This window comes from Pelodiscus sinensis, chromosome 5, assembly GCF_049634645.1.
Source record: "Pelodiscus sinensis isolate JC-2024 chromosome 5, ASM4963464v1, whole genome shotgun sequence".
NCBI lineage: Eukaryota > Metazoa > Chordata > Testudines > Trionychidae > Pelodiscus > Pelodiscus sinensis.
In genome coordinates, this window is record NC_134715.1 from 6,358,619 (window position 1) to 6,646,976 (window position 288,358).

The 288,358-nt window shown below is 41.3% G+C and overlaps 2 protein-coding genes and 1 long non-coding RNA gene across 13 annotated transcripts; 2 read left to right on the forward strand and 1 right to left on the reverse strand.

The window, feature by feature from the left end:
- Positions 1 to 2,638: 2,638 nt before the first annotated feature.
- Positions 2,639 to 138,241, forward strand: ANKRD17 (ankyrin repeat domain 17). Of its 9 annotated transcripts, none has more exons than XM_075929381.1 (35): positions 2,639 to 2,930; positions 68,794 to 68,947; positions 70,682 to 70,838; positions 73,408 to 73,555; positions 73,878 to 74,025; positions 77,599 to 77,832; positions 79,248 to 79,342; positions 82,968 to 83,205; positions 88,417 to 88,608; positions 90,195 to 90,304; positions 91,156 to 91,243; positions 93,106 to 93,233; positions 94,116 to 94,259; positions 95,080 to 95,182; positions 96,659 to 97,414; positions 105,305 to 105,453; positions 108,336 to 108,447; positions 108,676 to 108,821; positions 109,909 to 110,051; positions 111,828 to 112,041; positions 113,335 to 113,510; positions 114,178 to 114,340; positions 114,584 to 114,625; positions 116,847 to 116,942; positions 118,773 to 118,889; positions 119,892 to 120,063; positions 120,885 to 121,332; positions 122,585 to 122,740; positions 122,985 to 123,134; positions 123,646 to 125,306; positions 131,698 to 131,895; positions 133,195 to 133,443; positions 135,041 to 135,216; positions 135,577 to 135,741; positions 137,656 to 138,241. In XM_075929381.1, the coding sequence occupies exons 1-35, from the start codon at positions 2,676 to 2,678 to the stop codon at positions 137,713 to 137,715; spliced, it is 7,743 nt and encodes a 2,580-aa protein (XP_075785496.1). In that variant the 5' UTR covers positions 2,639 to 2,675; the 3' UTR covers positions 137,716 to 138,241. The 9 variants fall into 9 exon arrangements, with proteins under 9 accessions (XP_075785496.1, XP_075785497.1, XP_075785499.1 ...); XM_075929382.1 differs by having other exon boundaries at positions 105,308 to 105,453; XM_075929384.1 differs by having other exon boundaries at positions 70,724 to 70,838.
- Positions 15,885 to 18,850, reverse strand: LOC112546179 (uncharacterized). The gene is made up of 3 exons (XR_003089823.2): positions 18,750 to 18,850; positions 16,847 to 16,938; positions 15,885 to 16,123 (listed from the first exon to the last, which is right to left on the reverse strand). It is a non-coding gene; the product is annotated as an uncharacterized LOC112546179 (long non-coding RNA).
- A 6,081-nt stretch (positions 138,242 to 144,322) lies between the features above and the next one.
- Positions 144,323 to 222,773, forward strand: COX18 (cytochrome c oxidase assembly factor COX18). Of its 3 annotated transcripts, XM_075929399.1 has the most exons (7): positions 144,323 to 144,720; positions 147,533 to 147,633; positions 148,328 to 148,491; positions 151,994 to 152,115; positions 154,727 to 154,834; positions 212,723 to 212,788; positions 216,624 to 222,773. In XM_075929399.1, the coding sequence occupies exons 1-7, from the start codon at positions 144,403 to 144,405 to the stop codon at positions 216,651 to 216,653; spliced, it is 909 nt and encodes a 302-aa protein (XP_075785514.1). In that variant the 5' UTR covers positions 144,323 to 144,402; the 3' UTR covers positions 216,654 to 222,773. The 3 variants fall into 3 exon arrangements, with proteins under 3 accessions (XP_075785514.1, XP_075785513.1, XP_075785510.1); XM_075929398.1 differs by lacking the exons at positions 212,723 to 212,788; positions 216,624 to 222,773 and adding an exon at positions 157,154 to 158,716; XM_075929395.1 differs by lacking the exons at positions 212,723 to 212,788; positions 216,624 to 222,773 and adding an exon at positions 155,802 to 157,110.
- The last annotated feature ends 65,585 nt before the right edge of the window (positions 222,774 to 288,358 follow it).

A 288,358-nucleotide genomic window follows, 5' to 3' on the forward strand; every position in this document is an offset into this window, starting at 1 on the left:
TAATGGGTTTTTTCCAGGTTTGATCTCAGCACAAAGGTTAATTTTTTTGAGGGGAGGGGCAAATAACACATATGTAATTTAAGAATGTATCAGAAAACATACACATGAAGGTGCACATACACATTTTAGGATTATGGAGTGTAGCCAAATTAGGATTCCAACAATGTTAAATTCTGACAGAGGTTTTGACTACTGCACATTGAACCAGGCAGAGCACTTTCATTTGCATACCTAGGTTGGCAGAGTGTCCACTCTGTCCAGATAAAAAAACACTTATGTAGGATCAAACCCTACACTGTTCCTGGGTTTTTAGCTTAATTAGTGACTCAAGATAACATGACATAAATTCCAGCCTAAGATGTCTTCTCAAGCTTGGTTTATCCTAAGAAAGGTCTCTGCTAGACCTTCTCTGTCTGCCACTTTATATACACTTTTTCTAACACCTGCTAACTGGTTTGTAGTATCATCAGAATCTTGCCAGCTTGTTACAGGACTGGAAAACACAAAACATTCCTCTGTTCCCATTACTGAGCATATCCCATCATTCCTACAGTGGTGATTGAATCAGTTCCTATCCAGGGACAGCTCAGTTTATGTTGTAGTAGCATCTAGGGGCCTCTATTAAACCAAAGCTTTATTATATTGTATTAACTATATATTCAATCATACAGTTTCTGTTTAACAGTGTGTGTGTGTGTGTGTGTGTGTGTGTGTGTGTGTGTGTGTGTGTGTGTAAATTTATAGCTGCAAAGTATGAAAACATGAAGCTAGAGGCCCAGAATACGGATGTAAAATCCTGATTAATCAGTTAACCGGTTAAATGTTAACTAGTTAATTGACTCAGTGGGATCCAGGGCAGGGACTGAGTCTCCCACTCCCAACTCTGTGCAGGCAGGGGAGATCCTTCCAGGTTACTCGTTCACATTCCTTGCACAGAAACTATAAAACAATTTAAACCCCTTACATTTAATAACATTTCATTTTTAGTTCAATCATGAGTTTTGGAGTCCAATTTGTGATTTTTTTGAAAGCTATCCTTCCTGTCCTTTACCAGAACAACCAAATGAAATTAGGGATGACTGTAAAAGCGACGAGGAGTCCTGTGGCACCTTATAGACTAACTGAAGTGTAGGAGCATAAGCTTTCGTGGGCAAAGACCCACTTTGTCAGATGCATGTACTAACTGCAGATTCAGACTAACACGGCTACCCCTCTGATACTAGGGATGACTGTGTGACTGAATATATAGTTAATACAATATAATAAAGCCTTGGTTTAATAGAGGCCCCTAGATGCTATAGCAACATAAACTGAGCTGTCCCAGGATAGAAACTGAACATAAGAACATAAGAATGGCTGTACTGGGTCAAACCAAAGGTCCATCTAACCCAGTAGCCTGTCTGCCGACAGTGACCAGCACCAGGTGCCCCAGAGGGGGTGGACCGAAGACAATGATCAAACGATTTGTCTCCTGCCATCTCTCTCCAGCCTCTGACAAACAGAGACCAGGGACACCATTTCTATCCCCTGGCTAATAGCCTTTTATGGTCCTAACCTCCATGAAATTATCTAGTTTCTCTGATTTCATTAGGTATGGGGGGAGGGGGGATCACCATACAAAATTAATAGGCATCAGTTTTAAAGCAAACAAAAGGAGGTTTTTCTTCACTTAACGCACAGTCTACCCATGAAACTCCTTGCCAGAGGATGTAGTGAAGACTAGGACTTTAACAGGGTTCAAAAAAAGAGCGAGATAGATTCATGGAAGTTAGGTCCATCAATGGCTATTAGCCAGGATGGTAGGAATGGTGTCCCTAGCCTCTGTTTGTCTGTAAATGGGTGACAGGGGAGGAATCGTGTGAAGATAACCTGTTATGTTTCCTCCTTCTTGGGCATCTAGTATTGGCCACTGTCGGCAGACAGGACACTGGGCTAGATGGACCCTTGGTCTGACCCAGCATGGCCGTTCTTATGTTCTTAACCAATCACCAGTCTGGGGCCGAGGGCATTAGGAAGCCCAGGGAGACTGCAAATGGGCAGTGAGACATGGTGCGGGTCACTTTCCAGATGAGCATTTGGGTCACTACACAGCATTGCAGGTGATTAACATGAAAACGAAATGACTGGGGGGAACTGCGCTTGCGGGCCCCATGCCCTGGCTGCACTGAACTCAAGGGGGCGAGTGCAAGATGCAGGGGGCTGCAGCAGGCTTGTGCAGTTCACCAGGCGCTGCACGAGACTCAGCTGACCCGGGTTCTATGCCCAGCGCAGCCGTCGGTTGGGCTGCTGGGTGACCCCTGGGCACGTCACTGCACCTCGCGCCGCCTGGGAAAAGGCGGGAGTCGAGGACAGAACAAGCGCTCGCGCCAGACGACTGGGCGCGAGGGCGGGCCCAAGCACCAGCGCGAGACAACCGCGCCGCAGATAGGGCGAGCGGCCGGCGGGAGCGTAATGACGTCAAGCGCTTCCGAATCCGGCGCCGCGCCAAGCGTGCGCAGAAGGGGAAAGGGCCGGCAGGGCTCGAGGACACTGGGAAGCCGGAGAAGAGGGAGGGGACGCGACACCCGGCGCCAGTGACGGCGGCGCCAAATATCGCGAGAGGTGGCGCGGCGCCGGCGCTAGAGGTGACCGAGCGGCGACAGCAGCGCCGGGGGGGACCGAGCGCGGCCCCAGCCATGGACCAGGCGGCCGGGGCGGAGGGGGGGGACGGCGGCGGCGATGCTGCGAGCCCCGCGGGCCTGAGCGGCGGCCAGTCCCCGTTGGCGCCGCGGGGGCTGGTGCGGGTCTGCGACCTGCTGCTGCACAAGAAGCCGCAGAAGCCCAAGCGCAGCCGGACCTGCCGCCCGGCCAGCAGCAGCGAGAGCGGCGGCGGCGAGAGCAGCGACAACGGCAGCGAGGAGGAGGACGAGGAGGAGGAGGAGGTGTCCGAGGTGCGGGGGGGGGGGGGGGGCTGCAGGTCTCAGCTGGCAGGTACCTGAGTGCGGGGGGGGGGGGGGTTAGCTCTTATCGGCTTGTGTGCTGTGTGTGTGTGGGGGGGTCTCAGCTATTTCTTACCTGTGTGTGTGTGTGTGTGTGTGGCTGCTGGACCGCGATCTGGGGGTCTCGGGGTTGGAGTAGCTGGTCGGTACCCGTGTGGGGGAGGGGTCTTAGCTGGCAGATGTCGGGGTGTGTGTGGGGGGGGTGTCTCAGCTGGCAGGTGCCGGGGTGTGTGTGTGTGTGTGGGGGGGGGGTGTCTCAGCTGGCAGGTGCCGGGGTGTGTGTGTGTGTGTGGGGGGGGGGTCTCAGCTGGCAGGTGCCGGGGTGTGTGTGTGTGGGGGGGGGGGTCTCAGCTGGCAGGTGCCGGGGTGTGTGTGTGTGGGGGGGGGGGGTGTCTCAACTGGCAGGTGCCGGGGTGTGTGTGTATGTGGGGGGGTGTCTCAGCTGGCAGGTGCCGGGGTGTGTGTGTGTGTGTGGGGGGGGTGTCTCAGCTGGCAGGTGCCGGGGTGTGTGTGTGTGTGGGGGGGGGGTGTCTCAGCTGGCAGGTGCCGGGGTGTGTGTGTGTGTGGGGGGGTGTCTCAGCTGGCAGGTGCCGGGGTGTGTGTGTGGGGGGGGGGGTGTCTCAGCTGGCAGGTGCCGGGGTGTGTGTGTGTGTGTGGGGGGGGTGTCTCAGCTGGCAGGTGCCGGGGTGTGTGTGTGTGGGGGGGGGGGTGTCTCAGCTGGCAGGTGCCGGGGTGTGTGTGTGTGTGGGGGGGGGGGTGTCTCAGCTGGCAGGTGCCGGGGTGTGTGTGTGTGTGGGGGGGGTGTCTCAGCTGGCAGGTGCCGGGGTGTGTGTGTGTGTGGGGGGGGTGTCTCAACTGGCAGGTGCCGGGGTGTGTGTGTGTATGTGGGGGGGGTGTCTCAGCTGGCAGGTGCCGGGGTGTGTGTGTGTATGTGGGGGGGGTGTCTCAGCTGGCAGGTGCCGGGGTGTGTGTGTGTGGGGGGGGGGTGTCTCAGCTGGCAGGTGCCGGGGTGTGTGTGTGGGGGGGGGGTGTCTCAGCTGGCAGGTGCCGGGGTGTGTGTGTGTGGGGGGGGGTGTCTCAGCTGGCAGGTGCCGGGGTGTGTGTGTGTGTGGGGGGGGGTGTCTCAGCTGGCAGGTGCCGGGGTGTGTGTGTGTGGGGGGGGGGGGTCTCAGCTGGCAGGTGCCGGGGTGTGTGTGTGTGGGGGGGGGTGTCTCAGCTGGCAGGTGCCGGGGGGTGTGTGTGTGTGGGGGGGGTGTCTCAGCTGGCAGGTGCCGGGGTGTGTGTGTGTGGGGGGGTGTCTCAGCTGGCAGGTGCCGGGGGGTGTGTGTGTGTGTGTGTGTGGGGTGTCTCAGCTGGCAGGTGCCGGGGTGTGTGTGTGTGTGGGGGGGTGGCTGCGGGACCGTGATCTGGGGGCCTCGGGGGTGGGGGGAGCTGGCAGGTACCTGTGTGTGTGGGAGAGAAGGGGGAGCACGGCTGTCACTTGCCCAGCGGGTGGAGCGGGCTCTACTGGCAGGTGCGGGGAGAGGGGTAGCTGCGAGCCCCCCCGAGTCTGAGGGGTCTCGGCTGGCAGGGGCCCAGGAGGGGATCACTGCGGAGCCGCGGGGCTCAGCCAACACGTGCTGGAGGTGTGGCTGCGGGCCGGTGTGTGTTCTCGGTCTCCCGGTGGCGGGCTGCCTTTCCCTGTCTCCTGTTGTGCGGCCGGCGGGACCTCGCCACAGCGGGTCGGCGGGAGGGACCGGGATCCCCACTGCCGGTCAGGCGGGACTTGGAGGCCTTTGGGGTGGCCCAACTGATCTGGTTGCATAAGCTGTCCACTGGCGGGGCTCCGCACAGCCGGGAGGAGGCAGCACCGCACCGCGCTGTGCACGGAGAAAGGGCCCCGGGGCGCAGAGAAAGAAGAGAAAGCTCGGGGGTCGGGTTGTGGCGGCTGGACGGCGCCACTATGGGGACCGGTCCCCCGCAAGAGAGGCCAAGGGGGTAATTGTAGCCTTCGGAGTTGAGGGGCTCTCCTTTCACTGGGGAGTATCTGTTAATTTGCCCTTTGAAAACGGCAGGGGGCGAAATGGCTCTTGCTGGCTTAAACCATATCCAGGTTCTTAAGCCTGCTTTGCCTTGTAACCTACATGCACACATTTGCAAGTATTACAGCTAACTGAGTGTTGCTGGGGGTGAGCCCAGTTGTGGGCAGTGAGACAAAATCTCTCTTTCTGAAATGTGTGTGGGGAGGGCCTTTCGAAAGGAAAGAACTTTAGGAACTTTGTATAAAGTGTGTAATATTAAGAGTCCATTTAAAATAGCTGTATAGATCATATCTGTATTTAAGGAGCCTTTTAGACTACTATCAGTTTTGCTTGAGACGCTGGTATTGTTTTGAATGAGATCCCAGACACAGGATCAAGTTAGTTAATTCAAATACTGTCCGTCTAAAATATAGATCTGATAACAAAATGGATAACATACATTCTGTGTGATTCATAATTTCTCACTGAGATTGTGATCAATAAGGCTGCCTTACTAGCCATGTGAAAAGTTAACTGGTAATGCCTGGGGGCTGGAGCATTTCCCCACCTGCCACGGGCAGGAGGCTACCGCAGAGAGGAGCTGCTCTGATGTCCAGAGCGGCTCCTGTCTGCAGGGAACCCTAGGTGCCCTGCAGGCAGGAACTCTTCTAACAGGATAGGAGCTGGCAGAGCCAGTGGCAGCCCTGTGTGAACCCTGCGGGCTGAGAGCTGGAGCATTCCTCAGCATGGACCCCACTTTAGTTGGTTACCCAGTTAAACTTTAGGTCACCTGAATGTTTAACTGGTTAACTGATTAACCAGGATTTTACGTCCCTAGTCTATACTTGAACATTTTACAGTCTCATAAGACATATTTGCACTGCAATTAAGCACCTGCCCAACTGAGTCACTTTGGGGACTCGGACTGCTGGGCTATTAAATGGCATGTAAACATCTGAACTTGGGGTGAAGTCCGGGCTTTAGGACTCTCCTCCCTTCCCCCATGGAGGTCTCAGCCTGTGTGCAGACATGTTTGCTACTATTCGCTGACATGGACCAGCCTTGGATGTTTAGTTGCTGTGTAGACATAACCAAAGACTTTGGGCTTGTCTGCACTGCATGGTCTATCAATGTGGAAAGTACGTCGATTTCAGCTGTGCTATTTGATTACATCGACGGGTGATTGTAGTGCAGAGACTAGGCCTTTATGTCCAGAAAGGACCATCCACAAACTCCTGTAATAGGCCATAACCACTTACTCAGTTACTGAAGTTCTTTAAGCTTGAATTTAAAGATTTCGTGCTACAAAGACTTCACCATTTATTCTAGTTGAAACCAGCAAGTAACCCAGAGTGGTCAACTCCTTCTCTCCCCTCCCCCTCCCCAGTCTCTGCCAGTCTGACCTGGGAGGAAAATTCCTTCCCCATCTAATCCAGTATTGTACCTCACCAAAAATACTAGAGTAGTTCAAGGAAAAGCTTTATCTGCACTATTTTTGATATTGTTCCGTGAGATGTTTCTGACCTCAGTTTGATCAATTTGTTTAGTCTGGTGAAAATTTTGCAACTTTTAAATGTTTCCTTTGTATAAATGCAGATGTGTTTGCTTTCTGGAATTTTGAAGTCTTTTGTGTCCTTTTATTATTTTTCTCCAGAATAGTCTGCAGAAGTAGAATTCATAAATGAATCACTGAGACACTTTTCAGGTTACACAGTCTGTCCAGGAAGAATCAGTACTAGCTGTTTACAAGTACTGCTTACTGTGCTGGGAGCTATCTGTGCATACCAGGATCAACTTTTTGTTCCTAGATACTTACTGCTGACAGCATAGGTGCTGTACTCTGAGCTTCACAAGCCTCACTCTTTCCAGTTATAGGCTAGCCATTTACATGAACCACTTTGTTACATTTGAGTGCCCAGTCGCTTATATTCTGTGCACCTGTGTTGTACACTGATCCAGGCAAATGGTGCGCTCTGGTTTACTGGTTTCACCTCATCTTAGTTCAGTGCTCTTTTTAGACATATCTCAATCGCTTGTGCTATAGTAAAACCAAATTAAGGTTTATTTAGTAGAGTTTGAGAGCATGATTCAAATAAAAGCAAGTATAAGGGAAGGGTAAGTTATTTTTCCGACTCAAAGTATTTCACGCAGTGGTGAAGTTTTTTGCATTCCTTGTCCAATTCAGAAAGCAGGGATTCACCTTTCATAAGATACCCCTGATGCAGATTCTTCTCTGCAATGGATAACCTCTTGGGCCATTTCTTTGTCTCTTGTACAGTTACAGGTTACTGTCTTTTAGCTCAGAGGGGCCCCTCTTCAGAGAGCTCTCCAGGGGTTGGTTTGTCTTTGTTCACTGTCTGGACCAGGTGGAAACTTACAAAGTGCTGTCTCTACAAATGTCCTTTGTTCTCAGCGTCAGTTGAATTTTCCCTGATACCCTGCCTCACCTTTTGACAAGTCTCAGTTTAATAGTTTTGCAATCTAATCATCATATTTACATATTTCTTAACATATTTCTTGCACAATCATATTTCTTTCAATAACCATGGCAATCAGTTTGCGTTTGGCAGAAGCCATCGTGACCCCTTTTGATGAAATATTGAGGACATGGTTGGACATGAATAATGTACCTGATTGTATAATTGTAACAGACATACCCATAGTATTAAACTCTTATCCTTGTTTGTAACCTGATTTACATGAGTGTTAGGCATGTTATTGGAAAGGACGCATAAGAGCTAGAGTGCTCAATTCTTACTTTTATATTCACAGGTATTGGTTTTCAGTTTTGTAACCTGTTAACTTTAGTATTTGCTTCTTTACTTTTAAAATAATTCACTTAAAATCTCAGCTTCTCTCTGTCATTTTTGGAAAAAAATCATTTCAAGTCATTTAAAAATGTAACTGTGTAACCGCTAAAAATCCTAGCGATTACACACTGTGGGCTCTTCAGTGTAAACTCTAAAGAAGCCTCACTGGGAGCTGGGCCAGCAAGAGATCTCCCCGGGAGCCAGCTTATAACCTGTGGCCAGGGAACGGGGCAGGTGGGCCTGCCATGACAGAGGTTGTTCTGGCCGGCTGGCCGAAGGAGCCCCTGCCTATGGTGGGCTCTGCAGAACTGGAGCATCCCCCAGCTGGGAGCCAATGGGGAGCTGCTCAAGCTCCTACTGATTAACTGGAAACAGTGCTTACTGGTTAACTATTTACAGTCCCTACTGTTGAAGGGTTCTGCTTGATAATGATCCAGAGCAGAGTGGATCGGACATCTGAATAAAATGCCACCAGCAGAAAGTTGAAGGCTTGGGTTCTGTAGTTTCAAAGTTTGTCTCTTTTAAGATTTTAAGATTATGGAAGGGACTTCAGATTCTTAACCCTTGGGTCGAGTGCTGTAGCTATTTTTAGAAATCTCACATGGGTATCTTCTTAGTGTTTTGTCAACATTTTCATCGCAGATTTCTTAACCAAGACTGCCAGAACCTCGAGTGTATGGCAAAATGTGTGTAAGATAGAACAGGAGACATAATTCTCCAAGGAATTCAGTTACAAATTTAATTAATGTATTTTATTAACGAGCATCATCACTATAGCCCTGAAAAGTCGCAGATATCTTCTTTATATCCTCAGGAATCCACGTCTCACTTTTATGGATGTGGATACAAATTTTGCATTTGCGCAGGTCTCTAATCTTCATCATATAACCATGTCTTTTGGGATGGTAGCTGAAGCATGAAGTGTCATATGAATGTTTAGCATTTCTGGCAAGTGAATATCTTTCAATGCTGTCTACAGAAGTGTCAGGCAAATGCCTGTTCTGGCTTTCAGGTAAATAAGTAGTAGGCAGTATTATCTCCTGTAAATGTAAATTAACTTGTTTGTCGCGATTTGCTGAACAAGAAGTAGGACTGAGGGGATTTATAGGCTCCAAAATTTACATGCTTTTTTTTTTTTGAGTGCAGTTCTGTAACAAAAAATACCCCCTACATTGTAAGTTACGCTTTCATGATAAAGCGATTGCACTACAGTATTTGCATGATGTGAATTAAAAAATACTATTGTTTTTCATTTTTACAGTGCAAATATTTGTAATAAAAATCATAAAAGTGAGCATTGTACACTTTATTCTGTACTGTAATGAAAAGGTAGAAAAACATCTAAAATGTAATGAATTTCAATTGGTATTGTTTTACACTGCAACCAGTTACAATTAATTTTTTTGAGTTAATCGTATGAGTTTTAACTGCCATTAATCAACAGCCTTAGTTTTTAAATTTAGAATTTTTCTGTTTTATTGAGTATAACCAGATTTAAAGACGAATATACTTTAGTGTTAAAAAAACATTGAGTCTATTTCCACAGTAACTGACAGACACTTATGCAGAGTCTTTCATCCAAACCTTCTGTATATATTATTTATGATAAAAATAATATATGGGGGGTTTGAGATATTACTGGTTCAGTTGGTATTTCCTAATTTATGTATAGGGAGCATTGTCTCTAACTGGTAGAATCTTTCAGAAATGAGGCATCTTTTAACGTTGAACTACTGTATTGATGTATCTCAGTAGGTGCTCTACTTTTTTTTTTAAATAAGCCTGAGTACTAAGAAGTGTAGTTGAACATAACCAACATCATGAGCAACCTATGGATCCACAGTGCTGTAACGAGAGAGTGTGAAGCAGTCCTGTGGAGACCTAAGTACCAGACTATACAGAAAGTAAAGTTGAGTGCCTTGTATACCTGTAGAAACTTTGAAAATATCTGGTGCTGCATTTATAGGTGCCGTACTTTCTTGTTCCTCATCCCATAGAAACACACAATTGGGCAATTGCATTTTGCATAGATGAAGTCTTGTATGTTCTTAAAGAGTAGCCCCAAGTACAACGAAATGCAGTACAGGTTGAACCTTCAAGATCTGGGACTCTCTGGTCTGGCAAAATTTGTGGTCCGGCAGGAGCGGGAGCTAGCTGGGAGAACACAGAGCTAGGGAGCCCTGACTGGGTCAGCAGTGGCTGGGCCAGATGGTGGCTGGGAAGCCCTGGCTGGGGAACCCCAGTGTCAGTGGGGCCAGGTGGGGAAAGGAGAACCCCCGCCCTGGCCAGAGAAACCCTGGCCAGGTGAGAACCAGGCAGCCCTGGGCCAGGGAACCCCCAGTGGTAGCAAGACTGGCACTGGCAGTGGGGCTGGTGGTGTACAGGTAGCCCGGGCTGGGGTAACCCGGGAAACCCCCAGCACCCTGGCCAGGGATCACCCCCCTTTCCCCGCCCTCCCCCCGTCCCTTGTCCGTGGGGCTGGGGAATTCAACAAGGACAAGTGCAGAGTCCTGCCCTTGGGACGGAAGAATCCCAAGCATAGTTACAAGCTGGGGACCAACCAGTTAAGTAGCACTTGTGCAGAAAAGAACCTAGGGGTTACAGTGGATGAGAAGCTGGATATGAGTCAACAGTGTGCTCTTATAGCCAAGAAGGCTAATGGCATATTAGGTTGCATTAAGAGAAGCATTGCCAGCAGATTCAGAGATGTCATTATTCCCCTTTATTCGGCTCTGGTGAGGCCACATCTGGAATATTGTGTCCCGTTCTGGGCCACCCACTACAAAAAGGATGTGGACACATTAGAGAGGGTCCAGCGGAGGGCAACCAAAATGAATAGGGGGCTGGAGCATATGACCTATGAGGAGCAGCTGAGGGAGTTGGGTCTGTTTAGTCTGCTGAAGCGAAGAGTGAGGGGGATTTGATAGCAGCCTTCAACTTCCTGAAGGGAGCTTCCAAATAGGATGGAGAGAGGCTGTTCTCAGTGGTGACAGATGGCAGAACAAGGAACAATGGTCTCAAGTTGCAGTGGGAGAGGTCCAGGTTGGATATTAGGAAAAACTATTTCATTAGGAGGGTGGTGAAGCACTGGAATGGGTTCCCTAGGGAAGTAGTGGAGTCTCCATCCCTAGAGGTGTTTGTCTCGGCTTGACAAAGCCCTGGCTGGATTGATTTAGTTGGGATTAGTCCTGCCTAGAGCAGGGGGCTGGACTTGATGACCTTCTGAGGTCTTTTCCAGTTCTATGATTCTATGAATTCCCAGTGGCAGTGGGGCCAGGTGGGGCTGGGCTGGGCAGCCATCTTCACAGCAGGAGGTGGACAGGAGCAAACATGCTTGTCAGCTTCCCTTATTCCTTGCAACTGCCCGGAGTACCAGCACAGAATGGGAGTGCCCTCAGGGTTCGATTTAGCGGGTATTTACTAGACTTGCTTAATTGAATGCCAGATTGTTCTCCGGCTTTTAAGTATAGATGAGGCCTAAGATAAAGACACCCTGAAATAGTGTCTGGAAGGAGGGTGGAGCAAGCAAAGAGAGACTGTCGAGAGATTGTCTCCCCATCCCCAAAAGTGGCAGTGAATAGAGAAATATAAGAAAAAAGCAGGAGATATAGTAAGTTACATCTGTGGAATCCCCGGTACTGAATATTTTTCAGAGACAGTTAGACATCATCTTGTCAGGGATAGTCCAGGTGTCAAGGGGGTGGGTGGGATGACCTTTTATAATCCTTTCCAACCCTATATTTCTGTGATTATTTCCCTTTCCTCAACTTTGTTCCTGTATTGTCTGGTTAGTGATTTGATCACAGTCTGTTAATATGTAAATCAAGAACAAATATTAGATATTAGGCCAGGGGTATGGAACCTTTGGTATATGACACATCAGGGTAAGCTGCTGATAGGCCATGAGACATTTTGTTTACATTAACCGTTGACAGGTATGACTCTTAGGGGTTGTGGTTCACTGCTCCTGGCCAATGCAAGCTGTGGGAAGCAGTGCCCAGTCCATCCCTACAACCCATGCCAATTTTTGCAGCTCCTATTGGCCAGGAATGGTGAACTGCAACTGCTGGGAGCTACAGGGAGGTTGTGCCTGTGGCCGATCAATATAAACAAAATGTTTTGCAGCCTGCCAGTGAATTACCCTGGTGGATCATGTATCAGAAGTGTATAACCCCTGTAATAGGCTCTTTAGTCTACCAGGAAGTTGAGGCTTGTTAAATTCATACTGGAAATTAAATGTATATTGTTCTAATTGTTGATTACCCTAATTGTTAACAAGTTATTAAAAGTTATTGTGTGTTCTTCATCACTGTGGTATTTTTTAATTTTTTTCCTAAAAGTCTCTTTAAAAACAGGAATTGTTTTGGGGAAGTTTTGTGGCCTGTGTTATGTAGAAGATCTAGGCTGGATGATCAGTGCTCCCTTAGAATCTATGAATTATAAACTCTCAGGACCGTCATTGTTCCTTCCTACGTATTTGTACTGTGAATGCCACTTGAGGGGTTTGAGTGTAGTTAGGCCCTTCAGATCTTCTCATAATACATCTTCAATATAAAGAAGCAAAACACCAAACCAATTTTTTCCCCCTATTGTCAATCGCCTTCACAAAAATGCAATTTTTGAACAAGTGGTTGCCATTGTCTTTCGGGTGGTAAATTAGTGAGAAATACTGTTACAATGAGACAAAACCATTTGGATTACTGTAAATACTGTTAAGATCTCAGTGTAGAATAGGTACTGTAGATGAATTTTGGAATGAGTTAAATTGATTTTTTTCCTTAATTTCTCCATCTCAAATGCTCTTAATTTGATGGGTGCAAAATGTAGGGAAGAGGGTACTGGGTGATATCTTTGAAGCATTCAGTAATCGCCAAAAAGCGTGTTGCTGGGGCTGCAGGGATATGGCAAATACTGTGTCTTCTCCATCCACCAGTTGAGAAGTAAATATCTGAACTTTTTTCAGCACACATAATGAAAACTCTAAACACACTAAACTTAGAATCATAGAATCACAGAATCATAGGACTGGAAGGGACCTCGAGAGGTCATCGAGTCCAGCCCCCCGCCCTCAAGGCAGGACCAAGCTCCACCTACACCATCCCTGACAGATGTCTATCTAACCTGTTCTTAAATATCTCCAGAGAGGGAGATTCCACCACCTCCCTTGGCAATTTATTCCAATATTTGACCACCCTGACAGTTAGGAATTTTTTCCTAATATCCAATCTAAACCTCCCCTGCTGCACTTTAAGCCCATTACTCCTTGTCCTGTCCTCAGAAACCAAGAGGAACAAATTTTCTCCTTCCTCCTTGTGACACCCTTTTAGATATTTGAAAACCGCTATCATGTCCCCCCTTAATCTTCTTTTTTAATCTTCTACACAAATTGCGTATTTTATCTCAAATCTATTTTGTAATAGCTTATTTTGAACTTTGGTGCCAAATTTCGAAATAATGTGCTATTTCGAGCCTTCCCTTGTTCCTCATGCAATGAGGTTTACCAAGATGATGAAATAGCACACCCGTTATTTCAAAAAATATTTCGAAATAACGGGCGGCTTTTTGTTAGACCTCCAGTATCCCGTAATAGCCGTGCAGTGTAGACTTATCCTGAGAGAGATGTTCTCTTGTATTATGGCCAGATTCTGTCTTTGGGTGTGCCTATGTAATTCCCATTTACTTAGTGGGATATCAGTGCATGTGTCTGATGACAAAATTTTATACCTTCCTTTTTTTGGTATTGTCATGAGCAGTAGCAGTACATTTTCTGACTAGAATAACTTAGCAGTTTTTCCTGTAACAGCTTTGTTTAATATAGGTCTGCTCTGTTTTCTCTAGTCTCACAATCTGTGTAAAGGGGTAGTATATACTGATTTTGTTAAAGGAATATCTTTTACTAAATATGTAGCTAGTAAATTGGAATTGCATTGCAGTTGCTCTTCAATCAGCAGATACTTTTTAAAAAAAAATCTTGAGTATCCAGGTAGCAATGCTGCAGATACTGAGAATTGTCTTTATACCTGAAAAAAATACATTGTAAATAGAAATATACTTTATTTGGTAGGGGATGACACTAAATTTTAAGAAAAAAATAGATGTTTTCAAATTAAGTATGTACATATTTGTATATAATGTCTGTTTAACTTTATTCAAACTACCAAAAAGCAAATTAAGCAATCAAAGCTTTAGTTGCCTAACAGAAAGATTTCAGTATTTATTTCTGGCATTCAGTTCAGGGAGTATTTCAGTGTTCTGAATCAGATTGTGAACTTAGTTACAAACATTTGGTAACTATTACATGGGTTTTTTCTCCTCCCATCTTAAAAATATTGCCCACACATTCTTAAAATTGGTATCTGGTGGATGGAGTTTGACAGTCAGTGCTTTTTCTGTGTCACATGCCATATGGCTGTTTAAAAATCTATCTTTCAAACTTCATAGAAGCATGTCTGTCAGCAAAAACATAGATATAGATATTTGTGCGTGATGAGCAAGTAGTAGAATAGATTATTTTAAAAGATGAAATTCAGAGTTCTACATTTGCAGTTGTACTCTTCTGTTGAATTAAGAATGTCCTTATTCATTCCCAGTTTATTCATTAAATGAATTCACAATCCAGGAGTGTTTTGAGTAGTGAATCTATAAAATATCAGTGTTTCGGTTTTATAAAAAAGTGCATGTATGTTTCTGATGTCTTAGACATTTCACCTTGGATAAACCATGTAATAAAACTAAATCCAAGAAACAGCAAACCTGTAATTATCTGTTCTGTACATGACTTAGTGCATAAAGAGCAAAAGGACTTTAATGCTTTTGATATTATTACATGTACTACAATGAAATAAACTTGAATGGAGTAGAGATATTTAAATAATTTTACATTTAATATTAGAGGTTGTCTTTTTTTTTCAAATTCCTAAAACACATTTGAACCTTTACTTTGGATTAAATAAGACTTCTGTTGAAGCACTTCTCTGAATATCTAGTCATACTTCATGAAAGTTTAACTTGTTAGGCCAAGTTTTCCCTCCCCAAGGAATCTCATTATACTAAAATGTGGACTTTCCGTGTTTTAACTAAGTCAGTTTGTGTCTGAATTCTAAGATGGATCCAGAGATGATCAAGGATTATATTTGGGAATGCTAATGATACAGAGTGCTTTAGTGCATGCCTACAAAAATGGTATTTAAATAGCCTTGTGAATGTTCCTTGTGTGTGTTGACTTGGCCTTGGTGAAAACTTAAGATTGCAACACTGTACAAATTAGTCTCTCTTAGGTGTAACGATAAAGAATATGCCAATAAATTACCATATGGAGAGCTCAGTGTTTTCATCCACTAGTTGAGGTAAACCCTGATTCTACATATGTAGAATGCTGGGTCTTGGCTGCTGACCCACAGAAAAATCAGTTGGGGGCTGTACACAACTGAGAAGCAAAAAACCCGCAAACAGACCACCACTGATGTGGCCCCTGACTGAGAAGAAGAAAGATACTCTCCACATTCCCCTCACGCACTGGATCTGGGTGCAGTGGGAGCAAGTTAGTAGATTGTGTGCTTCAGCTGCATGGGGGGCAGCGGAGGGGCTGGAGTGCTAGCACGGGTTCCTCAGTATTGGGGGAGAAGGGAGCCTCAGGGGCCAGATCCAGGCAAACCAGGTGCCTCATCCAGCCCCAAGGCCTTAGGTTCCCAGCCCCGATCTAGGTGAAACCAGAGTTAAGGTTTTTGTTTTTTAGTTTGACTATATAAGGAATCTGCGTGAACTGAAGTGTTCTCCTATACAAAACTCATTGGGAATTGGTGCCTGGAGTTCTGATCCTGCATATACTTAGGCACTGCAATCCATTGACCTCAATGGGACGATTCATATTCTTAAAGCTAGACATGTATGTAAGTGTATTCAGTATTGGAAGATGATGTTTAGTGGAGTTAAAATTAGGAGGGACATAAAAGCACCAGTTCTTGGTCTGAGTGTCTTCACTTCCGGGTTTTAGTCTTCATGTATGGATAAAATAAGTACCTAAAACAGAGAGAGAGAGAAATGAAAGAAGAACCTGACGAGTATTAATAAATTTTGAGCAAAAAGCAAGAACAACCCACAGTAACAGTAGTTTACTCCTAATATTTATAACTTGTTAGTGGTGTCCTTGTGGGTGCTCCACTCAGGTCTTGGTGCATCCTCGCACCAGGGATCGGAGAGTTTTGCAGAGCAGTATCCCTTGCACTGCACCAAGCATTTCGTGCCTTGCCGTTTGTGGAGTGCACGTGGAGTGCGAGTTCAGTCAGTTCCTTTTAAACCGTCTTCAGCTGAAGACGGAGTTCAAAGCAGCACTCTTCTTCCTCACAGGGAAACGAGACATTTATAATTAGTTTAGGCTTTACCTCAAATTCGTTAATTATAGCTAGTTTCAACGTTGATTGTTTAAAAAAAAAAAAAAAAAAAAGCAGCCACCACGGCGACTTCCCTTTAGCATGCGGGGTTCCCCTGGCTTTAAAAGATGCAACTTATGCAGAGACTCAATGCCTACCTCTGACAGCCATGCCTTCTGTGTCAAATGCCTGAGGGAGTCCCATGCAGCACATAAGTGCCCTGGCTGTCGGAATGTGATGCTAGGGCCAGAAAAGACTGTGAAATGCGGCTTAAAGCCATGCTCTGGGAAAAGTCTCTTCAACTTTCAAGGGACAAATCAGAGGAATTGAGGGGACAACAAAAGCCCTCTGGCAGGACAGCTTCATCACCCCGCAAAGGCTCTCAAGCAACAAGGACTTCCCCGGCATGCTTGTTATCAGTGCTGCCTAGAGCCTCTCTTTCCTCGGTGCTGCCAATCTTTGGCACCGCGGAGAAACCCCCCACATCAGTTCCAGCTTCATTAGGTTCCTTGGGACACATGGCAGGGGTACCAACTACGTTCTTCCCACGCTTACCACTCAAGACACACAGCCTCTACATCTCAACAGCACACTTTCAAGCGCTCACCCACAATCTCTGCATGCTCCTCGCTTGCTCACCTACCCTCAGTAATCTCTCAAGCGGGGTTCTAATGAGCATGACAACTCACCTCACTCAGATTCGGAGAGCTCCTCACACGAACCTAGATCCAGACAGGACAAAGCAGTATTTCAGATCTCGCCTTCTCCACCAGCAGATGATCTGAAACAATTTCAGAAATTGTTTAAATGGGTAGCCCAATCCCAAAACATCACATTACAAGAGGTTCAAGATAAACAATACAAATTACTCATCATATTACAACCAACAGCATCCTTGAAGATAGCTTTACCTGTCAATGAAGCTATCCTTGAACTTTTAGATACCCTGTGGAAAAATCCAGCCTCTGTTCCGCCCACAAACCGTAGAGCAGACAGAAAATATTTTTTCCCTGCAAAAGACACACACTTTCTCTTTGCACAACCCAACTGAACTCACTGGTAGTGAACTCGGTTAATCGCAAGGCTAAGAACCCACAATTTAAGTCTATGCTCCGTGACAAAGAACACAAATGGCTAGACACCTTTGGCCGCAAAGTGTACACTTCTGCCACACTCCAGTTCAGTATATCAAATTATACAGCCCTTCTGGCCAATTATGATCATGCCAACGATGCCAAATTATAATACCTGCTTTAGGATCTCCTTGACAATAAATGACCTCCCCATCAATCCATTATTAAGGAGGTTTGTCAATAGCGAAAACTGCTCTCCAGGTCACTATGGATGTCGCAAACTCTGCTGCTAGAGCCACAGCCATTGTAATGTGTACAGCCTTGTGGCTACAGTCATCAGGGGTCCCAAGAGAATTGTAGTCAAATGTGGAGAATCTCCCCTTTGATAGAAAACAGCTATTCGCTAACAACACAGATGAGATCCTACACTCAATAAAGGACTCTCGAATGACACGCTGCACTCTGGGAATGTACACCTCACCTGATAAATGCAAATATACCCCCTACCAAAGGCCTAGGGACTATAATTACAATTACTATAGACAACAGCAGAGGCCATATGACAACAGGCCCACACAATGTCCTAACAGGAGGAGGATGCAGCAAAACCACTCCTCCACAGCTTAATCCACTTCTCACCAAACGGCAAACTTGAAGTGTTAGTCGAGGGTCTGAGCGACCACCCTGCAATTCTAGTGCATTCCAAGGTCACCTTCCATCACTGCCTGAGACCTTTCTACCAACAACGGACCTAAATTACCACAGACAAATGGGTCCTGGGAATTATCAAATCGGGTTATGCAATTCCCTACTCCAATTATTTCCTCATAGCCAAAAAAAATACAGGGGGATGGAGACTGATCCTCAATCTCAGGAAACTCAACGAGTTCATTCGCAGCACAAGATTCAGGATGGTGACCCTGGCAGCCATCATACCTGCACTGGATGAAGGGGACTGGTTCTTAGCCCTCGACCTCCAAGATGCATATTTTCATGTAACTATCCACTGATCCCACAGAAGATTTCTCAGATTTTTCATGGTCCAAGCCCAGTATCAGTAGAGAGTCCTCCCCTTTAGCCTCTCTACGGCCCCTTGAGTATTTTCAAAGACGCTAGCCGTCGTCATGGCTTTCCTCAGAAGGCAAAATATCATTATCTTCTCTTACTTCGACGATTGTCTAATCAGGGCCCTACCTATCAACTAACTACTATCATGACAGCTGTTACCAGGGAATGTTATTCCCGACTTGGCCTGCTTATCAATATACAAAAATCCACCAGATATCTTTTGCATAGGCTATAATTTATTGGGGGCATTTCTAGACTTGGTCACAGCAAGAGCCTACCTCCTGCCACAAAGATTCGAGGCAATCTGTGGCTTCGTTCAACAGGTCAGGCAGACTCCCTTCTCCACAGTCCAGTTATTGGGACATATGACTGCCAAAACTTTTGTAGTTCTATTTGCAAAGCTACACACAAGGTGCCTTCAACATTGGCCCACAATCAACTATATACTAACCCAACACAGCCTCATGAAGCATCTCACACTTCCTCTATCGGTACTACAGTCTCTCGAATGGTGGACATCTCCAGCCAACCTGCTCACAGGCATACCCTTTCACCGGCCAGACCCCTTAGTTACCATAATGACAGATGCATCACTTATGGGCTGGGGGGCCCATTGTGGCACAACATCAATACTGGGTACATGGGCCCAGCACGAGAGACACTTCCACATCAACATCCTGGAGCTCAGGGCCATTCACAGGGCTTGTGCTCATTTCCTTCCTCGATAAAGGGCAGAAATATCCGTGTCCTCGCAGACAACACACCTTCTATGTTCTATGTCGATCAGCAGGGGGGTGACTGATCAAGCTGTCTGAGTGCCAAAGCAGTCATATTTTGGAACTGGTGAATCAGGAACCAGATAACCCCAACAGCCATGTATATACTGGAACAACAGAACGTGAGAGCTAACAAACTAAGCAGACATTTCTCAGATCAGCACAAGTGAGAGATCAATGCCAATATCCTCTTCTCAGTCTTCCACAAATGGGGCTTTCCAACTATTGACCTCTTTGCAACACCTTATAACTGCAAATGCTGCAGATTCTGCTCCTGGGCAGGAGCGGGCAAGAGGTCACAAGCGGACACCTTCACCATTCTTTGGACAACTCCCCTACTCTATGCCTTTCTACCAATTCTGCTTATTGCCAGGGTGATCAACAAGATTCGGTTTGATTGGGACACAGTAATCTTAATAGCCCCACCTTGGCCGAGACAACCCTGGTTCCCTTATCTCCACTACCTATCGAGAGATCAACCCATTCCTCTCCTGGTAGTGCCGAAACTCCTGGCGCAGCACCCTGGCAGCACGGGTCACCTCAACATCAAAACTCTGAAACTCACAGCATGCCTTCTTCATGGTTCCAGAATTAAGAACTCACCTGTTTGGATAGAGTCAAACACATTCTACTGAACAATTGGTGTTCCTCCACGAGAAGCACCTATCAAAACAAATGGGGACACTTTCAATAATGGTGCATGATGCACAATTTGCATCCCACTACAGTCCCTATACCTACCTTACTTGACTACCTCATGGACCTCAGCAACACAGGCCTCTCCATCAGCTCCGTCCTGAGTCCACCTAGCGGGGATCATGGCCTTCCATGATCCAGTAGATGGCTTCTCCCTCTTCGCACATCCCCAGTGAAGCATTTTCTCACAGGATTACAGAAAATGTGTCCCAACCTGCTCCCCCTGGTACCACCGTGGGACCTGAATTTGATCTTTGACATGCTCACCAGGCCACTCTTTGAGCTATTAGTCACTATGCCTTTACAATACTTATCTATGAAGGTGGCATTCATAGTGGCAATAACATCAGCAAGAAGGGTAGGAGAAATCGCAGCCCTCATGGTTGACCCACCTTTCCGCTACCTTTACCAGGGATAAAGTCATACTCAGACCCCACCCCAAGTTCCTCCCTAAGGTTATATCTGACTTCCACATAAATGAACCCATTTACTTACCTGCTTATTTCCCTAAACCTCACGCCTCCCCCAAGGAGGCTATATTACATACTCAAGATGCAGGATGGGCAATTACATTCTACCTTGATAGAACTAGAGCAACCAGAAAATTGGACAGACTCTTTGTGGCGTGGTCAGGACTACATGTAACAGCTGTTTTAGCGCAGCGCCTATCCAAATGAATTGCAGGCTGCGTACATACCGCTTGTGAATTCTGGGACAAAGAGCCACCATAGTCCCAGGACTCACTCCACAAGTGCGATAGCCTCGTCCCTTGGTGGACATTTGTAGGGCAGCCACATGGTCATCACACCGTACTTTCACACAGCACTATGCCCTACAAAAAGTACCCTCCACATCTCTAGCAGATGTGGTCCTTCCTTCTTCAACTTAAGACTCCAATGCCCACCTCCATCTGGCGAGTCACCTGAGTGGAGCAACCACAGGACACCACTCACTGAAGGAGAAGTTTCTCAACAGGTGCAGTGTCAATGGTTCTTTGAGATGTGTGTCCTTGTGGGTGCTCTACTACCCTACCGTCCTCCCCTCTGCTTGGAGTCTCCATGGACTTACAGGTAGAAAAGGAACAGACGGGACTCGCACTGCACATGCATTCCAGAGACACGAGACGCTTGGTGCGCAGACTCAGTGCGAGGGGCAGTGCTCTGCAAAATTCTCCAATCCCCAGCGTGAGGCTGCACTGAGACCTGAGTGGAGCACTCAGAAGGACACACATCTTGAAGAACCATTGTTACTGCACCTGGTGAGTAACTTCTTATAATGCTAAATATTTTTCATATAACTGCTACAGGAACCAGGGTTGATGATTTCAAAGCTATTGGAGTATTTAGCCATACAGTTCCCAATAAAATTAATGCAAGTTTTGTGGCTAAACCTGTTAGTCAGCTTTTACAGTTCAATCTAAATCTATGAAGAAAGACATAATTAAGCTAAGTAGGTAAAAGATTTTTTCACTTAGTGTGTAAAGTTAACCTACAGCCTATAGGCACTTAAGGCTGAGTTTCAGAGAACACGCAGTATCACCTATTGATTTTTGCCTGACACATCTTTCCATACTTACGATGATCTGTCTCCTTGTCTCATCAGGTGTAGCAATCAAAGTATTAAGCAGAGAATAGTAGTAGGGGAATTTTAAGTTTGAGTTTCTAATAAGTGTTTCAGGAGAGAGTCTGAAAAGGGGAAAAGTGTGGTGCATAGGAGCAGCTCTAGATAATTTTCTGTGCTGTCTTTGAGTGAAACTCCTCTCTGGCTCTCCTGTCTTCCTTCACATCTTCCCCTTAACCCCTCAGATTCATTAAGACATTTCTGTTCCTGTACCATCATCCTATGGTACTGCCGTATCTGCAACTCTGCATTACTGTGCTGCTTTTGTTCTCCGCTGCCTCCTGGTGCTCTGCTACCGTGCTCACTTCCACTATGTTTGTATTGATATTCCTCCTTGCCCACGTCTGATACACCTCTTGCCAACACAATTTCACCCCTTCCCCTTAAAAAGAGTGGTAGAAAGCCAACCCTAGGAAACTTCCCTCTCTCCCCTTGCAGACAGTTGAGTAAGAGTTAAGGTTGCTCATTTTATTATTTATTTATATCACCGTAGTGCATAAGCAGTTACCAGAACTCCATTGTGCCAGGTGCTGTACAAATGGAACAAAAAGATGGTCCCAGCCCCAGAGCATTTATGATCTAAATATGAGACAAGAGACAATGGGGAGGTATAGACATATGGAGGAGTGTAAGGAAACAGAGAGATGATACTGCTCACCATGATAGGCTGTGGTTTCTTCACACAGTACCTTAACCATTGTCAAGTTTTTTTAAAGGCATAGTGGAAAAGGAGCGTTGTGATGGATCTGAAGGTACATAAGGAGGCAGTTTTGCAGATGTTTGAGATGTGCCTCCCTTTTGTGAGGAGCTGTATGGGAGGCTGGCGTTATGGGTCGACAGAAGGTGAAGCATTAATAGCTTGATAGCATGTGATAGATAAATAAGGTGGTGGTAGACTCCAAAAAATCTCAAACGTGAACTCAGGTAGCTTATGTTTTCATGTGTTAGGGAAAAGGCAACCAGTGGAAGTTTGGGTGATGTGGTCAAAACAGTGGCCTAGGAAAATAATCTTTACAAAAGCATTCTAAATGGGTATGAGTTGGGCAAGATTGCATGTGTCAAGGCTGGAGAAATGGATGTTGCCGGAATGCACACATGAGATGATTAACTGCTGTGTGGCTAGGTAAGAAAGCTCAAGTGCTCTTACAATACATTTAATACAAACAAGGGAAATTACCTGGAAAGGCAGTATTAGCATCTACAGAGTCAACATATCTGACAGAATACCCAAACATATGTTTGCAGCTCCATGAGAAAAGGTCAATTTCAGTCTTTATAAATAAGCGAGCACAGTGTATATATTCAAGAAACCTTAACTCTTATCTTGGTCTTCCTCTTCTGCAAATAAAATTTTCACTACATAGCACATTTAATATATGTAATACGGTCATCTAGGTGAAGTCAGAGTTAAGGATTTTATGTTTAGTTTGACTATAAGAAATGCAATACAGGCAGTCCCCGGGTTACATGGATCTGACTTACATCGGATCCCTACTTACAAACGGGGTGAGGCAACCCCGCACTAGCTGCTTCCCCCCAGCAGACCAGGGAGACGCGAAGCTAGCGCCCCTCCCAGCAGACCAGAGAGACGCAGAGCGGCTTTTCTCAGCAGACACCTCAGCTTGAGAATAAAGGACTGAGGGAAGTGAGGTGTGGGAGAATAAAGCTGAGCTCTGGATAAATGTTTGGCTAGAGTTTCCCCTACAATATGTACAGTTCCGACTTACATACAAATTCAACTTAAGAACAAACCTACAGTCCCTATCTTGTACGTAACCCGGGGACTGCCTGTACAGAGAATCTGACAAGAATTGTGTGATCCTCTGAGGGTTTTTTTTCCTTGCTGATCTTCAGTAGCAGTGAGAGATGTGTTCTGGAAATACACATGAGAATTTTCCACAGAGAATAAAGAAATCTAGAGAGAGGAATCTCAAAAAAGCATAGGATTCCTTTAATCTAACAGGAAACGTTTTTAATACTGCTTTTTTTCCCCTAACAGCAGCCATCCCTAAAAGGTTGAACAGTCACATGCAGCTATATCAATAGTATAATACTTGCTTACTAGAGGTGGTCATTGGAACAGATTTAATTAAAATTGTTTTGGGAAGTCAGAGTGGAGCTTTGGCTGCCTTTCTGTGGCAGACTCCTTGTTTTAAAAGCTTTTAAATCACCATTATTGGCAGATGCATTGCCTTCACAGTAGATCATATGTCTCAGGTATTCATTTAACTGCACAGAACAGATGGCTGGAGTTCATTGCTACTTGCAAAAGAGAATGAGTATACTCTTACTATTCCAGTGAGATGCATGTTATTTAAATTTGTTTCCATGCAAGCAAAAGAGTTTTTTTGGTACATTCTGAGCAAATTGATAGTACCTGATTTGATCTAGATTGCATTAAATCATTTCTGTCTCTCAATAGTCCTTTGTCCTTTATCTACTTCACTGATTTTTTTGGAGGCTTCTTTGGGTAAATATCCTGAATTTGATTTAGCATGTCTAGTAAGGAACCACTAAATGGACCACTGATGACATTCCCGTCGGCCCCTGAATTCAACCCGGTTGCAAAGAGTAAGGGAAGTAGACTGGAGAGTTTCTGACATCAGCCTCCCACAGTGGGGACGTCACAGAAAATCAGCCTAAAGAATGTCAACTCCAACTATGCTATTCTCATAGCTGTAGTTGTGTATCTTAGGTTGATTGGTGGTTTTTTTTTTTTTTTTTTTTTTTTGGTACTGTAGACCCTAAATGTAGCTTATGGGAAGCAAATGTAGCAATGAGTGTAGATTGTCCCTCAGTAATTGAGAATTTAGGAGAGGTTGTCCCTCAGTAAATACAATCCATCAGAGAAGAATTTCAGTTACTTTTGTGACTTGGCTTCTCAATGGCACTCCAGCTCATCTCTCCTATATTGCTGACATCTGATGATGTGTTTTAAACAGATGTCCCTTGACCACCTCATAGCATTCAACTCCAGGAGTTTCTGTGTCAGCCGAGCATAGCTCTGTTCAATTTCTGCTTTCCCACATTTGCTCATTTTTGGGATCCTGTGTGCACAGGGCTCCAGTGATCAGCACTCAAGAAAATTGTAATGGAAAAGCAGCCAAATGGATCATTTTGGCAATGCAATTCCATCACGCTGCACACCTGGGCAGAGTAGGTGTGTCTCTGCAAATTTGGTCTGCTCCTGAAGTATCACTAGATGTCAGAGGAGAGTTCATTCAGACTCTTCTTACATTCAGATGCTTAAGTCAATAGAAGCAAACTAATTATAATATAGATCAGTGACTTTTTATTTTCACTAAAATAAAAATGCCTTGGCCGTAATCATATGGTGTGCATGTTAGCTTTGGCTTTCTTCGTGGTCATGCACTGTTGACAAAAATTGTATTTTGCAAACATCTGATTAGACACGCACAATACTGAAGCAAATCCTTTCCCTTTCTTGGTTAAACACTCAATTTTGTGCATTGCTCAGCACTTCATGGGAATTGACCAGATGATTACAGATGTGATGTATATAGCTAGGAGGTTTATATATGAAGATGCACTTTGTCCAGATAATGAAATTATGGATGTTAAATTTAATCAGCTAATCAAGTAGTTGTTGGAATTAATCCGGAGTAGGGTTAGCTCCCAGCCTCTGGAGCTAACCCCACTGTGGCTCTGCCTTTGCCTGGTGGCTCTTACTACATTTAAAAAGCAAAGGTGCAGCAGGAGACCAAGCATGAGCTGGGAGTCTGCTTTCCCGGCTTGTGCCCGAGCCCCCGCTGCACTTCTGCTTTCCCTGCCCCCTCCGTGGAGATGGTGCTGGGGGGAACTCCTCCACTCCCCCTCCCACACGGCCTAGAGGCAACAAGGTGGGGGGAAGCAACTAGTCGAGTAGTCACTTGACTACCTGATAAGCATATGCTTATCGGTTAGTCGACTAGTTGCTTACATCACTAAATGCAATTTTGTGAAAAGTAAGTTTAATGTGAAGCAGTGTTATGCTTAGTATCTGAAAATTTGAGAGTATGAAACCAATTCTAAATTTTTTGTGTACTGCATTCTGTCCATTAAAGAGGAGAACGGGAGGGAGGGAAATGACCCTTCCCCCGCCCCCCCCCCCCACACCTTGCGGGAGATGAGTTAATATTGATTAAGTATCATAAATGTGAATTTTCTTTTTTCCGGGTGTTTGAGGTTTTTTTTAAAAATGTTAACATTAACTTGCTTTTTCCTACATTTGTAATCTGTATTTTTAAAAATAACTCCAATTTATGTGCTCTTTTAATCTGAACCCCAGTTTAACTCTTCTTTTTGTCTGGCATTAACTTCTGTGTGAATAATTAGAAGTGTAATTTGCACTTTATGAAGAGGTTAGAAAGACTATGACATGTTTGCTTAGAAAAAAGATGAGGATTTTAGATATACTTTTACCATCCATTTTATCGTGTATATACAATGCTCCTATTTATCTTTTCTCATAATATAAACAAGATAAATTTGAAAGGCAAGAAACTGGAAACATTTTATGATGCATAAGTAAATGATGAAAATTCTGTCGCTAGACATTGTAGTAGGTTTAAGAAAATTTAGACGTATATGGATATTGAGACTGTCTAGTTACATTGACTACATTAAAAAGGAGGAAGAGGTGGGCATGATCACACATGACCAAAAGCATAAATCTACCACTAGCTAACAATAGGGATGTGATCGTTTAAACGGTTAACCGATGAGCCTGGTCTCATTGGTTAATCTTCACAGTTACATGCAAGGCTCTCCCCTCACTGCTCTCCCATGCTGCTGCCTCTGTATTGGGTAAGGTATGGGGGGGTGTTAGGCGCCGTCTCCCTGCTTTGTCTGCTCCTCTCCCCCCGCGCTGCTTTAAAAGTTGGCTCTCCGCTCACACCGGCTCCTGCAGAGCCACCTCCCCTCGTACCCACCACATGTAAATGATGTAAGCATGTAAGTAATTACATGTTTACAACTCCCCCCCCCCCTCCTCCCACACACACTTTTTTCACATCCCTACTTGACAAAGATTAGCCAAGCACTTCCCTTATGACTAGGTTGTTCAATAGTTGCCCTCTTTTCATGCACCTTTATCTGAAGTATCATGTGATAGCCATATACTTGGTAAGTTAGACTTGTGGTTTAGCTATTCCTTTCTTTTTAACATTAGAGAAAAAATGTGAACAGTAAGCTTGAAGAAAACTATCAAAACATTAATTATCCACATGTTATGCAACGTTCAAGACTGAGTCAGCTTTCCCTACATTAAAAATAGATTAATCCTGTGGTCTTTTCACTTTAAATATAACCTAACGTGATCAGTATGCTACATATATATTTCCTTGATAGTTGATGTTTCTGTATTGAGGAGAGATGTTGTCTGCATTGAAATCTGAAGTTCATTCTTTACATAAAAATAAACTGCTTTCTCTGGGGTTTTTCCTTTACAAATTAAACATTGTTTGACTGCATTATCCCCCCCTCCCCCTTCGCTTCTCTAAAAATGAGATACCGTCTGCAGAACACTTGCCAAAGTTTCTCTTAATTGATTCAGAGGAAAGATTTGAGACAAGATATTTGTGCAGAATTTCAACGGGAACAGAAGTTTTATCTAGTCATCTTGTCATATGTATGCTTTTACTATAGATAGGAACTGCCTAGTAAATGTCTATAACAGGGCTGTTCATCTTTGAAAGCCGTGGGGGCCACAATGATACCTACAGCACATGCCGAGGGAAGCAACTTAAGTGTGGTTGCATATTTATGCAAATATATGCAAATAGCTTCTTTCACACTGATAGGCATGAGTACAAAGATTAAGGCAAGAATACACAACACACAGGCCCCATTTAAGTCAGTTCTGCTGATATTAATAACATGCAATATTTACCTGATTGCCATCCATATGACAGCACTTTTAATGAGCAGTGACAGTCCAGGAACTTAACTACTAAAACACATATCAACAGAAGACCATTATATTGACGACTTTTTTGTTTTGACTTCATAATTTTAACAAATTGAACGAACTGCCAGTGCAATATTTATTGAAATATAAGTACAATCAACGTGAAGTTAAAGGCACCAAGTGGAGAAGTGGCATGGCTAGAAAAGGAACCCAGGAATCCTGCCTCCTAGGATCCCTTCCTTTTCCTTGCCCACCCCATCAAGTACCAACTCCTGCAGTCCTCACAGAGCTGAGACTGGAACCCCCAAATCTAACCAACAGACCCACTGCCCATGTACAGGAAAAGAAGTCAGAAGTTCTAACACCCAGTTCTTTGCTCTAACCCAGTGCCCTTGCCCTCCCCCAGAACCAGGCACCCCCAGCCTCCCTGCTCTAACTCAATGCCCATTTCCCTCCCACAGAGCTGGGGACATAAATCTAGCGGGGCAGAGAGTAATGCCATGGGTCTTACCAGAGCTACGCGCTTTTTCCCTTCAGGTTCTGGGGCGCGAGCGTAGAGCAGCTGTGAATGGTCCAAGCGCGCAGCTCTGAACATTCCATTGAAAGCACATGCCGCTGCCCCCTCCCTGAGCTCCTTTGCAGGGCAAAAAGTCCTGGACATCTTTTGCCTCTTAAAAAAACCCTATCCGGATGACGATTTAACATGTGAAAACAAGGACATGTCTGGGAAAACCGGATGTATGGTAACCCTATCCAAGCCCCAGCGCAGACCTTTCTCACCCCAGCCTCGCTGCCTGGCTCTGCCACTGCCTCGCCATGTGTCTCGCTACCCAGATATCCCACTGCCTTGCTGCCCAAATCCCTCACTGCCTCTTGCCACCCCCAGCAGCTCCTGCGCAAACACGGTCTGGCTCAGTGCAGTGCTGCATGGCTCCGCTTGCGGGGAGGCACTGCCGCAGTGACAGTGGCCAACGTGTCAGGTGTGCTCTGGCATCACCTCTTGCCTCCCGTTCCCGCTCTTCACCCCCCGACGGCGGGCAGCTCCCACACACGCAGCTTGTTTCAATGTGGCGCCATGTGGCTCGGCTCACGGGGAGGCACTGTCACTGTGATGAAGCAGTCAGGTGGCCCGGGATGCAGCTCAAGGTGCTGCAGACCGCATGCAAACGGGCCACCGACCGCCTGTTGAGTAGACCTGGTCTATAATACTATAATATATAATACTTCAGATGTGTTCAGGGGAAAAAATTGACAGATTTTCTCGATTGACATTTAAAGTATGAAAATGCCATATCTCCAAATTTTCAGATATTTTCAAATTGTTATATTCTTTAATTTAATGGTGTCCTTACGTATTTATTCCTTTATAATCTGATTGGCAGTCCTGTTTTTTGCTCTCCTGCCAAAAATATTTATTGAATACCAAAAGTTCTAACTTCTTAAAGGAGATTTAAATATCCTGGTCAGGATTGCTAGATGCGCATGTCATAGCCAGCTCCTCTTCTTCAGCAGTTAAGATTTGACCTTGGTACCAAGTATTGAGAATATTTGCAAGAAAATGAGATGGAGATAGTGCTTGTCCTATCCATTATTTTTAATGCTTGTAATTTAACTCTGTCATTGCATATTTCTCTTTTTAAGATCTTACTCAGTTCCTTCCAAATTTCAACAACATCAGCAATAAAACAGCTATTTCCCTGCATTTTGTTTAGGTCTTCAGAAATAGGCTTCAGGGTACTCAGCATGTATTCAACGTTTCTCTTAAGCCCAGTGTTCAGAATTTTGGCTGTGACAGTGCCCATATATTGTTTCCCATTTTTTTTAAACTATCTATCATCAGATTAGGCCAATTCTTATATAGTGCTCAAAACAGTCCACTACTTCAGTGGTTTTTAAACTACAGGTCAAAACCCAGTACTGGGTCATGGAATGTCAGGCACTGAGTCTCATTGCTGCAGAGTGATCCAGTGTGCTGAGACAGTCTTACCTGCCTGTCCTGGCACTGCAGACTGCTCTGAGCCCCAAAAGTGACTGGCAACAGGCCCGGCTCCTAGGTGTGTAGGGGCGAGCACACAGGGCTCTGCACGTTGTCTGTGCCCTGTTCACTAGCTCAGCACTCCCATTGTCTGGGAGCTGGCTGCTATTGGGTGCAGCATGGTCTGCAGTGCCAGGAGAGGCAGGAAAATTGCCTTAGTACTCGGCTGTCATGCTGAACGGGAGCTCCTCAAAGTAAACTCATCCAGCTTCAAGCGTGACACCCTCTCCCTAAAAGCCAGAGCCCCCTCTTACAACCCAAGCTCTCATCCCCAGCCCCAGTCCTGAGCCCGCACTCTTATCAAATTATGTTGGGTTGCAGGCATCAAAATTTTTCAACTGTGTCATGAGAAGAAAAGTTTGAAAACCACTGCACTACTGAGTTCCATCACGCATCTTGTGGGAGAGTTAGCTTGGTTCCTTCCAATTTTTTCAGAGCAGCTGCTGCAAAGTGGTTGTTATGGAATTATTTTACAATTTCAACTTTAGGCTTTATTTCTGGAACATGGAAATCTTTAATTAGGAGGTCCATCGAATGAGCACTGCAACTGTATTTTATTAGCTTGGGGTCCTCTTCACTCTTTTCTAAAGTTCTTCTTATCTTGGATACATTTTCAGTATTGTCTGTGACCAAGCTGCATACTAGACATTTGAGAGGGTTTTTTTCATAGTTTTTTTTATAGCTTTTACTACTACTTGTAAAGTATTCTGCTGTGTGTGCATTTCCTGATGTATCATTTGTTTCTGTAAGGAGGATATTCCCTCCTCCTGTGGTCACACAAGCACTTACAAGAGGATCATTGTGGACATTGTTCCACCCATCAAGACTCAGGCTAGCAATTCTATCTTTTAGACTTTTTGTACACTGCTCAATTTCTTTTTCGTACACTTTCTCCAGCAATTTGCCTGCATCATCTGCTCTGTTGGATGGACTGTATTCTAGTCTGAATGGCTGAGCCATGTTAATGAAGTGTGAGTTCTCAAACATACAGAAAAGAGAGTTTGTTGCATAAACAAACCTGGCAGTTTTTTTAATCAATTACTTTTTTTGTAATCCGCTGGTTCTTATAACAAATTTATCTATGGTGGTTTCTGGATGATAGATTCTTTTTTTGATATTGGTGATATATTGTGGTTATGAGACCTACATGATGTGACTGAATCCTGTCTTTTACAGATAACTCTGAAACTATAGAAAATGATAGTGATTTAAAAGGTGGGTAATCTTCAAAATCCTGCATTCACTGACACTCGGTACTACTTTAAAGGTGAAACTGTAAAAGGAAGATCTGCTTATTTTAGCTATTTATTTTTATCACAACTGCATCTAAAATGATAGTACCACAGAGTAACAACTGTATTTTTTGTTCAAACATGAGAATTCAACAATAGTCCAGGAGGAGGATAGGCAGTTCTTGGGAAGTATGAAATAAAAAACTTTACCAATATGAATATTCTGCATGTTTGGACATATTCCTTTCATCATCTTCAATGCAGCTTCCTCCTGACGAGGAATACTTCTAATGATGTTTCATTCAGGTACCGGGACTTCATTAAAATATTTCCAAACTGTGTGTCCCCTATGACCTGCTGCCAATATCGGTTTTCTATTCTAGTGAGAGAACGGTATGGTAGATCGCAAATCAATGAAGGCTACACTCAGAAATATGTCAAGACTTCTGGAATATGCTGCTCAAAGTGTTTCAGTTTTGTTTCTACTGCCTGTCCCTTCTGTCTCACATTTATCTCAAGACTTCTACTCCTTGTTCAGCTCTATTCCGCCCCCAACAATCTATTCATTGAACTTTTTAGGGTAGGGATTGCATGTATACATGAATTTGCAGAGGGACAGTAGGGTTGAGATTGTTGTTTCTTACCTCTTTATTATTTATTTAAAACATTTTTGCTCTTAGCAAGCAAGTTATCTCTGGAGACACACGACCACAGTTTGAGAACTGCAAAACTAAGCATCCCTAATGGTATCTTCTAGACAAGTGTTTCCCAATTGGCGTGCCCAAGTAAGGGTTCTGTGAGAACCTGGCACTCCTGTGCCTCCTGTTAGAGACAGACAAATTGCAGCGGTTGTTTGTTTGTTTGTTTGTTTGTTTGTTTGTTTGGCTCGGAACCTAGGGGTTCCTTGAAATTCTTTCAAGCTAAAAAGGGGTTCCGTGGCCAAATAAAATTGGGAAACGCTGTTCTAGACTGAGCACTGAGTCCCATTGAGTAGATAGAAAGATTAACCTAAATAGTCTATACAGAAGCCTCTAGAACCGCATAAGATTGGATCCATGAACTATTGGAACTCATTTTACGAAAATTTTCTTAAACATTATTTGAATGTTTTCTCATACTATAGAATTAGAATTTATAATCCCTATTGCATGATGAGATATATTTGAGCTATAATGTATCTTAATTAAAATGATCTTTAGAGGGTTTTTTCCTCAAAAAGCATTTTATCTAAAAATCAGATTTAAATGATTTTTTTTTTTTTATTAAATGAAAATAATTTTTACCCACGCTGGGACTAGCATAATTATGACTTACAAGTCTTGAAGGGGTAGGCTGTGTTAGTCTGTAATTTTAAAAACAACTAGTAGTCCTGTGGCACTTCAGAAAATAACAAATACATATATAATATCATGAGCTTTTGTGGGCAAAGCTCATCTGAAGAAGTGGGTTTTGTCCACAAAAGCTCATGATACTATATATATTTTTGTTAGTCTCTAAGGTTTCATGGCACTACTAGTTGTGTTTTTGACTTTTCATCTGCTTCTAATTTAATACGTATAATTTTTGTCTCAACTTTTTAAATTGGCTTTTGTTTTCAGCAGTTTGCACTTCTTCATTTTTATTTCTATAGTCCAATTTCTCTGTAGTGATATAGAGCTGTGCTCTGGCTCCTGTCTACACTGGATTTTACAATTCCTTATTTGTTTGTGTGGTTTTGTCAGAATGTTGTACACTTGTTTTAAGTGTGTAAGAAACTGCTGTTTAGCAGAATAAAACTATAGAAATTCAGGATGCAAGGCTGTTTTGAAGTGGGATAGATGGTTTAGACTAAACTCAGTATTTGGCTTTGGCTATAATTCTCATTACAAATCCTATTATCTTTTGTTGCCAACCCACTATTTGCGTATTTACTGCAAAGCTATTTTTTCCACCGCCAAAGCATTCCCATGAAAAATATCAACTAGCAAGAAGACTACAACTTAAAGATTAACAAGTTAGAACATTCGTAGTTTCGATTGAGTTCAATAGATTTATATGACTTCAAAAGAAATAGACTTTACCTATCACTTACTATAGAAATTATGCAGGGTTAATAAAGGATATTTTGCTAACAGTAACTGATCTTTGAAGGTGTGGTTAATACTACAGGGAAAAATCATGGTACTTTTTTGCCTCTTTTTCTTCCCTGTCTAGTTTTGCAGTAGAATTGGATTATCAGGAAACATATTTAAAAAGTTGAATCCAGTGCTTTGCTTGGCTAGTGTAGATGTAGATTAGCTGTTGTAAATGGTCAGGAAAAGCATATTGGTAATCTATCAGCCTGCTTTCAAAAGCCATTTTTGGACATGATTCCCTTTACCACAGTACCAAATTCCTCTTAAGACAAGACAGTTTTTTATGGACAAGAGCAGACTTTTATAGGTGTATTCATGTATCGTCAAAAAAGGGGCACACAACTGGACAAGAAAATGTATTTTGAGGAATACTCTTAGAGTGAATACTGAATAAGAGATGAATGAATCTTGGCATAAGTGTTATGTAACGTAACTATTTAATGTGCATAAACAGCTTGGAATGAAATAGGTACATGTAGGTAAGTAATAAAATGTAAAAATTAAAATGTGCATGCTTGGGTTAGCCCATATGAGTAGGCAGTTTAGAAGGTAATTTTAGTACTTTTTATAGCATTTTCCAAAATATAAGCTAAGCACCTAGAAGTTTGTTTCCATATAAAAGAGAAGTGGGGTGAAATAATGGAGGGACAGAGATTTTTGTGAGTACCTACTCTGTTATTAGTAGGGTCTAGCTAATAGGGATGTTAACTGTTGTGTGTTTATGCACATTTGTAAGCACTTGAAATTTTAATGGTTACATGTTTACACATGGGGGATAGGAGGGAGCATATCGTCTCCTGCCTGCCCCACCTCCTTTGACTTGCTGCCTCTGATGTGGAAGCAGCAGGGCAAGGTGGGGTGGGGTGGAGAGCAAATGGCTCCGCAGGAGCTCATAAGCGCAGGGAGCCCATTTGAAAGCCAGTATGTACTAGCTCCCGTCTGCCCCCCTTCCCTTCCAACCTTCCAGGCCGCTACCTCTTTATCAGAGGAAGAAGCATGGGCAGGAGGGGGAGCAGGCGGCAGGTGCTCATAGGGAGCTGGCTTTTAACCAAATCCTTACCTTGCTTTAAGTTATGATCAGATTAAGCTGTATACCAAATTTGGCTGGTCATACAGAGTTGTGGGCATTTAAACCAGTAATGTGAAATAAACATATTTAGGGAACCCAAGGTTGGGGGAATTGTTTTTGCTAGTTGGGGTAGTCCCATGTTTTTTGATGTACAAGCCCTTTCTGTGCTTTTTTCTTTTTTTCTTTTTTTTTCTTTTTTCTTTGTATTTTTTATATAAATACAGGTTGGCCCTCACTCATCTGGCACCCTCAGGACCTGTCTGATCCTGAACAAGGGGATTTGCTGAATGAGGGGAGGTCCGTCTCAACATGGACCATGATGTCCCCGGCTAGGACTCTAGCTGAGCCCCACTGCTACCTACCCTGTCATGGCTCCCCAGGCTGGAGCTCCATGGTTACCAGGACCAAGACTCCACAGCTGCTGGGGCTAGGGCTCCACAGCTGCTGGGGCTAGGGCTCCGCAGCTGTTGGGGCGGCTGGGGCTCTATAGCTGCTGGGCCTCTGAAGCTACCCAGGGCTCTGCGACTGCTGCTGGCCCCCGCTACCGCCTGGCAGCAGGGGCCAGAACTCCCTACTGTGCTGCCTGCCCTTCCCTCAACATGGGGCTCCTGCCCTCCACAGTTTCTGCCCTGTGGCCAGATCTCCTTATACCTCGACTTTGTGGTCCAGGAACATCCGTGGTCCTGCCGGACTAGAAAGTCCCAGTTAAAGGAGGTGCAACCTGTAGTTTGCATTCTGTGTTGCCTACTAAGATGGTAGCACACAAGTTCCATGGTATTGCAGCTATAAAGCTTCTGTCAGGCACCTGAGTGGGCCGCCCTCATAGTTTTCCTTCTCTACCAATTGTAAGGCATGCTGAACTCAACTGTCATTTCCGTTACTTAGTCAAAATCAGGTATGCAATTGTTTAAGAAACAAAACTATAGTATTAATTTAGAGGATGGCTTGCGTTTCTGACTTCGCACTTTATTGAAAATAACATACATTTTCTTTCCTTTTCTCCGTATAATAATCATAACATGAAGTATGATTTTAAAATTCTGGAAATCTATATATAGATAGCCCCACAAAATGGAGTAAAATAAACTGTTGGCATCTAGAAGGAAATTGCCTCTTTAAAAAAAAAAGTCATAAATCATCACACACTACAACTTCTTCAGTATGTGAAATGTGTTTATCTTGTTACTGTTGGTGACCAGTACTGTCTGATCAGCTGTGAATAGATGACATAATTTGCTGTCTAATGTGCTTTTGTGACGAGTAGGAATTGTCTGATCAATTGTTACTAAAATTCTTACTTTTCAGAGTCTCAGTATTGTTCTGCTGCTGATAAAAACCTAGAAGCATAACACTTTTGATAATGGAAACTAAACCTTTATTGAACCAGTTGACCAGATCTCTCTAATGCTCAGACCTCAGTATATTTAATGCTCAGACCTCAGCATACAATCTTAACAGATAAAAGAGCAAACTACAGGCAGTCCCCAGGGTACATACAAGATAAGGACTGTAGGTTTGATCTTAAGTTGAATTTGTATGTAAGTCAGAACTGGTACATATTGTAGGGGAAACTCTAGCCAAACATTTCTCCAGAGCTCAGTTTTATTTTCCCACACCTCACTTCCCTCAGTCCTTTATTCTCAAGCTGAGGTGTCTGCTCAGAAAAGCCGCTCCATGTCTCCCTGGTCTGCTGGGGGGGAGGGAGGGCGCTAGCTTCACGTCTCCCTGGTCTGCTGGGGGGAAGCAGCTAGTGCAGGGTTGCCTCACCCCGTTTGTAAGTAGGGATCCGATGTAAGTCGGATCCATGTAACCCGGGGACTGCCTGTATTGTTTCTTCCTTCCACCTATTCAGCTGCCTTATGCCCAGTAATTTTCCTTTCAGCTAGCTACTAATTTGTTTTTCAGTTTTTGCTCAGAGATTCTACTATATTTGTTTCTTGACCCACCTTCTCCTAAAGTTCTGCCTTTCATCTGTCTCACTGGAAAATCTCAGGAATGAAGATTTTTTTTTTTCTATCTCAAGGTTACAAAGCTAATGTGGCAATCTGAGAATAGGATAACTATGGTTCAGATGTGTGAGTGTGTGTGTGTGTGTTTGCAGTTTCCTTATTTTATGGAGTTTATGGTGTGACATGCTTAGTGTCAAGAGACTTATTTTTCTTAAAGAATGGATAACAGATGAGAAAACTGAATAAATACACCATAGAGCTTATCCTTTATAGGTAAAGGGAAATACAGTAATTCTACCAAGAGTGATCATGATGTTTTGAAGAAGAAAATCTTTTTGAACAGTTCTTTACATTGTACATATATTAGAACTGACTAGTTACAAAAATAACCCTTACATTTGGGCTTGGAAATTAAGACTACAAGTTCTCAAGTTTTTCTTTATGGAATTTAAGTTCCTTTATTTCCTTCCCTATGCTTAATTCAAAGCAAATGGCAAAGACTGTGTAATAGGGATGTAAAATCCTGTTTAGTTAGTTAACTGGTTAAACATTATGATTAACTGGTTAGCTCATTAGTAGAGGCGGGGGAGGGCCACTCAACCCTGACTGGGCTAGAGCAGCCCTCTTGCCTGACATGACCAGACTAGAGTGGACCCCTGCTGGTGGGGAGGAGTGGGGGGGGGGGAAGACTGTTCTGGCTGGGCTGGAATACCCCTCCGCCAATCTGTGAGGGGCCCTGTGTGGCTGGAGAGCCTCCTGCCTGTGGCGGGTGGGGGGCTGCTCCAGCCTCCTGCCGGTTCACCATAACTGGTAAATCATTCACATCTCTCCTATATAAGTTTTTAAAAAAGAGTATAAATTGGAAACAAGTTTTTACCTAATCACTCATTTCTTGTGGTTCTTATACTTTTTAGTTTTTGTCTGGGGAACAGAAGTATGGAACAAAACTAGTGTTTTGCCCAGAGACCCCATAAAATATGTGGATAACCGGTTCTGCCACATAAGATGTACAAAAATTAAAGATGATGTCTCTTTGGATCTGTGCGAGTTTCCTTGTGCAGTTGGTAGATCTATTAGTCTCAGTTAGCACAGACACACTAATTGACAAGATTTTTTTTCCTTTGCTTTCCCTTCCCATCTCCCTTCTTTTTCTGCTATTTATTTGTATCTCTGGACCTTTAGCTTCATTCATCTGAAGAAGTGGGTTGTGCCCACGAAAACTAATGATACTATCTACGTTTTTGTTAGACTCTAAGGGTATGTCTACACTACCACCCTAGTTCGAACTAGGGGAAACTCTAGCCAAACATTTCTCCAGAGCTAGTTCGGACTCCGTGCCCCACAACTACACACGGCACGAACTAGGTAGTTCCGGACTAGGCTTCCTATTCCGAACTACCTGTACTACCTAGTTCGTGCCACGTGTAGTCGCGGGGCATGGAGTCCGAACTAGCGGACATTTAAAAATGGCGGCGCCCGGCAACATGCAAATGAAGCCCGGGAAATTCAGGACCATTCATTTTTTTTTAATTAAAGAATTAGTAATTTATTTTCTACATTAACATAGGTTACTAGTTGATAGTTTATCCCTATTGTGGGATAATAAACTCATTTTTTCCCTAAAGCTTTGGATTTGGGACCTCCTGTGCACAAGGACTGTAGCTGCAAAGCAACCCCCTGCCCACCAGAGAGAGGGGCAGCAGTCTCTGTGCGCAGGGGGTCCCAACTTCCTGCTGGGACCTCTCCCCTTCCCCAGGGACTGCTGCAAAGCAACCCCTGTATGTGGGAGGTCCTAACTTCCTTCTGGGACCACTCGTGCACAGGGATTACTGCCGCAAAACAGCCCCTTGCCCCCCCCTCCCCCCCGCTTCTGATAGAGGCAGCGGTGGAAGGGTGGGCGGCACTGTGGAGACAGTACTGAGGGAAACCGGATCCTGCTCTCACCTTGCTGCCACTGATACAGAGGCAGCAAAGGGGTGGGGAAATGTGAATAGTCGACTCGACTACCCGATAAGCATTGACTTATTGGGAGTTGACTACTCCTTTACATCTCTAGTTTAAATAAAACTAAACATCCTGTGAATTGTTGTAGTACTCTGGAATATAATTTTAAGAGGCATTTGTGCACTATGAGTGTATTGAATTGAACCTGTACATTTTTAGTAATTGTCATTTAATGTGTTCATGCCATTGTACTGAAAATAGGTGGTAAAAATGAGAAACTTTCTAAGAAAAGTGTAGATAAATATATATATGTGGATTTAAATCAATAAAGTGTAATTAAGTTCTAATCCCTACCAGTGAACTTGGAGTCATTAGGATTTTGCTTGGTTCCAGAAATTTCTGTGTAGATCAGTTTGCAAGATTGGCACTTTAGATATTTACATTTTTGTAAATCATTGCAGTTTACTTAAAGATAGAAAATAATGAATCTTGCTTTTTCCCAAGCATAAGGACTAGCATACAAATCAAGGGGAGGGGGAGGAATCAAGACTTTCTTTAGTGAGCAAAGAAATAGAATGCTAATCATTGTCTGCTTTTAATGAGCAGTTGGCTACTGAGAAACTATAAGGCTTTATCTAATTCCAGTTTGTCTTTTTGTGTCTTTTTATAAATACTTTAAAATTATTTTGGCTAACTGTAAATCAGCATGTTTTGTTTACCATGCAATTCTAATATAGCTAAAATTAAAAATTTCCTTTAATCGAAGTAATATTGCATGTTTGAGATTACAGCGTACTTTTATATACAGATATCTTAAATAACTGAAACGTATTATTCTTCCTTGAAACACTCTGTAACAATAAATAGAGATTGGAACCAGTCTTCCCTGTAAGCTGAGTGCTTGTGCAGTTATCCAGGAGAGATTCAGGTGTTGCCTAGCTGATTGGCAGAGTGCCCACAGCCTCCCAAGGCTGGCACGTGTTTCTACTGGTGGTGCACTTCTGCATATGTCTCAGCGCACATAGCAAAATGTATTTCACACATGGATGGAAGAAAATTAGCGGGAACACTGCCTGGAACCTGTTGAGTCCAGATGCATTCTTTATATACAGGCAGTTCCCGGGTTACATGGATCCGACTTACATCGGATCCCTACTTACAAACGGGGTGAGGCAACCCTGCACTAGCTGCTTCCCCCCAGCAGACCAGGGAGACGCGAAGCTAGCCCCCCCCCCCCCCCCAAGCAGACCAGGGAGACACGGAGCGGCTTTTCTCAGCAGACACCTCAACTTGAGAATAAAGGACTGAGGGAAGTGAGGTGTGGGAGAATAAAACTGAGCTCTGGAGAAATGTTTGGCTAGAGTTTCCCCTACAATATATACCAGTTCCGACTTACATACAAATTCAACTTAAAAACAAACCTACAGTCCCTATCTTGTAAGTAACTCGGGGACTGCCTGTAGAATGCTTCTGAAGCAGAGGTGAACTTGAAGGTAGTTTAGAAACAAGGGAACTGAATGCACTGTTTGATTAAATTTAAAATGTTATGGTAATAACTAAACCAACTAGTAAATATATGGAAAATTAGTGATTGTATATCTGGTATATGTTAAATACAGTAAGGCAACATTAGGGTTGAGAATTTGTTCCACATTTTGCAATTTAGAGGGTAAAGGATTTTTGTTTTAAACATGATCAACACCCTATTGATAGCGGATTTGTGTTTACATTGGCTACTTTTTGAAAAAGCTAGTGAATAATTTTACTAATTTGAGTGTTTGTTCACGTGTATTCCATTTACGAGTGTGTGTGCACATGTGCATGGTATCCTGAAGATTTTCCCATAGCGGCGCCTGTAGGATTGGTCTGGGCACCCTCTAGAGTCCCACCTTCATGAAGCCCAATATAGAGCCGTGCCAACCCACCCCCTCTTCAGTTCATTCTTTGCCCCCCAGTGATGGTGGCCTGGAATGTCTTGCTCATGCAAGCTCCACTTCATGGTATCTCTGCATATAGTTTTCATCTTAGTAGTTCAAGTAAGTGTGTCTGTAAATAGTTATAGTTGTAGTTTTATAGTTAGTGCCCCGCTTGTTCCTTAGAATCCCTGGAGTCATGACATGCTCTGTTTTCCAGGGTTTAAAAACTGTGAGGTTTGCACTAAGCGCATGCCAAAAAGTGACCCTCCTGCTGCCTAAGGTGCTTGAGTGAGGGCCATCAAAGAGACCATGGCCTCATCAGCTGCAAGTCCCATCCCTGATCAATAAAGAACAGAGAATAGTGGCTCAAAGTGCTATTAGTGGAGGTGACTCTGCACCTGCAGTTGAATCCGGGATTGGGAGACCTAGCACCAGGCACCTCCTCATTGGCATGGAGCATCTCGACGACATCTACCAGCCAGGCAGTACGCAACTACGCAGTAGAGAGGAAAGGGGCGGGGCCAGGGTGGGATGGAATCCCTGAGGCCGGACTTGCCCATGCGCCCCGCTGGGACTGTGCGTGGGATGGGCAGCACCCCGGGATCTGCGTGTGCCCGGGTCAGCCCCGCTTCCAGCTGGCTACCCCCCTGCCAGCCCTGCTTTCCCAAACCCCTCCTGGACAGCAGGTTCTTCCTCCCTCCCCATCTCCTCCCGCCAGCCCCACTCCCCTCCCGGCCAGCCCTACTTCCCGCTGGCCGGTTCCTCTTCCCCCCATCTCCTTCTGCAAGCACAGCTCCCCCCGATCCCCTCCTGGCCAGCCCTGCTCCCCTCCTGGCTGGTCCTCCCCTTCTCCCCCCAAACCTGAGATCAAGTGTGTCTGGTATTTTTTTAAACCATATGGTAACCCTATGGTCCACCATTCCAAGAAAAACACTAAAGCACAGATTTTGTTCTGGAGATTCAATTTATATCAAGTACCCCAAAACAGTACACACAATAGAGATGTATCCGAGCAGCAAGCAGGGTGAGGGGGGACAGGCAGGAGCGGGCTCCTGTGGGGAGCTGGTTTTTAAGCTAACTGCATATGCTGACTCCTGTGGAGCTGCCTGCCCTTCTCTCCCTTCTCCCACTGCTGCCTTCCTCAGAAGCGGCTGTGTGGTGCGAGGGGGGGGGACGACCTCTTTGAGTACTGGCTCCTGCAGAGCCACCCCCCCCCTTGCGCTGCTACCTGTGATAGAGAGGCAGTGGGGTGAGGGGGCCAGGCAGGAGCCGGTATGCATGGGAAGCCAGCATTGAAGCCAGCTCCACCAACCTGCCGCCCCTTCCCCCCTGCTCCTGCTGCTGCTTCCCACAGAGACAGCAGCATGAGGGGGGCAGGCAGGAGCCAGTACATGCAGGAAGCCAGCTTTAAAGCCAGCCCCTTGGATGTACCAGCTGCTGAGGAACTGACTCTCTCCCCACCTTCCCCCATGCTGCTGCCTCTGTGGTGTGCAGAGAACCAGCTTTTAAGCTGGCTCTCTGAGCATGCTGGCTCCCACGGAGCCACCTGCCCCCACTGTCCTGTGCTGCTGCCTCGAGCATCAGCTCCTGCCTCCCCACCCCAGCGTGAAAACACGTATCTGCTGAAAATGTCAGTGGAGACACTTTTACACGCATGTCAACATCTCGAGTATGCAAATCACCAAAACAACCCTAGCATTGCTTCTACTTTTGCTGCAACATGGAGAATAACCAGAATCTGAGATCACCTCCTCTAACCATTACACAAAATCATTCATTCTTTCAAGATGAATCGGATGCATGTAACCATGTTTCTTAAAACTAGCTAAACGTTTGTTGGCCCAAGGATTATTTCAATTCTGTAATGGGACCTGAGTGAATGAGAAGCTTAGTGGCAGTAGTTTAGTCTGATCTGTGGGAAACAACATGCACTTATTAGTCTTTCCTTCACAAGAAAAGCCAGAATGGCAGGCTTCATTTGTCTCCAAGCAGTATTTTTGTTAGCAATGCCAAAAAAATTCAGTGCTATCCACACCTTTGTGCTCTATTGCTTGCTTGTTTTTTGTCCAAATCCAAGCTTTCCTATTCTTAATTTTCTACAGTTTTGTTTTTTCTTTTTTCTCATGTAGACATCAGCAGGGCCTTAGCTGTGTACACCTGCTCTCTCTCTTCAGTCTCTTTAGTCCCACCAACCACATTGGTTCTTGCAATGTAGATGCTGTAGGTGTGGGGAGAGGAATTAGATTCCAGTAAGTGCCACTTCAGTGGCTAGGCTTGGTATGGAAGTAGCGACTAATTTCTCCAGGTGGGCCTGGTACAGTGGCTGAAATACTGGTGTGAAAGCCCCATCAGGGAGTAAACAAGGTGTCTTGGAAAGGGGGCATGTCCCATGAGAATCCATCCGAAGGAGGCTGTGCTGTCTCTAGTTAAGAAACAGCAGGAATTCCTAAAGTATCCAAAAGCACACTGCTATGCAGTAGCCCAGCCCAACACAGCAACACCCTGAGGTAGGTAGAGCTGGGCAACCAGGCCGCTGATGTGGAGGATGCAGTGTGCTCATTTCAACCTGTCATTAGAGAGGGGCAGTTTTTGCGGGGTCAGTGTCTAGTGTTGAGACCACAGAAAACTTCATTCAGTTTTTAGAAGAAAGTTGTTTATAGGTTTAGATTAGAAAAAGTTGCAAGCAGCCCAATTCTTGGAAATTTATAAGGGGGAGAAGAAGCTGATCTACAGGAAATACTAATTTCTGAGCCCTGCTTAGGAAGTAAATTAAATTCTGTTAGGACAAAAAAATAACAAAACTTAGCTATTGAATTTTAGGTAAGAAGTGTTCCTACAAAGGTCAGAAGGTAGGAAGACTAAACTCCTAATATGTTAAATATGAATCAGGTACTTTCCTGAAAAATCATTCTAATTTTATTATATTGAATTGCCTGTGTCTGGCATTGATATCTCAGTAAGTGTAGCGCTGATCCAGCATTTACTCTATAAACTTGTGCACAAAACTTCAACCCCCTTAGGTTTAGTTAATTCAGGCAAGCTGACAGGTTGGATTTCCTGTATAAAAACATGTAATTCTTCTGAAATGTAAGTGCTTTCAAGATAGCCTTGTAAAATAAGGCGGCTTGTTTACTTTTTTTTGATTAGGTTACTTATTAGAAAAGGGCTGTTGTGACTTTAAATAGCTTATTCAACGAGTCACCCCTGCTATGTTGGTAGGTTCCTGGTTTGCGAGCAGCAAAGCCTCTTTCAAGCATGTAATAGAACATTCCATTTCCTGTTCCCTTGCTGACACAGAGGAGTGTTCCTGCTGGCAGTGATCTAATCATAGTGCAGTAAGAAACATGGCAGTTTGATAAAACATGGTGGAGACAGAGGCTGAGATGGAAGCATATGTTCTAGAAGACATCCTGGAGGTAGGAGTTGACATACAAATTGCAGTGAAAATTGAAAGCCCGAAGAAAGCAATCTATCTACTGGAATATGCTTACAAATTACTCAGTTAAGGGAGGAGGGGTAGCGAAGTTATGCATTTAAGCAAGGCACATAGTCCTTGTTTTGTGAGATGTGCTGCTCACATGGCTACTGAATTACCTAAGAATTAGTATGTCAGTTGTTTAGTTATAAATTCTGTGTGGGGGTTGTGTGGTAGAGAGAAATAAAAGAAAGGACCTCAGACTTCATAAAATGCCTGCATGCTTGTGACCTTTAGATTAACTCATTAGAAGGTGAGGTCTGCAAAGCTGCTTGCAAAGGCTTTAGTATCCTATGTCTTACACAGCTTACATGAAGACCTGAAAGTGCTTATATTTTCTGGTTAAAGAAGCTGCTTTTTCGGTAGGCATTGATTATAAATTATTAAATCTATTAAATGATAATTGCTATATATACTTTGTTCCAGATTGCAAATTATCTGGCTACATACAGTACTCCTTATTTTTAAAGGGGATCAGGATATTTATAAGTCCTTATGTTACATTTTTGTGACTTCCTTGTTAGAGCATGGAATTATATAATTTGATATTTTACTGTTTTAATAGAGCAGATGATTAATCTGATTAGTTTCTCTTTAGAGATATACAAAGAATTATTTACATTTGTCTGTTATGGAGTAAATGTTTGTCAATTGAATTTTCTGCAATCTAAAGATGAAGGGAAGAAATAACTGATTTAATTTGTTTAGGAGTAGGTTAGAATGTGATATTGAGTTACTGCAGATTTTTAAATACTAGTTAGATTTGCAGGTATTTTTGTAGTCCGATAACTCAAGAAGGCCAAGGATGTGATTGATTATTTTCTTTTTAACATGTGCAGTACTGATGTTGAGAATTCTCAATTACTATAATGCTGCTGTGGGAGGGGTTGGGAGAAAGAGAGGAAGGAGGCCTCCTGCGCATTATAAAGTGCTGCATGATCAATGAGTATTTTCTGGAGCCCTTGTGTGTGCTTGGAGCTGACATTGCAGTAAGATTCTTACAGCTTCTAGCTGTTCTGCAGCATGAAAACTGATTGTGCTGTGATTCTTTTTCTTCATCATTATTTCAGTCCCATCTTGTACTAAATATGCAATAGGGATACTTAATTTTTTTTTACTACTGCTTTCCATCTCTCCACTGTTGAGAAAGTATTTGTGGTCTTGTTCTATTTGACTTTTTAAAAAAAATAGATTATATTTCATTAAGTAAACGATAGCTTCCTTTTCTAGCAGTATCTGCAAAATACTATTAAATCTACTAGGCAATACCCATGTGCTATCTTAAAGAACACTGCTCCTGCATTTTTATTTTTATTATTATTATTTTTTTTTTAAAGATTCAGCCTGTTGTTTTAAGAAGTATATTCCATGGCAATGCATAGAATATGAAAGTGAGTAGGAATAATAATTTAGATTTATCTTTTTGTTTCAGTAATTCCAGTTTTGCAAGCAATTCCAGTTTTATAAGCGAAAATACATTCAAATGGCCTTTTATCCTTATTCTGGATATTTTCAGAAGTTCGATATAGTCAAGTTCTGGCAATAATGTAAATTTTCTAAATAGTTGAACCTTTGGTGGATGATCATTTTGGCGTAAAATATTTTCAATTTATATTTGTGAAAACATTTGGTATAGGTGTTTAAACTCGTTCTGGAGATTTTAATGAGATTTAACTCCATTTTTGCCAGACTATACTCGCATCTGCATAATAATTTGAACAGAGCATAAATTCAACTTAAAAGATATCTGGAATTGTGTATTTTCCAGACATATGGACAACGGATTGAAAGGGATTATTTTTTCCTATTATGTATAAAATATTCTTTCTTAAAATGTCACTTCTTTCTTTTTGTTACAGGTTGGGAGGGTGAACACACAAACTGTATAACGTGTCTGTTAAAACACGTCCTGTATGTCTTCATAATTAAGCTAAATATTTAAGTTCATGTGCTTCAAGTGAAACAGAGGAATATATATCAGTATGTATTAAAGATAAAAGTGAATTACAGAAAGGTATTTAAGTAAAAATCAAAACTGTAATATCGCCACAGAGGGAAATGCTGTAATTGTATGCATATATTAAGAGTGTATTGAGTTATTGACCTTGTATACATTCATTGTTCCCCTCTTTTTGGTAGTGAAAAAAATCCTGTTGATATGCCTTGACCCAGTTTCTCACTGACTTTCTTTTTATCAACTATGGTAGAGTTAAGTAATAACGCTCCAAAGTTACTGTGTTGTCCAGAATGGCTTGTGCATAGAAATTTTTAAACTTTGATACGTTTTTATAATTGTTAATTTGGAAATGCTATTTCAATATGAAATGCATTTACAATAAATGTTTTTATAAATGTTAAATATTTTCTGATACTCGTTCTCTACTCAAATCATTTAGTCATTAATGAACCTCATTGTAATATTTCAGGAATTAGATATTTTTGTATTTTATTTGAATTTATTTAACATTTTAAAAGACTTTTTAGTTCTAGGAGAAATTGGAAAGGTTTATATTTTTAACAGTCATTTTCTTATGTAAGCAAGTATGTGGGTCAACATCTTTGAAGGTACAGAATATCATTTCTGGGAGAGAACTTATTTCTACCTCTGTACGCTTAAAATGTGTTTTACACAAGAATTTGATATTAAAGCTTTCCTATTTTTAAAGCATGTCCAGGGAAAAAAAAAAAGAAATGTTACTTGTTTCATATTTACTCTCATGTGGTACAGAGTAGGGAAAAAAAATAAAGATTCTACTAGGTTTGGGTGACTAGCAGTTCTTGGGCGAAAGTTTGCTAACATAAACTTAGTGCTATTTCATTGTTGTCCTTGGGGTTAAATGGGGATACATCAGGACAGAATTTGCACATTGGACTTCCCTACACCTAAAGTACCTAAGAATTATACTATGTGAAAATTTAGTCCCCTGGTATGTATGCTGTTTTCTCAATCTTTTGATATTAGCTATTAAAGATTATGGGAATTTTCAGTTTGGCATACAGGCAGTCCCCGGGTTACATGGATCCGACTTACATCAGATCCCTACTTACAAACGGGGCGAGGTAACCCCGCACTAGCTGCTTCCCCCCAGCAGACCAGGGAGACACGAAGCTAGCACCCACCCCCCCACCCCCCAGCAGACCAGAGAGATGCAGAGTGGCTTTTCTCAGCAGACACCTCAGCTTGAGAATAAAGAACTGAGGGAAGTGAGGTGTGGGAGAATAAAACTGAGCTCTGGAGAAATGTTTGGCTAGAGTTTCCCCTACAATATGTACCAGTTCCGACTTACATACAAATTCAACTTAAGAACAAACCTACAGTCCTTATCTTGTACGTAACCCGGGGACTGCCTGTATTTTAAAACATGAATCTAGTTTTGTTTTAACATCATGCTTGTTTTTCATAACTTATTACTAATTGGCACTTGAAAGTTTGTGTTTAGAGGGGTTCAGTCAGATATTGCAGTGAAAAAGTGATGTGTGAAACTTATGTCAGTGGCAATAAACTGCTGTCAGAATGAGGGTAAGGGCCTCATAGCAACATTGAGTGGATTGTTTGGGAGTATGAAGAGAGCAGTACTTTCTATCCTAAAGCACATAGGTAATGACAATAAATGAAATACTGACCAACTAAAACTTTACATGTATTTTAAGATTTGTTCCATTGTGAAAGGTTCCTTGAATAAACAGGTTGAACCTCTCTAGTCTGGAACCTTTGGGACCTGATTGGTGCTGAACCAGAGAATTTGCTGAACTATGGGAGGTCAATATTATCTGGAGGCCCTGGAGCTGGGAAACTGCAACAGCCTTGGTATAAAGGAGCCCATCAGCCTTGGGGAGCAGAGCTATGGCAGTCCCAGAGCTGCAGCAGCCCCAGCACCCGGAGCTGTGGCAGTTTCAGTGCTCTAGAGCTGCGGCAGCTCCACTGGCTCTGGGGCTGCAGAGCCGTGGTGGCCCTGGGGCAGCGAAGTCCCGGCAATCCCTGGGCATAGGAATCACGGTATCCCTGAGGTGCGCGGAGCCTGATGCCCCAGAGCAGCAGAGCTGTGGTGGCAGGGACTGGCCAGTGGAGCTGGGAGCCAACCTGGTGGCAAGGGAGCTCCATTATGTCTACTGACGGACCCTGGGAGAGCCTGGAGTACCATCAGCAGAGGGATAGAATTGACCTCCCCTGGTCCAGCAAACTCCCTCATTTGGGACCAGTCAGGTCCCAAGGGTGCTGGACAAGGGAGGTGCAACATGTACTGGAAAAACCTTTTTAATGTAGACTAGCCTCAAGCTGCAGCAAACTCAATATCCTTTCTGGTAGCAAGGAAGAGATCACTTTGAAATCCATTATAGGAAGAATTATCTTGTAGTCAATACTGGTCTGGGACTTTGGAAACCCAAGTTCTCTTTCTGACTAGGATTCAGTCTTCCTGAATCACTTTAGCCGAAGCAACTTGCTCATTTTCAAAAAGAGGTGCCTGAAGCTTGGCTCCTAAATCTCTCTGTAGGTATCTACCAAAAGTATTGTTTTTCAAAAGCCCTAAGTTTGAAGCCATGACTGTGGAAGTTGTGCTAAATTCTAGGTGCCTTTGAAAATCAGGTCACTGACTTAAGTCTTCTCCAAACACAGATATCCAGTAGTTCAACTGAATTAAATTGATCTAGGTGAAGTGTAAGTTTTTATGCATAGACACTTATTTTGATTTAAGTGCCTTGGATCTTGTCTACACATGGTTTGCATAGATTTGATTAAATTGCTTTAGCCCGTGAAAGTTCCTTTGTGGATTATTTTGGTGGCTTATTTCAGTTTTGCTTAAATGTTGGCTTGAGCTGAACCATAATGAACCATTTCTTCAATTGTTGGTCCCTGTGTGTGTTTCACTGTGCAGGCCACCCCACTCTTTGTTCCTGAAACCAGAGAATTCTAGTTTGTGCCTGTGCTCTTTCACTTGCTAGCCTTTGAACCAAGGCTATAAGGGGCAGTTTAACATCTCTAGTTTTGACCAGTTATCTTTGCAATTCTTTATTACCTCCATGTAGTCAGAGATGAAATGCGCCAGTGTCTTCAGCGCTTTTCTTAGATTTCATCTGTACATAGTTAAAAATAGTTTATTAGATAGTTTTGTATATTTTAAGTTAGAAAGTAAACAAGTAAGGTGTACTTTACTACTTCACTCACCCACTTTTTTTCCTGGCACGGGCATCAAACCATGCCCAGAATACTGAGATAAAAAGCTGTGTCTTTTGGTCCATTGTGTCCACCAGAGGTTCCTGTACTGCTTGGATGAAGTGTGCAATTCTAACTAGTGTAGTATCTGTCACTTCTTTCTCAGCAAGACCTGCCAGGCATGAGAGTTAAGGCTTTGGAAACCTCTAATGGAGTAGGAGACGAAACCTCAGTTTGACTGCACTGAGATAGTTGTCTTAAAGTAAAATCCTAGTGGAGACAAGTCTTTAGTTTTAATCTTGATGTAGCTGTGGAGGTAAACCTTGTATGTTGAGATTAAAACTTCGATGTGTTGCCTTCACTAGGATATTATATTGAAGAAGCTAACTTATGGTAGCAATCTTGGTGTAAAAACAGCTATTTGCACTGCCCAAAAAGTTCAGGGACAGGAAGTTTCTGGAGACAGTGTGAGTGGTCTCTCCTAACTATAATAATCAGGCACGTCTCTTAGCTGTAGCAAAGCAAGGAAAGAGGAGTAAACAGCAATATTCTATAAGAAAAGTATTTATGCGTGAAGTGCTCAGGAAAAGTTCGACAGCCTCTGATTGTTCTAAACAATCCCATATTCCATTTATGCATGTTAAGTGTCTTAAAACCGTTACAGGAAACGTCTGCTTGAAGAACTGCGAAGATTGCATGATAATTCCTCTTAAGGGAGGGCAGTAGCAGGAAGTTAATTTATAAAACAGGTTAATCAAAATAAGGGATATTAAGTTTCAGACTGAGGCTTGATTTACACTTAAAATTTAGGGAAACATGGCTACACAATCCCCTGTTCCAGCCTTGAGTTGCACTTCTGAACTCCAAACCTTTTGGTCCTAGTCGGGAGCCCTCCTGCACCCCAAACACCTCAGCCCCAGCCCAGAGCCCATACTCCAGCCAGAACTCTCACTCCTGCCAACCCTTAGCCCCCTCCCATACTCCAAATCCCTCAGTCCTACCCCTGCCACAAATGGTTGGTATTCAGAATAGATTTTATGTGCAGCAATAGGGAGGCAATGCATCTCACATCTTCATATTGGTACACGTAAAAAAATGCATTCTATCCATGGACATAAAAAAATTAGATGGATCACTGATTAATGTTTAGATTTTTGGAAAGCTTTATTGTTGTTAGGGAAGAATCTAAAAGGCCATATATGTCTGTTTGGGAGGGGGCTTTTCCCCACAATACTGTGGTATATCTGAATAAAGTTTCTAGTTAGGCAGATGAGTTTCAGGTTGATGTTCCCTCAGGGAATAATCCCTATATAATAGCTGTAGAGAGCTGGTCACAGACTACTATGACCATGCAAACTGTTATTAAACAACATAAATTGCAAGGTGGATGAGTGCTGCTCGATTGGACAGTCTGGGGATTTAAGGTTACTGGAGTCAGTGTTGCTCAATTTGCGTGACCAGTGCAGAGGATGAGGGCAGCAAGTTCACAGGTGCTAGGTACTAGATCCCTTTCAGCTAGTCTGGTCACATGTCTTATATGCCCCATATTTGTCCATGTTTATGCTAGACTTTACTCTCTGTAGAAAGCAGACTGATCACTTCAGGGAATGAAGACTTCATGAGGAGATTAACATCCCTCCCTGGTCAGCAAAGTACTCAGATTGGGCATTCTTCTGGTGTTTTCAGGTAGATTGATAGTTAATCCTGTGAACCAGAGTCCAGGTAAGGATTGCTGGTAGGGCATGGAGGAAAGGGAGCAGGATAGTAGAAAAGAGAAGACAGCCAGCAAAAATTAAGGCCTCTCAGCCTGACTTCTCCAGCTCAGAGCAGAACTTCTGTAAAGAATTCTTCTTTTGTGGTACACAGTAAGGATGTTAAGGACTAGTTGACTATCGAATAAGCAAATGCTTATCAGATAAAGGCAGCAAATGGAGGGGGGGAGAGAAGGTATTTCAAAGTGGCAGTGCTGCATGGAGCTCATACCTGGGCTCATGCGGCGGTGTCGTAGTGTTTGCGTGGAGCCCGGGCTCTGCACGGCATTTCGAAGTGGCAGCGCAGCATGGAGCCTGGGGTCAGTGGGGGACTTGGAGTCCCCCACTGACCCCAGGCTGCATGAGGGTGCTTCCAATTTGAAATGTACAAGAGCCCCCGCTGGGGACTCTTGTACATTTCAAAGCAGGCAAGCCACATGCAGCCGGGAGTCAGCTGGCCCCGAGTTCTGCATTCCTCCTCTGAAATGTGCAAGAGCCACAGTAGGGGCTCTTGTACATTTCAAAGGAGGAATGAGGAAGTGCCTGTTGACTAGTCGATGGAAATTCCATCGACTACTTGACTAGTAAATTACTCGATATTTAACATCCTTAGTACACAAGTGACAGATTTGCTTTGATTTTTTCTAGGTCTCATTTAGGCCATATCTTCACTATGTGGAAGATCGATGCTGCTGTGATCGATCTTCTGGAGTTTAATTTAGTGTGTTTAGTAAAGACCCACTAAAGGGAACTCAGAGGGGCGCCCTGTCAGCATTCCTGCTCCTCACAAGGAGTAAAGGAAGTCGACAGGAGCAAATGAAGTGTGGATGGTGTGGAAACCCAATTTCAGATGCGTCGATTCCAGCTACGTATCTTAATTTGGCCTTCTGCTGTAGTGTAGACCAGGTCTTAGGGAGAGCAGTTTGAATACCAGAGCTAAGAATTTTAGCAGCAAAAAGGGCCTAGATGGGTGTAGTTAATCCATCAGTCAAGACCCAGACTAGCAGATTCTTTTGTTACTGGAAGAAGACTGTCTTTTATTCATATTAGTTATCTCAAGCTTAAATTCTATAGAACAGTCTTTCTCAACCAGTGGTGTAAATACCCTTGGGGGGGGGTACTCAAGAGAAGTCTAGGGTGGGGGTACATCAACACAACTGAAATTTTGTTTTAAGTTTTACAGTGTTTTATTATTTTTGTACTTTTTACACCCAAAAATTTCATCGCCTGCCTGGCTACAATTTAAGTTGTTTAAACAAATGTGGTGCAATGTTGTGTGTCTGAAAACTGTAGTACTGTGGTACTTCTATTTTTTGAAAAAGGGCTACTTTATAATAGAGGTTGAGAAACACTGCTATAGAACTTGTTATTTTGGCGTGCCCAAACACAGTTTGCTAGGATCTTTCCTAATAACCGTATAGTCCTGTTTCAAGCCAAATCATAACAATACAATCTTCCTCTCAGATTTGATGTTTTCTGATTTACCTATAAGCTATAACATTGGTTTGAATTGTATACATCAGGTTTGTAAATCTGTAGTAATGATTGGAGTGTAAGCATGTTAAATATAACTTCTAAAATCTGAATATAAGCCAAATTTTCATTGAGGGATTATGGGATGCAGTTTGAGAGAGAAAAATTATCCTGCAAGGGTTCAGGAGATTGAGTAAAGTCATTCTGTTGGGCACATACAATCCTTCATTATATTCTTTGTCCTCATAAATATGAAGGTGGGGCTGGCGAACTTTCTTCCTGCTTTGAGGAATGTCTTACTAATTATCTGTGTAGATGGACAAATATTTCTTAATTGCAAAAGCAACTTCAGAAAGAAAGCTTCAAAGTGTCATGTATGGGCAAGTTCATAATTAACAGCAAACTATACTAAGTGTTTAACATTTTTGGATCATCTTGATAAATTGATGCCAAAAGCTTGTCTTCATTTCGTTGGTGCTGTTTTCTCCCTCATGGAATAAGAGCTGCAGCATATTGGACTACATGTGTGGTGTATTTGAAGTACAAGAACAGTTGTTAGAATATAGCTATTTTTCTTTGCAGTTTCACCACCTGTGTAGCTGTTAGAATATAGCTGTTTTTCTTTGCAGTTTCACCACCTGTGTAGCTGTATGTATCGTTTCCCTTGTACTCAACTGAGAAGAGAGATTCATGTGCAAACACACCAACACGTTCTCTTTATAGTCAATAGAAACGGCGACACTGCAGTAATAATGCAGGTGTCCTTGCAGCAGGAGGACTGTCTCTGCCAGTGGTTGATGGAGTGTTAGATCACTTCGGCATCGTAGTCTGACCCTTCTGCTTTCCCATTCGCTGTTAGCAGTGAGAACAAATATGCGTTTTTGGAGTACATCAGCGAAATAGATTAGTAATATACAGCCTCCCGCCCCCCCCCCCCCAAAAAAAAAACCCCACTGTTAAGAATTTTATACCAAGACAGTTGCTACTTGTCTGATCTTAGAAATGTGTGAATAAGAAAATTTAGCCTGTCGTGTTTTAACAGGACTGGTGTGAATTACGATCATATTTATTTTTCATTAACATGAAAATAAAATACCACTTTACAGTGCATGCAAAGTAGTCAGCATTCCAGGATTTTTGTGGATGGTTCTGCAGTGTTTTTGCTGTTTTAGTACCGGGTCCTGTGCTAAGAAAAATGGATTGGGCTAGGATAAAGAAGAATCCTGTACTGCTGTTTCCTTTAAAGAACTGACCAAAATAGGCCAGATTTTCTGCTGATATAAATGCATGCTGCACCCGTTTCACCAGCCAAGAATTTGGCCCTATTACTTGATAGACTTTTAAAATTATCAAGCTTACATAAGAATTAATCGTCCTGTAGCTTTACAATCAACTTCATGAAAGAAGTAGTAATAGTGTTTTGGCTTTGCCTTACCATATTATATCAGTGGTTCCTAACCTTTTTAATACCGTGGACTGGCAAACTCATTCAAAAACAGTTGGCGGACTGGCAGTGAAATATTTGCATATTCCTTATGGTAATTTTAGCCCATAGTAATGTCAGGCAAATCAAAGGGAGGTGGGGTGGGAGCATGATGGTTAACAAGAATTTGAAAAACTGCTGCACACACACTTTAAAAAAACAATGAAATAATTGCTAATACTTGTTAAAAAGTATTGCCTCAATTGCACCAGAATTAGAGGCAGTAATTAACAGATCTGACAGGGCTGACACCTTCTGCACATTCATATTTTCCTATGCATTTAATAATGCATCATCATCATCATCATCATCATAATGTGTGTACCCGCTGGCTGGGAGCAGCTGGAAGCCAAGGGGAGGCTCCTGCCGAAGGGGAGGTTGGAAAAAGGGGTCACAGGGGCAGCTGCCCATCATGGGGCACTTGGCCTCAGTGGCTATGCGGCGTTTTCTCCACCGGCCGTGACAGTTGCTCTCCACCTGACCCCGCTGGTCGGGGCAGTAGCCGCCAGAGCTGGCCCCAGTAGAGACAGCCTCACTGTGGTCCCAGCTCCAGCTGCAGCACACCCAGCTCCCAGCCATCCCACTCAGTCTGTGCTGCATGGGCAAGTGGGTGGGAAGGGAATTCCCTGGGAACCTCAGCGGGCGGGACTAAATAAATATTGAGGCGTGGCCTGGCAATGCGTCGTGGGCTGGCAGACAGGTTCGTGGCCTGCCATCGGTCTGCAGACCAGCGATTGGAAACAGCTATATTATGTAACTGAAAAGATCACAAAGGTTTAAATTATTTTTATGACCATTTTAATATTTGCATCACATTTTATTTAAATGAAACATTACTTTGGTGTTATGAAAATGCATTTGAAAATTTAGATAATTGTATATAAAAAGTTACAACCATCTATTGCAGATTTCTAAAATATATAATGTAAGCTAAAACAAAGTAGAGAGGTCACATACAAAGCTAGGTGTTTTGACTTCATTACAGGGAAAATTCAACTTTGTGGCATTGGGTGCATGCATGATTTATTTCAGAAGGCCATTAAACAGAATACTCAAATCTTGGTATTCAACAGTTTGAATAATTTTGTTCCTTAGCTCTTTGCCTATGTGACTAGTAGGGATGTAAGCAAGTAGTTGAGTAGTCAGCTACCCGATAAGGCTAAGCTTATTGGCCACTCAATTCAACTACTCCCCGCACCTTTGTATCAGAGGCAGCAAGGATGAGGAACAGAAGCTAGTGCTGGAGGGAGCCGGTTCCCCCAGCACAGTCTCCCTGGTACTGCCTCCCCCCTCCTGCGCTGCTCCCTCTACCAGAGGCAACAGCAGTGGGGGAGTAAAGTAAAGCAAAGCAGCCTCTGACTGCAGCAGGCTAGAAAGCAGCACTGCTGCAGTCTTGGATCCGGCATCGGGACTCCTGAGTCCTGGCTCGCACCAGGTCCATTAGCTATCCCCACTGAGACTTTGCATTTTAATTGTAGTTAGAGCTGCCCACTCTTACTACATTTAAAATGCAGAGCTGCAGTGGTCCTGGCTCAAACCGGTCTGCGATCTACCCCTAGTGGAGCCTTGCAGTTTAAATGTAGTAAGAGCTACCCATTTCCTACTACATTTAAACTGCAGAGCTACAGTGGGGATAGCTCTTGGACTGGCGTGAGTCATGATAAAGCACCTTTCCTTATCGATCACTCCTGTAGTCGATACAGATTGTATTGACTACACCAGGGCTACTCAACTTTGGAAGAAGGCCCGGGGGCCCCAATGATACCTCACAGCATATGCTGAGGGCTGCAACTTAAGTATGGTTGCATGTGCATGCAAATATATATACTGTATGCAAATATCTTTTCACACTGACAGGCAAGAATACAAAGATTAAGGCAAGACTATACAACACACAGGCCTCATTTAAATCAGTTCTGCTGATGATGATAATGTGCAATATTTACCCGATTTCCACCCATATGACAGCACTTTTAATGAGCAATGACAGTCCAGGAATTTAACTACTAAAATGCATATCAACAGAAGACCATTATATTGATTACTTTTTTGTTTTGGTCCCCTGTGAGCCATGTTTTGATCCCCTCGTAAACCCAAACCACACCACGGGCTGCAAACAAATGGGCCACGGGGTCGCGTGTTGAGTAGCCTTGGACTACACAATTAGCTGGGTACCTCTTAACATCCTTAGTGACTAGGTTGGTAATAAAATGGAAGGAAGTCTGGGTCCAGTAAATTTAAAGAGTTAACATTCTGTATTAAGGTAGTATAACTATGGAATTCTTCTTTTGCATGTTAAAAATAAGGGACTCAGTGGAGAAATTCTTCTTTTTCCTTTGTCAGCCTTAGGGGTATCTGAAATGTGAAAAAAGGTAATTGAAGTATAGTCCAGTGAATAAACTCTACAGGTATAGGGGGATAGCTCAGCAGTTTGAGTATTGGCCTGCTAAACCCAGGGTTGTGAGTTCAATTCCTGAGGGGGCCATTTAGGCCTCTGGGGCAAATCTGTCAGGGATGGTGCTTGATTCTGCTGGGAGGGCAGCAGTTTGGACTCAATGACCTTTCAAGGTCCCTTCCAGTTCTAGGAGATGGTATATCTTCATATATATATATATATGTATAGCATATAAAACACTACTTAGTCGCATGATTATAATTTTTGTCTTTGCAATTGAGAGTGGATATAGAAGGTGAATGTTTTATTTAAATTGTAGTCCATTAAATTAATATATGCTATTATGGGATTGTGCACCATAATGGGGACTAATAAGGTTTTAGTTGGGATAAAAAATGGGCTTTTTTTGTGCTAAAATATATTAAAACAAATAGGACAGCGATACTTAATCTGTGGAGCACAGGGAAATGTTGGGAGGCACATCAGGATCCACGCCACCTCGCTCAGAGATCAGGGAGGGAGTGCTACCTAGCCACACGTGGTCCACCCTAGCGCCACTTTCATTCCTTTCCCAACTGTATTGTAACTGCAACTCGGGCCCTCGACTGCAGCTCTGATGGGAATTTGGGGACCACTGAAATAAGGCTACACAATGTGCATATTATAGCAGGAGTTCATCAAATAGGGTTTCAAACCATGCCTAATAATATCCTAGAATTGCTCTATTTTTATGCACATTGTGAAGAATTTGAATTTAGTTCACTTGAGATTATGCAGGCATGTAGAACTAACTTGTACTGCTGAAATATATAATTGAACCATCCCGTATTTCTGTTAAATTTAGTCATAAGGTATTGAGTACTGAAATGTGTGCCTTTGGATGGTTATTTAATGAGTTTTTTCCCTGAGATTGTTTGTCGGAATTGTCAGCTCTCACATTACATTGTTGTATTTAGATCCACTTTCTTCCCTGAATCCCATGATATACACCTTTAAGTGTTTAATAAATCTGTAAATAGTTGAAAATGAACTTTTGTAAATTAAAGATTTCATTAGGCAGTCCTTCTGAATTTAGTACATTTAATCTGTATGAAATAGGGATGTGAACGTGTATCATGTACATGGTTATATGAAACCTCTTCTCCCTGTGCTGCTGCCTCTGTATCAGTGGGGGGTGGGGATGGGAGATGGTATGCACGAGGAGCACTGGCTCCCCCCACCTCGCCCACCTGGCATGTAAGCATGTGACCACTGATAATTCCAGTGGTTCTATACGTTTACAAAAATAAATGATTTTTAACATTCTTAGTATGAAAGATGTACTACTACTAGTGAACTGCAAAATTAGGCTTTTAAAATAAATTGGAATCCTTGTCTAGGTACTATAATATAAAATAACTTACTGTGTTTGTAAAATTAGATTTGTGCAACCTCTTGTAAGATGGTCCATGTTCTTTACAGTGACTTACAGAGAAAATACGTTCAGTGTTGTTTAGGGATGTGAGTGTATAACTGTGTAAACGGTTAACCAATAAGCCAGTGTCAGAGGCAGCAACGTGGGATGGGCGCCCAGTGTGCACTGGCTGCCTTTGCAGGTTTGTGTAACTGTGTAACAGCTGAGGTTTTTTTTCAGTTTGGGTATCCCCTCTCCTGCCCACGCATACAAACAGTTGCCATTTATCTTCTATTCCATGTCCTCCTTCCCCCTTGAAGACTTGGTAGGTGGGGGTGGGGAAGAGAGGATTTCTTTTATAGCTTGGTTTATGATTTTAAAATAAGAGGAATTTTAAAAGTATGATTGACTGTTTAATTTATTAATGTGATGATAGCCTTCTGTTACCTACTTTTTTTTTTCATTGTTGTAAACACTCTGAAGCACAGCTGGAAATTTGCACAGTATTAGTTTGCGTTGCACACATCAACATATAAAATAAGCCACAGTAGAGCAAGTACACAAGTGGTGTGCAGGTGACCAATTTATTTGGTTTTCTGAATTATAACATGTTGCTGATGTACTGTAAGAATGAGCACTCCTTTTCATTCCCTTCCCCCAGCTTTCAGATTGTGTAACAAAATTTTGCAATAAAAGGCAGGAATCTTGCTACTTCCAGTGAAAAGGAGTCAGTATAGTAACCTGCTGCTGATCATCTGCTTGAAATTGCAGTAACGAACTGGTCTAGAAAGAATTAGATATAAAGGGTTGTGTTGGCAAAAACAGTCACTGAGACTTAAAGATCTATGCAAATGACTGAGACTCTGGTTTAAGAAAATTTGTGGTGCTTTGCTTTATATAAGAATGACTTTTTTTTTTTTAATTTCTCTTCATTACCATTATAATTGTACATCAGTGACTGAAAAATTGTAAGACAGATGCATAAACTGGTGCCATGGCTGCTCTGTGGATTGACTGAACAGAGCTATTTATAGAAACACTGTTCTGATTATATAGATGTTATAGAAGTTATAACAGGCTTCTGTGGCTTTGGAAGATAGGTTTATAATTATATAAATATCTATTGGAAAGCCTAGTAGAGGTATTAATCTCATTGTTTGCTAACTTTAGAAATTATTCGCCCATAAAGGTATGATAAATTAACTTAGCCATACTTATATCTTGTGGAACTGTCACTGTAAATTTTTTCTCCACGCTGGGTCATGTAAAGTATAATGAACATACCTGAAAAGAGCAAAATTAAAATGTGACCATATATTAATTTACAGCTCTCAAAATTACTCTGGGTGCTGAGTAAAAATTTGGCCCCATCCTTAAAAACACTGTCTAATGTCAGATGTGATGTAATAAGAGTGGGAAAGGAGACAGGGGAGGAGGATGATGGGAGATGCTGCATGATTGTTTACTCATTGGAAGCAAATAGGCACTGTAGTTACACTTCTTAAAATTTTGACAAAGGTATAGTATGACCAAGTATAAAGGCTGACCTAGGAGCAGATTTAGGAGCTTTTTTTTCTTGTTTAATAGTCCATAGGTTTGAACAGCAGGTTCTAACTTCAAGGTTCAAATTGGGTACTTAAAATTTCAGACTTAGTGGAGTAGTACTATCTAATGGAGTTTCTAGATGCAAGTTTAACTGGTTTTGCAACCATTTGGGTTGCTGTACCTTCACTGCTGCATTACCCAAGTTAGCAAACCTGGGTTAAGAAAAAAATCTTTTTTGCAGGCTTGACAAATGTGTAATATTAATGTGTAATAGTAAGTTTTTTCAATTACACTTTCCTCTGGATATGTCGTCAATGGATGATTAACTTGGGCTAGAGCTGAGACTCCACTAGGAAATACAAGTAAAGGAAGGAATTTGCCTCCTTGTCCTTGGTCCCCCCCCCCCCCCCCCCATGGAACCATCTGTACTACCAGTATATTCAGAATTGGTGTTTTCTTTCTTGGGAGACTGTGAAGTACTTGATGAACAAATGTCTCCTGTGAGCCATGCCCTCCCACACAGGGGACCCAGTGTGGAATGGACCTCCATCACTGTTGGTATCCTATGTTGTGGAGACCTCTGCAGCCACCTTTGATCCATCTTCTTGGCCATATTGGGGACTTTGTGACCTGTGCCAACCTGAAGGGGTGACAGTATCTGCTAGGGGGGTCAGTTCACCCTTCCTTTCCAAGAGGACAGCCAGAGCTTCCTCCTGACCCTATTGAAGAAGGTGGAGCGTAAGCAGGATCCAGTGAGTTTGTCCTCATTGTCTCCAGATGAGACAGTCACCCCTGCATCCCCAGCTGCCCCTATTATCCATAAGCTATTTCAGGAACGATTACACAGGGTTCCAGGGGACATTCAGAGCTCTCTTAATGAAGTTCAGGATGCCCAGAACAAACTCCTGGATACCCATCTGTCCTCTGCATCCAGCAAATAGCATTTCCTCTTGATGATGTCAATCTGGAACTAGCTAGAACAGCCTAGTGTGCCCCTTCCCAATTTTGTCTGACTTTGGGGAGGGGTATTTTCCTCCCCTCATATTGCTTCCAATTCAGTGGTTATCCAGGCTTCCACAGAGCTATCTATACAGGAACTCCCTAAATCTGTTCCAGTCAATAAAGAGGTTAAAGAACTCTCTTGGAAGGGACACACTTCTGTTTTCTAGAGTTGTCCGTTCAGAGTAGCCTAGTTTTTCTTGAGTGATTGCTTATGTCCATTCACATTAGATGTGGAAACAAGCAAGGAGGAAGAATATTCTTTCTTCACAGAAGCAGTTCTCTTTTAGACACAAGTGCTGAAGGATCCGACCAGGGACCGTGCTCAGCTTGACCTTTTGCTCACAAACAAAGATGAACCAATAGGGAAAGTAGAGGTGGGTGACAACCTGGGAAGCAGTGATCATGAGATGGTAGATTTCAGGATCCTGACCAAAGGAAGAAAAGAGAGTAGTAAAATACACACCTTGGACTTCAAAAAAGCAGATTTCGACTCCCTCAGAGACCTGATGGGCAGAATCCCCTGGGATGCTAACATGAAGGGGAAAGGAGTTCAGGACAGCTGGCAGTATTTTAAAGAAGCCTTATTGAAGGCACAGAAAGTAACCATCCCGATGCGTAGCAAGAGAGGCAAACATGGTAGGAGACTGGATTGGCTTACAGGGGAAATCCTTGATGAACTTAAGCACAAAAAGTGGAAACTTGGACAAATGACCAGGGAGGGGTTTAAATGTATAGCTCAAGAATGCCGGGGGGTTAACAGGAAGGCGAAAGTGCAAATGGAATGGCGACTGGCTAAGGATGTGAAGGATAACAAGAAAGGTTTCTACAGGCATGTTAACAAGAAGAAGGTGATCAGAGAGGGTGTGCGGCCCCTACTGGATGAAGGAGGTAACCTAGTGACAGACGATGTGGGGAAAGCTGAAGTACTCAATGCTTTCTTTGCCTCTGTATTCACGGACAAAGTGGGCTCCCGGACTAATGTGCTAAGTGACGCAAGATGGGATGAAGACGGACAGCCCTTGGTGGGTAAATAACAGGTTAGGAACTATTTAGAAAAGCTAAATGTACACAAATCCATGGGTCCGGACTTAATGCATCTGAGGGTACTGAAGAAGTTGGCAAATGTCATTGAGGAACCTTTGGCCGTTATCTTTGAAAAGTCATGGAGATCGGGAGAAATCCCGGATGATTGGAAAAAGGCAAATATAGTGCCCATCTTCAAAAAAGGGAAGAAGGACGATTCAGGGAACTATAGGCCAGTCAGTCTTACCTCGGTTCCTGGAAAAATCATGGAAGGGATTCTTAAGGAATCCATTCTGAGGCACTTGGAAGAGAGGAAAGTGATTAGGATTAGTCAGCATGGATTCACAAAGGACAAGTCGTGCCTGACCAATCTGATTAGCTTCTATGATGAGGTAACTGGCTCTGTGGATGTGGGAAAGTCAGTGGCTGTGACATACCTTGACTTTAGCAAGGCTTTTGATACGGTCTCCCATAATATTCTTGCCAGCAAGTTAAGGGAATGTGGATTGGATAAATGGATGGTAAGATGAATAGAAAGATGGCTAGAAGGCCGGACCCAGTGGGTAGTGATCAACGGCTCGATGTCAGGATGGCGGTCGGTTTCTAGCAGAGTGCCCCAAGGTTCGGTTCTAGGACCGGTTTTGTTCAATATCTTTATTAATGACCTGGATGAGGGGATGGATTGCACCCTCAGCAAGTTTGCGGCTGATACTAAGCTAGGGGGAGAGGAAGATACGCTTGAGGGAAGAGATAGGGTCCAGAGTGACTTAGACAAACTGGAGGATTGGGCCACAAGTAATCTGATGAGGTTCAACAAGGACAAGTGCAGAGTCCTGCCCTTGGGACTGAAGAATCCTAAGCATAGTTACAAGCTGGGGACTAACCAGTTAAGTAGTAGTTCTGCAGAAAAGGACCTGGGGGTTACAGTGGATGAGAAGCTGGACATGAGTCAACAGTGTGTCCTTGTAGCCAAGAAGGCTAATGGCATATTAGTTTGCATTAAGAGGAGTATTGGCAGCAGATCCAAAGACGTCATTATTCCCCTTTATTCGGCTCTGGTGAGGCCACATCTGGAGTATTGTGTCCAGTTCTGGGCCCCCCATTATAGAAAGGATGTGGACGCTTTTGGAGAGGGTCCAGCGGAGGGCAACCAAAATGAATAGGGGGCTGGAGCATATGACTTATGAGGAGAGGCTGAGGGAGTTGGGTCTGTTTAGTCTGCAGAAGCGAAGAGTGAGGGGGATTTGACAGCAGCCTTCAACTTCCTGAAGGGAGGTTCCAGAGAGGATGGAGAGAGGCTGTTCTCAGTAGTGACAGATGGCAGAACAAGGAGCAATGGTCTCAAGCTGTGGTGGGAGAGGTCCAGGTTGGATATTAAGAGAAACTATTTCCCTAGGAGGGCAGTGAAGCACTGGAATGGGTTCCCTAGGGAAGTAGTGGAGTCTCCATCCCAAGAGGTGTTTAAGTCTCGGTTTGACAAAGCCCTGGCCGGGTTGATTTAGTTGGGATTGGTCCTGCCTAGAGCAGGGGGCTGGACTTGATGACCTTCTGAGGTCTCTTCCAGCTCTATGGTTCTAGAGAAGTAATGCACCAGCAATCAAATTATGCAGTTAGCAGTTTACCTTCCTTGGGATCAGAATACCTAATGGACTACCTTAGCAAAAAAAAGGTACATACTTCAGAGTCATGTCACTCCCAGTTATGGTTAATAAAGGGTCTGCTAAGTGTGTAAACCTCAAAAGGGGCTGCTTGCCTTCCATAGTATGTACAGAAAATGCAACATACACTGCTCCAGCAGGGGGCCCTAGATCTATGCGCTCAGATACCTTGGTTACTATTTGGAGGGTGACCATGGCACACTTTCAGTACTGAATTTTCCCAAAACCAAGTGTTCTGAAATGTTCACCCCTTCCTGGACTACTCAGAGAAATATGATTCATTGTATCCTTTAAAGAAGACAGATACACACAGTTTGCCACATTAAGTGGAACTAAAATTCGTATTAGCATGAACACAGCACTGCTGGTTTACATTACATGTTTATTCACAAAAAATAGGATTTTAATTGAGTTACCATTTCTAATGTTCTCTCTTATATGTGAACAAGCAAATAAAAGTGAAAAACACACCACAAAGTTTAAGTCTTAATCCAGCAAGTTTTGGCTCAAGGCTTCCAGCAAAGAGGGTGACTAACCTTCTCTTCTGTCTTAATCTCTTTCAGAGGCCCACTTATTTTGGTACCTTTATCTTCTTACATGAAAGAAAACTTGCCTCTCTGCAAGGTTCTGTGCCTCTTTCTTTTATAATCCATTGAATCTTTGATGTGGTAAGGAACCTGTCAGAGTAAAGTTTATGCAAGCAGTGAGGAAGTGAAGACATGGAATTTGGTGAAGGAGGTTCCATTCCCTCCCTCTGCCCCTTGTTTGCTGAAATGCAAATTGTTCTTTTCCTTGCCATTTTATCCCTTTCTGTCATGATGGTCCTGCTTACTACTTACATGTAAATTGAAATAAGCATACATTGGTTTGTTTGGCACAGATCTGTTCTACAGCTTGTGCCTGGGTAGAGCTGTCTGTTTTGAATACGTGCTAACAACATCATACAGGAAGAATTTATAACTTTGCATATAGTGTTGCTACATTCATGTCATCATACTATTTGCCAGCAAGTTACTAATTTTCACGTGATTCCTCACAAAGCACATGTTATGCAAAGATTGCTACAGTAATGTTTAGGGAGTGAACATAAGAGTGCTTTGGGTCACAGTGACGCTCTCTTCCTTCCATGGTCATGTCATTTGAACTATGCCTTCCCACTCCTACCTCTGGTCTTACAGAAGGTGCATCGAGACACAAGACATCCTTATCACTCGCAACAGGCCCAGACAGTTTTGGTTCCCGAGATTTCTGCCTATATCGTCTTGGTTGCTAATCAGTCCTTTTCTAGTCTCCTGATCCAGTGGAACATGGAATGAAGCATCTCAACCCTCAAACCCTGCATCTAAGGGCTTGGTTTTTAGACGGGCATCAAATCTACAACACCTCTGTTGTGAAGCTGTCTAAAGTCGTCCCAGCATTCTTACTAATAGCGGAAAGATTCCACTTGAAAATTCTAGACCGCCAAGTGGAAATGTTTATGTCTCTGGACACAACAGAAACTTACATCCCTACTGGCTATGGACATTCCTCTTATTCTGGATTTACTGTCTTTCCATTGTAGCAACAGTGAGTCTTCCCATCAAGTCTTTATGGATCCACCTGGCACCAAACTGCATATCATCCACCTGCAAATGATAATTTAGTTCTCACTCACTCACTGATTACCAGATTCTGAGCCTAATCATAACCTTTCCAGTACTAAGGAGAACTGCTCCTCAGTAGGATTTAAACTTTGTTCTTCTGGTGCTTGTTATGCATCTCATCTAACCACTAACTAAGGATGTTAAATTCCAGCTTTCCCATGCAGACTTCCCCATCAAGTCTTCATGGATCTAAGTGTAGCACCCAACATCTATGTGTGTTGAATTTCATGTTGTTGTTTTACAGCCAAGTTTTTCCAGATTATCAAGATCCCTCTGAATTTTAGCTGTATCCTCCAAAGTGTTTTCAACCCCTGTCCCACCCAAGCTTTGCACACTTGATTACCATGTTCTCTTTTTCTATCTCCAAATCATTATTAAAGATGTTAAATAACACAGATCCACGCCAGTTCTGTTTTTACACTAAAAAGAGTTAAAATAGCTCATGTGACACATAGCATTGGGTAAAGAGTTTCCATTCTTACGGGTAGCTTTAAAGTAGGAAGTAGGGATGAAAAATCCCATTTAATTGGCTAACTGGTTAAACGTTATATTTAACTGATTAAACAGGGTAAGTATGGAGGGCTGGAGCGGCCCCTGCCTGCTGTAGACCAGGACTTCTCTGGTCAGGCTGGAGCACCCCCAGGAAGCTGCTCCAGCCTCACCAGGCTAACCAGTTAAACATTGGCATCCCTAGTAGAAAGTACAGCTATGAAGGCATTCCAAAGGAGTAGATATGAGGACCAGGATAGGGGGAATCTCCCTGCAAACATGTTGGAAGACAACAGAAATATGAGTGTGTATAAAAATAAATGTCTTATAAGTGATTTATAACTGACCAGTTAACCAATGTGAAATTATTTGTGCAAGATATTGTCACCTTTCTTGGAGTATTTGCCTCCATTGGAGGGTACAACACAAGTTATTCATAAATCCGAGTTTAATTGAGTTTGACTTAACTACTTGTAACTTTTCTGTTAGTTGACGTCTTTAGTTTGTATAAAGAATCTGTGTAGCTGGTCTTAAAAAAAATGCCAATATTGGACTGTTTCCATTCTATTTGAGGGCAGCAGCCAGAGGTTTTTTTTTAGAGCTTCAGGCTATCATCTGTATTTAGTGCTTGGCATAAAAATAGCTTTCATGAAATGATGATATTTTAGTTTTCATCAGATGGGGGAAGGGCAAAGAGGCACCTATTGTCAAATTTCAGAACATTTAAAACTTCAACATTTTTCTACTCAGCTCTTTTCTCTGCAAATGGTAACTGGGACTTGTATCCTGTTACAGGCAGCATGGAATTTTTCACTTTTGTGTCAACAAATCAAAGTATAGTCTGATATTCCAGTGTAGTGGATACTTTTGGCTTTTATTACCATGTTTTATTTGACTTTTGTAGTCAAAAAATCCTTAACACTAAAGGCTAAAAACATAATGTGTATGACCTGGACAGAGACTACAATGATATTTATACCCCATTTGTCTTTGTGGCTGAGGAAGAAACTAAGTAATCTCCCCACTTCCATTCTCAAATACAGTGGTACCTCAGAGTTATGAATGCTTCAGGAATGGATGTTCATAACGCTGAATAAAACGTTACGTTTATTCTTTCAAAAGTTTACAACTGAACATTGACTTAATACCACTTTGATACTCTATTACGCTGAATAAAAATGATACTTGCCCTTTATTTTTAGTAGTTGTTTAATGCACTACTGTACTATATTACCCTTTTTTTTTTCTGGGCTCTGTTGCTGTCAGATTGTGTACTTCCAGTTCCCAAAAGAGGTTTGTGTTTGACTGTTCAGTTTGTGACTCTGAAGTTCAACTGTATTTGAGTCAGAGCAAAGAAAGAGAAGATTCCTAGAAATGCAAGATCAAGTAGCATAAGGACATCCCATCCTTTTAAACATCAGTGTCTAAGGGTACGCCTAGAACATGCCTCTGGCGACAGAGGCATGTAGATTAGGCTATCGGACATAGTAAAATGAAGCGGCGATTTAAATAATTGCCGCTTCATTTAAATTTACATGGCTGCCGCGCTGAGCCGACAAACAGCTGATCAGCTGTTTGTCGGCTCAGCGCGATAGTCTGGATGCTCCCCTGCCGACATCAAAGGTATTTGTCAACCACCCAGGTATACCTCCTGGGATGAGGTTTACCTGGGTGGTCGACAAACACCTTTGATGTCGGCAGGGGAGTGTCCAGACTATCGCGCTAAGCCGACAAACAGCTGATCAGCTGTTTGTCGGCTCAGTGCGGCAGCCATGTAAATTTAAATGAAGCGGCAATTATTTAAATCGCCGCTTCATTTTACTATGTCTGATAGCCTAATCTACGTGCCTCTGTCGCCAGAAGCATGTAGTCTAGACGTACCCTAAGTCTCTAGTACCAGATGCCGAGGGGAATCGATGCTCTGAAAACTCTTTAATAAATTCTTCAACTGAATTTCAAGATGGCCAGGAGCAGATTTGAACTTTCCATCAACTTAAAGGAGGCATATACATATGATCATTTTCCAGAACACGCCTTTGCTATAACAATGATGGGCAGTCTAGGCTAGTGAGTGGTCCACATTGAATGGCTCTCCTTTATCTCAGTGGGCTTCAAGACTAAGACGGTCTCCCAGAGCAGGGTACTTTCTCTAACTGTGCTTGCCTACCTAGAATTTGTGAGCTGTGTTGATTGAACCATAGCAGCACTTTTATTCGATGTAGAGGGCTCTCACCGTCAGTTGTGTGCAATCAGAACACACCTCGCTTCATGTGCCTTTTGCTTTACGTGCATGTCACTTTAGTAATACCAGTAGGAAAAAAACGATGCGGATGAAAACCAACAGAATCTGGCAACCCTGCACATGGGCAATGGTAAACAAAATATCTCGTGGGCCACATGCAAAACCCAAGTGAGCCACATGTGGCCTGTGGGCCACAGGCTGCCCATCATTGACCTAAAGTGTCCATTAGATATTTAGTAGGTATACTGATGTTAAAAGTAGTGTCAACTGCCTGTGGTTCTTACCCAGATGCCTTTTAGAAATTGGAGTGCTTACTATTATTATTGTTCATTATTCTTGAAGAGATAATAAATATTGTATGCTGCCTGATGATAGCCAGTATTAGTAGGGCATGTCTGTTCTTTGGATAATGGCTTCACTAGTGGAAGAATGTGCCAAGATGTCTCTGAAAGATTTAATTATAATGTCTGGCTTGTTATGATTGCCATAGTACACACAAGCTTACAGTACTAAGCCTTAAGTCTAGTTTAGGTCTTTTTACACTAAATTTAAAAGTTGTGAAGTGTTTTGGGGCAGATAGGTTACTGAATTCTGATTCAGGGGAGGAGGATCATAATATACACCCTTTTTTAAATGTTCTCTTAATATTGTAGCATGTTTTCAGCCTTTTGTTGGTAGACTGTAGACTGTGTATCTGAATTTTTTTTACAGGAAATCTTATTTCCTACATTATCGGCCTGTATCCTTTTTAAGGTCAAATATTATAATGCAAATGGATGCTTAGTTAAGTGTTTAGCTTGATTAAACTGAATCATTTTTATTGAATTCTGGGCTACATTTCATAATAAAAATATACAACTTATAAATAAATCCAAAAACATAAAAACAAATCTTAGATTTCAGTATCTGTTTACTTTAAACAGTAATATTTCAGGCTTGGACAGTGAAAATGGAGATGTTAGTTTATTCTTTCTTGTGACTCGTTCATGGGCTAGCAAAATTCTGCAGCATTTGGGTTGGAAAGAAAATTTTAATCTAAACGTTGTTATACAAATTATTAGAAATGTTAGAAGTTGTAAAATTTTCATTTACAATCTTTGTTCTCCTTTTAATGCTAATTTTAGGGACTTTAGAGACACCTCAATAATCGGAATACAGATAGGAAAAAAAATCTGAATACCAAATAATGATTTTGATTATTCATGAGTCTTATTCAAAACTTTCCGGTGTGTCCCTTCAATAAAACAGTAGAATTGTGCAGGAAGTCCACTTGTTCAAAATAAGCACTGCTGTATTTAGTACTACAGTGGAGTCTGGATTAACCGACACCCAGTAATCCGACACTCCGCTTTATCTGACCCTGCAGCTCCCGGGGAATTTGTCCCCTGGAGCTGCAGGGTCGGATACAGCACGTGCTGGGAGAACGGCCCTGCTTGCTTCCCCGTCACTCTTCTAGGAGCAGCTCCTGCCGGGGACGAAGTGGCTCCGGCAGGGGCGACAGCAGCTGCTCCTAGAGAGCAAGGGAACAGCTGATGCTGCTCTGCCGGGGGCAGGAGTGGCATCAGCTGTTCCGTTACTCTCTACAGTAGAGTCCGTATCATCCGACATATTCGGTAATCCGACCATGTGTCGGTCCTGTTTAGGTCGGATGATAGGGACTGTACTGTTCTAACAATTAAGTGGCAGTGCTGGCCCTCCAGTGATCATAAGCAGGCTTCAGAATTCTCACTCCAGTGAGATAAGTAGTGATGCTCACATTTCGTGCAGTTGTTTGGCACATGCGGACAATGGCTTGATTTACATTGTAAGGGCTATTATTGCAGTCAGATGTGTAGCCATCTCTGGTCTGAGTTTTCTTCCTCAGAGGTTCTGAACACCCGCATTTTTTCATGGAAGGGGAGGTACTCATTACCTCTGAAAATCACGTCATTAAATCACATTCTCATCTGTGTAACTGCAAAATCTGGGAGAAGACTGTACTACCTTTGAATTGGTGGGGTTTTTTTCCCAGCACCTCCATGGTCTTATCTGGGTATTAACGTTTATTGCAATGTATAGACTACGGAACACTTTGTTTTTCAAATATATAGCTTTCACATATCTCAGAATTATACTCCAACTTCTGTTGGAATTCATGGCTAACACCAGTTGTATTTTTTTTAAGAAGTAAAGCCTAGTCTAAAATCTTACTTGTTTTATCTCCATGTGAATTTCTCCAGCATTTTACACTTTAGTTCACAACTTCTAATGCAAATAAGATTTAATCCTAAAACAGTTTAATGTAAACTGGTATCTATCAGTTCTCAATTGCAGAGTGAAATTCACAGTTTTTAATTTATGAAGTTTACTGAGACTTACTCAGAGGGAACTGCTAGCACAAGTGCTTCTGAAAATCTTATTTATTAAGAAAAATCATCACTGCACTTTTATAAATGTATGAATGGATTTTAAATCTACAGAATTGATGATTGGACTTTTATCAGGGCTAATGTGTTGGGGTTTTTCCTTTTAGGTGGAGTCATTCATTTTGGATCAGGATGATTTGGAAAATCCAATGTTGGAGACTGCTTCCAAATTGCTTTTGTCTAGTACGGCTGATGGTGCTGACTTGAGGACAGTCGATCCAGAAACCCAAGCTAGATTAGAAGCTTTACTTGAAGCTGCAGGTAAGTCTTCATGTCCCTTATAGTCTCAGACCTGAAATCCTTATTCTTAAGACCATAATGAGGCTCCTTGCAAAAATACTAATCCTCATGTGTAAGTGTGACACTCTTGGAACTTAATGCAGTGTGAACTTACAGGGGTGTGGAAATGCATTTGACGGGGGTGGGAGATTAATTAAAATACATAGCTTTCTGAAAGCAGTTGTTGATGATGCAGGAAAAGAAATGTCCTAATATCATTCTCTGTTTACTCCAGAACTTCACCTTATTTCATTTGCACAATCATATAAATACTATGCTAGTAAAGCTCACTTAATTTCTCTACCTCCTATTTCTGAATTATTCCCAACATGCATGGCCACACTTCAGATTGAGAAAACAAAAACCAAAAAAACACCCCAGTTGTGTAGCACTTTAAAGACTAACAAGATGGTTTATTAGGTGATAAGCTTTTGTGAGGCAGACCCACAAAATAAACCTAATAAACCATCTTGTTAGTCTTTAAAGTGTTACATGACTGGTTTTTGTTATGTTTTGTTTGTTTTACCAAAATCAGGCTAACACAGCTATTTCTGTTACTTCAGATTGAGAGTGAGTGAAAGCACTGTCTGAACTAGACGTTGCATTTTACTTTTGCTTCTGTAGTTGCCCTGGTTAACATTCCTTTCTAAGTCTTTAAAGCTCATATAGCAGATAAGGTTATTTTTTTTTTAATGAAAGGATGGCTAACTTCCTAGATTTCACTGTGCAGGAAGTAGAAATTAGTGTGTACCGTTTTTCGCTCTCTTCTCCTGTAAGGTGACACTCCTGTAGTAGAGTAGTCTTCAGTTGAGTTTTTCGTAATTTTTATTTATATTTGAATTCCTTACATAAATTATATTGCAAACTTCAGTAAACGGTATACTTATCCTCAAAAGTTTAACACATCTACTTGCAAAGATAGTGTTGGCTTAGCGCCTTAATGGGGTTGATTCTTTGTGCTATCAGGATCCAGGCAGTGGGTCCCCACTGGTAGAAAATCCCCCCAGGAACAGTGAGATACATATTTATCATCAACTCATTTCCACTGGGATGATAAAGTTGTTCGGTGCAGTTCAGAAAGTGAGGGACTAAGCAAGCAGATGGGATATGAAACTAGTGTTCCAGGAAGAAGTGCTGACTGAACATAAATCCTGAGCAGCCTCCGCCACAGAGCTCTATGCAGCTCTGGCCATAACTTAAAGCTGCCTTCTACCTTCCTGAAACATACATAATAATTTCAATAAATAGAACACTAGTGTTCATTTTTCTTGAAAACTTTATAAAAATCTGTATAACTGTGCCTCAAAGAGGTGGTGCAGATGAAAAATGCCTGTTTAGGATACTAAATATAAATGCTTAATTTTAAAACTTGGAATGTACAAATTGCTGAATGAGGTCTTGTTTTGAAATGCAGCTGTGAAAAAAATATTTACAGCATAGCTTTCAGTAACTCAAAATCACTCACTGATCAATGTTTTATAAGAGTTGTCACCTTTGTGCTTTGTGGGAAGGCAGCTGTTACAGGGTCATTGTTCAAATTGCCTGAAATCATTTTTAAGAACACAAATGTCCAATGTACATGATTTTTCCCTATGCTATCAGTGTTGGAATGGTTTCTGCTAACATGTTGAATGGACTGAATTTACATTTTCTTTGTTACTTTTTTGTTTTCCTTTTTCGGTGTATGTATCCACTTATCATAAATTGGAATGAAAGGAATAGGTAAATTATCCACTGCTGACGGTAAAGCATTTGCAGATCCCGAGGTGCTTCGTAGACTGACTTCCTCGGTCAGCTGTGCGTTGGATGAAGCTGCTGCTGCACTTACCCGAATGAGAGCGGAAAGCACAGCAAATGCAGGGCAGACGGACAAGTAAATAGAGCTTTTGCATTTTTTTCTCTGCAATTTGAACAGTCTTTATTGCTGTCCCCCTTTCTTTTGTTATGCAACAGTGACATAGTTGTTGAGATTGACCTGGCTTCACACTATCAATTCTGAGCATATACAGATTGCCCCTCTTCAAACTAGGACTCTCTGGTCCCGCAGCATCGACCATGGATGTTCCAGGACCAGGGAGTCCAATGGAGCACAGCCCTGAGGGGCTGGCAAGGCAGCGGGACTGAGAGTCCGGTGTGATGGGCAGGACGGGGAGGATGGATGGAGGTTGGATGCGGATTGTGGTGTGTTGGGAGTCAGCTGAAAGGCCTGCAGCTGGGCCAGGGCTGGGAAGGTGGGGCTGGTGGTGGTGGTGGTAGTGGTGGGCAGAAATTATCTCCCCTAGTCCTGCAAAATGCCTCATCTGGGGACTGGTCAGACCAGGGAGGTCCAACCTGTATTTTGGACTTTTTATTTAAATTATTTGTTACTGAGAACATTCCAGATAGGAAATGCAAAATGAATTTGCATGGGGTACTGGGAATTTAGAGTCATCAATACTAACTCATTCAAAGAAAATGCTTATTTCATAATCTTAACTTGAACAGAATTTCAAATCTCAAATGAAATCTAGTAGGCTAAGAGCCTACTACAGCCGTGTGCTTTCCTCTTCAAGTTTCTTCAGGAAATGGTGACTCCTAAAACGAGTGGACGAATTAAATATTTTTCTTTAGCTCACTTGCTTATTTTATTTTATTTTTTTTTAAAGAAAATGGTTAATATAAGTGGTGCTGATCTAGTTTTAAGAAAAGTTTCTAATGTGAGGGTTGGGGAACAAATAAAATCAAGGCCCTTCTGTGGCCTTTTTAAAGTTAGGGGAAGAAGGATGTGGTCTAATGGTTAAGGCAGTGAAATGGGACTTGAGAAGTGAATTCAGATCTCAGCTCTGCCATACTTCTCTTGGAACCTGGGATAGGTGTCTAATTGGTGTGTATGTTCCCAGTCTTCTGCTGATATATATTACATCACTATTTCACACTTTGTTGTCTTTATTTAGAATACAAGGATTGAGGATTTTGAAGATTGGGACTCTGTTATTTTGAGTGTTGGTACCCAGGGATGTAAATAACCATTAAAATAGTTAACCAGTTAAATAATGAAAATTATACTGTTTAACTGTTGGTGGGCTGGTGAATGGCAGCCAGGGTTGAGTTCCTGCAATGCTGGGGGCCGTAGCCTTGCCTGCCCACCTGGGCTGCTCTGGCATGACCAGGGCCACTCTGGCAAGGGCAGGGGTCCCTCCTGCCAGCCCATTGCGGCCAGTGCCCCACCTGCTCACCCCGATGTGGCTGGTGCACTGCTGGCCCGACACAGATGCAGCCCTGCTTGATGCGTTAACTTTTAACATCTGTAGTTTGTACATCTTCTACCATGATGCGACGATGGTGTTGGTTGGGGCCTCAAAGCACTACTGTAATATATATATATATATATATACACACACACACACAATGGTGAAAGACTGAGCAGTGCAATGACCCAGTATCAAACATACCTTTACTCTGCCAACCCCACAGTTATTGAAATGTACAAACTCTTCGCCTTTTAGACTCCATACAGTCTCACCCACAAGGTTCTAACTAACATTATTAAAGAAAAAATGGGAGTTACCACCTTCCCTCTGCCCTTGTTGAGCAACCTCTCAGTATGCACATAGATTGGCTCTTGATACTATAAGATTCGGGAAGTCTTTACTTATACACTCACATTAAAGCATGACTACACTAAAGATAAAAACTCATGGCTAAGCCATGCCAGCTCACGCGGGCTTATGGGAGTTGTGCTAAGAGGCTGTTTTACTATGATGTAGACCAGGGGGCAGGAAAGATGCAGCCCGTGGGTCAGATCTGGTCCTCCAAACCTTTCAAATCCACCCTGCCCTGCTGGGATCCTCAGGCGTGGAGCAATCCCACACCACTCATAGTGGCTGGGTGTTCCATGTGGTGCTCTGAGCCCCTCGTGGTCCTGAAGCACCTTAGGGTACGTCTACATAGCAGTGCTAAAGTCGAATTAAACTACGCAACTTCAGCTCCATCAATTGCATAACTTAAGTCAAATAGCTTAATTCAACTTTTGGTGCTGTCTACACAGCAAGAGAGGTCTAAGGAAGAACACTCTTCCTTCTACTTCCTTTACTACTCGTGAAATGAGGGTTACCATGAATCATAATAAGAAGCCTTCCAGCACAATATTATTTCGAAATTAAAGCTTGTAGTGTAGATAACTGTGTTGTTTGGAATAATGCTACTGTGTAGACCTATCCTTAGAGACTAACAAATTAGATAGTGACATGAAGCTCCTTTTGCTCCACTCATCTGAAGAAGTGGATTGCACCCATGAAAGCTCCATGACACTATATAAATATTTGCTAGTCTCTATGGTGCTACAGGACCACTTGTTTTTTTTTTTTAATCAGATTTGTATTTGAAAAAAAAATAGTTATTTCTTTACTCCTTACAGTTGTAGTTAGTATTTCATTTTCTGAAGATGTTGTTTACTTTACTAGCCGCAGTTTGGCAGAAGCTTGTTCAGAAGGAGATGTAAATGCTGTGCGAAAATTGCTTATTGAAGGGAGAAGTGTGAATGAACACACGGAAGAAGGGGAAAGTCTCCTTTGTTTAGCCTGCTCAGCTGGATACTATGAACTTGCACAGGTAGGTTTCCAGTGCTCTTTTACATAGTATGTAAAGTACTGTACTATAGTATACCATTGTCTAGCCTTTATGGTATTATAGAGCCCAAGTAACATTTCAGTTATTTGACTATTTACTTATTTTCAACTGGTAAAAACTCTGCTTCATTAGAAAAAAATTTGCATTGCTAACAGTTTGTATTTTGTGTGTGTGTGTTTGAAATAAGCTTTTACAAGACACGGAGTTGACAAAACAGAATTGTCTATAGAATGTAATTTTAAGCTTTATGACAGTTTGGGCATTTGCTATTTTACAATGACTCTTGTTGCCCATTCTGCCAAAGGTTCTTCTGGCGATGCATGCTAATGTAGAAGACAGAGGTATTAAAGGAGACATAACACCTTTAATGGCTGCTGCTAATGGCGGACATGTCAAAATTGTGAAGCTGCTGTTAGCTCATGGTGCTGATGTCAATGCACAGTCATCAACAGGTAATAAATGTGCTATGATGAAGAGTAATGAGAGTTTTCTGTCATGGAAACTCTTAGGTTTTCGGGGTTTTTTTTTTTGTAGCTTTGTGCATCTGATATCCTTCTGATGAGTGGGTTGTTCCCCCTCGCCCCCCACTTAGCCACTTAGTATGCATATTGCTTTCATATTCCTTTGAACGATAAAAAATATTGATTCCGGACAAATGGTCAGCATCCCTAGTCTGAATCAAATAGGAAGTTGAAGTCTACATCTTCCTCTTTCATTTTTGCTGTAGCTATTACTCCATCTTCATTTCCAAGTGATAATAAAGTTCTTTCCTGCCCAAATTATAGATTGGTGATCAGTGTGTATTGTTCTAAACTGTGCAACATGTACTGCACTCCTTGAGAAACATTCTAAGTAGCCAACAGTGCGTGTGAATAATTAATTGTCTGTCCACAAGTCTGGATGCACTTTCAGTGGTAAACAATAGCAGTGGAAACTTGTGATCCAAGAGACGAAATGGTACTACGGGAATGAGAGCAAAAAAGATGTAAAGAAGAAAACAGATTAAATTATAAGAAATAAAATCTGAATTAAGATAGAGGGAAGTGAAAGGGGTAGAGACAGGGTGCATATAAAGGAAAAAAGAATGAAATGGGGAAAGAAAAGGAAATGTGATTCTAACTGGTGCCCTATCTATTTGCCCATTGTCTATTTGGGACGTAAAGTTTTAGAGTCAAGATAAAATATATGCATATACATCATAATCCATTAGAGTGCCTCCTAGTTGCCGCCTCCTATAACAAATCTTAAAAAAAAAAAAATCTTTAAAATGATGAGGTAGTAGAGTGTGAATAAATACAAAAAATGCAGAGTGAAATAACACATACCATGATCTGTCACGTGTTTTGTGTCAGGTTCAAAGCAAGTACACCTTCCACCCCCACCTTCCCATGGTCCACTAAGATCACCCACTTTAGGCTACTGGCTCCTACCCACCACCTCACTTGGGGAGAAAGTCGAATTTTGCTTTTTCCTGACTGGAGATTTCAAGACTGCATAGCTCCCAACACCACAATGAGAGATCCCCAGTAAGCCAGATTGCTCAGAAGGGAATATGGAGTAATTTACAGCTGCAGGTAATACTCTGGTGGTAGTCCAGAGAGAGCGCAATAGAAAAAGCCAAGCATAGCTGTTGGCCTTTTTAAGCAAACACATTCATTCTTAAGTTAAAAGCATTTCAGAGAAAACCATAAGAACCTACACAGAGTCTATAAAGTTTACCAGAGGCCATACCCAACCCAAGTAAGGGTTGTGTTAGACTTTAATACTTCAAAACCTATACCTGGGTTTTTTTTATTGTTACAAATTCTTTTGTCTTAGAACCAGAACAGAAACTGGACAAATTGATCAAGAATTTTGATCTTGGCCTCCTGTGACTGGCCATCAGGAGACAATGACCTTCTTGTTACAGTGTAACTTTAAAATGGGTTTTTGAATGCCTGGTTATAGGAATTTGCTTTCTTCTTCCAAGGGATTCCCCAGGAGATCCATTTACACTTATTGTCCCAAAAATCCATACTTGTCTGGCACATTTTCAGTAAAGTCTTTTGAACTCATAGGTCTATCACTTTTGCCTCCCAAGAAGGTTATGTACAATCTTATCCCACAATAATACATGAACTTAATATGGTAAGGTATTTCAAGGATATTGTTGTATCTGTCACACCTTGAAAATCTCCTGTGGGTTGTCAGTGGCAGACATTTTGATAGTGTTCATGGGCTTGGGACCCACACCATGAGTTATGTGGCTGACCTTTAGAGCATTGCAGAAGCGAAAATTATGGGTGAAATCCTGGTTCTGTTGCAACATTCCTTTTGACTTAAGAGCAGGATTCACCTTACAGTTCTAGACTGTGGGAAGCTGCAGTTATGTGCCACCTGAGAGACTAGGGCTATATTATTTTGTATAAAAAATAGATTACAAGTATTTGCTGTATTAAGCAGAAAATGAAATTTAAGTTCTATCTGAAGACAGACATTTTCTCTACAGGTAGCTTACCAAATGGTTTTTACATTAATGTTTGGAGAAGCTTGGAGATAACTAGATTGTAAGGGTATTGGCATAGTTTTTGTGGCTATTGATCAGTTTGGCATTGCATAATCTTTTGCCTAACGACATAGTTGTTTGAACTTTGAAATTAATGAATAGTTTCAAAACTGAAACTTCTTTAGCAATGAAAGAAATTTAAGCACTAATCTTTTATTAAGATATAATGAGAAAAACTACATGATAGTATTTTGAGCATAATTTGGGTAGTTTGTTATTGACTACTTACTTGCTTTGGTCAAATGATTGCTTTATTTCTGGCAGAAGTTATTAGACAGGTGGTAATTGTGAAAAAAACTTTTGCAGTACTGTTTTCCATTTCTTTTGCCAGATTATTGTATTCATAAATACTCTATCTCAATGCATAAATTCACAAATGGATCCATTTTGTTTTTAATTCTGTATTTTCTTAGAAGAAACTAGCTTTGAGTAACTATAAGAGTCCTTGCTAGCCTTTCTGAAGAATAGTCTGAAGCCTTGGTTATGAATTGTTTCACAAATAAGTTACTGTCGTCAAACTGTTAATAAACAGTAGAAGAGTAGGTATTTTTTTTATTACCAAACAGTTGTCAAAAAATAGAGTATCAGTATCACTCCCATTGCGGGGGGGGGGGGGGGACGGACAAAAACAAAGAGGGTGCTGCGCAGGGGAGGAATTTTCATTTTGACACATTGTCTATTTTTCATAAAAGATTGACACCAGGTATATTTAATGAAAATATGATTCCAGCTCTGGATACTAAAAATTAACTCTTCTAAGTTTTGAAAATGTCTTATCCAGGGCAGTTCACTCCACTCTTTAACTGATCTAACGTCTGCTTTCTTTCTGGAGAATAGTATCACTACAGTCTCTGTTACCCTTGGCACCTACCCGGTGCCAAACTAGAGAATTTGCCGAACCCCAGCAAGTCAATATTGTCCAGCAGCATTACCAACACTTTTACTACATACTGGGCTTTTAGAAGACATTTAGGGATAAATTAGAGCAGCACAGAACATGGAGAACCAGGACTACTGTCTTTAAAAAAAAAAAAAAAAATTATAGGACTGCAGGAAACTTGGCCACATCCGTGGTAAGTGGACATCCAGCTAATTAAAATCATGCTGGACCAGAGTATGCTGAACTTAGAGATATTCAAATGGTACAATGAAACTGAAAACACATTTTAGTTGCAGATTAATGTAGAGAAAAATGAGTGATTTTGTTTCTTTCCAAATCAGGTCATTAGACACATTTATCATTCGGAGTTTGTATTGCTATACTTGTGAAAAGTTGTTCTTAATTGTGATGCTTCTTGAGTCATAACTTGAAAATTTTATTACCTTTTTTTTAAAATACCAATGTTTAATGTTAAAGTATTAGAATGGGCCTGGGATTGTTCAGGATGTAGAAACAATTCCTGTTGCCAAATCACAAACTATCTGAATAACTTTTTCTGGTTTTTTCTCCTCCCCCCCCCCCCCCCCTTTCTGGTACTAGGCAATACAGCACTTACATATGCCTGTGCTGGAGGTTATGTAGATGTTGTGAAGGTACTGTTGGAATCAGGTGCTAGCATTGAAGATCATAATGAAAACGGTCATACCCCACTTATGGAAGCAGGAAGTGCTGGACACGTGGAAGTAGCCAGAGTGCTGTTAGAAAATGGAGCAGGAATCAATACACATTCCAATGAGTTTAAGGAGAGTGCGCTTACATTGGCTTGTTACAAAGGTGAAGTATTAAAGCCTTTATTTTTTTTGTAGTTTTCCTAAAAAACTAGTTTACTTAAAGAATGTTATGTTGAATATGAAGTTTTGTAATTAAAAGATTAGAGAGAGAGAGAGATTTATTAAAAACCAGAGTTTGATCCTTTGATCCTGAATTTAGTACCTTCCATTAAAATCAGTGGGGCCACTTATGTAGTAAGATGTTGTTAACATAAGAGTATCAGAGTCTGGTCCTTAAGTTGAATCTCTTACTTTCATGAGGTTTAAAATCTTGTCAGTAAAATAATCAGTAAAAGTGCAAATTTTCATGAAGAAATTCAGTTTACTGAAAATCGGTGGAATAATTAATTTATTATGCATTATAAAAAAAAGCTCTGAAAATGAACTGTTAAATAAAATATGAAGAACATTTCTAAAAGCACTTGAGTAATAAACCCTTATTAGGAGAAAATGTGGGGGAATAAAATAATTTGTAATAGTTTAATGTAATTGCTCTGGACCAAAACAGCTGTGTACCTTGGCTGGAGATGGAAAGTAACCATCTGGTCAGATAATCTTAGGTTTTGTCCCTTATCTTCTTGACCTGTTTATCTTGAGGTTGTTCATCTAGAGACATTGTGCTATCTTCCTGATCATTTCCTAAAACCCTGCTATTAAACTAAATCCACCTATACATACAACAAATTATTCCTGTTTAGCCATATAATAAATACTTTCCACAAACTGGTCAAATAACAGTACAGGCAGTCCCCGGGTTACGTACAAGATGACTGTAGGTTTGTTCTTAAGTTGAATTTGTATGTAAGTCAGAACTGGTACATATTGTAGGGGAAACTCTAGCCAAACATTTCTCCAGAGCTAAGTTTTATTCTCCCACACCTCACTTCCCTCAGTCCTTTATTCTCAAGCTGAGGTGTTTGCTGAGAAAAGCCGCTCCGCGTCTCCCTGGTCTGCTGGGGGGGGGGGAGGGACGCTAGCTTTGCGTCTCCCTGGTCTGCTGGGGGGAAGCAGCTAGTGCGGGGTTGCCTCACCCCGTTTGTAAGTAGGGATCTGATGTAAGTCGGATCCATGTAACCCGGGGATTGCCTGTAGTCCTAAATGGACATCAGCCTTTCATAAAATACTTACCAATAAATTTAGCATTAAATCATTTAGTCTGTAGTATTTTTCTGACATCCTTTTATCTGAAATCCTTATAAATCAGTATGAAATTTGTTCTATTAATTTAATATTCTTATAGCATTTCACATGGAATATCTGCACTTATATAATATTTTAATGATTAAATAATACGGGCTGTCATTTTTACAGTAAAAGTCTGATTTTTTTTTATCCTTGCACGCATGCACACACAAGAGAAGAATGTGACTTGCTGAACAGGTTTTTGAAGTTTTTAATAATTATGTATTTTCAATTTAGGCCATTTAGAAATGGTGAGGTTTCTTCTGGAGGCAGGTGCAGACCAGGAGCATAAAACAGATGAAATGCACACTGCTTTAATGGAGGCTTGTATGGTAAGAAACAAATACATTGCTGTAGCATGGACGCATGTTTAGCATTTCTCCAGTTGCTGGAGAAGATCCACAAAACAACGTTCCTTTTGTCTATTTGGTGCACAGTCTAACTTAAATTATCTATGTACATTCATTGTACCTCATTATTTTTATCTTCCCCCATACTCAACAGAGGGTGAAGAAAATATGGTTCAAGGCAATACTTCTCTAAAGCAGAATGTTCTAAATTAGCACTTTATTCTTCACAGTAGTCATATGTTATACTTGGGCGATTCTCTTGTCTGCTGTGCCAGCACCTGTTTGGCCATGTTCCAGTAAAAGACTTTAGAATTTGGTTATTTGAGGCCTGTGCAAAGAAGTCTTGGAATAAGTGAGTAATTCACTATAACCTCCATACTCCAGGTGTCCCTAATTTGGAAACACTCATGGTAGGGATCCTGGCAGGCAGAGGCAGAAGCAGCTCTATGTGCTGCTGTGCCCCCTTCTGCCCTCAGGTGAGAGAATGGCAGTGCAGCAAAGCAACGTGTTCTGCTGGAGGCATTCCCCACTGTTTCTACAGCGATTTGGGGGTGGTGCCGGGGACCGGCGGGATGCTGAGTGCCAAGTAAGTGCCCTATTCCCATCCCCCTCACTCATTCCCTGGCCTGGCAAAATCTTTTATCTGACAAGCCATGTTTCTTAGCATTGCCTGATTAAAGAAGTTCAAGTGTATTTTACTAGACATTCACAGGCTCATACCTTAACTATGTGTTTTGAAAGAAGAGCTTTGAATTGAAAGGTAACCTACAGATCCTCTCACAGGGTCCCCACAGGGCACATTCGGCCTGCCAGACTCTTCTGTCCACTCTCAAAGCTCCCACCTGGGCAGGCTAGCTCCCAGCCCTTCCCGTTCCCTCCCCCCTGCTCTGCAGCCTGAGCTCACCATGCCAGTTGCCCCAGTGCTCCAGCTGGGTGGTGTGGCTGCAGCTCCGACTGGGTATTGTGGCTGTGGCACTGCCTGCCCCAGTGCTCTGGGTGGTGAAGTCAGATGGTGGAGAGCAGAGGGAGTCGTGGGAGGAAAGCAGGGGAAAGCTTGAATAAAGGGGGAGTGGACAGGTCCCTACACAGCCCTGCAGTGTGGCCCTCAGGCCAGAAAGTTTGACCACCCCTCTCCTAAACTGTAATATATCCTTGACCTGACCCAGTGGTCACATTAAAATGTGCAATTAACAGATACGTTTAAAATGTGTATGTTCTTTCATTTTAAACTAAGGATGTGAAGGAGTAGTCGACTACCCGATAAACAGGAGCTTATCGAGTAGCATTATCGACTACTCGATCACCCCCCCCCCCCCGCTGCTTTGCACTTTTAAAGGGACAGAGAGGAGCCAGTGTGCAAAGAAGCCAGCTCTCTGGTCCCCCGCCCAGTCTCAGGACAACCTTCACACTGCCACTCTGCAGTTTTAAAAGGGACACAGCAGCGGCAGCTGCGCCCCCCCCCCCCACCCCACCCCCTTCCGACTCTCTTCACGCTGCCACTCTGCATTTTTAAAGGGATACAGCAGCAGCAGCTTGTCTGTCTCTGCGCAAGCCGGCTGCTGCTGCTGTGTCCCTTTAAAAATGCAAAGTGGCCAGCATGAGCATTATCCTGAGACCTGGCAGGGAACCAGAGAATGAGCCAGAGTCTTTGCACGCCAGCTCCTTTCTGTCCCTTTAAGAGTGCAGAGCAGCAGCCCAGAGTTGGCTCAGACTGTGTCTACGCACAAAAGTGAGCGCTTAAAGTGCCCTTCCTTAACAACTAGTCGAGTAGTCAACAGAAATTCCATCGAGTACTCGATTAGTAAATTAATCAATACTTTACCTCCTTATTTTAAACTTCTGTACTGATTGCTTGTCTTCGCCTGACTACTGAAGGCATTCTGCACATGCTACTACATATCAGGGACGCTTGCTTTTTTCCATGCATTCCTCCTCCAGCCTCTTGTACAAAAAGGGTTGCTATGGATAATATGACTCATGACCATTTTAAAACACTTCAGAGGGGTAGCCAAGTTAGTCCGTACAGGATAAAAGTAAAAAACAACAAATTGTATAAGCGACGAGGAGTCCTGTGGCACCTTATAGACTAACCGAAGTGTAGGAGCATAAGCTTTCGTGGGCAAAGACCCACTTCGTCAGATGCATGTATGGTAACACTTTAAAGACTAACAAAACATGTCAGGACTATGACATTGGGGAGATTGCATAGGTGACTACAGCCTTTCAAAGTTAGTTTGATTTTTAAAAAAATGAGATATGGTGATCATCTTTTTCATGCTGTATTTTATTTTAGTTCAGTATTTTGGTCACAACTACAGTCATCCATCATCCAGTTAATAGTAATGAAATTCATTTCTCACACAGTATTGTTCTAACTTAGTATTTAGTTCCTATGGTTGTGGTTTGTTAACTTATGACCCATACAATTCTCAACAAGAATTGTCTAGCTGCCTCTGTCTGAGGGAAGATTACTTTTCTTTCCCTCAAGCTTACTCTTTGTTTGTATAGGAGTTGGAAGATTTGGGTCTCTTGCATGACAGTTTAGAGAATGTATGTTGTTTATATTAATAATGAATAATATGGTTATCCCATTTGCCATTTAAGATATTGATGGATTTATTTGAATTCTTTCACTTTTGATTAAATGTAGAGTACTATCCATGTCTTTTTTTAAATAATAATTTTCCATATAGTTATCTTGTTGCAACACCAAAAATTGAGCGTGTAATCTTCAAATGCAGTTCACCTATCCTAAACCTATTGACCTATAAGCTGTGAGACTGCAGCCCCATGAAATAACATGTGGGCAAATACACAAAAAAACTCTGTATGTGAAGGAGTTATTGGAATATTATATCAAGGTTTCCTATCAAATAGTGAAGAGGAAACAACTGCTTGTAACTGTTTTCCCTTCCTTTTCACCTAAATTTATAGGTGTTTTCTTTGTATTTTATCATGACTCCCTCTTTCCTCTTGGACAAAATTTCCAAGAATTTTTTTTTCAGTTACATTTTGTCTGCTTTGATTCTATTCTCCATTTTTATGTGAGCAATGAAATGAATCTCAAATTTCAGCATCTACTGTGTAGTAAAAGCTAACTTCCTTGCCCATTCTGCTGATTTTAGTTATGTACTTCTTTGAATTTGTCCACTGGCTTCTTCTCGTTCACATCAAATAAGTGTTTTATCTTCTTGAAAACTCTGTATAACTAAGTAAACTTTATAGAGCAATCCCAGCTTATGATGTGTTGTCTCTCTTAACATTGCACCTCCCAAATCACTAGTCTCCTGTGCTGAATGGTTTTTAGTTTGTCATAAATATCTCCATGCTGTTTCTAGACTGCTCTTCTGCAAAGGAAATTGGCTGATACAATGAATATTTTTGACAGAAAAGTTTTTTTTTAAAAGTGGGGTCAGAATTACATTAGAATCTTCTTAATTTGTTTCGATTTATTTTTTCATAATTTAATAAATTCTAGTAAATTTTGGTATGAAAAGTCAAAGTTAATGAATCCTCATTGCAATACTTTTGTAGTGTAGTAGTTACGGCAAATCTTGTGTTTCCTATATTTGTATTTTGTTCATCTTATGTTTTTTTGCATTCTTAGGATGGCCATGTGGAAGTTGCTAGGTTACTTCTTGATAGTGGTGCTCAAGTGAACATGCCTGCGGATTCTTTTGAGTCTCCATTAACATTGGCAGCGTGTGGTGGACATGTAGAGCTGGCAGCATTATTAATTGAACGTGGGGCTAACTTGGAGGAAGTAAATGACGAAGGATATACACCGCTAATGGAAGCAGCCAGAGAAGGTCATGAAGAGATGGTGGCATTATTGTTAGGTCAAGGTAACTACAACAATATGTCTGCTCAGTAGAATTGAAAATATTATATGGTCATCTAGAAATATGAACATCAATGGATAATTTAAAAAACTAATTTCAGCACTAATTTTTGGCATTTTTTCCTATTCAAATATTCTCTCCCAGATGCAAAATCTGACCTTTTTAACAAAACAATAATCCTGAAATGAATTTAGATCAATTAGTGAGAAGTAACTTACCAGTTGCTCATCTGGAAATGCATTTTACAGAATATCATTTCGTACTAATTAACCAATATATATGCTTTAGGTTCTTTGAGTGCTTGCTCATGCCCATTCCAAATAGGCGTGCATGCTCAGCATGTGCACAGGTGCCTGAAGTTTTTCTCCTAGCAGTACCCCTAAGGGAGTGTCTACAGTGACCCTCCCCCCATCTTGGTGCCATTCTTGCACAGTATATGGGGCACTGTGCTTCCACCCCATTCTCAGTTTGTTCTTGCCGCCAGTGAAGGTGCATCAAACAGCTCTCCTGCACCCTCAGCTGTTGTTTCTCCGTTGTTGGTCTTTCTGTAGTTAACCTGTAGTGTAATTTACTATAGTTGGTCCCCTTAGGGACTTTGCCCCGTTCTTCTATGTTTAAACTTTGCAGAGCCTTCAAACATGCCATGCCAGTGAGTGACTCATGTAGAAGCTGCCTGCACTATGCTGGTGAGACCTACATCAGCGACAGGTGCAAAATCTGATACAGAGGCCGTAGGGGAGGGAGGGAAGGTGGTTTGGAATGCATGTAGTCAACAGGATTAACCAATAACCTGGGCTTATCATGTAGTCTACAGGTTGACATCCCTACTCCTGGGTAAGCATGACTTTAACTTGTGATAAAACATGTCCAAGTTCAAATCTTCCCTCCCAGAGGTGGAAAGGAAGGACTTCAAGGCATTCCTGGAAAGGGCACAGTGGCAGCCAGGGCAGCCCTCCAAGGAACCTCCCAAGTGATCAACACGGCTGCCCAAACGACAACCTCAATATCCTTGCACAGGGCATCATGTCTTCTCGTGGCAGGCCTGTCATCTGAGGCGCCTTGCAAGATCCATCCTTTTGATGGCAAGGCTCTGTTTGTGGAGCAGGTATTAAGCTCAACATCCCAAAGGACTTCAGGGTGACACTAAAGACACTCAACCTCTGTGTCCTAACCACATAAGAATGGCCACACTGGGCCAGTCCAAAGGCCTATCTAGCCCAGTGTCCTGGCATTGGCCACTGTTGGAAGACAGATGTCCCAGAGGGAGTGAACAGAAACTGGTAATCATCAAGTGATCCCTCTCCTGATATCTATTTCCAGCTGCTGCGAGACAGGACACCATTCCTACCTATTCTCGCTAATAAGTATGGATGAACCTAACCTCTATGAATTTATCTAGTTCTTTTTTGAACCCTGTTAAAGTCCTGATCTTCACAACATGCTCTGGCAATGAGTTCCACAGATTGACTGTGTTCTGCATGAAGAAAAACATTTTTGTTTGTTTTTAAACCTGCTACCTATTAATTTAATTTTGTGACCCCTAGTTCTTGTGTTATGGGAACAAGTAAATAACTTTTCCTTACTCACTTTCTCCATACCTGTCATGATTTTATAGACCGCTATCATATCCCCCCCCTTATCTTCCTCTTTTCTAGGTGAAAAGTTCTAGTCTTTTTAATCTCTCTTCATATGGCACCCATTCCAAACCCCTAATCATTTGTTTTCTTTTTCTGAGCCTTTTCCAATGCCAATGCTTTTCCAATTTCCAATGCTTTTCTGAGATGAGGTGACCACATCTGTACACACCTAGAGAAATGGTCAGAGATAGATAGGCTGTAGTTTAATAAGGGCAAATGCAAAGTACTCCACTTAGGAAGGAACAATCCGTTTCACACATAGGCTGTGTCTACTTTGGCATCCCTTTCCGGAAAAGGGATGCTAATGAGGCACTTCGGAATTGCAAATCCGCGGGGGATATTTAAATCTCCCACGGATTTGCAATTCCGAAGTGTCTCATTAGCATCCCTTTTCTGGAAAGGGATGCCAATGTAGACACAGCCATACAGAATGGGAAGCAACTGTCCAGGGAGGAGTACTGCAGAAAGATATAGGGGTCACAGTGGACCACAAACTAAATGAGTCAACAGTGAGATGCTGTTGCAAAAAAAACCGAACATGATTATGGGATCCATTAACAGGAGTATTGTGAGCAAGACACTAAAAGTCATTCTTCCTCTCTACCCTGTGCTGATTAGGTCTCAGCTGAGGTATTGTGTCCAGTTCTGGGTACCACATTTCAAGAAAGATGTGGAGAAATTGGAGAAGGTACAGAGAAGAGCAACAAGATGATTAAAAGTTTAGAGAACATGAGCGATGAGAGAAAACTAAAAGAATTGGGCTTGTTTAGTTTGGATAGGAGAAGACTGGGGGGGGACATGATACCTGAAAACCACTATCTAAAAGGGTGTCACAATGAGGAGCGAAAAACATTGTTTTCCTTCGCTTCTGAAGATAGGACAAGAAGCAATGGGCTTAAACTGCAGCAAGGAAGGCTTGGGTTAGACATTAGGAAAAACTTCCTAACTGTCTGGGTGGTTATACACTGGAATAAATTACCTAGGAAGGTTGTGGAATCTCCATCTTGGGAGATATCTAAGAGCAGGTTAGATAAATATCTATCAGGAATGGTCTAGATGGTGCTTGGTCCTGGCGTGAGGGTGAGGGACTGGACTTGATGACCTCTTGAGGTCCCTTCTGGTTCTAGTGTTCTATGATTCTATGTGGGCGTACCATGGATTTAAAATGAGGCAATAAGATATTCTCCGTCTTATTCTCTATCCTTTTAAAATGATTCCTAACATTGTTTGCTTTTTTGACTGCTGCTGCACAATGAGTGGATGTTTTCAGAGAGCTATCCACAATAACTCCAAAATCTCTCTTGAGTGGTTATAGCTAAATTAGTCCCTTCATATTGTGCGTGTAGTTGGGATTATTTTTTTCAGTGTGCATTACGTTGCATTTATCAACATTACAATTACATTTGCCATTTTGTTGCCCAATCACCTTGTTTTGTGAGAACCTTTTGAAGCTCTTCACAGTCTGTTTTGATCTTAATTCTCTTGAACAGTTTAGAATGATCTTCAAATTTTGCCACCTCAGTGTTTACCCCCTTCTCCAGATTGTTTATACTAGATTAAATAGGAGTGAATCCAGGTTGGACCCTTGGGGAACGCCACTAGTTACCTTTCTCCATTCTGAAGATTGACCACTTATTCCTACCCTTTGTTGCCTGTTTTTTAACCAGTGATTTAATCCATGAGAGGACTGTCTCACTTGTCCCATGACAACTAACTTTATTTAAGAGCCTTTGGTGAGGGCTTGTCAAAGGCTTTCTGGAAATCTAAGTATAATATATCCACTGGATATATATGTAAGTATAATATATCCACTGGATCCCCCATGTCCACATGCTTGTTGAGCCCCTCAGAGAATTCTAGTAGATTAGTAAGGCATGATTTCCCTTTACAGACACCATGTTGACTTTTCCCCAAGAAATTGTGTTCATGAACATGGGATAAGTGAGAGTCCCCTCTCTTGGATTAAATCACTGGTTAAAACACAGGCAACAAACCCTGCTGTGGTTCTGCAATTTAAAAGGCAGTAGGAGCTGGGCAGCCTGCCCTCCGGCAGTACTGGACATCGAGACCACCAGAAATTCCCTCCAACTGGACAGATTCCAAACTCGGAGGGATCTCATCGAGGATGTCTCAATTCCTGTTAACAGTGACCAGAGCATATCTGTGCTTCTTGGGGTACATAGCGGCATGTACTTACATTGTTTGACACACCATGCTCCACAGGTGCCGCCTATGGAGTGGTTTTCTCACAAACCAAATACCATTTGGATGAGGTTCTCATCAAATACCATTTGGATGAGGTTCTCATGGTCCTGGTTTCTGTGCTTACTTCCCTCCCTCCGATGAAGTAAGCACAGAAGGAGGGGTTCTTGAAAACATGCTGCTTGGGATCTCCTTCCAGAGCCACTCTCCTCCCATGATCAAGCTCATATTGGATGATTTGGACCTCAGCTGGGTGTTCATCTGGGCGACACCAGGACCCCAAGTCATGTGCTCCCTGGATGAGATGAGCCTGTACATCAGCATCAAAGAGCTAAAAGCAGTATGTCTCATCTTCATGGCATTCTGCCCCAGTCTCGCAGGCAGGGTGCTCGGAGTCTTCATGGACAACGTGGCCTCCATGTTCTATATTAACAGACAAGGTGGAGCCTATGCTGCAGCTCTCTGCCAGGTACCCCTCGTGCTGTGGAATTTCTTTGCCAAGAATGACATTGATTTGGAGGCTAGTCACCTTCTGGGCACATTGAACTCTATTGCAGATCGATGGGGCAGGGACTTCTCTTCTCACCATGAGCAGACACGACATGCAGAGGTATTCCACTTGGTCTTCCAGAAGTGGGGTGCTCCCCAGGTGGACCTGTTCGCAACCAGGACATTAGGTTGGGTGGCTACATGGTCCTCCTTGCACACATTCGCTGCTCACTACGTCATCATCTCCCTTGTTGTTGTTGGCTCCTATCCACCTCTGCGTAGATACTTCTGGTCCTCATCTGTTGTTGAATGGACATGATCAAGCACTTGAAGTTCCGTAACTGCTGCTCTTCGAGATGTGTTGCTCATATCCATTCCACACTCTGCTCTCCTTCCCTACTGTCTGAGTTTCTGGCAAGAAGGAACTTGGGAGGGGAGGGAAAGAGCACAGCGCCCCCTATACCATGCCAGTGTGGCGCCAAGAGAGGTATACTGGAGACACTCCCATACAGGTACTTCTCTAAGGGTAAAGCTTCCAGCACTGGTGTATGGGGCAAGCACACGCACCTATTGTGGAAGGGACATGAGCAACACATCTCAACCAACACTTGGTATGGAACATGTTGCCCTCTGCATAGATCCACTTGGAGAGTATGTTTCTGGAAATTATAGAAAAAGAGTGCTCCTTGAGATCACTTGCGCAATCAGAGATAAAGTTATAATAATTTTGTGGATTTCCAATTACTTCAGAAATTTTCTCTGAAGCAGAGTAGTCAAATTACTTTTACATTTTACATGTGCTTCATTAAAGATACTGACTTTTTAATATTTGCTTCAATAACTAACTTGATATTGGTGTTGGGGGGGTTGTTTCTTGTTTTGGAAGGAGCAAACATCAATGCTCAAACAGAAGAGACTCAGGAAACTGCCCTAACATTAGCGTGCTGTGGAGGCTTTCTAGAGGTTGCTGATTTTCTTATTAAGGCAGGAGCTGATATTGAGCTTGGATGTTCCACGCCTCTAATGGAAGCTGCTCAAGAAGGTCATTTGGAGCTAGTTAAATATTTACTAGCTGCAGGTATGGAGTCTTTTTTGTTTTTGTTTTTTGTTTTGTTTTGTTTTGTTTTCTGCTTTGCTGGGTTCTACAAGTTTGTTTGAAAAAGGTACCTGTACCCAGACTGACTGTCATTAGCAGTATTATGAGGTTAGAGTGTAGATCAGGGGTGATAAGCATCACTCGGAGCTTGCACCCCATACTTCCTCCCACAGCTCAAACCCCTCACCAAACCCTGATCCTCCAATCACCCTCTGTCCCAACGCAGAGCATTCTCATCTGCAGCGCCACACGAACCTGCAACCCTAGCGGGAGCCTGCATACACCCCTTCATACCAACCCCCAGCTCCAGCCAAGGGAGATAATGCTTGCCGGGTTACAGTTAATCATTACCTGGGAGCAGCACCCCGTCTGCGGTCCGCTGTGGGCAGAGGGCTGCTCCAGCCCCATGAGGTTAGCAGCTTCCAGCGTGCATGCGGGCAGTTTCGTGCAGGGGTAGGCTGATGACTCCCACTAGCTCCCTCCCCGCTAGTCCAGATGCCACTTCTGGCTGCACGTGTGGGACCAGGAGCAGCCCCTGCTTTCGGCGCTGTGGCCACTCCAGCCCACCCATCTTCATTCAATCGGTTGTTTAACTGGTTAACTAATTAAACTGGATTTTACTTTCCTCCTCCAGGCCTGATCCCTCTACTGCCCTCCATCACAGCCCGGAGCCCACTTTTGAACCTCAAGCCCCTTATCTTCAGCTTTGTCCTAAAGTCCACACCTTCGGTGGAGCCCTCATCCCTTCCTACACCCCAACTCCAGTTTCTTGATCATTCATGACCTACCATACAATTTCTGTACCTTGATGTGGCTGTCGAGCCAAAAAGTGTGCCCACTATGCTGCTGATACTGTTTAGTGATTTATGTAACTGTTCTAGGCTAATTAATATTTTGGGGTATGTCTACACTACCACCCTAGTTCGAACTAGGGTGGTAATGTAGTTAACCGGAGTTGCAAATGAAGCCCGGGATTTGAATTTCCCGGGCTTCATTTGCATGTTGCCGGGTGCCGCCATTTTTAAATGTCCGCTAGTTCGGACTCCGTGCCCCACGGCTACACGTGGCATGAACTAGGTAGTTCAGACTAGGCTTCCTATTCCGAACTACCGTTACTCCTCATTCCTAGTCCGAACTACCTAGTTCGTGCCGCGTGTAGCCGCGGGGCACGGAGTCCGAACTAGCGGACATTTAAAAATGGCGGCACCTGGCAACATGCAAATGAAGCCCGGGAAATTCAAATCCCAGGCTTCATTTGCAACTCTGGTTGACTACATTACCACCCTAGTTCGAACTAGGGTGGTAGTGTAGACATACCCTTGGGTACATGTTTACCCGTAGAGAGTAATAAGTCATTCCGTCTTCAATTCTGAGGGGACTTGTCTTCAGCGACTCATTTCAGAGTGTGGCTGATAAAATCTTTAAAGGAATATTTTAATGAACTTTTTATTGGAAGTTTAAGAAAAGCTTAATTTTACAATCTGTTCTGCTCAGGAACAGAGAGACTTGGGTTTTTTGGGGGACTATTGTTTTAAAGCTTTTACATATTTATTAATATTGTTTTTCAGGGGCTAATGTGCATGCAACAACAGCAACAGGTGACACAGCACTGACATATGCATGTGAAAATGGTCATACTGATGTGGCAGATGTCTTGCTTCAGGCAGGTGCAGATTTGGTAAGGAATTAACTTCCAATGCTTCCAATGCTTCCAAACTTTTTCTTTAAATTGTCCTTTATTTTATATATATTTGATCTAAATGCAGTGCTTGCTAACCACTTAGTAATGTGTGATTTCTTTCCAGCTTCATGTTCAATGGTTGTTTGATTATCTTAAAGCAATTCTCAAAATATTTTAGTCTGATTTACCTTGACTGGCTTCAGAAGCTGTTCCAAATGCTGCCATGTCATTTATATGAAACATTTCAAGTGAAAACGCAGAAATGCTCCACTCCACATTCTGGTTAATATCAGAAATCAGCTGGTTCTGTTATTCTAGAAGTGAGAGAGATTTTTTTGCCTCATCCAACAGCGACTGTCAAAGATGTTAGTTGTGTTTCTGCTTCAATTGCTAATTCTTGATATACTGTATTTAGGTAATGATTGAGGTAAACAAAGACGGTTGAAGTAAACAAAGACATCATGTACGTGCAGCAACTGTTTAAAATTCCATGTAAAATAATGTTAACTCTTAAGTTTATTAATAAGGGAACTTTTTTTATTATTGAAGAAGCCCCGAAACGCAAACATTAACTTTATAGTATGCACATTTTAAAACTGAATGCTTACACTTTTCATCAGAGGATCTCAAAACTCTTTACAAAGGTGGGTTGTATTATCCCTGGTCTCCAGATGCTATCGAGTTAAGTCCGTTATTTGTGAATATGATTTGGTTATTAAGCATCAAAATGCAGTCATTTGTGAACATTAAAATATTTAGTTCAAAAAGTGCCAGCTGGATTTAGATCCCTTTAGAAACTTGCTCCATTATAATCTTTGTTTGTAAACCTGTTTTCATAATTTGTCTAGGAACATGAATCAGAAGGTGGAAGGACTCCTTTAATGAAAGCTGCAAGAGCAGGTCATGTTTGCACTGTTCAGTTCTTAATTAGCAAAGGTGAGTTCATGAAGTTTTCTTTTCTACTTCTAAAAGAATTGAGACTTGAAGACAACTGTGTATGTAATGTATATAATATTATTGGAAATCTAAGTATAAAATATATGTGCTAGTGTTGGGATAACTTCTATGCCTAATTTGATATATAATGTAATTAAGGTTCTAGACACCACTTGTTTTAACCATAATCCTTCTTGCAACTGGCAGTGCTCATATGTTTGATCTGTTTTTATTAAATAGAAGATATTTGATCCTCCTGATTGTCTATATAATTGACATTTTGTATATAAAACTGTTTCTTATCAGAACAATTTAAAATGACATTATAGTCTTGCTTCCAACGACATTAAAGTTAATTTAATAACTCTGCCTTAAGTTTGAATATTTAACTCATTAGGCTATGTAGGGTAGGACTTCCAAATTTAGTGAAGTACCTAATACCTAAAAAGTGCTGGCCATCAGCAATTTCTGTTCAGTTAATTGGGAGCTGTGTTATGACTTAAGAACTCTGAACTCGGCCCCTTCTTTCAGCCCTGTTGCATTGCAACTAGTGGAAGCTAATGGGTGCTCAATAGTTGTGAAACTCAGGTGCCAAAATGTTGATTTAGGAGTTGAGAGAGTGCATATGTGCTCAATTATACTCCTTAGTAATCCCACTTCCATCTCCCACGCGCTACAGTTACAGAGTTTTCTCCTCATGTAGAACCTGGCTGGCTTGCTGTCTCCAGTCCTACCCAGTTGTTACCCATTCACAGATGTGAATGGTAGAAAGCACAACTGGAAAGAGTCAAATGCTTGTCATTGACTAGGAAGGGCTTCTGCAGCATATCAATCATAAAGTGAGGCATTGTGATGACAAAATTGCTGACAGGTATTCAGTAATAGCATCATATACATATCATGTAATACAGACATATTCATATTCTTGGCTGGGAATGTTAATATTTGTTATCTTCCCTGTATCGCTTAGTAAAAATAATATTTTATATCGGTTGGATGTCTTTGTTAACTATTATAACTTCTTATTATCAGATTTGCTGAAAACAATGCTATATAATGGTCTGGATGTCTGTTCCTAACATTTGTGGCCATCAAATAAGTTTGAAGTAGATTTATGCATTTAATTACTTTTAAGCTATTGTTTCATATTATGTGGAAGTAAGCAGTGATTCTAGAACAGGAGTGGGTAAAAGACAAGTTTTACAGTTCATCTTTTTATTGAAGCAAAATACAGGACTATGTAGCACTTTAAAGACTAACAAGATGGTTTATTAGATGATGAGCTTTCGTGGGCCAGACCCACTTCCTCAGATCAAGTAGTGGAAGAAAATAATCACAACCATATATACCAAAGGATACAATTAAAAAAATGAACACATATGAAAAGGACAAATCACATTTCAGAACAGGAGGCGGATGCGGGGGGGTGGGGAGGAAGGAAGGTAAGTGTCTGTGAATTAATTATATTAGAGGTGGGGAGAGTTAGATGTCTGTGAGCTAATGGTATACCCACCTCTAATATAATTAATTCACAGACACTTACCTTCCTTCCTTCCCCCCCACCCCTGCATCCCCCTCCTGTTCTGAAATGTGATTTGTCCTTTTCATATGTGTTCATTTTTTTAATTGTATCCTTTGGTATATATGGTTGTGACTATTTTCTTCCACTACTTGATCTGAGGAAGTGGGTCTGGCCCACGAAAGCTCATCATCTAATAAACCATCTTGTTAGTCTTGAAAGTGCTACATAGTCCTGTATTTTGCTTCAGCTACACCAGACTAACACGCCTACATTTCTATTACTTTTTATTGAGTGATTTCTTCCCCCATCATCCTTATCTCTTCCCCCTCCTGCACTGAAGGAGCAAATGTGAATAGGACCACAGCTAACAATGATCATACAGTATTGTCGCTGGCCTGTGCTGGAGGTCATTTGGCGGTTGTGGAATTATTACTAGCTCATGGAGCTGATCCTACACACAGACTAAAAGTAAGTACATTTAACATTTGTATTTTTCCTTGTCGTCTAAACTAGTCTTCTGGCTATTGTTTGAAATAAGTGTAGGAACTGGCTACATAAGCTGACATATATAATGGAAATTTTATAGCAATCACTCTCAAAATTATAAATGCTGATAGCGATAAACAAAATCCTTACAATCGTCAAAGAGGACCCTTGGCACTAAGGATTTGTCTACAGTGCTGCCTAAAACGAACGTTACCTTGTTCAGATGTGTGGAAAAACCCACACCCTTGAGCAACGTAAATTATATCAACTTAGATGCTCACCTGTGAACATGCATCCACCTCTTGTTGAGGTGCAGTCATGGCAACGGGAGATGCAGCATATCTTCACAGGAGATGCAAAATCGGCATCACCAAATCGATGCATCATCATCAATTTACCACAATAGTGAAAGCAAACCCTACGTGTATAACACGGTTTGAAGGAGAGTATTATCCACAGGAAGTCATGAATTCTTGCGCTAAGAAATGAGGCTGAATTAATGAACTCCAAATGGAAACTCTAATCAACATTAATTCTGATTTTAGAAAAAATATTACTACAATTCTCATAATTTTAGAATGTCAATTCTTGTTTTAAGATAGTCTTGTAAAAATCAGTCAAGGGAATTAATTTAAATTTTGTAAGGACTGTTTTCACCTACATTATAGACTAAATGTCCATAGAACTTCTTTAAATTGGAATTTTTTGTAAATTGTGGAAAATGCACAATTATCAGTGAGCCTGTCAAACATGCCATTTTAATACATGATATAGAGATGTCTCCCTAAGCGAATGAAATATTTAACTTTTCTCATGCACTATTATAGTTTTCTTAAGTAGTGTGTTCTTTCTTTCTTTCTTTAGGATGGTTCAACTATGTTGATAGAGGCATCTAAAGGTGGTCATACTAGTGTGGTTTGCTACCTGCTGGATTATCCAAATAACTTGCTTTCTGCTCCAGCACCTGATGTCACCCAGCTGACCCCACCGTCCCATGATTTAAACAGGGTAAGAGGCAAGCAGTAATGCAGGGTGTGATTTCATTTGTCTGTGTGTTGAAATTTAAGGTACTAAAGTTCTAAGTAAATAAGTTATGAAAAATATCTGGAAACATAGGTATAGCACATTTTGTAGGTTACTAGATGAGCTTTTTTGAAGAGATTCTAGCATTTGAAGTACAAAATGAAAATCCTTTGGTAGCTTCTGCCTATTTCAAGGAGGAAAAAGATCTTAACGATGGAAAATAACACTTCTTCAGTAAGAAATGTTATTTTCATTTGCAATCAACCGTGTCTTAAATTTGCACTGCAGATTTATTATGGGTTACCATGTTCATTATGTTGAAATGGTTAGAACGTTTTCTTATGTAGAAAAAAATTGTTTCTTGGTGAAAAAACCACATCCCTAAATGATACAAATTTCATTGGCTTAAGGGCTTATGAGCACAGTGCTATGTCAGCAGGGGAGCATTTCCCTCTGATGGTTTAGGTGGTTTTATGTCGACAGGAGAATTCTATTCTGTTGGCATAGAGCGGCTCTATGAACTTTCTTACAGCAGCATCAGTACAGTTATGCCACTCTAAGTTTGCTAATGTAGACACGGCCTAAGAATGTGACATGCTTAGGACCCATATTAATAATAGTATGGGACAGTTAACAGCTAATGGCACTGAACTCAGTATATGAAAAGGGATTAAACAGTATTTTATTTATATTATGCATGCCACTTTTGTAACAGTGACAATTTGTTAATATTTATTGAAGTATAGTATCTAATTAAGTATATAGGAAGAGAAGAAATCTAACCTGTTAGTGTCCAATGTTTTAGGCTCCTCGTGTACCAGTCCAAGCACTGCCCATGGTCGTCCCACCCCAGGAGCCTGACAAACCCCCTGCCAATGTCGCCACAACCCTTCCCATCAGAAATAAAGGTCAGTTCTAGCCTACTTTAAAAACATCCTTTCTAGATGTAAGATTTAGGGTTACTTTCATTTTTTTTTGGTTGACAAGTTCCTGTAGACAGTTTTTTCTGGAATCAGTCAAGGGAATTAATTTAATTTTTGTAAGGACTGTTTTCACCTACATTATAGACTAAATGTCCATACAACTTCTTTAAATTGGAATTTTTCAAGAAATCTGCCTCTAAAAATATTGCGGAATGTGTGGTTTTCACACATTCAAGATTCACATATGTCACTTGTCAACTAGTATCTAATAGTTAAAACTTTAAAAGAATTGTCACTGATCACTGTTATCAGTAATTTTGTAGTGTGGAATTTATATCACCTTAGGGGATAGTAGTTTAGCTATATTTAAAAACAGAATTTCTTGATTTTTGTGCTGTAGAATGTGACTTGGGTTCTCTTTGCAAAGTAGTTGTAAATTTGGTGTTCATTTTTGACACATTATCTATAACATTTTTGATGCACTTCTACATTAAGAATCTCCTGAATATTTTTCTACCAAAAGCCACCAGTTCATATTTTTTAGTATGGATGGTATATATGTGTGTAATATATCTGCTTTTGTAATACTTTACAAATTAAGTTCTGCTGGAAGAAAATGTGTACATCTACAGTTAGGAATACTGGCTTTTTATTTCCCTTCCATTCTGAACTATTAATCATTTTTCTTTATAAAATGTACTTGTTACAGTGTTGGTTTAAATGATTGACTTGTGTTAGATTATACAGTGCACTGTCCTTTTTTACGTGAAGACTGAATTCTTTCCCTCTCCTGGGGTGCTCTTCAGGGAGGTGTGGAACTCAATAGATGTCCATTCAGAACATGCTAGTTTGTATTTTAATGCTTTATTATTTGGGATTTTAATACTGAATGTCAAGCGGATAAAGCTTGACTCCTGGTATGAAATTTTTAAATATTCCTATTTAGATTAGATTTGTTTTTTAAGCCACCAAATCAGATTTATGAAGATGAGTCTTAAACAAAAAACCTATGCCCATCAGATAACTGTTCTGCTTGGTTCCTTGGTTTTTCCATTCATTTATGATTTGACACCATCTGCAAACTAAAATATCAATTCTAGGGATGGTATCTTCCTTCCCCCCCCTTTTTTTTGTATTTTGCCTACCACACAACTTGAGGCAGTCATTTTTTGTTCAGACATTTAACTACTGGTGAAACAAATACCCTAAAAATAATTTACAAAGCTATTCTACGTGATGTATAATAATCTGCTGTTAGATTTGCAGGCTAATCTCTGAATTAATATTATGTGCAAGATATGGCTTTCTTCATAAGAGTCTTACTGTACAGTTCCCCTTCTATGTGTGCAGTACGTTGGTGCATAACTGTTGTCCATTTAAACATCCTGATAGTAGCTCTATAATGAGGATGCCATTCGTGTGCACTTCCATTGGTTCTGAGGGGGTTTCTTTTTCACACAGCTGCTTCTAAACAAAAGTCCAGCAGCCATTTGCCAACAAACAACCAGGATGTACAGGGTTACGTCACCAATCAGTCGCCAGAGAGCATTGTAGAAGAGGCTCAGGGCAAGTTAACAGAGCTTGAGCAGAGGATAAAAGAAGCCATAGAAAAAAATGCTCAGCTGCAATCCTTGGAATTGGCACATGCTGATCAGCTTACCAAGGAGAAGATTGAGGAACTGAACAAAACGAGAGAGGAACAAATTCAGAAGAAACAAAAGATTTTGGAGGAACTGCAGAAAGTAGAACGAGAGTTGCAACTGAAAACACAGCAGCAGCTCAAAAAGCAATATCTAGAGGTGAAAGCGCAAAGAATTCAGCTTCAGCAACAGCAGCAGCAGCAGTCTTGCCAGCATCTGGGACTACTGACTCCTGTTGGGGTTGGAGAACAACTTTCAGAAGGAGACTATGCACGATTACAGCAGGTGGACCCCATCTTGCTCAAGGATGACCCTCAGCAAACTTCTGCGCAGATGGGTTTTGCACCTATTCAGCCTTTGGCGATGCCACAAGCTTTGCCTCTGGCAACAGGCTCCCTACCTCCAGGGTCCATCGCAAATCTTACAGAACTGCAAGGTGTTCTAGTTGGACAGCCAGTGTTGGGCCAAGCACAGCTGGCAGGGCTGGGGCAAGGAATTCTGACAGAAACTCAGCAAGGGTTAATGGTAGCCAGCCCTGCTCAGACCCTCAATGACACGCTGGATGACATCATGGCAGGTGGGTTTATATTGTTATGAGCAGGTAGAATTTATAATTTGTACTAAAAGCTAGTAGAGAGTATATCAACTTTTTTCCTGTTCCGTTTTATACTAAATACCACAACAATGAACTATTTTGGTATACTGATCTTTGTGCTTAGGGCTTCAGAATAATAGTTCATTTTCAGTAGTCTTCGGTAAACATTTTTAGATTGCAGGATTGGCTTCCCAAAATCTCAAATGTCCATTGCCCATGTGACAGGTAGGTATACTGTATGTGCAAAATGCCATCTTATTTTGCAGAGTTGCTCTCGCCACCGTTGGAGCTATGGTACTATTGCAGCCCATTTTCAGATGTGGAGCATCAGCCTGACGATACTGTTCTTCAGTGCTTGTACCTATTTATTAAGAAAAAGATTTCATATTTGAAAGAGTTCCATCAACTAGCATACTCCAAGCAAGACCATTTGGCATAGATATTCTCCATTCGGTTTTAGAATTAGAACTGCCATAAATAAACTTTTTAATTATTTAGGAATTGAGCCATAGGTAAGAATGAATTTTAAATAAGCCTATATCTATTGTTAAGAAATACGCAGATTTAAATTGCTTTACCGTTATCTAAGCATATTTAATTTTTCCAAATCTCATTTTAAAATAATCCAGTATAAAGAAATTCATACAGATTAGATTTTTCAAACAGGACACTATGAGTAAAATAGAGTTTAGACAGAACTGGAAGTATAGAAGGCTAGCCGTGCTGATTCCCTTATAGCATGTTCTGCAGCCAAATAACATTTCATTTGTTGCTCCCCTTCTTAATTATACAACTTGTCAGTTAAATATTAGTTTTCAGTCTATTCCTAGTAAACCTGTAACTGAATCTTTTAAATTACCATTGAGGGAGGTCAACATGTATTCAAACTTGATTATAAGTACAGCTTTACTAATCTTGAATTAAGAAAAATATTAATTATATGGTACTAATTATTGAGTTGTGCCATTTGGGATGCATATCAGTGGAGGTAATCTATGATATCTGTCTCGAGGAGTAAAGTTATGTTGTACCAACATATTGCAGCAATTACAGTAGCATTATCGTATAGAGGAGTGAAGAAAACAATACATGGAGAATGTTTCTAAATATTAAGGCTAAAATTTTCAAACCTGGGTGCCTAAAACTTAGATTAGGAATAGTAGGTTCATTGTCACAATGTCTGAGCCCTTTCAAATTCCATTGAGGTCAGTAGGAGTTAAAGGAATCCAACACCTTTTGCAAATCAGTGTTCAGAAGCTTTGCTTTTCAGAAGCTTAAACTAGTCAGCCAGGCTTGAAAATGTCAGAAGGCAAAAGTTAAACTGAAAGTTCCAGAGAAGAATTCTCTCCTCCCATTCCAGTGAGAAAAAGGAGATGTGGTGATTTCCACTGGGATACCTAATACCAGATGGTGCATCTGTCAGATGAAATGGTTACAGCTTCTAAGCAGTAATTACATGTAATTACACATACTGAATTTAAATAGAACCTAAATTTAATTTACAATGTAAAATATATTATGAAATATAATTACATGCAACTCTATTTAAATATTGAGGATTCACAAGTCTATTTTGGGGGCACACTTCTATGAAAAGCTAGATTTATTTACAATTTATATCTGAATCAAATACATTTCACATTCTTAAGTCCCAGTTCTACTTATAGCAATGTGTGTGCAGTGTTCAATGAAGTCTGACTGAGTCGCATGTGTGGAAAGTTTTCAGGATCAGTCTGAATTTCTGTAAAGTAAATTTCAAATCACTAAGCCACTAATGTTAAAAAGAACCCATTTTTATTTGTAAAAAGTGAACATGGTACAAATAAGTAAACTTCAAAATGCTGTACAGTTTAAGTTGCAAAGTCTGAATTCAAGGTGCCATAATACATGCGATGAATTTGGCTCAATGCAATGCAAAGTAGAATATATTTGCTGTGTACTCCATAGACTTCATGGTGTCTCTCCATGGAATGTTTGAATCACTAAGACTTAGGGATGGTGTCACTTGAGGTACATCTACACATCCTAAATTCATAACTCCGGTCATCTGAAGAAGTGGAAGCTTGTGATACCATCTACATGTTTTGTTAGTCTATAAAGTGCTACCAGACCTTTTGTTGTTTTTTAAGTTTATCCTGTACAGACTAACTCTGCTTCCCCCTGAAGCCACCAGAATTAAAGTTTGTCTCCTCAAATGCAGTGTCGCCAGTTTTTCACCTTAATTACTTGAGGTTGCAACAAATGGAACCCCTTTTAGAATGTCAACTGATAAAATAGCTTTTAAATTTTCACTTTTTTGAATGAGAAATTAAAACTAAGGTAGCATTGGAAAAAATCAGAAGGATCCACAGCAGTTTGTTGGGTTTTCAGCACTTCTCAGGAGTAGACTAGAAATAAGAAACAGCCTATGTAGTTGAGTTTAAGAATGACAAATGTTAAAAACAGGTCATTTGAAAACTAATTTTTACTTGTCTATTAGGACCCGAGTTCAGGGTTCATGTTTAACCTGCAAGAATTGGTGAGAAGGCAAGGAAGACCCTTCCCTGCTTTCACTCGAGGTGCTAATGTCATTATTTCTCATGCTGTTGTTAATCTTAAATCCAGATCCTGATGAATAAGAGTCACATCAGTTTACTTATAAACAAACATATTTTAAATATTAAGGCTATATATGTAACCTGTGAATTATTTAGCATGTAAAAACTATAAATGTATATTTTTAATAAAAAATAATTGCAGTCCATGCCACTTTAATTTGTAACACCTTCTCCCTTGCCTTGTGCTATTAGGAGACTTCTGCTCCACTCAGGTTTTTTTGTAGTTTTCTATGTTGAGGGTTGTCTTCGATACCTTCTGAAGAGAGAGAAGAAAATTGTACATGACTTCTAGTCAAAGGTTTCAAAACATTTTACAAACAATAAATTTAAGTTTCACAAAACGTCCTTATGAGATCAAGTTGTGTTTACAACCAAAGTGGGTCATAGGAAAGAATAAATAACTTGACAAACTCTACACAGTAAGTAGGAACCCTGGATGGGAATAGAATGTCAAATTTCTGAGATGTTTTGTAAATTCTAGAAATGCTTCTGAAGATGTCTTAGAGCAAATTACTGCAATAGCATTTTAATGTCCCTTAAGGATTTTTAGTGTATGCTATCAGTATTACAAATAATGTACAGATCTCTGTATTATTATTGGTATGTATTGATGGTGTGCTCTGGAAGTTACTGTGAAGGAACAGTAAGCACAACTTAATTACATTTTATTGGTCCATTGACTACAAGATGTGGACTTCCTGGAGGAACAGAAATTGATGTAATGTGATTGGTTTTAACTTTTAGGCTTGACAATTGCATGAAAAGGCCACTTAAAAGAACCAATATAAATATAAAATGAGGAACGTTCACATGTTTCAGCTTCTCAGGCTCCATGTTATTAATCTGTTACTATTTAGGAGTGGTATTGTATTTGCCAAGTGATAGTCACAACACATTGTCTATTTACTATTTCAGGACGTATTGTGAATATGTAATTGCACAGATCCATAAAAGTATATTCTAGGAACATCTTTTTTAATCTTAAATTCCGAAACCTTGACTCTTCTACAAAATATTTGAAAAATACCAGAAACAAATGAGTCACAGTAAGATCTTTAAACAATTAAAAAAAGTTAGATAAAGCTAATGAAACTCTTGCTTGTCTCCCTTCAGTCTCACATATCAAATTACAGCAGTGCAGTATGAAAGAATATCTCTGTCACTCTAAGTTGGCATTGCAAGGAACATGAACTTCATGAGAATAGAATTGTGTGCACTGTAACAAGAACATCTCTAAGAAAATAACTAATGTTCAGCATAGTGCAAAAATTTCAAAACGTTGAAGAAACTAAATGAACAGTATGATCATTTTTTCTATACAAAGAGTACCAATTCTTAATTTTAAAAAGTGCATATCATTATCACTTTAGTCAAGAAGAACAGATATATTAACTCTTCAAACAAATACATGTTGACGTTCCTCATATATGAGCACAATGTTCCCTTTTAAAATGTCAAGCTTACTTTCCTGTATAGTTATTTGATAGAACTTCGTGCTCTAAAACAGGTTTTTATCTTACACAGCTTTCACTCAACTTACTGATTCTTGTGAACTTTTCTTTTTTTCCTTCTCTCCTGCAATATTTGGAGTACAGGCAGTCCCCGGGTTACGTACAAGATAGGGACTGTAGGTTTGTTCTTAAGTTGAATCTGTATGTAAGTCGGAACTGGCGTCAGCCGCTGCTGAAACTGATCAGTTTCAACTGCGGCTGAATCTGGACGCCAGTTCTGACTTACATACAGATTCAACTTAAGAAACCCAGGTGTCCCCAAGTCAGCTGCTGCTGAAACTGATCAGCGGCTGATTCCAGGAAGCCTGGGGCAGAGCAACTCTGCCTCGGGCTTCCTGTAGTCAGACGCTGGTCAGTTTCAGCAGCGGCTGACTTGGGGATGCCTGGGGCAGAGCAGCTGGGGTGCTGCTGGGTTGCTCCAGCAGCGCGGCTCCTCGCCGCTACTGGAGCAACACAGCAGCACCCCAGCTGCTCTGCCTCAGGCGTCCTGATTCAGCCGCTGCTGAAACTGACCAGCAGCGGCTGAATCAGGACGCCTGGGGCAGAGCAGCTGGGGTGCTGCCGGGTTGGTCCGGAGCGGCGCTGCGGGACCCACCCGGCAGCCCCCAGATGCTCTACCCCAGGGGTAGGCAAGAAAAGCCTGGTCTGCTGGGGGGGGGGGGGGCACTAGCTGCACCCCCCCCCCCCCCCCCAGCAGACCAGGGAGACGGGGGTGGTGAGACCGCCCAAGTCCTCCATGGCTTTGCTCCGTCTCCCTGGTCTGCTGGTCGGGAGACGGGGAGCAAAGCCGCGGAGCACGCCCGCAGGGGGAGAGCTCAAGCGCGCCCGGGCTGTCCCGCTGCAGGCGTGCTCCAAGGCTTTGCTCCCCGTCTCCCTGCAGACCAGGGAGACGGGGAGCAGCTTTTCTCGCCCCGGAGGACGGGGGCGGCGGACCGCGGCGCATCTGGGTGTCCCGCCGCTCCTGTCCTCCGGGGCGAGAAAAGCCCCATTCGTAACTGCGGATCCGACATAAGTTCTGGAAAAGGAAGCCAGTGTAAAGATTAGTTAAATAGACCTGCTGATAGCAGTACGTAGGAAAATCAGATATAAAAATCCAAATACTATACTGCAATTGTCTTTAAGCTTCTATACAAATGAAATTGGTCAAGAGTACCTAGGTCCTGCTTTCAAAAGTGATTTAAGAACCTAACACTCATTAACTCCCAAAGTAACTTTGAAAAGTAACTTTTGAAAACCACATTTAATGCTTTTAAAGATTTATCCTACATTTCAACAGGAGAAAGAAGAGTATGTGGCAGATCTGGCTGCAGGGCATACTAAATGCTTCTAATTTCTGTGTCATTTGCAAGAGAATCTCTTCATTTCCTGAACATCCAGTCGTAGATGTTCGGCTAACTAGTGACACAGATATTTATACTTACCCACATTAGTCAGAAAATTTAAAAAAAAAAGTGGTGTGAGTAGGGAATTAATTTTGTTTTGCTTGTTTGTGATAGATGGAAAAAAGTGCCTTGATAATAAAACCCTTAATTAAAATAGTTAATGTAAAAATATTTCTAAGTTTTAGTAAAGTGGGCCTAGTACTCATTTATTGCTGGAAAGATAATATAAAGACATTTTTGTTTATTGAATGCTTCTTAGTTTTTGTTAGAACACTTTAGATGAATGGTTTTGTTGGTTGCCTTTAGGGGGGTATGCTTTTGAATGACCATTTCAACTTGATCAGGAGCTTTCTGGCATTTCAAGTATTACCCTCGTGATTGTTAGGCCTAAAAATTAACACGTTTTTACCTTTTTCTCATTTAATAATTCTCAACTTAACATGTATCTCCAGTGTCACAAGACAGAAAAAGATGTTCATTTATAACATAGTGATAGGTTGGGAATCAAACTATTTTGAAGTTGCCTTTAACTTCAGGGTTTAAAGTACTTTGTTGTGCTTGAAAAGTTCTGTTGTATAATCCATAAAAGGCAATACATTCGGAGTTTGGGGTTCTAGTTTTGCTGGCTTTTAGAGAAATTTCATATGTGCTCTGACATAATGAACAGATAATTGAGCAAGAGTTCTAACTCTGAATTTCCTCTTTGTTCTAAATCAAACCTCAGCTATTATTTTTAGGTAACATCTTTATGTAATAGGGATAATGAATCTGAGCTGCTTTTAGGTTTAAAAAAAAAAAAAGACCCCTGATGAACATGAATACTTTGAGCTGAAGCTCCTGGATATGAAGTTCTCTGGACTAGACTTCCCTGAAACCACAATTCTTTTTAATATTCTGTTTAACCTGAAATGACTCTCATACTACACCTTGTCTTTGGGCCAAATTATCTCGGATGCAAGAATTGAATCCATATCCAGTGATAACTTTGTAATGAAATACTATGGAAGACTGATTTCCATTTCATTAAAGGTATGAGTTGCCATTCTTTAGCCATTTAGGTGAAACTTAAAGAATTAATAACTGGATGGCATTATTTGTAAGTTTGTTCTGTATGAAGTAAGTTGGTGGTTCCCATCATAATTAGCATTTCCTGTTTCCCTTGTTGGCAATATCAGTAAGAAGGCCAAAAATTGAGTTTTTACAGAGATTAAATGTTGACCTCTTTGGGCTGAAGTTTAGTCAGGTTGGTGGGATGCTGTGATGAAAGTTGCATGTCTGCTGCCTACGATTTTACTGCTGAATAAACGACTTCATTGTGCAGGCCTGCTAATCTGGCATCTCTCCCATGTATTAGACCAACTTCAGAGAAGAAATTTTAAAATGTTAGAAGCTTTAAGAGTATGGGGTAGTGTTTTCAGGCATAGCCACTCTGTTTTATGTACTAAAAGAACAGTATAAATTTGAAACACACATTTCTTTAAATTCTGTGATTACTGGAGCTACAAGTAACACCTCAAACTATTCAAAAATATACTTGATTTTTTTTTCAAATCCATTATGCATTTGACAGCACTTTGTAGATCCTCATTTTCATAGCTGTCTTATATCATCAGGGAGGTTCATCAAGACCCTTACTAACATAAAAAAGGGAGAGCAGAAAAATCCATTAATTCCTAATCTGTACACAGAATACATTGTTTAAAAAGGATACTTTACCAGAAACTGGCACAATCTTGAATATAAAAGGTTCTTTAGGAGAATTTTGCATTCAAAATGCTAATTATGCTATTTTGATATGCGGCAAAAATAGTATTTATTGATGGTTTACTTTTGCCAGAACTTTTAATTAATACCATTGGCAAAAGGATTTTTATAGAAATGTTCAGCTTCCCCCAGAACATGTAGTTTATATTTGATCAATTCTGACTGGTCAGGAGCTTCCACTCTATCATTTTTGCTATTTTGCTTTAGTGTCTTGTATTTTTAGTATGATCTCCGGGACCCATCGTTACCCCAAATATATAGCTTTATCTATTTACTCTGGCTGTGCTCCAGTCTCTTTTTAATGGTATGTAAGCTTTGATTCAGTTAATCATGTACCACTGTGAATAAAGTATCTGATCAGGAAAAGTACTATTTTCCCCCCCAGAGGTAGCTTTCAGAAAATGCCGCAAACTTAACATTCACACATTTCTCCAGTTTAAGTTGATATCAGATTTGTTAAGGCCAAAGAATTAAATGTTTAAAAATGATATATTTTCAAAATACAATTTCTAAAGACCATTACAAATGTTTCTGGTATTTCATTGTCTCCTTGCTGTGATGTTACATATCTAAAGAGTGCATTTCACTTGTACTAAATGTAGTCATTCTGTTCAACAGCAGTGAGTGGAAGAGCATCTGCAATGTCAAACACTCCTACCCACAGCATTGCAACATCTGTCTCCCAGCCTCAGACGCCAGCGCCAAGTCCTATCATTTCTCCTTCAGCCATGCTACCAATCTACCCTGCTATAGATATTGATGCACAGGTAAGCCTGAAATCAGTGCAGCACACTTGTGGTGAAGCTATTTTCTGCTTTGTAATGAATGAATCGCCATCAGTAAACAGTCCTGATTTATATTTGGTTGCATTCTAGACAACGGGGTGGAATATAAAACTCAGCATATTTCAGTGGGGCAATTGCATTGTATTCTCATCTAGGCTACACAACAGGTGGAAAAAATGCAGGTATTTTGTTTTATGACTGACCATTTAGTTTTCACTTTCTCTGGTGCAGTATTAACTGATAAATCCTGTGATTAAATATCATTGCACAAAGCTTTCTGTCTGTGAATACACACAAACTCTCCACAGCTAGCCAGCTTGACTCCTGGGTTGATAGGAATCAACACAGCCTTTATCTCTAGTAGGGATTTAAGTGACTAGTCGACTGGTTGACTACCTGATAAGCGTAAGCTTATCGGATAGTCAAGTAGTCACTCAGTGTTAGGGGGCGGGAAACCAGCTTTAAAGGCCAGTTCTCCCCAGCATCATCTCCGCGAGGGGGAGGGATGGCAGATGCATCCTACTAATGTGCCTCTCCTTTTGAAATGTACAAGAGCTGCCTGTTGCTTTTGTACATTGCAGAGGGAGAGGCGCAGTGGGATAGCGAATGTCCCCCTTATCGACTAATTGAGTAGTTGATGGAAATTCCATTGACTACTCGATTAGTTGATTAATCACAATTTTTAACATCCCTAATCTCTAGAGCCCTGTGCAGATACAAAACTGTGTATCCGCAAAAATGAGCCGAGGATATCCGCATCCACATTCAGGGATACAGATACCTGCGGACATAAATTGAATATCCATGGATTTGCAGGGCTCTAGTTATCACCATAATAATCTGGGATCCATTGCTGCCTCTGTGTGCTAACTCTGTGGTGTTCCCAGTACTTGCTAGCTTCTGTAACAGAAGATAGAAGTTGGTACCAAACTTTAGTTCTCTCTGCCTTGTGCTGCTACATGTCAGCCAGGAGCTGTTTCTTCTCTCCCACCCCTACACACACACACACATTTTAGAAAGATTTGCTGTCAGAGTGGAAATAATTTGTTTTAAAAAGTGGGAGATGATGCTGCCTTTTATTAAAGGTTCCATCTAAAAGTCTGTCATAATCTCAGTAAAAGTTTGTATCAAATAGCGGAGCTTTTATTTTTTGGCACATATACATCATTGAATAAGCTGATCATTCTTTAATCAAGCACTGATAGGATTTCATTATAATATCGCTCTATTATATGGGCCCCAGAGTAATGTCATAAACGATGGATGCATCATTCCGTAATGGTTGATAATTAGAAATAACAGAAAATATAGAAGTGGTTACTTAGAGAGAGTGGATGCATTTTACAAAAATCAAAAATTTTAAAAGAAGGGGCCAAGGACATTTTAAATTGAAAGGAACTGTTTGTATTAAACCTGGTCCGTTGCTCATATAACAAGGTAGTGATTGTGTAATTCTAGCACTTAATGGAGTTTCTCATAAGAGCTGATCACTTAACCTGACTGCATGGCTCTCAGAATGTTTCCTGGGATCTGAATTTGACAACTATTGTGTTTAAAGGATTTGTTTTTCAGTGAAAAGTAGTTGTTTTGAAGAAATCAGTCTTTACATTGTGTCAGAACTCTGTCTTGCTGCACAGGTTACTTTATATCTCCTTGCTTCCAGTACTGCATTTCTTTAGCATAGTTTTCTAGGCCATGCTAAAAATGTTAACAGTTGTGGACAGCTTATTTCTGGGGAGTGTCAACTTTGAGTGCTTACATTCCTATTAAAAAGGAAATGGAATTTTTTTTTTGTTCTGAATTAAAGACATTTAGGCCAAGATATCACTCTTACCTTGGGGAAATGGAAGAGGGCAGTTTAAAGCCTTTTTCTGGGTCTTACAAAACTTTACACTTTTTTTATTTACATTTTTGAAATCCTGTTGTTTTTCTTCTTTGAAGGATGGAAGTTATCCTTGATTTAATTTTGTTAAGTACCAGGCCTATTTTATCCATTCTTTTACTAACTAGAAATTTAAAATTCAGTTACCTGTAAACTTTGTCCTTATTCTTTTTGTCACACACTTATTTCCGCTTGCATGTTTCCCATCAGGTCCTTTACATTGTGTTTATCAGTAAATGTTGACACTTAAAGTAAATCCTGCCAATTGATTTGTGTTCTTTTTAAGGTCTTATGCTTCAGAAACACTAGCTATAAGGATGAAAATGAATTATTTGCAGATTTGCTATAGTGGGGTAAAAACTAAAAAATCCACACATTTCTTAGATGGCAACAATTTCAATGCATATTGTATTTGGAGTGTAACTTGCAGGACTGGAGTTATGATCTTTAAAGATTAAACATTTTTTCAGACGTATCTTAGTTCTTGAAGATGCTTATTGAACCTCTGTTTAAAGGGCTGACTTCAGAAACTTGATATCTAATTTGAGGAAGATTACACCTCTTTTTTGAAACTATAATTATTTTTAAAAATATTTGGACTTTTAAAAGATTTGTCTTGTAACAGAGGTACAGGTTGCATCTTTGGGACCTGACCACAGAATTTGTGTAACCGAGGGAGGTCATTGTTGTCTAGCAGCTTTACCAACACTTCCACTGCTTATTGGGCTCCTGGAAGACATTTAGGGATACATTAGAGCTTAACAGCACAGAGCACTGAGAGACAGGACTGGTGGTTGTAAACAAACTTTATGGGAAAATTGACGAAACCCATGATAAGTGGGCATCTGGGTAACTAAAATCACACTGGATTAGAAGTTCAATGTATACATTTAAATCTTGATGCAGTAATGATGGTGGAATTCTAAATTGAAGGAAAGTGTATTTTGCTATTTTGAAGTATGTGTAATTTTTTTCCTTGTAGACGGAGAGTAATCATGATACAGCATTGACTCTTGCTTGTGCTGGTGGCCATGAAGAATTAGTACAAACACTGCTAGAGAGAGGAGCTAATATTGAGCATAGGGACAAAAAAGGTAGGAATTTCAGCATATTAATGTGTGTGAATTTCATTTAGAGTGAACTCCAGTATCTTAATTACGGTAGAACAATTATATGCTTAGAACCTGGTATTAGGTACAATTTTGCATTTATTGTGGACTTTATTCATGGTGACCCAATTTTCTTTCTATTGCTATAACTAAAGTTGTTAAAGATTTAAAAATAGATGAAGAGAGATTCAGATATTCTTTATTCTGTTTCAGGATTTACTCCTCTTATTTTAGCTGCAACAGCTGGTCACGTTGGTGTTGTTGAAATCCTGTTGGATAATGGTGCAGATATTGAAGCGCAGTCGGAGAGAACTAAGGACACACCATTGTCTTTGGCTTGTTCAGGGGGAAGGCAAGAGGTGAAGTGAAAATTACTCATGTATAAGGCACCCTCTCTGTAGAAACAGGTTTCCAGTTGCATGGTTTAGATTAAGATCAAATTTATTTTTCCTACTATGGGCAAAAAAGATACCTAGACTTCTACAGCACCCCAACTTTAAAGGACTGTTACTATTAAAATATATAGATGAACTGCAACCTTACTGAGGATTGGTTATGTATTATAATATGAATATAAAAAATTAATTCTCTTGCACCAGAGTGCTACAGTAATCTAGAATCTTTCTGCAAAATGTAAGTCCAACTTGCTTTACAGTATGCAGCACCTTGACCAATTCACTTAGATATGAACATTTAAGGAACACATGCCTATGAGAAACAAGTTATTTCTATTGTCCCCTCCTTATTGTGCATCTTCTGGTAACAGTTACAGTATCTGTGCAGAAGCAGAGAATCAATACTGTATTGCTTTTGAGAGTTTTGTGCAAAATGAAGTGGTAAAAATAGGATGAAGGCACATCACTGGTGTGTTTTGTTTTCGTTTTGTTTTTTTGTCCTATCCCAGCATTCTGATTGAAAATGGTGGATGGATATTTGTTGAGCATATTTAGTTAAGGGGGAAGGTCAGAGTGCTTCATTGTAGGGATGGAGAAAATTGTGTATGCATAGGTAGCTGAAATACTATTAAATCATCATGGTTTGCGGGACTCGCCACATGGAGATGAACACTGTAGTCTATTCCACACGCTTAAAGAAATTTCCTTTGCAGAATGTCATTAAATTTTTTTCTCAAATTTGTAATTATCCAAGCCAAAACTGTTTTATTGTCAACTTTTTGGGACCATGTCTTTTATTAACATTTTAATTTTATTGCCTTGAAATTTAGGAGAAATAATTACAATGGTGATCTTGTTTTTCTGAGACTAGGGACATGGTGTGAAAGATTAAGAAAGTTCTTTATTTTAAAAATGAGTGCTTTCAAAGCAGAGGCCTGTTTTTTTCTATAAATGTTTATTTGGTGTATTCATATGTTTAGAACATTTTTCTCCAGTTAGGTTTTCAAGTTCAAGGAGAGAATCAAAAGTAACTTATTTTGTAACGTTGCAGGTAGTGGAGTTGCTGCTAGCTCGAGGGGCAAACAAAGAGCACAGGAATGTTTCTGATTACACACCTCTAAGTCTAGCTGCTTCTGGTGGCTATGTGAACATCATCAAAATCCTACTAAATGCTGGTGCAGAAATTAATTCTAGGTAAGTTCTCTCTTTCGTTTCTACTCCCTGCTCGTTAAATCTAAAATAAAAATTCCCTTGGTGACTGTGAAACACAAACTCATTATTCCTAAAGCTTTTAATCTTGATACAATATTTTTAAAAATGTACAGCCTGCCTAGTCATTGCTTTACTTTTTGCCCAGTTTTAGATAAGCATGGTTTAAGTATACTTTTTGAAGACCTATACAATTTTAACTCCTGTTCTTTCTGCCTCTTCCTTCAAGCTTCTCTCCGTGTTTTGCTACAGAACTCATAGTACTCTAGTAAGGTTCCCTCTAAGCTGCGCAGCAGCACAGCCCTGCAGCTGCTTAATGAGCCCCACTAGGGGCTTAGGGCTGCCGTACATGGAGCTGCCCGACTGGAGGAGGGGCACTTCTCCTTGGGCTACAGTGGCAGCTCCCTGCTCAGGACAGAGCAGTTTTTCTCTCCCAGCTGGTAGGGAGGGGATGTGTCCCTACTGGCTGGGAGAGATTCGCTGCTCTGCCCTCAGCAGGGAGCTGCCACTGTAGCCCAAGGAGAAGTGCCCCTCCTCCAGCCAGGCAGCTCCATGCGCGGTAGCCCTAAGCCCCTAGTGGGGCTCATTATTCCTTTCCCATCCCCACCTCCTCCTTTTCTTCCTTCAAGGCACCAAAAGGTATTAACAATTTTATATAAAAAACTGTTAGTATGTATAAGTTGCTAAATGCAAAAGAATATTGTCTCTCTTACTTACCAATCTGATCATTCTAAAAAGGGCAGGCTCTTTATAAATAGAGCTTTTCAAATAGTTATAGCATGATTTTATAGCAGTTATAGCCTCAAATATTTGTCAAAGTCTCTCTCTCTCTCTCTCTTCTACTGAGGCCCACAGATTTGTTCTAGTAGTCTTCATGCTATTTATAGTATTGAAGGTGGAACAAGATCTCCTAGTGGGCCAGATGATCATCACTTAATATATCTTTTTCCAAATTGAACATTTGCCCCACTGAGAGAAAGGTGCTTCAAATTCTAATCTTCTGGTAGCAGAGACTGGCATTTTAGCAAATAGATTTTTAGAATTGTAATATTTCTTTCTTCCTCCCTAGATGTGCACAGTGATTAAAATATCAGTGTAGTAGACCTATGGACCTTCATGAGAGAATGAGAAAATGTACCCATCCTTATCTGAGTAATTAGATCAACAGATATGATCTACCTTTGGCAGGTTTTCAGTAGCATGCTGAGAAGCGTGATATGGCCTTTGGGTCAGTCCAGTTGGATATTACAGTAATGTACTGCATAATAATCTTGAGTTAGGTTTAGTTCTGCTTCCAAGGCTGCAGGTAGATTAGAGGTCTACTGTAACAGATCTGTGACCTCATTACTCAGAAAAGGGAAACTTTCAGGTTAATATAGATACATGTTTCTATTTTGAGCTGCATATTTGATAATAGTTCTAAGCTCAGAACTACCAATGATAACTGGGTTTTTTTTTTCAAAACGTTATTCATTTAATTTGTAGTGAAAAAGTACTTATTGGCTCTGATCACTCAGATTGCATGACTCAACAAAATGCTTACCTGTTCTAAAAAGTAATTTCCTCATAAGGCAACTTAACAATCTGAAAGAGAACATAATACCCACAAATGCAAACACTATAGAAAATCTTGCTTTTATCCATGTTCTTCAAATTTAATAACTTCTAGTTTGGGAGCTTTCCTTTTTCACATTCTAATTTTCCCAGAACGTATTTCAAAGAGAGTAAGAATTAAAGATTGATTGTTTTTTTCCCCCCCAGAACTGGTAGCAAACTGGGCATTTCTCCTTTAATGTTGGCAGCTATGAATGGGCACACTGCTGCTGTTAAGCTACTATTGGACATGGGCTCTGATATTAATGCCCAGATAGAGACCAATAGGAATACTGCCTTGACTCTGGCCTGTTTCCAAGGAAGAACTGAAGTGGTTAGCCTACTGCTTGACAGAAAAGCTAATGTCGAGCATAGAGCTAAGGTAAGGAAAAAAATGAGATATCTTTCAGCTAAGCAGATTTACACTTTATCTTAGATAAAAGTTCTATATTTCATGTGACATTTTCCCTCCTGAAATTTAACTAAAGAGTGAAAATAAAATAAATATTTCCTGTTTAGAAACTGTCTGCTTATGGAACACTGTGCACACACCTATTGCAAGAGGTTGAGTTTTAATAGAGCTATTTAAAAGAAAAGAAATGCCTTTGTTTTAAGGTTCTTTGTCTACACAGACATACACCCGTTGTATAAACAGTGAATTTTATCTTCTGGAGCTTTATTTAATCTTCAGATAATTACAAGCATCTAAATGATGATAAATCTTACACTTAAGCATTTTATATAAAATTTCTTGAGACTCCCATGAAAGCTGATCTTAATGCAAGCTATGTTGGTTTCTGGAATCACTGCATTCTTCTTGACTTCCAATGCCATGGAGGTGAAATGGAATCCTGATGTACACATCCCATCAATGAAGTTGTCCAGCAACTCTGCAGCCATGAAATCCCTACCTGGGACAGAGTTTGTGACTTCACTTAGCATTTCCCTTTCCTCACCAGATTTAACAGCCGTTGGGGTGGAGGGAAAAGGCTTCTCGGCTGACAGTCATTATTCTAAACAGCTATGTCTGTTGTCCGACCAAATAGTGTCTCTGGGTGACAGCAGTGAGGTGGAGCAGTCAGCCAAGGAATGAAGATATGTCTAATCAGAACAGAGGTTCCCTCTTTTCCCTCTGCTCACTAAATGGAATATAAGAGAAAAAAAATCACAGTGATCTGCTTCTATACCAGCTGTTTTACAATAGTATTTCTCCTTTCCAAGTCTTGCCTGGCTATGTCTTTTACCTAATAGATGCCACGCGGGTGTTGTTGCAAAAAATGGTTTCTGCATAGGGAGGAAAAACTTCATTTACTTGAGCTCCATAGCAGACCGTCCCTTCTGTGCTATCTCATGCACAAGCCTGTGCAAGATAGGCTTTTTACACTAGTCCAGCCAAGTAATGTGATAGCAGTGGGGTTCTCCACATCATGCTGCAAAGCACAAGTCTCCAAAAGCATGCCTAGTCTCCAAGGCATAACACACTCTTGGTCAGCTGCAAGTGATTTTATTTCTTCCTTTTAAATGTTGGTAACAGTTTATATAAACTTGGCTTGAAGGTATTGATGGAAAGGCATATGTTTGAGATTAAAACTTATTGCTGGAAGCTGAAGTTACTCCTGTCTTTTATTTAAAAAGAAAAAATAACTATTTTATTCTCCCTGCTTACTCAATCTAGACTGGCCTCACGCCATTAATGGAAGCTGCCTCGGGTGGGTATGCAGAGGTAGGCAGAGTTCTTCTGGACAAAGGTGCTGATGTTAATGCTCCTCCCGTACCCTCATCGAGAGATACAGCTTTAACCATAGCAGCAGACAAAGGGCACTACAAATTCTGTGAGCTACTCATTAGCAGGTATTGTATATGAAGATATGCTGTTAAAGGGTCCAGAATGTGTATTAGGTTGCTTTTCTGTATTTCCCTGGAGATACAACATTGAGTAATGTTAGCTTATACTTCGTATTAGATCCAAACACACATTTTCTTCCTCACCATGCTTAGACCTCAGAATCACATCAGAGATCTCAATATTTCCTTGAATCCTTATTGTTAAGGTATATATATCTTTTGAACCCTCCATCTTGCAATATTCACTTGTGAATATACTGTCATTAACAGCCATTTCCAACGTAGATACCAATGCACATTCATGAGTAGCCCAGTAAAAGGCATATAAAAACAGCTGTCAGCAAGCCCCCCTCCCCATAAGCTCAACCACAACTTAAGATACATTTACAATTACAAACAAAGGCCTGCATGTGGATTTCTGGCATGTGCTCAGGTTGCCATTTGGACTGTTGGCTTGCGTTTTGTAAATGTTTATATCGTTATAAGGATTGAGAAGGTCAAAAAACAGTTTCAGGAACTGGAACATCTCCATTCTAAACATATACAAAATGCATCATTTTAATGGTAAATGGTTTTAATTAAAGTAGATAATGACCTAATTATATGGGTCCAGCGTATTGTTTATTAAAGAATGCTGCTTCAACTTTTGGTCAAAACGGTTTGCTTTTTTTAGGGGCGCTCACATTGATGTACGGAATAAGAAGGGGAATACTCCACTGTGGCTTGCAGCAAATGGTGGGCATCTAGATGTTGTCCAGCTGCTGGTACAAGCTGGAGCCGATGTGGATGCTGCTGATAACAGAAAGATAACACCTCTTATGGCAGCCTTTCGAAAGGTAGAGTGTGGATTTTTTCTTTCCTCTTCTCCTGTCCTTATTAGAATACTGTTTCATCATAAATTTATCTGTGCAGTGGTAATCAGAACATTGGTACATCAGTTCTACTAAATCCCCTCTTTAATTACCACAATGTTTTAAGAAGTAAATAAAAAAAACTACAGAAATATTTTGAGGGTCTGGTTTGAATCCACAAAAATATGGCTCTTTGGGACTATGACCATGTTCTCCACTTACCATTAGGATGGCGTTCACCACCTGCCGTTCGGAGGAATAGCTCACCAGGTCAGCACATCTCCTTGCAGTTGCAAGCCATCCTGCCGGATGTGTGTCTGTCTGCAGTCCTCTGTCTCCAGGAGCTGCTGTGGCCTTTTTGTGATTTAGCTCTCTGGCTAGGTCATCATTGTGGTTCCTTCTTTTGTAGAAAAAATCTCATCTCCCAAAACAGGCTCAGGCAGTCCTCCTTAGACACTGCCGTGTTGGTGCCATTTCCCCAGTGGCTGATTTGGGAACATGGGCCTGCCCTCTACTCCTGGTTCCAGCTCAATGACCCTCTAACCAACACTGAAGGCTTGTTGTCTTTTTTCTGAGCCCTGTCCTACCTTCCTAGACTTCCCACTCTCTAGGTTTGCTAGCCCAGTGTTTCTCAACCTGTTTTTATAATGTGCCCCTTTTAAAAAAAATAAAATTAAAATAAAATAAAATTATAAGTAGCCTCAGTACCTACAGTTTTCAGACACACAAATTTTTTTTCTACCATTGCAAGACATTTGTTTAAACAACTTAATCATAGCTGGGCGGGTGATTAAATTTTTGGGTGTAAAAAGTACAAAAATAATAAAACGCTGTAAAACTTAAAACAAAAATTCAGTTTTCTCCATTTTTCAGTTGTGTTGATGTATCCCCCCCAGACTTCTCTCGAGTACCCCTGAGGGGACTGGTACCACTGGTTGAGAAACACTCTGCTAGCCCAAACCCATCTCTCTGCCTAGGGAGTGACTTCAGGCTTTCCCAGCAGCCCCTTTTGCTTCCTGTTTCCTATCTTTTTTGTAGAATTCCCACCTTTCTTTTGCAGGGGAGTTTCTCTCTAAATAGCTATCTCTAGACTAAAGCTCCCCCATTTTCAACCTAATTAGCTGATTGAGTTCACTTGGTCTAATTCAGCTTTTATAGGGTCATTATGGGGAGCACATGCCATCACAGGACCCAGTGTGACATGAGTAAAGTATTATTTTGCAAATACTTTCTACAAAATTGCATTTAAACTATTGGTTACTGCCAGGAGTAGAATATATGGAGGCGTAGGGAGTTGGAAAGGTGTAAACACAAAAGTTTGATCCCTTGGATCTTTCATTAGCAAGCGATAATTTGGCAGCAACACGATTAGTGATGTGTAAGCCAGGTTTAAGCTACTACATATCTATTTCATTGATATTAAATAAGTTTGTTGGAATTGCACAGTAGAGAAAGGTGTCATGAACCCTGTTCTTCAATTGATTTTGGTAAATGCAAGGTCGGTGGCTAGTATCTATAACTTGATTATGGATGAAGTCTCTGGAGGTTTTTTGGTATATAAACTGGTTTGGAAAGTGTTTTCAGGACCTTCATGGGCCAAGATGATGCATACAAGGTACTCAGTTTCAGCATGACTCAAAGGTGGGTTGCTGAGACTGTTTTGTATATGATCTTAATTTTAGGAGATTTCCCTCTCCAAGATGACATGTAATAGAAAATACATCTGGTGAGGAAAGTCTCATGATGCACTGCTCCCTTTGCAAGTGGATTTTTGCCCTAAATCAGTCAGTAAGCAACAAGTTAGTCTCTAAATTACTCAGTTTCAACAACATCTATCAAGTTAAAATGATTAAAATTGAATTACTTATTTGGCACAAAATAAATATTATAATTAATCGTTGTGCTTGGTTTGAAAATAAGCATCTTGATTTTGTTGTGTGTTTCTCCCATTTACGATGTTTTATTCCATTGATTTTGTGCATCCTATTGACAATAAAGCACATCGACCTGAATAAAGATAAGATTTAGAATGATGAAAACCTGATTATTGCACATGTAATGCGAATAGCATTTTTCAAAGATAAATAACAAGTGCAATTTTTTTAAAGCACTTTTCCACAATTACTAGTAAATACCCCAACATTTTAAAAATCAAGGTTTTTCCTCCTTGATTGTGGAGAGGTGAGTGAGATGCCTCTGAAATGAGGAAAGAGGGTCAAATCTGATGCTCCAGAACCATAAATACTTAAATAATTTGGTAATTTTTTTAATGAAAAAAGTGTATAGGAGAGGAAAGGGGTTGGAACATCTGTAGTCTTGAGAATTTGGTATTAATTAATATTCCAAGCGTTTGAAAGGTAGATTCCTGATTCCTAATAGAGATATTAGTTAGTACAGTATATTCCAGTTACAGCCATGTTTGACAAATGTGGTATGCTTTAAAGTGTTATTAATTTAATATGAAATAACATCTTGATGATTGAATTTTCAGGGTCATGTAAAGGTGGTTCGCTATCTAGTGAAAGAAGTAAACCAATTCCCATCAGATTCAGAATGTATGCGCTACATAGCAACAATTACTGACAAGGTAAGTCATTTGCTGCAGTGTGGCTACTCTTAGCAAGGTTTTAGTAAGTCTGAAAAGAATTACTAAAAGAATAGTTGTAATTGTAAATAATGAAGGTTGGAGTGGAGCTTACCATCGACATCTGCTTGACTGAGGATGCAAGCTTATGATTTTCAAAATACATTTTGAGTAGAAAAATTAATCTGTTATGTTTTTGGTAAAAATTGAAAATCAAAATACTGTAACAATAAGTAAGGGTAGGCAGTCATTTTTGCGGGGGAGGCCACTCCAGGAATTTTGGTAAGTGGTCACAGGCCACACTTTTCTGTTGTTTTAATGGAGAGTGTGTGTGGTCTGAGAGAGTGTCTGGGTGCACCAGGAATTCTGACCAGGGGCAGTGCTTATAGGAGGGGGTGAAAGGGTCCGGGAAGGAGTTTGGCTCCAAGAGGAGGTTCTGACAGCAGTCTCAGGAGGGGTTGCAGAGTCTGGGAGGGGGGTTCTGACCTGGGGCAAGGGGTTGGGGTGCTGAGGGGGTGTCAGGTGCAAGCTCTTACCCTGGCTGGGAAGTGCTTCCTTAGGCAGCTTCCAGCCAGTGGAACAGTTGGGCACTCAGGCAGGCTGCCTGCATTCATGCTGTGGTGGCCCATGCCACTGCTGCAGGCAGAGCACAGGGGGTCTCCACATGCTTCCTCCACCTTTAGCACCATCCTCAGAGCTCCCATTGACCAGCTTCCAGCCAATGGGAGCTGGGGAGGAGAGCAGCACACAGAGATGCATTGCCCTCTTCACCCCTAAGTGGCATGCAGAGACATACTTGTCTGCAGCCATTGGCCATTGCACTTCCAGGAGTGGCATGGCTGGGGGCTGAAGCAAGCAGGCTGCCTTAGCACCCTGTTGCACTGTGGGACGTTCTCCTCCGGTGTCCTGTTCTTAAACATAGTTGAAAGAGTGATTGATGACATCAATTAAATGCGTTCAGCAAGAACTGTAAACAAAATAAAATATTACCCATTTCTGCTCTATAAACAAATATTCCTCTTTTGCTGCTCCACACTTATGGGATCCAGAGCTGTTCTGAGCTTGAACTAAATATTGGAAGTTGGCACTTGCTGTTGAGTTAGGGAATTGCTGTTGAACTGACTTGCTATCCGTTTATCTTGGATAAAATGAAAAGGAAAAACAAGCCTCACAACTTCTATAATATTAAGTACTTGGTAATACAGGGGATTGATAATATCTTTTGAGCATCTCACTACCTGTAAAAGTTGTATCTGTTGCATTTTTCATCTCTGCTTCAGGTTGGTATTAGGGATATAACCAGTTAACTGGTAAGTTGGTCTGCTTAACCCATAGGGGATGGATCAGTTCCCCACCCAGGATCGTGGGGCCCACCCACAGGCAGGGGCTACTCCAGCCATCCATCCAGAGCAGCCCCTGTCCATGCCTACCCCTTGCTGACAATCACAGGCTGGCTCCCTTGGAGTGGTGCCGGCCAGCCCTGCTCCCCGGGAGGTGGCTTCACTGCAGGCTCTGCAATATAAAGTTTATTTAAGCTTTATACTGGGAAGCCTGCAATGTATGTAACTGCTAGGATTTTTAGCAGTTATACAGTTACATTTTTAAATTATTTTTTTATATCCCTAGTTGGGCTGGGCAAATGGTATCTGGTGTCAAAAGGAATAAGACATCAGAAGGAAGTAGATCCTGAGACTTTTTAAACCTTTTAAAAATGATTGATAAGTACAACTAATTGAACCAGCTGTCAGTCTTATGTCATTTGGAAAATTATAAGTTGGTCTACAAACTGGATTTTGTTATCAAATAGAAGACTGACTTATTTTGTGATTTTAGGAGATGTTAAAAAAGTGCCACCTTTGTATGGAATCAATAGTGCAAGCCAAAGATAGACAAGCTGCTGAAGCAAACAAAAATGCAAGCATTCTTTTAGAAGAGCTGGATTTAGAGAAGGTAAGGAATCATCTTTCTTTTGAAGTTTCATTTCTGTGACCAAAACTCTCCTCCATCAGAAGAAAACATGCAAGATCTGGGCCTGAATACAATAAATAAATATAATAAACTCCATCTTTTGGGTGGCCAAAATTTCACTGCTTTTTCTTTGGAAGGCTTCATACAGTTGTTCATGATGGATTGTTTTTTTCGATTAGAACTGTAAAATAATCCATGCAAATGTAAGAAAATGCAATTTAAATAATTCCAGTTTGTAGATTGCACTTACTGATAGTAAATATCGTCGAACAGGTTTTCTCAAAGAGCATGTGCTTTGTCTCCTGCATACCAAGTTTAAAAGGAATATCATTCAAATAAATGCTTATGCACACATACTATTTCTTAGTAGAAGTGTTTCCCAAAAAGATGAATATGAAGCAGTAAGTTATTTTGTACCTGAGCTTAATGAAAAGTCTGTACCTGGTCCATTAGTACAAAAATATTTGATCTAAAACCTGTATTTTTTTAAAAATTGTATCAGATTTATGCTTCTAGTTCCACATTAGTTGCAGCATTTTCAATATTTTACCATCTCACTGTAATTGAAAATGGTTTTTATCTTTATTATTTTTAGTAAATTTTTCATGCTTTTGTGTTTTGACTTGTGCTTTCATATGCACATGCTTTAAAAATACTCCAGAAGATATATAGGACAAAATTCTTCTCTCTGTTGCAATATTTATTGTTTACATTTGCCAAGTTTCCATTAGCAGCAATGGAAGTTCAGCAAGTGAAACAAGTATTAAATGTGCAATAGAGATCCATAGCGCAGGTCAGAGTGAAGAATATTTGTCTTTTGACTTCGAAACATAATTTAAGTGATTATGTAAGTCAGACCTTGAATTTAGTTGCAAATGGTAAGTTATCATCTTGAAGCTTTCAATTTGCTTCCAAACAAGATGCATAGTTCCTCTTTAACAACCTGCAATACTCTCATACTGCTAAAATCGTCTTGATTTACAGCTGAGAGAAGAAAGCAGAAGGCTGGCTTTGGCTGCCAAAAGAGAGAAGAGAAAAGAGAAACGAAGAAAGAAAAAGGAAGAACAAAGAAGAAAATTAGAAGAAATAGAAGCAAAAAATAAAGAGAATTTTGAACTACAAGCTGCTCAAGAAAAGGAAAAACTGAAATCTGAAGGTAGTCTTATTGCTGTTTCTAACTTTTCTATATCCTCCAATATATTGTATATTTGTATCATGGCCCCTAATGTTAATCTCCTCTCAAAGGTAAATAAATAAACCCAGTGTTTTCAGTCTTCCGTGTGCAAGTTTTTCCATATACTTAGTCATTTTTGTTAGCACTCTTGGAACCCCCTTTATTTCTTCAATATTCTTTAGGAGAACCACAACTGTATGCAGTATGAAGGCATACTATTGGTTTGTATCAGGAGATCTCAAATTTCATTGGACCGTGACTCCTTTATGACAATGTTAATCTGTGACTTCAGGAGGAGAAATGAAATCCTTGAACCTGCCCAATCCCTGCCACTCCGGGTGGGGGTGGGTTGAAATCCAAGCCCCACTGCCCTGGTATTGGGGAGAGAGGAGGCAAAGCCCAAGGATTTGGGCCTGTAATCTCAACCCCATTGCCAGGTTCTAAAGCCCTTAAGCTTCGGTCCTAGACAGTGGAGCTCAGGCTTCGGCATTTGCTTCCACGCCAGGCCTCAGCTAAGCCAGCCCTGGCGAGTCCACTAAAACAGGATTGTGAGTTCTGACCTGTTATGGTGTCCCAACCCACAGCTTAAGAACTGCTGGTTTATATAGTAGTACAACTTGTGCATTGGTTTTTTTTGTAACTGGCTTAGCAGTTACTGGCTTATGATTACCCATGGAGTCATTCAAGGCTGTTACTAACCTTAACAACAAATTGCCTGATTTTTTAGGTGTGACTTTAAGAACAAAAAAAGATTGAAAGTGCAAATTTCCTCATACTGTATAATTTTTTTGATTCTTAATCAGATGAGCCTGAGGTCCTAATGGAGCCTCCTAGTGCCACCACTACAACCACCATAGGTATATCTGCAACTTGGACTACTTTAGCAGGTTCCCATGGGAAAAGGAACAATACCATTACCACAACGAGCTCAAAGAGGAAAAGCAGGAAAAACAAAATTAATCCAGATAATGTTCAGATTATATTTGATGATCAACTCCCAATCTCCTATGGTCAACCAGAAAAAGCAAATGGCGAGTCAAAGAGTAGCAGTACCAGCGAAAGTGGCGACAGTGACAACATGAGGATTTCCAGTTGTAGTGACGAAAGCAGCAATAGCAACAGCAGCCACAAAAGTGACAGTCATTCTTCCACAGCAGCCACTAGCACTCCCAGCAACAAGAAACAGCCATCAGTACTTGTCACTTTTCCAAAGGATGAGAGGAAAGCAATTTCTGGCAAATCATCAATAAAGTAAGTTACTATGGCCATGCATAATAACTCCCAGTATGAAAAAATTGGAACTTCCTGCTGAAAATGACTTTCGAAACCTGACTCTTCAGTATTTGTGTCACCTTGTTAGACTCTTGTGAATTACAAGAATAATATAAGAGCACAAAGGTCCTTGATTTTCTATTTTTGTATATTATGTATGGCTGGAAAGATTGTAAGAGGAGACAAAACATTTTTGTATCACGAATTATATTAAAATAGTAGGCAGAGGCATGAAGCCTATCCACAAATCTGTAACTAGTGGATTGTCTTCCTATATGTGGTTTCCCAGACAGAATCATTTCAGTTAGAGTTCTGCCCAATCAGATATTTTTACTGTAACTCGTCCCTACCTGGAACATGACTGTTCTTTCCTTTCTCTTTTCTGTTTTCTTACTGACAGTGTGATATAGCCTAGGTTTCAGGTAAACTGCTGCTCAGTTCAAGGACAGGTTGGACCTCTCTACTCCAGCATCTCGAGACCTGACTGGTCCCAAATGAGGGATTTTTCTGTCTACCTGCTCCTCCTTTCTCCTCCCCCTCCCGCCCCCAACCAATCCAGTGCTCAACAGCAGCCCAACTGAGCTGCATGCCAGCTCCCGGGCTCCCACCCCTCACAGCACACTGGGACTCTCTGGTCCTGGAACATCTGAGGTCATGCTGGACCACAGATGTTGCCGGAGCAGAGATCCTGGATTGTAGAGGTGCAATCTGTAGTGCCTAATCCAGTGGATATTACATTGGTGGTTTTAAAAGTTTAAATGAAATGTTATGTATCTAGATGCATTTCATAATACACACGTTAATACTGGTTGGTTAATCCTAATCCAGTCAGACACATTAGAGAGAAAATGAAGTCCATGCCTATATCTTATGAATAAATACTGCTTCTCCACTGTTCAAGGTAGTTGGTTGCTCTGCATCTCCCTCAGATGCAGTGAACCTGTTTTTAGCTTTCAGCAGAGGGGGAAAATAGCTAAACTAAATAAGATACTATCGGATAAAATACTCTGTAGGTATTATACTACATCTGTATATTAACTATATTTATGAATGATCACTTGGGCTTAGTGCGCTTATGTATCTGGACAGAAATGTGCTAACTCTGTCAAGTTACAATTTTCTAATGTAGGAGCTCCCAACAAGCTTAGTGCCCAAATACTAAAGAAAAATAGCCACATTATTTCTTAAATAATTTCTTCACTCGTGTCTAAAAACGAATTATTTTTTAAAGGTTGTCTGAGGTTATCAGTGAAGTAACCAGCAACTCCTTGTCCACTTGCACAAAATCTGGACCGTCTCCCCTTTCTTCTCCAAATGGAAAATTAACTATCGCTAGCCCTAAACGTGGCCAGAAGAGGGAAGAAGGATGGAAGGAGGTTGTACGAAGGTATGTGTGCATATATAAACATGCCAGTAGTTTTACCCCTTTTATGTGTCTTTTTGATAATTTTTTTATCTCTTTGTTGCTCATCTTACAGTTAAAATTAATGTGTTAGCTTGAGAGAAGTAGTGGTGGATTTCTCCTCTTGAACACAGGATCTCTCAAATGTCATAGCTTGCTGCTAATTTCACTTTATTTCAAACCATTGATATTTCTTCAGTTGACTTAATACTTTTTTTCTTCCGTATAGATCAAAGAAGGTTTCTGTCCCATCAACAGTAATTTCCAGAGTCATTGGAAGAGGAGGATGCAACATCAATGCTATCCGTGAGTTCACTGGAGCACATATAGACATTGACAAACAGAAAGACAAGACAGGGGACAGAATAATAACAATAAGGTAAAAAGTTTGCTTGGGCATTATTTACTACTTTTTAAAAGAATAATTTCTGTAAAGTGAATTGCAAGAATGAATTTTAAAAAGTAATCTTTGATTTAATAGACCACTTACCTTGTGGGATTTCTAGATATGCTATAACTTCAAAAATCATTTGAGAAGCATAATTTATGCTACTATTCTGTTTGTATTTTTGGAGCCAAAGAATATTTTCATTCAGAATAGGAAAAATTGGTTTTGTTCTTTAGTTGTGGACAGAAAGTAAGATGATATAAACTATATTTTGTGGACTTTGAAAAGCCTTTTTTGCTTTAGACTGGCATTTCAGCTTTTTAAATTCGGTATCTATAAAGCTAAACACCTAGTTCCCTATAAAATAAAATATCTTACTGTGGATGTATCTATAATAGTGGTTAACAACCTCAAAGCTTATATTTGGGTTATGTTGTGTAACAGTTTGTGGTAAAAATTAAATCAGAGTAACTATACTTTTTCCTTTTACTCTCTATTACAGGGGTGGCACAGAATCAACAAGGCAAGCAACACAGTTGATCAATGCTCTTATTAAGGACCCAGATAAGGAAATTGATGAACTTATTCCAAAGAATCGTTTGAAAAGTTCTGTAGCAAATTCCAAAATAGGATCGTCAACACCTGCTGCCACTACAGCTGTTAGCAATTCACTAATGGGGATCAAAGTGACCACTGTAGCTGTTCAGTCAACATCTCAAACATCTACAGCACTCACTGTGCCTGCAATTTCTTCAGCACCCATGCACAAAACTGTCAAGAACCCAGTGAATAATGTACGGCCTGGTTTTCCGGTCTCTCTTCCATTAGCATATCCTCCTCCACAGTTTGCACATGCTCTACTTGCTGCTCAGACTTTCCAACAAATCCGTCCACCTCGGTTGCCCATGACCCACTTTGGAGGTACTTTTCCACCAGCTCAGTCTACCTGGGGTCCTTTTCCTGTTAGGCCTTTGAGCCCTGCAAGAGCTACTAACTCACCTAAACCTCACATGGTGCCTCGCCATAACAGTCAGAACAGCAGTGGTTCTCAGGTAAATTCAACAAGTTCTCTGGCTACTAGTCCGACAGCTACTACAAGTTCAGCAGCCTCTGCTGTGTCTGTTTCATCTACAAATGGCAGTCCCAGTTCACCCTCAGTCAGAAGGCAGCTTTTTGTTACAGTTGTGAAAACATCTAATGCCACCACAACCACAATCACAACCACAGCAAGTAACAATGGCACAGTTCCTACAAATGCCACATATCCCATCCCTACTGCCAAAGAACACTATCCTGTCTCATCCCCATCATCTCCTTCACCACCAGCTCAGCCAGTAGCGATTTCTAGAAACAGTCCTTCTTCTGATTGTGTAACCACCTCTCCGAATAAAGGGGCACCTTCCTCTGACCAGGAAGCAGCTAGTCCTCCAGCAGTGGAAACAAATAATTCAGCCAGCAGTCGGCAGCTGAGTGCTAGTTCTGCTGGCAGTTCCTCAGTGCACCCTGCTCACCAGCAGTCTCCAGGATCTCTGTCTCAAGAAGCAAGGCCTCCTCCACAGCAACCTCAGGTTCCTCCTCCAGATCCTAGAATGGTTGTGCCTCCAAACTTAGCAGCAACAAGTTCAACTGCCCCAGTGGTAGGTTCGACGAATGCCCCCGTGTCCTATCCTTTGCCTCAGACATCAGTAGGATCTGGATCTACTCAACCTCCAGCTAAAATGGAACCTCCTACTATCAAACCACCTGTCCATGGAGCAAATACTGCTCACAAGACTCCAGCTCCTGTGCAGAATTGTTCTGTTGCTGTTCTCAATGTAAATCACATTAAAAGGCCCCACAGTGTTCCTTCTTCAGTGCAGCTTCCTTCTACCTTAAGTACTCAAACTGCTTCTCAAAATACAGCCCATCCAGCAAACAAATCTATGGGTACTAACTTCAGTGCTACTTTGCCATTTGGGCCCTTTAGCACATTGTTTGAGAACAGTTCCTCTTCTGCTCATGCCTTTTGGGGTGGATCTGTAGTTTCATCTCAGACAACACCAGAATCCATTCTGTCAGGAAAGTCTTCGTTTTTGCCAAACTCCGAATCCATGCATCAGTCTGATACTTCCAAAGCCCCAGGTTTTAGGCCACCATTACAGAGGCCAGCTCCAAGTCCCTCAGGTAAGTGTGTGTGTGTTGTGTCCTTAGTAATATGTTGGGTATGAGTTGAATGCTTGCACTTTGGAACACTTAATATTTCCTGCCTATCCTTTTATACTAAATGAACTGTATATTCCATAAATCATCTGCTCTTGAATCTGTCCCTTGGAGTGGAACGGTGCTTTAAACTATAAGATTCATTTTAACCCAAATTATATTTCTAGCCCTTACAAGGATATTTTCTGAATGTAAATCATGTGCTTTTGTATTTGTGAGTGTGCATGCAGCTGGACACATCATCTTTGAAAGATGTGGCCTGCTTCATTCATCTCATTTGAGGTATTGCATGTAAAACCTGGACTTGAGAGTTGAATGTTAGCATAATATTATCAACAGTGAAACAGTTAATTGTAAATCTTCTACATGAGGCTGTTATCATTGCCTGTCTGACAAAGACTCCGACTTTATCCTTTGCATCTTCTGCAGCATAATCCTACATAGCCAGTGTATAAATCTGTAGCATATTGAAAACGTTAGGACAGAATTAAAAATAAATTTACCCTCAGAATAAAACAAGGGATACATGACTGATTTTACTATTTTCATACTAATTTCAAGAAAAAAAATCCCATCTATGACTGCACATCCTTCTGTGGGAGAATGTCGTTTGCTGTACTCATGCAAGGTTTTGTCAACCAATTCAGACTAGCAACTTGCTATAGCATTCATAGGGCTTTTTTGTACTTCAACTCTGTTCAGTGTGTAGGGACTCAAAATGTACATTTTGTGTGTGGTGTTTTGTTTTGAAGAGAAAAGAAGAGTAATGTTTTCCTACAAAGGTGAAGAACGGTTAATACTATCAGAGAATTCAGAGATGCAGTACATGTTTTTACATTGTAACTTGTTCCTGTGCACCAGTTAACTTCAGTTGATTTTTCCATAATTTTAAAGATTTCAGTCTTCTAATATCTGGCACTGTGTATGTAGGCTTTATCAGTTCCTGTTTAATAGCAAGGGATATTTTCATAAGACCAAGCTCAGTTTCATTTATATCATGTATTCCGCAGCAGAAGTTACCTTTTTGCTGAATAGTTGTGCTCTGAATGTCAACTTTTGTGTATTTTTTTTAAATATAGCTCTTAGCTGTGAGTAACTTTGAAAATGTGCCTCTAGAGAAAAGTGATGCATTGATATCATCTTGTGTTAGCAGAGAGTCTAAGACAATGGCACAAAGGGGTTTGGACTGTCCACTTCATTGCAATTAAGACAGTGATGCCAGGGACTTTGGGATATTTCCAAGATTACATGGAACTCAGTATTTTTGTCATTTTGCTGCTACTGGGTGTCTGGCACTTCCTTAGTCTTCCTATTGGGACTGGCTGGAGTTGCCACTTATTTGCCAGCTTTCCTAATGGGGGAGGGGAGTTGATTGGATTATGTTGAATGTGGCCCCTCATTGTTCCAAAGCAGAGCCTAACTTGTGTCTAGGGATGGGGAGAAGCATAAGGTGACCTACCTCTAGTATGTGGAAAACTGGAGAATAATATCGCTGATGCCACCTGAGGAACAGGAGTGATAAACGCTCCCCTCTTGCTGGCACACATGGAAGTGGGGAAGGGAAGCTCTGAGCCAGGTCTCGAACAGTATTGCAATAGTTGAAGCTCAAGGGGACATGCTTCCTGGAGAACACAACAAAAAACTGCTCCTTCTTTGTAATTTCTCTGTTTGGTTTTATAGTTTTCTTCCAAAATGCATAATCCTTTTCCAAGATGTGCAACAGATTTGTGTCTGAGATCTGCTGATAGCCAGTCCATGTAAGCTATACTATTTCATAGAGCTATAATAAATTAATGCCGCAGCATTTGGATGTGCTAGTGATTTGGCTCAGTCATGCTACAGAGTATGCAAAGGCCCTGATTATAGATAGCTTTGTGCAGTGCGTACGTCACAATATGTTAGTTGCAGGTTGGAGGAGAGCTTAAAAAGAAATGTCACAGGCACATAAATGTCAGGTGTGGACTTTAGGGAAACCATTGCATTATTGTGCATCTGCGAACATAAGCCTACTATGAAATGCAATCTACACTGTTATCTACTATATATTTGATAGCGTTTCTGTGAGCGAGTGAGTCTGTCTGTTTGTTCAAGAACTCCTCCTAAATGGTAAGAGCTGGGGACACCAAATTTGATTTGCAGTTTCCTGTTATCATAACTTAAAGCAAGGTCAGGGTTTGGGGGGGGGGGACGACGACTGAAGTCTTCCTCTCCCCTCCCCTGCCCCCCCCCCCCCATACATACAGGGAGCCATAAAACCGTACAGAAAAGAGACGGACACACCAGACAGGTGAAAGGGACTGACTGGGGGTGTCATCTTCCTCCCACTACCCCCACTCCCCTGGGACTACCCGAGCCTGGAGTCTCCCACGTGCCCTTTAGGCTGCAGCTCCTCCTCTCCCCCATTCCTATGGGAACATTGGTGGTTGTTCCCCTTTGTCAGAAATTATGGGGAAAGTGCACAGTTTGCTCTGTTCCTCACTCTGGCTGGGGAGTGCAGGGGGCAAAAGAACGTGGACCTGCCCCAGTCAGGGGACATCAGCCCTGCCCTGGCTGTGCCTACTGGAGCTGCAGTGGCCATGGAGATGCGCTTCTTACCTGGCCGCAAGCTGCTGTGGTGGGAGAGGGCTGGGGTAGTCCTTTGTCCCCGGGGCAGCCTGCATCCTGAGCCCTCATCCACAGCCCCAATATAAATGAAGAAAAAAAAAGAGTTAAGGACCTGCGCAAAGGTGGGTAAATCTCCTAGTGTTATTTATACTTTGTTAGATGTTCACACTGCCTTTCTGGACTTGGGGAATTATTTTAGTCACTTTTTCCTCTCAGCTGAATACAGTAGGTTGGGGGGGGCCTGCTTGGAGGAGCACAGGGGTATGTCTTCGCCACGTCTCAGCCTCCTTGTCTGAGGGAGTTTCACCTACTGTAACCCAACCTCCTGGCTGCTCTCAAGGGATGGAAAGTGGCTACTGCTTTGCTTCAGTCCAGCAAGGGGCAACGTAGGTTAGTGAATGGACTGCATAAGGGGCCCTCTTTCTTCTCTGTGGGCCGCAAGATTGTTGTAACCAAGATGGTCTCTCAGGATAGGGGAGTTTTATTAACTGTGCTTGTATACTTTGTATTTGAGGGGTGTGCCAAGTGGACTGTAGCAGCACTTTGGATGCAAAGGATGTGCCTAGCTCTCACAACATTGTGTGAAATCACACACCTCACTTCACGTGCCCTTAACTCTGTGTCACTTTTGTAATACTAGTAGGAAAAAAACGATGTGGGTAAAATCCTGCAGAATCTGGCAACCCTGTGCACGGGAAGTAGTAAACAAAATGTCTCGTGGGCCACGACCCCTAATAAGCTGCCAGAGATTGTCCACCATTGCTCCATTCCTTGCCTAGCTTTGGTATGAACAGCTGCATGAAATGCACATACTCCAGACCAGTTTAACTGCTGCCCCGTACAGTGACACTGACCAAGCAATGTCAGTTTCACAACTACTGCTTTAGAAAAGTTCCAGTCAGAGCAGCCGCAGCCATGGAGCTTTGTCTTCAGAGGCAGGATTACTGCATTAGATCACTCAAAAGTAATCTTCACAATCACAATGGATGAAAACTTAATGAAGTCTTAAATCTTTATAAACTTATGGTTAGCATGGGAACGTGCTCTCTGTCTCTCTGGATAGTTTTCTACCCATCTGTGGTCAGTAGATTGTTGCTCTACTGATGACTCTTTTTGTCAGACCTACATTGCTGTCTAGTGTACCTTTGGACAGGGAAAATATGCCTTAGTTACTTTAGACTGAGAGAGGGGAAGAAGATACATATTGGGGCAGAGACAAGAGTCCTTAAGTCTTTAAGAATTAATAAGTATAGTAACTTTCTTAGATGTTAATTGTGCACTTCCTTCAGCTAGCAGAACTTAGAAAACCTTCCCAGTGTGCAAAAATTCTTGTGAATTTGTTTGGTAAATTTCCTCAGCTTGGATAATTTACTGTTTCCCATTGTATAACTGGAGCCATATTTCCATAACTTGATGACCTGGCTTCATACTGATCACTGAACAAATTGTAAATATTTCCTTAATAAAGAAAGAAAAGGGAAGTAGAAAAGTACTTTGTGAATTTTAAACACAATCACATTTTTCCCTGCCAATCAGAGATGTTAAGGACTAGTCGACTATCCAATAAGCAAATGCTTATTGGATAGTTAATTGACTAGTCAATTCTCCCCTCCCCCTCTTACTACCTCTATCAGATAGAGGCAGCAAGGGGCGGGGAGGGGTACTTCAAATAGGCAGCACTACACAGCTGAGCCCGAGATAGCGCTGGCTCTTTCAAATGCCGAGGTGGCGTTCAAAGGGGCAGCGCTGCACAGCTGATCCTCAGCTCAGCTGTGCAGCACTGCCCCTTTTAAACACTGCCTCGGCGTTTCAAAGTGGCAGCACCGCACAGCTGAGCCTGGGATTAGCTATGTGGCGCTGTCGCTCATAGAGCTCAGGGTCAGATGGGGACTCCCCAGCTGATCCTGGGCTCCAGCACGGCATTTCTGGGGAAAAGGCACGCAGATACGTGGTCAGGTGGGGAATCCCCAGCTGACCTCAGCTTCACGTGGCATTTCAAATCAGCAGCATGGCATGGAGCCTGGGGTCAGCTAGGGACTCTTGTACATTTCAAAGCTGGCACGCGGCATGTAGCCCTGCATCAGTGGGACTTCCCGCTGGCCCCGGGCTGCGTGGTGTTCTGCATTCCTCCTTTGAAATGCACAAGAGCCACAATGCACAAGTGCCTATCAACTAGTTGAGTAGTTCCATTGACTACTCAACTAGTAAAATAACCAATAGTTAACATCCCTACTGCCAGTGCCAGATGGTGGCTGCATTACTTATTGTTACATCATTTTTCTGGTCTCAAACACTATAAATTATAAAGATTTAGGAATCTGGAAAATGCCAGACTGTTATGCTAGTAGCCAGTTATAGGATTATTTACAGTCTAGTTACTGCATTCATTAAAATTCAAGAGCTCCACATAAAAGTCAAGCATTATTTTTAAATGTATGTTTTGTTTTTTAAATATAAAATGAGAAAGTATGAAGGATTTCCAAACTGACAATCCTTCTAAAAATCAATATTTCACCTCCATGGCTTTTATTGGTTAACTCTTTTCAGGTTTTTATTTTCACATATTCTCTTCAGCTAGTATTTTCCAGTCATTCTTCCCCTGATAATTTCTCCTACATCATTTTACTGAGAGTTTTCCCCTGCAAATGTTTTTTTTCTTTGAGGGAGGGGATGTTATTTTACTATTCCTGGACCAGAGAGCCAGTGTCAGGAGCCCTGTAACAGCCGGGAGCCCAGTCAGGCTAGCTGCAGGGGGGGAACGACAGCTGGAAGCCCTGCCACAGGAGTCCAGCTGGGCCAGCGGTAGAGTGGCTGAAGTACCAGCAGGCTTCAGTGGGGCCAATGGGGCCAGCAGCAGGAGGAGTGCTGGCAGCCCTGCTGTGTCCATAAGCCCAGCTGGGCCAGTGGCCAGGGGGAGGTAGCCTGGCAAGCAACTGAACCAGGAGCGGAGCTGGAGGCTGATGGCAGGAGGCCAGAAATATCCTCCCTTAGTCTAGCAAAATCCCTCGTTCGGGACCAGTCAAGTCTTGAGGGTGTCAGACCAGGGAGGTCCAACCTGTACTCATTTTTATCCAGCTTCAATACTCACAGTCACTCATTTATTTTAGAGCAGTTATTCCCAACTGCTGGTCCGCGGACCAGTGCCAGGCTGCAGGCCGGCTTCTGGGACACAATGGCTGCCGGGGCTGAAACCGGCTGTTTTTCGGCGACTCTTCAGGCCGGGGCTGAGGCACGCTCTGGCCCCCAGAGTCCACCGCACAACCAGTTGGCTTCAGCTTTGGCAACAGCCACGTGAAGCCAACTGTTCGTGGAGGCTCTGGGGACAGGGCTGAGATACGCTCCGGCCCCCTGAGCTGCTGCACAGCAGTCGGCTTCAGCATATTCATTATTTGTATAATGAATACGCAAATGAAATGTTACCGGTCTGCCAAAAGTTTGTGAATGGGTTTGCCAGTCTGCAGTATAAAAAAGGTTAGGAACCACTGTTTTAGAGAGTTGTTTTTAAACCTTTCAGAAATAGTTAATTCCTAACTGTTCCTATACACTCACTCTCACACTCACACATTCAACGTTCCCAGGTTTTTTTCTAATACTCCTATTTGTAGGTGTGTGAATGGTGAGTACAGCTAAAAAGACTTAGTTAATTAACCAAAATGTAAATTATGATGAGCAAAGAAACTAATTTGATGCAAATGTTTTAATTCAAACCATCTTTCAGTGAGGACTAACCTTCTGTCAATTTATTTCGTAGGTATTGTCAATATGGAGTCACCTTATGCTTCTGTAACACCATCTTCTACACATTTGGGAAACTTTGCCTCAAACCTTTCAGGCGGTCAGATATATGCACCTGGGCCACCCCTTGGTGGAGCACCTGCAGCTGCTAATTTTAACAGACAGCATTTTTCCCCACTTAGTTTATTGCCACCGTGTTCATCTGCATCAAATGGTGAGTTCTACCCTGTAGAAAACTAGTGAGAAATAATTGTAATGGCAAAATATTCTGTCAGACTTCAAACTTTACCTAGTCTGTGTAGCCAAAATATCATTTTATTTATTAAAAAGCTAAGCTTTTTCCTAGGGTTTTCTGTTTCATTGTTATTGAAGTCCATATCTGTTTTGATTTTGAAACTATATTCTACAGAATGGATTGTCCTGGATTGGTTCACTTAATAAATCTTGTCAACAAATACAGGCAGTCCCCGGGTTACGTACAAGATAGGGACTGTAGGTTTGTTCTTAAGTTGAATTTGTATGTAAGTCGGAACTGGTACATATTGTAGGGGAAACTCTAGCCAAACATTTCTCCAGAGCTCAGTTTTATTCTCCCACACCTCACTTCCCTCAGTCCTTTATTCTCAAGCTGAGGTGTCTGCTGAGAGAAGCCGCTCCGCGTCTCCCTGGTCTGCTGGGTGGGGCGCTAGCTTTGCGTCTCCCTGGTCTGCTAGGGGGAAAAGCAGCTAGTGCGGGGTTGCCTCACCCCGTTTGTAAGTAGGGATCCGATGTAAGTCGGATCCATGTAACCCGGGGACTGCCTGTACTCTTTCTTTTATGATGATCTTGTTGTTTACAACCCTTTAAAATAACCACTCAGTAGATTTGGCGAGAGACTGCGATCTATAATTTTGATATCTTCATTTATAGTTGTGACTTTTACAGTTCTTGCTGTAACACAGCCATGATGTTTTACGGTATCAACAATTAACATTTTGTTTTCTAACAGATTCCATTATATTTAAGGAAGAAAATTAAAGATTAAACCACTGGCCATATTAAAATCTGAAGTCCTCTTATTAAGACTTTTGTAGGCTAACTGAGATGCAGATGTTTTGAGAAGAACCTATCAATTTATTTCAGATACCCTTCTGAATCTATCTCTTTCTAATTGCCAGTCTTTGTTAATACCTAAAATCATCTTTTTAACAGTAGCATATGGAGTAGTAAACAATTGCAATACAGTAAATGTTTTACATAAGCCGCTAAACAGTCAACAAATGATAAAGGCTTGAGCTATATTTTGAACTGCTGATATCGAGGTAAAACAACTTCAGATTGTCCTAATATGCCTGTTGATTCTCCTGAATCATCTGCTTCCAAATGCTTGAGGCTTTGTTTTGTTTTACAGGTTAGTGTTGGTATGTGTGAATAGAACTGTGTGATGAAAGTTCATTTTGTTACCTCAGACTAGGTCTAACCAAGATACTAAATACATATACACGTCTGTAATTTTTTCAATTATTTTCTGTAGATTCTCCTGCTCAGTCAGTATCATCTGGAGTTAGAGCACCATCTCCTACTCCTTCAGCGGTGTCCTTGGGGTCTGAGAAGCCCAGTAATGTGTCTCAGGACAGAAAGGTTCCTGTTCCAATTGGGACTGAACGTTCTGCACGTATCAGACAAACTGGAACTTCCACTCCATCTGTTATTGGGAGCAATTTAGCCACTCCAGTGGGACATAGTGGCATCTGGTCCTTTGAAGGGATAGGTGGCAATCAAGGTATGAAGTATTTTCTGATAGGCATACTTATGCATGCAGCTTTCTATAATTATATTGCTTTTCTTAGTAACCAGGCTTTAGAACAGAAAGGCAATGTATAAATTGAGTTCCTTAGAATTTACATTATAAATTAATTTCCAGTTCCCAGAGGAGGGTTTTCTGTTTGCTCTGTTCAATTTTAAGTTGTGTTCTAAAAGGAGGCAGAGAACCTTTGGTTGTGAAACTTTGCTGCTTGTGACATTTGTTCTTTGTGTTTTAATTGAACAAAGCCAGAAATGACAAGTAGCTAGGTTCCACCTTGCCTGGAATGAAATAGGTAATCTAGCTGTTATTTTTATGATTACTCCTACAACCAACCTAGAAAAGCAGTATTAGTTGGCTTTGAATGGACTGTCATCCAAAACTTCCTCTTGTTGACAAAGTTACAGGACAGGATAGTGAGTGAGGAAACACATGGGATAGTTGTCTCTTGAGGAGAGAGAGAAGGGGAATCTCTGGACACAGTCATAACTGGGGATGTTAGATATCTTGCAATTGAATAGTCATGTAACTGCATGAAATCTCAGTGCTCCTGGCCCCATTCCTGGGGAGCCCCCAGCCACCTCATGCTGCTGTCTCCCTGAGGCAACAGCACAGGGAGAGGAGGCAGGCAGAAGCTGAATGCAATGGTACACAGTTTTTAAGCTGGCTGTCCATGCATGTTGGCTGTGTGGAGCTGCCTCCCCCTCTATGCTGCTTCACTTCTTCACCCTGCACTTCTGCCACTATCAGAGGCAGCAGCGCGGGCAGGGGACAGCAGCCTCTGTCCACGGGGAGCTCGGGCCCCCCACGGACAGGGGCTGCAGTGCCACCCCCATCCCCTCCCCCCCACATTGGTGATGCTGATAGAGAGGCAACAGCGTGAGGTGTCCGGAGGCTCCCCAGGAGCAGGGCCAGGAGTGCACTGGCTGCTGGCTCCACCCCCAGGGACCATCAAATAATCATGTAACTGCTAAGATTTGATGCAATTACACGGTTATTAAATTAATTGATATCTAACACCCCTAATAATCATTAAGATTAACTGATGAGTGCAGGCTTACTGGTTAATTGTGTGAACGGCAAGTGGCCTGCCTTTTCAATTTACCACTTATGGAATGTATCATATTTTTTCGTGTGTGCTTCAGGAACCTTTTAATAAAGCAGTCTCTTTGAGAAGCACTTATTTGTAATATCAAGTAGTCAGAAGTGAGGTTATAAGAAACCATGCAGTCTTCAACTGCAACAATACAGGACCTATAAGGGACAGGTTTCAGTATCCGTAACTTAAAAAGGAGAAAATATCGTGGAAGTTATTTTGTTGACTATAATTTTTCAGTGTCCTCCATTATGTGGAATTTCTTTGAGTGACTGTCCACACAAATTCCATTCTTGGTATGCATGCATCCCAGAAGTATAGTCTGAGCGGACAACACATCTCGAACAACCAGAGTTACTGTAATGCAAGTGATTATTCTTGTTTCAGAAATCTTTAAGGCAGAGGACTTCAGCCTGTTAGCTCCTTATACAAGTTTATTAATATCAATATAATCATTGATTGCATTTGTTTCTTTGCCAGATAAAGTAGATTGGTGTCACAGTGGAATGGGAAGTCATATGATCCACAGGCCAATGTCTGATCCAGGAGTGTTTTCACATCAAGCGATGGAGCGAGATAGTACAGGAATTGTAACCCCTTCTGGTACATTCCATCAACATGTTCCTGCAGGATATATGGATTTTCCTAAAGTCGGGGTAACAATCCTAATGTTTCTGGCATGCACCTTAGTGTAGGAACTTCAATATTTCTGTGTTTTTAAGACAAATAAAAATGTTATAGTACTGTCCAGTCAAACCATCTGGCTTATCTGTGTTAGAGTAGTATTGATATTTATTTTTCTCTGGAACATTTGCAACATACCACTAAACTGATATTAAAAAATGAATCGATAGTAGAGAGGGAAAATGTTTAAAACCTTAATCTTTTAAACAATACAAATGTAGAGAATTTCTTAAATATAAACAAATAATTTCTGTTGTTACTTGGCGGCGTGTGTGTGTGTGTGTGTGTGTATATGTATGTGGATGTTAATTTTTAACTTTTTCCCCCTGAAGGGTATGCCTTTCTCTGTGTATGGGAATGCAATGATTCCTCCTGTAGCACCCATCACAGATGGTACTGGAGGTCCTATATTTAATGGACCTCATGCTGCTGACCCATCTTGGAACTCGTTGATAAAGATGGTTTCAAATTCCACAGAAAACAATGGCCCTCAAACGGTAATATTGTGGTTTTTATTCCTGACTTATCTTCAACATAATCAAATACAAAAACAAATCATTCCCCAGGTGTGTAATGCAAATCATATAAATGTGTGCATTTCCAGTCTTTCTGATTTTTCTAATTTAAAATTTGATTTATCCTTACTAATTACAACTGAAGCACCTAATGCAACTATATGTAACAAATGTAAAATAAATCCCACTTACCTTTTAAAAATAAGCACACTGTCATTGTCTACATTTGGAAGTTAATTCAAGCATAATAGCTATTCCAGTGTATCTACATAGACAGCTATTGCAGAATACCTATTACTGTTAATTTCCCCATATAGACAAGCCCTTATTGTATCTGTTTCAAGTGTAATATTACCTCTTTTGTTAAATGTGTTTAATGATGCTGGTTGGCTACCACCAAAGTACTAGAAGTAACATAGCTATGATAGAACTCCTAAGTCACCTTTTTGGAAAGAGTCATTTATTCACTTCTGTATATAATTTATTACTTTCTTAGTGGGAGGTGAGACCTGGAGGATTATTCACTAGAGCTGGAGCATTTTGCTTTGGAGCCATATTGCCTTCATAGTTCTAGGAGTGCCATGGGGGAGAGTTGGCCCTCCCTACGTTAGTTTGCCCTAGCCCCACCATCACTCTGTCCAAGTGTTATCCTTTTGGGATCTCTAGCATTGCTGGCTACACAAGGGTGTGTCTACACAGCAAAGTTATTTCAGAATAACAGCCGCTATTCTGAAATAACTATGTGAGCGTCTATCTGTTATTTTGAAATGACGGATGGCTTATTTCAACTTCTGTAAACCTCATTCTATGAAGAATAATGCCTATTCCAAAATAGCTATTTCGAAATAAGGCATGTGTAGACGCTCCACTGCTACTATTTCGAAATAGCCCCTCACCAGGGCCATTCTAAGTTATTCGTCCTGGGGCTCTAAATTAAGATACCACGTCAACATAAGGGAAGCTTGCCTCGGACTAATTTTGAGGCTTCCCTGCAGTGTAGACATGCTATTTCGGAACAACTATTCCGGAATAGCTTATTCCGAAATAACTATGCATTGCAGACATAGCCCAAGTGGCCTCATTATTCTGTTGAATAATGCTTGAGTGCAGTTGTGGAGAAGGGATTCTCTCTATGCTTTTTCTTAAATAGATTTTACTTTGTTTCTTGTGGTACTGGAAGGTTTCTCCAGCAGTGAATTCAGCACTAAGTATTGAAAAACAATTCATAACAGAAACAACATTTTTAGTTCACTTAACATTTGAAAAGCTGAATGGAAATGGCTTGTAATTCCCCAAATCATGACACTTTATGACCTTATCATGACCTTGATCTTGTAACTGATTCCCGTTGCACGATCACCTGCATGTATGCAGCAGCTTTTGTGACTTCAGCCGGCACTGCATTAGCAGACCCAGTTGCAGGTTTGAGATCTTACTTATTATTTCCCTTGATCCTAGACATCTGGATTTCCTGATATATACCCAATATAAAATTTATGGTATAGTATATCAGGGTGGAGTGACGCATAATTTTGTGTCATGATAATTTAATTTTTTATCGAGCGCAATAGAGCAATTGCTGGGGGGAAAGTCTGTAGTACTGTGAAGGGAATGCATAAGTAGGATGTGTGGCCAAACATAGCACAGACAGGAAGGTGAAAGTGATTAAAAATAATCTTTTCACACCTGAGTTCTTAGGGGTTAAGAAGAAAATGCATTTAAAAAAATAACTTGGTGTAGATTATTAATAGATGCAGCAATCAGAGAAGTGAAACGTGAAGGCAGGCATTATGCATTTGCATTGTAAACATTTTAGCTAAGCTTAAAATTCTTAAATATTCTAAAACATCCTTGTAATACATTATTATTATTAACACAAACACTCTTCTTTTTCAGGTGTGGACTGGAACTTGGACACCTCACATGAACAGTGTTCATATGAACCAACTTGGCTGAGTGGGATCAACTTGTTAGCCTGGAGATTGCTTTTTTATTCAGAGGAAAACACAAATGGCCGTTTACATGCTCCCAAATCATTCTACTGATGTGCTTGACTGAAGTGTGTAGGCTTTTTGCAGAAGAACTTACTAACTGACCTTTTTCTGTGAACATTGTGACCGCCCATTCCCCACCATCATATGTTTCAACTTAGTTAGCCTTTACTCTCTCTCTCGCTCTCTTTTTTTTTTTTGACATAACTTTCTGTTGAAACTGTTCTTTGGCTGGTTGGTTTTAGTACTGTAAACTGCTTCTGAGCAAACACAGAAATTTAGCAAAATTATGTAAACTTGATCCTGAAGTTTTAGAATGGCAAATAAATGTACAATTGTTTACATAACAGAAATGGCTAAGCAGAAAGTAAATTTCAATATGTCAGTATAGAGGCTCTACTTTATGTAGACTTAAATTAATGTGAGATATGTACCTTCATATTCAGAAATCTGGATGTTTCCTTCATACATTAAACTATTAATAAGCATAACTTTTCTACTTGTGTAATTTAAGTACAGTATAAAAATGGGAATTATCAGTGGGTTTCTCCAGTTATTTATATTGGATTTTTCAAAAGTCGTACATCTGTTTAATTTTCTCTTGTAACCAAATGCCTATTAAAAATAAGTTTTTTTTTTTCCTAGGGAGGGTTTTCAATAAAACACCCTCTTGAGATTATAATCTTTTGGCATTTCTAGAATTGTCTCCATGCCAACAACAGTAGAGTTCCCCAGTGCATACCAGTGAACATGCCATCCTCTAGCAGTATGTTTCAAGTGATTCCCACAGATGTGTGGATGCTGTGAGGCATATTTAGTTCTCTGACCGTGCTAAGTGCATCCATCTAGCTCCTTCCAGTCAGCAGAGAAGGTAAATTTGTAACTGGTTTTGGCTGTTTGATTAAAAGCAAACATAGCCACTGGCACCTAGTGGTAGAGATTCATTAATGAAACTGCGTCCAAACCAAGGCTTATTTTTCAAGAAATAGTGGCTAATTAGATCAGGTGATATTTTATTCTGAACTGTGTGTCTGCCTGATCAGTTAAATTTTGAACATTCCAAATTAAATTTCTGTGTACATGATCATCTTTAATAATGTTTATCATATTTTGCTTTTTAAAGTTTCCTGGAGTAAAAACACCAGTATGTTCTGCAAAGGAACATCAGCCAACTGTAAAGCAAGTTCAGAAGTACCATAAGGCAAGCCTCCTACAGCTTGGAACACATCTATTTTAAGTCAGGATCCCAGTTTATAACACTGATTGTGTATGTGTAATACATTATAACCAAAATTTATAAACTAGATCTACAACTCAACTGTAGTATGGTGGGAACAAATCCAACATTGTCTATCATTTGCTTTCTGAAATAGAATACTGTTAAAGGAAAAGCTTTTTAAGATATAGTGTCAATTGAATTCAACCTTTTTTATAGTGAGTTAGAGACCTGACAAACTTTAGATTAATCTTAATTGAATGAATATCCCAAATTAACTAGATTAATTCTGTTGGCTATAAAACGGGATGTTGAAGTGCTACTTCATAACTTACTTATAATTACTCTTTTAAAGCCAGAAGGAAAAATGATTTTTCCAAAGCTATCTTACAGCCTTTTAAATACTGAGATGCTACTTGTGAGACGTCCAGAAGTCCATGAATGTCTGTGTACATGCCCTTAGGTGGTGCTCTGAGTCTAAGGAAACTCATTTTTCCAGCTGTCTGTGATTTCTCCCTCTGAAAATCTAATGTGTGAAAAATCAGTTGGATCCAAATGGATATTTAACTGAACAGCTATTAATAAAAACAATTTAAATTCAATTTCAGCACTTTACTATAATGAGTGGGGAATAATGCTATTAAAGTATTTTATATAACCTTTACCACTCTCCTATAATTCTATGATTAATGCTTCTCCAGTGCTAACAAGGATTATTTTTACTCTTTTGAAATAATCCCTCTGAGGAATAAATACTGCTCAATATTTATTACAACAAAATGTATTCTATGAGTCAAAAGAATTGAGTTTCTTAGGATGTGGTTTCTTATAAAGCTATCTGTATTTTGTTGACTTGAAAACAAAACTGTAGAGACCGGAACATAGGCTGTAATGCCCTATGTTTCGTTTGTGGGATCAGGCTTGTTAAATAAAATACTGGGGTTTTTAGAAGTCTGTACTAGGAACACTTTTTCAGATACATTTTTTATATTTCAAATGTAATGCCTTTTATTTGACCAATAAAAAAAAGGAACATACTCTTTTGAGACCTGGCAGGTCTTCCCTATCTTTTTTTTAAATACATATGCATAGATTATTGGAGTGTGTATATGAAGAATACTTTGTTCATTTTCCTGTTAATTAAGGAATGGCATAATTCAAGAAATGAGCCACGAGTTCACTCCTTAAACCCCAGGATAAGATCCCAGTATATTTGTGCAATCTGTTTGTCAATTAAAGTACTGTAATCTCGTTACTGTCTTGTGATGGGAGCAAAGCTCTCAGTTGCCTTTGCACTGAATATATATTTTGAAAAAAAATAATGCTAGCTCTTAGTTTAAACTGTCTCCTCCCTTCATTATAAAGAATAATTTTGTAGTGTGAGTGTGAAGAGTGATAAACTTCAAGATGGATATCAGAATTTCTACTTACTGTGTACAAACTGTATTCTACCCCGTTATTGACACTTGCCATTTCCTTAAACACACAATTCACGAGAGATGTAATATGACCTAGAGAGAGTGTCCATGCTGCAATTAAAAAGCAGCAGCTGGGCTTGTGCTGGGTGAATTGGGCTAAGGAGTTGTTTATTTGTGGTGCAGACATTTGGGTTCATGTGGTAGCCTGAGCTTTGGGACCCTCCCTCCCTGCTGGGTCCCAGAGCTAAACATCTACATCACAATTAAACATCCCCTTAGCTCAAGCACTGTGAATGCATGGGCCAGCCAGGGTCCCCAACTGCAGTGTATACATACCTTAGTCATTTTGTGTCCATAAATGCAGGCTAAAGAAACTAAGTTAAAAGATAAATTTATAAAGCAAGATTCTAAATCTGAGGTTTACTAGATGTAAAATCTTGCAATAGTCAAATTCATTTGGAGGCAGGAAAGAGAAAACAAAATCAATCCACTGGACTAATTTTTACACTTTTTTATTTTTATAGAAAAAAATTGATGACTGAGCTTTTGATCTCACATCACAGAATACTTGAAGCTATCTGCCTTTTATTTGACCTACAAACAAAATGAGCTTATTCTTGAACAGGAAACTTTCTAAATGGTTAAAATACAAAAACATTCACCAATGCAGGATTTCCAGGGTCCATTTGCATAAATCTAGGGAAGGTGAGTGTGTGAGAATCAATTTTAACTTTGCTATTTTCATTATTAAGTTCCTGATGATCTTAGGGTCTTACAAATTTACATTACCAGACAAGAGAACAATAGTGGGTACCAGAATTTGTTTTTCAGGTATCCTTAAAAGTAATATTTCTCTCAAATATGTTATGAATTATTCCATATCAGACCATAGAAAGACTGTATGATTTGAGCTGAAATACTTAAATATTTCTCATTGGCTAGTGAAATGAGATTTCACTGCATAAAAACAGTTTAGAAAGGTTCTCTGCTTCTTTGGGATTTAAAAAAAAATTACAGCAGATACTGCTTTGGAAATCTAGCATCAGCTTTGACACAGCTCCATGTGTAAGGTTAGAGAGCTAAATCACAGCTAAACACTCATAAAGAGAAAAATCTCTTTCACAGTGAAGTTAAACGTTGGCACATTTGTCCTTAATGCTGACTCAAGCCTAATATGTGTCAGCATTAAGGACAAATTAAAATTTAATAACTAGAACATTTTTAGCAATTTCTTAATCCATACACATCCGTACACACAACACATTTGACAAAATGAGCAAATGTAATCTTTACCCTGTTGCATACCAGATAAAAGAAACTGTAGCAGGACACCTTCATTCCATTTGAGACAGCCAGATGATTAAATGAAGCAGATGGCACAAGACTACTGGACATGAACAAGGTGAGTCAGTGTTAGCACTTCTAGAGAGACCTAACAAACTCAGGAATCTGATATGATTTACAAGCTACTTCACATGGTTTTCGTTTTTCTTCCACAGTTAATGTAAGAGGTACCTACAGGGCAACTGAATGGTTAAAAGGTTTAGTGAAGGGGAAGGAGAGCCTTTTTATTCCTAAATCAGATTTTAAATCTGGACCTATTTTGTAGTGACAAACTTTAGCATAAACCCAATTTAACTCTTGTTGAAGTGAACAGTTTTTCCACTGATCTGAGAGCTGGATCAGGTCCAACATTTGAGGCATGTGAAATGAGTTGATGGTAACTTTCTGACTACTCTAGATGTAAGTTCCCAGGGACACCTAGGGCACATCTACACAGCAGCGTTATTTTGCAATAACTGACATTATTCCGAAATAAGCACCACATCTACATAGCTAGACATATTTTGAAATAATGGTGAGCTGAAGGACTTCCTGTTCTGACTCCTGTAACCATTTCACAAGCACTAAGGGAAGTTGAAGGAAGAGTGTTCTTCCTTAGGCTTCCTGCTGTATAGACTGCGTCAAAAGCCAAATTAAGTTATTTCGACTTCAGCTAGGCAATTGATTTAGCTGAAGTTGTGTAGTTTAATTCAACTTTAGCCCTGCTGTGTAGACGTGCCCTACTACAGAATTAAGAGAAGAGGCTTGTGAGACCGTATCATCCCACTCCTGCCTCCAAATGTTAAAGTAGGTCCTGAACACCCTGGGGAAAGAAGCAGGGTTTCAAATCCGCTCCTAATAATGCCCTGGAGTGCTCTGAACAGTTTTCCCCCTGCTTCATTTCCCTTCCCCTCCCCTCCTGGAAATGGCACCCTGAGGGCTGCAGGCCTTAAGGAAGGCCAGCTGTAAAAGACCTCCCCAAAGCCAAAGCAGGGCTTCTACACTCCTAAAGCATGCTAAAAGATGTTTTTTTTTAAATCTAAACAGGGAATGAAAAAGCACAACAAATGTGGGAGACAGGCCTTTTTCTTCCTCCATTGAAGGTGAGCTGCCTGGGTCTAAAACCTGAGCAGTTTCATTGGGGGAAAACTTCAGAGGAAATTTCTTCCTGCTTAGGCTGTTCTGTAATTAACTTCTATTTAAAAAAACAACAAATAAAAACCTGCTACCTGGTGTAGCAAGTTCCTACAGGAAGTAGTTTGTTCCCTGCACTCAGGGCAGGATTAAAAATTATCTAGAGTATTCCTGACACATTTGTCTAACCCACTCTTTAAAAATTTCCACTGATGAAGATGTTTCACTGAACTAAGTCTCCTGCAGCATCTCAGACCTGGTCTATGCTACTGCAGGCTATTGTCCTAAGTTACCCAGTCACCTAGCTGAAGTCCATGTACTTTGTTTACTTAGCTGCAGTGTCTTCCCTCTGGGGAGTTGAGTGCAGGTGCTCCCATGGACTGGGCCAATGCTTCCTGTTCAGGTGGAGTACCGGAGTCAATGTCAGAGTGTGATCAATTGACCTCTCCTAGACTGATCGCTGTATGGGGATCCAATAGGTAGTGTAGATATGCCCTTAGTAGGCTCTAGCAGGAAGAGGAGCTGTAGTGATTAGACTAGGCATCTTAATTGAATAGTCGAGTAACCTAATGAATTCTTATTGGTTACGTGACTATTCTGTAGTCCCCGGGGGTGAGGCAGGGAGTCAGTGTGCTCCGGCATCACTCCTGAGGAGCCCCCTGCCACAGCACACGGTGCCAGCTTAAAAACCAGCTTCCCTCACAGACCTGCTGCCTCTAATATCCGGGTGGCAGCAGCCTCAGGGGGTGGGGGAGGTCTAAACTACCGGACCTGGCACAAGCTGGAACTGAGCCAGGCTTCCTGCTCACCTGGCTCCCAATACACCTAAAGGCAGAGTCCCTGCAGGGCTAAGTCCCGGGCCTGGCCAGCGTGCTAAGAAATGCACTGTGGGGAGGGGAGGTGGGATGGATGCAGCCCCTAGCACGAACCCACAAGCGTTTGCTTAGCGGTTAATCAACTACACGATTACACCCCAGCAGGGCTGCAACAGGAATCCGGGCCCCACGTGCCATTCCCCCCTAAGCCCCAGACCCAGGTGTGGGGGGAGGGCGGGGTAAGCAGCTGGGGGAGGGGCTGGGGGAGGGGCTGAAGGGCAAAATCTGAAAGGGGGGGACTGACCCCACTTCGACTTGCCACCAGTGTTTGCAAGCAGGGGGGCGGGGCTTTTATATTCCCCGCGTGCCCCCTTCTCAGCCCCTGTAAGAAGCCGGGGGCAGGAGCAAGGCTGCAACAGAGCCGAGGGAGCATGCGCAGGTCTTGCGCGCATGCTCAGTGCCTCCCCCGGGCACATTCCGGCCACGGTCTCGCCTAGCCCCGCCCCGCCGTCACTTGCGGCCCCGTTCCCCCTCCCCCCCCCCCCCCGCTCTCTGTGACGTCGCGAGAGACCTGCCCTAAATCCATCATGCGGCTGCGCGGAAGAGGAGCGACGCTCCAGGCCGCGGTCACCGGAAGCGCTCCTGCCGCGTTCTTTCCGGGTGGGGACAAGGCGGGCGTTGGCTGCACGTGCGCGCAGAGGGCGGTTTGAACGGCCTCGCGGCGCGCGCCCGTGCCCGTTGCCGCCATGTGGTGCTGGCGGCGCGCGGCGCTGGGGCTGCAGAGGCCCCTCCGCGAGCGGCTGCTGCTGCTGTCGCCCGGCTGGGGGTCACGCGCCGCCGCCGCCGCCGCCGCCGCCGCCTCCTCGCTGCCCAGCGCGGGCCCGGGCGGCTGGTACGAGGCGCTGGCGGCGTCGCCCCCCGTGCACTGGGCGGAGAGCGGGCTGGTGGCGCTGCAGGCCGGCACCGGGCTGCCCTGGTGGCTCAGCATCGTGGGCGCCGGCGCCGCGCTGCGCACCGGCCTGACCCTGCCGCTGGCCGCGCACCAGGGCTACATCCTGGCCAAGGTGGGTGCGAGCCCCCTTTCCCGCCCCTCCCTCGCGGCGGCGCCTGTCAGCCTGCAACGGCCCGAGCCACCCCTCCCCCGCGGCACCCCGCCTCCCCGAGCCCGCCCCCCCCCCCCCCCGTTAGCGCCTTCAGCCCGTCCTGCGCCTTCTGCTTCTGCTCTGGTCCCGCTGCCGTCGCCGTGCGGGCTGAGCTTGTGCCCCCTGAGACATGCGTCCCCTCGGGCGGGCGGGCAGAGCCGGGGGTCCCGGCGTAGGGAGGAGGCTTTGTAAGGTTATGGGGCGCTGAGGAACTGTGGAGAGACACTAAAGGCGGAGGGGGAAGCTGCTGGGGGTGGGAGTGTGTGTATGAGAAGGGATAGGAAAGGAGCCAGTAAAGCACAAGCAGGAGGAACTAATGGCAAACTCTTGAATGTGTGACATTCCTCAGGGTATAATCTGGACCAGTGTTTCTCACCCCCCCCCCCTTTTTTAATACCCTTTTCTCCAAAAAAAAAAAAGGGGGTAAGTACCCCCAGTACCTACAGTGTTCAGACACACATTTATTTCTACCATTGCAGCACACTTGTTTAAACAACTTAATCGGAGCTGGGCAGGCAATGATATTGGGGGGTGTAAAAAGTACAAAAATAATAAAACGCTGTCAAACCTAAAAAGAAAAATTCAGGTTTTTTTCAAATTTCAGTTGTTGATGTACCCCTCCAGACTTCTCCGGAGTACTCTAAGGGTACATACCACTGGTTGAGAAACACTGATCTGGACTGTTAAAACAGTTGTGTCCCCTGAGTTCTGTGACCTTGGATTCTTTTTATGTTGCTCCCCTGGAAGAACCACTATTCACACACCATGTCTACTGTGCAAAATCACTTACACCTGAATTGTGCATGCTTCTAGCCAGCCACTCCTGAATTATATTGCACAGCGACACGTGCAAATGCCTAGTCCAAGACTTGTCCCTAGAGATGTGTCATACTGCACAGCTCTTTCTTTCTGGTCAATGCTAGCTCAGAGAAAGTCCATTTCATTAATGGAAAGTGGTTTACACAAACCGTATCTCAAATGGAGCTTCTATGTACTTCAATCCAAACTCACCCTGGTTTAGATAACACCAATTTATTAATTACAGAAAGCTAGATTGTGATTACAAGTGATAAGACGTAAAAATCTGAATTGGTTACAAAGAAATAAAAAGTAAAACAAATTTAAATCTAACATCAACCTAATTTACCGAGCTAAGTTAAAAGTTTTTCTCATATGTTCACAGCAGTCTGGCTGACTCAGTCAGGACTAGGGATATAAGCAACTAGTCAACTATCTGATAAGCGAATACTTATCAGGTAATCAAGTAGCATCTCAAGGAGTCACTCCCTACCTCTATCAGAGAGAGGCATGGGGCAGGGGGTTCCCCCCCACCACCCCCAACTCTGAAAGAGACAGTGGGGAAATGGCATGAGCAGGGTCTGCTTCAGTCCTGGCTCTCACTGGTTCCCACCGTGGACACTTCTGGTTTTGAAATGTACAAGAGCCCTAGAGGGCTCTTGTATCTTTCAAAACCAGAAGTGCCTGCAGTGGGAATCAGTGCAAACTGGGACTGAAACAGACCCGCCTGCCTGCCATATGCTTTCTGTGGCACCTCCTTGCTGCCTGTCTGAGAGGTAGCACGGTGGGGGACAGGTTTTGGTGCTGGGGGGAGCCAGCTTAAAAGCCAGTTGACCCTACAGCCATCTCTGCAAAGCATCTCAGCCCACGGAGGGCCGAGGGTATACTGTGGCATTCTCCCCAAGCTGGGTGGTAAGGGGCTGATGGCTCCTATTCCTGGGGAGGCTTCTCTGTAGTATAATGCTAAGCTTTATACTGCAGATCCTGCAGCACATGTAAACCTGTAGCCACTAAGGCTGTGTCTACACTGGCGGCTTCTTGCGCAAGAACTTCTTGCGCAAGAAAAGGTCCACACTGCCATGTGTGAGCTGTGCTTTTGCGCAAGAGCATCCATGGCAGTGTAGATGCTCTCTTGTGCAAGAAAGCTCTGATGGCCATTTTAGCCATAGGGCTTTCTTGCGCAATAAATCCCTGCTGAGCATCCACACTGCCCTCTTGCGCAAGAGCTCCTGCGCAAGAGGACTTACACCTGTTAAAAAAGAGCTTAGTGCTTGCTCAAGAAGCCCTCTCTTACCACGCCGTACTGTAAATTTCCTTGCGCAAGAGCGGGAGGGCAGTGTGGACAGGCAAGTGTTTTAGTGATTACATGGCTACCTTATTGCACGATTTTACAGAACTCTGTACTTAGTTGTTTTTACAAAATAAGTGATCGAACCCCCTCACCCATACTTTGAACAACCTGATAAGGTATGATTCTGCAACCACTGAAAGAACAGTAGGACTATGGAATCATCTGCCTAGGAAGGTTGTAGAAGCTCCTTCACTGTAAGTTTACAAAAGGAGGCTGGATAGCCATCTGTCTTGGATGGTTTACTGCCCTGACTCTCTGGACCAGGCTGAGTGTAATCTAACATCCCTAGTACAGAACCTTTTATTTGCATAAAAACCTATAATGAGTTGTAATAAAAAATGTAAGTACAAGTGTTTGGTTGCATGTCATCTGGTAAGATTGATGTTTCATTTGCTGGTTTTGTCAGAAATACCTAGGCATTCTCTCACAAGTTTCTGAAAAGCCCAACATTTTACTGGCAACAATCACCCAGAGCTGCATGCATTTCACTTTACAGCACGCAAGATGATACAGTGTAGAGAGATTGGTTGGAGATGGAATTCTTTCATTTTGCTCTATAATCATTTCTTCCTTTTCTTTAGCTAGCTGGAAAATTTGCAGCCTGAAATAGAAAGCCTAGCTAAGCGTCTTCGCTATGAAGTTTCAATTCGTGGGAAGCAACTGGATTGGTCTGAAAAAGTTGCTAGGTAAGATACTTACAGTACCTTACAAATCCACTTGATCTAAAAATAAGAGTCATGTATAAAGATGATGGCAATATGTATCTAAAAATCTGATAAATCTACAAATCTGACACGAATAAGTATCTGGCCTCTGGTTTGCACACTGAGGCACTTCTGGTTTTAAATCACATAAATATAGCACGCAGAATAAGATGTCAAACATGGAATCATGATGGTGAAGAAATTAACATTGGAAATCCACAAAAAAGAAAGAGGTTTGAAGGCTTCCTTCCACTCCTAGCACTTTTGGAGTGCCATAAATCTGCTGATTCACAGCTGTTCAAGCTCTGGGAGGAACGGGGGAAGAGCGGGAATGGAGTGAGAATCATCAGCGGATTCATGACATTCTGAAAGTGCTGGGGGTGAGTATGAAGTGTAGTGCCCCAGTGTGTGAGAGGTGCATGTGGGAGTGAGGAGGCAGCCAGGTGATGCATGAGCATCTGACAAAGCTTGTGTCCAAAAACTTATGTCCAAATAAATCTGTTAATCTTTAAGATGCCCCAGGACTCCTTGTTGTTCAAGCTATAAAGAGAAATCTCCCTAGTCTTATTTGATTCACCTGGTACTCCTGTGCAGTATTTGAAATGAACTGTGTGTGATATGAAACCTGCAGATTATTATTTATATTACAAGGAGTTTTGTTTTGTTTTTCAATTAGATTCCATTTCAGGAAGAATCTAGGAAGGATTGTTTCAGAACTGTATGTTCGAGACAACTGCCACCCCTTCAAGGCTAGTCTGCTGATGTGGATACAGATTCCAGTGTGGGTGTTTGTTTCCATAGCTTTGCGTAACTGCAGTGTAGGTGCCGCAGACTCAGAAGGTGATCATTCCGAACAGGTGTACTGAAAATATATGTTTGTTATGATAAATTCTACTTCTCCAATTACAATTTATCCAAACATAGTTTGGTTTGAAAAGTAGAATTTGAGTTATGTTTGAGATGTAAGATTGTTGGAAAAATAGCCCAAATATGGCTAAATGACTCCTGTGAATAATACTGTATTTGTACAACTTTTGATTAGGCATGTCATATGCTATGCTATCGGTCCATGAAATCCAGAAGCCTATATCTGGCCTATTTCTGTATTTCTTTTCACACAGAATTGTTCTGGTAGATCAGTAATTCAGCGCATACATAGACACAAAGTAACCTTTCTTTTCATTCATAAAGTTCATTTGCCAATAGTACCTGTAAAAGTATTTGAACACAGCACTATAGTACAACTATGAGCTAAAAGAGCAAAGTGGGATGCTTGGGATGATCAGTTAACAGCAATGTTAGTATTCGAGCTCTAGGAATAATTTAAAACAGGGGTTGGCAACCTATGGCTCGTGAACTGGATATGGCTCTTCTGAAGCCCCAATGCACTCCCTCCCCCATTCCTCCACAGCAGGGAGCCTGTGCTAGTGCTGCAGCTTCACGGCCCCTTCACAAGACTGGAACATCAGCACCAGCTTCCTGTGCAGAACAGGAGTTGGATGCTGTGAGCCTCCACGCCAAATCCAGCATGCAGGGAACAAGCGGAGCTAAACATGACCCGGCATGACAGCATTTTCCTTCCCCCTGCATGGGGGAACCAGGAACCAAAAAATGCTGTGGGTGCACCGTCATTTCCTTCCCCCGAGACACTTCCTAGAGGCTTCCCCTGCAAATGGGGTGTTACTTGTTTTCACACAGTGTGGCAGGCACCATGTAAGTGCTCTCCACCCCCTCATGCTCAGACCCCCACCCCCTGCTCTCTTAGCCCCCATCCACACACACCCTGACCCCTCACATCCTGACCCCTTAGCTCCTGGCCAGATACCCCCACCTCCTTACCCCCTTTCTCCTGCACCCTCACCCCCTCCTATACCCCATCTCCCATCCAGATCCTGCACCTTCATCCCTATACCACTCCTGACTGACTTTTCCATGGGTCACTGACCGCCACCCTAAAAAAGTTCCCTACTGCCATAAATAAAGACAATGTTGAAACCTTTTGTGTTGGGCATAATATTTTACTATATTTAAAAATGAAGCGTGGCCAGTAAGCCCCCAATTGGGGCCCAGCTCTCATCTGGCTTCAGTATCATAACACTCCTGCATCCCCCCCCCCACCACCACCAACCCTGAGCCCATTATGCATCTGAACCCACTTCTGTGAGCCCTTCATACCCCCACATCCTCAGCCCCTTGCCATAAGATTGATAGAAGACAGCCTGAATGCCTGCATGAAGGGGGATTTGACCAGTTATGATGTGAACTTTAAAGAAATGTGTTAAGAAATGCAGCAGCAGAGATCCCACTAAATAAAGTCTGTGAGTACAATGTTGATTTTATGCTATTATTAATCATTATGTTAATTATCAATAATATGAAGTATATTTTCAGTCATGCAAATGGGCATTCTTATACGGCTCTTTGTTGGCCTCTTGTTCTGAATTTTGATGTAGTTTGATGCTTTGGTTTGAAAAGGTTGCTGACCCCTGGTTTAAAATGTGTTAAGTATGCTCTTTGGGCACTAAATTATTTTGTGTGCTTTGCAAGTCAAAGTTATAGAAGTCCTACTTAGCATGTAAAAATACTTGTGTAACAGAATGCACAAAATTACACTCTGCGTTTTTTTTTTATTATAAATCTTTAAGATTTAGATGAACTAAAATCTGTTCACCAAAATGGTACAGATTGTACCCCTCTAATCTGGCACTCTCGGGACCTCATCTGTTCTGAACCAGAGAATTTTCCGGACCACGGGAGGTCAATATTGTCTAGCATTATTACCATCACTTCTTCTGCTTACTGGGCTTTTAGAGGATATTTGGGGGTAAATTATAACTGAATAATAGCACAGAACACTGAGAACTAGGACTGGTGGCTCTAAACAAACTTTATGGAATTGTAGAAAACTTGGCCACACCCATGGAAAGTGGACATCTGGCTAACTAAAATTCGGGATGACGGATGTTTCTGAAGCAGAGAGTTCTGAGTTAGAGTGTTTCAACCTGTATTTTATTTTATCCTCTCCATAATATAGGTGTTTTGACTGTTTAAAAACTAGATTATCATATGCAGCTTTAACCCAACATTTGATGTTTTCACTTTGATTCAAATATGTTGACATCTTGCGTTCCAAGTCTAACAAAGTACTTTTGGTCATTACGGATTCCTGCATGAGTTATCTTTAATAGCATCCCCCATCTGGGCAAGATTTTTAGACTTCAGTGGGTAGATTTTTAAAATAATTGTAATGCTCCTGTTCTTCTGGCACATGACATTATTTAAATTTCTAAATATTATTGGGCTAAATAACTAGTCATTTAGCCCAATACACTTTAGCTGTCATTAGGAAATTTTTTATTGTTATAAAAAAATTTGTCATTAGGGACAGAAGGTTCAGAACAAGTTAGTTTTCATCATCTGTTTGCCTCAAATCCTGTCAGCCTGCAGTTCTCATTAGTCATTTCTTTGTCTTGTTGGACAGACTGTCTTCACTTTTAATCTTGTGGATGCTTTTTTTAAAAGGACATCCTTGTATACATAAAGAGAAACTACAGGTTGGACCTGATTGGTCGCGGACAAAGGAGTGTGCCAGGTCGGGGGAGAAGAGGAACACCAGCCTCCCTTCTGGGCTCCTCTCCCCAGCCATTGGGCTCCGCTGCCTGCAGCTCCACTGGTCCCACCAGCTATATAGCTCCGCTGGCTCTGCAGCTTCTGTTGCCCTGCCGGCCTCATAGATTGTGCTGCTCCACAGGCTTTGGCAGCTCTGTCTGTTCCATTCCTAGCTGCTAGCAAACTCTGCCTCTGGAGGTCTCTGGTCCAGCAATATCTGTGGTCTTGCCAGACCAGAGTCTCTCAGATTACGGAGGTTCAACCTATAGTAATTGGTGTTTGCAAAGTGAATTTCCATCTGATGCATTATAAGAACAGTGTTTTAAACATTATAAGAGCATTATAAGACATTTAAAGCATTATAAGAACATTCTTTCAAAGCTGCTGTTTGGAATTCTTTGATTCTGTATCTCCTCTATATCATATAGTGGATTTTGTCTTGGCATTTCACAGTCTATAGATAGATACAGTTTTCAGATGTCCAAATGCATGTTTGATAGTGAGTGAGAGCAAGACTTGACTATGACTTTTGCTATTGCCTGGCAGGGAAGGAGCTTTCCAGTTGATACATGTGTGTGCACAAACACACAATGTTAAAAAAAAAAAAAAAAAAGGAATACAGCAAAATAACAAAAGTTTTTTTTGAAAAATCAATTTAAAAGAAAAAGTATGTGTAATTTTGACTGACTTTGAAGAGAATGATGTACTGAAAATATGTATCAATTTTAAATAGGCCTTGCAGTTCAGGAACAGCTGTCAACAGGCGGAACCCTGTGGTTTACAGACCTTACTTTACCAGATACTACATGGATTTTGCCAATCTCACTTGGGCTCCTCAATTTGCTATTAGTGGAGGTATGTTGGTTGTGAATGTTGGACCATTGTAAAAATTATAATTCTTTTTTTAAAGCTAGAACTGATTCACAATTACTTTACAAAGTGTGAAAATACCATGACAGCTTCTGATTACCTTAATTCATGGTTTAGAAAGGAAAAAATATGTAATTGTTTCAAAGTTGAGGTTGTACAGATCCTGCACGTTGTGGTTGCTGATAAATTCTAATATGGCATTTCAAAAATTACTTTTATGTGGGTTAACCTCAGAAAAGTTTACTCTTCTTTCCAGAGTGATTCCTGTGAGAATACATTAATAAGCCTATAGTATTTTTCACTGCCATTTGTAAAGGTTACATTTTGGTTTGTGAATAATATGATCCTTATTGGCATCTTTCTTTTGGTGTTAGACAGAGTTCTCATTTAGGTCCATCTTTAGTGTACTGTAAGTGATGATTGTGGGTAAAGAAGGTATGATTCTAAATGAGCTGAAAACTTGATAAAAGCAAACCACATACAAATAAGTTTAAAATATTGAGAAAAAAATGTTGTTGTTAAATTAAGAAACCAAAGGGATTGAGAGAGTGGAACCTATTGTAGAAGTCATCAGTATTAGGAAGGGACTATAGAGATCCCTTTATCCACCTCAGCACTCAATGATTTGAACAGATTTTCCAATGAGCATGTATCATGCAACTTCTGGATTTATACATTCTGGTTCTGTTCTGATGAATTATTTTTAAAAAATCCCTTATCTATTAGGAAAGAGTTTCCTTCCACTCTTGAAAAGTATGCAGTCTCAACATTGAGAACTCATGTTCTGTAAGACAAAATACATTCTTCACTTTAAAAACAGGTTGTAAAGAGATTAGCTATTTTGGCAGATAAATCTTTTATCTCATAACTAAAGTTTCCATGTGTCAGGACATCTTTCTGCAGTGTTTTACCCTAAACTCTCTAGTGCTAGAGAACAATTTCTCCATTCTCTTGGTGTCCATAGGTTGCTGGCCTTTTACATTGATGGACTGAAACCTTTTAGAAAGTCACTACAGCTGTTTGTAGTAGATGAAGGGCCAGCCAGTATCGTTTCAATGAATCTCTTCATGGATAGTGTCCTGGTTCGGGGAATATTATGGCCTTGCAGGTATACCCCACCACCACCCCCCACAATGCACTCTACTAGGGCCCAGGCTTCTTTACTGCTTTTCTTGGTCAGATCCCCATCCTGGAGATCTGCAGGGTAGCAACGTAGTCATCAATACATGCCTTTGTTTCACACTATGCAATCACGAGGCAGTCTAGAGAGGATGCAGCATTTGGGAAGGCAGTGTTCCAATCAGTGCAGAACTCCAACCCCACCTCCTAGACATCCTCTTGTGAGTCGCCTGATTGAAATGCCCGTGAACAAGCGCTTGAAGAAGAAAAGATGGTTACGTACCTTTCGTAACTGGTGTTCTTCGAGGTGTGTTATTCATGTCCTTTCTAGTACCTACTCTCCTTCCCCTATGATAAAAAGGAACTGAGGAGGGGGGCGGTTGGCAGGGTGCCATAACAGTGCTGCTCCAGGGAGCACTGGGATCAGCCCTACGGCTAGCTGCTAGGGGAGAACACTTTCAGCTACTGTGCATGTGTGCACACAGATACCAGATTGGAATGGACATGAACTACACATCTCGAAGAACACCAGTTATGAAAGGTACATAACCATCTTCTTAACTAATTTTGAGCTTAAGCTTTTTTTTATACGTTTGTTACATCATAAGCAGGAATATATCCTACACATACAACAGAAGTTCACAGATATCAGGACACTATACACACAAGTCTGTGGTCTTTTTTTTTTTTTTTTTTTTTTTTTTTTTGCATCCTTGATAATTCCAAAGCTGTGCTCTTTCTTTGTGTGAGGTGCGGGATGAAACAGAAAATAAAATAACAATTGAAAGGAGAAAAAAAAAGTAGCTTACTATTTACACCAGGACTCATTGTAAATTCTTGTTGATATAGTGAAACTTTTGGAATATGAATGAGAATGTTTATGAATATTAAAAATAAAACATGTAGAGCAATCTTGATTCTCCACGTTCTTGCTCTTTTGCAAAACTTTGCAGAAATAATGATGTCATATAGTTTTCATTGCCTTCATGTGTCTGGATTTCATTCTTGTTCTGTTTTGTTTTTTCCATGTGGATTACGGTAGTCTTGCAAAATAAAAGTCAAGGTTTGCCTATACACATTCTGCTTCCTTTCAATTATTCATTAAGCAGGTTAGGGGGTTACGATCCATCTCTTCACAGTAGCCGTCTCTCAGAGGACTGTTTGAGGATGAGGTGTTGGAGACTTATTCAATGTGCAAAAACTGTTCTGTGAAGTAATGTTATCTTAAAATGTTTTAGATTGATGACTCTTAGTGTTGATGTAAAACCAGCCAGAAAAAGATTGATTATTAACTGTGAGGAACCAAACAAATTAAAGAAGAGAGTTTATGAATATTTTTCAGTTTCTTAACTTTGCTGTAAAACAGAATATTTGGCTGGATCAAACTTATTGTAACATTGAATGTGCTTGTTTAATTTCCTTTGTATTTAAAAGAAATCTTTCTGATATGTTCATTGTTATGTTTTTGCCTCTTTAGATCTTTGCTTTGCGAAAACTTGAACTGTCTAGGTTCCAGAAGTATGTTACCAATTTCATTCGAGGACTGTCATTACTGATGATTCCTATTGCTGCAACTGTACCTTCAGTAAGTACACAACATAGTCATGTGTATCATATGAGATTGCATTCATCTGTACCTGGGTTGGCAAGACTGCATTCATTATGCTAAAAGTGCAGCTCAAGTGCATGATTTCTATTGTGAACCATAGTCAATATTATACTTCATACTATTTTAATAGTGACTATTTCACTCAAAGTGTAATGTGTGCAGGATTTGTAAACTATAAAGGTCACCATTTAGTACTCATATGGGAAAGGTTCTTTTTGCACTTACATTATTTTAGATGCAGCCTTTAGGGTCTACTTAAATTATGTGGATTGTTACAAGCACAACACATGTTATACTATATAAGATGCAATAACAAGTAACCTACTCCAATGATCTGACAGTCTATAAGACAGAAATAGAAAAAACAGGCTGGGAGACCCAGGGAAGGAATTGATTTTCAAATGTTAAACACCCCTTTGCCATGTATATTGGCGAAACCAGACAGTCTCTGCTAAAGGGTAAATGGACACAAATCAGACATCAGGAATAGTAACACACTCAGACCTGTAGGGGAACATTTTAACCTCACTGGACATTCATTCTTAGTTATTCGTCGATCGTGGTCGACGAAGACCTCAACACCACTAAGTGCTTTGAGACTGGATACAGTGTGTCCGAAGATGACTTATCAGGCCAATTCGGGCACCAAATGTCCTGGAACATGTCGGGCAGACGTGTAGGCATTGCAGTCGTTGTGCTGGTAGCTTTGGACTTGCGCAGCACACAATTGTGTTGTGCTTCAGAGATGCGCCTTGTTTCGAGAGCTTGGCATCCCTTGTGGATGAGACTGTGCCAGGTAGGGCGGTTGTGTGCCAGCGATTCCCAGGTGGTTGTATCAATTCCGAACGACCTCAGGGAGGCCTTGAGTGTGTCTTTGTAACATTCATTAATGGATTTACAAGTAGCCATTCTTCTACAAAAGAGCTTTCTTACCCAATTACAGAGGGAGACAGCAGAACTGGAGTTCATTTACAAATTCAACATTGTCCACTTAGACTTGAATAATGATCTTAACTGGTTAATGCTACAAAGGCAATTTTCCCTCTTTCGATACTTGCATCTCCACATCAAATGCTGCAAAGTAGACATCCACCCTGACCTTATTAGCCTCATTAACACTGGTTCTGCAATTTACAGGTAACTTCTTTTGCTGGTATATATACCTCGGATTCTATAATTTCCACTCTTACTCATCTGATGAAGTGGGTTTTACCCATGAAAGCTCATAACCTAATAAATCTGATAAATCTCTAAGGCGCAATAGGACTCCTCATTGTTTTTATAGTTACTGATTAACGTTGCTACTGCTCTGAAACAAATGTGATGTGGCTAGTGTTTTTTTGACCTTTTGGAAATAACACTGGAACTGAGGGTTGTTGATTGCATAGAAGGAGAACACAAAATGGTTATTAAGAATGGCGTCACTGAAGAACAGAGGTTGATAAAGAAAATAAGAAACAAGATCAATCTTAGTGGAATGGGTATTTTAATATTTGGTGTGTTTTTCTAAAGACATTGTTTGAATCCAACAAAAACTATTCTATTAAACAGCCTGTGGACAGTAGGTTGATCTAAATGTTACTGTGCAAACTTTTACTAAAATGAATGAGTTTTTTACATGGTGCTCATATTATGGTATATGCTCCATATGTTGTTTTCTTTAATTAAAAGTAGTTGTTTTCTGGTAATTTTGCCACATATTAAAAAGAGCAAGCCCAAAAACTCATTATTGCTAACATTATTTTTAAGTTGAGTATTAGAAAATGTCTGGAATTGGTCTGTTTTTGGGTTGGACTTGTGAATTGAAAGGCTAACCTTGCTTATATAATAAGAGATAGAGGACATTGCAGAAAAAGTTTTTCTGTAAGATATGAACAACCTATAATTTAGAATTACAGAATTTTCCATGAAAGAATCTTGAAAGTGGTTGAGTAGATTTTTACTTGATGAATTGCATGTTCAGTTGTGCATTTGAAATGGTTATGAGATGTCTGTACACAGTTTGTTTTTTCAAGCTTATTTTGATTAAAAGAGGAAAGAAGTGTAAAAATGAATGTAAAACATTGGGTCCTAAAATTTTGTCATAGTTTTACAGTAGAGTTAATAAACTGAAAAATGAGGTTTGTAATGGAAATGTTGCTTAATCTTAGCTGCTTATCTAGGGGTGAATACAGAGGAGAGTTGAGTTTCTTAGTAAGAAATTATCAGTTATTGTAGTTTGTGAAAATCTACTGGAATTGCAGTGGTGTTATTGCCTGTGGGTTGCTGAATGCTGTGTTCATGTCTTCCCTGCAGTCCATGGCTTTATACTGGTTATGCTCCAGCTTCATGGGACTCTCACAAAACCTGCTACTGCGCTCTCCAACCTTTCGTCGACTGTGCCACATACCAAGGACCAAGTCTGACTCGGACACTCCTTATAGGGATATAGTGTCTGCCTTTTATACTAAGTACTTTTTTAAAAAGTGATTACACTTGCACTAGTGGAAGAACTACCCTGTACAGGCAACTTTAGTGCTTGAAAAGTCATATTGTATTGAAATGTAACTATTTAATATAGTGGCAAGTCTGTGCTACCACGCTACATCTGCACTGATGCAACTTCATTGCTGTAGTGCATCTGGTGAAGACACAATGCCAACGAGAGAGCATCTTCCACCAACATAGCATGATATGGATGCTGCTTGAAGTTGATGTAATTTAGTCACTTGTGTGGCTTTTTCACCCTACTGAGCGACGTAAGTTACATCGATTTAAGCGATAGTGTAAACAAGCCCTAGGAGCCTCCTTGAAACAGAATGCTGAAAGGCTGCCAATGGAATTGTGTTTCTCCTAATAAAATAGTGGCTGTTTGACATCAAGAAGAGGTGTAGGTAATCGTACTAACTTCTTGGCACAGTGCAAAATTGGTGGTGAGGGGGTTTTAGTTTGGTGTTTTTTGTGAGTTGAGATTTCAATTAATAGCAGCAGCTTTCTTTTATTGGCAACACAGGATGAAGATAAGTGTTAAAATGTTGCTGATGTAGCTCTGCTATTTACACTGAGTTATATCTTAACTACAGACTAGTGAACAACAACATACAGCTGTTTTGAAGACTGGATGGGTCACTGGGTTGGTTGATAGATCTACCCTCTCAAGTCACTTGTTCAGGTTCAGATTCAATAATTGACCACATGTAACAGTCTGGTCCCTGGAATACTTCTATTGACAACTGAGATGATGTTCTTGTGAAACAACCAAGCTGGATTAATTGTCTAATTATTTGCAGTGTCAGCAAACTAATCTGAAACAAGATGGGAATCTGGATTTCTACAGCACGAGGGAAGGTTTGCTGCAGTTACTCAGGGGAAAAGGTACAGAACTTTGACTCAGGTTACCTGGGTTGTGTTCTTGCCTCTCATGTTGACCTTGTGTAAGTCCCTTCACAGCTCCATATATTAGTTTCCCTGTAGGATAATGATATTTGTCCTATTTTGTGCATGACTTATAAAACAATATTTTTCAAGTGAAGGAAGTAATTACCATTACATAAAATGAAATGAAATAATTATTTTAACTGAATGCAAAAAGCTGTGGATATACGGGAAGCCAGTTCTAATAAAGGATTAAATACAGAATGTCAGATGCAGAAGATGTTGGGGCTACTTACTGAACATGTCAAAAAAGTTCATACCCATACATAGTCTTTCTCACAGTAGTCTACACTCATAAACTCCACTTGTGAGTTCTTGTCTTGATTTGTTTCATTGTAAGTCAGCAGGCAGTAGTGTTTTTATTCTGGTGGACTCTCTGAGTTAAACTCCCTTTCCATTGAAGATTTACAGCCTTCTCCTAAAAATAAATTATTTTTCTTTTAACCATGTGCATTTTAAATTGGCTACTCTTGGATTCCATGCTTGTTACCTTTCCCTCTCATTCCTGCCCCATGTTTGTATCAGACCTCTTTGTTTGCCCTAATCTTTCCAGGTTGTGGCTTTTATGTAGATCATGATTAGCTCCCAAGAGCAGAGTTTGGAGGGAGCGACTTGTTTATAAATATTTTTAAAATGACAAAATGCTGGATTCAGCTATTGAAATTAGTGGAATGACTCATTGAATTCATTGTTGCTTTAAATCCTAAATGCACAACTACTGAAACCAGAGCAAGAAGCAGCATATTGTTGTAATCCATCTTTGTGTTTGTCACACCACTGGGACATTCATCCCTTTTGAATCCTTAAGAGGATTGCTGTATTTAGCCCATTAAACTTTAGGGAAAGAATGCTTCCATGATTATAGATGAGTGGGTGGACCCGGGGGAGGAGAAGCAGGTAAATAGGGTGCTAGGCAAATATAGAGAGGAGAAACAATCTGATACTACTCAGGCATTGCAGAGGAAACCTAAGTGGTCTGGTAGGTATTTCTCAGATAAATCAGAAGTGCAGCTGTTGTTCCACCAGCTAGCTTAAAAGCCTCCTGATGCAGACAGCTGTAGGCTGTGTTAATCCAGAATTAGGCAGGTAAATAGTGAAGTTTTTTTTAAATATTTTGTTTAAAAATGTAAATAGTAGTTAATCTTGGCATTATTAATCCCTACAAACCCCACATCAGAATCGAAATAGACATTTAATGTGCATTTAGCATGTGCTCTCTGTAGAGAGTATAAAATATCCCCATATCAGCTCCAAAAACATTGAAATATCTTACAAATATTATTTTATCATTAAGGTTGAAGTACTTCCATGTAAAGCGTTAGACAGCCTTGCAGACTGAAATCCTCCATTCACAAGATAGGCAGTAAATTGGCAGTGGCAGTTTCCCTGCTGTTTTCTCACTGATGACTTAGAAAAGGTACCACCAGTGGGAGAATGAGGGTGGCTTGGTGTCCAGGTGTATCAAATCCTTGCCATTTGCTTAGAATTTTGCTAGTTACAATGTAATTTTTTTAATGGAGTTCTCACCTTACTGTACAAATAGCAGTAAACTCACAACATCCATGTAAGGTAAGCATGGTGAAGGTTAAGCCTAAATTTTCCAAATTGCTTTTTAGATTTCCAAATTTCAAGTGCCTAGCTTTAAGGCACTTAGGTAGCATGGGGTGTTCTTTTTTGTTTTTGTTTTTCACAAAAAGGTGCTCATTACTGCATATCACTGAACTCAGCTTCCACTGTAGCAGTTCAGCATCTTTGGAAAAATAGCCACAGTGACTCTCATTGGGCACCCAAGAAAATCAATGGATGCTTTTGCAAATGCTCTTGGTAGCAAAGTTTACAAGTGCTGGGTAAGGTGTCTGGGAATATTACCTTGCTCTTTTAGTGCTTATCAGTAGACGTCAACATTCTTTACAGGAGGAGGTAAGTACATTTGTTTCATTGTGGCCTTTATAATCTAGGTTAGGCTTCAATTATAATCTTTTTTAAAGGGAGCTACTGAACTGAAAAAAGCTAATAAATATGCAAACAAGTTTGAGGGAAAGGAGGAAGAATAATCTTGTGGGAGGCACTTACGGTCTCTAGAGCACCCTACTCAGCACAGAACTGGTCCACTCTTCAAACCCATCCTAGCTTTTGGTATTTTTAAGTCTTTTGAACTAGATAGATATACTATATGGCCAAACAAAGCAATGATGTGTCAAAAGCATATGTTTCTCTGTTTGCAGTACATCCACAAATATAACCTAGCTGTAGCACTTCTGTTTTCAGTGGGAATGGAGATGCACTGAATCATCAGACGCAATTCCATCACTTACAGCTGCTGTGCTGGGCATGCAACATAAGATGTGGGAAATACTTCTTCCCTTCCCTGACAGTTATAGAATACACACTACTTTTCCAGATATCTAGTCAAAACTAATAAAACTGCTCCTTTCAACAGAAATACAGAGCATCCTGAGCACTACATATTACAACAGTGTTTTATAATAAAAAAAACCCTGCAGTCCTACAGTTTGGGATACTCAGATGCAAAAGTAGAGTTTTTAGCAAGGTCCTGTATAGTCTACATTTTCAGTTACATTTGTAAGACAGAAAATGTGACTTGTCTATAGGCAGACTAAGTTGGTGGCTCAGGTAGTGTCCGAACTCATAGTTTAAATACCTAGATTGCAACTTTTGCTGCCAGTTTATGGTTTATTTAACATTGTTTTAAAAAAACAAGCTGTAACATTGAATTACTTACTCAACATAAATATTTCTTATAGATAGTTATAAAAACTACATCAGATTATATATTCTAATTTCTAGATCTAAATCCTAAATTCTTCTCATATTATTGACTAATTTAGTGTCAGTGTGTTTGACAGTGTACAGTACGGAAAACCAAAGATGCTCCTTGCCTCTATTATACTAGTCAGAAATCCCAATCCTGCAAATATGCGCATGTTTAACTATAAGCATTATGGAACTAATCATATAGTTAAACAGATAAGTGTTTGCACTTGTACCTTTAAATATCTTAATTGTAATTTAATTTTTAATTGTACCTTTAAATATCTTAATCTACTTTACAATATAAATTGCTTACATTTTGTTGAGTAGAAAAATAAGGCAATGAAAGAAAGGAAGATATAGAGTGACTTGTCCAAGTTTACAGGGCTTATTCCTTCTTCCACTGAAGTCAGTGGGAGATTTTCCATTGATTAGGATTGGAGCAATCCTTCCACAAACATTCAAATTCTTGTTTACATGCATACTACCATTGATCTCATAGTACTGCTAAGTTCTCGGCCTAAAATGAGTGTGTTTTTAAGGAAGGGTCAGATGACAAGACTAGAAGTATAAATTCATAATTAAGTTTGAAGAAAACAAAGGCAGAGAATCCAAAACTGATAAAAGGCTCTTATACCATCTGAGTAGACTGAAGCTCATTGCCACAGGGTGTCATCTACAAAGTACATATCTACAAAGTATAATTGTAGTAGACTTTTTTTCTTGCTGCTTATCGTCTATTAAAATGCAGAAAGGTTCACAGATGAAGCCTTATACCCGGTTTTCTTTTGTACTAGTTTCAGGGGAAGCTGGGAATCAATTTAAGCATAAGAGAATGCTAAATATTAAATGCATTCAATCACATTCAGAGCAAGAGAAAAGGAAATGTGGTACTGCCTGTAGGTGGCACCTATGGACTAAAATACTGTTTTAGTTTTATATTCGTACAGGATCAGCAGCAATGCTACCCATGCTGTTGGCTGTATTATGGAAAGTCTGTTTTTAGAGCAGATTCGTTCAACCTCCATAGCCCTGCTTTCAGAGGTGGTTCCTGCTCTTAAGATCCTAATGGTTCTTTGGGTCTTCCTCTTACATTCAGCTGCCCTTGATGTGCATTACTATGGGCATCTTTGAAATGCAAACATACAGCAATTCCATCAAGTTGCTGTGTTTATTTATCTCATCTGGCATCTTGATTTGTTTTATTCTACCCTCAGTCATTTTATGCCTCCTGTGGGGCAGTGGTTTTCTACTGCATGCATCAATTCCAGCTGTCATTTGACATTTATTCATAGCATTGAGATTCCATGAAGTTAAGCCCCACTTTTTACCCATTCAGTGGAACAAGTAATACTGTATCAGGAGATCTTTTAAGAACTGCATCAAATGCAAAGTGTTAGCAGACTTCCATGGCAGGGAAATTTGGAGGCAATAAGCATCCATCACCCACTTCTCTGTCCGCATCATTAAAGCAAACTAGCCTTTCAAGAAGATTAGAACTGTCCTTCCTTAGATCCACAGGAGGCAAGAAAGATACAACACATTCAACTGATAAGTGAAAGCTTCAAGGTAGGAAAGAAACTCCACCTTCTCTAGCGTCAGCAGGATCAGCTCTGGTTAACATGGATCAATGTCGAGATGGAAGGATTCTGGAAAGAGACTGTCCTCCATCTTGGCAGTTATGTAAAGACAGATATGTAGATTCCTGAACAACTGGGTAAAGCACGTGTATTATTAATTTAAAGGGCAGTTTGCAGAGGACAGGAGTAGCTTTTGTTTTTATGCTATTGAGATCAAGACACACTAACAGAAATCAATTGTGGAGATGATTTGCAAGCAATTGTGATTATAAGTGGATCCACAATTTTCCCTTTTCTTAAACTGATACCACACAGTTGGTCAGTGGTTCATTTGGTGTTGCCAGTGTTAAAAGTGATCAAAGCTAGCCCACAGAAATTCGTAGTTCTTGTAGAGAAAGCTCCATATACACAATGTGGAGGAAAAACATAGGTGTATATTTGTAAAATTGCATTAGTTTCATACATGCTAAAAGTATTAAGTAGAGCTTATACAGCTGTTAATTATTTAACAAATACAAATGCACTGAAAACTAATATTTGTATATGAAGATTCATCTTGACATTCATCTGAAATGTCACCCCAAACTGTAATTAAGGAGGGCTGTCTACAATTGTCATTTTCAAATGTGCAGGAATCCTTATTTTCATATGCTGTATTTGGAGCAGGCTCACTTGTTCAGCATATATTCTATTTTCTCCTTAAATTTACTACATCTGCTTAATGTTTGTCAGGAGTTTCTGTAACTTCAGTTACATAGGAGGAATGCAACCCATCCCAACTTTTCGAAAACAATCTGTACTGGTGAGGCACAAAGTTATGGATTCTCCCTTCCTCGCTGTGTTGAGCAGTCGTTGGATTCTGATCAGTCTGGTTTAGCATCATGGAAGAGAGGCAAGACAACACTATTTGCCTCAGCACTGCCACCCAATAGCGCTGTTGACAACTCCAGCACTTCCTTTTTTGGGCCTAATACTGTTTCAGTATTTTAAATGGCAACACTACCATTGACTTTAGTGGGAGTTGGATCGGGTTCTTTGTTTGTATAACCATTGAGCCTAGAGTCCCAAGATCAGGAGATTTGGTCTCCCACTTTGGTTCCTATCTTCTCTAAACTGATTTCTTCAGGAGTGACTGTGGGAAGTTGGTATGCTGTCAGGTGAAGTTTGAGGAAAAGGAGGGTTGCTTTACATCTTAACAGAATTTCTATGATCCCTTCAAGCTGTGGAGAGTTCCTGAAGAAATTACCCAAAGTTGTGAAATAAATTCTTACCCAGTCAGCAACAGTGCTTTTGTAAAGTAATTAAGGACCATAACTGTTACACAGGCATATTAATTGCAGTAGAATTTTTGGTAGCTACCATTAAACCTGAGCAGCATTTAATCAGTAGTAGATACAGTGGTGTTGCATGGGTTGTCATGCTGTTATGGCAAGATAGTATTTTTTCATGTTCTGAATAACTTAGCTGTCCCCAACGGTTATAGGTGGGGCTGTAATCTCCTGTTTGGCTCAGACTCAACAGTGAGTTTACATGCTCATCTTCAATAATTGCCCTTCTGCCTTGGGTTGGAGTAATTTGAAAGTGAAAGTAAGTTGTTTTGCTTGAAAACCTTTTCCTTGGTCCTGGGTACTCCAAAACTTTTTGTTGGATTTACCAGAGCAAGGAGGCATGCTTTTTGCCAGAGAGAGGATGACTACATATGCCAGTGGCTAGAGCATGCACTGGGAGACCCAAGGTACGTCTACACTGCAAAGCTATTTCGGGATACTAGAGGTATCCTGAAATAGCTACCCCATGTCCAAGGAGTGCGCCTGTTTTTTCAAAATAACAGACATGCGCTTTCACCATCCCTGTAAACCTCGTTGCACGAGGAATAAGAGATGGTTCAAAATAGCGCTTTATTTCAAAATTTGGCATCATGTAGATGCGCCAAATTTCGAAATATCCTATTTTGAAATAAAATCAAAATAAGATATGCAATGTGCGGGATATGAGAGCATCTAATTTATACCACTAAAATTATATACTGTATAAAGTGAGCAAGGAGCACAGGCTGTACTTGAATCTACAGCAGAAGATGACTGACACCCAACTATTACTGAGGATCTTGTATAGTCTCAGAAATCATGTGCCAGTGACTTGCTAAAAGGGTCCACCATAGTACACTGCCCTTCTTCTATAGCCAGTCCTGGCCAGACTTTTACTCCTGACATCTTGAGCTGTTAGCAGAGGCTGAATGGTGGTAATGCATATCATTTCCAGTGTGAGATACAGAGATTAAAGAAGAGGGAAAGGATGGAAAGAAATCACAAACATATCTGACAGTGTACTTATAGAAGGCTCAGCTTCTTCAATATAACAGAGGAGCAAATGAGTCTGAGGTGATCAGACTGATAAACAATCAAAAATCTGCAGATGGGGTTGAGAGGACTTGAAGTCAAACTTGCATAGCCTTGACAGGTGTGATTGTGGGAAATAATATGCAGGTCCATGCAGGACTCTTATCAGATGTCTTACCATTTCTGTGTAATCAGGGAAATAGCACTTTCAGAGACAAAAGTTCAGGTTAGGCAGCCAGCAGGGGGAGTCAGCACCCTTTGCAAATGAAATGAACCTATCTCACCTTTATAACATACTAGAAGATGTACTTGGCCACTGCAGCTCTTGTGGGCAGAGCTGGGGGAGGTGTGAATGTTCCCCTGACTTGGGCAGGTCCAGGTTTGTTTGCCCACTGCGCTTCGCAGCCAGAGTGAGGAGTGCAGCAAATTGTGCACTTACCCTTGGCTCCCTGATGAAAGGGAACAGTCAGCAATGTTTCTGTATGAATTGAGGGAAGAGCTTCAGCCCCCAAAGGGTGCTTGGGGCTGGAGCAGTCCTGGAGGGGGAGCACCCCAAGCCAGCCTCTTTCACCTGCCTGGTAATTCTCGGGGTTTGTTATGGTGTTATGAGAAGTAATTCCTTTCCAGGTACATCTCATTTTCCAGGCACAACTAAACACTTTGGTTTAAGTTATGATTTGAGGAAGCTGCATACTGAATATGGTGGACTTAGCTCTTACTGTTTAGGAGGAGTTCTTGAACAGCAGACAGACTTACTCTCTCAAATATATAGTAGATATAGTCTAGAGCAGTGGTCTCCAACTTTCTTACATTCAAAATAACTTTAAATTTAAGGGCAGTCACTTTTGCTGGGCTGGGACAGTGGGTTGGAGTTTGGTAAGGGGGTGTGGGCTCTGAGCCTGGGCCAAGGGGTTTGGGTGCAGGAGGGGGTGAGAGGTGCAAGCCCTGGAAGGGAGTTTGAGTACATGAGGGGACTCTGGGCTGGGGCAGAGTGTTGGGGTTGCAGGAGTGGGTGCTGGCAAAGCTGGGGCAGGGATGCAGGAGGAGGGTGCAAGGTGCACATTCCTGCAGAGTTTCTTATTAGGGATGTCCATATGTAGACTACTACACAATCCATAAACCTAGGCTTTATTGGTTAATCCCGTTGACCACGCGCATCTCCACCCGGCTTGCTACCTCGATATCAGAGCAGTAAGTTGGATGAGGCGGGAACCTGTGCCAGTAGGAAGCCAGCTCCGCGGACCTGCCCGCCCCCCTTCCTCTACGCTGCTGCCGCTCTGTCCTTGGCAGCATCCCCTGTCCACGGGGGGGGTCCAAGCGCACCATGGACTGAGGCTGCTCCGCATCCCATGGGCACCCCATGGACAGGGGCTGCTGCCCTGCGCCACTGCCTCTGATACAGAGGCAGCAGAGTGGGGCACAAGGCGGGAACCAGTCTGCATGGGGAGCTGGTTTTTAAATTGGCTCCCCTCGTGCACCAGCTCTCATCTGCCACCCTGCGTTGTTGCTTCTGATAAAGAGGCAGCAGCACAGGGTGGCTGAGGGCGGCTCGGTAGAGAGACTGGAGCGTACTGGCTTCCAGACCCCCCCCCCCAGGGACTATCAAATAGTTGTGTAACTGCTAAAATTTGATGTGGTTACACGACTATTCGGTTAGACACTATCTAACATCCCCAGTGCTTACCACAGGCAGCGCAGCAGGGCTCAGGCTGCCTGCATGCCATGACCCCATGCTGCTCCCAGAAGCAGCCAACTGCAAGCACATCTCTGCAGCTCCTGATGTATATCATTTGAAAAGCCATTTCTCCCTTCCCCCAAAATACTCCTTTCAGATGGGAAAAATGTTGGCTGTATCTGCTGCAAGTTCTTCATGATGCAGACCCCACTGTACTGGAAATCTCATAAAATCAAGCTTTCTTAGTACTTCTCTAGTACTTGCTTTTTTATTGCCTAGCTGCAAAACCCCCAAGAACATCTTTCTTTGTACTGTATTTTAGTACCATATGCTGTTCAGCACCAAAATGTAGTGAATGATTAAATGTTTTTCAATTAATTGAAAAGTTTGGGCTCTCATCAGATCTTGTTGACTTGACACATTGGTCTGTCTCAAGTTAGAGTGAGTTAAATTCTGTGATGTGTAGGCAAGGCAATTCAGATGGTACAGCAGGAAACTTGCCTCTCTGAATTAGCCACACAGCTGTGTGTGAAGCTGATGTATGGTTTTGTGACATGGATAGTGGTGATGATTTGTCAAGGGTAGGTTGTAACAGTGTGCTATAGGATACGAGTTCTCTTTTGAGTGACTGCTCATGTCTATTCCATGTAGGTGTGTGTGTGCTGCATGCACATGTCGAAAAAAGTTTTTCCCTTAGCAGTACCCGCTGGGCCAGCAGGGGAGCCCCCTAGAATTGTGTTGCTGTATTGGCTAATATATACCCCTGCTGGCCCTTCACCCCCTAAGTTCCTTCTTTCCACTCCTGATGGCCTGTGACCTGGACTATGTTGGTCCTCATCCCCAGACGAGGCCTAGGGTGGGGGGGTGGGGGGGTGGGGGGGTCTCCTGGCGATGCCTTCTGTGGACTCCAGGTTACACCAGGACCTCCTTTGCCGACTGGCACAGAGCCTGGGGGTGCAGGCATAGTGGGTGTTGGAGGTCTCTGACCCGATAGTTGACATTCTTCAGCCTAATACCCCTACCAGAGTGGTTTTGCCTCTTAATAAGATCATAGCTAAGATCACAAAGACTCTCTGTCAGACCTTTTATGGGCCTAACCTCCATGAAATTATCTAACTTCTCTTTAAACTCTGTTATAGTCCTAGCCTTCACAGCCTCCTCTGGCAAGGAGTTCCACAGGTTGACTACAGGCTGTGTGAAGAAGAACTTTCTTTTATTAGTTTTAAACCTGCTACCCATTAACTTAATTTGGTGTCCTCTAATTCTTCTATCATGGGAACTAATAAATAACTTTTCCTTATTCACTTTCTCCACACCACTCATGATTTTACATACCTCTATTATATCCCCTCTCAGTCTCCTCTTTTCTAAACTAAAAAGTCCCAGTCGTTTTAACCTTTCTTCATATGAGACCCGTTCTAAACCCCTAATCATTTTAGTTGCACACTGTGTGGAAGTTTTCAGAGAACTATCCACAATGACTTCAATATCTCTTTCCTGATTTGTCATAGCCAAATTAGCCCCCATCATACTGTACGTATAGTTGGGATTATTTTTCCCAATGTGCATTACTTTACACTTACCCACATTAAATTTAATTTGCCATTTTGTTGCCCAATCACTCAGTTTGGTGAGATCTTTTTGGAGTCCCTCACAGTCTGCTTCTGTCTTGACTATCCTAAACAGTTTGGTATCATGGATACCATGGATGTACATGTGGCTCTGTACATTGGCCAGGATATATTTGTAACTGAACATACTGGTTCACCTCCATTAAAAATGAACTACATGGTATATACAATAAATATTATATATTGTATTACAGTAGTACCTATTGGGATCCATAGTGCTTGGCTTTATACATAGACATAATAAGAGATAATCCCAATTGTAATTACTTTCAGTCTAAACTGAGGGTGTGTCTAGACTACAGAGTTTTGTCGACAAAAGTGGACTTTTGTCGACAAAACTATACCTGCGTCTACACTACCGCTGCCTCAGAGCAGAACTCAGCAGTTTTGTCGACGCTGGTAAACCTCATTTTATGAGGCATAACACCTTTTGTCGACAGAGTTCTGTTGACAGAAGGTGTTATTGCATGTAGGGTTGTGTCTAGACTACAGGGTTTTGTCGACAAAGCAGCTTGCTTTGTCGACAGAACTGAATGTAGTCTAGATGCTCTTTGTCGACAGAAGTTTTGTTGACAGATACTGTCGACAAAACTTCTGTCGACAAAAGCCTGTAGTCTAGACGTACCCTTAGGGACAGAGTGGTTGGAAGAACAGAAGCACTAATAATAGAAGTGACTTGTTGAAGGTCAGATGGATCAGTGGCAGAACTGGCAATAAAGCCCAGGTCTCCTGATTCCCAAGCCAGTGCCCTATCCCTTAGGCTATAATGATATTACATTTGATGAAAATAGGTTTCTAGGACTCTTAGCAACATGATCTGAAGCATTTTGTTTTTATTATTCTCTCTTGTCTGCCAATATGTGCATATCATGTATTCAGAATGATGGTCAGATGTAAATTACCAAAAATGTATCTTACAAGAGAGAATTTCTTCTTATCAATATGATGATAAATTCCTGTGTTCAGGAAACTCTAAATGAAACTCATTTTCAGTTTTCTTCTGCTTATTGGCTTGTACTATCACATGGAAAATGAGATTATTAGCATCACATCCAAGATACAAACATCAGTATAATATAACACCATTTACAAGGCATAGGAGGGCTGAGCTGGCAGCAGTGAAGTGAATTTGAAATGTGTTATCAGTCCATCTAGGCTGTGTCTCCCTGATTTTTTTTCATGGTGCTTTGGTCATCAACCTATATTCTTAACTCACAGCTAAGATACAGTACATTGCTGGGATGGATTTCTTGAAACAGCTCCTTCTCAAAGTTTTCCAGGCATTTCAAGCCAGAACAAATAATCTGCTTCACACTTTTGTATGAGTGCCCTCTTGTACACAAGAGGGCAATCGTGCCATTGTTATGTGGAGCAGACACCAGACTGTCATCGTCCTGAGATGTGTCAGGCACACTTCAAGATCAAAAATATTTTTTTCCTTTTTTGTCTTTCATCTTGATACAGTTTCCGAACTTAATCATCTTTCTCTTTTTGCAGTGTAAACTGCCTTTCCACTTTGTTGCTGTATCCCTTTGAAGTACCCTCCCCCCAAAGTTTAACACTGCTGATGTTTACAAGAATGGGAAAACTTAATAGCTGGTCTATCTCTGCGTGCTAGAGATTCCAAATGGAAATTATCAACTCCTTCTGATTCTGCAGTTGTCTTTGCAAAGCGTTCTGTCTTTGCAGGAACATGCAAACGGGGAGGAGAATAACTCTAGATTTGTTGTGGGTTTTTTACTGAAGCTGTTGTACTCACTATATTTAACTGATCTCAGTTAATTCTAATAATAAATAAAAAGTTTTTAGTTCCCTCAAAGCTCAGCAGAATGCTGAGCAGCAGCTGTCCTCTGGAGTTGCATTTATTACTTTGTTTTTTAAAAACTTGAAAGATCACAAGGCTGTATTCTCTAAAAAGCACAGATGGGAACAAATCAATGGGGCATTTGCTCCACATAAAAGTTGCCTGAGAGAATGTCTGCAATTCTTTTCTTACTGAAGGGTAGAGGAGTAAATTTTGGGGACAGTTTAGTACAGTGTGTTTCTAAAATGAAACACAGCTAACTCACAGCAAGTGTTGGTGTTGTCTCTCTAGCTTCCAAAGATCCCAGCACAAAAACGGCTTGGCAGAGTTCCTCATTAGTATATTTTTTGCCGAAAAAACTCGTAGTGTAGATGTAGCTGAAGTGTGGCTGAGATCCTACTATAGTATAATGTGTTTGATTTTTGGATTTATGAGATCAAAAATCAAATGTAGTAAATGTAGATGCCGATAGATTGAGAAGTAATTTAGTATGTTGATGGGTGCCACAAACATCTTAATGGGAAGAAGATTGTTAGGCAAGTCTATAGTTCAGTATAAGGTGATGGATGTTCTGAGAGAGAACAGCTTATCAAAGCTAGGAGTTTGAGATTTGTTGTAATGATTGTTGTACATTTATTTGGGTATTCTTCTCTAGCATTGGTGAAAGCTGCTAGAGTAACAGTTCTGGGAAGTGAAGTGCTCTCAGCACAGGCAGCCAGAATAAGAGTGTCTCCATACAGGTCTCTTGGTATGCCTCCCTCTTCTCAGGAGGAGGGGAGACAATAGAGCTTAGTTTCCATGCCCATTCAGTTCCTTGGATCTGCTGAGAATAACAGCATGGATGAAAATTGTGACAGTTGCACTCATGGGGAGGAGGGGGAAGATTAGGTGGGCATAATTCCACTAGAAACTAGCAACCCTGGTTATTGGGCACTGAGATTTCCAGTGGGAACTGAGCCCCTGACTTCCTTGCATTCAACACAAAAATTACTACTACACTAATGGACAGAGCTGATGGACCATTTTCCAAATTTTATTGGAGGGGTGGGATTTTGTAATCTTTTATTAATATTGTTATCAAAAGAACTCTGTGGTGAAGAGGTAAGATGTTTTTTCAATCATGACGGTTGTGAATAAGGTAAGCTAAAGACACTTTTTTGGCACACTATGCAGTGTTGGTGGCAGCATAGTGCTTTCCTCTTAGAAATGCTTTCTGCACTAAATATGATTTTTCTTTTCTGGGACTGCTTATAGTTCACTCTCCCCTCATGGCTTCACATCACAGAATTTGATTGGGCTAAGGAGAGCTGCTCAGGACTTCCTTCAGATCCCACCATGCCAGTATACATCAGCTGAGGGGGTTACTGAAAGCTACTCAGGTCAACCTATGCTGAGAATGTACCTCTCATTGGAAAAGATTCTTTTGGGGGTCATATAGTTAGAGAGACCATGTGGTCCAGTGGCTGAGGCAATAGAGTGGGATCCAAGACACTGGGATTCTAGTTCTGGCTCTAGCACTGACCTGTGGTGTGGCCTTATGCAAGTTACTTCACCTCTGTTTTCCCTCATATTTTGTGTTGTCTACTGACACTCTTCAGAGTGTGTTTTCTATGGTGTGTCCATATAATGCCTGGCTCAATTGAATCTTGATCTCAGCAAGGATCTCTAACACAAATAGTAAGTAGCACTTGAACTTCTGGGTGTAATGAGGAACTCTCATCTTGTGTTAGGTTCTCTAGAAAACCACTTTCTGAGCTAACCCATAGAAAGTTCTATGAGGAGCTTTGACTTCATTTCGTTTTACTCATCCATGATTTTAAATGGCCTTTTGGACTTGAGAATTTTAACCAGCAGTGGCTGAGTGTTTATAGTTACAATGACCTGAACATCAGTGGTTACCCATTAAAAACCTGTTAGTCATATTTTAAAATATTTCTGAAAGGTTTTAATGGAGTGCCCAGCTGATTGCTGGCTCCATGTGCACTGCCCCTTTGAAGCGCTGAACCAGCGCTTTCTGAGGGGCAGCATAGCATTAACACCTGCGATTAACACATTAAAAAAATTAATGCGTTAATCCTTCCCTGTGTTAATTACAGACGTTAACGCACATCGATTGACAGCCCTAATCCAAAGAATACTCTGTACATTCAAGCATGCCCCAATCTTTTAGGCCAGCTCTTGCGTTCATAGCTCCATTATGAAATAGTTGTACATCCTGGAAAATACAGCTGAACATGCCAGCCACCCTGCCATACTTCAGAACAGTTAATGCCAGGACTAGCCCCTCAAGAAGCTCTTTAAATAGGGTTAGGAATTACCTAGCCCTGGTATACAACTATAAACTCCTGAGAAGTTCGGCCTTTTTCTGTGCATACAGCCTAGCAAGTACTATATGTGTGCTTTGCAAGCCAAAAGGCCTTTCCCAATTGCTACCAGGATTTCTCCTCCCTTTATGTTTGGATTAATACCTATATTATCATTAGGTAATATATTTTAAGTGTCTCTGATCAATTTCTTATGTTTGTGTCTTTATAAATCCAGATGGATTTGAAACTTTTATATTCAAAGAAATTCTTCACAAAATCTTCTGCACAGATGGTCTATCATCTGGCCGGGGGGATCTTAAAGTAAACAATTATGGTGTTAAAAATGTGTGTTGGAGATGGGTGTGGGGGGAGAGTTTCCTATAGTTGTAGCTTTGTAGTTAATCTGGAAACTATTCCAGCTAATACTGTTTTTAAAAGGAGCTTCCAAGAACAGCCTTTAGAAAAGGCAATGTGTTTGGTACTTGTACTGCTTGCTATGACACAAAATTTACTTGTAGTGCTTGCTATGACACAAAATTATCCATTTGAAAGATGCTTTGGACAGCTCCAAAATGTCATGGAGGTACCACCTGTCAAGTTGCTGGGGGTGTGGATTGATTTGATTCCTGCCCTCCACCTTTTGCTCCCCTCTGCAGTCTTAGAGCTGACCAGAGCACCTGAAACAAAAACAGAAGATATGTCTTATGTGCTGTAGGTCATTTATTTACTCATAAGAACATAAGAACGGCCGTACTGGGTCAGACCAAAGGTCCATCTAGCCCAGTATCCTGTCTGCCGACAGTGGCCAGCACCAGATGCCCCAGAGAGTGTGGACCAAAGACAATGATCAAGCGATTTGTCTCCTGCCTTCCCTCTCCAGCCTCTGACAAACAGAGGCCAGGGACACCATTTCTATCCCCTGGCTAATAGCCTTTTATGGACCTAACCTCCATGAAATTATCTAGCTTCTCTTTAAACTCTGTTATAGTCCTAGCCTTCACAGCCTCCTCTGGCAAGGAGTTCCACAGGTTGACTACACGCTGTGTGAAGAAGAGCTTTCTTTTATTAGTTTTAAACCTGCTACCCATTAATTTCATTTGGTGTCCTCTAGTTTTTCTATTTAGGGAACTAATAAATAACTTTTCTTTATCGACCCTTTCCACACCACTCATGATTTTATATACCTCTATCATATCCCCCCTCAGTCTCCTCTTTTCTAAACTGAAAAGTCCCAGTCACTTTGGGACCCGTTCCAAACCCCTAATCATTTTAGTTGCCCTTTTCTGAACCCTTTCCAAGGCCAAAATATCTTTTTTGAGGTGAGGAGACCACAGCTGTACACAGTATTCAAGATGTGGGCGTACCATAGTTTTATACAGGGGCAGTAAGATATTCTGGGTCTTATTTTCTATCCCTTTCCTAATAATTCCTCGCATCCTATTTGCCTTTTTGACCACCGCTGCACACTGTGTGGAAGTTTTCAGAGAACTGTCCACGATAACTTCAAGATCTCTTTCCTGATTTGTCATAGCCAAATTAGCCCCCCATCATACTGTACATATAGTTGGGGTTGTTTTTCCCGATGTGCATTACTTTACACTTATCCACATTAAATTTCATTTGCCACTTTGTTGCCCAGTCACTCAGTTTGGTGAGATCTTCTTGGAGTCCCTCACTGTCTGCTTCTGTCTTGATGCAGCTGTGCATTGTTTAGGTGGCTCAGGAATGGTACTAGTTCGGATATTACAACAATGGCAGCTGTGTAAGAACCTATATACTCAATAGACTTAAGTCAGAGAATGTAATTACACATAAGAAATGTGTTATGAAAGTGTTATATAAAGACGTATCAGTATATAAGTGTATATGTGAACAGCTGGTTAATATGAAGAATGCCATATCCTGGGATGTGTTATATAGCATTATTCACCAGTTCAAAAGTTTAGTAAAGTTGCTGTTGTATGCTGCAAATGGCTTCCTGAGTCCCACTCTACTTAAGATGAAGTTACATGTCATATTGATCATCATCTTTTCATCTGTGTGGGACTTCCGTGCTGTTTTTATCCAGATTTACCTACGGAAAGGTTATTCTTGTGCTGTTGTCATCACCTGGCTCCAGCTGAAAAGTGAACTAACAGCTTGTCTGTTCTTGCACTACAATGTCTTTCCTTGTTTTGAAGATCCAATTGTGCATACCCTTGTTATACTACTGCTATGAGAAAAACAAAGGTTGGGTTGTTCAATGTGGACAGATGTTGTATCATACTACTGTGCCAGTGGGGTAATTTAGTTTGAGGGGACCTGGTAACCCTAAGCAAAATTAGGAAGACTAATTTCAAGAGGGGCAAAACAATTAAAAACAAGGTGTATATGTATACACAATAACACTGGAAGGCAATATTTGGCCAAAATCTTCAGGTGGGATTAATGATTTTGGGTGTCTCCATTTTTTGGAAACCCATATTGATACTCCAGTGAAGGGACCTGATTTTCAAAGAGACCTAAGCATGAGGACACTAAAAAATATTGTTGCTTTAAAGTGTGTCAAAATAGGTACCCAAAACAACTCATTTTTGAAAAGCTTGGCCTTGTGTGTGGCTTTGAGAATGAGCAAAGAACAGTGCTCTTAGGTAAGAGCAGCTGATGAATGATCCCAGGCCCAGGTAACCTTTATGTAGGGTGTAGCCAAATATCCCTTTTTTGATATTTAAACAACAACAAAACAACCAAATAAATGTTTTGAGGCATCAGCTGTTTGAAGGATGATCAGTAGCTGTGGAGTTGAAAAGTTGGATTCTGCAATCCTTATTTACATGAGTAATTCTATTTTGTTAAATGAGGCTACTCATATGAATAAATACTACTAGTGCCATTATGAGCTATATAACTGTATCCAGTTTATGTGGCAGGTTCACAGACTTGGTGCTGAAACAGATCAGAAATTGGGCTTGTCTTTTTTAATTTGTTTTTAACTTTAGGTTTCTGACAGAGAATGTTAAAGCAATACTTGACCTGTGAAAATAATTCTAAGAACTGTGTGAAACTTCTAGGACACTTGGCAGCTTGCACATAAATAATTCAGCATGCTAGACTCCACCTCAGAGTCACACGGAGATGGTTCAAGTTTCTATATCATTCCTCTACTCACCGGCTGCATATGCTGACTCATATACCTGCAGCTTTTCTGTTGTTCTTCAACTGGGGATGGACCCACCTTTGCTCCAAGTCTACCATCTGCTTCATCTTTGAGCTAGAAGGTACACCTAGAGAATTTTCAGACTCCGAATCTGTTCTGTCTGTCTCTGTCCCACTAAAGATGGACTGAAACAGCTTTAGAGTTGTAAGTTTAAACAAAAAGGCCCTTTTTGCTGTTGATTTGTATGCTAAACTCTTTCTGACTCCAATGAGCTGGGCTTGGAAAGAAAGTAAGATATGGCATTGTTTTGCTAGGATCATGAGCCTGACATTTTTTTAAACAGATTTGCTAATAGTATCCACCAGGGATATTAAATCATTGGGCATTAAAATAACAGAGAGTGGCTAAGTAATCTAACTAGGGCTTCAGTATCTATTAAAATTGTGGTCATCACTGTGATATCTGAAACCCCCTTGCCTCAGAGCAAGATTAATGAATACCTACTGAGTTACTGTAAATAAGAGTACTTTTTCTTCCTGCAGTTATACCTAAAGCTGGATTTGTGTTTGGTGCATAGCTTTCTCAGCCTGCACATACCATGCTGGCAAATAAATGCACTCCAAAGTGATACTATTGAAACGTTAGCTTTTTGTAAGGCATTGTCTGGATGAGCTGCAGATTTGTTAGGGTGAAGTGTGTGGCTGAAGGAACACAATTGCATATTTACATTGTGCACACAATTTAAGGTGCTCAGGATGTGCTCTCCTTTCTAAAATAATTGGCAGGAAATGAGGGCAGCTTTCAAGGTATTAGGCCACTGGTTCTCAAACTTTTTGACCCATGGACCACCTGACTCAATGGAAATCTTTCCGCGGCCCACCAGTTGCTAATGGAAACTCACCATTAATTACATAATTACACCCATGGCATTTTGCTAGTACTGCAGCTAGGGATAGTGGGTTAATTTAAATTATTAAACAGATTAAGACACCTCACTCTTCTGGTGCTCCAGCCCCACGGGACAAGGGGAAGGGAGAGAGAGGACTGAGGTTCGAGGCTTCCCATAGGCCAGATTTCCTTTTCTGGGGTTTTGGAGTTAGTGGATTTTGTGAACCCCCTTAGGCTCTGTGGTGGGGTTTGGAATGGGTCCCATATGAGTAGAGATTAAAGAGACTAGGACTTTTCAGCTTGGAAAAGAGGAGACTAAAGGGAGCTATGATAGAGGTCTATAAAATCATGAGTGGTGTGGAGACAGTGAATAAGGAAAAGTTAGTTACTTGTTCTCATAATATAAGAACTAGGGGCCATCAAATGGAATTAATGGGCAGCAGGTTTAAAACAAATAAAAGGAAGCTCTTCTTCACACAGCGCATAGTCAACCTGTGGAACTCCTTGCCTGAGGAGGCTGTGAAGGCTAGGACTATAACAGGGTTTAAAAGAGAACTAGATAAATTCATGGAGGTTAAGTCCATCAATGGCTATTAGCCAGGATGGGTAAGGAATGGTGTCCCTAGCCTCTGTTTGTCAGAGGGTGGAGATGGATGGCAGGAGAGGGATCGCTTGATCATTACCTGTTCGGTTCACTCCCTCTGGGGCACCTGGCATTGGCCACTGTCGGCAGACAGGATACTGGGCTGGATGGATCTTTGGTCTGACCCAGTATGGCCGTTCTTATGCTCTTAAAATTGAGGGATTCAGTGTGTGGGACAGGGCTGCCAGTGTGTGGGATAGAGGACAGGATAGAGGGTGCAAGATCTCGGCAGGAGGCGGGATGCAGGAGGGAGGTGAGGGGGAGGTCTGGGTGGGAGGTAGGGTGCAGAAGCAGGCTAGGAGTAGGGTGTCTGGCTAGGGTGAGGGATCAAGAGCAAAGAAGATTGTAGTGTGTGGCCAGGAGGAAAGATGCAGGAGCAATGGTGAATGCAGGAGCAGGGTGGGGATAGTGCAGGAGCAAAGGACGATGCAGGATGGGGTTTGGGGTAGAGTGTCTGACCAGAAGAGAGGGTGCAGGAGCAGACCGGGGACAGGATATCTGGCCATCAGGGAAGGCATCTGGCTAGGAGGGAGGGTGCCAGAGCGAGGGAGGATGCAGAGTGGCTAGGAGGGGAGAGTGCAGGAGCAAGGGAGGGTGTAGGTGCAAGCTGGGGGTGTAGGTGCAAGCTGGGGGTGCAGGGTCTTGGCTGGGGGAGGGGAGTGAATGGGGCCGTTTGGGATATGGGGGTTTGGGGATTGGGGGGGGATGCTTATCTGGCTTCATGCCCCTGTTGCTCCCATTGGCCAGTGGTTTGTAGAGATTTGCTCCCATGTAAGATTGTGCTACCAACAGCAGGAACTGTTCCTGTTGGTTCCAGAAGCAGCAAGCTATTGTTTCTAAACAGAAAACCAAATGTTTAGAATTGCTACCCATTTTAGTGCTGAGGGGGCTTCTCTGTTGTCCTCTACACTGGCTTGTGTTTATGGCAACCCAAATGGTACCTTGTCATTGCAGGAAATCCTGAAATTCCAGATAGTTTTTCATGGTGGTACAGAGCAAGCCAGAGGATGGGGTGCACTGGGCTCAATACAATGCAGAAGCATTTCTTGGTTTACACCAGTTCTTTGATGGGTGAAAGTGGAGGACAGAGTCCCCTAGTAACCCCGCTCCTTCTGGCTGTACCCCTCCCCTCCAACCTCCTGGGGAGCAGGCAGCCTCCTTCCCTGGATTCTGGAGGATCTCCGCTCTGTGTGGCTGCCCTACAGAGCAGCCTTCTCTGACTCAGAAATGCAGCTGCCTGCACCGCTAAGCAGAGGGCAGGATGGGCTCCTCTGGATGCTTTCCACCTGGAAGATAGAGTCCAGGTGGAAAGACCCCCGTGGAAATAGCAGGAATTAATGGAAGTGTGTAGGGGTCCTTGAGTAGGAACCTAGAGTGATGGGTAGGTCTGGGTTCTCTCACAGGAGGAGAGGTCTAAGCCCAGAGAAAGGGACAAGGCTGAATTTAAAGAGCCCAGAGGCAGGCTGAAAATCTTGGTGAGGGTAGAGAGCTAATTCGAGCTCTTTTCTGCCCAAGAAGGGGTTCATTTTTGACTATGACCTGGCTAGAGGGCCAAGCAACTGAAGACCTGTGAAGCAAGGTCAGCATCCTGCAAGGGATGCCAAGGCTGGAAAAAGGACTGCCATACAGTATGCAGCAGGTAGGTACTCCATTATACGCTCCCATGTGGGGGGATTTTCGGGGGAGAGGGAGAGGAAGAGCTTGGTCTTAACTATATTTATAAGAAAATAAAGGCAAAAGAGACTACAGTTAAGAATTCCTGCCTTCAAAGTCACAATGCAAAGTGATATATTGAATAGTACATGTGTCATGGCACAGTAATTGAGGGTCTGCAGTCAGCATTTCCTTTTGGAATCTTTTTTTGAGCGATTAACATGGTGTTCATATTTCTGTTCGTTCACAAATAGGCAAAGCAGATATGCTAATGCGTTCCGAGTGGGCACTCCATGCTCCAGTTCTTTTGAGTTTAATTTTTCTGTGTTGTTTGTTTTCTGATATAAGTCCTGAAATTGACTGCACATGTTGCGTTATTTGAACTCTTCAGAAATTCAATTGCCTGTAATATTAACATTTAACCCTCTGTTACCATTCAGATACATGAATCTCAGTGTAATTTATGACTACATTTAAAAATATATATAATTTGTTTTCCAGGCAACAACAACAAAGGCTTGATTCTGATCTCGTTTTAAAGGGAAGATGCTGCAAAATCTATGAAATTTAGAAACATAAATCTCAGTGAAAATCAGACTAATAAAACTATTTAGAAAACCTCATCTATATAGGAATAACTCCATATACATAAGTGGAGTTACTTAACATCTAGTATAAATGAGAACAGAATCAGACTCGTAAGAAAGCAGATAAGGCTGTGTTGGCTTCAGATAGCTATATCAAAGATGAATTTTCTTTGCTTTCAAGAGCAAATGTTCTGCTTTAGCAAAATGTTCACTGTTTCTTAAGAAGGAAGCAAACCTTGGCTGATGTGATTTTTCAGGGTATAGAAATGTGTACCTCTTTATTTTAAAAAAAATCTCTGAAGTTACCTTTGCGTGATGGTTCAGAAAAAGATATCATATATGTATGGCACCTATCATTGACATTTACACACTGGTAATGATACTTTTCATGTGAAAATTAAGGGGTTTAGTTTCTTGTGTGGAATATGAAAAGGATCCCAATTTCACAGATGAGGAAACAGAGACCCATAGCAATTAACTTGCGCTGAGGTGTCCTGAGGCTGTTTACAAAATGCCAATGTGTAGTGGCAGCATATCTGAGGAAAGGGATTTGTGTATATCCTTACTTAGATGATTGGTTAATAAAAGTGTAATTGAAGGAAGAAACCCTGTTTTGTGGAACAAATGTTTACTTTTTACCTGTCTAGGATTATGCATAAATAAGGAAAAACTTCTCCAAAATCCAACAGAAAAGATCATTTTCATAGAGACCATGTTAAATTTGACTGTAGGAAAAGTGAGACACTGTGCCAATATGGAGATTTGAACATGATGCTCTCACAATTGGTGAAGCCTCCCTTGGAACTTTTCGTAAACTGTGCTTTTTAAGACGGTCTTTTTTATAGCTGTCACTTCAGTGATGCATATGAGTGAATTACAGATGATTAATGACTGATGTGCCATTTACTCTTCAATTTTCTGTACACACTCAAGGTTTGTATCAAAAGTGCTCTCAGATTTTCAGATAAACCAATCTATATTTTAAATTATGTTCTTAAGTTTCATGCTCATGTTCGAGGAGCTATATGATATACACTAGATCAGGGGTGGGCAATAATTTTTTGCTGGAGGCCACTTCAGAAATTTTTGAAGTGGCCCTGGGCTGCACTGGAAGTGCGGGGGGGTGGGGCAGGATACTTCCCCAACCCCCAGAACAACCATAGTCGGTGGGTGGGGAAGCAGGGAAGTGCTTTCTCCCTCTCCCCCCGAGATTCCTCCTACATGTCCATGTCCTGAGTGGTGGGAGGAGACTTTGTGCACTCCCCCTTCTGCCCCCAGGCCAATCAGGGATTGGGGGAGGGGGAGTGCGCAAAGTCTCTCCTCCCCTCCCCCACCAGGAGCGTGTGGCACTTCTAAATGCCGTGCACTCCTTGCAGTGTGGGAGTAGGGCGGAAGAAATTTCACGTGCTTCCCCCACCCCCCAGGCCAATCAGGGCTTGGGGGTGGAGGGAGCGTGCAAAGTCCCTTCCCACCCTGCTAAGAGTACGTGGCCCTAATTGGCCTGGGGGATCAACCCGCATCCAGCCCGCAGAAGCCCTTTTGCCCACCCCTGCACTAGACGTTATGAAAGCTTTAGCCTTTTATTTAATACAGGACAAAGCAATTTAGACAAACTCCAAAATTGTTTCTTGCATATGAAAACAGGAATAAAGATAAAGCTATTTTGTTGCAAATATTCTCAAGATGGGGCTAGATTGCATATTAATGAAGCTTATAAACTGATGGGCATATCCCTTTCTCAGGGAATTAAAACCCTGAGTGAGGAACTGGCCTGGATCTGGCCCCCCGCAGCTTAGGATTCCCCTTCCCCCACAGCATTGAGGCGCCCGTGCCCACTGCAGGACTGGAGTACACAAAATCTACTAGCCTGGAACCCACTAGATTCTGGTGTGTGAGGGGAATGAGGAGAGTGTCTTTCTCCTCAGTTAGGGCCCACGTCAGTGAGGGTTTATCTTTATTTTTTTTCTTCTCAGTTGTGTGTGGCCCCCAACTGATTTTTCTGTGGGTCAGTAGCCCCCAACCCAAGAATGGTACCCAACCCAGATTCTACTAGATCGAAGGCAGCCTCATCAGCTTAATTTTCTAGATTCATTTCTCTAACACAGATATGCAGGCCCTACCACAGCCACTGCTACTGCACATGTCTCTGAGAATGGGCGGGAGGCCCAGCACCACTTGCAGAGCAGCACTGAGGGCTGGCTGCCCTAGACCCCACCCCTTCTGCACGCTGTAGAGCTGCCCCCAGCTCTCCCTTCACCATACTTTGTCCAGGGGCCTGTAAAAGCTGTCAGGCTCCCAGCAGATATGTAGAGAAGCAACAGGGAATTCAGTTTTTTTCACTAAACATTACTTGTTACGCTTGAAAACTATATCTGATGCAAATTTGGTAGTAGGGGGTATGGATTGGATTAAAACTGAGCATTTAGTGGAAAGAGGCTGTGTATAGTCCACTCTGTTGTCCACTTGTGCCATTTCACGAATTATTAAAATGCATGACTTGATATAAATTGGGAATTGTAAGAACTAATGGATATAACTTGGGCTATGTCTAGACTACGGGGTTTTTGCGGGATACCAGAGGTATCCCACAAAAACTCTGCCACATCCAAGGAATGCGTTTCCTCTTCCGCTTTTTTCACAGAGCTCTTTTGGGGAGCCCTGTATACTTTGTTTCACGAGACATAAGGGCTCTGCCAAAAGAGGAGGCTTTTCTGCCATTTGGCCCCATCTAGACAGGGCCAAATGGTGGAAAAGCCTCTTCCGCAAAAAAAATCAGAAAAAGCTATGCAAAATGAGAAGTGCATTTTGCGTAGCTTTTTCAGCAAAAACGTTGCAGTCTAGATCTAGCCTTAGAAACATCTATCAGTCTTGACTAGATTAATTTTTTAAACAGCAGGACAAATTATTATAAACATCTCTCCTAAAATGCAGCTATCATCTGGTATTAGTATGGTTTTTGTCAGAGTTTTGCAAGCTAAATGCAGAAGATCACAGGATTGGTAGCAGCATAGGTACCTTTTCCTGAAGGTTTCTGCCATCTAAAATATACTGAATTGCTATAATTGGGGCATGCACAGGATAGTCAGAGTACAAAAATTGCTACATATTATACAACTTCAACTAATTTAAGCTTGGAAGATTTCTTGTACAGAAGCTGCAGGTTACTGCCAATTAAGCACAGGACTCTCTTCCCCCTTCGTCCTCTATTCTGAAGTATTTTTTTTAATCATACAAATTTAGGATGTACATCAGGAGGAATACATGTGCTCCACACACTCTGTCTTAAACATCTACTTTAACCTTTGCTATCACTTTAATAGGATTGCTCTAACTCAGTTCCTTGGGGTTCATGGGGGTATAAGTTGAACTCAATGGAATGGTGCAGCCACTGCTAATGATCCTGTAGTGGCTGTGAGGTTGGGGTGGTTCTTCCTCTGTGCATGTTGATGGCAGAGTGAACACAGTTCTTGAACTAATAAACAATAGTATTAGACTTGAAAATGCTGATTTGCATCTCAGTTGCAATGCACTATTCCGCAGAAGCAATTCTCAGCTGCATAAGTCTCTTCTGCATGGAAATAATGATAATCAGACTGCTTACTGACAGAAATGCACAGTACACAGTGTTCCCTGCTTGAATTGCTTCTGGACTCAGTGCACACCTGCAAGTCCTGTCTGGTAAAAATTATGGAGACGCATCACAGATGTGGATAAGGTCCCGTGTAAGCTGCCTTAACACTGCTCTTAGGAGTTTTTTCCACTGAGGATTTTCATTCCTTTCAAGGCACTTCTTAAAAGCAAATCAGTATGGACCGTTTTTTAGTTTATAGAGTGTTCTACAGTTTCCTGCAGGGTTTGTCTCTTCTGTACAACACAATGTTATGTCTGTTGAAGTCTAAAATTCATGGCTATTTAGGGTATCTTATATATGACCACATTATACTATCAACTTTTTGTGGGGAAACTTCCCACTGATGTCAAAAACGCTTTTGTGAATGGATCAAGGATGACGTATGGAACTTAATTTTTATCGCTGTATTTATGTGGCAGTTAGGGTTGCTACCACACAACTAAGGTCCTCATCTATATCACAATTTGTTAACCAAGTTAACCTGACTATGCCTTCTGTTTTGTGTAGACTATAAGACATGGTTATGACCCCGTGCATGCTATGCACTTGAATTGCATGAGCTGAAACTTAAGGTAAACTACAAGTGTTAATCAATTCAGTCAAGTAGACCAGCAGTTCTCAAATTTCACTGCACCATAACCCCCCTTCTGACAGCAAAAATTACTACATGAAGCTGAGGGAGGACCAAGACAACCCGATCTCACTGCCTTGTGCAGGGGTGGGATGGCAAACCTGAAGCCCAAGAGCTTCTGTCTTGGGAAGGGGGCTAAAGTGACATGCCTCCTTACCCAAGGATGAAGCCCTTGGGCTTCAGTCCTTGGCAGTGGGGATGTGGTGTTAGCTTCAGCCTCACCCATCGGCCCCAACAAGTCAAACACCAGGGTTGGAAACCAGAGTTCCCTGTAAGCTCTGGTTTGTGTGGCCATTCAGGAGAGTTTCCAATGCCGTTCAGCTGATTAGCAGAGCGAGCACAGCTAGGTTCATGTTTCTTCTGGCTTCTTTTCCTCCCACAAGAATATGATATGTCTTGCCTGTAAAATTCTTGTGTGCAGAGAGAATGAGATGACATTGATCCAGAAACAAATATGACCAAATTAAATGATTTTCTGGAAGGAGTAGTAGTAACTGTGTTGTTACCCTTGACACTAATGTGTATATGTTTCAAAATTGTAACTGCAGGAACAATAGAAGTATCATCCATATGTAGAATATTATGCCCATCTGTTTCTCCAGAGTGGATTGCTTCCTGGCAGTGGTAGGTATATGGCCTGACCTATTAAACTAAGCAAATACACTGCCATTTTCCACAGTGCAGTGAAGATATTCAAGGGATTACTTAGGGTGTGTCTAGACTACAGGGTTTTGTCGACAAAAGTGGACTTTTGTCGACAAAACTAGACCTGCATCCACACTGCCTTTGAGTTATGTCGACATAACATCGACAGAACTCAGCAGTTTTGTCGACGTATGTAAACCTCATTCTACGAGGAATAACAGCTTTTGTCGACAGAGTTCTGTCGATGGAAGGCATTATTGCATCTGCACTGTCCTTTGCGTCCACACTGTTATGTCAACCAAGCAGCTTGCTTTGTCGACAGAACTGGCTGTAGTCTAGACGCTCTTTGTTGACAGAAGCTTTGTCGACTGAATCTGTTGAAAAAACTTCTGTTGACAAAACCCTGTAGTCTAGACATACCCTTAGGGATTTTGTTTAGATATTGTAAGCAACCCTTACAACACATTCAAGGGAACATTTGGGGCTTTGGCATAGATACTGTAAACACAATCTATCTATGTGGTGTACATCATTATAGTATCTGAAATATTAATCCATTTCTCCACCTAGCATCCCTGTAGAGTGAGGAAGCAAAGAAGGTACAGTACTTAGACACAGAGGATATGTCTAAACTGTGGTGCTATTTCAGGATACTTCTGGTATCCTAAAATAGTTATTCTGCATCTTGACAGCACACCTGTTATTTTGAAATATCTTTTGAAATAATGGGTGCGCTGTTCCGACCTCCCTGTAAATCTCGTTCCATGAGCATTAAGGGACATTTCAGAATAGCGGTTTATTTCAACATTACAAAATAAGCTATTTTGAAATACACTCAAAATAAGCTACAAAAACTGCCTAGCACAAATTGCATAGCTTATTTCGAGCTAAGGGTGCTATGTAGATGCACCCGGAGAGACTTAGTGACTTGAAACAAGTTGCACAGGATCTCTGTGGCAGGCCCAGTCAAGAAGGCAGATTTTAGTAAACTCAGGGAGAGTTAGTAAGTAAGGTCCCATGGGAAGCAAAACTAAGAGGAAAAACAATTGAAGACAGTTGGCAGTTTCTCAAAGGGATATTATTAAGGACCCAACAGCAAACTGTTTCACTGCGTAGGAAAGACAGAAAATACCTTGGCTTAACCAGAAGATCTTACAAGATCTAAAAATCAAAAAGGAATCATATAAAAAGTGGAAACTAGGTCAAATTACAGAAGTTGAATATAAGCAAATAACGCATGTATGTTAGGGGCAAGATTAGAAAGATGAAGGCACAAAACAAACTCAGTCTAGCTAGATACATAAAGGGTAACAAGAACATTCTACAAATATATTAGAAACAAGAAGACGACCAAGGACAGGGTAGGCCCATTGCTCAGTGAACAGGGAAAAGCAGTAACAGAAAACTTGGAAATGGCGGAGGTCCTTAACTTCTCTGTATTACTTTTCACCTAGAACAGTGGTCCCCAACCTTTTTAGGTTGTCGGGCGCCAGGGGGAGTGGCCGTTTGCCCGCCAGGCGCCAGGGGGCGGGGACCGAGGGCGGCCCCCGCATCCACGCGCCCGGGGGCGGGGTCCCCACCTACTGCGCGCCCGGGGGCGGCCCCCCCCATAGCTGCGTGCCCGGGAGCAGGGCCCCCTCTAAAGGCCGCGCGCCTGGGGCCGGCATTCCCCCCCCCCGCCGAGTGCCGCGCGCCCTGCGCTCCCCCCGCAAGCACCCGTGCGCCATGTGCCCGGGGCCAGGCCAGCCCCGAGCACCTGGCGGGCGCATTGAAATGCCCCCGCGGGCGCCATGGCGCCCGCGGGCACCGTGTTGGGGACCACAGACCTAGACGATTGATGGTGACTGGATGCTTAACATAGTGAATGCTAGTGCAAATGGGGTAGGATTTGAAGTTAAAATAGAAAAAGAATAAGTTAAAAATAACGTAGAGAAGTTAGATGTCTTCAACTCACCAGGGCCTGATGAAATGCATGCTAGAATACTCGAGGAGGTATCGGCGCCTTTAGCTATCATCTTTGAAAAATCATGGAAGTCAGAGAGATTCCAGAAGACTGGAAAAGGGCAAAGATAGTGCTCATCTATAAATAGGGAAATAAGAACAACCCAGGAAACTACAGACTAGTCAGCTTAACTTTTGTGCCCGGAAAGATAATGGAGCAAGTAATTAAGGAATCCATCTGCAAATATCTGGAAGATAATAAGGTGATAGGTAACACCCAGCATAGATTTGTAAAGCCTATATTCTGTCAAACCAATTTAATAGCTTTCTTTGACAGGATAAGAAGTCTTGTGGATAAGGGGAAAGCGGTGGGTGTGGTATATTTAGACTTTAGTAAAGCATTTGATACAGTCTCACATGACCTTCTTATCAATAAACTAAAGAAATTCAACCTAGATGAGGCTATTATAAAGTAAGCAGTGGAAGCATTGATAATGTAACAATATTGACTCCCGTGGTCGGCAAATTCTGTGGTTCAGCACTGGTCAAATTCCAACTGTGCCAGACTACAGTGGTTCAACCTGTATTTACACTTGTGTACCCAGACACTTAATATTCAATAACGTGCAACAGTGAGAACAGCATTCCATAGAAGACAGGTGTACACAAGCATGCTAAAACTAATAATATGCCTGAAGTTTCTGTACACATTTACATTCACGTCAGTGCTCTTTCCCTCCTTATACACCTCTGATTTACTTTACTTGTAATAGTTTCCCTCTCTCGATTCTGGACTGCATACTACATTTGTCTGTAGTTGCTCCTGCAGACACCATAAGCCATCACAATCTTTGTAATAGAAATAACAGCTGTCTTTTGCGTTTAACCCAACTGCTAAATGTATGCTCAATCTCCCAAGTTACAGGGTTCCTATGAGCAATAAATGACTGTTCAGTATTTGGATAAACATACTCTTTCCTTTTATGGAGCATCTGTCAATGAAACCACACCTGCTGCTTGTGGCTCAGGTTGCATGTTTACAAGGAGGATATGGTACAGTTTACTCTTCACTGTTCTATGGAGAATTAAGGAGTCTTTCTACTCTGCAGTGTGTCAACTCTAGTTGGAGTAAAATTCTAAAAGTAGATTGAGATCTTTATGAAGAGGAAGAAGTGCTCTCTGCTCTTGACTCAGTGATATCCTGTTTTACATTAGTTGCATTCTGTTCACCACTTGCTGCCGGATCTGGTGCATTGGCAAGCTACACGCCGATCTCAGCATTAAAAAGACGTTTACTGTGCACTATACGCTCTCAAGCTGTGTTTCTCAACCTGTGACCCAGTCAGCACAGAGCTGTGACCTATGCGATATCCTCAGGGCCATATAGGTAGTATTGGATGTGACTCACAATATTAAATAGGTTGACAACTGCTAAAGACGCTGCTAGAAACAATCAGAAAATATTAGCTTATGATTCCTAACGTTGAAGATTTCTCTTCAAGCTCTTTCAAGGAGGAAAAATGAGATTCACTCAGCTAAAAGTTTTATTTGTTATGGGAATTTGCTTTGGCTAATGCAGTTTTTAAGACGTGTTGGTTCATTCAAAGGTCGAGGAACATTTATGTAAGGCGTCTTCAATAACATTCCTTTAACTTGGCAAGTTGAAAGAGCTCTAGTGCCAGTATTTTTCCTCTTTTGAGTATTACATTTTTGTGTGGATCTTTTTGACTTCCAACCAATCAGTGAAACTGTTTACAAAATATTAAGATAGCATGTAAAGGTAAAGAAACACCTACTATAAATTTCCTTTGAGTTTCCCCCACTTCGCTGGGTTGACATGAAGCCCAGCACTTCATCTTATCTTTGTTTTTTTTTAAAGAGACATCTTTCTTAGCTCCACTGATCAGCTTAGTTAGGATAGTCACACACCAAGGCATACTATAGATAGAACATGTAAGAATAGGCTTTTCATTCATTCTGTCTAGCTGCTCCTCCACACTGAAGAGTCCCCTGTACTTTGCATTCTGCTGTATTAATCACACCCTGCTGACCTGAGCAAATGCTCAAAGCAGTCACCTCCCTTAAATTCACTAAAAATACATCTGGGTGAATTCTAGACTAATGACATCAGGTTAGGAAACAGTTGAGCTGGATTCTCTCACTTTTTTCAACATTTAAAAATTGTTCTGCCATACAGCAGGGTAATTTGATGGGTCATTTAACTGTCACCTTGTGTGACTTTAAGCAATAGCAAAAGCAGATGCTCTCCCCATAAGTCCTATTGCTGAGCCACTTCTTTAAATGTGAACCCTTCCCTCCATACTCAGTATGCAATTATTCCTATTGCTGTCACTGACTTCACACTTGCTTTTGAAAAGTTGAGGAATGGAGAAACTGGGGGCAAGTGTTCATGTTGCTCCAAAACGTAATGAATAACCAAATGCATTTTAGATATTGCAGGAGCACGTGCAATATTCTGGCTGTCAAGACCCTTGCCTTGAAATATGTCATTTCCCTGGATGGAATTATATTGCTGTTTTTATTAACCAATTATCTTAACAGTTCCTGAAGTATACCAATATTAACTCTAGTTTATAAAAACAAACATGTTTCGTTATGAAATGACATGCATGACTTAACTTTGCTTGTAATACTATTGGGCTGTGTCTAGAACGCATCCCTTTTCCGTAAAAGGGATGCAAATTAGACATATAGCAATCGCAAATGAAGCGGGGATTTAAATCTCCCCTGCTTCATTAGCATAAAAATGGCTGCCGCTTTTTTCCGGCTAGGAGCTTTGCCAGAAAAAAGCGCCAGTTTAGATGCAGATCTTTCGAACAATAAAGCCTTTTCCAAAAGTTCCCTTATCTTAAAATGAGGGATAAGGGATCTTTCGGAAAAGGCTTTATTTTCTGAAAGATCCGCGTCTAGACTGGCGCTTTTTTCCGGCAAAGCTCCGAGCCGGAAAAAAGTGGCAGCCATTTTTATGCTAATGAAGCGGGGGAGATTTAAATCCCCGCTTCATTTGCAATTGCGATATATCTAATTTGCATCCCTTTTATGGAAAAGGGATGCAGTCTAGACACAGCCTTGCAGTGGCAGCAGCAGTGAAAGTAATTTAAAATTTCTTACAGGTACTGTCCTATTGCAACCTGGGTCCCTGCCAACTCTTTAAATAGCTCTCTGTTGGCTTTTGCTGCAGCTCAGCCAACTCTTGCCAGAGCTGTACACCAGGGCACACCCTCTTACTTTCACCTATGGGTGGCAAACTCCCAGACGTAGCAGCAGTGAAAGTCTTTCCCACATTCTTCCTCTTCCTTTGGATTTTGGCTCCTAAGTTGCATTCTGTTATCTGCAAATTTAAAAGAAAAGCTTCATGGTGAATCAGAATTCCTATTACAGTCAAAGCAGAAGAAAAATATCCACATAGTGAGGAGGTTCAGGAAACAGGCCTTTTAGGATGACAAGGCAGGAAAGCAGAGGAAGGCTACTTTTCTTTGAATTGTCATAAGTATACCTGATCTGCACTTGTAGAAAGAAAGAAAGGAAAGGGCATGGAGTCAAATGCACTTTTGATTGTTGTGTGTATTTGTGGTGGGCCTCTAGCGCTCCAGGCCTATTCCTCCCTCCTTCCTCATAGCACTTTCAGAGCAGGGGAGATAGCTCACATGTTTGTGTGCAACAAACACTGCATGAAGATGACTGAAGGAATTTAATACACAGTACTATTTTTAAGCGCTGATATTAAAATACACTTAGCCAGTTTGATCTCTCATGTAACCATACTGAAGCTGCTGGAATTCCACCTGGAATGAATTTGGCTCATTAGGTACCTATGACTGTTCAGCCAAACATATCACTCAATTGGCTGAACATTCTGACACCTCTTTTTTGTGCAAAGAGATGTCATCTCATTTAATGTGATGTCCCACTGGACAGCTCCATTTTCATTGTTGGAAGGAAGCATTTTGGCTTTAAATATAAAACAATACAAAAGCTTGCAAGTACTTCATGATATATTTACAATATTTACTCTGCACTGTCATCTTTTTTTATTATGATGCATTTGCTTACAATATATGTAATTCCAGGAACTACTGGACTTGACAATATAATAAAAATAAAAAAATATCCATGAATCTTCAGTCCATCAGACTGCTCAGTTGGTTAAACATTCTGGGGCTTCCTTTTAAAGATGCTGCCTCGCATTACAGTAATTGTCCATCTCTACCCTTTGTTGAAAGAATTGGAAAACCTGGTGGAATTTAAAATTTTCATAAAATCAATTTAGTTTATGAGTAAAATGTAATCTGAACACATAGAACCAGCTCCTCAGATAGTGGAAACTGGGCCTGTTTCATTGCGATCCATTTATATGCAGTTTTTGAACCCCTCCCTGAAGCAGATACCAGCCATTGTTGGAAACAGCATATTGAACTAGATGGGTCCAGGATTCCAATGCTTAGCCTGGCAATTGTGGTGGTCTGTACTTTTTCTGTGGTCTTTCTGTATTTGTGTTTTCTTTACACTTTTTGTTGGACTTTAAGTCTTTGCTCAGCGGAATGTGACTCTAATGACATAAAGTAAGAACACAGGAATGGCCTTACTGAGTCACACTAATGGTCCACCCACCCAGAATCCTGTTGTCCAACAGTGGCCAGTACCAGATTCCTCAGAGGGACTGACCAGGACAGGAAAATTATGGAGTGATCCATCTCCTGTTATCAAGTATCAGCTTCAAGCAGTGGAAGGTTTGGGACACCCAAAGCATGGCTGTCTGACCGTCTTGGCTAATAGCCACTGATGCACCCGTTTTCCAGAGTTTATCTAATTCTTTTTCAACCCCAGTTCTTCTGGCCTTTACAACATTCTCTGGCAAGAAGTTCCATAGGTGTTTTGTGAAGAAGTACTTCCTTATGTATGTTTTTAACTTTGCTGCCTATTTAATTGGGAGACCCCAATTTGTGTGTTATGTGAAGAGGTAAATGATACTCCCTTATTTACTTTCTCCATAACATTAATGATTTGTAGACCCTTTAGTCATCTCTTTTCCTAGATGAATAGTGCACTCTTGCTCATCTCTCCTGGAGCTGTTCAGTACCCCCTAGACATTTTTCTTTCCCATCTCTACTTTTCCCCCCAATTCTCATATATCTTTTTTTGAGATAAGAACTGCATGCAAGTATTCAGGGTTTGGGTGTACTATGGATTACTTTATTAACTATCCCTTTCTTAATGGTTCCTGACATACGTTTGCTTTTTTGATTGCGCTACACACTGATTATATATTTCCACAGAGCTATCTATGATAATTCCAAGATAGATCCTTCTTGAGTGGTAACTGCTAAGTTAGACTCCCATCATTGTGGATGTATTATTGGGATTATATTTTCCAGTGTGCATTACTTTGCATTTATCAACTTTGAATTTTGTCTGCGATTTTCTTGCCCAATAACATAGTTTTGTGAGATCTCTTTGTAACTCTTCACAATCAGCTTCACATTTAATTATCTTGACTAATTTTGTATTGTCTGCAAACTTTCCCACCTCACTGTTTGTTCCTTTCCCCCAGATCAGTTATGAATATTTTGAACAGCTTGGCTTCTACTACAGATCTTTCCGCTGTGAAAAATTGACAGTATATCCTTATCCTTGGTTTCTTATTTTTTATCTCGTTACTTCCCTCTTATCCCATAACTGCTTACTTCAGTTAAGAGCCTTTGGTGAAGGACCTTGTCTCAGGCTTTTTGGCATCCAAGGACACCATATCCATTGGACCACTCCATGTCTACGTGTGTGACACCCTCAAAGAATTCTAATAAATGGAGGTATGATTTCTATTTACAAAAGCTGCATTTACTCTTCCCCCAATGAATCATGTTAACCTATGTGTCTGATAAATCTGTTCTTCACTTAAGTTTCAGCCAGTTTGCCTGCTACTAAAGGTAGGTTTACCAGTCTGTACTTGCGAGGATTGCCTTTAGAGCCATTAAAAAAATCAGTGTCACATTAGCTATCTGCTAATGGAAATCTCAAAGCCACAGTGTATGAAATTAAGAAAAGTGCGTTTGCCCACCTTAAAGAAGTACTGTTTATGGGAATGCCTTTCTCTTTTAAACAATTGGTTAGTTTAAAACGAAGAGAGCATATACATTGATAGGGTTTTTTTGTAATTTACTGGAATAGTTGTGCCTGTTTATCTCACTGGTGCTTTTGTTCTTACCCTGCTAACATAGTGATGCTCTCACCAAAGGCTAGAAACCATTAGGAAGCCTTGTCGTTTATTGTATTAAATACATCTGGCAATATAGGAGAAAAGAGAATGAAAGAGGAAAGAAATATTATTAACCCACAAGTAAAGAAATATCTTCTGCACAGGATGTATAGAAGGCAATAAACTGCTGGGTTTTTTTTTATACTCTATCATTTGAAGGAATGTCATGAAATGTGTTAGTCATTATGAAGAAAGACCCTTGGCTCCCGTAGGATGCTCTATTTGTGTGTTATCTTTACCAGAAATCTGTAGCTGTGCTGCTGATTTGTTAGTGATTTCCTGCCTTGGAAGGGAAAAAATTACAATTTTTAATTGTATCTTATGAAAAACCTCTGTTGATATGCTATATTTTATTATTTTGCAAATCCTAGTTTTATTCCACAGAGTTTAACAGTAATTTTAAAGTCTCAGAATATTGGCCAATTATCTTTCTCACAAATCCCTTTCTGATTCTCAAGGTGAGACTGGCAGTGCATCGTTCCATGCAGAATGGAAGTTCACTTTTGTTCTATGTCAAAATATTATTTCATCAGTGATTAGAGTTTCTGTATAATACAGCAGCCTGTGAGATCAGAAATGTATCATCTCCCTTCCTAATTTCAAACCATTTTATTGGTTAAAGCATTTACAGACAACCTGTCTAATCCAGAACTCTCTTGTCCAGAAACATCTGTCATCTGGCATGATTTTAGTTAGCCAGATGTCCATTTTTCATGTGTGTGGCCAAGTTTCCCACGGTCCCATAAAGTTTTATATTCACCAGTCCTGGCTCTCAGAGTTCTGTGCCATTATTTAGCTCTAATTTACTCCTAAATGTCCTCTAACAGCCGAGTAAGCAATGGAAGTATTGGTAATGCTGTTAGACAATATTGACATCCTGTGGTGCAGAAAATTCTCTCGTTTGGACTGGCCAGGTCCCAAGGATGCTGGACTAGAGAGGTTCAAGCTACAGTAGATACATTTCTTATAGGAATGTATCCCTTTAAGATAAAGGGACCAAATTCTTCTTACCCACACCAAATCTAGAAATAAAATGAAATCATGAGAACAGTAATATTGAGTTAGATCAGTAGTCCAACATCCTGTCTTGCAACAGTGACCAATTCCAGGTGCACCAGAGGGAATGAACAGGACAGGTAATCATCAAGAAATCCATCCCCATTCACCCATTCCCCACTTCTAGGAAATAGTGCCTAGGGATACCATCCCTGCCCATCCTGGCTAATAACCATTAATTGACTTATCCTTCATGAACTTAGTTCTTTTTTGAAATCTAAATCAATATTACAGCTTCATTGATTTCAGTAGCATTACCAGATGTATCCCAGTGTAACAACCATCAGAAGTTGGTCTGATAGTGCTATCCATCTGAATTTTCCTATGCTATGGGGATGGTGATAGCCTATCCATAGTTGAAGGGTGAAACTTGCATTGCAAGTCCAAATTTGATATCATGCTGTAATAAAAACCTCAGTGTTCACTTCCACTTCAAATTCTGCCTGTCTTCTATGGCTGGGTAACATCTTGTCAAAATCTGAGCTAACTTTGGTAAATGGACAGTTGTGGTGGAAAATATGTGAATTGTGTTTTGGAAAATACTGCTTGTTTGCCCACATTTTATCTCAAATATGACTTGGCTTGTCCTGGAAAATCTTGCTGATTGGTAAAGTTCATGGGACCAATGTGGAGATGGGGAATGGCATGCTTAAGGAAATTATTCACCACTGATAAACAAGTCAAAACAAGCGATGTTAAAGGTGGTTGAATAGGTAACCATGTAATCACTGAAAATCTCAGCGGTTACATGCTGTGGTCTCTGCAGTATAAAACTTAAATAAGCTTAATGCTGCAAGCCCACAGCGAATGCCAGCTCAGCTCTCAGGGAGGAGTCCTCACTGTATCAGTGAAGCCACTTCCCCGGGAGTGGAGCCTCTTGCCCACCTGCCTCCCAGGAAGGAGGTTCCACTCCAGCAACGAAGTCTCCTCCCGAGGTCTCGCTAAGTGTAACTGTCACCATTAACCGACCAGCACCAGCTTATCAGTTAACTAGTTGGATAAATGGCTTTGGTTACACTCTGACGTCCTGAGTCAGAACAGTTCGTTGGATTCAGGTGGCATTTAAAAAGATGCCAAATGAAAGATACTTTTATACCAAATAAATACATATGTATTGAGATACTTCCTTTCAACTTTCCCATGAATCTTAATAGGCATTTTCTCACTTTTAAGTTTAAAAAAATTGAGTGCGTCATAGCCAAACATCCAGCCCCAGTGAAGGTTTTTGTGAATTTGGACTTTGTCTACTATATGTAACCAGTTCCCCAAACAGGTTTATTTAGTTTCCTTACAAAAGGCTCAGAAGTCTCTGACTCCAATATTTTGTAAAAAAATAAAATAAAATAGCCTGTTAAGCCCCGTTCCATGAGGGCCTACTGCAGATGCTGTCCACTTGTTAATTTTTCTCTGGTTTCTTTGCTTGCTCCCATTCATTTAATGGATCCAGCTCTGGGTTTCTTTGTACATTTTCATGGTTGGGAAGTGAGAGAACAAACATCTGTAGTCAGTTTGAAATATTCTTTAGTCTGGCACTAAACTCTTAGGGAACCTCACCAAGATTTCAATAGAGCATGTCTCTAGTAATAGAAAGAGTGAGACTGCTGTCCAAAACAGGGTACCCATAGGGCAGGGGCTGTGGATGGGAGATGTTACATGTAGTAACTTAAAAGGCAGTTTCTTCTCATACAAGTCCTATCCCTGTACCAGTATTCAGGCAGGGAGGCCTACGCAAGGGGAGGTGTGGCTCTGTGCTTCTGAAAGATATTTCAAGAGCTTTTGAATTGCCAGGCCCCAGGGCAATTGCTCCATTTGCCTCCCCCCAGCTCCTGTTGGCAGGCCTGCATTCAGGTATCTGGTGGTGACTTTCCATTCCATACTAATGCCTGGACTGGGGTACTGGGTATGTAGCCTAAATAAATTGAATAATGGATGAATGGGAAATTCAGACTTCTCAGCACTTCTGCCTGTCAGCAAGGAAGGCTGTTTTGCAACAGGCAGCAATGAAAAATTCATTTCTTCATCTGAATTTGAAGCAGTTTTCTATAACTTCCCTTCCTTCCTGAGTTCTTCTTTCCCTCTCAAACTTCCTTCTTTTTCTAATTCAAAAACTTCACATTCTATCAAATTGTCTGAATATTGACTAATAAAAATGGTCACATGTATCATTCGTAAATACACAGCTGAGCGATTAATTATTTTCAGAGTGGCTAAAGTGAAGATTATTAATCAATGCTATCTAAAGCTAGCATTATTTAAATTTTATTCATATTTAAAGTGTGGTTTTAATATTGGATCTAATCTCTGTCCATTCAGTCTATGGCTTCTTTACTAATGCTGCCAATAAGAGTGCATATTAGTGTCAGTTGGGGTGGTTTATTAGCTAGGAAGTAGACTTGAGTTCTCAAAAGGCTGTATTTCATATAAATGACTTCACATTCATTAGTTACTTTGGTCACGAGCACCCTAGCTATGACAGATTTGGTCTGTTGATTCAGAGGTGAAATCTTCCATCTCCCAATATGCAAACAACCCTTCTGCATGCTAATAAATTTTTATTTAAAAATCCACTTTCATTACGTGTAAGAGTGAAGTAAACGTTTGGCTGCTTTTACCACTTTAAATGCAAATATATATTGTTAATAGATTTTCTCTAAGTTCTCCTGAAAATATTTCAACTTTGAGGCTTTTCATGTCCTCTTCTATCCTGGAGTAAATTTTTCCAACTACTTCGTATATTCATGAAAACTGGGTTTTGTGATGGAAATGTTGATGTGAATGGCACTATTATAATGGTTATATAGAGTGGTAACACTTATTAAGGGCTCCATTATTGGGTAATAACAACACTGTAGACACATGCAGCATTGATCTAGTCTGACTGAGCATTGGTTCCAGTGGAAAGAGTGGCCTGTGGCAACTCAGTTTCTCCAAGATCTTTCCAGATGTTGTAGTTGAAGTAGGTCTCCGTTGTGTGCAGGTGGAGGAAAACTGAAGGAAATAGTCTGTCATCTGGCAAAGTGAATGGAAAATTTCATTTTGTGAGTTTTTTGCAGAAGAAAAAGGAAGGAAAAAGAAAAAGGTCAGCTTTTTAATAACAGTATCTCAATATATTTTAAACATGTTAAATGCCAATTCATGAAAATGGTCTAATTTTAAAAACTCTTATGGTTACTCCAGGTTTGCCCTCAGGTTTGGTCATTACTAGGGAAATGAAGTAGCTGGATGAAGGTTTGCTTTTTGTTTTTGTTTTTTAAAGTCTCTTATTAAATATCTAAGCAGAAAATACCTATTACCCACAAATAAATAATGGGCAAATCTGAAAAGGATTTTGTATACTCTGTTTCATTTAGGATCTCATACAACTTTAAGTTCAGACACATATGCAACTTTATTCAAATTATTTATAACTTTTAACATCTTCAGAATGAGGTGGGAAATCTACTGAAAACAAGTTTTTTCTCCAGAGAGATCCAGGAGTTTCTGCTTTTAGTTGGCTTAGAAATACTATGAGTTAACGTCTTTCTTTTGGGGAATTTTGGTGTCTCTAAAATCCATTTCTGGTCTGTCTCACAATCTTTAACTGAGAGGTGTTGAAAAATAATTTTAAAAAATCGAAGAAAAACTTTCCCAGCATTTTTAGAACCTTTACAATGATTTGTTTTACATATGGTCCCCTTTGGGTAAAGATCTGGAGCTTTTATTTTACACAAACCAATTTATAAAGCACTTCCCTGCCCAAGATAGAAGGACATTCCTTACATCAGATTAAACACCCACCCGCAATATAATTGGATATAATATCTAAACCTGTTTGCTGCTGCTAATAGCAAAATAGCTATTGTCTTTATTTGATCTTTATGAAGATAAGTAAAGATTGCAGTTCAAGTGCAGAATTCCTTTACTATCAGAAATCCATTTAACACAACATTGTATGTACCTGCATCTGGTTAGCTTTGAGTAGGCCATACTGTAAAAATCACCTTCTGTTATAGTTACAAACATAAGCAGACATGGAAACATATACATTTATATAAAAACAGTCCATTTGAAATTGCATTTTTTCATAGAAGTTGAGGTTATTTTATGTTTGAGAAAGTAAACGTTTTGCAGTTCATCATGAAGCATCTTTATTCCAAGTCTCTGACTTACAGTAAGTCTTCCAAACCATTTAAAATTTTTTCTAACCTTTGTTAGAACATTTAGTGACTGTAGCCTGCCTAGGTGGTTGCCTCTGCCAGAAGAGAGAGTTTGGTCCCTCCATAGTGCAGAATTTTACTACTCTCCAGAAAGAAAAAAACTAACTAAATTAAATTCTGTTGGTGGGAAAGAAAACAAACTCAGGCAAATAGAGTACAATTATTGTTTTGTTAATTACAATTATTATTTGCAGCATCCATATGTTACCATTAAAGGGATTCTTTATATATGACACAATTCACAAGCATTAGTAAAATAGAAATTAATATATTATTTAGGAGCATGAACTATCAAGCAATAAGAAAATAAAGATATAGAGGCTAGTTTATAACAAAGTAATGCATTTGGTTTCAATGGAGCTATGCAGATTTAAATTACTCAAGGATCTGGTCCATAAATTGGAATGGAAAGTTAAGGGAACAGAATCCAAGAAGGGAAAGCTTGAAAAAATTAGAATGCACAGAAGAATGCCTTTAAACACTGAAGAGAGACCAGAAAATAAGATAAATGTTTATACATGGTATCACCATATATAAAGGTTTCATTACCAGGTGTGAAAACTAGGAACCAGTTTTGCAAATCACCTAAAATAACCATTTAGACATCTTAAAGACTCATACAACATTAGTCTGTACCTGAAATTATCACAGAACAACTTCAAGAAGTTTGAAAGTCTTAAACTGAGCATGTAAAGTAAATTCAGTAATTTTGGCTAGTCCACTGTGTATTTGAGAGAATTCGTCTGAGAGAGAAGTGAGTCTGTCTGTTCAAGAACTGCTCCTAAACTGCAAGAGCTTGGACCACCAAATTTGGTTTGCAACATCCTCTTATAACTTAAAGTAAGGTAAGGGTTTGGTTGTGCAGGGGAAAGGAGGGGCTAAACCCCACGTGTGTGTGTGTGTGTGTGTGTGTGTGTGAGAGTGAGAGAGAGAGAGAGAGAGAGAGAGAGAGAATGAAATAAAAACATACCAAAAGGAGACTGAATCACCAGGCAGGTGAAAAGGGTTGGCTGGGTGGCATCCCTCATTCAGGACTGCCCCAGCCACCCACCCTTAGGTGCCCTTTGGAGAGGGGGGGCTGTAGCCCCCCTCCCAGTTCCTACAGGAACATTGTTGTTCTCCTTTGTCCGGAAGTGAGGGGAAAGTGCACAGTTTGCTCCATTTCTCACTCTAGCTGGGGAGTGCAGGGTTTAGACAAACCTGGACTTGCTCCAGCCAAGGGACATGCACCTCTTCCCCAGCTGTGCCTGCTGGATCGGTAGCATCCATGGAGAGGCACTTCTTACTTGGCACCAAGCTGCTGCGGTGTCTGAGGGCTGATGTTTGCTATGTTAGTTGTCCAAACACTACTAATTTTTTTGGTGAAAACTAAAACACAAAAGGAACACTTCAGTGATTGCTGAGGGGTTTTTAACTGTCTTTCCCTCCACACAAGTAATCATTTTTCCTGCATTACAAATTCCCTAACAGACAGGGACAAAAAATCAGTTTTTCCTTTTGCAAACAACACAGATTAGAAAGGCAAAGGCGCAAAATGAGATAAATCTAACTAGAGACATAAAAGTAAGAAGAAGATGTTCTACAAGTATATTAAAAGCAAGAGGAAGAGCAAAGACAGGGTAGGCCCATTGCTCAGTGAAAAAGGAGAAACATTAACAGGAAACGGCAGAGGTGCGTAATGACTTTTTTTGTTTCAGTTTTGGTCAAGGAGATGGATCTGTCACGGATGCCAAACATAGGCTACGTCTACACTGGCCCCTTTTCCGGAAGGGGCATGTAAATTTCACCAGTCGTCGTAGGGAAATCCGCGGGGGATTTAAATATCCCCCGCGGCATTTAAATAAAAATGTCCACTTCAAAGTAGGAATAAGACCCTCCGGAAAAGGGCGCTTTTTCCGGAGGATCGGGGCCAGTGTAGACGCTCTTTTCCGGCTTTTTTAAAAGCCGGAAAAAAGCGGCGGACATTTTTATTTAAATGCCGCGGGGGATATTTAAATCCCCCGCGGATTTCCCTACGATGACTGGTGAAATTTACATGCCCCTTCCGGAAAAGGGGCCAGTGTAGACGTAGCCACAGTGAATGCTAGTGGAAATGGGGGTAGGTTTAGAAGCTAAAATAAAAAAAAGAACAAGTTAAAATTATTTAGAAACGTTAGATGTCTTCAGGTCACCAGGGTCTGATGAAATGCATCCTGGAATACTCAAGGAGCTCATAGAAGAAGTATTGGAGCCATTAGCTATCATCTTTGAAAAATCATGTAAGTCAGAAGTTCCAGAAAACTGGAAAAGGGCAAATAGAGTGCCCATCTATTAAAAGGGAAATAAGAACAACCCAGGAAACTACAGACCAGTCAGTTTAACTTCTGTGCCAGGGAAGATAATGGAGTAAGTAATTATGGAATCTATCTGCAAACATCTGGAAGATAATAAGGTGATAGGTAACAGCCAGCATGGATTTGTAAAGAACAAATCATGTCTAACCAATCTGATAGCTTTCTTGTGGATAAAGGTGAAGCAGTGGATGTGGTATACCTAGACTTTAGTAAGGTATTTGACATGGTCTCGCCTGACCTTCTTATCAATAAACCAGAGAAATGCAATCTAAATGGGGCTACTATAAGGTGCGTGAATAACTAGCTGGATAACTGTTCTCAGGGAGTAGATATCTATTCACAGTCATGCTGGAAGGGCATAACAAGTGAAGTTCCTCAGGCATCTGTTTTGGGACCGGTTCTGTTCAATATCTTCATCAACGATTTAGATGATGGCATAGAGAAGCAATGGACTAAAACTACAGTAAAGGAGGTTTAGGTTAGACATTAGGAAAAACTTCCTAACTGTTAGGGTTGTTAAACAATGGAATAAATTGCCTAAGGAGGTTGTGGAATCTCCATCTCTGGAGATATTTAAGAGCAGGTGAGATAGACATCTATCAGGGATGATCTAGACCAGGGGTAGAAAACCTGTTAGAGACAAAGAGCCAAAATAGCAGTGGATAGAGTGCGAAGAGCCACATATTATATGTTTATTTTTATATCTATATATATATATAGGTAGATATATATGTACACAAAATATAGTAATAAAAATAACATTACAGGACATTTCAGACAAGAGCAATTCCACAGCTATGTTAACAAAGTTGACATACAAGTTGTTATTTCAAATTATTGTTCCAGAAGATGCTTAAAACATAACATTCATTCCAAAGGGATCCAAAGTTCCAAGGCTAGGTGGAACTGAGAGAATGACAAAATAAATTTTGTTGAGATCTTCATGAGAGCAAGTTACAACTCTAAAAATGTTGTCAGTATACCTCAGGAAGAGATTGGGTTTGCTGTCAGAAAACTGTTGAAAAAACATCTTCTCAACAAATCCCACAAATAGACAGGCATAAGAAAGTCCCATTTTAGTGCCCATACTAACACCTCTTACTGGAGAGTAGCAATTTAATGTCAGCACAAGCATAGCCAGTCTTAAAAGAACCTCAGTAGATGGGTTCTTAACAGTTGGATCAGCGAGGAAAGATAAACCACGATGTTATTTCTTGCTTTGCAAGTTACAGTTTTTGACTCAGTGGGACTTTTGGCAATCCTTGTTTTCAACAGTCTTCTTCAAATCGGGCTTGTATTCAGTTGAGGCCACTCAAAATAATTCCCTCGTGTGTGTCAGTTAGAATCGATCGATGCTTTGATTTCACTTGTTTCGATGTAGAAAAAACTGACTCACAAAGGTACATTGATCTAAACATTGACAGTAGTCTGAGCGCAGTCCGTTTAATATTGGAATATTTTTCCATCAATACAGTTTTCCAGAACTCAAGTGTGCTTTCCTTTAGAAAAGACTTCAATCTATCGTCCTCTGACAGTTCAATCATCTCAATCTGAGAAGCTGCTTCATCTGTGACTAATTGGGCTTTCAAACAGTCAGCCTTCGCAGTGGAAGGGTAGACCAGGAATGTAATCTGTGGCCTTTTCAATTGTAGATCATAGAATCTTTCCACAAAACTATCTTGAAATTTTTCGACCAATGTTGCATACCGTGCTGTGCTTTTTTTCATGGCTTCAGCTGCTTGTTGACCTGCATTTAACAATGAGGGAACATGTGTTAGTTCCTGCCTTTGAAGCTGTGCCTTGAACAACTTGAGTTTGTTGACAAATGCAAATACACTTCACACCAGGTCAGGCAGCATCTTCAATTTTCCTTGTAGGTCCAGGTTGAGTTTATCCAGATGATGCAGCATGTCCACCAGAAATACCAAATCTAAAACCCAATGTGGATCTGTGAGCTCAGGATATTCCTTATGCTTCTCTTCCACAAACAGTTTCATAGCATCCAAAAGTTAAAAAAAATGAAACAGCACTTTGCCTTTTGAAAGCCACCTTACAGTACAGTGCAGTGACAGGTCTGGAAGATCTTGGTCAAGCTCAGCAAGGATATTCTTGCATGTGTGTGAATATAATTGACAATTTCTAACACTGGTTTCATTACGTGGTCTAAATTCAGATTTTTAGACACCAGTTGCTCCGATGGATGATGCAGTGAAACGTCCAGAACTCATGGAATTTGTCATTAGCTCTACATAGTCCCACAAGTCCATTCACACATCTGATCATAGACGGCGCCCCAACCATTGCTATTGCCGCAAGTTTCAGTAAAGGCAGTTTTGTTTTTGCAAACACTTCCATCAGTGTTTCTTTCACATCAATGCCACGGGTTCTGTCTTTTAATTGTATGATATCCAGGAGTTTTTCATTGATTACACAATCCTCTGACACAGTCTGTACAAATATTGCTAATTGAGGTTTGTCCTGTACATCACAAGAGTCGTCCAGTGCGATACTGAGGTACTCACATTTCTGAAGATTGGAATACAAATGTGATTCAAGTGCATCATTTATGTCAGATATTCTATGCTCGATTGTTTGGCATGAGAGTTGAAGGTCTGAAACCATTCTTTTCAGATGATCATTTTCTGGAGACAAGATGGAAACATCATCTACAATTCATTTTTTAACAAACTCGCCTTCGTTGTAAGGTTTTTTAGCGCAGGAAATGTTCTAAGTGACTTGACATGAGGCAAGTATAACTGTCTCAGAGTGCTTGGAAAATTTACAGAACACTCCAGTCTGTTTTTCTATTTGACTTTTCAAAGTTTTTAGTTTGTGAGTGCGTAGTTCAGTACCTTTTGGAAATTCTCAATTGATGTTAGCATGGTATGTTATGAAATGGCGCTGGAGATTTGAACACTTGAAATGTGCTAACAAAGTCTGACATATCAGATAGAGTGGTTTGCCATTGCATTCAATGAAAAAATATGAACTTTCCCACTCGGTTAAGAATGTTCTATGTTCTTCATATTTGCACTTATTTTTACATTTTCATTTTACATTTACAATGTGTTCCCCTTTCTGTTCCCTTCCCTAAATAAGATTTAGTAATTATTATTCTGCTCCTATTGAAGCTAATGGCAAAATTCCCATTAGCTTCTGTTGCAATAAGAATCAAGCCCTAAAACTTAGAATCCATGGTGTTTGTAAATTAAATAAATTGAATGTATCCATGCTTACTTTTTATTGGAGTTCAACAACCTAGAGGCATTTCAGCAGCTAAAACAAACAAGGTACAGTAAAACTCCAATAGTCCAGCATCCAATAGTCCGGCACTCCTGATAGTCCGGCATCAAAATGGCAAGATCCTAGTGAGTGAGCTTCAGCAAAAAATGAGTCACAAGATAGCAGCAGCAGCAGCTGAACTGAACGAAAAGGGTAAAAAAGGGTTAAAAATACTAAAACATTACAGTATACTGTATACAGTATGTACAATAAAAAGTGTTAAGAATACTTTATATACAGTATATATGTATACAGCATATATATAACCAGCTTATAGTACCTCATGATACTCCGGCATATCTGATAATCCGGCACCACATAGGTCCCATAGGTTCCGAATTATCGGAAGTCTACTGTAGAATATTTTCCGACTTTAATTTGTATCCTAAACATCTTTACATGCTTTCATTTATCTGAAATCCACTGGACATGATGAAAATTGGTGACAGTGATAACTTCAAAAGTACATTTTTACAGTGGGCTCATCCTGAGTAAATTATGCCTGAAAAATTATGCCTTTTATAGGAGCTTCCCTATTTTCAAAATAAGGAATGATTTTAGAACCAGTGTAGAAACTTGAAATTAGTGACATTCCTTTAGGCTGCCCTCTGGTCTACCGTCAATTAAGGTAAACTATCCTCAGACAATCATCTTAACTCTTCCCTGTTTATACATGTGACTTCTAGGTTTATAGTTCCCCTACAATCACTGCATGGGGGTGTCACTTGATTATTAACATTCTCTTCCACATCAGTCCTCCATTGGTTTCCTGTAAGTTTTAAGTTACCCAGGATCTCAAACCTAAACCTTTTAATAATGAGAAACCAATTAAAAGAAACCCTCCAGAGCTACAGACTAAAAGTTATTGGCAAGGAATAGTATCTGGCCTCTAATGATCTTACTTTAAAGGTACCAGTGCTAGTCTGGTGTGGAACTAACATTTCATATAAATGTATAAATTATTTCAAAGAAGCCTTTGGAGAAGTTCTTTACAACTTTTTTTAAATAGCTTTTTCTTTGTCCATTGCACTACCAAAATAAATTAGTGCGTGTTTGGATTGTCATTTTCATCAGCCTAAGTGACCTTTGAGATGAGCATCATATCTCAACAAAGAACATCTGGATCCAGGAGGTGATCCAGATAAACTTTTGGAGTACAGTGGCTGAAGCTTTCATATAGCATTTTAACCAGACAATTTTAAAGGCTTCCACCCATGGCCATGCCTCCCATGGCTCTATCATTTTACATTATTGTGGCAGTGGGAAGTGTGCATGTGTGGCAAAAAAAGGAAGTGGAATAGAGTATATACTTGCTTGAAGACATCCTGCAGGCCACAAATGACAAACTCCTAATTTAGGATAGAATGGTTGCACCTTTAGTAGGCACAAAAAATGTTTATATGATACCATCAAACAGTAACAATAACTTAAGATGGCTTATACTGTATGGCTGTGACTAGACTGGCAAGTTTTTCCGCAAAATCATCTGCTTTTGCGGAAAAACTTGCCAGCTGTCTATGCTGGCCATTTGAATTTCTGCAAGAACACTGATGATCTCATGTAAGATCGTCAGTGTTCTTGCAGAAATACTGTGCTGCTCCTGTTCGGGCAAAAGCCCTTTTGCTCAAATCATTTGCGCAAGAGGGCCAGTGTAAACAGCACAGTACTGTTTTCTGCAAAAAAGCCCCGATCGCAAAAATGGCGATCGGGGCTTTTTTGCGGAAAACTGCGTCTAGATTTTGCGGAAAAGCATTCTGCCAATCTAGATGCGATTTTCCAAAAATGCTTTTAATGGAAAACTTTTCCTTTAAAAGCATTTCCGGAAAATCATGCCAGTGTAGACGTAGCCTAAAAGATTACTGTTATAAGAACATAAGAGTGGCCATACCAGAGCAGAAAAGAGTCCATCTGGCTTAGTATCCTGTCTCCTACAGAGGCCTGTGCAGTGTGCTTCAAAGGAAGTTATAAATCCCTCATAATGTACTTAATCGTGTAAATAGTGTATCTGCCAAGGAGTTGGGGGCATATGGGATTCTTTCTGATCCCAGCTGGTGCTAAGTTCATGTTCTGAATGATAATTGTTGATATCTCTTAATATGTTATACAAATTTCTTTAATTAAAGTTGATACTCTATTTATAACACTCCTTATGTTTATATTTTGCATACTTCAAGCAAAAAATGAGGGGATATCCTATACATGTTCCATGTCGTTTTGAAACCTAATAACCTATTTGCCTAAATTGTCCAGTTCACTCTTCCACAATTCCTATAAATTTGTCACAGCCACATCTGAACTGATCCTCTCACAGAGCACTAAGATCTGAATCTTTTCATCTTTAATGAATAAAGTCTTATTATGTCTAACGAGATTGACCTCAATCCTTTTGCATATGACACAAAACCTCTCCATCTGTACAAATTTGTGAAACATAATTCTTCCCTAAGTTCTCTATGATGAGATGGGAGAATTTCATGAGATGCACTTAGCTCATGGCTAAAATTAACATCCGTTATTAGAGTTTCCTTTAGAGACTTCTCAATTCCAGAGACCTCCAAAAAAAGAGACACTCTTCTCCAATCTTTTCTCTGGCAGATGTATTCCATAAGCCAGAAGAGACCTGCATAATTGCAAATGATTATCTTGTGCTCCAGTGCTGGCATTTCCATACAGAAGCAAAGCATTAATCTTCTCTTGGTAATTTTCTTATGCTCTCACTTCCCTGTTTCTTTGGCTTCCTTCCAATCAGGCTCAGCAACAATTTTGACCAAATGTTCTTTTTTTATTAAGCGTATGTTGTAAAGCTATTGTGCTATATCCATTTTGGACATCTAAATGTGCTGTTCACATCCTTCTGTTCCAGATTATTAATCAGCATGCCTGGTTATGGGATATATTGGTGATAGGTCATGGATGATCAAACAGAATTAGCTGTACTCGTATGCTTCCTTTACCTTCTCTTAGGCAATTCCAATTGTGTAATTAATTTTAAAACAGTACTCGGTGTCTTCCCTGGCCCAAAGTAGTGATAAATTAGACAAATCTAAACCCCCACAGATTCTGGGACATACTGGTGAATGCAATGGAAAAACAAGAGCAAAATTACTAAAGTAGCACTGATAACACTCACTTCAAACTTGCTTTAGGTCTCAGATCAAAAGGAAGTGAACTGTCAGTGACAACAATATCTTAACACTTAACAAGCAGGGTTCCAGCTGTCTAAAATAGATCAAAGATGTAAGAGAATCTGGATTTCCATATCCTGGAAACTCACTTGGGGTGCTGACATTATATGGCTTCACTGTCCATGAGCCTGCCATATGGCAATCTGTATCACAGACCATATAAGCTTTAGTTAAGCAGTAGCCCTGACACAAACTGGTACCTAGGAAGGACCTTCATCTTCTGGCATCCGTCAGACACACCCTTATCTTCACAGCAAAATGATTGACCGAAGGCAACTCTCACGAGGTGTTGCAAACCCAGTCTTCAATCAAATTATAATATTTACCTTCTCTTGTGAATTGGTTGTGAACAAACCTTGACTCTGTTTTACTTCTCCACTTTGCTAGGCCACCCTCCTCTACTGATATGCCTTACTTTGTTTTCTTGCCCCAACTCAGAGTTTTCATTCCCCCACTGTCCTCTCCTTTTCTCTCGGGTCTGTTTTCAATGACCAAAAAGCCTGATGGCTTTGAATCAGGCCCAAAGATACTAGCTATCCTAGTGTACAGCATGCATTTTGTCATATCTTTTCTTTGTCATGCTACTAGAAAACCTGAGACCCACTGGCCATTATACATTCTCTGATGAAAACCAGTATGCTTTCAGCCCCCATAATATGGGTTTGTATGACAGATGCATGCAAAACTCCTCAGTTCTGCAACACAGCTACCCAGTAGGGAAATTATGATGGGGTGTGTAGTTTGGGGAAATAATCATACCTTAAGCAGAGGTAGAGAAATCTCTGACTAGAAGCCCCCCTCTTTATTAAATTCCTCCTGCAATATGTGGAATCAAGGCTCCTCATTCTCCAAGAGCTTCCCTTGAAAATGGAAGGGCCAGACAGAATAGTGATTCTGGAAGTTGTGTCTGGTGATTCTGTTTTTGAGCCAAGACATAACCATTACTCATTTAACCCTGGTTGGAATTTTACTCTGAAAGCAAAATTCTCCACTCACAGTAGGTAATTCTGAACTATTCTGCTCCCCTTCCCTTTGGAGCTCCTACTGTGTCAGTAGGAGTTGTTCACAAAATAAGGGGGAAAGGCAAATTCCTGGGATATGAGTTCTCTGTGAGTGTGTTATGGGAAATGTTTGTCTTTTTTCCCCTCCTTGAGGTAACCAGTTCAATGGTTACCATTCTGTTTGTTATTTGTCAGCATTACTGTGTGATAAAGGCAAATAATGGAAGACCTAGGAGGGTTACTGATGAAGCAAATATTGTTAGAGATGATTTATATGGGAAGTGATACATTTAGTTTGTTTTTGTGCTGCATGCCAACTTATGACTAGCATATGTTATGGGATTGCAAGTTTTTTCAATAGAGTGATTTATTTAGAGCATTCAGAAAGGTGCCTCTTGTCATTTCATAAATGTAATTAAACAAGTGCCTTGTCAAAATAGAAATTTTTAAAATGAACACAGCATTAATGCAAATTATTTTGAAGATTTTTAGGTACGTTTATTCAGATGTTTATCTTGAGCCTGTGCCACAACAATATGATGTACAACAGTTAAAAACGTAAAGCAAAATATGGCTGCTATCTCCTAAGACTTGAATGTAGGACTGTTTATCATTTAAACAGTTTTTTATGCATTCAGTTGTAAGATTTGCAAGGACTGGAAACGTACAAAAAAGTATCATTTGTTTTATGTGGAAACTCAGCTGCTCTAAGAATCAGCTACAGCAAAGCTGGAAAATATGATGATGATATTTTCCTAACAAAGATTAAACAGGGCCAGCCCAGGTGGCACCAGGCTCAGTGCCTAATTCTCAGAATAAAGTACAAGCGGCACACTTGTTTAGGACCTGCTGTTGCTGCAAATCAGAGGCTGAGAGGGATGGGTGTAGTTCTGATTTTGGGTATATGTCTATATGTGCACATGTTGGCATTTGACTCCTGAATATGTTAATGGGTCATGTGGTTAAAATCCCAGCCAACAATTTGCAAAGTACCCTCTCAGTAAACAGTGCAGCTATTTACAAACTAAAGCTACAGGCAGTGATGTGTACTTGCCCCATCTTTTTTTACATGCAGAATGCTGGTATTTAGGCAGTCACAAACTGGATACATAATAGCATTCACCATAAAGCTGTACTGACATTTGAGGATCAGATCCTGCACTCCTTTTTCAGGCAAAAGCCCAATTGAAGTCAAGGGGCATTTTCTCAGAGGACAGTGGGATCAAGTTCTTCATAGATTTTAAGGCCAGAAGAGATGACTGTGATCATTTGGGCTGACCTGTCCAACTCAAGCCAAAATAATTCCTAGGGTCTTTGATCTTTGAGGAAATGTATCCCATCTTGGTTTCAGCACTGCTACAGGGAAAAGCAGATGCATAGTATAGCCTCCATGTCCTCTTTTATTACTCAGGAGCTAATTTTTGCTTGCTGCACTTGAGAGACTTCCATGCAGCGGAGCACTTTTTTTTAATTTGGACTACAGCAGGAAGGAGTTTTGCCTTGCGTAAGGAGGTCCATGTAATCACATGCCTAGCTACCCAATAAAAGGCCCTTTTTATCAAATGCATTGCAAACATATACAAGTGGCAAGCAGCTCTTTCTGATACTTGTTTTAGACCAGAAACCAGTTTGCTCCACCGGCCAAATGCAGACTGAGACTTTGTAAAATGTCTCCTGTTCCTCTCTCCTGTTCTATCAAGGTTCTTATGCTGTCCCCCTTGCTGTAGTAATGGAGCAGTTTCTAGAGAATGCACTAGGACAACTTGTCACATGATTAATTAACATACATATGGAAATGTGGTCCACAAAGACTTAGGGTTCTAGTGAACCAGTGCTCTGCTTTTCTGTTGTTTTCTGGTTCTCTGACACATCAGCGTAATCACCAAGTTCTTGCTTATATCTTCCTAGACAAAGAGTTAGTATGTACAATCCTTTGCAAATGAGTGAGGTTTGTGACTTCTCAGTTGGAGACTGACCCTTCCCTCAATGCTGTAAGGCCCTGAAATAGGGTACTCACGTTCAGCACTATTTTTTCCAGATGTGGCAAGGGACAAGCTCTCTCTCTATGTTCTCTTGGCACCATGAAAGTCAAGAGTGAATGTGGGAATGAGGAGACTGATGGAGGTACCATTTTTTTTAGCAGGGTGGGGCCTTTGGAAAGGTAGTTGACTCGTTTCTTTCTCTTTCTGAGGAGGCAGTTCTTAGGTATATGACTACAGCTACTGCACTTTGTGCTGTCACGGCTGACCTAAATGCTTCAGAGGGGGGAGGAGTTGGTTAGCAGCCACTCTTCTAGTTGTAACAATCATGGGGTTCATTATATAACAAACCAGTGAATGGGAAAGGAATGAAACTTAAAAAAAACCACCCCAAAACCTGGAGTGTGTCACTGGTGAACTGCTGCACATACCCATGCAATGTACCATCATCCCCTCAAGCACATATCCAAATATATAAACATATCTTTACAGTGATCAGTGCTATAGGGATGTGCTGTAGTTACAATAGCAGCACTGCCTACTCTCCTCTTTCAAATGAAGAGTTCATATAAATGATTCCCAACTCTATCGTGAGTATACTCAAAGCCGTTTTCACCTTAAGTTGGGGGGTGGGATTGATTTAAATCATTAGTTAGATCAGCAGTAGGAAACCTTGTTTTAAATCATCATTTCGATTGTGTTTTGGAGTTACACTTCCTAGTTATTTTCCTAAAGAAAGGTTCATCTCATTGGCTAGTAACCATTAAAAGATGTTGATTGGCAACTAAATATAGCCTTTACGCTAAATTTAGTGCTTCTTTTTGTTAACGAAGATGATACACTAATATAGTTATTTAAAATGTAACAGAAATTGATAAACTTTTCTGAAACTTTAAGAACCATCCTATAGAATTTAATAGAAAACTGTATCCTTGGTGTGGAATTCTGTAGGATGGTTTTAAAAATAGAATCTCATTCACTATTAAATTCAACAGGGTTTGGATAATTTCTATATAACTTATCCTATAAAAATTAGGTGTCTGAAATTATTAGGACTTCTCCATAAGGGTCCAGACAAGTCAGTAATGTGTATTTTTAACCAAATGATTATGGCCGGCTCCCTGCTGAGGCAGGAGGGAAAGCTCTGAGCCTTGTAGAGCCAGAACCAGGCAAGCTGGGGCTGGATTCGATCCATGGGCTCTGCCAGGCAGGAGGAGGAAGCAGCTCCATGCGTTGGCACTTCCTGTCCCTCTCCCCCGATTGAAGAAATGGCAGCATAACAAAGTACTACTTGGAGGCTATTCACCCTGCTGACTCGATTGGTCATAATTGTAGCCAATAGAAGCATCAGGAAACGGTTTCTGAGAATGAGAGGGGACATGGAGACGTGCATCCTCAGGGAGCTGCGCCACATAAGTGCCCCTATCACTCAGACCCTCACCCCAGCCCATTCGTGCACCCTACTTCATACCTAGACTGCTCCTGGATCCCTCCTGCCCAGAACACTAGCCCACATCCCTCCTGTACCCCCACTTCGCTCTTGCACCCTACTTCCTTCCCAGACCCCCCATCCCAGCATGCTTCCACATCACTTCTGCTCCTGCACTCTACCTCCCACCCAGACCACACCCCCATTTTGTTCCTGCATCCTCATACACTCCCATATCCACCAATCCCCAACCCACTCCTGTACCCTCCCTCTTGCCCCAGACCTCACACCCCACGCACGCCTGCTTCCTAGCTTCTCCCTTCAGCACACTGAGCCCCTCATTTTTGGCCCAACCCCAGAGCCTAGGGGTGGCCCATAAAATCTACTAGAGCCCAGACCCTGCAATGCTGTCAGGAGAATGTGGGGAGTGTTTTTCTCCTTTTCAGTCAAGGGCCACATCAGTGAGATGTTTGGTTTGGTTTAGTTTGGGTTTGTTTGCTTCTCACTTTGTTGCAGCCCCCAACTGATTTTTCTGTGGGTCAGCAAACCTCGACCCTAAAAAGGTTTCCTGACCCCTGTGTTAGTAGTTACACTACATGCAGCAGGATCTCTTTTCAAGTGTTAGAATAATCAGTCAGTCTAGAATTCTGAGTAGATGGTTTATAATTTCTTTAACTGAAACATTCCACAATCTTAAGGACATCAGCTTTCAGACTTGGTGCACTGAGAAGATGATTCAAAAGCAACTAAAAATATTGATGTAGAGAATAAGAATTTACACCCACCCACAAACAGAAATACTTTGACCTAGATGGCAATAACACTTTACAGCAAATACAAAACTCTTCTGAAGTGCCCAGTAAAAATTCTTTCCAGTTGTGCTTTTGGAATATGTCTGCAAGCTATGGGTTCATATAATAGGATGTGTTAACTCAGTTAAATCCAGTTATTAAAATTGGATTAGATGAAACTGTAGCTGGAAGATTGCAAAATTCTGCCATGTTTGTGTTGATAATCAGACTGCTCTGGGATTTCAAGGTTAATTTTAAATGTCACATAATGTAAATAGACAGTTATGAGAAAAAAAGAGGTTTCAGATGTCACAATCTGCTGTATTCCAGGAAAACCGGCCAAGACTCTAGAGAAGTGAACTTACTCGCAGAAAGTATTTAAAATGATAAATGTTTATAGAATATTTCTTTCATTAACTAAATAAAATACAGTCCTATGGATTTAATACCGTATTTTCCACACCTAACACAGTGTAATCCTTTCAGGCATTATCTGTTTGGTCACTGATTATTTGACTCTGGTAGTAACTTTAAGGAAAGACCCCATTATCAAGCTTCAGTGTTGGTATCCCTATGAAACGTGCACAGCATGTCTCAGTAAGCTGTTCTATGTGAAAGGTCGACCCCACGGTGCATGCTGTTCCCACATTACCAGGAAATATGCTGCAGCATTGGTGTTCACTGAAGTGGGAGGGGAAAATAGATGTACTAGTAATACCACAGAGATACCACAGACCAAATGTGCCACATGTTTCTGATAGTGACTAATAGTAGATCTAATGGGGAAAAGGGAGGCAGTTATTTGTTTTAAAAGTGCTTCTTTTTAGACTTAAAAATGTTTCAAGCTGTTCCAGTAACATAGCTTTATCACAGTCCTATGAGACTTGAGAGTGGTTATCAAACTTGGGAAATCTTCAGCAGGTAAACAAGGAAATCAGCCTCATCAAGGAAACCTATTTTTTGCATGTAGTATTCATTTATGCAAATGCCATCTTAAATTTCATAGACAGATTATGCAAACAAAAAGCCTAATCTTATTTAGTTCATTCTGTTTTTTTCTAGGTTCTTATAGTGTCTCAGACTTCTCCACCAAGACACTCGCCCATTGTTTTCACTGGCACAAATCATGTGAGTAAGGCAGGCAGGGTTTAGCGATAGGTCTTTTTGTGTTCTACTGTCACTCTGTGTTTGAGTTGCAGTTATAGGTTATGTTTTCCTGAACAACATAGTCTGAACTGCTCTGTGCAATCTGCTGCAGCAGCAGTTTTCATCTTTTCCTTAAAATTGGAATTGCCCTGGGAAGGGTGACTTTCTTATTCTGTGTGATCCTGAAAATGTGGAATTCATCCCCTCTGGAATTATGAAATGTAGATAGATTCTCTATTTTACATTGGAAAAGCATGAAATCATCGCCACCTTGGCTAGGGATATTATTAATTTAACAGTCTCAGAGAGGTAGCTGTGTTAATCTGAAACTGAATAAACTTAAAAATACAACGAATGATCCTGAAGCACCTTAGAGACTAACAAAACATGTAGCTAGTATCCTGAGCTTTCAGATGAAGGTGGGTTGTGCCCAGAAAGTTCATGATACTATTAAACAGTTAAACTTCCATTATATTTTACTATTTGTTACATTTTATTTTAATGTGTTTCATGGTTTTATGCATTTTTTCAGTTAACTGTTTGAGAGAGACAGAAGTGATTTACCGGGGTGTGTTTTTACTATAATTATTACTGTGCTTATTTTATTGCTAGGACTGTAGTTGTTTTGTTCTATACATATAGATTTTTGTTGTGGAAAATGTTACCATCTTTTTATATTAAGAATACTCTGCGAAAAAATTTAAGAAATCACCCACATAAAAAGATAGATATAGAAATAGATATTCGTGCCTTGAACCCAACAAGCCATAGAGCATCTCAGTACTACAGTTTTTTAAAAATACAGACTCTAAGCTTTATTTTTGAAATATACTACATTTTCTAGTCATATTTAAAACATCCTGGGAAATGAAAAGGAGATGTTTAAATAGGGGCACTCAAAAGCCTCCAAACCAGGCAATACCTTCCATTGCCTATGTTACTTGCCACACATGACCCTGCTCAGACAGAGAAAGAATCCAGAACTCTAAAAGACGGTTTTATACCTTCTGTAACTGGTGTTCTTCGAGATGTGTGTTTCATATCCATTCCAAGTTAGGTGTGTGCATGCTGCATGCACAGTTGTTGGGCAGCTTTTCCCTAGCAGGATCCTATAGGTTGGCAGTGGAGACCCTTAGAGTGGCACCGGTATGGTAAGGTATATAGTTTGCTGCTGACCTGCCCCTTCTCCAGTTCCTTCCTGCTGGAAGCTACTCTGACAGAGGGGAGATGGAAGGGTTATGAAATGGATCATGTTTTGGACCTCTGGGGAAATGCCTGACACCTGCAGCCATGAGTTACACCTCATGACAATGCCTTTAGACAACGTTCAAAAGGTGGAGTCCACTGCATCGAGGGCTGCCTGAAGGGAGGTTCGAGAGATCACCTTATCCTCCTCGACTAGGGCACAAAACTCGGACCTCGAGTCCACGGGCAGGAACTCCTTGAACTTATCCATGGTTGCCCATGAATTATAATTGCAGCAGCCCAGTTGGTCAGAGGCACTGGATGCTTTGAGGAAGAAGCAAAAGTAGATTTCAGTGGGACTGGCACATGTGTAAATTCAAAATGTGACACATTGGGATCTTTCTAAGCAAAAGCAGCGGTATTAATTCCAGCTCTACTAAGAACATAGACTGGAATGAAATGTGAGCTAATTGAAAGAGTAAAGCTGCTGGTATCTAGGGACGGCTGGAAAATTTTGTCTTCAGAATTGGTGCTGCTTTCTGGATGATATACACTGAGACTTCCAGTAAAACCATTAATCCACATCATGGACTGTCATCAAGCCTAAAAAAAGTCTCTTCAACATATGACTGTATTGCTGGACATAAAGCTCTGAAGATATTAAGTGTTCATATTGTAATAATACCAGGCACAGAGGGAAGCAGTGGAAATAGAGGAACGTTTTAGAAATGGGCAAGAATTTAAAATCCCATTAATTGTATTTTATCAAAGAATACATATAAATTTGGAATGCAAGTAAAATTTCTGTTCTTTCCATCCCACTTACACTTCAGGGGTTGTGTCCCTTTCTACATAAGAAACAGCCAAAGGACTTAGCATAAACCGTAATAAATGAATGACAAGACCTTCTAGCATATTTTAATGAATTTTTATATTGCACATTGAGAGATTTGGCTAGTTGCTTATGGCCCCTGACCAAGCACCTGTTGACATCAATAGAAAGGATCCAATGGGAGCTGGATCAGGCCCTTAAGCACAGCATTGGAAGCCAGGAGGTCATGGATTCTAAATCTGTCTGGGTGCCTCCATTTTTGAGAAACCTACCTTCATTTTTGAGAAACCTACCCTGAGATACCTTGGGCTTGGTGGTCTTTACTTTTACAGTGCTTTTACTCACCTCCCCAAATGAAGTCCTGGACTATGTTTGCTCTCCTGACCCTACCCCATTTGCTTCCTGATAAGTCCATAGTTAAAACAGAGTGCATGTCTGTGCGTGTGGGCGGAATGGGGGGGAAGGTGGGGTGATGTAGGTCATCACCAGTAGTTCCTCAGGATGATGCCAGTGCTCACCAAAAGCTGTTGAGCGGTTGCCTCAAACTTGAGGTTGCTGACAGAAGAGGTGCAGGAGCCCTTGTTCATGTTGTTTCACATCTTGAATGTGTGGCTCTAGTCAGAATTGTGCTGCCAATACACAAAAGTGGGGGCCGGAGAAGGTAACCAAGGCCCTTGGGCAACATTTCTCATTAGTCCCCCTGATATGTGGCCCAAGTGAAGCATAAGTACTATGTACTTGCTAATGGGTATGAGCAGGGGAGGCCCGTGATTATAGGCCGACTCGGCCATCACCTAGGGCCAGGAGTGGCCTGAGGCCGGCTGTGGCAGCTGGCGCCACAGGCGGAACGCACGATTGGCGCCCCTGCTTGTAGGGATGTCAATGGACTGATGTCATCGGCGGGCGCCCCAGGCACCCCAGTGACATCATCAGGTGCCCTGGGGGCAGCACCCTAGGCAGCACCAAGTCCGCCTATAGCCACGGGCCGCCCCTGCCTAGGGCACCGCCTTCAATGGGACACCCAATTATGACGTCACTCCATTGACGGCCATGCAGGTGGGGGTGCTGATCGCGTGTTCCGCCTGGGGCGCTAGCTGCAGCAGCCCGCCTCGGTCCACTCCTGAGTATCAGTACCTTTATATCCATCAGGCCCTGAACTTCCTGCTGGCATCTGCCATCAATAAGTGGGAAAGACTGGGACAACTGGTAGCTATTCCAAAAAACAGAGAGGCAAAGAAACTAGACCTTTTGGGAGAAAGGTTTATTCATCACCAAACCTTCAGCTTAGGGTGGCAAATCAGCAGGCCTTCTTCAGCCAATATGATTTTAATATCTGGCAGGCTATGTCTAAATATACTGCCTCACTCCCAGAAACCCCAAAGAAGGAGTTCTAAACCTTTCTTGATGAAGTGTAGGGTGTAGGAGTGCGTGTGCAAGAATGGCAAGACTGCTGCACAGTCGATAGCTTCCTCCATCTCCATGAGGTAGGCAGCATGTCTTCAGACTTTCCATGAAGGCCCAGCAGTTCATCCAAGATCTCCCTTTTGATGGATATGCTCTATTTGAGGAACAAATGGGTGAGAAACTGCATGGCCTCAAGGTTTGCACCACTCATAAGACCCTCGGCCTCTATGTCCCTCAGCAGCAGAAGCAGTGCTTTAAACCTCAGCATAAGCAGGACCCCTTTCCAAAGACAGCCAAGGTGTTCAAAAGCTGGCAGGGTCATCACACAGGCTAGCTCTAACCATCCCGGATCCTGTCCTCCCCTGCTTCTCTAACCACCTTTTCTTTTTCCTCTAGGCTGGGGCATCCATAACATCGGACCACTAGGTCCTAAACACCTTGGTTTAAGACTATGTTCTACAGTTTGTTTCTGCATCCACACCCAATCGATCTTCCCTGTCCCTCTTCATTCTTTTCCTGGATCTGGACAACTGGGTATGCCACTCTCAACTTGAAAGACTTGTGCTCTCACATCGCAATCTTCAAAGGTTACCAACACTTTCTCTGTTGTATAATGGGCTCCTGTCAACAATCTGTGGTGCTTGCTTCCAGCCTGGCAACAGCACCAAAGGTGTTTGCAAAATGCATGTAAATGGTGGCAGCTTACCTCAGACATTACGATATCCTGATCTTGACAATTGGTTGACAAGGAGTCACGCCTGTTCTCGGGTTCAAAATGCTGCTATGGTACTGTTGGACACATGCAGGCATCTCGGTCTGATTGTAAATGTGGAAAAATCAGTGTTGATCTTCATGCCACAGATAGAGTTTAGTGGAGCAGTTTCTGACTCTGTTAGAACAAGAGCATCACTCCCTCCTAAAAGTTTCCAGACTATAAGAGATCTCATCGCAGGCCTCTCCACATTTTCCATCGTGATGGCAGGCACATGCCTGCAACTGCTGGCCCGCATGACAATGTGTACATACATTGTGGGTCTCGCGAGGCTCTCAAAAGTGGAAAGCTTTGGCTTACACCAAGCCAGAGATTACCTGCACAGGGTCATCACCATTCACCCTGCAATTCTGACCACATTGCAGTGCTGGGCCAATCCTGACATGGTCCTTGCTAGTGTCCCATTCAAAGCCCGATCTCTTTGGTGTCACTGATGAAAGATGCCTCAGACCTCAGTTGGGGAATGCGCTTTGGACCCAAGAAACGAGGTATTAATGGCATATTAGGGTGCATTGCCGGCAGATCTAGGGAAGTGATTATTCCCCTTTGTTTGGCACTGGTGAGGCCACATCTGGAGTATTGCATCCCATTTTGCGCTTCCCCACCATTACAGAAAAGATACGGACAGATTGAAGTAGGTCCAGAGGAGGGCAACAAAAATGATGAGGGGGCTGGAGCACATGATTTACAAGGAGAGGCTGAGGGATTTGGGCTTATTTAATCTACAGAAGAGAAGAGTGAGGAGGAATTTGATAGCAACCTTCAACTACCTACCGAAAGGGGGTTCTAAAGAGGATGGAGAGAGGCTGTTCTCAGTAGTGACAGGTGGCAGAACAAGCAGCAATGGTCTCAAGTTGCAGTACGGGAAGTCTAAGTTGGATATTAGGAAAAACTATTTCACTAGGAGGATGGCGAAGCACTGGAATGGGTTACCTAGGGAGGTGGTGGAATCTTCCATCCCTAGAGGTTTTTTTTTTAAGTCCCAGCTTGACAAAGCGCTGGCTGGTGATGATGGGGTTGGTCCTGCTTTGGTCAGTGGACTGGACTCAATGACCTCCTGAGGTCTTTTCCAGCTCTATGATTCTAGGTCCATGAAGGAGCTGCAGTTGCACATCAGCATCAAAGAATTCAGAGCAAAACTGCCTAGCTTGCAAGGTGTTCTTGCAGCACCTATCTGGCTGTGTGGTTTGGGTATTGACAGGCAACACAGCCTTCATGTTTTATATCAACGGGCAAGTGTCATCATCCCGCTGCATCCCAGCATGCAGCTGTCTGAACAGGCCGCTGTTCCTGAAGATGTGTGCATCATGCACCTTTCCAGACCACTCCACATTTATGACTGTGAAACATCCATGGTGATCCACAAGTGCCTGAAGCACCATAGAGAAGTACCCCTTTTGATTGGTATACTCTAAGGTAAGGCGGGGTGGTACTACAATGGGAATATGAGTACCATCGATTGCCCCGCTACATTTTGGAAAGCCCATGTTAGCAGAGCCAGCCACTGTCATCCATTTTTCCCAGAGTCACATTCCTATGCAGCAAAATGCAATTTATTGCCATGCACACTTATACAAGTGCTGCCCCGATGGGAGAGTTCCCTACTCCAAACTGATTTGCAACTGAACGGTAGCAATCAGGAGTGGCCAGCTTCTGCAAAGCAATAGCAACATGCTTCTCTATGAAGAGAGCAGCTCTCATTTGAGTGTCCTTGCCACAGTTCAGGAGCCAGCTCATTACACAGCTCCAGGAAGGTTGCTTTACACATCCAAAAGTTGTGTAGCCACTGTCTTCATCCCACACTTGCATGACAGTGCAATCCCACCACTCAGTGCTACTTTCCCTAGCCCAGTTTTTCTCAAACTGTGCTCCGCGGAGCCCCAGGGCTCAACGAGACATCTCCAGGGGCTCCGCGAGGTTGACAAACTGGAAACATCGGTAGGTTTAACACATACAGTCAGTGGACCGCTGGGGCTGCGCATAAATTTTTACCCATGTAAAGGGCTCCAGAGCCCAGAAAGTTTGAGAACCACTGCCCTTGCCCAAAAACGATAGTATGTGGTGCACAGCTGATCTGTGACAGTCCAATGCAATGCCAATTCATTGGTGTCTCTCTCACCATTGTCATCTGCATCTGAGTCTGTTATCAATTGCATAGTAGCTGTGCTGCAAAGCGCAATGTGCTAAGCACATTGAACACAACATGGGAGAGAATTGTGGGATCCATGATTTCTCACAGCAGATGCTGGAGTTTGCAGCAAGGATGGTCATTCAAGTTACACAAAAGTAAGCTGGAAACCCAGGGAGGGCTGGGAAGCAAAGAGGTGCCTGATGGGGCATTTTTTCACATTCCCAAAATGCGTAGCTCTTTTTTGTGCAGTCCCACAGTGCTTAGTGACTAAGGTGAGGCCAGGCACTGTGGGATGCTTACCCACATTGCTTTGCTCTGTCTGTCAACAGAATGCTAGCAATGTGGCTGTGATATGTCATCAACGGGAAGCAGAAAAACACATTTGAACATTTTTTAGACTTTTGCATGTAGATGGCACTTTAGTCAACAAATCTTCCCAATGCAGGGAAGATTTTGTTAAGGAAAAATGTAAAGCATTTATTTTCCGTAAACTCAGATTTTTTGTGAAGGTTGTGGTTAGAAACGCTGAGTGTTTTGGGACATTTTAGGAGAAATAATCTCTTGATCTTTTCCTTTATTATAGGGTGTGAAGCACAGCTGTATGCAATCAGCTGAAATCAGTGCACTGAAAACAATCAAGCCATAGCAGCAGAGATGGTTTTCCCAGTTGTACAAATTAATGCATAGGAGCTTAAACTTTGGCAGGGGTTTTTTTGCCTTTGGCGGTTAGCGCCTGATCCTGGGCACCCGCAACAACTATTGACTTCAAAAGAATTTGCAGGCCCTTGGCTCATCAGCATTAGACCTTAATATCACAAACTACCTAAAATCTTCCCATGTGTATCCTCAAAAATAGAGAAAATTGAACCATGTCTGTTAATCATGGTTATTCCACAAGAACCCCCAAAGGAAAAAGATAATAGCTCTACTTTGCAAATCATGTTTTCCCCTAAACATAGTGAATGCCAGAGATTCCTTTTTTTAAACTTTGAGATTAACTGCAGCTTCACTTTATTATTTTTCTGAACTCCTCGATGAAGGTTTTTGAGTTTTTTTTCCCCTTTAAATTTAGGATCATGTCCAAGTTTCTCACGTGATGTAGCAGTGTGGATTCAAGGCAAGAAAGCTTCAGCAGAATCTTTTTCATATGTAAATGGTTTCTGATCTCCTTTAGTGTTAAGATAGCCAACTAGAGAATAAACTGAACTGGACTGGAAATTCCAGATTTTAGGACTGTTAGTTCCCCATAATGTGTACCAATATTTGTAACTTCTTTCCACTGGGAATTTTATAGTAGCAATTAATTGAGCCTGATTCTGCTGCCACTTACCCCAGTGGAAACCAAGAATAACTCCACTGATATCAGTGGGGATGGCAACCAAGTGTGATATCAGAATTAAGCCTTTTAACATCTTAAGGTCTGCTGCTCACCACAAACCCCTGAAAATCCCAGCTCTCAGATATGGCTCCTCATTAGCTCACATCTGTTGCCCATATCTGCTTCATGATCAGGCCCTGGGGCCCAGCAATTCAAAAGGGCCTAGGACTTCTGGCTGCTGCTGCTGTGGCAGCAATGGCAGCAGGAACATCAAGTCCTTTTTAAATCACCGCTGGCGCCCCATGTGGCCTGCTCTGGGCAGCACTGAGGGCTGCCTGGGGGAGGCTAGCTCCAGTCCTGCTCCTGTCGTGACTTGGGGTGTAAAGCTGGCCTCCCTGCCTTGCCAAGGGGCCTGATGAGTCTGTGGACCAAACAGTTCATGATTAGAGATCTAGGGTCAAATACTGCTCTGGTACGTTAATATAACGCCACTATAATGCCACTAACATTAACAGAGTTACACAAGTGTAATCCAAGAACAAATTCTGACACTCTCACTCACCCCTATCTCTGAGTGTGTGCAGAGCTCCTAGAGATCAAGCTTTCTTCTTGTGGATTGGTCATTGTTGCCTTCCAGGTAATTGTGTGAGTCCATTTATTGAGAGATGCCCATGCCAGTAGGAATGCACTGTGATCATTTAATCCCATCTGCTGTATAACAGGCTCCAAAGTAATTCCTAAAGCATATCTTTAAAAAAATCAATCTTGATTTAAAAGTTGCCAGTAGTGGAGAGTCCACCATTGACCATTGGTAAATTGTTCAGTGTTTAATTACATGCTGTTAAAATGTATGCCTTATTCCCAATCTGAATTTGTCTAGCTTCAACTTCTAGCCATTGAATCGTGTTTTATCTTTCTCTTCTAGATTGAAGATCCCATTATTAATTATTTGTTCCCTATGTAGGTACAGGAGAATCTAAGAGTTATGAACACTTCAGGAATGGAAATTGTTCTTAACTCTAAAATATTTGTTACTCTGAATAAAACTTTGGTTCTTTCAAATTTTTGCAACTGAACATTGACTTAGCTATGATGGAAAAAATGCTGCTTTTAATCATTTTAATTTAAATGAAACATACACATAAACTGTTTCTTTACCTTGTCAAATCTTTTAAACTTTCCTCCTTTTTTTTAGTAATTTGTTTAATTCAGTTCCGGGCTATATTTTCTGTTGTTTTTGTTTGTTTGTTTGTTTTATTTTTAAAGTCTTTGCTTCCTGAATGTGTGTGTTTGATTCCAAATGAGGTGTGTTTTTGACCAATCAATTCCTAAATCTGGTGTTCATTATTCTGAGGTTCTGCTTTAGTTAGAGACAGTAACTTAATCCCCCTTAACCTTCTCTTTGTTAAGCTAAGTAGATTGAGCTCCTTGAGTCTGTCACTGGAAGTCATGTTTTCTAATTCTTTTATCACTTTCATGGATCTCTGAACCCTCTCTAGCTTTTCAACATCCTTCTCAAATGGTGGACATCCAAACTAGACAGTTTTCCAGCAGTGGACACACCAGTACCAAATTCAAAGGTAAAATAGCCTCTTTACACCCTCTTTATGCATCTGATGATTGTCTTAGCCCTGTTAGTTCCAGCATTGCGCTGGGAGATCATGTTCAGCATATTATCTAACATGACACCAGATCTTTTTCAGAGCCACTGCTTCCCAGGATAGTGTCCATCCATACTATTATATGCTTTACATTCTTTGTTCCTAGATGTATACATTGTCATTTAGCTGTATTAAAACACATATTGTTTGTTTACATCCATGTTATCAAGAGATCTCAATTACACCATTAGCAACTTGTCTTCATTATTTACCATTGATGTCGTTTTTGAATCACCTGGAGACTTCTTTATCAGTGAAGAATTTATATTTCTTCCAGATCATTCATAAAAATGTTACTTAGCATAGGGCCGAGAACCAGTCCTTGTGGTACCCCATTAGAAATACAGCTTAACTCGCACATCTTGATGGTGATTCCCCATTTTCATTCGATGGTGACCTCTCAGTTAGCTATCTTATAATTCATTTAACATTTGCCATTATAATTTTATATTGTTCTGATTTTGTATTGCAATGTCAGATGCCTTACAGAGTTCCAAATATCAACACTTTTGTTTGTAAGCTGACACATTTGACATGAAATAGAAACAATAAATATGGAAACCACTAATGCCAGCTTCATGAAATGGCTTTTCAAAGCAGCATGAAACTTTGAGGAGGTCACTGGTACTATGACATTTAGTTTCTTCCGTCTTAGCAATGTAACAATGAAACCTTCATTGTTTAAAAAATTCCTAGAAGCTTCACAACTTCTTTCAAAACCTATTGTTTGTAAAGTGATTAATCTTTACAAACGGTGACAAGAAAATTGAAGAAGAAAAGCTCAGTTGTACTCTTTGAGTGGTCTACAGAAACAAATATCTGGGTGGCAGATCCCTGTTCAGGAAAACACATAAGCACATGCCTAAATTAAATGTGTGCTTAAGTGCTTTGCTGAATTGGAATGGACTGCTGAGGTGGACTGCCTGGAAGATCGATGCTGTGGTGGTTGATCTTCCAGAGTTTGATTTCTAGTAAACACCCATTAAATCAAATACTGAGGGCGCCCCTGTTAACATCGATACTCCTTGAATTGTGAGGAGTAAGGGAAGTCAACAGGAGTGTTTGCTCCTGTCGACCTCACACTGTGGAGACAGTGCTAAAGTTTGAATTAAGGTATATCATCTCCAGCTACGCAATTAATGTAGCTGGAATTGAATTTCTGCGTAGGTATACACACGGATTGATAGAGAAGTGGAGTTCCTTCGTGACCTCTCACACCAGGGAAGTGACCCTGTCAGTATATAATACAGGTGTGTGTACCTTTAAGAATCTGTAGTTTGATCTACAACACTTCATATTTCTAATATAAGATTTGAATGCTACACAGAAAGTCTAACCTGTGGTAGTATTCCTAATCTGCAGGAGCATTCCATATGCTAGTTTTTTAATGACATTTCTACAGGCTCTCTCCAAATTAATTTTTTCCTCTCCAAAAGATCCTTTCTACAAGGACACCTGTGTGAAATATGGATAGAGCCATTATGCATAACTGTCCTTAGGGAAAAACATGGTGGTGAGGTCCTTACCCCCTGCTTCAGGAAACAAATGATGCCCTCCTGGCTGACATTAAAGGCACGTAGTGGTCTCGGTCACTGGGTAGCTGGTCGTCTCCATGCACATGGGGTGTGTGGTTGCCACCTAGTGGTAACTATCAAATTTCAGATTTCTTGGTAAATTCTGCTGGTGAAAGTGTGAAATCAGAGAGAGCGACTGTAATAAGGTTAGCAGTTGTCAAGGTTTAAATCCTGGTGCTCTTTATTTTAAAGGGACACCATTAACATGAAAATCACATTTCTGTTTGAGAATGTTATACCCACATTAGAGTTACTGCTTAAGAGTTACTGCTTAAGATTATCTGAAAAAGAACAAAATGCAGGACAATGTAGCACTTTAAAGACTAACAAGATGGTTTATTAGATGATGAGCTTTCGTGGGCCAGACCCACTTCCTCAGATCAAAAAAAAAAACCAACAAACCTTGGTGAATCTGATCTCAAGTTGGGCCAGATTCTGGTAGCTTCATTCATGCCTAATAGTACCTTGCTGCTCAGATAGATCCAGTGAAGTCAATGGGACCATTTATGAAGTGAAGTACAAGTCAGTGGGAGAATGAGTATCACAACTTAGTCCTTTGTGAATAGTCAGTTTTCCTCTTTCTTCAACTAGAGATGGCAAACTGCACAGTGTGCGTGTTGACTGAAGCCACATTTAATAGGGGCTTCTCTCTTGCTGAAAAGACTCTTGTAAACATCTAGAGGGTCAACACACACCTTTATTTTAAAAAGAGTATTCCAGGACATGCTATTTAAAGGACTCTCTGTTAGAAACTGCTTTTTAAAAAAAATAGGAGTATAAAATATCAAGTTAACATTTTCTCCTTTTGATGTGCAAGTAAGCTAAGATAAATCATCTTAATCTTTTAGGGATTTTCCATTGACAACAGACATGTGGGTGATTAGCCAGGAGTTGAGAAACATGTAATATGCTAATTAATTAAGCTGTTTTTTAATTGCCTCAGTGCATTAATCTGTATTGTTTTTTCTGGTGCTTTTAGCATGTCTTGTTTTACTATGTTTGTTTATGAGGCTGCATCAGAAAGTTTCCTCCCCTCTAGGTGGTTCATATTTCTTGTACTGTTGCCAGAGACTTTTGCATATGGTAATATTTATACTATGTAGTCTTGATAGCTAACTTTTTGTATGCACCATATGTAAGAGTTCCAGGTGCTCAGCAGATGACTCTCCTGGGAAAGTTATCTTTGTGTTTCTGTGGATGAAAAGAAGAAAATTACAGGGATTTAGTACATGCTAAACTCCATTTCTGCTGGACCCATATATGACGCCAAGATAATCCCCTAGTGAAAGGGTAATGATTGAGGTTCCAGTCCTCCAATTTGTTGTGCACAAGGTAAATTGCTGTACCTGAACAGCACTGAAGTCAGTAGTCTGTACTCTTCTGGTCCTCACACTAAAAAGAATGATAACAATTAGAAAGGCGCATGAGAGTGAACTGAGGTCTGGAAAACCTGTGTTACAATAAGAGATTTAAGATATTCAGTATCTTTGACATATCCAGAGAAGGTTCAGAGGTGATTGATTTATGGTTTATATGTAGCTACATGGTTTAGCTTCCGATAAGAGGCCTCTTTAATCCCGAAGACAAAAGCATCAGATTCAATGGCAGGAAGTTGAAGCTAGACAAATTTAAACTTGAAATAAGGGGCAAATGCTTAACTATGTGGGTTATTAACTGTTGGAATAAATTACCAAGGGATGTGAAGGACTCTACCTCACTTAGTTTTTTTTTAAATCAAGATTGGATATTTTACAAGAAATTATGTTATAGCTAAAACAGATGTTATAGGCTTAATGAGTTACTGGCTGAAATTCTATGGGCTGTGTTATTCAGGAGGTCATACTAGCTCATCATAATGGTCCCTTCTGGCCTTGGAATCCATGAATCTATAAGAAGTTGCAAGGTCAGGGTCTAGCTACTCAAGAATGTGCATTAAACGGAAAATTGTAAGTGACTAGCTATACCTTAGAGATGTGACTATATATTGAATGATGGTACAAACAGGCATGTATGTTTCTGTAAAGCTCTGTGTGTATGACATACACATTTCAGTCTTCACTCCTGTGAATATCTTTGAAATGTGATTAGCCTATTTTAAGAAAATTCATGGCAGGAATGTTGGAATATTATGGAATATTGGCTCTTCATGGTTTGAATGAAGGTTAAGGGCCTTATTCAAGGCTCACTGAAAGTAGATGGAAAGTCTGCTATTGCCTTCATTTGGCTTTGGCTTAGGATCTAGTTGAGCAGCAGATGACCGGTAGTGATCTGACAGCTGCATGTTGGTGTTTGTGAAATGAGCTGGAGGTTTCAATTCACTGCATAGCAGACAGGTGTCCACACCACAACTTCCACCCCCCATCCCACTTGGATTTTTTTGTTGGTAGTCCCCATAAAAAAGCCACAGGACTGTTGCATTGGTTGTAAAATTAATTACTCTTTCACTCCATATCACTAGATTAGCATCAGGGTAGGTAAGCAGGAACAATGAGCCGGAAGAAGTTTGTTTCTGGTCTAGAAGATGGCAGATTCCAGGGTTGTCACATTTCATAAGCACTAAATTCAGTATTTAAAATGTATTTTCTAACCATGGGACCTGAAGTTAGGCCCTTCAAATCCATTTATAAGTAATTAAGTTTCTTGCCTTATAGAGTTAATGAGCACCTGCAGCTGCCATTGACTTTAACCCAATTGTCTTTTGGTTTAGGGTATGCTTGGTTAAGTAGCCTTCATGCTGATACTAAGTATTTTAATGGATTAACTTCTTATCCCAAGCTTAGGGCATGTCTGTATTAGAGATTCTTCTCTGAGCGATTGCCAACGTCTGTTCAACTCAGGAGTGTATGCTCACCCCCTGCATTGATGCCAGACATTTTTCCATCAATAGCAGTTCCCATGGGGCACTGGCTTTGGAGCCCCCCTGGAATGCGCCAACATGGTACAGTATAAGGAGCACCACTAGCTCCCCCCACCCTCAGAACTTTTTTGCCACCAGGGACATTGCTGGAACTGTGCTGGTGTAGCTAGTGCTGTTGCTTTAATTTGTTGGACTCTTCATATGTTCTTCTAGTTGTAGTTACCCCTAGTTAGTATAGAGACTTGTTAGGTCCCATTTGGGATTTTGGCTCATGTTGTGACATGCTCTGGTCATCAGGCTTTAAGCCACATGATCAGTGTAAAAGACCCATGCTCATTAGTGATCCACACATTAGTTGCTTATGGTGCTTAGGCAAAGGTCACATCAGTGAGAACTGCAAAATTTGCAGGTTCTTCATGTCTAAGGCAAAAAAAAAGAGCGAGAAATTTGCTTGAAAGCACTCTTTATGGAGTCTGTCCTCATCCTGATGCTGGCGCCGCACTCTGACTCAGAACTGAGCACTGTAACCTCGGAGCACTGCTCTCGCCCGGTACTGTCCACAAGCTGGCTCCAGTTCCCTTCAGTGCCTCCAACAAAGAAGTCTAACAAGATGGGGAGAGGAAGATCTCCATTGTCCTGTAAGGGAAAGCAGAAATCTGGGGGAGATAGAAGCCTTATCCCGGGTACTCTCCACCTCAAGCCAGGTGCAGTAGTCCAGCCTTCTCCCTGTTGCCTACCTCAGAGGGCGGTGTGGATCTTCTGGGTGCCGTGTACACGGAAGCCTTGCACATGACTCAGGACATTATGATGCTTCCAGTGCCACACTCTCTGGTCATCATTGTCTCTATATCTCAGGGGTAAACCATATCTCAGGGTAGGACACCTCAGTCCCTTGTAAGGGGGTGCTCCCCATTGCTGGGGGCATCTCACCAACAATCATCCCCTTATAGCTGGCACACTTCTGACTGGGACAGGCAGAATCTCCCCAGTTCTGTATGGTCTCCGAACCTCAATGCATGGCCTACTGGCAATTGGATGCAGATCTGCAGAGGAACACATCCCACAGCAAGAGTTCCCCAGTGGCCTCAGTGCTGCTCCAGGGAGAAGTTAACCCATCACCAGTACCGTTCTTCAGACCAGCGCTGGTTACTGAGGCTGCCTTCACGCCACGCCTTGTCCACCTCCCTCTTCTGCTCTACGTCCTGGTACCAGGAGTCAAGCGCTCGGCGTCAGTCACAGCTCTGTGGCCATCGTGGGTCAGCTGACCATTATCGGTCACCATGGCATTTTTTGGGGCTGCCAAAGTCTGACTGAGACAAGAGCTTCTGGCACTGGTTGGAGCAGAGCCATTGCTCAGTGCCCTCATGGTCTTAAGGAAGTGGTCACTCCACCTTCATCCTAAGCTCAGAACAAGGTTCCTTACCCACTGGTCAGGGTCATTGGCCTCAGACACCTAGGGCTACACAATGGTACCCCTGGAATCCATAGGGGGATTTCCCAATCCGCTCAAGTGGTCTGCTCAGTGTCTAGGACATCAGAGTGACTGTTAGCCTCTTTCTCCTGCTCATTCCCCCTTCAGTTCCAGAGGCCTTGGCAGTGAGTCCTGCACTAGCACAGGAGATAGTGGGTGAGCAGGCCAGTGCACCACCAAGGATAGAAGACTTCTTCATCGCTGGATGAGGCTCTAGTGGGAGCCCCTCCACTAGTCCCAGTCGATGATGCAAAGCCCATGAAAAGCTTTTAAAGAGAGTGGCTGAAAACTTAAGCCTTCAGGCAGAGGAAATGAAGGAACCTGCATATTCCCTTTTTAATGTCTTTATTGTCCAGTAGCCCCGCACAGAGTAGCGCTGCCCTTGCATGATGGGGGTTGCAAAAATCATAAATGCCCCTGGCAGAGTCCATCCTCCCCACCTCTGATCTTCAAGCGGGCATAACGCAAGTACTTTGTCCCCTGAAAGGGGCATGAGTGCCTGTATATGCACCCTGCCCCTAATTCCCTGCTTGCAGAGGCATTCAACCACTGGGAAAGACAGGGCTAGCCAGGGCCACCCCCAAAGAAAAGCCTGGACTAGTGGAGGGGTTTCCACTAGAGCCTCATCCAGCGATGAAGAAGTCTTCTATCCTTGGTGGTGCACTGGCCTGAGGCTTCAAGGAAGGAGCTCAGAGTGATCTTGGACAAAGGTTCCATGGCGGCCAGGGCAGCACTACAGGTGGCATCGGACACAGCAGATACTGCTGCTCATACCATAGTGATGGCTGCCCGTATGCAGGTTATCTGCAGACGATCTCCCCTTTGAAGGCAAGTCCTGTTCGCAAAGCAGACTGATGCTAACCTTCACAGACTTAAGAACTGCAGGGCATATTAAATTACCTGTTTCATCTGAAGAAAAAAGGACTTGCACATTCTTCTGTCAGGGTGTATTTGGCAGCCATTTGTGCTTTCTGCATTCCAAGCTAAGGCCAGTTGTCGTACCCCTCCGCACCCGTCCATGACATGACGACAAGGTTCCTGAAGGCCCTTGTGAGGCTCTTTTTTCATTTTAGGTCTCCAGTCCCTCAGTGGGTTCTCAACCTCTTTCTTTCTAGATTCAGAAGGCCACTCTTTGAGACTATGGCCTCATGTTCCCTGCAACACTTATTGCAGAAGGTCACCTTCGTAGTGTCAATAACATAAGCGAGGTAGGTCTCCAGATTGCATGCCTTAATGTCAGAACCCCCAGTATACTGTTTTCCATGAGGACCTCACCTGGCCTTCCTTCTGAAGGTGGAGTTGATTTTTCACGAGCCCAAGATATCTTCTTTCTGGTCTTCTGCCCCAAGCTCCATAAGAATAATGCTCTTGATGAGTGGAGGGCATTGGCTTTCTATCTAGAAGAGGCAAAGCCATTCTGTAAGAGGACCCAACTTTTGCCATGAGGTGTCCACACAGAGGATTTCTCACTGGATCGCTTCGTGCGTCCAAGCATGTCACAACCTGGTGGGAACCCCACCACTGCTGATTGTCAGGCACACATACCTGGCACACATACCAATCCAGGACACTTGTAAGGTTGTGATGGGGTCTTCCATACACATGCTCACATCCCACTATGCCAGTATGCAGCAGGCCAGAGATGATGCTCGGTTCAGCAGAGCTGTATTGCAAACAATAAGTCCATGAACTCCTTCCTGCCTCAGAGGGTTCTGCTTGAAGTCACCTAAATTGAATTGACATGAGCAATCACTTGAAGAAGAAAAGACAGTTATCTGTTCTGTAACTGGTGTTCTTTGAGATGTGTTGTTCCTGTCCATTCAACATCCCACCCTCCTTCCCCATTGTCAGAGTTTCTGGCAAAAAGGAGTGAGGGGGGTGGAGCTGGCTGTGCCGCTTGTACTACGCCATGAGGGCACCACTCCAGGCGGCACCAGAGCCAGTCCCCTATGGGGACTGCTGAGGGAAAAACTTGTGGCACCGTTGCATGTGGCAAGCACACACACCTAAGTGGAATGGATATGAGCAATACATCTTAAAGAACACCAGTAATGAAAACAAATAACTGTATTTTTGCATCAATGTAGCTACACTGCTGCACACAGCATGTAGACATATAGCAGTGGTGTAAGTAGGAGACCTGCACTTTTGTGGCTGATGTCCATTTAATTTATTTTAGTCTGTTGATAAAACCTAGCAGAGATAAAGAAATGTCATAAATATATATATAAACACAAGCAGAGATAAAATTTCTATATATAGGGATTATGAATTTCTCGTGACAGTGCTAAACATGAGACCTGATTGCAATACTAGAGAGAAACTACCTTTTTAAAGTGATACATGGCAGAAATTTCCATCCTTTTGTTGTGTAGCAAAAGGCAAGTATAGCCAGTAATAAATTCAGAAATATATATGATGTGTTGCATATACCATTTGATTGAGGGTCATCTTTTTAACAAAAAGACAAAGGTAATAAAAAATTACCCCACTGAAGACAAAAATAATATGGGCCAGAAGGGTAGATCCTTTATACATGTGACCATTGGGTGTCACTCTTCACCCTGTTTGTTTTAGACCTCATATAACACATGAGCACAAGTTACATTGGGAGAACAGTCAATTAAGAATGTTTAGCTAGTTAGTAGGAAATTAAATTGCTTTTCCTTAACAGCATTCTGTTGAGCAGATTTGAATTAGCAGGTTAGTAATGTTGGCCAACTTATGCTGATCAGTCACACTAAAACTTCCAGTTAGCAGAGATACCAGATAAGTTGACAATGATGACTGTTGGCAGCTAAAAATTGGAATATACCATGTGATGTTTTTCTGGATGGTGATAGTGTTTTGTCATATACATTTTTTAAAAATGGCTAATGATTTTAGGTGTTTTAGTTATTGAGTACCACAACTTGAAACATCTTGAAGAGGCTTGACTTTGATAAAGTGCAGAGAACCCACACACAGAAAATTAGTCCCCTTTCAAATGTCCAGGTTGCCACCCAAAATCTGAAACATTAGGATGAAAATGATAGCCTGTATGACTTCTCCATACTAAGACAAGAACAGCAACAACATGGCTGTTTTTTTTATTTAAGAAAATAAAAATAAGTGAAGGAATATCAAAACAAATATTGGGATGCATATCCTATTTCCTTGTTGGTACAACAATATATTTTGTAAAACTTGGAACAATAACTAAGTAAATAGACCATCTTTAGGTAATCAGGGGAAAATAAACAGCTGTACTATAGACACTAAATTTTGCATCAGTGAAACAAAGTACACTGGATTTCATAAAGAACATATTACCATTCTCTAATTCAAAATTATTTGTTTTTTATTATGTAAATGGACTACACTTATTTATCTCAATCATGTTAATCTTTTTGTACAGCCACATAATCTATTTTAATTGTTTTGTGCTAGATTATTACATCTCTTGAATAATATATATGTATGTGTGTATATAGCTATAGATATTATATGTTTTTCTAAGATTTAAGTTAGTCTAATTTAGAGAAATAGTATCGCCATATTTGGGGTCAGGAAGGAATTTTCCTCCAGGGTAGATTGGCAGAGGCCCTGGAGGTTTTTCGCCTTCCTCTGTAGCATTGGGCACAGATCACAGCTGAAGGACTCTCTGCATGTTGGGGCCTTCAAAGTATTTGAAGGCTTCAATATCTGAGACATAGGTGAGAGGATTATTCTAAGAGGGGTGGGCGAGATTCTGTGGCCTGCACTGTGCAGGGGGTCAGACTAGATGATCATAATGGTCCCTTCTGACCTTAAAGTCTATGAGTCTATGAGTATGGTAATAAAGACAATAGCTTTGTTTGAATAAAATTATTAACAGAGTTTTAACATTGATTAGGGAAATAATGTGAAAAATATTTTTCTTAAGTGTTGTAAAACCATTCTATGGATTTGTCTGACATTTAAGAATGGCCTTTACCTGTATAGAACTGATCCCATCCCACTATGGAAAAAAGGTTTAGGTAGTACAAAGACATAATCACAAAGAGTAATTACTTCCTTGTTTTTTTAAATTGTCATTTGAAAGATGATAATGAAGGGATGCCGAACAGAGTGAACGCTAGTGGAAAGGGGGTAGGTGTAGAAGATAAAATAAAAAAACAACAAGTGCCTTCATGTCACCAGGGCCTGATGAAATGCATCCTAGAATACTCAAGGAGCTGATAGAGGAGGTATCTGAGCCATTAGCTATCATCTTTAAAAAATCATGTAAGTCAGGAGAGATTCCAGAAGATTGGAAAAGGGCAAAGATAGTGCCCATTGTTACACGGAGGCCGGTGGGGGTTGGGCCCCACCAGCCGGTTTATTAGTATGACCCTCTCCAACAATAGAACACAACTGGTGCACCCCATGCTCCCTTAGGTCCGTGCCGGGGCCGATTCACCCGACTGGGCAGCCTTCAACTACCCGCTTACATCCAGCGGACACCACCCTTTTGTGGGGCCCTCCCACAGTTCGAGTCCCTCTGGGTCCAATTGTATCACAATGTCCCTTTTAGTCTTTCTGCAGTTCAAAAGTCCCCACTCGCCTTTGGTCACTGGCCTTGGCCGTCAATGGCGGAGTAGGGGGACCCAGGCCCTCCCTCTCCACTGGGTCCCAGCCTAGGGCCCTAAGGTCGGGTCACAGCTGCTCCCCTGCCTGGTTGGCAGGGAAACCTCCCAAAGCATGCCAACCCACGGGCTTAATGCCTCACCCTGGGCCACTTCCTGATCTGCGCCCCAAGTCAGTCCAGCGGGTCACCGCTGGGAGACAGTCTTACCAGATGCCTCTCTGCTATGCAGCTCAGTGGGTGATCAGCCCTGGAGTCCTCTGCGCCTCTCTGCTCCGTCTGTTTGCCCAGAGAGTCACCGTCCGCCAGCTCGTTTCCCGGGTTCCTGTGCAGGCTTCTCCCTTCTCTTTGCGGCGCTCTCTCAGCTGCTCTTACTCTCTGGCCCCCAGCTTGGGACCACCAGGATAGTGCTGGTGCCATGCCGCTCCCCACGGCTTCCTAGCTTCCTCTGCGGGAGCGGACTGGCTGCCTAGGAGCAAGCGCTGCACCACTTCCGCAATCCAGGCAGCACTCACCACAGTGCTGGGATGCACCTGGCTGGAGTGTGGGGCTCGAGCGTCTCTCCACTGCGAGACTCGATCACCCTGTCACACCCATCTATAAAAAGGGAAATAAGAACAACCCAGGAAACTACAGACCAGTCAGTTTAACTTCTGTGCCAGGAAAGATAATTGAGCCAAGTAATCAAGGAATTCATCTACAGGTATCTGGAAGAAAATAAGGTGATAGGTAACAGCCAGCATGGATTTGTAGAAAACAAATCCTGTCAAACCAATCTGATAGTTTTCTTTGATAGGATAACAAGTCTTATAGATAAGGGAGAAGCAGCGGACATGGTATACCTGTATTTAGTAAGGCATTTGACACGGTCTCACATGACCTTCTTATCAATAAATGAGGCAAATACAACTTTGATGGGGCTACTAAAAGGTGGGTGCATAACAGGCTGGATAACTGTTCTCAGAGAGTAGTTATTAACAGTTCGCAGTCATGCTGTGAGGGCGTAACAAGTGGGGTTCTGCAGGGGTCTGTTTTGGGACCAGTTTTGTTCAATATCTTCATCAGCGATTTAGATGATGGCACAGAGAGTGCGCTTATTAAGTTTGCAGATGATACTAAGCTCGGAGGGGTTGCAAGTGTTTTGGAGGATAGGGTCATAATTCAAAATGATCTGGACAAACTAGAGAAATGGTCTGAGATAAATAGGATGACGTTTAATAAGGACAAATGCAAAACACTCCACTTAGGAAGGAACAATCCGTTTCACAAATACAGAATGGGAAGCGGCTGTCTAGGAAGGAGTACTGCAGAAAGAGATCTAGCGGTCATAGTGGACCACAAGCTAAATATGAGTCAACAGTGTGAAACTGTTGCAAAAAAAGCAAACCTGTATTAACTGGAGTGTTGTGAGCAAGACACAAGAAGTCATTTTTCTGTTCTTCTCTGTGCTAATTAGGCCTCAGTTGGAGTATTGTTTCCAGTCTGGGCACCACATTTCAAGGAAGATGTGGAGGAATTGGAGAAGATCCAGAGAAGAGTAAAAAAAATGATTAAAGGTCTAGAAAACATGAGCTATGAGGGAAGGCTGGAGGAATTGGGCTTGTTCAGTTAGGAAAAGAGAAGTCTTAGAGGGTACATGATAGTAGTTTTCAAGCATCTAAAAAGGTGACAGGAAGGACGAGGGGAAATTGTTCTCCTTGGCCTCTGAAGATAGGACAAGAAGCAATGGGCTTAAACTGCAGCAAGGGAGGTTTAACTGTCAGGGGGGTTAAACAATGGAATAAGTTGCCTAGGGAGGTTGTGGAATCTCCATCTCTGGAGATACTTAAGAGCAGGTTAGACAGACATCTATTAGGGATGATCTAGACGGTGCTTGGTCCTGCCATGAGGGCAGGTGACTGGATTTGATGATCTCTCGAGGTTCCTTCCAGTTCTAGTGTTCTATGATTCTATGATTTTCTAGTATTCCAGGAGGAGATACACCTGATCTGTGCCTACTGCCGAGGTTTGAGAAAGTTTACATGTTGATCTGGATCCAGATATGAGCTAACTGACACCTAAGGGTAAATTTTCAAGGGTTCTGAACCCACATTAGAAACAAATATTTATGGGAACACTGCTCCCAGTGAAGCACCTAAATTAGGGCCACATATATCAAAAGGCTCAGCCTGCAGCTGCTTTCATTGTGACCTCTGTGGCCAGCTATTGCAAGATCACTGCGCAACACCATGCTAGTATTTCTTTCTGAAAATCTTGTCTCTAATGTGCATACTGTGGAAACTTCAATTACTGTTTATGAAGAAGGTACCTAGAAATCAGCCTCTTTCTACCCTTCATCTGGGAAATTATTGGACTATGATAGTATTTTATCAGTGAATGCTGGTGAGATCTGAACATAAGTAGGCAAACATGCATCCAATTTAAAGGAGCAGGTAAAGATCAGGAATGCTCACCCTCCTACCTATAAGGAGCCTACGCTGGTGACGACAGAGAAAAGTCTTTAAAACACACTGCTTATCTAATTGGTATAGATATTATAGGACTGAATGTCCTCTCACTAATTTGTACTGGTTCCAGCCAAAGCACAGGTCACTCTTTATCCCCCGTTGAAAGAGATGAAAGACAAAGAAACCCGCAAAATGAGTGTGACCTAAAAGGAGTAACATAAAACTGAAATAACAGGAGAATAAAGTGAAATCAAACAATGTCAAGGTGACTGAAAAAAGACCAAAACAGATTTTAAAGATAAATGTCGGGGTGGATGAAACAAGTTAAAACAACTGCAGATTTGTTTGTTCTATACATCTGGCAAACTGAAAAGAAGTATATAAAGGAAAAGTCCAGAAGACTATGGAAATAGATGCAGAGACCCCACTAATTGAAACAGCCTGGAATGAAATAAAGTCATAACAAAAATAAGAGGAATCAAACAAAAATACAAATAAAATGGACATATGTAAAAATAAAATGAATGAAGAGATATCCTGGAGGAGAAGAGGATGATAATTACCATTTTTAAAGGAAAAAGTTAGATCCCCATAGTAGCAAAACATTGCACAGAAGTGAGACTGACAGGAGGAAAATAAGGGAAACCTACAACCTTTGACTTTTATTTCCAAAGAGGATACAAATTCTGATCCTAATCCTGCAAAAACCTAAATGCTCAGCTTTATGGACATTAGCATTAAGGTCAATGTGACTGTTCATGTAAAATATATGAGGGACTGGGGGCACAACCCTGATTCTACTATCAGATGTTGCTAAACATGTATGAAAATTTGCTTAATAGAGCCAGTTGGAAATTTTCCAGGAAAACATTTTTTTACAAAAAATGTTGATTTATCAGAACCTAAGCTGTTTTGAAACATGGTTTCAACAAATCTCCCATTTTGAAAAAAAAATCGAAAAAAAATTAAATTATCAAAATGTTTTGTTTCAAAAATTTCTTAAGTGAAAATTCTGGGTTTTTTGTGTGAAATGACTTGGTTTGAAATTTAAGCTAATGAAACTAAACAAAGATTAAATAGGAAAAAATGAAACATTTTAAAATTACTGAAATGAGAAATTTTCTAATTCCGCTCAATTTTGCACTTAGTTCTAATGTTTTAAAAATGTAGTTCTGCTACTCAAATGTAATAACACGGTAGATTGTAATTATATTTTAATTAATATAAATATTTACTGATTTTACAATATTTTCTATTCTTTCCAAATAGCAAGTTGTCAAGCATAAAGAAAATCTGGAGTCGTAACATTAAGAAAGCTTGTTTAACCCAATGCATTTAATTTTCCAATAGTTGTCTTTAAATCAGTGTTCGCTTCCTGTGCATGATGGCTTCAAGATGTATCTTGTCTCTTCAAGGGATCCTGGATCACTGGAGAATTCCTCCAAACATCTGTTCTGGTGTCTCTAGAGATAACTAAGGTATAAGCAGTATAATTAGAGAGAGCTGCTTGGTTATCTTCCATTCCTATGAATTCACTTCATGCTGTCTCTCTTACCTTGAGCAGTTACATATGCTTTATGAGCAAAGAAAATGTATTCATTTGACATTTTGAAATTGGATTCACATCTTGTTTTTCAGGTATTTCTCTAGTATGTGAATGTGTTGATTTGAAAAAAGTTTGAATGTGCAAGAGAGTGTTCACAATTCATCAGCCTTACAAATTGTTCATATTCAGGCTGCAAATGCCTACTTTAATGCAAATTATATTATAATAAAGATCTCTCACTCTTTCTCTCTTTTCCCCCAAATTCCAAATGCTAAGATGTCCAGGAACTTAGTGAAAACACATATGGCCATGTTCTAGTCTTTCACCAGTTGTGTAAATCTAGAGTAGCTCTGTTAAGTTAATAATTACTCCAATTTTATATAGAAATAATGGAGAACAGAATTTGGCCCACACTAATTTACTTTTGGGTATTAGGAGTTGGATTTTCCCTGCAAAATGTCAATTATTTGCACTGGATATACAAATCAAAAGAGTTCCCAAAATCCTCACATGGAGGATAGGTCTGTCAATGATTATTAGCAACGATGATCAGGGACACAACCCCATGCTCTGGAAGTCCATAGACCTCTGACTGCCAGAAGCTAAATCTGGACAGCTGAGGATGAATCAATTGAGTCTTGTCCCATTCTGTTCATTCCTTCTGAATCATCTTGCATTGGCCACAATTGGGCTACTTCTAGACTACAAGCCTCTTTTGAAAGAGGCTTTTTCGAAAGAGAGTGTCTAGACTGTAACAACTTCTTTTGAAAAAAGCACCTATATTCACCAAGTGCAAGTCTGATGGCCGAGGAGCTTTGCTGTGTGGAATGTGACCTAGTTGATAGAAAATTGGACTGCAATTCATTAGACTAGATTCTATTGCTAGCTTTGCTGGTGATTTACTTGGTAACTCTAAGCCAGTGCCTTCCCTGTGTCATTGTCTTCCTACCTCTAACATGAGAATAATGATACTTTGTAAAGCATGTAGAGATCTACTGATGAAATGCACTGTATTACAAAAAGGTACTGTCAATTTTCTGCATTCTTGTTTCCTCTTACCTCTTTGCATAGTCTCAGAGGGTAGTCTAAGTAGTCCTGTGGCACATTAAAGACTATCAAAAATATATAGTATCATGAGTTTTCATAAGTAAAACCCAAAGTGGTTTTATTCACGAAAGCTCACAATACTATATATTTTTGTTAGTCTCTAAGGCTATGTCTACTCAGCAGTGTTATTTCAGAATAAGTGACATTATTCCGAAATATCAAAGAGCAGGGCTCGACAAACTATAAAATCTACTCGCCCGTGGTGAGTAGATTTCAGCCACGCGCCCCGTTTACTGGCAGCGCGCGCATGCGCAATGCGGCTCTTGCGCATGCGCAGTGCGGGGCTGGCGAGCGGCTTTCGCCACCATTTGTCAGGCCCTGTCAAAGAGCATGTCTACACTGCAAGCCATTATTTTGAAATAATGTTGAGCTGGAGGACTTCTTACTTCAACTCATGTAACCCTCATTTTATGAGGAGCAAGGGAAGTCGAAGGAAGAGTGATCTTCCTTCAACTTCCTCCTGTATAGACAGCACCAAAAGCCGAATTAAGCTATTTTGACTTCAGCTACGCAATTGACATAGCTCAAGTTGCGTAGCTTAATTTGACTTTTGCCCTGCTGTGTAGACATGCCTTTACGTGCCATAGGGCTACTCATTCTTTGAATAGTGTTAGGCTATTTGTTGACTGAATTAACAAGAGTGGACTGGATTGCTCTTGGTTTTGGTCAGAGACCCATCCCTAGTTTTGCTTCAGTGTGGCATGCTTGCATGACAAACTACACTGGCTGTATCTGTCAGGCAGTGGTTTCAAGTTTTACCTATCGGGGTCAAATACTTACCTCTGTTCTGCCCATGCAAAAGTGTGTGTGTGTGTGTGTGTGTGTGTGTGTGTGTGTGTGTGTGTGTGTGTGTGTGTGTGAACCAAGCAACTGTTGGTCAGTTTGCCTATAATACATTTACAACCATGCCCATATCCATGCCCTGAATATTGAGATCCCCTCATGAAGGCTCCCAGGGTCTATCATGCGGAGGCTTAAATTTTATTAGCTCAATGATTACATGGCAAAGAAAGGGGGAGACAGCACTAGGTTGGAATGGGAGCCAGTGTGAGAGAGACAGAGGAGGGCTGCTGCTTCACAGACATTCTGGCAGTGTTCTCTGGAATGCCAAGAGGAAAGCCTGCAGCCAAGTCCAGTTGTTAGCCATGCATAATGTGTTGAATAGCAATATGGAAAATACAGCATGTTCCCAGCTACATGCACTTACCACGAGAATATGGGTACAATGTTGACACTGCCGTTTCTGTAGTGAAACACTTACCTGATTTCTGAGTGCATGACACGTGGGAGTGTGGGGGATGTACCTCCTGTGTGTAGGGTTGCCAGATGGTATTGACGCAGACAATCCGGTATTTTCGTCTCCTGTCCAGTAAAAAAATTCAGAAAATACTGGACATCTAAAATGTCTGGTATTTTCTAATTTTTTCCCAGCCAGGAGGCAAAAATCCCAGGTGCTTTCCTGGTTCCGCAGGGGAGCTGTCCAGCCTGGAGCAGGGAGACAAGATGGCAGCCTGCTAGGGCCAAAAAGCCTCAAAAGTGTTTCTTAAAGGGGCCATGCTGGGTTTTTTTGCTTAACTCTCAGGGTCCTTTTTTTTTTTTTTTGCTGAACAACTTTGGTCTCCCCCTTTTTTTTTCTCAACAGAATTTTTTCCCCAGTGGGTTTTTTTTTGCCGGGGGGGGGGGGAAAGGAGTGTTGGTATTTTTGGTTAAACCATCTGGCAACTCCACCTGTGTGGGATGGTCATGGATGTTAAACAGTACTGTTCATGAAGATGTCTATTCTTGGAGAATACCTTCCCTGTTAAAAACAGAGCAACAGGGTGGTATTCTTTGCTTCACATTTAGATTTCCATGGTATTACAAATCCTTTAGCCTGAGAATGGTCAACCCTCACCAAAGTCAGTTTTCTCTCTTCTTATTTCCATTTTCATTATGTGCAAATCTTAAATCAGTAAATCTTGAACCAGAGTCAATTGAAATGTCTCTCTTCTCTGTTCTCAGATATAAGAAAATCAAATATATATCTTAGCACCTGGGGAAAGAAAAGTAAGTCATTTCACCTTATGTTTGGTCTTTTTCTTGTTCACAAAGGGTAAGCATTTCAAAAGACATTTAGGCATCTGAACTGAAATAACTCAATTTTTCAAAAGAGCTCAGCACCCACTAGTACTTTTTGGACTTCATCCAGGATCTTAAATGGAGTCTGAGCACTTCTAAAATTCTAGCTTGAAAAGGCATTTCTGAATGTCTGAAGAAATGTGGCAGAGAAAAGCTCTCTTGGCAACTTGGATGCATTTTGAACAGAGCCTTTAGGAAGCTATATTTTAAGGTTTCTCTTATTTTCTGTCTTCCAGATGTCTTTTCTCTGCCATCTCCTCTCTTTCAGGATTATTTTGAATGCTTTTGAAGAATGAGCCAGGCTGATCACTGGTAATATAAATGGTCAAGATGATTTAATGTTGTATATCTTAGGTCCTTTGCTTCCTTGATTTTATTTGAAATGCCAATGATTGTAAGAATGAAATCAAAGGAACTAATCAAAGAAACACATGGAACAATTGTTATTTTTTTAAATTTTATTGGTAAAGGGGCTGTGTGATAGATCTCCGGTGTGGAATTGAATCAATATCTGAAATTCCCCAAAGTTTGGAGGTAGTTGGATCTAGGATTTGGGGTTATCAGAGGTGAGACTGACTTGCAAAGTTTGTAAAGTAAAGATTCCCAGCCTGGGGAGGTGCAGGCACATTCCATTTTTGGTAAGTGAGGGCACGAGGGGAAAAGTTTGGGTACCACTGCAGTTTCTTAGCACATTACCTTTAAGGGGGTCATATGGAATAAGAACCAGTTTCTGTTGTTGGCTGCAGCCAGTCTAAGATGGCTGTGCAGCAATTAGGTTGCTAAGTGTAGACTAAATATTTTTGGATGCTTCACCTTCAGATATATCTATCCTGCCAAGACTCCTGTGCCAAGGGGTTAACTAGAGATAAAGACCGCCTACTCCTGGGTATTAGAATCATAGAGTTGGAAGAGACCTCAGGAGGTCATCAAGTCCAACTCCCTGCCCAAAGCAGGGCCAATCCCAACTAAATCAACCCGGCCAGGGCTTTGTCAAGCTGGGACTTATAAACCTCTAGGGATGGAAATTCCACCACCTCCCTAGGGAACCCATTCCAGTGCTTCATCACCCTCCTTGTGAAATAGTTTTTCCTAATATCCAACCTGGACCTCTCCCACCTCAACTTGAGACCATTGCTCCTTGTTCTACCATCTGTCACAACTGAGAACAGTTTCTCTGCATCCTCTTTGGAACCTCTCTTCAGGCAGTTGAAGGCTGCTATCAAGTCCCCCCTCATTTTTCTCTTCTGTAGACTGACTAAGCCCCAATCTCTCAACCTCTCTTCGTATATCAAGTGTTCCAGCTCTCTAATCATGTTTGTTGCCCTCTGCTGGACCCTCTCCAATGCGTCTACATTCTTTCTGTAATGGAATACCCAGAACTGGACACAGTACTCTAGATGTGGCCTCACTAGTGCCAAATAGAGGGAAATAATCAGTTCTCTAGATCTGCTAATAATGCTCATCCTAATGCAATCTAATATGCCATTAGCCTTCTTGGCTAAAAGGGCACACTGTTGACTCTCATCCAGTTTCTCATCCACTGTTATCCCCAAGTCCTTTTCTGCCAAACTGCTTCTTAGCCATTCGGTCCCCAGCCTGTAACAATGCCTGGGATTTTTCTGTCCCAATTGCAGGACTCTGCACTTCTCCTTGCTGAACCTCATGAGATTTCTTTCTTTGGCACAAACTTCCTATTTGTCTAGGTCACTCTGGACCCTATCCCTGCCATCCAACGTATCTACCTCTCCCCCAGCTTAGTGTTAGTGGAAACTGTAGGGGTACAGCCCATCCCCCTATTGAAGTCATTAATAAAGATGTTGAACAAAACCAGTCCCAGAACCGATCTTTGGGGCACTCTGCTTGATACAGACCGCCAGCAAGACATCAAGCTGTTGATGATGACCTGTTGAGCCCAACAATCTAGCCAGATTTCTATCCACTTTACAGTTCATGTATCCAATCCATACTTCCTTAACTTGCTGGCAAGAATACTGTGGGAAATCATATCAAAAGCCTTGCTAAAGTCAAGGTATATCATTCTCCCGTATCCACAGAGCCAGTTACCTTGTCATAGAAGGCAAGCACGTTGGTCAGGCATGACTTGCCTTTGGTGAATCCATGTTGATTATTCCTGATCACTTTCCTCTCTTTCAAGTGCTTCAAAATGGATTCCTTGAGGATTCTGTCCATGATTTTTCCAGGGACTAAGATAAGGCTGACTGGTCTGTAGTTCCCTGGATTGTCCTTCCTTTTTTTTAAAGATGGGCACTACATTTACCTTTTTCCAATCGTCCGGGACCTCCCCCAATCACCATGAGTTTTCAAATATATTGGGCGTCTAACTCAGATTCCATCTGTGTGTGTTTGGGGTTTTGGGTTTTTTTTTTTGTGAATGTATGGATTTTGCAGTGCAATGCTTTTGACACTAAAATTGCAAAAATACTTACTATGTAGATACAGATATACATTTTAGCATTTTCGGGTTTTTCACTTTTTTAAAAAAAAATGCCAATTATAAGCAAACAGCTCACTCGCTATGCACTTTGTGTTCCTGTTCTTTTTTTATACTTACTTTTAAAAGTAATATGGTTGTAACTATTTTCTTCCACTATTTGATCTGAGGAAGTGGGTCTGGCCCACGAAAACTCATCATCTAATGAATCATCTTGTTAGTCTTTAAAGTGCTACATAGTCCTGTATTTTGTTTCTACTTTTAAAAGTATCTCTTTAAACCATTAGACAGTAGCTCACACACTATAGTTTTTGTTGTGATATGAAATTTTATGGCTTTCCCAAAATATATGTATGTAATATTAAAGATGTGATCTTGTTAGTACAATATGGGTGGGATTTTCAAAAGTAACCAGCGTTTGCCAAACTCTGCTCCCCTTAAAATAAATCTTTCATGGATGTTAGTTGAGGAGCCATGTTAAGCCAATGCTTTACTTCTGAAAGTTCATCCCTGTTTAAGCATTTAACAAGATTTATGTTCATTCACTTCTTATAATGCACTGTGCTTGGATTTATGTTGAACATGTCTGCTTCACATCGACTTTCCAGCATTTCATGTTAAATATTGCACTTTGCAATGTAAGTGTAATGAAGATAATATTCATGTAGTTTATTGAAGTTTAGTAATTAGAGAATGGACAGAAGCCTTAAGTCAGAGGTGCTTAAATTATCCCTATCTGGAACATTGTTCTTTTTGCAATTTGGTAGTTAGAAAAGACCTTGCCTCATAAAAATAAAACAAGCATATGTTCTAATGATCAAGAAGCACGGAAAGTTTAGCAGGTCATACCCAGAAGAAACAATTCTGAATGTAAAGTAAACAAAAAAATCCTTCGATGTCTGAACAGATAATGCAATATCAGAAAGAATTAGTATGTTAACCACAATATTTACTATCATCATTATTATAGATCCAAAACTCATAATGAGGGCTCTATAGAACTAGCCATTGCTAATCTGAGCAGGAAATACTAGAATGCTTGAAAAGGAAGCTTGTTTAGCCTAGTAAAGATTTCTAGACTCAAAAGGGTGATCTATAAAACTTCATGTCTCAAGGCATAAACCAACCTCACTTGATGATGGTTAAGAAATTTACCACATGAGAAGCTTATTGTACAATTACCTATTGAAGGGGCCATAATGGAATAACCTACTACCTCTGAAACAGCTGGTGCTGTCCACTGGCAGAGACAGGATACTGGACTTTGGTCCCATGAGATCTGGCAATTCCTATGTTCCTATTGTAAGTCTCGATAATTATCTGAACTTTGAGATGCTTAGTCAAACTTTTGAACCTAGGTTTTTTCCTACTTCTGTATATTGAATGACAAAACTCCCACTGGAGTCAACAGGAAATTAGTCTGAGTGAGGGCAACAATTTACAATAGATATTCTATTGTGTGTTACTACAACAAAGAATCAGAAAGACATTTTTCTACTCTCCTTGCAGTGTGGAAGTTATTACAGTGGCTTTCTCCAAATTAAAAGAGAAATATAGTTTTAATCCAAACTGTGTGGCTTCATAGCAGGAAATATAAAATTTTAATTTCTTACCCACATTTCCAAATTTAAGAACAAAAATATTTTTATTTCAAGTATATTTTGGTTCCAAGGAAAAGAACAGGAGTAGCCAGGCCTCAAAATTGTAAGATCTCCCCCCAAAATATTCATGGCTCAATAGTCATTTCGCAAAATGTATAATATGAAAAGATTTAAGTCCTGGTTTCTTATTTTCATATGCCTACGCCTACTACATTCATCAATCAGTCTTGATTTAGAGTTTGGCACTGCAAGTATATGACAGCCTTCAATTTTTGCTTTTGTTGCTTCAGACAAAAGTGTGTTCACCCTGGTGGGATATTACAGAAATTTCCATTCCACAGCCTTTGATGTCCAGGCCACAGATACTCTTCCCTGTATATAGTCCTTGCACATCACCATGTTTTACCTTTGATGAGATGAGACTGGAGCAGCACTGGTAGAATTTTGGCACTGACTCTCCTCAGCTATAATATAAGCAACTTTTATTTTCAAATGCTAGGATTATGTTGGAGGCTAAGAGATCCTCCTGCCCTGTCAGAAGCTCTGCAAAGTCCTGATCTGCAGAACTGCCGTGCATTATCTCCAGCCAAGTTCAGAATAGGCTGTCTTACTATGAAGAACATTCAGTCTGCTTAATGTGAATTTTGGACAATTCTTCAGGAGCACAGTTGTAAGGGATAAAAGCATAAGGGAACAAACTCTCATTTTTCTTGTTTGGATTTCATTTGATGTCCCACTTGGAGCTTCGAGAGACATTGAGAGAAGTTCCCTTGCACAAGTTGTAGAAATGGGCAGGAACAGCTGGTCACTTTAGTGACAACAATCATTCACAGAAGATTTGAGGCAGCCTTTAAAGATGCTCTGGTTAGGCCCCTGCTCAGAAATCTCCTGGCACTAATGTTCCAGCCAACTATTACCTGGTCTCTAACCTCGCATGTCTGGGACAAATCAGTGAGAAAATGGTGGCAGGCCAACTTCAACAGAATCTGGCATCCTCTAATTCTTTGGATGCCAACCTGTTAGGTTTCATGGAAATGATGCAAGCGTGGGTGGTGGGTAATTTCTGGGCAGTGGACAGAGCACAGAGTTCTTTGCTAACAGTAGTAGATCTTTCAGTACTCTTCAATAATATTGACCATGAAGTGTTATTGAAATGTCTGTGGTACTTGGCAGGGCTGGAAGGAATCACTTTGAAGTAGTTGATTTATTTCTGACAGAGAATATCCAGACTGTGGAGATGGGCAGTTGCTCTTCTGCCACTAAGGTTTTCAGATATGGAGTCCCAGAGGGCTCAGTTTTGTCATCCCTCTTGCTCAACATCTTTGTTAAAGCTGCTTGAGGTTGTATGAGCTTATAGTACTGATGATACCTTGCTTTTAGTCTTCTTTTCATTGGATGTAGAAGAACACTTTATTGTTTTTATGGTCCCAATGAGAGGGAGGGACCTGGTGGATGTAAACTCAATCTGGAGACATTGATTAGTAAGAGGAACCCTTCTTGGAAAAATGGCACAGTTCAGTGACTCAGTTTAGGATGTCAGGTCCACCCATTATCACAGTAGGTAACAACCCTGAGGTCTTTTTAGATTCACCTCTCTTCCTGGATTCCAAAATAGACATAAAAGGCCATGTAAAACACTGAAGTCCTATCTTGCTGTCAGGGGATTTGGCTGTATTTGTAAATTTTATATAATAATACAAATAAATCATGGTCTAAGGTACTGCCAAATGTAGTGGCTTTCTACAGGACTGCCTCTGTCATAGTCTCTAATCCAGTGATACTGAGACCTCAGTGGTTCAGGGGTCAAATTAGCAATCAACATCACCCAGAAGAGCCACAGTGGTGGGAATTCATTGTTTCATTTACTATAGGACTATATATACAATCACAGGCTACGTCTATATTGGCAAGATTTTGCGCAAATACTCTTTAACAGAAGAGTTTTTGCGTTAGAGTATTTGAGTAAGAGAGCGTCTTCACTGGCATGTGCCTTTTTGCAAAAGATGTGCTTTTGCGCAAGAGCATCCATGCCAGTGTAGGCGCTCTCTTGTGCAAGAAAGCTCTGATGGCCATTTTAAACATCGGGCTTTCTTGCGCAAGAAATGGATGTTGCCTGTCTACACTAGCCTCTTGCGCAAGAACAGTTGCTCAAGAGGGCTTATCCCTGAGTGGGAGTGTCAGAATATTTGCGCAAGAAGCACTGATTTTATACATTAGAACGTCAGTGTTCTTGCGCAAATACTTGCGGCCAATGTAGACAGGTGGCAAGATTTTGCGCAAAATCTTGCCAATGTAGACGTAGCTACAGTGTTTTAATGTGTATTGCAAAGAGCTGCAGGAGACACATTAGAGAGCCACTTTCAGCTTGAGAACCTCAGTGTGAGTATGACTGCTCTAGTCCCTCTGAGTGGAGCCGACAGCTACCGTGAACCACAGAGTGAGGTGTGTGTGGGGATTCACACCTCTAGATAGGGCGGGGCTGGAGCAGCCAGCCCTCAGCACCGCCCAGACCATGGCACACCCGCCTTCCCAGCCCTCAGAGATGTGTGGAGCACCTGGCACAACACTCCATCACCGATTCAAAGGGGCCCAGGGCTCCAGCTGCTGCTGCAGTAGCAATGACAGAAGCTGGGGCCCCGTTGAATCACCAGGCCCCTGGGTAGCTGCCCCCTCTGCATCTCCCTCCCCTGTTGGTGGGCCTGGTTTCTCTGATATCCTGGTTAGAATTGACTAGATCAACTGCCAGCATAAGTTAGCATTACTAACCCAGCATCTTTAGTCAAGTGTCAGAAAGGGGTAATGTTTCAGATCAGCCCTACATTCGTATGCAAGGTCTCAGAACCAGTCCTCCCTTCTACAGGGTTTTGTTGGGCAAAAGATTGCACCCTTTCCTTTTATGGGCAGATTTGTCTCCCATGCCTTTTGTTACCTCTAGGCTAAGTAACTGCATCTCTCCTTAAGTGGAACTAAGACCATGTGGAAGCTTTGTCCAGTACAAAATGCAGCCGCCTTCTTTTGAACAAGGTGGCCTGTTGAGAGCACATTGCATCCAGTCTCTTCGCTTGTCAAATGCCTCTGAGGTGAAATTTGAGATGTGAGGATACAGTGCCCTTCATTGCCCTGGAGGGACCCATTTCTGGAGAGGCTGATGCCAAGTCAAGGAATTTTGTGGCAATTAAGTTTCACCTTGAGAGACTGCATCTTTAGGAGAAACACCAAGCAGAACAAGACTGGGCAAGACTGACCTTCAGAAATCTCTCCCTCAATTTAACTCAACTATTTATTTTTTCACCTAAAACCTTCTCAATCTCAACTGCAATAGAAATTCACTAATGCTCCCTGAATTTATTAGCAATCTTTTAATTGGGGGAAAGTGGAAAAAATCCATAGTAAAAAATGACTTGCCATTTAACATCGGCAGGCTCTTTATATTATTTAAATTGGGGTATTAAAAAATGAAGGCAACAAACAGCAGAATGTTTCTTCCCAAATTTCAGATTGTAGAAACAATGAGCCAGATCTTCAGCTAGTATGAATCAACATTGGTCCATTAAAGTTAGTGGAGCTGTGCTGATTTATGCCAGCTGAGTATGTGATTCAATGATTTGACAGGTACATGGTGGAATAATACTACTTATGGATACAAGTTACTATTGTGCAACCTGAGAGAGAGACAGACAGACAGACAGACAGACAAACGTATAGTACGCTACTGTCAAAGTTCTATTCTCATTTTGAGTCAAATGCATGACTGTTGTTGTTAATTTTTGGATACCAAATTAGCCTGGAGCATTAGCACCAGATTGAGTTTAGAGTACTAACCCTTTCAAGAGCATTCTTTTTTGTGGACTGCCTGTGTTAATGACAGAATGTTCATCTTACACTATAGTTGTTGGTAACAGAACACGAGGGAGACTTGCAGATACAAATTCAGGGAAAAATAATGCAATGAAATGAAGAAGATGGTAAATCAAATGGCTTGAATTTACCTGACGTTGAGCCAAGAACAACTGCATATTTGATCTATATAGCAGCAGGTCAATGGAGATCATAGAATTTTTGCCCTTCTCTCTCTTTTTTTTTTTTTTTTTTTTGCGCCATTAAAATGATGAATTCAATTAATTTTACTGGAAATTACCTTGCAGTTGGCAAGAAAAGTGCTTACTGTATTGATTTAATTTACACTGGAACATTGACTTAAAAAAACCCCATAAACACTTTGCCAATCCCTCTTTCAAGCATTTCACATTCTTGTTTAAGAAAACATTTCACATTCTTGTTCAAAATGTAAATCTGGAGCAGGAAGATAGATCTGTTAATTAAAAAAAGGTTTTGAAGGATCAGTGAGTATAATTAGTTTAACTAATTCCATATAAAAAAAGGACCAGCATGTTGGAGATGACTCACTTGCAACTAGCTCATTAAATTTTGCATTGGACGCATCTACAGCTAATTTTAATGGAAAACACACGAGTAGATATTTTTTAGAGAGAATTTCATAATTGGTTGCAACAGACAAAACCAGATCTCCCAAACCAAACATTAAATTCAGTACATTTTCCTTGCTTATAATGGACAGACACTTTAAAAGTATAACAGACACTTTATGAGCACTACTTGTGTTATGAAGTGGGGAAAGGAGTGGGAGGGTAGGAAGAAAGAAGCTGAAGGGAGAATTGGCAGGTGTAGGAATGAGATGGAGGAACTACAAACTTTTTTCCTTCTACAAAACAGCTGCCAAGTAGCTCCTTGAGTTAAACAAATATTCCAAAAGCCAGAGTTAGACGTCACACGGGGATTTAAGTGTGCTCAGCAAATAGAGGTTTGTCAATGAAACACGGATGGTTACAATTGTCTGACTTTTAATCCCTGGACCACTTTATCCCCTCTCATGTAAGAATACACTGGAGAGAGTTAGAAGGAATGGAAACTGCAAAATTCCCCACCCTGAGTTTTCAGGATATTATTCCCTCTAATGGAGAAGGGCTTGTGTGGATATAGAATAGGAACGGGGTAATGTGTCTAAATTCCACAGGCCAGGGAATCTGAAGTAAAAGGTAGTGATGTAATGAAAAGAGCCATTATGCCTGGATCACTGTCATTCAGTGTAATTTCTCTGCTACACCATCCCTCACTGGTTCATTAGGAAGACCATATGTCCTGTTTGGCTGTGACAGTCCTTTTTTTTTTAAGCCTTGTTCTGGACATGCTGACTTTTTTTCTTCTCAAAAGTGAGCTTCTGTTCCATTTGATCTTTCTCACTCGATCAATTGGGAAGAGCAAAATGCCCACTTTTGTGTAAATAAAAAAGTGGGGCATGGTGCAGAGGAATGTGTTGGGGAGAGGACTGGAGATGCCATCCCAGCAAAGGGGAGAAGACAGTACTCCAGCATGGGCGGGGCAGGCAGGATTCCGGCAACAGCCTTCTAGGTGGAGGAGGGGAAGCAGGTTTCCAGCAATAGCTTCATGGGGAGAGCAGGCAAGGTCCCAGTACCAGCAACAGTTGTGGGGAAGAGAGGACCTTGGGCAAGTGGTTGGGGGTGTCCCGTTTTCCCATTGGGAAATATGGTCGCCCTATGGTTCATGTTCCTATTGGCTGAGTCCCCTGGGACTGCTTAGTAGCAGCTTCAGGAGAGACACCACAGAATGTAATGCAAGAATAATTTGGGCCATTGTCTTTACTAAACCTAATTTTTAATACAGTAGAAGATGGTGATTCCATTCACTCTGTGTCATGTACTCCTTAAGTCTCTTCTCTCTCCCCTCCAGCATTCTGGATCGCTCACATTCCCCATCTACAATGTTTAATTTAGATAAGTAGTCTTCGGGAAACAAGGTGTTTCATCTTTTCCATAAAATTGCGCACATTCTCACTGGCGGTGTGTGAAGGTGTTTTCCCTAATTTCAAATCCACTCAAATATCCTGGGTTGGAAACTTCACAGGCACAAGAGAGCCCAATTGGAGACAATAGGGTAGAAAAAAGGAGCAGAGAATAGGAAGAGTAAGAACCAAATACAGAGGGGCTGGCTGTGAGGGTGAGGGAGGAAAGAAACACAAGTGGATGGAAAAAAATAAATTCAGTCATTGAAATCTTGTCTACGGCACAGGCTTCTAAGTTAGCACAATGGTTGTTTTAGTTAAATCAGCCCTGAAGACATAAATATGAAATGATTTGTGCTTTTGCCTGCTAATAAAGATTATTACTTCATAATTATTAAATCCTTTAATGTGGCAATACCTGGATCCTCTTTTGTACAAAGAACAGTTTCTTTTGGTTGCAGAATACCTACCACATTTAGAGATGTTACTTGTTTCGTACATTTTCACTAATGGAATCACTGCATCAGATCCTGTTCATGAAGTCATTGAGAGTTTTGTTTTTGACTTCAGTGGCAGTGGGATTCGGCCAATTAATTGGACACACAGTATAAATAGGAGTTACAGACTGAAATTAAAGTAAAATGTAGCCTCAATATCATGAAATACTTTCCACCTTTAAAGTCTGAAGTTTTAGAAATTGTAGCATGCTCTCCTATGGGACATTGTGAAAGCCCTGTTTAGACCTGCAGTGGATAAAGTATTCAGGATTACAGGGAAAGATCCCTGTACTAGCTGAGAGGATGGGTTCGGTGTGATGAAGGGTTTTTTTTCCATTTCATGTCTGATGTGTCTTTTTAAAAAAAAACGTTTGTGAAGAAACCCCAAAATCCTGCTTATTTACTTTTTCTAAGTCACACTGTGGACAGCAGAGCACCTCTAGGACTTGCCATTTCTGTCAGAAAATAATGAGTAGTTTATTAAAAAAAACAATGGAAGGGTTCCATTAAAGGACATTTTGCAAGGCAATAATGGATTTCACAAGCAGATAAAGTTTGAGGCTGAATTATTGGATTATTAGGGAGGAAAATGGAGTTGTCACTTCTGTTATGCTTATTAGCCTCTGGGTGAAATATTTTTGTGATAATAACAATGGAGCCATTAATGTATTAATAGAGAAATAATATTTTCCCATCTCCTTTCCCAGCTCAACTTCATCTTGCAGCTCAGACCACCCAAGCTGCAGCATTCAACACTTGAGAGTAGCCAAGAGGCTCAGGAGTGATGGAATCATTTAAGAGTAAAAAACCAACAAAGCCAAATTGTTTTATTTTTATTTTGGGACACTGCCGGGAAGACAGGATTAGGAAATACTGAGCAGGTGGAGGCAAAGGAGAAGAGAAAACTATGGTTACTAATCCCAGAAAGGATGAATATTAGATGGGATTTGATGTATGTAAAGTTCTGGAAAGTGATTGGTTTCTCTTAAGATTTTCTTAGTGTCCTAAAAGATGAGAACAAAGACACACTTAATTAAGTGAGAAAGCAGTAGGCTTTAGATCCATAAAAGAAAATACATCTTCATATATCATATTGTCTACTTTGGGGAATTTACTGCAACAAGAGGTCACTGAGGAAATAGTGTGGCTAGAGTCTTAAAAGCGATGGCTAATTTTATGACCACTAATAACATCTGCATTGAAGCAAGCTAACCCAGTGATGAGGGTACTCAAATCACTTACTATACCTAGGTGTATGACGAGAGGCTTTTTCTGTCTCAAGCACATCTAATATTGCCTACTGCTGTGAATTAGGGCTACAGATGGATTAGAAAGATCGGCGATCTGAATCAGTTTGGCGAATCCTATCTTAGAGGATCACCCATAGGACTGGTGGAAAAGTCTTGCTTAATGCAGGTGGTTTTCTAATATGGGAGGGATAGACTGGGTATGCTGCAGTGCAGCTGGGGGTGAGTCTCTTAGCTGGGGTACACAGGCTCATGCTAGCAAGCTAGAGCTAGTGCGTTTAAAAATAGCAATCGGGGCATTGTGACTCAGGCTGCAAGTAGAGCTCTCAGACCCATCTGACTCCCCAGTGTGTCAAAGCTTAAATCGCTGTGCCCACACTGGTATTTTTAGCATGCTAGCTTGAGCTCTGGAACCAGGCTTGCTCCCAGCTGCACTGCAGACATACTCATTAGGGTCTAGACTTCACAATTTGCACATAGCACTGTGTAGGGGCGAGTAATAGGGTGTGTTGAGTCAGGAGCTAATTCAGCACCCTGTCACTCAGCTGCACACCTCTTATATTGATTGGGCTTTAACTGGAAGGCAGACAGTTGGGGAAATCTGCTAATGGAAGGAGAAGCAACTGCCCAGCAGCTGGGATTACATCATCAGACAAAGAGGCTGGGCTGATGAGAGCAGGCAGCCTGCAGGAAGAAAGCAAACACCTCTTGAAGAAGACGATGGGGAAGCTGGCTGCTGACTGTAAATATAACATAGACTAAAGAGTGGTCGGGGTGGAGAATGATGCTGCAGACTGGAGTGGCCTTTGGGGTCTACCCTGTGACAGCGAGACATGGAGCCTCACTGCCCTTGAGGGAGTTCAGTGTACACTAGCACATGGCCATGGTCCAGATTATTTTCCCTGCTGTGTTGGCTAGTTCTGAAAGAGGTCTGAAAAGTGGGGGGAGTTTCTTATAATCTGGGACAAGTAGTTTTGATAAGACAGTGCTTAAATTGCATCTCTCCACACATGGATTAAGTGTGTGTGTGTGTGGGGCGGAGGGGGAGGAGTGTGCCTCGGCCCTTCTCTACTTTTAGGAATTGAGGCTGGTTCTGCTTTGTGGGAGGGTGGGCGTTCAGTGACCAAACAGGCTATGTCTGCACTGACGGGTTCTTGTGCAAGAATGGCCGTTCTTCTGCAGAGTGTCCACACTGCCCGCCTGCTCTTGTGCAAGGAGATTTACAGTAAAGCGTGGGAAGAGAGGGCTTCTTGCGCAAGAGCTACGATCTTTTCTAACAGGTGTAAACTGTCTTGCGCAAGAGCTCTTGCGCAAGAAGGCAGTGTGGACACGCGGCAGGAGTTTCTTGCGCAAGAAAGCCCTATGGCTAAAATGGCCATCAGAGCTTTCTTGCGCAAGACAGTGTCCACACTGCCATGGATGCTCTTGTGCAAAAGCACATAGCCATGTGGACGTGTTCTTGCGCAAGAACCCACCAGTGTAAACATAGCCGTTGTGTTGTGACTCTTCCTAGCCCAGGCAGGGCTTGGGGAGAAGCTGCTTTGACAGTTCCCTGAGGCTAGCCGTGGCCAAGCCCCCATGTGTGGGAATACTCTCTGGTGATCTCAAAAGACATACAAGTTCTGTTGTACTGTTTTTATAAACTGTTACGGGAGGTGGGACTTCCCAATTTAAAATGGTGTGGGGGAGCAGGGTACTTTTGTAGATGGAATTGTTGCTGGGCTATAGCGGAGAGAATGTCCGAGGTAACAAATGTGAGAAAATCTTGTTTTAGGAATTAATAGGGGCAGTGGATTTTCAGATTGGAGGTGGTGAGCGGGGGGATGCAAGGAGGGCAGACAGCATCGTAATCTTATTCAGCAGAACTGTATTATATCGATTGCCTGGGGGCTGCCCTCACTTGTGCCCAACAAAGCTCTTCAACATTCTTTTAATTGTATGAGTAGTTGCACTGAAATCAGTGTGCCTATTTTCTGCTTAAAGACATGTGCACACCTAAGTACCTATGGCCATGAATCAGGAGAAGATTTAACAGTCAACTGTTAGATCTAGTCAGCAAATGGTGAAAATCACCAAAAATGTTGTTTCGGTGTTTCATTCTAACTTGAATTGGAAATGTTGGTTTTGTCTGAATGTTCCATCCAGCAGAGCTGTTGTCACCAAGGTCTATGGAGTAATGGCTGCAGTGTAACAAAACATAGCAAACAGGAGCAGCTGGAATCTGTGCATTGCCCTAGTAAAATCAGTCTTAAGGGAGATTGTTTGTTTATCTGAGCTCTCTAATGCATGTCTACCAGGTGCAAAAAGAGCCAACCTCCCACTTCTTCAAAAGACCATGGTAGTGAGTTTCAGAGACTGGGTCGGCAGATACTGGGCCATGGGGCTGGTGCTATGGTGCTAAAATAGCTGTCTAATGTCTAGGCTCAGGCTCTAACACCAACTTCTGGGCCTGCACTACAGCCTGAGCCCAAATGTCTGCATGGCTATTTTCAGTGCCATAGCAAGATAGTAATAGAGAGGTAGCCATGTTAGTCTGATCTTGCTAAAACAAAAGGAAAAACTATGTAGCACTTTAAAGACTAACAAGATGGTTTAATAGGTGATGAGCTTTTGTGGGCCAGACCCACTTCCTCAGATCATATTCTGGAAGAGAATTGGCATGACCATATATACCAAAAGAATACAATGAAAAAAAGTGAACACATTATTAAACCAACAAATCAGATTTAGTACAGAAGGTGGGATGAGGGTGAGGGAGAGGGAGGGAGAGAGGAAATAGCTATTTGAGTCAATGAATGGCTAATCAGGGGTGATAAGTGGGGAAGCTGTCTTTGTAATGGGTAAGGTAATTAGCATCTTTGTTAAGGCCCATTCGTAAAGTGTCAAATTTAAGCATGAATGAAAGTTCTGAAGTTTCCCTCCATAATCTGGTATTAAAGTCTCTTTGAAGTAAGATGCATGTAAGGTCTTTAAGACTATGTCCAAGTAGGTTGAAATGAAAAGCAACTGGTTTTTCCTTGTAAGGATGTCTGATTTGTGGGCATTAATTCTTTGGCGAAGTGTCTGAGAAGTCTGTCCAATATACATAGCAGAAGGACACTGTTGGCACATGATGGCATAAATTATATTTCTGGATGAACAGGAATATGTGTCCTTGATCATATAACTGACATAGTTAGGTCCAGTGATGGTGTCACCAGAGTAAATATGTGGAGAAAGTTGGCAATGGGGTTTATTGAAAGGGAAAGTTCCAGGGTTGGTATTAATGTGGTATGTCCTATGGTTGTTGGTAAGAATCTTCCTGAGGTTAGGTGGTTGTCTATGGGATACTATGGGTCTGTCCCTCAGAGGCTCTCAGAGTGTAGTATCCGGTTCCAGTACAGGTTGTAGGTTATTGATAATGGTTGGAGGGGTTTAAGTTGCGGACTATAGGGGATGACAAGTGGTGTTCTATTATTGGTTTTCTTGGGCCTATCTTGAAGTAGATGGTTTCTGGGTATTCGTCTGGCTCTTTCAATTTGTTTTTTTATTTCCCCCGGTGGGTAATTGAGATTTACAAATGCTTTACTGAGTCTGTAAATCCAGGCTCTGTTGTTGGCATCTCTTTTAGATATATCCTTAGTACTTTGAGCCAGTTGCTGTGACTCTAGACACAGGATTGGATTTTCAAAAGCACTCTTGTCTACTCCCATTGTGCTCATTGAAAACCCTGCCCACCAGTTATAGATGGCAGTCGGTTAGCTTTAAGATGTACATTTTTAATGTTTCAATTCTTCTACTGTAAGGAATGCTAGAAGCTCCTCTTTTTGTTGGTCGTCTTTTTTCTTTCTTAGTTCTCTTCCCCCTTTTCCTTCTGTCCTGTATTCTTCACCACTTGTTAACCCTCCTTCCCTGTTTTTCCTTTCTTCTGTTTCCAGTGCTCCCCCTTGGGTTTTTCTTTCTTTACGCTCTTGAGAATGACTTCTGGTACCATTCATCATCATGATAGTCAACTCTCAAACTTAGCCTACCATCCTTATTCATGTTGATTAGTACCATACTCTGAGAGCATTTCAGTGTGGTTACTTACAGAATAACTCATTTCTCAGTATGAGTAAGGGATTAAATTAAGGACTCAATTTTGCCTATTTACTTATTTAGCATTTCGTTATCATAGAATCAAAGGGCTGCGAGAGACCTTAGGAGGTCAGCACATCTAACCCCCTGCCAAAAGCAGGATCAAACCACTTATTTTCAGGCAGAATGGCTCTTGCACAACAGGAGGTTTTGTGCAAGAAGGTGCAGTGTAGTGCAGGATGAGTTGTATTGTCTACTGTAGGGAATATCTTGTCTTGTTTATTTTATTTCAGAGATACTGTGTGCTCTGAATTGTAAGAAATAAAGTAGTATTATGTTGCAGCCTTCCAGGCCACGAGTATTTTATGTTTTCATCAAATTTCTCTGTGTGCGTGCAGTGAAACATAACCAGTTTTTAACCGTCAAAGGAGTGGGGTTGTGGAACAGCTTCCCAATGGAAGGATTGTGGGCAAACAAACTAGTTAGTTTTTAAAATAGAGCTTGATACATTTTTTAACAGGATTATACAATAGGCTGTCTGTGAGAGTGGGGAAGCAGACTTAGTCCTAGTTTCTCCTGGTCCTATTGTCTGTGCTTTTAGGACAATCCTGCATAAACAGAAGCCTGGATCAGAAGTCTGATCTAAATCCCAGTGAAGTCTATGAAAAGGCTATGCTCTGTGAGGGTGTTTCCATACAATTAGATACTAACGATACCTACACAGGCATAATTTATGGTATGCAACTTTTAATTTTCTTAGTTATTTCTTATGTCAGCTGCAGCACTCTTATTCTTGGACAAGTAGGATTAACATCCTTCTGAACATTTAGATTTGTGAATTTATTTGGTCTGCTCTGTTAGTAAACACACAGGCTCAGACCTTGCAGCTTAGTCCTGCAAATTCAGGCCAATTGTCTATAGCTGCAGGCATGTCTCAGGACAGTATGGTGTACTGGGGCCCAGATGAGCAGCTGGTGAACGTATGTGCAAATGACAAATTGCCAGTTAGACACTTGATAATTGGAGAAATCTTCTTCCCTTTCGCTAAATCCTAGAGAAAGAAAAAAATATTTTCTTTCTGTGCTCAACTGCTAGCATTACCCACCTTTGTGTCAATTTCAGTAAAACAGCAGTATGCTGCTTTTATGGCACATAGGACCAAATTTTCAATTGGTCAGCACCCAGAATGGGGGCCAGATTTCCAAAAGTGCTCTGCAGCCCCCCACTATGACATCTTTGGCCACGCTTCCTGAGGTCTGCTGAAAATAGACCCTTGTGGTTGCTGGGAACTTCTGAAAATTCAGGCCATAAAGTGTGATTACTGGATGTGTGTGTCATTTTAGCTCCCATGCATATATACTCCTGGATGGCCTTGCTCATTTCTCTTCCTGGAAAGGAACTTTCCTCTTCAGGTAATTTCTTCCATGCAACCAGTGGGAATTTAAAGAAGAAATGTACCTCACTTTGTGCCATGAGCCATTCAGGATGGTGAAAGGCATAAAAATGAGGTTCCAAAACAATCTGTGGTTTTAGTTTTGGGATTTAGTCTCCCCTCTAGTTCTGGCACAGGTTTTAATGTTCACAAAGAACGAAATTATGTTGTGCACACTGTCCACATATTGCCTGTTATAATTATAAATGCATCAAGGAGAATTTCCTTCCACATAAACCTCCCTCAACCCCCTATAGCCAGATGTGACAGTAAATCATATAGCAGTAAATCAAACCAGACCAAATCATGAAGCTGAAAGGTCGTGATTCTTGAAGACCCTGTGCTGCTGCATCTCAGGGTATTCTTGGGGAAATGGGACAATTTTTTATTCTCCGGATTCCTTTACATTTTTTTTTCAGGCATAGAAGCATGACATAGTTGAGATGAATTACTGGTATTGCATCTCTGTTTGTTTTATTTCCTGAATATGATTATATTTATCTAGATTGATGGTGATTTTGAGATAAGAGGCTAACTATAAAAGCTGAAAAGGTATCTAATTCTTGCAAAATCAAGCAAGAAGACTTTTTACTTAGGATTGGAGGGTGTTACACAGAAATTTTATTTTTATTCCAAATTTAACATGCAAGCTGCTTGATTTATAAAGCATCTCCTTATGTTTCTTGATTAGGCTGATTTGATTTTCACACTTGGAAATTAATGACTGTATTCTTTGCTGACCAATGAATAGAACCATGCATAATTAGCAGCTTTAAACCACAAAGGCACTCAAACAATCTGAGCTGTTGGTGCAAACAAATCAGCTAGCTCCACTGAAATCAGTAGTCTCAGATGGTGTAAACAGATGTCACTCTATCTGCCCTTTAGACTCTTGCTTTAAAAAAAAAAAAAAAAAAAACAAAAAACAGAATTTGCCTATGAAACTTGTAAAACTGGAATTATTCAGTTCAGAACTTAATTCATGTCTGAATATGGAGCCCTCACTATAAATAAGAAAGTGTATTTTAAGTACCATTGGAAGATGTTTGAAGGGTTTAGTTTGAGTCTGCTAAGGCACATATCTACTTTTTAGGTATAGGATTCAGAATTTGGAGGGGATTTTAAAAACACCCACAAAGGACCAGTTACATTGAACATGTGTTTTAGATTGAGATGTTGCAATCCTCACGCTCAGACAACTAACTGGCATCAAGGGAGAAATGTTGCAAATGGAGGAAGGAGGTTAGAGCTGTGTGGTGCATGTTGTATGACTGCCGGAAAGGAGCTCCTTTCTGAATATTTATTGTTTGCATGGACTGTGAAGGATTCCTTTGATTTCTGGAGGTATCAGTGCAGCCTCTTACAGATTTGGTTAATTGTGACATACCATGCATCCCACTGTTTTACCTTGTAATCATGACTATCGTTTGGAATTAATTGTTCTCATATGGTGGCAATAATAATTTACTTAATGTAACTATCTAAATATTTCCATCCAAAATTGAGAGTTTATTTTATTTGAAGCTAGGCCCTATGTAGGGTATGCCATGGATTACAGTTCTTGAGTTCCATGATTTACTATTGGACAATATTATTTTTGCATAGTAAACATGAAATGGTAAATGCTTTTGTCTCTTTGTGGCTAACCTTTCCATAAGTTCGTCTATATCTGTTATCATATAAGGACAGACTTTCAAAGACTTTAGGTGTGCACTTGCACATCTAATTTTACATGTGTAACTACTGTAGGGAAATGTAAAATATGGGGTGTGTGCAAAAATGACCAGAATTGGCCTTGTACATGAGCAAACTCTTTATTTGTGTGTGTAAACACAGTTATTACGTGTATAAAAGAAAGGTAACTACCTGTGCATTTTTGTGTACAATTGCGCACACAGTTTTTTTATCTCCCTTTTATTTCCACTGACACGTGCCTCTTTGTGCCCAGAAATTAAAGTGATCATAATCAGACACTGGTGCTCAAATTCGATAAAAACTAGGGGCTTGTCTCCTCTTGTACTGCCGTGTAAATCAGGAGTGACTTCATTGAAGTTAGTGGAGTTACACTGGTGTAAAATCATTGTTTGTCAGATAAGATCAAGATCATAGATATTAAAACAAGTACTTTCAAATGTCCTTATTTTAAAATATATTTAAGTAATTGTATTTTCCCTGGCGTTGTGTGGAGCAATAGAGACCTATTACAGCTAGCTGGACAAATTCCAGGTTGTTATGCTGTTGTATGTATTTAGATGGGATAATTGGGCCTCTGCTCTCCTACCCCTGAGCTGGCTTCAGCACCACCAGAGTCAGGCCCACCCCTGGGCCATGCTGAACTGCTGGCCCCAGGGGTGGGCTAAGCCGGAAGCCTCCCCAGGTGCCATCTCCTCCCTCACAGATGTTCCCCCCCAGCACAGCACCAGATCCAGCAGCACCCAACCAAGCTTCCTTCAGTACACCAGCTGCTGGCTCTCCACATTGCTCCTCACTGCCCTATACGGAGGAGAAGGGATGCAGTGACTAGTGGGGGGTGGTGCAGAGGAGGCATTGGGGTTCTTGGGTAGGGGAGAGGCACCACAGCCCATCTGTCCAGTGGAGGATTGGCAGCAGCACTAGCGAAGACAATCCTAACCCTACCCTGGCCTATTATACCTGCTGCCCATGAACTTTAAACAAGGTTTGGGAAACTGCAGCTTCCTTTATACCATAGAAAACGCATCATTAACGATTTTTTAAATCCTTTATTAAAGAGACAAGGGAAAAAAGGAAAGTTAAAGCAATTGAAATGTAATGTATTAAAGCTTTCATTTTAACATCCCCTTTTGTTCCTTTCCTTTTATCAGGAGATTTTTTTTTCTTAAATGGTATTAAACAGTAAAATCCAGCATTTGTCTGAAAAAGTTGAAATAGGCTGGAGCTGTCATTGTTGCTGTGGGCTGTTTTTTCCAGAAGGCAAAGCAAGAAAAATATTTATGTGCATGAAAGAAAATGCAATATCTGTATTTGGAGGTATGTTTGCATTGCATTGTAAGCCTGGGATTTGAACTGAGGCTTAATACTATCCCACCCCCTCTGTTTGCATAGGAATTAACCAGAGCTGGGACCTAGTGTCCCAGGTGTTATGGGGGTGGAAAGTCGAAGTTAAAACCCAGCTTTCAAGGCCTATTGCTTTTAAGTGTAGCTGCAGTCCTACTGGATTCATGCTCTGGGAGTCTGCCAACTGTATTCCATAATCCCACAGGCCAACTTCTTTTCTCCTCAGGACAGTCTGGTTTGGTAGACTGTTAAGCCTTTCCACACTGCCCCACAAACAAATGGCTACAATGGCCATAGTTTGGGAGGATGTTGTGAAATTTGGAACATGGGTGGTTGAACTCAGTCAGGTGTGGGGTTCAGATGAATTAGACACTCAAGCCCGAGTTTAACGAACCTAGAGTATGCTCAGTCGACTTCTACTGACGTTGGGCTTATATTGCAGTGTCTCCATTTCCTGGTGTTGACTTTCACTTGCAGCTTAGCTGCTGGAAAGGCATCACATGTGGTCTTATCAGCCATTCCAAGACCTGGTAAATCTTTACTGGCACCAGGACATTTAATTAGGGTTACCAGATTTGAATGTTCAAAAGGAGTGGAGTGTACCTGTATGAGTATCTACCAACTCACGTTATATTAACGTGTTACATTAAATTAGGATTATACTATGTATCTTGTTTCAGCTGCCTTTCTGGTGTCAGGTTCAGAAATGGCTGGCTTAATCAGACCTCTCTTAGACAGAAGGAAAAAAGTAAAAACCGAGGAAAGGGAATAAACAAGGTATGGAAAGAAAGATACTTGGAGGTAGGAGAGGAGAACACAGCCTTATATCCCAGGTTGTATTTGGGATTTAGTTGATATAGTGGTGGTGTCATCTGGGTTCCTCGCTCTGGCCTAGTCAGGGTGGCTGACAGATTTGCTGGCCTCCTAGGCAATGGGAGCGGGGCAGGGAGAAGTGGCTCTATGCTCCCGGAAGTGGGAGAGGAGGGGGTTCAGGCAGAAATGATGGGGCTAGGGTAACCAGCCCTCAGTGCCACCCAAAATAGGTGGGACCTCCCCTTCGCCGGCCCTCAAAGCTGCATAGAGCATGCAGTGCAGGGCCCTGGAGCGCCCCACCTGGTGCTCTGATGGTGATTCTAAAGGGCCCAGGGCTGCGGCTGCCATCACAGCAACAAAATCACTGGGCAATTGCCCCCTTTGACGCCCTGTTATTGCAACAGTGCCCGTCTTAATTTCACTTGAGACCCAGGCCACATCTTTATTACCTAATAGAAGTGTACCGAGTAGATTCCTTCAGTTAGCTAGCGTTAGAGCGGGGCAAAACTTTTCAGATGACCAGTTTATTCAACAGAATTTGCAATCTCGGGTATACTGAAAATACCTTCCAATCTAACCAGAATTTGCCAATTAGCTTTTATCAAGACTTTTTTTTTCTCCAGTAAGGGCAAGATTTGCAAGGGGTCTTGGGCACCTTTGGAGGAGAAGCTGGTGGTGCCCTGGTACTCAATAATACCTTACTTGAAGCCAGCTCTCCCAGGTGTGTAGCTGTAACCAGCAGGCTACTAACCTTTCTGGGTTGGTCTCTTTTTTTTCATTTCTCATGTTGCAGCTTTTCCACTTTCTATAAAGTGCTTGACTAGTTGGGCAAGAGAGTGAGTGACTCCACAGCCTGATAGGACACTGGCATGTGTCCCTGCTCCAGTTAATATTTATTTTATTGGGCCAAAGTTGTTGTTGACTTTATTTCAGTTCATCAAAAATTCCAAAAAATGTGTTTGCATCAATTTGTTTAACGTTTTGTAACTGCCAGTGAACTAAAAACTCAGTTATTCACCCGGCTCTGTTTACCAGATTGGCAACATCACTACTGTAAATGGTAACCAATAGAAGACTTAATCAAGTGATACACAGAAACAAGTGAAGTTACAAGAATGTATTTAAATAGGATAATGTCCTCTGGCTATTATCTTCAAATGCACCCTACAGCAAAATAGATTAAATAATTAGTATTCTTCAATGAAGAGGCCTTAAAGAGATCATGATGACAATGTCTTGGAGAAGCACTCCACTCATTATAAAATAGATTATAAATACTTGTGAAAAATGATTTTAGATTCTTTGAAAAAACCATGATCCTGCAAATAATTGTGTTTAGCCGTGGTTAGGATTTGGATAATGCGTTTCCAGTACTTAGGTTTATTAGCTGGCTCCATGACTAAACCACAATGTCAAACAGCTCAAAGGTTTCCTATGTCCTTGGCATTTGGGCTATTTTCAGCTCTGCAGCTCATTCTTGCTGCAGTCTAATCAATATAACAGTTAGATACGTTACTCTCCATTATAGACCATGCCTAATTTGCTGGAGCCTGTCTTCCTAAGCAGAAATATTCACTTAAAATTTAAGAATGCATTTTTCAGAGTGAACTGCTTAGCAATGCAACATGATAAACCACAGTTAAAATGGTAAGTGAGATGTTATACTGCAAAGATAAAATATTAATGTGATTACAAGCAATCAAAATGCATGGAAATGTCAGATTTAGAACAAAATTCCTCACTCATTTGGTTAATCTAATGGATTAATGCATATGAATAAGGTCTGCAGAAGTAAGCCATATTTTTAACACTGGTGAGATATGGTATTTCTAACAGTAAGGGAGAATTTTGCCTCCAGCTGTCATATTGTACCTGTTTATTAAGGATTGTCATGATGTAAACCATTGCTACTCATCTAAATATATGAAGATTTTAAAAATTCATTGAAACTTTTGGAGAAAGGGGCAAATTTTCACATCAAAGAATCATAGATTAGGGTTGGAAGAGACCTCAGTGTTTTTTGAAAGACTGAAAACAGTTAAAACCCAACTTTGTTTTTAAGTTTTTGGTTTTTCAGATTTTGTTTGGGGAAAAACTGAAGATTTCCACAAAATGTCACTTACGTGGGGACTTCTGCTGGGCTGCTGCTTCCCCCTCCCATGCCTGCTTGTGGGGAGTGGGTGGAGCCCTGGCTCTGCCTTGGATGCATGGCCTGGTGTGGAGGGAAAAATAATCTATGCCAGATGTAGAACTGGTGCATGTTATTTCACCTTGGAACAAGGAGGCAATGACTGTTTCCAATAGGGTTCCAGTAGCATCCCAAGGCAGTGCAGCTATGTGCTGCCTCTTCCATGGCCGGTGGCAAAACAATAGTTTAGCCTGACTTGTTTAATAAAATAGGATTTCAACTATTTACCAAATCAAGTCAGCTGGAGTGGCGTCTCCATCCATTAATGATGGATTTAGTGCAGTGAGGAAAACCATTGAATCTGTTAGTTTTGTTTCATTTTTAAAAATGCTCATCACTCTCTTCAGGGCTGGGAGCTTAGCACAGACTCCATGCTTGTTCAGTCCTGGGCCTTTCTTCCAAGACTGCCAACTAGGGTGCTAGTTAGTTCCAAATGCGGTGATGGTTTTCCTGATGTAAACAGACGTCTGCTGAGAACTGGACTGAAACCACCCAACAATTGTCTGGTTTTGGTTTTGCTGCAGAAGAATTTTTTCCCCTCTGACAACTAACCCCGTCCTCTTCTGAAGATGACTTGATTCCAGGGCTGCTTTGTGGCCTGAAAACATCATTAGGAGATGAGATGAATTTAAGCAACTGTCATCAAAACAATGTGACATCATAGAGCCAGATCCTCAACCAGGGCATATTGGCCTAGCTTTGGTCCTTTACCATTCAGGTCACATCGTGAACCAAATCAAAAGAATACAATTTTTAATCTCCAGCAGCTAAACAAATCTAGCTTATAACAAAGGGGGGCTAATTAGGCATACTTCTTCCATTTCTTTATTCCAACTTTTCTGAGTTTTGTGGCTCTTTCCTCAGTTCTGAAGAACAAAGAACATACAGTAGTTCAACTTTAAACACACAGTCCTATTTGAATGCCTTGTTAACTTTGAGACTTGAAAAGCCGCAAAAGTTGAGGTAGATAAAATTTAAGTTCTCTGTGTGGTTGTGCAGCAATATTTTAAGTGCCACACAGGAGCTTAGGGAATCCACCCAGCCCAGTCTTCCATATTGGTGCACATGGATAGGGAAAAATCGGAGGGAAAACTGGATAGCAGTTATCATTAACATAGCATCTCTGATGCTTTACTTTTGCAGAAAAATGTAGTGTGATTCTATAAAGTTAAAAAATAGGAATATAAGCAAAAACTAAATTTGGAGAATTATTTAACCACACAAAATAGCTCACTGATGTAACACTGGCTCAATTATCACAGACCTTGTGAGGGCTTTAAACTCTGATTCCAACTGGTTCTGTGCCTTAGGACTGTGGCAGTTAGCATGAGGTTACTCTGCACATGATATCCCAGCTACTAGGCAATTTTTAGTGATACTCAATAGATATCAATGAAGGTTGAGTCAAACCCTGTATGTGGACCAGACAAAGGAGATGAACCCAAAGGACCCAAGAACTGGAGCATGGGGGTATGTCTAGACTACACGCCTCTGCCGACAGAGGCATATAAATTAGACTACCCGACATAGTCAATGATGCGGGGATTTAAATATTCCCCTCTTCACTAAAATAAAAATGGCTGCCGCGCTTTGCCAGCTCAGCAGATTGTCGGCACAATGCGGCAGTCAAGACGTGGATCAGTCAACAGGGAAAGCCATTGTCGACCGGTCCCTTATGCCTCATGAAAGGAGGTTTAAAGGATCGGTTGACAACGGCTTTCCCTGTCGACCGATCCGCGTCTTGACTGCCACGTTGTGCCGACAATCAGCTGAGCTGGCACAGCACAGCGGCCATTTTTATTTTAATGAAGCGGGGGATATTTAAATCCTGCTTCATTGACTGTTGGGTAGTCTAATTTACATGCCTCTGTTGGCAGAGGCATGTCGTCTAGACATACCCTGGGTGTTGGTGTGAACTTTGATCACTGCACTGACCTCATAAAAGGCTAACAACATGACAGTCTTAAGTAGAACACTTGCTACTGGCATGGACAGGTCAGAGAAGAATGATTTCTAAATAGGAAATCTGTAGAGCCCTGCTTGGATACAAAACTTGTATCCTCTATATCTGCACAAATGAGCTGTGGATATATGCATCCGTACCCACAGATGTGGATACCCAGGGATATAAAACAGATATCTGTGGATTTCGGGGCTCTAAATCTGTTTCCCTGAAGTACATTTGATATGGGATCAAACTTTAAAGTTCTGAGAACTCTCCAAGATGCACATGCTGCTACGTAGGCTCCCTGCTTGGATTCCATGTCTACATTTAAATGCTAATGACATAAGTCAGCAGCCTCACTTGCCCACTGTTGGTCTCTACGTTGCAGTTCAGTGATGAACATAATTTCTGCCAAGGCATTTCTACTTTACAATCCTGAATTAATTTGACACAGAAGGATGCAGCCTCATGACTGGCAGCCAACCAGAACAATGAGCAGCACAACATCAGAGAATTGCATGTTGGCTAGGCATTCAAAGTGTGGAGCATTGCTATGATACAAAAAATGTGTACCTGTCACCTGCAGTGAGAACATGAACAGATACTGCTGTTCAAGGTGATGTCCCAAATTAAATTGTTTCACCAGAGGAGCTGACAACCTCCATGGGCCCCTGGGCAAGGGGAGGAGGGGGGGCTCCATGCTCTTGGTAGGGGTGGGGTCTCAGGCAGAAGGTGTGGCAATGAGGGCAGCCCTGGGCCCTTAGCACTGCCCGGACCATGTTGCCTCCCCTGCCCAGTGCTGCCTGGAGTACACTGCGCAGCACCCTTGCCTCTTGAGGCAGTCCTAGGAGCTGTCCGGACCATGTTGCGCAGTGCTCCAGCAGTGATTTAAAGGGCTTGGGGCACTGCAGCAGCTGGAACCTGGGCCCCCTTGAATCACAGGGCCCTGGGGCAACTGCTCCTTTTGTTTTTTTTCCCCCCACTGGAGGTGGGCCTGCCTGTCACTTTCAGATTAGAGAAGATGAAAGCTCTTTGTGGTGAAGGCACTGGGACTCAAGTGGTCTAATTTAATTTCCCAGCTCTGTCACACATTACCCAAGTGACCGTGGCCAAGTCATCCAATAACTCTCTCTCTCTCTCTCTCTCTCAGGTCCTGAAAGACAATGCTGCATTTCCCCCGTCCTTTTCGTCTTGTCTCTTTAGGTAGTTGCCGCTCCAAGGAATTTAGACAATCTCTGAGAAACATGAAAACCCATTATCTGGTGTGGCTACTGGAATACAAGCAGTTCCATCGAACTCGTGGCCTGGGTTGTGACTCCAAAACATGTGACCATATTATGTGGTATAAATTCCCCCTTTCCATCCATGTACTGTGAAACTTCTGGGAGTAGAAAGAACTTACTGGGTCACCATATCCACACCTTTGCAGTCTCTGGCACCGTCTTCATATAATGCCATTCACAAATTTACCTAGCTCCATCTTAACACTAGTGAGGTTGTTTACTGCCCCTCCTCCTCCTGCATTACTCTAATTTGGAAGCTGTTCCAGAACCTCACTCAGACACAAACCTTGTTCTAACTAAACTCCTGGCCAGTTTATACCCATTTGTTCTTGTGCCAAATTGTCCTTTGATTTAAATAGCTGTCCTACATCCCAGATGTCCCGCACTCTTGATATATTTATAGAGCACAATCAGAACTCCTTTTTTCAACCCTAAACAAACCAAGCTCTTTGTCTCCTCTTGTAAGACTTTCCATCCCCCCCATCATAAGTGACTTGTGGTAGCGTGACTCCCCAAGTCCACACCAACATTTTAATTGCTAAATGGGGTGCTCCATCATGCCCCCTCCCTGTTCCTCAGGGTGGTGCTCCCTAATTCCCATCCCCCACCCCACCGGCAAGACTTGCTTATGCCCCTGATCATCCTAATAGCCCTTCTCGGTACATGTTCCTGACTGAATTAATCTTTCTTGAATTATGCAGTTTTCCAGGTGAGAGTTTACCAGTTCCTTTTACAAAGGCATTAGAATGTCCCTATATCTACTGGAGACACCTTGCCTGATGCAATCCTAGGATTGCATTTGCCTTTTCTCAGGGCTCCATCACATGGCTGCGTGAGCCATGTAGCCATTTAGAAAATGTTTGTTACACAGCAAAAAAAATCCATTGGAAGGCGGCTGTCATGTTCGGATTTAGAGTCTGAGGGTCTCGTTCACCACTGTGGTGCTGCAGTTTTATGCTTGTGCCGTTCCACTTATTTCAATGGAGTCACACACTGGAGTAATACAGCAGTGATTCAGGACTTTGTAATTGACAGCGTGCACCTGCTTTATGTCTGAAATGTGGAATTTGCAGTGACATTTTATACAGGTTTTTTTTTTCCTGCTGAATAACGTGTTTCCCTTAACTCTCACTCTGGCTCAAGGATGTAAAATTGCCATGAGTAGCGTATCAGAACACTGGGGGTATGTCCATGCTGCCCTCAGGGGTGAAATGTAGGGAGGGACACATTGGGAGCTGCGAGACTGTAGAGAGAGCAACAACAACAAACAGCTATGAGCTGCCAAGGGTGGGTGGGTGGGTGGGTGTGTGTGTGTGTGTGTGTGTGTGTGTGTGTGTGTGTGTGTGTGTGTGTGTGTGTCTCAAACTGTTGGGAAGGGGTGCATTTTTAAATTGTGGGCCCCACCACCAGGAGGCACAATAAGACATTTGCAGCTAGCCCATGATGGCTGAGCTGGGCTGTGCTGACTTAGGCTTGCGCTGGAGAGCTGTAAAATTGCAATGCAGATGATTGGGTTCAAGTTGGGTCCCCCATCGTCGACACCCCTCCCCCCCAACCTAGATGTCTACATTGCAGTTTTATAGCAGTGTAGCTTGAGCCTTGCAAGCCTGAGTCAGTAACAAACATGCCAGCCTTGTGCGGGTGTTTTTTGTTTGCAGTGGAGATGTTCTATTTCCGTGGGTATCAACAACACTACCAAACAAAAAAGTTGTGAAAAGATACGCAAATTGCTTATGCTATTTTGTTTTATTTGTACATGTGTGGGGTAGAGCAGATTAGATTCACACTATATTTGTGGAACTCTTGTTGTCTTTATTCAGTAGATGTTGGTAGTGACTACTGTTAAATTTATATTGAGACTTGAAGTTATAATGGTTATTAAGGTTGAGGTTTTCAGGAGCTGCTGAACCTCTGAAAATCAGACTTTGTTCAGGTATCTCCTGCTGGGCGCACACAAATACTAGTCACTTTTGAGAATCTTGAGCTGAGTCTGATTATAAATAACAGAGCTATGTGTATCAGCGCCAAGCATACAATTTCATCTGCCATTTTATTGCCCAGTCTCCCAGAATTGTGAGATCCCTTGGCAACTTTGTCGCAGTCTACTCTCTATTTAACGGCCTTGAATCCTTCAGCATCCTCCCCAAGAGACCTTTAAACACCTTCAGAATGGGAACTGAAAGTCTTTACCAAGGAATGGGCTGTTCTGTGGCAACATGTTATGGTCCTCCTTCCAAGCAGGACTAGCTTGAGCTGAAAGACATATTGCATACATTCTGTTGATAGCAATGGGAGAGCCAACAATCAGACAAATAAAATCACAGTGGAATGTTCAGTATGCCGGTACAAACTACCCACAAGTCTCACTGCAAGCAAAGAGAAAGCCTGGCCCTGTTCTGTCTGCTGGTAATGACATTATGCAAAAGCATAGCATACTTTGTGTAAACATCAATCATATAACTTAGTCAGGTGCTAGATCCTGAATGAACACTGAATAGCTTAACTATAAATGTTTTCTCTCTATTTTTATATACTAAAGTCAGCTGTCTGAGAAAAATATAGATCCAATGAATCTATTAAGCCATTCTTGACCATCAGGTACTTCAATTAATTCTAAGTTACAGAGACTTCACTAGACTTGAAGGAAATTGGTTCCCTACCAAACTTCATTAACTGTTCTGTGATGGAACGAAGGGGCCAAAATACTGTCCATCTCTAGAAAAAATATAGGCAATTAACCTTGTGTTTCCACCTGTTTTTTTAATGCATGATACAATTTCTCTTGGAAAAGAGGAGGGCTAAATATAGCAATACAGGCTCAGTGTAGTCATTAGAATTCAGTTTGATCTCATACAGGTAAGCGAGTAGAGTTTGCTTGATAGTGAATTAATTTTTTTTAATTGATGACTGGTTCTTCTGAGAGCCCTATGCAGATGCCAAATTTGTTTCCACATCCATATTCACAAAAATCATCTGAGGATATCTGCATCAACATCTGCGGATGCAGATATCCGCTTTATATTTGTGGGTATTAGCAGATTTGCTGGGCTCTACTAGTAGTACCTGTTATAAATGCTCATTAGCATACCTTTTTCATCCATGTATTCTCTTTAAATACCAACTCCATATAAATGTGTGCGTACTTGTGACAGAAGGAAGGTGCTTTTAGAAAAATTAAGAACACCAAAACAAATCAAACCTCAACAGGGACTATATAGAACATTTTGACATATCCAGTGGCTGGATTTAAAAACAAAATGCTAAGTATCTTGGGATGAACATTCCTAGAATATGACAGGTGTTTGGAACAAGGACATACATTTAATTTTATTTTTGAGGAGAAATTTTTCATGTTTCTGAGGCCTGATACAATTGGAAAATAATTCTAATTTGCAAAGTATAAATAGTCTGCCAAATCCTGCTCTGAACTCCTGAAGAGTTTTGGGTGTGCAAGAAATTCAGTATCAATTTTAATGAAAATACATGAGAAGAGATGTGGCACGTATCTTAAGTATGCCTGCCTTATAACTCTTGTCTCCTGTCTTCAGCAGTGTTTTCTGCCCATACAAATTTTTGTAAAGATTACCAGGGCGTGCAATAGCTCCCTGCTGGGCTGCTTCAGTTTATGGTTCTCTCTGTCAATGCAGAGCCCAGGAGTACATGTGGCATAACTAAGTAAAGACCTCAAATTCTATTACTGTTGGACTACTCCAAAAGGAAAGTCTTATATTTCTAAAAGCACTTTTTAAAAATTTTATGGATGCAGTTTTCATTTAAAAGTGACATAACTCGTTTTTCTGTCCCCTTCTATTTCCATACGAATACCAAGCTGGAATGGAATTTTAAAAGTGTGTATACATCATTACTGAGGCCCCAGAAAACCACTTACACGCTTTAAGCACATGAGCAGTCCCATCGTGTACCAAAGCGTGTTTTTTTTATCCCCTAGATCAGCAAGAAATACCTAGGACAAATAAATACTATGGTACAACCCCATTTATCTAAAACATGGGTCATGTCCCCAATGTCTATTAATTACACTGAAAATTCCCTTTGATTAGCCACTTATTGAATATGTTCTATAATACTTACGTAATCAAGGCTGGCACTTCTTTAGGCATGTAGTTTTCAATTCAGAATTGATCTAAATTGGTTGTGGTCTTTTATCTCTTTAGGGAAACAGATATTTGGTGTTTAACCTAAATAAACTAGATGATTAAGAGATTTAGCCTCTCAAGCTTTTTTACATGATTTTGGATCCCTCCGTTTTTGGGTGTCTGTGGTGGGACACCATAAAGAAAGCACTGTGTGTGCTACCTAACCTCTGAGAAATCACTCCTCTTCTTGGTCTCAGGTTGTGACACTGACTATATAGTTTTGTGTGTTGGTTTTGAAAATCCTGATAATTCTCGTTTGAGCAGGGATTCTCTATAGGCTAGTAGGATATTCTGTCCTCGTTGGACTTGGGCTGGGATTTTCAAAGGAGTTGAAAGGAATTAGCTGTACAATTCCTGTTGAAATTCAACAGGATTGGGTTCCTACCCTACTTACTTACCTTCTAGAAATCCCTATTCTGGCTTTCAATCATTGTAGCTGCCAGGTGAATATATAGTTAAAGAAGTGGGTGAAAGTCCAGAACTGTATGGGTGGTCCCTAGTTGTACTGCTTACTTTCCCCAGGCTTTGCACCTGTTCAGCAAGTTTTTAATTATCCATCAGAAGTAAATGTATTAAAAAGAGAAGTCCACTTGGAAGAACTTTTTTTTTAAGGCAAAATGGGATAGGACTGCTGGGTCTGACCACCAGCATTTCAAGTTTGAAGCTCAGCCGTTATTACAAAGCTAACGTTCACGCTGTCTAATAAAATGAAATAAGAGTGAAAAGTTCAAATATTAGACTTTCCTGTGGAGCTGGTTTCACGGTTGCCTGACAGCCAACATCAACAGTATGATGTTGGGGAGTTCATGTTTCTGTCTAGTCTGTGGTGAACTGCTGAGATGGCATATGCCTGAGAATGAATAAAATGCCTGATACAAAAACGTAATGTGAATAGGCCAGTAGGTTCAGTGATTTATAGTAAAGAGGCTTTTCTTGTCTTTACTACGGCAGAGTACATTTAAAACATCTGCATGCAGGGATGGGGGGAGAATAGAGGGCTTTCCTCATGACTCAGAAAAGTGTGTTTTGTTTACAGAGCTAAGAGAACTTCAGTCATGGACCTACATTTTGTTTCCAGTTACACACTGGCAGTTGTGTTGGAATCAGTGGGGTTAGCCAGGGAGAACTGAAATCAGAATTTAGTCTCTGAAGAATAACATGGCGTATAGAATGATTCTTTTATAAAGAAATTAACAACCGTGTGGATTTCTCCAAGGAAAGAGTAATAATTTGGCTACATCAGAAGAAGAAAAAATAGAGTAGTTAGTTTATCTAAATTAGCTGTAGTGAAAATAAAGGCTCCAAGACCTGGGGGAGGGAGGGAAGGGAAGAGGGGAAACTCTTGCAGTAATATTTGATTATAATATCTCAAGTAACTCAGTGATCTCAGCTCAGTTCCCACTCAAGCTGCAGCCATGTCCATGTGACCATTGCTAAAGTGTTAATCTTTTAGGAAAGAGGCATCAAGGCTAGCTAGAGAGAGATCTGTGCATGGAATCCCTATTTGACTGAGCTTCTAAGCACCACTGTTTTAATTCCTTATTCTTCAGCCTGTTGTAACTGTCTCTTTAAAAACAAATAAATCTTTGCTTCATTGCCTCTGATGTGGAAATGCAAAAACTAGTTGCAGATGGCCCAATAATATACAGTTTCTGATGCTTATAAACAAAATCTGATGCATCAGTCATGCTTAGAAGCCAGGGAGAAGCCTTCTTTTTGTTATGTGGCCTCCTAGACTCTATATATTTTGGCCCTTGTAAAACCTGTCCTAACCTTAAAGTCTGAGAGGTATTAGCAAAGATAGTGATATGAGTGCAGAAGAGATGTTAGGGAATAAAAATGAATGAGTATTTTGTGGAGCTATAGACGAATAGCCGGTTTGCAGAGTGGTGTTCCCAGTTATAGCCCTTTTCCATAGAAGTGATGAGCTGAATCAAAGGGAAAGTCACCTTTGCTGGTTATATTCAGCTAGATAGATGAAATCCTGCTGCCCAAGTTGTTTTGCAGATGGACAGATGATATACTGCCTCCTCCTCAGTCCTGAGTGTTGCCAATTTGACTGAGGGAGCAGGGAGTGCATTTCCCTCTTGGTTAATCTCAGTGCCCTATTTGTCGTAGGATGTAATATGTGTTCTTAGTTTTGTGCTCTTAACTGCAATTATAGTCAATGCATCTTAGCCACATGCTTGAATACAAGTCTCTGATTACATGCTATGCTGACCTTAGTCAGGAAACTTCTGAGGGGTAGCCGAGTTAGTCTGTAATTAGAAAAACTTAAAAAAAAACAAATTGTCTAGCAGGACCTAAAAGACTAATAAAACATGTAGATGGTATCATGAGCTTTCGTGGGTATAACACACTTTTCAAATGAACTTTTCCTAGTCAGGAAAGTTTGGCTCATCTGTTTTGTAAGCTGGAAGCCACATCAGGTACTTCACCTACTAAAAAAGAATATGGTGAATTGCACGCAGATTTTGTAAGAAGTTGCTTCTCATGGGATAATGAAATAATGGCCAAAATGGTAAGAGCTTCTTAATATTTAAATGATTGCATTAAATATTAAAGTGCTTCAGGATGTGTGGGTGTCGAACACCTGAAAATCTGACCAATACTGATAGAAGTCAACATAAGTGAAACTTTGGATGATAGATGTAGTCTATCTGACATTGGTTTGAATGTTACTCTCTTGTTATAGTGCAACACCATTGGGCAGAGAGTGTGCCTTCAGAGCCTACTAGAATTGAGGGGGAAGCCACACTAACTTTTAGATGAAATAAAGCAAGAAATTAAAGAACTCCACTCAATATGCTATCCTGTGGCACCTTATAGACTAACTGAAGTGTAGGAGCATAAGCTTTCGTGGGCAAAGACCCACTTCGTCAGATGACAAAGTGGGTCTTTGTCCACGAAAGCTTATGCTCCAACACTTCAGTTAGTCTATAAGGTGCCACAGGACTCCTCACCGCTTTTGCAGATTCAGACAAACATGGCCACCCCTCTGATACTTGACACTCAATGTTCTGATGAGTTTTTAAAAGTTAATATTGGGTCTGGTGTACTCAGACAGCTCTCATAGGATACGTCTAGACTACATGCCTCTGGCGACAGAGGCATGTAGACTAGACTACCCGGCATAGGAAAATGAAGCGGCGATTTAAATAATTGCTGCTTCATTTAAATTTAAATGGCTGCCGCGCTGATAAGGCATACCTGGAAGGCCGACAAATGCCTTTGATGTCGACCGCGGAGCGTCCAGACTACCGCGCTGAGCCGACAAACAGCTGATCGGCTCAGCGCGGCAGCCATTTAAATTTAAATGAAGCGGTGATTATTTAAATCTTCGCTTCATTTTCCTATGCCAGGTAGTTTAATCTACATGCCTCTGTCGCCAGAGGCATGTAGTCTAGACGCACCCATATGCTTGGTTGGATGGATGGTTACCAGTGTATGACTGTGGCATCAAAGGCCTGGTTTATAAAACTTGACAGAGCCATTCAAAAGCAGTGGAAAGGAACAGGGTGCAGGTGGGCTATGCACACTTCTCCTTCCATCACTGGGTTGTTTGCATGGGGCAATCACATGCAGTCACCTGCCTTAATGCTGACACAACAGACACAGTCAGGTGCTCCAAGAGGTAATTTCCTCCCTGACATACAGTGTTTCCACTGAGGCAGTGCAGTTTCATGCAATGCCCGGTGTAAGGTATTAAAGATGCAGTACAATTAAAAAAACTGTGGCCAATCTATGCCCGTTGACTCTGGTTCATTGGTCTTGGGCTAAGGAGCTGTTTAATTGTGATGTAGCTCTTGGACTTTCCTCCTTTTGGGGAGTGGAGAGGAGTGACTGACTGGATGTCCTGAAGCCAGCCTGAAGCTTTCAATAACTGGTATGTTTGCCCTAAAGTCTTGGTGACATATTTTTAAAAAATCCAGAAAACCATTTTGCGTGTCCATATTTTCTCCAAGTTTTATGCCTAACTGAAAACCACATGAATGCTAAATACATGGGAAGAGAAGGCTGGCAAAAGAAATGAAAAATTACACTGGTGGTGGCTTATGGAAAGAAGCCAATAGGAATGCAATAACAGCCACTCTTAATGTGAGACAGAGACCTCTCCAGTTCAAAATTATGAACAGAAGTTACTTTTCCCCTTACAAGATGCTGAAGGCAAAAATCATTAACTCGGAGGCCATCGAGGGCCAACTGTGCCCCTCTGCCATGTATATTGGTCAAACCAAACAGTCTTTATGCCAAAGGATAAATGGACACAAATCAGACATCAGGAAAGGTAACGTACATAAATCTCCTTGGACATTCAGTAATGGATTTGAAAGTAGCGGTCCTTATACAAAAGAATTTCAAAACCTGATTATAAAGGGAGACAGCTGCACTAGAATTCATTTGCAAATTCAATACAATCAATTCAGGATTGACTTACGGATCTTAACTGGTTAACGCACTACAAGGTCAATTTCCCACCGCGATACAGTTCCACATCTATTGCTCTGAATAGGCCACATCCACCCTGATTTGATTAGCCTCCATTTACACAAGTAACTTCTTTCTTTTGGGCTATGTCTACACTACAAGGTTTTTCCACAAAAACTGCTGCTACAGTTTTCTGCGCTACAGCTCTTTCGCAAAAAGGCAGGTGTGGATGCTCCGGAGGGGTTTTTGCACAAGAAACCCCTATTGGAAAAAACACAGGTGCTCTGATGGCCATTCTGAGACAGGCCATCAGAGCTTTATTGTGAAAAAGTGTCCATGAAGTGTGGACTCGCTCTTGCACAAAAGCACATCGCTTTTGCAATGCGCTTTGAGGTCTGGATGCACTTTTGCGCAAGAACTCTTCCACGAAAGGCTTCTTGGGCAAAAACCCTGCAGTGTAGACAAAGCCTTGCTGTTCTTGTATATCCCTCTGCCTTTGTAACTTCCACTCCAATTCATCTGATGAGGTTGGTTTTACCCATGAAACCTTATGCCATAGTCAACTTGTTAGTCTCTAAGGGTATGTCTACACTACCCCCCTAGTTCGAACTGGGGGGGGTAATGTAGTCATACGGAGTTGCGAATGAAGCCCGGGATTTGAATTTCCCGGGCTTCATTTGCATAATGCCGGCTAGTTCGGACTGCGTGCCGCACAGCTACACGCGGCACGAACTAGCTAGTTCGGATTAGGCTTCCGAACTAGCCGGCTTTTAAAAATGGCGCCGGCCGGCTTTATGCAAATGAAGCCTGGGAAATTTAAATCCCGGGCTTCATTTGCAACTCCGTATGACTACATTACCCCCCTAGTTCGAACTAGGGGGGGGTAGTGTAGACATACCCTAAGGTGCCACAGGGCTCTTTGTTGTTTTTTCAAACAAATGGTTGAAAATGCAATTCTGGTTCTGGGCGTTCACTGTATATGTGTTGAGTTTTCTGGGCACTGGGAAATACAGGAAAAAATATTTTTCTGATATTAATATAATTAAAAATATTATACTTTTAGAAAATTTATTCCTAGACCAAATGAATTCTACATATAGTCTGGGTATTAACAGCAAAAAGATGTGTCAAAATGAAAAAGGCATGCCATCTCCCATAATAGCTTGAAAAAGTATTCTAGCATGTTATATCTGTTTAGAAAGAGAAATCAGGGAAAAATTAGAGTACTCTTCTTTCCTTCTCTTTCTACCTCCTCCCACCATCTCATTTTTTTTTCTTCAGTAACCTGGAGGGAATCATAGCTTTGTTTTACTTCTCAGGGTTTTGTGTTGGACTTGAAGTTCCATAATTCCCTCCATATAAGTAACATCTAAGTCACATCTTGTCTGTTTCAGTAGGCCAGCTAATTTCAATGGAGCTCAGCCAAATTACATTTGTTCAGGATCTGACCTTCTGGAAAATATCATAACTTGGCAATGTTTTGTTTTTCGTTTGCAGTTTTGATCCACATAACTGTATTGATCCTTGGAAAATTAATTAAAAATAAATTGTATGCAAGCAAGGAATTGCTGATTCATCCTGAGTAACCCTTCAGTATGTAAAGTACTGAACTGAAATGAGGGTGGATGAGATCAGGGAATACTTATATAAATGAGTGAGAGCATGCTGGATCAAGTCAGGAAAAAGTCTGTGAATTATAAGGAGCGTAAAACATTATTGTACTGTCAGCACCTGAAGATGATGATAGAAATTCATCCAAAGCTTATTGTGCCCTATAGGCCCATAGAGTGATACACAGTTTCGTTTCCATAAGTAGCCGTAAATGAAGCTCTTGTATTTGCAGGCAATCTCTTATTCTTTGGATATTTCAGAAACTATTTTGAGGATGAGAACGAATATTTTATTGGACAAAATAAATTGTTAGTCTCCCCAGCATATTTTCAGGGTTGGTTTCCTTTTCACTGTTGCTAGTTGAAAGATTAGTGTTTCTATAGACACTTTTTTTTAACCACTTACTTTGATACCAAATCATTACATCATTTCTCTGGGGTTTAGACTGTTAGCACAGCAGTGTGACCTGCAGGTAGAGACTGAACATGTCCAAGCAAATGGCACAGTCAAGCCCCAGTGCAAGGGATGGATCCACAAGACACTCTCCTGATCCATTAGAATATATTTTGTTTTCTTTTGGAAGATTGAGGCAGAGGGGGAAATTAGGCTTCTAAGAGTGGGGTAAGGAGATTTATTTCCAGGAAGACATAAGTTGCTAAATATAGAGCAGTGACTTGGCAGCCACAATATTCTCAAAATTAGTTCACACGTAAAGTAATGGGTGAAGCATCATCATCTTTGTTACATAAGGGGGACAGGCCTGTTGACAGTCCAGGGGGAGGTAGAGGGCAGAGAGGACAACTGCCCTGGGGCCTGGTGATTCAGAAGAGACGGGGCTTCTGGAGCTACTGCAGCTGCCGTTGCCAGAGTCCCAGCCCTTTAAATCACTGCCAGAGTGCCATGTGGTTCACTCTATGTGGCTCTGAGGGCTGGCTGTCCCCAGCCTTGCCCCTTCTAACCAAGGCCCCATCCCTTTTGGGAACCCAGAATGGCCTCTGCCCCACTTTGTCTGGGGGCCCAGCAAATCTGTTGTCAGAAGATCATAGCTTTAAAATGTTAGTTGAAATCTGCAATATAGAAGGGATTAGTTTAAAATTCAACAAATGTACTACATTGAAGCTACTTATAAATAGATTTATGTGTATTGGAATTTTTCATGAAAGCTCCTCAGATTTGTTTAAGACCAATCTATTCCTCTACAAGTAGCTTAGTAAAGTGAAAAGGACTAGTGGTTACCCAAATGAAATTAATAGGTAGCAGGTTTAAAACAAACAAAAGGAAATTTTTCTTCATGCAGTGCACAGTCAACCTGTGGAACTCCTTGCCAGAGGATGTTGTAAAGACCAGGACTTTAACAGGATTCAAAAAAGAGCTAGATAAATTCATGGAGGTTAGGTCCATCAATATTTATTAGCCAGGATGGGTAGAAATGGCCTCCCTAGCCTGTTTGTCAGAGGCTGGAAATGAATGACAGGAAAAGGATCACTTGATGATTACCTGTTCTGTTCACTCCCTCTGAAGCTATGTCTGCACAGGTTATTTTGAAATTAAATAACTATTTTGAAATAAGCTTATGCGTCTTCACAAGCAGGAGTTATTATTTTGAAATAACAAGCCTGTTGTTTCAAAATAGCAGGCTTGGTAATGTGGATACTCACTTTGTTATTTTGAAATAACTCCCCAGTGTAGACATGCCCTGAGGCACCTGGCATTGGCTGCTGTTGGAAGATGGGATACTGGGCTGGATGGAACTTTGGCCAGACCCATTATTGCTGTTCTTATGTTCTTAAACACATCTTTCTATGATCATCCCAAATAGTGACCAATATGACATAGAATTATATATAAGGAAAGTGTTTTTGTAAAGACAAATAAATAGACCTGTTCACAATACTTTGAAATCTGTAATTTTAATGACATTTTCCAAAATTATTTCTCCATTTTTAAGAAAAATATAATTAGTGTCTTCATGAAAACATCCATTACACATTAATCCTATTTTTGAATAGCTATAATATGGTTAAAAAAACCCATATTTTGAAAATAATTATTTGAAATAAATGGCGAGGAGTCCTGTGGCACCTTATAGACTAACTGAAGTGTAGGAGCATAAGCTTTCGTGGGCAAAGACCCACTTCGTCAGATGCATGTAGTGGAAATTTCCAGAGGCAGGAATAAATATGCAGGCCAGGATCAGGCTGGAGATGATGAGGTGATCCAATCAAGGAGGATGAGGCCCACTTCTAGCAGCTGATCTGGAGGTGTGAATTCCAAGGGAACAGAAGCTGCTTTTGTAGTTAGCAAGCCATTCACAGTCTTTGTTTAATCCAGAGTTGATTGTGTCAAACTTAAAGATGAACTGTAGCTCAGCAGTTTCTCTTTGAAGTCTGGTCCTGAAGTTTTTTTGCTGCAGGATGGCTACTTTTAGATCTGCAATTGTGTGTCCAGGAAGATTGAAGTGTTCCCCTACAGGTTTTTGTATGTTGCCATTCCTAATATCAGATTTGTGTCCATTGATTCTTTTACGTAGGGACTGTCCTGTTTGGCCGATGTATATAGCAGTGGGGCATTGTTGGCACATGATGGCATATATTACGTTGGTGCATGTGCAGGAGAATGTACCAGTGACAGTATGGCTGATCTGGTTAGGTCCTTTGATGGTGTTGCTGGTGTAAATATGTGGGCAGACTTGGCACCGAGGTTTGTTGCAAGGATTGGTTCCTGAGTTCGAGTTATTATGGTGCGGTGTGTAGTTGCTGGTGAGAATATGCTTCAGGTTGGCGGGTTGTCTGTGGGCAAGGACCGGCCTACCTCCCAAGGCCTGTGAAAGCGAGGGATCATTGTCCAGGATGGGTTGAAGATCACTAATGATGCGTTGGAGAGGTTTTAGCTGGGGACTGTAGGTGATGGCCAGTGGTGTTCTGTTGGTTTCTTTCTTGGGCTTGTCCCGTAGCAGGAGGCTTCTGGGTACACGTCTGGCTCTCTCAATCTGTCTCCTCACTTCCTCGTGTGGGTATCGCAGTTTACAGAATGCTTGTTGAAGATCTTCTAGGTGTAGGTCTCTGTCTGAGGGGTTGGAGCATATGCGGTTGTACCTCAGTGCTTGGCTGTAAACAATGGATCGTGTGGTGTGTCCGGGATGGAAACTGGAGGCATGCAGGTAAGTATAGCGGTCGGTAGGTTTTAAGGTAACTAACACGGCTACCCCTCTGATACTTGAAATAAATGGGACATTCTTAGAAAACTTATATGAAAACTTGCCCTATTTTTCCATTTTGCTTTAAAGACAAGCCTTTTGCATTTTTTGCAAGAGCCAGCATTACTCATTGGATATCAGAACATCAGCATAGCTCCAACAGCTTCTGGCAAGGTTCTGCTGGGTAGAACAAGAAAAAACAGTGCCTGTGCTGCAAGATAAGAAAATCTGATAGCATTGTACTTCCACCATTCATTAGCTGTCCCCTGATCATGGGATTGAATTACTGTACTAGCTTTCTAAACTTAAATTCTAGTTGATAAACTGGTTGCTGATGCCCAAGTCCATATAACACCTACCAAAGAACAGCTAAATCTCTCAAAATTAGTCCATCCACCATCATACAAATGTTTGCTTACAGAGGCGAATCGCTAGATTTGCAAGGTATGCACACTGCAATCTGGAAGCACAATGAAGATGTAAAATGTCTAATACGCAAGCACTATGACTTTGCAGAGCTCGCTGGGAACTTCAGTGGATGGGTTTGGTAACGATAGTGGGAAACCTATATTTCAGGTTACTAATACTTGGTAAGCCAAAAAAATGCCAGGCAAAGGAAAAACAATTTCCATATTTTTTAAAATATTTTCAAATCTCTTTAGGGGTTTTTTTTTTAAGAGATGAAGTGGAGTTGGAGACTGAGGGCAGAATATTCCCAAACTTTCATCTGCATTTTTTCTGTATTTTGGTTTTTCATTATTTGGCCTTGCATTTAGCATTACTGCCATGTATACAAGGAGATGACTGGTCATGTAAATCACTAATTAGGCAACTTACTCATGAACACCAGCCTACTTGCCTGTGCAGTGCCTGTATTCTCAAATGTAAACATGCATATGACTTGAGTGCTGACTTTGGACTCTGTCTTTCGAGCTATGGCCCAAATTCTAATTTTTTCTAGTATATAGAAGGAATACAATTATGCATTTTTTTGTCCTTGTATGTTCTGATTGGATTTTTATGACCAAATTAATGAAAGAGCACCTTTTTGTGTATATGTCAAATTCGGACGTACATCTCCTTATGTACACATGCAAAAGCTGTATTTGTATACAGAAATCATGTAGAATGCACCAATTTTAATTTTCATTGGAAATACTGTCTGGAAGTTTGTGCAAGCAAGTGCTAGTTTGCCTACATGAGAAAAGAAACTTTGAATAATTGGCTCTTTGAATTTATACAGGAGTTTGTTTCTATAAAGTGAAAGATTATACTATATCACTACTTTTTAACAGCTAGAAATGTGCAAATATTTGAAGTGAAACTCAGAACCAAGTGCCTTTATTTTAGATTACCTTACCACCTCAAAATTAATTGAAAAGTATACTAGAGTTTGAGGACCTTTTCAAGTGACCTTGGTCTGATTAATTTAGATAAGATAAAATCTGTGGTTTCTCATGGTTTCAATGCAAAGTAAGCTGAAATTCTGCAGCTTTCATTATATTTTCAGATTCTGTGGCTCCTGAAAGTCAAAGCGAAACTTTAGCATGCCAAACCAAATAATCTTTGCATGATCCCTTACAAAGTAAAAACACCAATTTTGTCCACTGTAGTGATTTGTAAGGCATAAGGTTTTGGTTAGTAACCTATTATTCTTAATACCTATAATAAAAGATGCCTTCCATGAAATCTCCTGTAATGTGAATCTTCTGTCTTTCTCTCAAGGTATGCAATGTTCATAGCAAAATTTAGAATTTAGTGTGTTACTCTCATAGTAGTGTTAGAATGATTTCTTTCTAAAGAAAATCATTATTTGATGAGATTTGTTTTCATGTAAAGTAGGTACACCATTTACATGTCCAGCTAGTGTGTGCCAAAGATTTCCAGAAGTTGAAAATGAAAACGTCCTGTTCTTTAAAAATTTTGGTTGTCAATTTTGAAATAACCACACCTACGTTTACCCCCTCCTCCTTCATGGTCCTTCGCAAGAAGCCATCTAACTGGATCCCAGCTATCATCTCTCTTGGATGGAGACACATCCCTCCAAACCAGGGATTTTAAGGTTGCGCAGCTCCCTGCAACACACTGTGATATTGCCAGTAATCCCGTCTGCTGAATGGCATGTGCCTGTGTGTGGCTTGTTCTGAGGGCAATAACCATTTTAAAGCTTGCTGTTACAAGTGACTACACAGCTCTTTGTAAGCAAGCACTATTATTCTAAAGGTAAAATCATTACAAAGAAAATGTATAAAACCAATAAATATTCATACGTGCATGCTGACTGCTTATCAGAGGTCATCTATGAGTCATACCTCTGGTGCACTAATGCTTTTCTAGCCCTCCTGTCAGGGTTTCCTCCTCTGTCCAGATAGAACGTCCTGCTCATTAGCTGGATCTGGAAGAGGGCACTCCGTTCAAGCTCATTCTTTCGTATCAGTGCTTCTCAAACTATGGGTCAAGGTCCCATTTTAAAGGAGTTGCCAGGGTTGGTTTAGGGTTTCTAGGGTACAGAGCAAAAGCCCAGGGGCTTCAGTCCTGAGTGGCAGGATTCAGGCAGCCTCAGGCTTCAGTCCCACCCTCCTACCTGGGGTCATGTGGGAATTTTTGTTACAAAGAAGGTTCTGATGCAGTGAGGCTTGAGAACCTCCCGTGCTAGGCCAAAAGCCCTTTCTTTTGTCCATTAGTCTCTGGTAAACCCATCTTTAACCAATATAAGCAAACCACTTCATGGTTGGTACTTGTCTAGACTGTCTAGTCTCAGTGGCTCCTCTTAACCACCTCCCACTGTGTTTATTTCCTGTAGGAGATGTGGTAACCCTCCCCATTGAATCAAACACAATCATAAATAAGCCATTTATTGGTTTAATACAATACAGTCCTCAGAAATATTGCATGTGATTGAAATATCTGTCACAGTGGTCTCTCCGGTTTTCATATAAGAAAGGGCTTCACCTTCAATTAATTAATTGGGTTTATAAAGAAATAGAATTAAATGGATATCTGATTTTAGTCATCCATAGACATCCACAGGAAGGTATTGAAAAATAGAAAAATAGGAAAAAGTGTATCACTGTATTATGAATGGATACTTTTCAGCCGGTTAGTGAGACACAGATTTGTTTATTAATGCATATTATAGAGTACATTCTGTACTTAGTATTATGTCACCATGGGCAAAAAAGGGTTAAGCTTTGGCACCAAATGTAGAGTATCTTGGTGTTGGTTAGTTGGTTTTCAATGAAAAGCATGTCTTTGGAAAGCATAATCTGTCCATACTGAGTTCCTAGGCCAGTAATGAAAACTATAAAATGGGCAATTTACCAACATCAGCGATACAATGAAAAGCTGAGGTGTGTGAAACCCACAATGAAAGTGAAAACAGGTGTGTTTTGTGGCCTATGTGCAGATTTAAAAAAAAATCTTCTGAGAGGGAATGGTCTGGATTTCAATGAATTTTTCCTGGCAGGTTTGGAACTATTTCCCAGAATTTGCTATTCATTTCAGATTCACGTGAAACTCCCCTGGCCATATTCTGGAATCCAGTAAAACTCCCAACCTTCTTAGCCAAAAATTAGCCCCCAAATGTCTTCCCTGTTGTTTGGAGAAATATTGAAAGAGCTGAAAATGGAAAACAGGAGGAGGAGAACATATTAAGCTTACTGTTCTGCATGTGCATAATGTTCAACTTTTTCAGCTAGCCCCTGCTGAAGGATATGTTACGATGATTTCAATGCAGTTGGTTCTCATGCTGCTAGATTATAACTAGCTCAGGCTATGCCTACACTAAAATGATCTATCGGAAAAAGGTATGCAGATTGCAATTTGTGTACCTTTTTCCGATAGTTTTTTTTCAGATGAGGCTTTTCCGATACTTGGCCTGTCTATGCTCGGCCAGATTTTGGAAAAGCCTCCTCTTTCAGAAGAACCCTTCTTCCTCATGGGAGGAAGAAGACAGGGCTTCCAAAAGAGTGTGTCTGCTCTTCCGCAAATAAAAGCGGAAGAGCAGATGTGTTCCCTAAATGCAGCAGAGTTTTTCTGGGATACCTCTGGTATCCTGGAAAAACCCCCATAGTGTAGACATAGCCTTGAGTACAACTAAATGCACTCAATCGCACTTCTGACAGCAATATGGACATGCCCAAAGAATGAGGTCTATAAAGGAGAGTATTATATATTTGGAATAGGATAAACAAAGAATTTGAATCCTCCTGTATGAATCAAGCTAGATGTCATATTGTTTGTTTCATTGCTTAGGATGAAAAGTTAGACTGTTTCTTTTAGGGATCCTGTGTATAGGATATTTACTGGTTAATTTTTTCCATTTGACTTATCCAACTGAAATCAATGCACACTAATGCCACCTGGGAGAAAAGATCCATACAGGACCTACTACGTTATCGAAGTAATAGAACCTCATGAACATGTCGGAAATGGTTATATAAAAGCATGGCATACATACTGATTCATCCCACTTACCTCTAGACATATCCTTTAGTCCCATTTGCTTCAATAGTACTTAAGCACATCTTTTAACTTTAGATGTGCTTAAATGTTCAGCTGAAATGGGGTGTAAATCATGGCCTATAAGGTTTAAGAACATAAAACCAGCCATACTGGGTCAGACCAAAGGTCTATATAGCCTACTATTCTGTCTTCAGACAGTGGCCAATGCCAGGTGCCCCAGTGGGAATGAACAGAACATGTAATCATCGAGTGATTCATCCTCTGTTGCCCATTCCCATCTGGCAATCGCTGCCTATCCTGACTAATAGCTATTGACGGACTTGATCTCCAGGAATTATCTAGTCCTTTCTTGAACATTGTTGTAGTCTTAACCTTCACAAAATCCTCTGGCAAGGAGTTTCACAGGTTGACCGTTCATTGTCTAAAGAAGCACTTCCTTTTCTCTTATACCTGCTTCCAATTAATTTCATTTGGTGACTCCTAGCTCTTGTGCTATAAGAAGGAGTAAATGACTCTTCCTCATTTACTTTCTCTACATGAGTTATGATTTTATAGACCTTGATCATATCCCCCTTAGTTGTCTCTTTTCCAAGCTGAAAAGTCCCAGTCTTATTTATATCTCCTCATATGGGATCCTTTCTCTACCTGTAATCATTTTGGTTGCTCATCTGAACCTTTTACAATTCCAACACATCTTTTTTGAGATGGGACGACCACATCTCCATGAAGCATTCAAGTTGTGGGCATACTATGGATTTATGTAGAGGAGATATGATATTGTCTGGATGTATTTTTTTATCCCTTTCCTAATGGCTCGATAACATTTGGTTTGCTTTATTTGACTGCTGCTTCACATTTGAGTGGCTGTTTTCAGAGAACTATCCACAATGCAGCCAAGATCTCTTTCTTGAGTAGTGACAGCTAATTTAGACCCCATCATTTTGTGTATAGCGGGGATTATGTGTTCAGTATTGATTACTTTGTGTTTATTAACATTGAATTTCATGTACCATTTTGTTGTCCTGTCACCCAGTTTTGTGAAATCCTTTTATAACTTTTTGCAGTCTGTTTTGGACTTAATTATTTTGAGTAGTTTTGTATCGTCAGCAAATTTTGCCACCTCATTAATTAGCCCTTGTTCCAGATCATTTCTGAATACATTGAAGAGGACTCGTCCCAGTACAGACTGCTGTTTACCTCTCTCCATTCTGAAAACTCTCCATTTATATCTATGCTTTCCCTCTTAACTTTTAACCGGTTTCCAGTGAGGAGCTTCCCTCTGGCAGTTTACTTTACTTAAGCGCCTTGTGCCTTGGTCCACACTAGGGAGTTATTTTGAAATAATTGCCCCTTATTTTGAAATAATAAGCGGAGCATCCACACTACCAACCCTGTTATCATATATATATATATATATATATATATATATATATATATAGTAGCCCAGTGTCAGAGAGTCTGTAACGCCGAAATGCTGGGTATTCTCTCTGGGAGGCCTGTGCTGCATGGGGAGTGCGGGGCCCAAACGGCCGCTTGCTCCCCCGTGGCGGCCCAGCTGAGCGGCACAGAAGTCAGCCGAGCGCCACGGTGGGAGGGGAAGGGGGGCAGGGCAGTGACGTGTGGCATGACAGCGGCTCCAGGCCCTGGCCCCTAGCCGTGAACGTCACCGCCCAGCCTCCCTTTGCCTCCCGCCGTGGCGCTCGGCTGACTTCTGCGCTGCTCAGCCAGGCCGCCATGTGGGAGCAAGCGGCACAAGCGACCGTTTGGGCTCCACGGTCCCCCGAGTTAGAGGCAGGAGGGTGAGGAGAAGAGAAAGAGAGCGACAGAGAGAGAGACAGGAGGCGGAGGAAAGCTGAGAGAGAGAGGAGGAGGCAGTAGGAGGAGAGAAGACCGACGTGGAGGAGAGACCTGAAAATCCCATCTTATGACAGGCTAATTGGCTAGTTTTGAAATAACGGGCTGGTTATTTTGAAGTCTGTCCTCCTGCTTTCCTTGGGGAATAACGCTTATTTCAAAAAAGTTATTTTGAAATAGCGTTGGTGTGGATGCTCTGCTGCTGCTATTTCAGAATAACTGCTCCCCAGAGTAATTCAAAGTAATTACTCCCCAATTCTTCCTGAGGCTCTAAGTTGAGGTAGCGCATTCACAATAATGAAGCCTGTTTCAGACTAATTTTTGAGGCTACACTGAAGTGAGGACCTGCTATTTTGGGAGTTATTTCAAATTTAGTTATTTTGAAATTGATTTCCTAGTATAGACATACCCTTAGTGAGGGACCTTATCAAAGACTTTCTGAAAATGTAAGTACACGATATTTACTGGATCCTTTTTGTCTACATGCTTGCTAATGCCCTCAAAGAATTCTTGTAGATTAGCAAGGCGTGATTTCCCTTTACTCTTCCCCCATTCATCAATGGATATGACAATTTTATTCTTGAGTATAGTTGCAACCAGTTTGTCAGATACTTTTAGACTTACCAGCCAATTTGTTAGACTTACCAACCTATAAATGCCAGGATCACCTCTAGAGCCCTTTTTAAAAAGAGGGGTCACAGTAGCTATCCTTCAGTTATTTGGTACAGAAACTGATTTAAATGATACGTTACAGACTACAGTAAGCAGTTCCTCAATTTCGCATCTGAGATCCTCTTGGATGAATATCATCTGACCATCAACAACAACCACGGGCTCAATGCCTGTTGGTGTCCGATGCCTCCATCGCTATTTCCTTCCATCTTTCCCTGTCCAGTGCGGAGTGGCTTCGTTTCTGTAGACTAGCTCCACACCAACCTACTATATCAACTCCCCATTCTCTGTGGGGTCTGCCTCTCCTATTCAGACCATCCATTATGCTGAATACCAGGGTCTTATCTTTTTGCTCATCATTCATTCTGCAGATATGCCCGAATAGCTGTCCCTTCCATTGTATAACCTTCTGCAGTAGGTCCTGGTGACTTATTCCTGTTTGTCTGTCTGTTCCAAAACCACCTCTGTTGACAACTCAATTTGGGACAATTCCTCAGATTTGTCACCTAAAAAATGGCTCAGATTTTGGAATCTTTCTCACATCCTCAGCTGTGAATACCTAGGCAAAGAATTGATTTAGTTTTTTCACAACGGCCTTATCATTCTTGAGTGCTCTTTTAGCATCTCGAATGTCCAGTGGCTCCACTGGTTGTTTAGCAGACTTCCTAGCTGTACTTCATTCTTTTTTGACGTTTGTAATTATATTTTTACACTTCATTTGCCAGAGTTCATGCACTTTTCTATTCTTCATTAGGGGCTCGTCTAGACTGAGCTAAAGTGTCAAAAGAGGATATGCAAATTCGGTGGGAATTTGCATATCTTCTTCTGATCTTACTTTCGAAAGCAGAGCTTTCGAAAGTTAAAGTAGTTGAGATGCTTTTCTTCGGCAACCCTCCGCCCCTTTTCGAAAAGCCACTTTTCCTCAAAAAATGAGGTTTATGCAGCTCAGAATTTGCATATCCTTTCGACACTTTAGCACAGGCTAGATGAGTCCTAGGATTTAACTTTCAGTTTTTAAAGGTTATTTTTTGTTGCACACTGCTTCTTTTACTTGGTTCTAGTGATCTTTTTTTTTTGGTTCTGTGTTTTGTTTTGTTTTAATTCAGGGTATATGTTTAAATTGAGCCTCTATTATGGCTCAATTTAAACACATACCCTGAATTATTTTTTTTTAAAGTTTCCATGTAACTTGCAGGGATTTCACTCTTGGCATGGTACCTTTTAATTTTTATGTAGCTAACTTTCTTGTTGTGTCGTTCCTCTTTATTAAATTAAATACTGCAGTTTTGGGCTGCTGTGGTGCTTTCTTTGCCTTAGGGATGTTAAATTTAATTATGGTTACTATTACCAAGCAGTCCAGCTTTATTCACCTTTTGGACCAGATCTTGTGCTAGATTTAGGACTAAATCAAGAATTGCTTCTCCTCTTTTGGGTTCCAGGACTAGCTGTTCTAAGAAGCAGTCTTTAAGGTATCAAGAAACTTTATTTCTGTATCCTGTACTGAGGTGACATGTACCCATTCAATATGGAGATAGTTGAAATCCCCCATTATGACTGAGTTGTTTTATTACTATAGCCTCTCATCTTCCTGAACATTTCACAGTCAGTATCACCATCCTGGTTAAGTGGTCGTTTATATATCCCTACTGCTATATTCTTATTATTAGAGCATGGAATTACTGTCCATAGAAATTCTGTGGTACTGTTTGGTTCATTTAAAATTTTTACTTCATTTGACTCTATACTTTCTTTCACGTATAATGCCACTTCCCCACTAGCATGACCTGCTCT

Coding starts and splice junctions, on each gene's coding strand:
- ANKRD17 (XM_075929381.1), top strand. CDS start 2,676: ATGGACCAGGCGGCCGGGGCGGAGGGGGGGGACGGCGGCGGCGATGCT. Junction 2,931..68,793: donor AGGAGGAGGAGGTGTCCGAG/GTGCGGGGGGGG, acceptor TTTTCCTTTTAG/GTGGAGTCATTCATTTTGGA. Junction 93,234..94,115: donor ATCCTACACACAGACTAAAA/GTAAGTACATTT, acceptor TTCTTTCTTTAG/GATGGTTCAACTATGTTGAT.
- COX18 (XM_075929395.1), top strand. CDS start 144,403: ATGTGGTGCTGGCGGCGCGCGGCGCTGGGGCTGCAGAGGCCCCTCCGC. Junction 147,634..148,327: donor TGGTCTGAAAAAGTTGCTAG/GTAAGATACTTA, acceptor TTTTTCAATTAG/ATTCCATTTCAGGAAGAATC. Junction 154,835..155,801: donor TTGCTGCAACTGTACCTTCA/GTAAGTACACAA, acceptor ACCCAATTACAG/AGGGAGACAGCAGAACTGGA.